General features: G+C 45.7%; 1 protein-coding gene across 2 annotated transcripts; it reads right to left on the bottom strand.

Moving 5' to 3' along the window:
- Positions 1-662: 662 nt before the first annotated feature.
- aifm3 (AIF family member 3) lies at positions 663-127,172 on the bottom strand. Of its 2 annotated transcripts, XM_078552860.1 has the most exons (20): positions 126,890-127,172; positions 90,532-90,805; positions 58,635-58,851; positions 57,069-57,178; positions 55,923-56,032; positions 53,758-53,802; positions 52,184-52,280; positions 43,805-43,917; positions 41,209-41,295; positions 38,948-39,039; positions 36,268-36,398; positions 33,386-33,501; positions 32,302-32,373; positions 31,546-31,609; positions 30,591-30,667; positions 29,111-29,228; positions 15,275-15,373; positions 10,523-10,598; positions 7,567-7,605; positions 663-1,152 (listed from the first exon to the last, which is right to left on the bottom strand). In XM_078552860.1, exons 2-20 carry the CDS (start codon positions 90,560-90,562, stop codon positions 1,044-1,046), a joined length of 1,803 nt encoding a protein of 600 aa, XP_078408986.1. In that variant the 5' UTR covers positions 90,563-90,805; positions 126,890-127,172; the 3' UTR covers positions 663-1,043. The 2 variants fall into 2 exon arrangements, with proteins under 2 accessions (XP_078408986.1, XP_078408987.1); XM_078552861.1 differs by lacking the exon at positions 7,567-7,605.
- Between the last annotated feature and the right edge of the window lie 117,038 nt (positions 127,173-244,210).

The raw sequence follows: 244,210 nt of genomic DNA, 5'->3' as shown, positions 1-244,210 counted from the left end.
TAGGGACCATCTCCAAATTGGGCTAATTGTTTTAAGACTTCAGAAAGTATGGTGAAAGAAGGTAATTTGCTACATGGATACTATTATATTAAAAACCAGGACTATTTTGGGAAAGGGTAGGTTGAGCAGTTTGATGCCTGTAATTCTACTTCTTGTGGTGAATGAGCTATTTCATCCTTCACATTGTAGCAAACATATGGGCTTACAAAATTGTTGAACTAGAAACCCCAGCTAGTCCATCCCGCCTTCCCCATACAATCATGGTGCCTGATGCATCACAATTCAGATACTCGAATCACCAGGGGCCATATATCCCGCTGGGACAAGCAGGAAATAAAGCAGATTAAAAACCCCAAGACTAATTTGGGTAGAAAAAAAGGTCAAGAAATTTCTTCCTCAACACTCCTAATCATTCTGCACTGAGCAGAGATGGTATACTTCCCACAGTAAGGAGGGGTGACACTGGAAAATCCCTCAGACCAGGTTATTTGCTTCTCTCTCCTGGCCAGGGATGCATTATTAGAGATGAAAGTGGGAAAATAAAAGTGAATTCCTTGAAGCATTAAAAAAAGTGGAGTCTGTTTGACTTGTCACAATTGAAATTGCAAAATAACACCCAGTTGAAACTCAGGCAGGAGACAGTCTGGGAACAGGGCTTAGAAACGAATGTGGATGATGTCTCCTTAAAGGGTGCCTGCCCTAATGTGATATCTCATGGGCTGCCACAACCTAGACCAGCAGCACAGAGAGTGCTCAGAACAAAGAATAATTGAAATATTTTGGTCCTGCACTTTTTAACGTGCCAATCGATTTCTTGCTGACCTATTTTAAACCATAGGGTGCCCTGCATAGCCCACTATTAGGTTCAAAATGGGATGGGTGGTCACCTGGTTTCCTAATGAAACTGGATGTGTGCATGTGCAGGCTTCCTTACAATACTGAAGTCTCCTGTTCATATCCCATATTCATATCTGCAGTGAAGGCAGCATCTCCTTATGTGTTCCCCACACCCCCCCACCCACCCAGCAGCCTAGTAATAACACTTACTCAACATCCCTCTTCTTGATTGTCCTTCCAGATGCCATGACCTCGGCTACTTTGGACACAATGGGGTCATAGTTCATGCTCGACACAGCAATTACCTCATCGCTCCTGGAGAACATGATCACAAATTAAGATATTGTTCTTTTGACAATAAATACTTTATTTTGTGGGATCTTAGAGGAAAGATCAAAAATACGACTAAAGAAGAAACAAGAGCCACCACCAGTTATCTAAGCGTGTAGCTCCATCTACATCGATTAACTTCAAAGAAGAAAAAAGATCAAAGCAGCAGAGTTAATTTTGAAATTCAGCCAGCTGAATGTGAACTCATTAAGTTTGGTCTTTGCCCCTGAGGGAAATGGTTAAATTTTGTACTATGAAACTGCAAGTCTGATCAGACACCAGTGTCTGATTTCAAGATTTTGCTACTCAAGCAATCAAGAAGGTTGTATCCCTAGATGTCCTTAGTATGCTCTGTAAACACATATCCAGCACATATTAATCATACTAAAGACGCCTGGAGGCAGATATCGCTACTGCATTGATTTTTGTTTTCATCCTGACCTTTTTTATGGTCAGTGGGATGCAGGCAGATCCAAAAGTACTGAGGGCTATTGATTTGGAAAAGAACAGGAAAGAATTCTGAAACATTTGGAGTCGCTGGCACCAGGAATCAGCTCAAGCTCCCAGCTTGTAGAAGCTTTCAGTTCTAGAATTTCAACTTCCAGAGAGGGAGGGAAGCCAGCACCCAGTGGAATTATTTTTGCTGGAAGCTGAGGCAGTATAAATGTCACAGTTTTGGAGATGTGGTTGGCAATCATCGATTAGAGGCAATCAGACAAATAATAGTTGCTTTTGTGCATCAAATGTTGGTACAGCACTGTCACTGCTCTTCCCATCAAAGGATAAATCAGGTAAATAACCCAGCTGATACTACACCACCGATAGTGGAGGTGGTAGCATGGTATTGTCCCTGGATTTATAATCCAGAGACCCAGGGTAATGCTCTGGGGATTGGGGGTTGAATACCATGATGGCAGATGGTGAAATTTGAATTCAATAAAAAATCTGGAATTAAAAATGTCTAATTATGACCATGAATCGATTATTGTAAAATCCCACCTGGTTCACTAATGCCCTTTAGGGAAGGAAATCTGCCGTCCTCACCTGGCCTGGCCTATAAGTGACTCCAGACCCACAGCAATGTGGTTGACTCTTAAATGGCCTCTGAAATAGCCTAGCAAGCCATTCAGTTCTCAAGAGCAATTAGGGATGGGCAATAAACTCTGGCCCAGCTAGTGATGCCCCCATCCCATGAATGAATAAAAAAAATAGTTAATTGGTTCTTCACATCAGTTTAGACAAAGGAGGTTTGTAATTTTCATCATCAATGCCCGAATGTAAACTGATGCCCAACTTCCCCCCATTTTAGAATCTGCTAGGAAATCAATAGCAAGGAAATCAACAATTTAAGTTTTAAAAACTGAATTCAATTCATTTTTATTAAGTAAGGGTATCGAGGGATATGAACCAAAGGCAGAGTTAAAGTGCAGATCAGCCTTGATCTAATTGAATTGCAGAGCAAGCTCAAGGGAACTGAATAGTCTGGTCCTGTTCCTAATCTTCCTATAATCCTCTAAGAGGTGCAGATCCACATCACCAGTTTTACAGCTGGCGGGAGACTTCTTTGGAAAGTTAAATTGATTAAAGTGCAAAGTGAACATGAGTACACAAGAAATAGGAGCAGGAGTAGACCATATGGCCTGTCAAGGCCTGCTTCACCATTTGATATGATCATGCCTGATCTTGGGCTTCAGCTCCACTGAAAGTGGGTGGCTGATCTGATCCTGTCCATTTCCCACTGGGCAAATTAGATTAAATTGATCCTCTATGACTCTATATTCAGACACGGAGTATCTAAATGGACTTGGAAGGCTTAATGGTTTTTTCTCACTCTAGGGTTTCCGTTCTTAGGAGTGTGTTAATGAACAATGGAGTGTCTTATGTAGAGGATACAGAGGACTACCAGCTCTCAAATGAAAGTTGAGCTGAACAGTCACTGACTCCAGACTACCAACTATTGTGAAGCAGTGAGTCTTTTCTACTGGGAAGCAGTAATCAGGGCAATCAAGGATTTGGGGATCAGTTCAATTTTCATTACTGGTTTTCTAATTCCAAGACAAAACGGCTTAACCACTTCACTGCCAGTGTACTTGGCCACACACAGGAAGCTCAGTGATTCACTAAGTTCCATTTCAGAAAAGTAATGTGTTTTGTAAGGGAGGAGATCAAGGTGTGGCAAATTAAGTAAACCCCAGAAAGCTACCAATACACCAATATCTATACTTATACACCTGTGCCCCTGTACCTCCAGACAAAAATACCTATGTAAACCTTTATATTTGCATCATCCCTGTTGCATCAATATCCAAGCCCCGATATGTCTAGACCTCAATACCCATTCCTTATACCTTTATACCCGTGCCCTATGCCTTTATATCTGTGCATCATACCTCTTTGCATCAATGCCCAAGCCCTGATACCTCTATACCTCAATACCTGTGCTCATATACCTCTAAACATCTATATTCATGTTGCTACAACTCTTTTGCTTGCTTACTTTATATATGTGTGTCTGTATGTGTCTGTGTGTATGTATACATATATGCTTCTTTAGTTCTACACACATGGTACTACATTTTATGCATATATAGGCTCTTGCCCCTCTCCCCGCCTCCCATACCTCTATATTCATGTTACTATAATTCTAATTATATTTATAACTGCTCCTATAACTCTATGCATTTATCCCTGTGCTTATACTCTACACACTACGCCCATGCTCCTATACCTCTATATGTTTATAGTCTTGTTTCTGTAACTCTGTACATTGAAAACACAGTTCTATTGTTCTATACATCTGCATCTATACTCAATTCTACTCAATTCAGTCCCACTCCCCTGCCCTCACCCCATAGTCCTATTTTTTTTTTCCTTTCAAGCATTTATCCTATATACTTTTGAAAGTTAGTGTTGAATCTGCTTCCACCACCCTTTCAGGCAGTTCATTCCAGATCACAACAACTCAGCGCTTACAAACTAATTCTCCTCTTCTCCCATCTGGTTCTTATGCCAATTATCTGAAAATTGTCTTATTATCTACACCACGCTCCTGAACTATATACATCTTCATGCAGGCTCCTATAGCTCTAAGGGGGCTAATCTCTGTGGGGGATCTTCCACTCATCTGGCCAAATGACTTTTTTCCAGGGTTTTTGCACCTTTTCCACTGATATTATAGTGGCCAAGCAGGAAAGGCCCCATGTAAACTCACCTCCTGTGACCCAATGTAACCACTCCAGTGCTTTTATAACTATGTGCATAGAATAGACCATTCTTCTCAACTAATCTATCCTGGCATTTATCACCCAAATGAGCCTCCTTCGCATTACCTCATCCTATCAGAACATTCTTCAATACCTTTCCCCTTTGTGTGTTTATCTAGCTTACGTTAAAAGCCATCTTTCTTATTCACCTCAACTACTCCTTGTGATGACAAATTCCACATTCTAACCACTGGCTGGGGACAGGAGTTTCTCCTGAATGCCCTTTTGGATTTATTAGTGACTATCTTATATTTATGGCCGCTAATTTTGAACTCCACAAAAAGTGGAAATGTCTTCTCTATGTCTATTGTCATCATTTTAAAGACCACTATCAGGTCACATCTCAGTCTGCCCTTTTCCAGAGAAAAGAGCTCCAGTCTGTTCCTAATATTCCTGCTAGTTATAACCCTCAGTTCTGGCATCATCCATGTAAATCTTTTCTCCAGTCCTTCTATATGTCGAGAAAGCAAGAAATTATAATATTTTTCTTCTGTTAATAATTCTGTCATATTTCTTATGTACTGGAAAACATTCTGTTGGGGGTTTAAATACGGTAATTGGAGTAAGAGCCAGAGTGACTGCAAGAGTCTATAGCCAACAGTAAGAAGGGGTATTGATGTATTAATGAACCAAGAGGAACTTCAATCAGAGTTTTACATAAAGCAATAACATGAGTAGTTTTGAATTGAGTTGTTTTAGTTCAAAAGGGGGAATATGCAGGTTGTAAAATGGTGTAAGAAAATAAGGTAAAGATAGGGTAAGGTTACTTTTTTTTAAGCCTAAGAGCTAATGAGGAGCGATTGGATAGACTGGGGTCATTTTCCCTGGAGCAGAGGAGATTGAGGTGTATAAGATTATGAGGAACGTAGATAAGGTAGATAGGAAGGAACTTTTCCCCTTGGTGGAGGGATCAATAAACAGGGGGCATAGATTTAAGGTAAGGGGCAGGAGGTTTAGAGGGGATGTGAGAAAGAATTTTTTCACCCAGAGGGTGGTGGGAATCTGGAACTCACTGTCTGAAAGGGTGGTAGAGGCAGAAACCCTCATAACATTTAAGGAGTATTTGGATGTGCACTTGCAATGGCATGGCATACAAAGCTATGGGCCTAGTGCTGGAAAATGGGATTAAAATAGTTAGGTACTTGTTTGACCAGTGCAAACTCGATGGGCCGAAGGACCTTTTTCTGTGCTGTAGACCTCTATGACTTTATGACTCTAAAGTAATGAAGAATCTACTGAAGGCTGGGAAGAAAGCATTGCTAAAGAAACTGATTGAGACAATAGAGAGATCAAAGGGAAGGAATGCAGTTAAGGAAATACTGAAGCCTATGTGAGGGGGTACCTATTTAGATCTCCCAGAAGAAAGCAGGATAGCTGGTCAGATCTCAAGACAGTGTGAACAAGGCCAGACAGGGAGAAACAGTTGCTGTCAGCCTCAGAGGACACCCCAAGGAAAAATGGCACTGTGTGGTAAAAAATACTGGAATTCTATAGATGTTGAAAATCTATAAGGATAGTTGCTGAACAGAAAAGGGGGTGGTTAGCTCTGAGCGTGGTTAAGTTAAGATATCATGGAACTGTTTTAAAGTAATATTTACTGTGAGAAGCCATTCTTGGGTTTAAGTGTGATTGTGTTTTTTTTCTCTATTTTCCTTTAATAAATGTTTACTCTACTATAAAATCATCACAAGTAGTTGGAGACATCATTTCCTGATTTCAGAACCTCTCCTCATACTATACAAATTGCAAAAACCGTTTTGACAGCTGTTTCAAGTTTCCCTTTGGGATTGGGGCAGCTTGGCATTTACCATCAGCCAAACCGTAATAATATCCTTTTTGTAATATGGAGACCAGAACTGTGCACGGTACTCTAAGTATGGTACATCTAGACCTACATTCTTATAATGTTTGATAGCTACTACCATTTCCCTATAATTCTATTACATCAATTTTCCTGATCTTTCCTCATATGAGCACCCATTCCCCAGATGGAAAGGTCAGGTAAAAGGGAGCAGAGATATTCCCTTTGGATCTCCTGCTCCCTTTATGCTGCCCTTAATTTCCTAGAGCTTTGAAGGCTGAATGGAAATGAAATGCGGGAGCTTTTCCCAGCTTTTTCATCTCAACTTCCTGGGAATATGAGACCAGACTGGTGGATCTGAGAAACATTCCCACACACTGCCCTTCCATAAATCTATATTTACATCCTGAAAATCAATGAGAAAGATTTTCTGCTCCCTGTGCCTGAAGCAATTGTATCACCAGATATAGAAAACTGGGGAAGAAAGGAGTACACAATCCCTAATTTAAACTGAGGAAATTTAGCTCAGCCCCTGTTTGGTGACTGCACAGCCTAGGTTTCAAATATTTGTCAACTGTGGCTCAGTGGTAACACTCTCATCTCTAAATCAAAACGTTGTGAGTTTAAGTCCCACCCCAGGTCATAGGCATATAATCTAGGCTAGCATTCCAGTGCACCACTGAGGGAATGCTGCACGGCTGGAGGTGATGCCCTTTGGATGAGACTTTCAACTGCAGTTCACTTCCATCTGCCCTCTCAGATGAATGTAAGAGATCCCATGGAACTTCTCAAACAAAGAAAGGAGGTTCTCCTGGTGTCCTGGCCAACATTATCCCTTAACCAACATCACTAAAAATAGATTACCTGGACATTATCATGTTACTTTTCATGAGACTTTACTGTGCGCAAATTCGCTGCTGCATCCTTTACAACAGTGACTTTACTTCAAAAGTGCTTCATTGGCTGTGAAGTGCTTTGGGACATACTAAGGTTGTGAAAGGCGCTGTATTAATGCAACATCTTCCTTTCTAACTGACCTAGAAAACAATAATATTGTGACCAGAGTAACACAAATGGGATCATCAGCTTTTCCTCTGATAGTTGACATTCAGCTGGCTTTTGAACTCAGCTGAAGAGCAGATTCCTTATCCGCTGCTATTGGAAGGCATTTGGGCTATGCCAAGTGAGTGGCCAACAATGAGTAGGGAAGAGGTTAAACTGGGCTATGCATATGTCAGTAGGAGTAGCTGTCAATACCATGATTGGGAGAGAGACAGAGAAAAACTGTTGTAGGGATGGTTACACCACCCAGTGAGCCACATGCTCTGGTATTACCTCCAGGCCTGTATGCAGTTGTTCATTCCAGTAGCTTTCCTAAATTGTAAAATAATTTAAGTTTTAACACTGAACACACACATAAGCACTATTTCATATAGAAAGAAACATTTATTTTAAAAAGAGTCAAATATGTCAGTATTAAGCATTAGATGGGTCCATCCTGCTTGGGACTGTGGGTGATAAAGGTCCTCTCATTATCATTTACCAAGTGGAATTATCAAGGCCCATTTTGTAATTAATTTCCTGCTATTCTCTTCAGGGGCCAGTGTCCAAGAAGTTTCTGCACATCATTTCCCATAACTTCCCTGGAATTTCCTGTTTAAACGTACACCAAAAATAGAGGGGTTTTTTTTGGTTGTCTGCCTCCATTCAAACCCATTCATGGCAGCCAGTCCCAGTGAGATTCCCTTGAGCCCAGGGTTAAAGGATTAGTTTGATGGGTGTTGGGGGAAGCAGGGCCAGCAGATTCATGATGAGAATGCAGATGAGTAGCCAGGTGTGTGTAGGAAGTCTGTTAATCTGAGGGAAAGCACGTGAGTGGGTCAATTAACAATTTCATGATGAAAATTTCAGGCATATGGTAAAAGAGCTAATGTGGAAGCCTGGATTAACAGTTGCTCGTTGGGTGGGAAACACAGGGTTAGGGTAAATGGGTGTTGCCAGAAATTATGTACTTCAGCTTTGGCTCCACTTTTGCTCTGAGTATAAATAGGTGATTTGGCTTTGGCACAAGGTAGAAATTTTTTGGTGACACGATAGTGGCTTGGCAAATAGCAAAGAGGACCTTAAAAAGAAAATCAGGAAGACACGGACAGGTTAGTGCAATGTGCAGACAGGTTAGTGTGAGCTGAAATTTAATGTGGATACATCTGAGATAATACACCATGGAAGGGAAGCAAGGATTGGGAGTGTGCACTCAATAAGGGTGGTGATAGCACTGGCTTTACACTATTATGCAAAGACATAATGATCTTTAACAGGAAAATGTTGAAGTGTGTGAGGCAGTGGTTACTGGAAGTCCCTGACAAGGCTTTGTTTATCGGTGTTGTCAATGATAGAATTATTGCAGATAACAAGATGTCCGAGGAGGTTTGTGATTATTATTGAATATAATCATTATCAAAAATATAACAGATTGTGAGGACTTGGAACCATGCCGTGTTTGGATATTGTTATGTGCCCACATTTCCTGCATTCTGAGGTCAACTGTCCAGGGGGAAGTAACGATCAGGGGCCAGGTATTCCCTCTCAACAGCAGATACAGAATGGATCATCAGAGGTTTCCCACACCCAGCCCCCTAGCCCCACACCCATCTCATGTTCCCATGTTCCACAGTGGAGTCATTAAATTATAATTCTTTTGAAATGGAATAATAATTACTGAAGGACAGAAATATTACCCACTGCTCCTCCTTTATCAAGGACAAAACGGCCACTCATTGTAAAATGTCCTTTATTCAAATGAGTGCATCAAGTTGTCCAAGAAAAAAATGTAGCCTTTGATGATACTGTAGTGAAAAATTTGCCAACTCTGCAGCCATACATTGGAAAATTACCTGAGCTACTGCTTTGTTTGTTAAAACTGTGAATGACCTTTCAATTTATTCACAGTTATCAGTTTTACTTTATACAACAAAACAATGAATTGAAAACCTTCACAAAGATAATCCTCAGTCCTTAGCTATTTGACATAGAATGCTAGCTCACAACATTGCAAATTGGAGGAGGGTCAATATCACTGTGAACTGTAGTGCGGTCTGGGTAGGGTGACATCACTGGACGGCCATATGTAAAACTTATGACATCATTCCCATCCACGAAAAATAAACATGTTTTAAGTCTGTTTATCAGTTATTTATAGTCATAAAATAAAATAGTCATAAAAATAAGGGGAGAAAGAAAAGGGAGAAAGTGAAGCTCTGTCCCCCTGGTGTTGAAAATGTACAGTGGTACAGTATGGAGAAGGGAGCCTTGGGGGTGGATATCACCAGTTTCAAGGGGCTGGGTTTTTCATTGAAAAATATAAAATAATCATTCCTATAAATAAACACTTTTGGTTAATTTTTGCGCTCTCCAATATTAAGATGTAAATGCTTAGGAATGGAATATGTTAATACTTACACCTGTTATTAGCTGCCTCTACAGAATCAGGCTAACCTACTGTGTACTTCCAAAATTTCTGTTCTTATTTCAGATGCAGTTTGGGTACAATGCAGGGCAAAGCCCTTTCTACCCTGTCTCATTGAGCACTTCTCGGCAAGCGCAGATACCCTAAAACTTACCTTGTTCATCAAAGGAACTTCAGTTGATCCCATCAAGGGTAGTAGGCCATGGCTTTGGGTATTCTAGTTTAATGAGTTAGGCTTCCCCTGTAGGATTATGCCAACATGACCAGGAGATTTCCAGAGATACTGAACTCCAGGCTTTGAATGGGTCAATTGTTCAGAATGGGTCAAAGTCAGAAACTCCAGACAACAATCCGCTACCTTCCCAATCTGTATTGTTGAGTGTCACAGAGTAATTTAAAACACAAATTTTAGTGAGGATGGTAAGTGAGCAGTTCTCCTACACCTATTTCTCTGCTAATGGCAGCTGTGTAAAAGCCATTGATTTCTTGTCTCTTCCTCTTTCGTCGAGAAGGGGAAGGAGTTGGAGAGGGAAGTGGGTGTGGGCACTGAGAGTTTGCACTGCCTCTCTCTGCCATGCCTACAATTAGAAATTCATCATATGTGGAATCACAAGCATGAATATGTGTCTTCCCACTCCCTAGTATATTGCTGGTGGACCGATATGGCTTTCCTATTCTACCAGTCAGGTCTTATAACGTCTCTCCTATCATTGATATGATCAGAATAGTTTATTGCTGTAATCTCACTCTACACTCTACACCTGTGAGAATTCTTGGACACCAGGACCGAAGGGGAAATGGCCGACAAATATGAGAATCACCTACTTGGTGTAGAAAGCCACAAACTTCCGCTCGTCCAGGTCGCCCTGGATGATGACATCGTCGAACCCTTCCCCATGACCTGCAAGAGCCAATGAATTGAAATGACTGAAATGTTTGATACATCATAGAAATTAAGAGATATGTTGATATATGACATTGTTCACCATCATGTTCGCCAATCACTGAAGATACCGACCGATTTGATAATCAGCTTAATGATTTCTTGTTTCTCCCCGTGAAATGCATTACCTCATTCTTTACCGCATTGAAATGCATGTGCCACTTTGTCTGCACATTCTATTAACCTGTCTACATCCTCCTGAAATCTTTTACAGCCCTTCATGCTTAACCATCTACATTTTTGTGTTAACTGCAAATTTTGAGCATGTGCTTCTTATGCCCAAATCAAACAAAAATGGATCCAGCACTGACGCCTGGGGAACACCCCTTCCAATCCTTCTCCAATCCAACCATTACTCATTTGCTGTATCTCTTAGTTTGATACATTTTTTATACTTGTTCATGGGGATGTTTACAAATAAACTTCATACAAGAGCTAAATACTGTTGACACTGGAAAAATGAAATAAAAACAGAAAATTCTGGGAATACTCAGCAGGCCTGGCAGTATCTGTGGAGAGAAATAGTCAACGTTTCAGGTCTGTGGCCATTCATCAGAAACAGGGAAAGTTGGAAATGAAATAGAGTTTCAGCAAATGAAAGTGGGGAGGGCAGGGAAAAAAGAACAAAGGGAAGGCCAGCGAGAGAATGAAGGGCAGGAGAGATTAATTGCCGCAAGAATTCACGGTTCAAGGCCAAAAGGAGTGATAATGAGACAAGTAAAGAAATAAAAGGTGTATCTGGAGTAGGTGTGAATGGCACAATCATGAACAGCTCACCGTTCAAGACCCCAACCACTCCATCCAGATGAAACAGTGATTTACTAGTACTTCTTTATGTTGAGTATACTATATCTGCTGCTCATGATATTGTCTTCTCTGCACTGGGGAGATGAAACACAGATTGGGTGACCATTTTGCAGAACACCCTATTCAGTCTGAAAATGTGGCCCTGAGCTTCCATCGCCTGACATTTCCCCAATTCTCCACCTTGGACCCGCGCTGACCTCTCTGCCCCAGTCGCCTGCAGTGTCCCAATGAAGAAGCTCAATGTAAGTTGAGGAACTGCAACTCTTCTTTCGATTAGGCACTTCGCAGCCTTCCAGACTTCATGTTGAGTTCAGAAATTTCAGATGTCCCCATTTTGTTTCCTGGTTTTAGTTTCTTGGGTTTTTTTTGCTTTTTTAAATGTTTAAGCTGTTCATCTGTCATCTGTCATTCACACCTCCTCTAGACATATCCTTTGTTTCTTTACTTGTCCCATTACCATTCCCTTTGCCCTTGTAACACCAACTCTTTTGTCATTTAATTTCTCCTGCCTTCCACCCTGCCGTATACCTTTTCTTTGTTCTTTTTCCCATTCACTTGCTTAAAACCAGTTACATTTCTAACTTTTTCCCAGTTCTGATGAAAGGGTATCAACCCGAAACTCTGTTTCTTTCTCCATAGGTGCTGACAGACCTGCTGAGTTTTTCCTGAATTTTCAGTTTTTATTACAGGATAGTATGTTGGGCCTGGAGGAATTTACCTTCTGGATACAGCCCTTCTTGCCTCCTTTTACCTGCCAGGTTTCCTGAGGCCCAGGAAACCCATCTGACTTAAGTTAAAAATAGAAAGCTTGTAAAAATGAGGGCCTATTAGCCACCTGCCTGTTGTCCTGCTTCAGTCAAAACAAAAGTGGGTGGGTTGAAGGCAGGTTGGGTTTGGGTTTGAAATTTTTAACACTTTAACTTTGCCCTCTAACCCATGCCCACTGGTTTTGGAGGGGTAAAATCACTTCTCAAATGCTTGAAAACAGTCATCCTTTGAGATACCTTATCAAAAACTTGAAAACCTGATACTGCATATCTACTGATTTGCCTTTTAATTATCCAATCGGTCAGCTCTTCAAAAACAACTTGTTAAACATAATCAGCATTGAACAATTCCAAGCTGAATCTCCTTGATAATCCTACACACTTTTCAAAGCCCAGTAACTTGATCTGAATTGTAAATTCTAAATAATTGCCCACAGTGGACACTACAATAACTGATCTACAATTACCTGGTTTATCCTAATCTCCCTTTTCGAACAGAGATGTTATACTGGCCACCCTCCAGACCACGGCACAATTTGCATATCTAAGAAGAATTGAAAAATCGTGGTCAGACCCACTGCTACCTTCTCTCTGGCTTCCTTCAGCAGCCTAGGGTATATGCCTGAGTGATTTATCTAACTTGAGTTCTGCTAATTGTTTAAGAACCAATTCTTCCCTCGTAGTTGTCTCTATCAATTATGGTGCACCCTCCTCTAGTCCACCACCCATCTCACTTCCACCACTGTAAAAACCATTGCAAAGTTGCAAAGCATTTATTGATGATTTCTGGCATACCTTCAGTCTCCATGGCAGGACTGAAATATCATCTCAGCCATCTCCTGTTTTTCTTTTAAGGTCAATCTTCTCATGCCTCCCCTTGTGTGTCATTTTAAAAAAATTTCCTCCCTCTTCACTTGGTTCTACTCCCATTTGAATGGTGTCCATCTTTCCAGCTCAGAGATCTATCCAACAGCTTTATCCTCTATGTACAGGCAGAGATGGTCTGAAACATTGGTCTGGATTTTGCATTGAGAATAATAGTGAGGCTAACATTGCTCACCATTATTGCAGAGTAAATCAGACAACAACTTCCAGTGACTATACATGCATAGTTAATCATGCAAATCTGGAACTTGCAGCCCTAGTTATCCTGCTCCTCCACAGGCTGCACAGTAACAGTACTTAGTTTGTAAACTTGACAATGAAATGATTGTAATGGCGTGAAGTTGCTACATTTACCCACTAAACACAACTGAAAAAGTTAGGGCTGGTACATTTAGATGCAAGTGAGTTTTTAATGGCATGGTTAGTCATAATAAGTTTTTTTTATTTGTTCATGGGATGTGGGCATTGTTGGCTTTGGCCAGCATTTATCGCCCATCCCTAATTACCTCTCTGGCCCTGAAAATATTTTAGTTGACAAGTGTGAAGTCTCATTCCATCAGAATTTAGTTAGTATTGGAAACTGTTTAAAAAATAAAAATTATTTTTCTGTACTGTTTCTTTCTGTCTCTCTTAATCCCAATTTTCTTTCTATCTTTCTATTTTGCTTTCTGTGCCTGATTTAAATCTGATTTGTACTCCGTAATTTAAACTCTGCTTGCCTCAGTGGCATTTTTCAATCTGATTGGTTGCAGAGCCAAGTGATTGCTTTCTCTGTTCATCCACATTGCACATCAGGGGGCGGGATTTGGTCCCCTGTTGTACAGGGCTCCACACTGGTGCAGACACCAAAAGACAGTAGGTTGTTGCTCGAAAACCAGTGAAAACACTATGGGCAGGATTTCACATGTCGGCGAGCGGGGGGGCGGGGTCCGCTTGCCAACATGTAAAATGACGCAAGGTGACGCTGGGGGGAACTCCCGACGTCACCACGCCCCATTTAAATTTTCAGGAAGGTGGGGGCACAGCGAAATCAGCTGCGCGCCCGCCAACTTGTCAATGGCTAATTGAGGCCATTGACAAAGTCAATTATATAATTAAAGGACCTGCCCATCCAACCTTAAGGTAGGCAGGCAGGCCAGGAGCCCCGGTAGGAATTAGAAAAAGCATGAAACCTCATTAACGGACGGGCTGTTTAAAAAATTTATAGGGTTCAAAAAATGTCAATAAAGTTTTTGTGACAATTATGGACATGTCCCAACTCATGTGACATTGTCACCTGATGAGGACATTTTAGGGAAATTTGACTTTTCTATTTTTAGGTTTTGTATATTTTGAACCGATCTCCCTGAGGCAGCACTTAGCCTTAGGGAGATGAGTGCGCTCTTTCATGTGTATGCGCGAGAGAGTGCACTCTCGATTTTGGGATTACCCCCCTCGCCCGCACAGGGAATGCATAGTGCTTCTGTGCAGATGTCATGCTGGGCGGGCCTTAATTGGCCCGCCCACGTAAAATGGCACCGCGCCTCCAATCGAGGGCGCCGATCGGAAGCGTGCCTGTGCACGCCCGCCTTTCAACTCCCCCCCCCTCCCCAATGGGGGGAAAATTCAGCCCTATGGGTAGCTCTCATCATAGTGAATAGCTAGTATCATTCCTTCACTGTTGACTGCAAAATCTGAGCCACTTACTTATCTGCTCTCTCCATTGTGGCTGAATGATCTATCATGTGCTTCCAGCATGTTCTGCTTTTGCTTGTTAATTATCATTCTTGATTTACAGGAAGCGGAGTATGATTTATGGTTGTTGGAATTGCGTTCTGGTTTTGGTGCAGTGGGATTCTGAATTCCTTAGGGCCCAGTTGTAAAGATTTCCTTTAGGTAATGAGAGATCGGGTTTAATACCATCCACTCTGTATTTGATGAGACGGGCTTCTTATCTTTCCTCAGAGGAGGAAACAACTGCAGACTAATTGGGAGCTACATATTTTATCAGTTTTTTGTCAATTATTTGCTAAAATAGATGAACATGGAGTTATTAGTAACACATTCATTGAGTGGATCGTGAAAACAAAAATGACCCCTGAATTGCTTGGGATTCAGGAGAGGAGAGTGTGACAAAACCATAGGCTCTAACCCTGAAAGAAGAGAGAGTAAGCTCGTGTTCTAGGACAGTATTACCTGCGTAGCGAATGCTTTTCCCAAACATTGCTGTCCAGAAGTACGGCACAGTGTTAATCTCTATTCCTTTGCCCAGGATGTTGAGAGCAGCTATTCGACCTGGGGAAAGGCATAAACATAGGAACAACCAGGCAGTATATTGGACTGATACCTGCAACAAGTGAGTTTCTGTCATGCATCAATCTTACTATACACAGTTAAAGAACCAGACAGCAAAGAAGGACAACTGGTCCATGCTTCACATATCTTTATTCGTCTCACCTTATCAACCTTCTATTTCTTTCCCCCTTGTGTATTTATCTAGACCAGTGTTGTCCAAAAGGATTTCAATACTTGCCGAACTTGTGGCAATCAGGTCATCACACTTACCGCATGATACAAAATATATGCAATGTTAATAAAACAAATGCACAATCTTTTGAAAATAGGTTCGAGGCTTTAAAGTGTCAACAATCAACATTGATACACTCACTCCAACGGCTAGAGGAACAAGTTCAGAAGGCTTTGCAATCCAACTGCTCTGCAACGCAAGCCTGCTGCTCACACTCTCAGAGGCTGGTGACAATCTGTTAACTGAAGTGTTCTGTTTCTGCCAGTGTGCTCCAGGTTATTTCAAAAAACAGCTTTCTTCAAGAGCAGACTGTTTCTATTTTATCAAAATTGATATATTAGGAGTTTCGAGGCGGAAAAAGAATCTCTACCTATTGGCTTCTGAGCTGACTCTTGCTTTGCTTACACTCTGTTACCTGGCAGTTCCAAACATAGGGCAGGATTTTTTGCCTGTCGGGCGGCCCTGACCCAATCTCCGGCGGGTGGGGAGCTGATCGCCGCCGGAGAAGCGAGCCCCGCCGCCATTTTATGTGGGCGGGCCAATTAAGGCCCGCCCAGCGTGACGTCCGGCAGGAAGTGCTATGCGCTCCCTGTGCTGGCGGGGGGATTCCCCAAAAGCGAGAGTGCGCTCTTTCGCGCATGCGCACGAAAGAGCGCACATCTCCCTGAGGCTAAGTGCTGCCTCAGGGAGATCGCTTACACTTTGAAAAATGTTAAAAATAGAAAAAAAAAATTCCCTGGACATGTTTATAATTTACAGATTAACTTTATCAAAATTTTTAAAACCCTGCATGAAACCTCATCCCGCCCCTGGATGAGGTTTCATGTTTTTTCTATTTGCCGCCGGGGCTCCTGGCCTGCCCGCCAACTTTAAGGTAGGACGGGCAGATCCTTTAATTGTTTATATGATCCTGTCAATGACCTCAATTGGCCATTGACAGGTCGGCGGGCCTGCAGCTGATTTTGCTGCGCCCCCACCTTCCTGAAGATTTAAATGGGGCTGGATGACATCGGGGGTTCCACCCAATGTCATCCTGTGTCATTTTACACTTCAGCGAGCAGACCCCATCCCCTGCTCACCGACGGCAAAATTCTGCCCATAGTGTTCAGATATTTAATAGACCTTTGGCTCATGTCCAATCTCCTACAATTCCTTCTTCTATCCCACTAGTGTCCTATTCATTTCAAGCACTGATCAACTGATCAAGATTCCAGTGAAAGGATTCTATGCTATTCATCTCAGATTAACAAACAGCTTATCTGGTCATTATCCCATTTCTGTTGTGGGATCTAGCTATGTGCAAATTGGTTGCTATGTTTCCTATATTACGACAGTGAGTGCACTTCAAAAATACTTTGTTGCCTTTGAAGTGCTTTGGGTGATGGGCTAAGGTCGGAAAGGTACTATCTAAGCACAAATCTTTACTGCTACTTCCAGTACTGGGGCACAGGCTTGTCCTAGTTACGGTCACTTCCACTGTGGCAGTTGGGTTTGAGAGATAGGCCAACTGCAAGCCTGAAGCCAATGGTTAGGGGGCCAATACTCTAGTCTCTAGACCATTAGATTATAACTAACTGACTGCTTTTGTCTGTATATAATGGGCCAGAGATGAAGGCATGCGTGTAGAAACCATAATGCCTGTATTGGATCTTGTTAGTATTACACAGCCAATGTGTATCTCAGTGTCAGCCTCATTAATGGACCAAATACAATGGGTAGAAGGGAACAATTCTGCTTGGCTAATGGATGTGTCAGTGTCAGCACTATAAAGGCAATGAATGGTATCAGGGCTCAGGTTTGTAAGTAAAAATGTTTTCTGTTTTAACTCATTTCCTGTCCTGTTGCAGAACATTGCAGTGATCAGTGACAATAAAGAAATAGAGCAGTAAATGGTTAAACTGAGGGAAACAACTTGGACAAAGAAAACTGAAGGATGATTAGCTATTGTAACTTACTCAGTCCATTGATTTGAATCACTCCTACCCTGTACTGCACTACGTAACACATATTCTGTATTGTAAGGACATTAACTTATCTTAACTTTAGCTTTTAATTGAGTTTCTGCCAGGAAGATGTAAATATGAGTTTCATTCCCAGTGAAATGTTCAGTGGGAAGTAAAGTTACCAGAAACTTTAGCTGATAAGTATTCAGTTACACTGAGTTACACAGAACCTATAGCACAGAAATAGGACATTCAGTCCAACTGCTGTTTGCTCCAAATAGCCTCTTCCCACCTCTCTAATACTCCCATTCCTTTCTCCTTCATGTGCTTTTCTAGCTTCACCTTAAATACAACTATGCTTTTTGCCTTAACTGCTCCTTGTGGCAGTACATTCACATTCCCACCAATCCCTCGGTAAAGAAATTTCTCCTGAATTCCCTATTGGATTTATGAATGACTATCTTATATTTTTGGCCATAGAATTTGCTCTCCCTACTCTACATCTACCCTATCAAGCCCTTTTATTATCTTAAAGACCTCTGTTAGGTCATCCACTAAGCCTTCTCTTTTCCAGAGAAAAGACCCCCGGCTTGTTCAATCTTTTGTGATACACACAATCTCTCAGTTTTAGCATCATCGCGATGAATCTTTTTGCACCTTCACTAATGCCTTTAAATCCTTTTCATAATATGGAGGCCAGAAACTTTCACAGTACTCCAAGGCCTTGATTTTTGCAACGATGGAGAGCTTCTCCATTATTGCGAAAATGGTGGAAGAGACTGAAACCCCGGACCCAGCACCTACCATTTCTGCAGGGGTGGGAACGGGCCCGAATCGGGATTTGCACATGCGAGTTTTGTGGAGGCAGTTGCCCATATAAAACAGAAGCTGTCTATAGTCATGCTTGATTTTCATCACCTAGGAATGGGAAACATGATGTGTACAGACTAGACCTGGTAGGAACAGGTCTAAGCTTTGAAGAATTCCTGGAGAGCTGGGCTACCCTTTTGGAGAAGTAGGGTACCCCTTTGGATATGGTCCGTGATACCTTTGGGGGAGCTTAGGAAACCCTTTGGGAAGGGTCAGGTGCCCCTTGGGATTGTTAAAAGTAAGCATGAATGTGCATAAAAAGTGCATGAGCTCATCAACTGTCAAAATTGTCAAAATGAACTGACAAAGGCACTGTCAAGCTGCAAAGGCATTTAAAACTTCTTCCCTTTAAATCTTTGAAAAAAAAATGTCTGGAGCGTTTATAAAAATTATTGCTTGCAATTTCACTCTGTCTGTTGACATAGGCCTGAAGGTTACCATTACTGGATTAGTGCTGCATGACTGATTTCACAACCTTCCCTTATCACAGTAGTGTGCCTTGTATTTCAAAGTTTAACTGACAGTTCCAAGTGGTTAGCGATTTTTTGAAGTGGAACTATGAATTCCAATCTTTATTTTTATAAGGGATTAAGCACTTGAATTAACTGTTTTTATAAGGATGTGGTTGAAGGATTGTAAATGTAGTGAATGGATTTTTATGAATGAGATTCCTTTTTAAAAAAGATAAAGTTAGCAATATGCGCTTAGAACTTTATTTTATTTAATCTCAGCATGGGTCCTGAGGTCCCATGGTGGATATTGTGTAAATTGGCATGGTAGGTGAAGGGAGAAGGGTGATGGGTGGGGTGCATGAGTTGGCATGTTGGCACACGGTTGACATAGGGACTATAAAGGGCCATAGGGGTTGGGTAGAGGAGCATAGGTTGGCATGGGGTTATATTGGGCCCTGGAGGTGGGGTAAAAAAGCATAAGTGAGTATGGGGGGCATGAAGGGCCATGGAGGCTGGGCGTAGGGGCATAAAGTGACATGGGTTGGCATGGATAGGGCATGGAGAGTGTAGGGGTGTGGTGAGGGCTGGCGTTTTATTGCTTTTTAAAAAATCTTAGACCCAGTGCTGGAGCACTGAGACAGGCCTTCTGTCCAGCCCACTTCCACACCCGGCAGCTTCTGCACTCATTCTGGAGCCAGCAAGCCCGACTCCCAGAGCACCCCGCCACCCTGGAATGAAAATCCCAACTTCCAGGGCACATTTTCCTGGGTCAGGTTTGTGGAACTTGGAATTGTCCCAACTAGGAGCGAAACTCCGGGCCCAAGTGTCTGCTAACCAAGGTGTTAATATCAGTTTATCATGATTTTCATGCTTTTCAATTCCGTCCCTCTAGAAATTAACCCCAGTGCTTGGTTTGCTTCGTTTTGGACTTATTACCCCCATTGCTAATTTTAATGATTTATATATCTTTATCACTAAATTCCTGTGTTCCTTACTCCATTCAGACCCTTATTACCCAACAATATGTTGCCTCTTTATTCTTCCTACCGAAATGCACTAGAATCACAGAATCACAGAGTGCAGAAGAGGCCCTTCGGCCCATCGAGTCTGCACCGACATGTGAGAAACACCTGACCTACCCACCTAATCCCATTTACCAGCACTTGGCCCATAGCCTTGAATGTTATGATGTGCCAAGTGCTCATCCAGGTACATTTTAAAGGATGTGAAGCAACCCGCCTCCACCACCCTCCTGGGCAGTGCATTCCAGACCGTCACCACCCTCTGGGTAAAAAAGTTCCACCTCACACATATATACTAAAATTCATTTGCCAATTAGACACCCATTCTGCAAGTTTATTAATCCCTTCTGGTATGTTGCTACCTTCTTCCTTTGTATTTTAACTATATCTCCCAATCTGGTGTAACATCTGCAAATTTAGGAAACGTACTGCAGATGCCCGAGGTCCAAGTTGATAATGTAAATTGTGAACAGACATGGTGGTAGCATTAATCTTTCTGGAACACTATTTCCCATCTTTTCTCAGACTGAATAGCTGCCTTTAATTCCTACTCTCTTTTGTAACCAGCTTGCTATCTAGTCTGCTTTTTATCTCCTGATTCCACATGCTCTGACCTCAGTCATGTGTCTACCATATGGTACGTAATCGAAAATACAAATGTATCACATCTACTACATTTTTTGTGTCTCTGCCACCTTTCCAAATGAGCCATTCACCGAGTGCCATTCCCCCATAGCCTTGCACATGCTTCCTTTTCAGATAATAATCCACTTCCCTCTTGAATGCCTCGATTGAATCTGCCTCCACCACACTCTCTGGCAGCGCATTCCAGACCTTAACCACTCACTGCCTGAAATAGTTTCTCCTCATGTCTCCATTGCTTCTTTTGTCAATTACCTTACATGTGTCCTCTGGTTCTCGATCTAGTCTACTCCTTCTGTTACTCCTTCAAAGAATTCAATAAGGTTGGTCAAGCATGATCTTTCCTCTTGAAAATCACACTTCATCATGTTTTTGGTTTCTAGTTATTTTTTATTTCATCATTTTATGAACATAGGAACAGGAGAAGGCCATTAAGCCCATCGAGCCTGCTCTGCCATTCAATTAATTGGCCTATGGTTCCTCAACTTTTTTTCAAGTTTGTTTACAGGATGTGGGAATTGCTGGCTAGACCAGCATTTATTGCCTATCCCTAATTGCCCTTGAGAAGGTGGTGGTCAGCTGCCTTCTTGAACTGCTGTAGTCCCTGTGGTGTAGGTACACCCAGAGTGCTGTTAGGGAGGGAGTTCCAGGATTTTGACCCAGCAACAGTGAAGGACAGTGTTCTATCTCTTTTTTTAAGTAAATAAATAATTTTAGCTACCTGCCAGTTCTCTGGTACTATTCCTTTTTCTAATGAATTAATATATATGGATAATAGTGCTTCCACTATCTCTTCCCTAGCTTATTTTAATGTGCATGGATGCAATCTATCTGGATCAGGGTTTTATCCTTTCTAAGTTTGACTTGATTTATCAATTATCTCCCCCCTTTTTATCTTAAATGTCTTTATGCTTTTTCTTCCAATATTATATCCGCCTTATTAGTCTCTCTGGTAAATAGCGAGGCAAAGCAACCATTTAAAGTTTCTGCCATTTTGTTGTAATTACTTTTGAATTTAGTTTGTGTATCCCTCAGTGGCCATACCCCTATCCTGATTTTTCTTATGTTATTTGTGTGTCTGTTCAACACTGTTAGAAAGTTGACCATTACTGGTTGACAATTTTCCCATCATGCCCTGCCTGTTTGCTGCAAGTTAAAGTGCCCTTGTGATATACAGCTGAATTTGCAGCTTATTGTTTGGGAACAAGCTGAGCTTGTAACTGCAAGAACCAGACACTTAACAGATTACAGATAGTTAGCAACTGAACACTGTTCAGGGACAAGGCCACCATGTACGTAATTAGACCCAGGCATATTGGCTATAGTTGGTGATTTTTAGAACTCTTGAGTGTCTGGATCATGCACCTTACCACTGGGACTTACAGTCTGATCAGCTTGCAATTCCAGAGTAGTCAGGTTGTATAATTGCTTACTGTTATCTTCCTAATACTGCTAATGTTGATTTTAATAAAGGTAATGTTTGTATGGAGCCTCATTCTCTGGGCTCTAGTTTTTGCACAGTAGTCACATGCTTATAAATATTTTACTATTTATTTTTATAACTACTAGCTACTATTTCTTTTAAAGTCCTTAATATTACATTTTCCAGTTCTACTTTGCTTTCTCAATTACTTGTAGACCTCGTTTCTAACCACTTTGTCATCCTCTCCTTTATTGTCTATGTACTTAGTAAATGCCGCCTTCTTTTGTTTCAATTTTCCCCTTATCTCTTTATTCATCCATGGCTTTCATTATTAGCTAGTTTGTTCTTGTTTCTTTTAGCAGAATATATTTCTCCTGAACTCTATAAATCACTGTTTTCAAATTTTCGATATCTTTTATCAATTTTTCAATTTATCTTCCCAAGTTCCATTCACATCTGCTCACAATTAGCTTTATTTCCACTCTATTACTTTTGTCTTTGTCTTACTTATGTCTTTCTCAATCCTTACTTTAAACCTTATTATGTCATGAATGCTATTGCCAAGATGTTCCCCTATGGCTCCTTCTCTTATTTGCTCTGGTTCATTTCCCACTACTAGATCCAAAATTATTGTTTCCATGTCAGTACTTCCAAAAGGTCTTTCTTTTTCCTAAGGATTCTATCCCACATGATTGACAGAGCCCTCAACAGGGGAGGTGGGTGGCATAGTGGTATCGTCACTGGACTTCTACCCCAGAGACCCAGGGTAATGCTCTGGGGACCCGGGTTTGATGGTGAAATTTGAATTCAGTAAAAATCTGGAATTAAAATTCTGATGATGACCATGAAACCATTGTCGATTGTTGTAAAAACACATCTGGTTCACTAATGTCCTTTAGGGAAGGAAATCTGCTGTCCTTACCTGATCTGGCTTCCATGTGACTTGAGATCCACAGTAATTTGGTTGACTCTTAAATGCCCTCTGAACAAGGGCATTTGGGGATGGCAATAAATGCTGACCTAGGCAGCGACGCCCACATCCCATGAATGAATATATTTTTTAAAAAGTCCATTCCATTTCCCGCAACTCTGTTCCCACCCTTTCTGTCCCCTCCTAAAATCACAATAGAGTTCTTCTTGCCCTCACCTTCCATACCATCAGTCTCTACAGTCTTACACATGCAATGGATCATCCTTTGGAATTTCTGCCACCTCCAGCATGATGCCATCAGCAAAAATATCTTCCCCTGCCCTTTCAGCATTTTGAAGGAACTGTTTCTTCTGCAACACCCTACCCACTCTCCCATCACCTGCAACGCCCCTTCCCTTACCCACTGCACCTTCCCATGCAAGCACAGGAGATGTAACACCTGCCCTTTTTCCTCCTCCCTTCCCACAGTCCAGGGTCTCAAGCAATCCTTCCAGGTGAAACAGTGATTGACTTGTTTCAACTTCTTTCAACTTAGTATACCGTATTCACTTCTCACAATGTAATCTCCCCTACATCGGGAAGATCAAATGCAGATTGGGTGATAGCTTTGCAGAACACCTCCATTCAGTTCACAAGTATGACCCCAAACTTCCAGTCACTTGTCATTTTAATTCTCTACTCCACTCCCACTCTGACCTCTCTGTCTTCAGCCACACTATTCTAATGAAACTGAATTGAAGCTCAAAGAATACTTTTCATGCTTTACAGCCTTCTGAACTCAACATTGAGTTCAACAATTTCAGATTGCAACTGCTGCTCCAGGTTTTTCAGACAGCGGCTGTTGGTGATGATTCTGCTATTCCCTTTACACCTCCTCTAGACCCACCTTTTGTTTCTTTACTTGTCTCATTATGAACCTATTTTGCTTTGCATCATTTTCCCTTTTGTCATTTAATCACTCCTGCCTGCCTCCATCCCCTTTGCTTTTTCTAACATTCCCCCTCCCCTGCCTCTGTACTTGCTCAAACCTGTTACATCTCAAATTTTTTTCCAGTCCTGATGAATAGCCAGAATTGTTAACCCTGTTAATTCAGTTGCTGCCAGATCTGCTGAGTAGCTCCAGTATTTTCTGTTTTCATTTGTGATTCTTTCCTTGTTGGGCTTCTTACATACTGGGTTAGAAAGGAGTCCTGAACATACTGTAAAATCTCCATTCTCTTTTCCTCTTTCCCTACTATGGGACAGATTATTTGCACATAATTGAAATCTCCCACTATTAATCTCCCAATAATTTGGTACTATTTTTACACATATTATAGATTCATCTCAATATTTCTTCCTCCACTTCCCTTCCACTATTAGATGGTCTGTAGAATACCCCATCAATCTCTTCTTGTCCTGCATTTAAATTCATATGGATTCTGTATCTTTTTAATAGTTGGTTAAGTTCCTTTTTCTTATTTACCATTATGTTGTTTCTTGTTAGTACAGCTACCCTTCCCACACTGCCCCTGTCTTCCTTCCTTATCTTTCCTAAATATGTTCTGTCCTACAATATTTAACGGCTAGTTTTGTTATTTTCTTGCAAGCTCTCGTTGTTCCAGCCACCTGGGTATCTCAGCTCTCCTCCAGGGGATTAACTCCTCCAAGTATACATCTGCACAAGGCAAGTGATAATTCATCTGTAGGAGAGCCTTGGATTTAAATAACTGCCCACAGTTGGATGATATGTTTAACAGGTCAGTCAAGTTAAATCCGTGGTCAAGTTTTGGGGAATGGTTTAAGTGAAAACAGGAGTAATGACAACTAATTGGATGAAGTAATGCAGAAACATGTGCACTCACGCATAATCAGAGTGAAAGAAAGGTTGAAAGGTGAGTGATGAGAAGCCTGTCTTCAGAATTCAAAAAGACTTGGCAAGCCAATTTCCTCAATGTCAAAACAAAAACTCAGCGAGAAAGATCTATTTGTGGCTTACTAGGGAAGTACAAAGATAGTATTAGATTAAAAGCAGAGGCTTATAATGCTGCAAAGAATAGCAGTAAGCCTGAGGATTGGGAGAGATTTAGGCCCAGACGTTTGTCCCTGGATTGGGTTCACAGGGTCAGGAGACTTCCTGGCTTGCCGAACCTGTTCACAGATTGGATTTTTGGTCGGGGCTGGGGGGTGGTGGGCTGAAACTGGAGTCGGGATGGGCGACCCTGGAACAAATGCACAGGCTGCCGGGTGCGGAGGAGGGCTGCGTGCAAGCCCTGCCTCTGTGCCCCACCACTCTGTTTTAAATAAATAAAAACTAATAATAAAACAAAAAAAAATTCCTCCAGCCCTCAACCCTCACACCACCCCCCCCGCCCCCCCTCCCCACCCAGACATGGCCCCCATGCCACATCCATGTCAACCTATGCCAACTTGTTACCCCCAGCCACCCCCATGGTCCCCATACCCTCTATGCCAACTTAGTGCCCACCTACCCAGCCCCATTGCCCCATACCCCATGTCAACCTAGTGCCCCCACCCATCCCACATGACTCCCATATCCTCTATGCCAACTTAGTGCCCCTTTACCCACCTCTACTGTCCCCATACTCCTATGCCAACTTGGTGCCAACTCATGCCCACCCCTTGCCCTTACCCCTCCATGCCAATTTACCTAGTATCCTTTTGCAGCTTTGACACTTCCTGGATAGCTTTAACAGGTTTGACTGCTTTGGCACTTCCTGGATAGCTTTGAAAGCTGGACAGCTCTTTAACATTTCCTTGACAGCTGGACAATTCCTTGACAGTTCTTTGGCAGCTCAGCAGTTCCCTGCTAGCTGAGCAGTTCCTTGACAGTTGGACAGCTCTTTAACAGTTCCTTGACAGCTGGACAACTCTTTGATAGCTGCATTGTTCCAATGATTTTTTGTGTAAAAAGTGCACAATCATGTTCATGTTTAACAATGCCAAAGGGTGCCTTACCTCTCCCAAAATGTCTCAGGACCCTATCCAAAGGGGTACCCTGGCTATTCAAATTAATCCACCAAGGTCAGACCTCCTCTTACCTGTTCTAATCTGCATACTCAGGATTCCACACTCCTGTTCTTCCAAAATTGCACTTCAGTGGAGGCAGATCATGATTTAAATGGCCAGCTGCCTCTGTGAATTAGGCACCCTAACCCGACTCTAGTTCCGCCTTCATGAAGATGGAAAATGCCAGGTTCAGGGATGGGATTTAGAATATTCAGACATTTCCGGGATTTTTGCCATGATGGGAGCCTCTCTGCTGTGGTAAAATCTAAGCCTTAGTGCGACCAAAATTTTAAAGAGGGAAAAGCCAGAGCAAACTAGCCAGGAATATAAAAAGAGATTGTAAGCACTTTAAATGTATATAAAAAAGGGGGGAGTTGCTAAAGTAAGCATTAGTTCCTTAGAGGCAGACATAGGAGAAAGTATCACAGTAAAAGAAACAAAGTACAAACCAGAAGTAGAGGGTAACCAAGGGGCTAATGAGAATGATGAACTTAAAGTAATTAACACCTACAAAGAAAAAGTAGTAGATAAACTTAAGGGATTAAAAGCCAACAAATCCCAAGTACCGGATTGTCTATATCCTAGGGTCCTAAAAGAGGTAGCTGCAGCAGGCGAATGGGACTGTTTGGATTGCTCTACAGAGAGCTGGCATAGACTCGATGGGCCAAATGGACTCCCCCTGTGTTGTAATGACTCTATAAAAGGACTGTACAGTAAATGCACTGGTTATGACTTTACAAAATTCCCTAGATTGTAGAATAATCCTAGCAGATTGAAAGTTAGCAAATGTAACACCGCTATTCAAGAAAGGAGGAAGAGAGGAGAGAGAATTACAGACTAGTTGGTCTGTCACCAGTCATTGGATAAATGCTTGAATCTTTTGTTAAGGAAATTTTAGCAATGCACTTTGAAAATCATAGTATGATCAGACAGAATCAATGTGATTTTATGAAAGAGAAATCTTGTTTGACAAATTTATTAGATTTTTTATGAGGAAGTAACTAGGAGGGTTGATAAAGGGGAACCATTAGATGCAGTACAATTGGTTTTCCAAAAGGCAATTGATAATGTGCCACACAAAAGGTTAATATGCAAGATAAGGACTCATGGCGTTGGGGTGATATATTAGCATGGATGGATGGTTGGTTAATGGACAGGAAGCAAACAGTAGGGGTAAACGGGGCATTTTCAAGTTGGCAGACTGTAACCTGCAAGGATACTGCAAGGATCAATGCTGGGGCCTAGGTATTTACAATCTATATTCTTGATTTAGACAAAGAGACTGAGAGTAATTAATCCAGGTTTGCTGATGATACAAAGTTAGGTGAGAATGTAAGCTGTGAGGAGGACACAGAGAGGCTGAAAAAGATAGGGACAGGTTAACCTACTGGCTTTCAAGGTGGCAAATGAAGTATAATATGGGAAAGTGTGAGATTATTCACTTTGGGAATAGAAGAGCAGTTTATTTTTTAAAAGGCGTAAAACTTCTAAATGCTGGCGCTCAAAGAGACTTGGGTATATCATACCAGGAACATAGCAAGTTGGCATGCAGGTACAGCAAAGAAGACAATGGCATGATAGCCTGTATTGCAAGGAAATTGGAATACAATAAGAAAACCTTGCTACAGCTGTACAGGGCTTTGGTGAGATAACACCTGGACTTCCGTATGCAGTTTTGGCCTCCATATCTTAGGAAAGTTATAGTTGCATTGGAGACAGTACAGCAAAGGTTCACAAGGTTGGTTCCTGGGATAAGAGGGTTGCCCTATAAGGAGAAACTGAGTAAATTGAGACTACATGCTCTGGAGTTGAGAGGTGATCTTATTGAAACATACAAGATTTTGAAGTGGTTTGACAGGGTAGACACTGAGAGGTTCTTCCCCCAGCTGGGGAATCTAAAACACGAGGGCACAGTCACTAGGTAAGGGTCAGCCATTTAGGACTGAGATGAGGAGAAATTTCTTCACTCAGAGGGTTGTGAATCTTTGGAATTCTCTACCCTAGGGTTGTGGATGTTCCATAATTGAATATATTCAAGGCTGAGATACACAGATTTTTGGTCTCTTGGGGAATCAAGGGATATGAGGATCATGTGGGAAAATGGAGTTGATGCAGAAGATCAGCCATGATCGTATTGAATGGCGGAGCAGGCTCAAGGGGACATGTGGTCTACTCCTGCTCCTATTGCTTATGTTCTTTTGAAACCTGTGATGCATTAGATTCTCCCGTACATTGTACCGTGTGACCCTGTGTATATGTGTAATTATTATTAGTAATGGTTATCATTATTTATGTGTAATCGTTGGCAATAATGGTTATTATATACATATTTACTTCTAAAACCAATAACTGCAGTTATTTTGTGGAATAGCAGAAAACTTTGAAGTAAGAACGTCCATTTCCTAACACTGTTTCATTCATTTTATCTCTTCCTGACCTCCCTATTTGCCCTGGCTGAGGATACGAGCAGGGACTAGCATCACTAGGAGAGGTATGTGACTGGACATGATAATCTTCCCCTGTTCACGATGGTTTGTGTGGTCCTGTGTAATCTTGTATCCTACTGCAATCTATTGCTTGTTTAGCATTGACAATGACATACAGGAGTCAAACCAGAAGGGAATGAATAGCATGAAAATTGGATGGGTTCTATAGTGGACAACCCGCTCCACCAGGTTAGTGGCAGGCAGTGAAGATAAAATTTAACCTCCTCTCCACTGCCACCTCAATTCAGTCCATTCTCGAACTCCATATCTCATCAGCTCTGAAATTCTTTTGAGGTTGTTCCTATCTCCCACTCTAACCTTGCCTGGACATTAACAAGATTCCCAAAGAAACAGTGTTGATGGTCATTTCAGCCAGTTCTCCGAAGTCCTGCCAACCTTCTGCCAAGATTTTGGTAGGAAATGGGAGGAGGGCTCCTGTGCCCCTTTGTTCTGGACCCCCAGTTCAGAGGAAATAGTTTGTCATCCTCTTCAGCCTTTTAACAATTGGAATTTCACAAGGGTATCCAAATAATAACGCTTTATAAGACCTTCATTCATACAGTCTTTCAACTGTGTTATTAACCCTTTCTTTGAGTGCTCTGGTTAAGGTGCGCTGAGTTTGAACCTCACAGCTGGGAAATGTAGACTTGCTGCCATCCACCACGTTAATATGCAGCAGAGTCTCCCTGCCCCTTGCCCAATAGTGCTATCAGGAAGTGCCACTTACCGTGCATATGTGCCATCTGCCAGTGACCCACGTTCACCTTCTTATTGTTGCGAAAGGCCAGCGGGAAAGTAACAACGTCACCAGCAGCAAAGACCCCAGGCACATTAGTCTGCATGAGCTGGAGGGACGAGAGAAAATATGGAAACTCATCATCTTCTTTCCCAGTTTCCCACAGCACGGTACTAACTTGCAGAGAGTCCTTTTTTTTTAAGAAACTATTTCTTGGGATATGGGTGTTAATTATAAGGCTGGCATTTATTTCCCATCGTCAGTTGCCTAGAGAAGGCGGTCAGCCTTCTTCTCAAACTGAAGCAGTGAGAGACAGTTTGAGTGGCTAGCTAGACCACTTCAAAGTGCAGCTAAGAATCAAAATCAGGTTGCCCAGCATGATACATATTGGATTGTAAGAGTGGAAATATTAACAGTTGCCACATTGGAATAATTCTAGAGTTAGGAACATAGCAACAGAAGTAGGCCATTCAGCCCATTAAGCATGTTTTGCCATTCAATTTGATTGTGGCTGATCCGTTTCTTAACTCTATCTACGTGTCTTGTTTTTCTAACCTTAATACTCTCTCCTAATGAAAATCCTTCAATCACAGTTTGAAATTTTCAATTAAACTCCAGATGTAACAGCTTTTGGGGAAGAGAATTCCACATTTTCACTACCCTTTCCATGAAAACGTGTATCTGGACACCAGTCCTGAATGGCCCAGCTTGAATGTTAAGTCTATGTCCCTTTGTTCTGGACCCCCAATTCAGAGGAAGTAGTTTGTCTCCATCTACCCTATTAGTGGGGCATTGGATTGTAGGAAACAATTGCCCCAATTCAGGACATTGATGTGTCATATGGATATGTCCCACTAGCTGGAAGGATGAGTGTGTTCAGATTATGTAAAGTATGAGCTACAGAATAAACACACCAGGACTGTGTAACCCATAGCCTCATAGCAAAAGTATCAGGAAGGACCCCTAGTGAATGATGAATCACAGGCACAGAAAACACACAAGGGCTAACTTGATTTTTCTTTTAAACATATTTGTTCTTGAGATGTTGGTGAGATAGGATGGGCGACATTTATAGCCATCCCTACTTTCGCTAACAGGGTGGTGATTGGCCTTCTCAAACTGATGATGATATAGCTCCCATGAAGGTGATAGCAACTGAGGGATTGCTGGACCACAACCGAAGAATATTAATAGTTAACCATGTAGTGTAGATTAGAGTTCACTTCCCTGAAGTACATTAATGAACCAATTAGGTTTTAATGACAACATTGATGGTGAATGTATTTCTAGTGTTAGTCTGCAAATCACTTGATTTATTGAATTCCATTTCACACCTAGTGATGGTAAAATTGGAGCTCATGACCTCTATGTTGCTATCTAATACCATAGCAACTACACTACTACAGACAAAGACTCCTCATTGATAACTTACAAGACCCTCTTTATGGCTTAGGCCTCCTATGCATATTACCTTATTGACAGGAAGAAAGCCTTTAGAATCCATGTTGATGCCACTCTGTTTTAGGAATGATGTAGCTGGCACAACCCCTACAGAGGAAGATTAAGAAGCATGATCCATGAGGAACCATTGGATAAGATGATGCAGCAATATTCATTGGAAGTGCCCACACTCCAATATAGAGAATTTGATTAACTTTACTTCCAATGCCTGGCCATTTCATACCTTCAACTAGTTTTACAGCATCCAAAGAGAAAGACTGGGCACATGGAGATCACTGTGCGCGTTGGGAAGTGCTTTATACCAGCACCTGCCAGGCAATGCAATCTGCTCACTGTGTCTTGGTCATTGTGAGACCCTGCCTCCTTCAGTCAGCATGAAATTTATCCTGCCCACCCTCATCATTTCACATGGTTCATTTCACCATCGCCTGCCCTGTGTGGAAGCTAGGTGAGTCACTTGTTTTACTTTCATTGAAGGGAATGGAGAGTAAAATCTGAAGCCGTTAGTTTGTCACTGGGCAGGTTAGATTAAACACCACCACCCTCTCCCCACCGCCCCAAAGTTCTAGTTGGAGTGTTCTCCCTCGCTATATGCCCCGGGTATGTCTCAGTGCATTCACACCATTAAAGGAGATGGTACCACACTCAGGATTATACATAGCTGATAGGACAGCCACAGAGGAGGAGGCTCAATCAGACAGAGTCATTGTGCTCACCCTCAGCCAAGGCTAAGGAGAAAATCTAAACTGTTCAGTTAGAACCCCCTGTAACTCTGGAGCTCACACTTACCGATTGTGAAGCTCACACTTACAGATTGTGGAGCTCACACTTACCGATTGTGAAGCTCACACTTACCGATTGTGAAGCTCACACTTACCGATTGTGGAGCTCACACTTACAGATTGTGGAGCTCACACTTACCGATTGTGGAGCTCACACTTACCGATTGTGGAGCTCACACTTACCGATTCCAACCACACAAACATCTGCCCGGAGGATTTTCCCACTTTTCAGAACAACTTCTTTCACCTTCATTAAGATAAAACAGAAAGTGTCAGTTGTTGGATGATTCTGTGGTGCAAGCTCCTTCAGGGAGAAGTTGGTTTCTTTGAAAGTCTCAGAGTCTGATATTTTTTCTCTTTATTCAATTTCCTGAGTCTTCTTCAGCAAGGCCCTTCACCAACTCCCTGCACCCCAGCCCCAACTTCAGCCAAGAGAGTGTCGAGTGAGAGGATGAACCATTCTCAGTCTTCTGCCAAAGCTGATGTGTGACCAACTTTAGTCACTCTCTTTTCTATGGCCTAAGCTTGTTGCCTCCCTGTACTTATATAGCTACACTGGGTACCACATTATACACGCTCATTTCCGCTTTGTGCCCTTCCATAGACGCAAATCACACTGGGTGCTTCCCACAATCCTCAGATTAAGTCTGATATCTCACCACAAAGCACCTGACTTATAATTGCTGCGTTCACCTTCCCCATTGCTTCTCCACAGTGTTGAGCTTACATGATCAGTGCCCAGCCGAGATGAGGAGTGTAGGCCCATGTCCTCCCCGTCTAAGTGTAAGTGCTCCATGAGACACCTCCCTCCTACCGAACAGCCTGACTTATGATTCCAGCACACGGTGCTTGAAACATGACAGTGCTAATTATAACTGTGAATATATATGAAGAAAGAGGACAATGCTTCAAGAACTTCTTAATGTCATGTTTCAGTACCTTTCCATCCTGCCCCCGCAGCTCTGAGACCTCATTCTGTAGATAGAACTTCACCCGGTTGGTCTCAAACATCTGTGACATTGAAAAGAAAGTGACCAATGAGTAGGATCAATCAGATACGAACACCACTCAAATTACAACCCAGTCACACTCACTGTAGGACCATCATCTGCCATCAGAGCTGAGTATTTACTTCATTCATTTGCTGGAAAAGTCTAGAACATTTTGTTCGAAAAATGACTTTCAACCTTGACCATTTCCAGTTTGATGTCTACCAGAGTAGCAGAATTTGTATCCCGTACAGAATGGCTTCTACACAAGTTAGCTTTAATAACAGAATTGATGGCATAACTGTGTGACTATGTGCATTGTTAAACATTACTGTCTTTACATTTCTGGAAAGCATTTTTCTTTACAAGACTAAAAGAAAGAAAAAACTTGCACCTACATAGCACTTTTCCTGACCTCGGAATATTCCAATGCACATTACACCCAATGGATTACTTTTGAGCTGTAGTCACTGTTTTAATGTAGGAAACACAGCAGCCAGTGTGTGCACAGCAAGATCCCACAAACAGCAATGTGATAATGACAAGATGACCTATTTTAGTGATGTTGGTTGAAGGATAAATTTTGGCCCAGGGCACCAGGGAGAACGAATGTCATGAGACCCTTTACATCCACCTGGGAGCGCTGGCTGTGCCTCAATTTAACATCTCATCCGAAAGACAGCACCTCTGACAACACAGCACTACGTCAGTATTGCACTGAAGTGCTTGAATATCAGGAGTGGGGCTTGACCTTACAAGGTTCTGTTTCTGAAACAAGAGTGCTATCATAGATTCATGCTGATGCCAATGATGGTACCACTCTAATTCACTTAAGGGATAAACAGATCAACAGTGAATCAATTTATTAGCAAAACCATTACTGAAGATTATCCCACTGAAGTCTGTTCTCGGCCTATTTCTGACTGGATCCGGCCCAGTTCATATGAAGGCCCCACTCCAACAAACAAACTCCAGCAGTACATTCGACATGCACTCATCAGCCAGTTACTTCTCTGTTTCCTACTCTCACTTACTTTCATGATTGATCGTCCAACCTTCTCTCCCAGCACCTTCCTGAAAGGAATGTTTTCAATCCCGATGACAGACACTGAATGGGCTTTATCGGTGAGGTAGGCGGCTACTTCCATCCCTGAAGAAAATAAATCATTCTGTAATCCAGAACTGCCCCCATCCTCGAGGATAACCTTTAACCTCTTGTACTCTGCTGAAGATTACTTCTGAATTCTAAAGCTGAGCAATTTTTAATTAACCAGGTTTCAGCTGTTCCTATTGCTATGATTAATGTGGATTCACACTGTGTACTGCGGACTTGGGATTGAATCAAGTACCCACTGACACAATGGAGGTCTTTACACTGCTGGTTGTAAAGATCCTGTGAGAAACAGCTTTGGGTGCAAGATCACAACACAAAAGCGAACATCATTCAGCATAAATTGGCAGAAAGGTGGCAATCATGGTTTGAATGGGATATAAAAATGTCACACTGGTACCATAGTCATAATGGCACAAAAGGAGGCCATTAAGCCCATCAAGTCCATGCTGGATCTCTGTAGAGCAAACTAGTCAGTCCCATTCCCCTGCTCTATCCCCACAACCCTGAAAGTTTGTTTCCCTCGAGTATCTATCCAATTTCCTTTTGAAATCACTGATTGTCTTTGCTTCTGCCTGGTCATTACCATTTGCTGCGTAAATCCTTCCTCTCATCCCTCTGTATCTCCTGCCTAAAATGTGGGGGAGAATTTTCTCCCGGTCGGGCGGGCCAGTCGAGAGCGGGTGGGAGCGGGCCAACTAAGGCTGCCCAGCATGACATGCACCCGGAAGTGCTAAGCTGTACCTGTGCAGGCAGGGGGAGGAGGGAGAGTCAGGGCCTGTGCTCTTTCACGCATGCGCACGAAAGAGCGCAGAAATCTCCCTGAGGCAGCTCCGTGCCTCAGGGAGGTTAATTTGATTATGAAAAATTGATAAAAAGAATTAAAAAATTATTCAGACATGTCCCCTCATGTGACAGTATCAAATGAGCTGGGACATGTCTATGAATTTTAATAAAAAGTTTTATTTAACTTATGAACCCTTCATGAAACCTCATCCCGCCCGTGGATGAGGTTTCATGAAAAATGCGAAGGCCGCTTGGGCTCTTCGCCTGCCCCCCAATCTTAAGGGTGGACGGGCAGCCCTGACAATCACTTTAATTAGGTAATTAATGGCCTTAACAGGCTTTTGACAGTTCGGCGGGTGCGCAGCCGATTCTGCTGCATGCCCGCCGAACTTAAGATCTGAATAATGCGCGGTGATGTCGGGACGCACGCCCGATGTTACCGTGCGTCATTTTAACATGTCAGCATGCAGGGCCCGCCCCTGTACACCGAATGGAAGATTCTGGCCTTGAAGTCTGTCTCCCTTAGCCCTTGTACCATCAGCTGATAGGAACAGCTTTTCTTTGTCAATAGTCAACTAGTTGTTGAGCTAAACAGACTGAGGTCCATCCTGTAATGAATCAATGGTATGCCTGACTTGGGAACTTCACCGTATTGTGAAAGCAAAATGCTGCGGATGCTGGAAATCTGAAATAAAAACAGAAAGTGCTGGAAATACTCAGCAGGTCTGACAGCACCTGAGGAGAGAGAAACAGAGTTAAGGGTTTGAGCTGAATATGAGTCTTCTTCAGAAGTCAAGGAAGGTAGTAATGTGATGGGTTTTGTGCCGATGAAGCGAGGGGAGGAAGGTCTGGGATAGGGTAGAGGGCGGGATAGATTAAATGACAAAGGTGCCATGGAACAAAAGACAAAGGGAGTGGTAATATTTATGAGTAAAGAGGCAAAGCATTTGTCTAGAGTTAGTGAATGCCAGAATAATGGATATAACTCTGTCCCAAAGAGAAAACATGAAACATGATAAACAAGATTAAGGGGCTGGCATATGGCAAAACAAAGAATTAAAATGGGAGACAGAGTTCATGGTCTGAAGCTGTTGAACTCAATGTTGAGTCCAGAAGGCTGTAAAGTGCCTAATGGAAGAGGTGGTGTTGTTCGTTGATTTTGTGATGAGCTTCAATGGAACACTGCAGCCGGCCGAGGACAGAAATGTGAGCACAAGCTACCGGAAGCTCGGGCTCGTCCTCGTGGAGTAAGTGGAGGTGTTCTGCAATGTAGTCACCCAGCCTGTGTTTGGTCTCCCCAGTGTCAAGGAGACTGCATTGTGAGCAGCGAACACAGTATACTAAAATGAAAGAAGTACAAATCAATCACTGCTTTGCCTTTTGTTCCATGATATCTTTGTCACTTAATCTCTCCCGCCCTCTACCCTAACCCAGACCTTCCCTTTTGTTCTTCCTCCCCTCCTCCCTTTCAACGGCATAAAACCCATCACAGTTCTGCCCTCCTTCAGTTCTGAAGAAGCCATATTCAGCTTGAAACATTAACTCTCCAAAGATGCTGTCAGACCTGCTGAGTCTTTCCAGCATTTCTTGTTTTTATTTCACTAAATTGTACTTAAACTGGGAGTGATGGTTGGAGCAGAGTGAAGTGAGCTTTACTGATTTTAAGCTGGGAGTGTTGATGGGCCAGTGCATGTGGAGGTTTGATCTGTAGGTTAAACCCTGTTCTCCCTGAGCTGAAGTATTGAATATTGCTCTGCTTCCAGCACTGGCAGCACTAGCCTTGATGATAACCAAATATATCTTTTAACATGGTGAGTCTCTCATATTATTAACCTACTATTACAACTCAAAACGTTAGTGTCAGAAGTGAACGGGCTGTGTTATAACTTTGAAAGTATTGAATTTGAAAAGGTCACTCCAACAGTGAGAAAGTTCAATCATGGACTTAAATACGTTCTAGGAATTCTGATAAGGTTGGTACTGACTGGCTGCATGGTAAGACATTTCAGAAAGTCTTACCTATGAAAGAAGCTCCCACTATAACAGCGTTCCTGTCATTGGCCAGTTTTGCAATGCAGTTTGCATCCTCAGGCGTCCTGAGCTGGTACACGTTCTCCAGGTCTGCCCCTTGGCACTGAAGTGGTTTAGGCCTGAAATGCAACGGGTGAAGCTGTGACTCTGGTGATGAAGCCTCTGTGAGGCAAGATTAGTGCAGGAAGGTGGGGTTAAGCTGGTTGGCTCTTCGTTAATTGGCACAGACACCATGGGCCAAATGGCCCCTTCTAGTCCTGAAACTTTCTAGGGTTTCTATAATGTCCGGTGACATTTCTGTTTGGTGCCCACTCCACCCCCTCAGGTCAAAGACTCAAAGTCACCCAGAAATCAAACAGGACAGACTATCCTCCCTTTAATACATTCACCCCTGAGAAAGGATGCAAAACATGCATCCCTCCTCCAACAGAAGACAGTCAGATTGTAGGTTTTAGAATCATTTGTTAGGCCTCAGCTGCAGGATTGTGTCCAATTCTGCCCAGGATGTTACAATCTTCGAAAGAAAAAGGACGGGAGGGGAGATGTGGGAGAATTTTTTGTCACAGCAAGTCATTATGACGTGGAATGCCCTGTCAGAAAGGGTGATGGAAACAAATTCAATAATAACATTCAAAGAAAAACTAGATAAATACTTGATAAGGAAAAAGTTGCCTGGATATGGGGAAAGAATAGGAGGAACGAGGCTAATTGGCTAGCTCCAAGAGTTGACAGGGACACCATGGTTAGACATAAGCCCAGAGTGTACCGTGCAGGGAACAAACAGGGAAAAAGAAGCAGTAACTTTAAGATGTACACAAGTGCAGCTGCACAACAATCTTAAAGGAACCTCACAGTGCAACAAACAGCTACACAATTCAAAGGGAAAATAGAGGGAATGTTAGTCCTGATCCATAAGGTCATAATTTTAAAGCAGTGCTTGTGGGCCAGGAGGAGCAGGAGTGTTTTCTCCAGGCACTATAAGCTACCACGTAACTCCAACCCCTACAACTGCACAACCTCCCCCATCTGCCTCGATCTCCCCGAACCACCCTCTGTGATCACTGACCTCACCGAACCTCTCCGGCCCCACCCTCCATTTCACTCCATTGTGATCTGTCAGCTTCCCCTTTCACTATCAGAAAACCCTCTAATCAACGCTCTATCCTCACCCTACCAAAATCTCTCTCCCCACCTACTGGTCTTGTACCATAGTCTCCCCTGACTGGCAGGCACCCAAGTGGGGAAATCTCGGTAAAATAAATTACATACACCCTGAAGTTAAAAATCCACAACTTTTAGGAAAACTCGCACTTCCGGGATTCCTGACCATAACTCAACGATCCCACTCCAAAACCCCACCCCAGCAAATGTCAAAGTGCTTGTGTAATGTTTGTGTGAATTATGTTTCAGCTGTGAGAGTGGACAGTCGTGTTTAAATGAGACATTAGTGATTTGAGCCTGATACTGGTATAATGCTCTGGTATGAGTGCACACAGTCTGTGGTACTCACAATGCTCCCACCTCTCAGCACCCTGCTGAATGTCACACGGATTGGAAACAGGATCTAATTCTTCTTCCATCTTGTCTCATGTCCAACTGCTGCAAAACTCAGGTTATATGGATAGAAGGGGAGAAGCTGAACTAAAGGTAGAGGTGTGTAATTGGGTAGTCAATTGATATTGAGCATTCCCTCTGGCTGCCCTGTGTACAGATCGAGGGCTCAATCAATGGAGGAAGGAATTACCCTGCTTCTCCTGCCCCTCCCCCATCTCCTGCCCCTTACCAGTTGAATTTGCAGCAAATTTACTGAAGGGGATAGAAAGTAGAGGCTGAAAATACTTACATATGTCACACATCACCACATTGAAATACCCTAAAGCATTTTAAATAGAATTATGGCTTTTTGCAGACATCCTGCAGCACCAGCAACCCAGTGGGGAGGCAGTGTTGCGGTGGAAATGAAGACTAGTAATCCAGAGGTCCCGGCTAACGCACTGAGGGCAAGGGTTCAAATCCCACTACAGCAGCTGGTGGAATTTAAATTCAGTTAATAGATCTGGAATATAAAGCTAGCCTCAGTAATGGTGACCATGACAACTATCACTGAATGTTGTAAAATCACTGGTGTCCTTTAGGGAAGGAAATCTGCCGTTCTTACCTAGATGTGACTCTGGACCCACAACAATGTGGTTGACTCTTAACTCTGAACTGGTCTAGCAAGCCACTCAGTTCAAGGGCAACTAGGGATGGGCAACAAGTGCTGGTGTTTCCAGGGACACCCACATCCCATGAAAGATTAAAGAAAAAAACAATGGGACAAGTGTCCTGTCCACCGATATTAAGTGATGTTGGTGGAGGTAGGAGGACTCCCTGTTCCTCTTTTATTGCCACAATGGGGTTTTTAACATTCACCTGGACAGACAAGCTTTTTAAATAAATCATCCATCCAGTTTGACTCCAGTGATGCAACATCCTGCTTTAGATCAGGGTGTCAGGTCCTGGTGTTAGAGTTTGATGCCAGACAATTTGCTTCAGAGGCCAAAGTGTTTTCACAAGAGTCAAGTTGACATTGTTGGGTCAATTTGTGCTCGGTCTCTGCACCCCACTCCTCCCCATCATGTGAGGTTAACAGGAAAAACAAAGTGTCACAAATCCATCAGCTAGTCACCTGCTCCCAGTCGCGATCAATAATTTGTTGTACTCCATCCTGCATCCATTCTTAAAGTGGACTACCTTACCCTTTACATCCACTGACAGCACCTGCAACAAAGGAGAGCTGAAGGTCAGTCGGGCACACAGCATTACAGGGGGAATTATACCCTCATGTATAGCAAGGATCTGTTCCACAGTTTCCCACCTGCTCCTCCTGTGAGTGCTGAACCAAGGCTGGAGTGCAGCTCCACAGATCCCTGTACAAAAGTGTGAGTTGGGACAGGACCTGGCATGGTTGTGATATCGCTGCAGCCAAATAGCCTGTCAACACTCACTGTCTAGGCTCAGATGGGAAGAGTGGCCATTCAGGTGAAGCAAAGAGGACGCCAGTACCTGTGGAGCTACACTCTTCAGGAAAGAGGTGGAGAAAGCCACAGGAAGAGTGAAAACATTAGAGCAGAAGGGGTTTCCTCATAAGGAAGATCAGGATAGTTGCTCAAAGGAGACAGTTACTGATTGAGTGTTACAATTAGTAGCTGATAGTGAGAGTGGGTGAGTATTACAGGGGTGCGGGCATTCAGGGCTATAATGAGGATGTGGTTGTTTGAGGTTATAATGCAGGAAGGGGTATTTCTGGGGACCTAACATGGGATTATCATTGAGGCTGGGTGTTATATTGGAGAGGCATAATAAAAATGAGAGTATTTTGAGAATAGCAGGATATTTGGTTATACTGAGGTGGGCTATGAATGCAAGTTAAATTCAGGCTTGGAGCATATCACGAGTATCATAGTTATTATAATGAGGGTGGATGTGTTCTTGTTCTTGAAGATTAAAATCAAGATGGTGATACCATGATGGCTGAGGGGTTACCGGGGATTATTAAAAGTGGGGTATTTCTGGGGATATTATGAGAGTGAGGAGTAATATTGGGATTATAATGAGGATGAAGAATGTTACTGGGAGCTACAATGAGGGTGGAGAATATTACTGAGAGTTGTAATGAGAATGGAAGATATGACTGAGAGTGGTAGAGTGGATTGAGAATATTACTGAGAGTTGTAATGAGGGTGGGGGATTTTACTGGGAATTTTACTGAGAGTGCAGGATATTACTAGAATTGTAATGAAGGTAGAGAATATATCTGAGAGTTGTAAGGAGGGGAAGGATATTACTGAGAGTTATAATGAGGATAGAGGATATTACTGAGAGATGTAATGAGGGTAGGGAATATTACTGAGAGTTGTAATGAAGGTAGGGGATATTACTGAGAGTTGTAGTGAAGGTAGGGGATATTACTGAGAGTTGTAATGAGGGTAGAGGATTTTACTGAGAGTTGTAATGAGGGTAAGGGATATTACTGAGAGTTGTAGTGAAAGTAGGGGATATTACTGAGAGTTGTAATGAAGGTAGGGGATATTACTGAGAGTTGTAGTGAAGGTAAGGGATATTACTGAGAGCTGTAATGAAGGTAGGGGATATTACTGAGAGTTATAATGAAGGTAGGGGACGTTACTGAGAGTTGTAATGAGCGTAGGGGATATTACTGAGAGTTGTAATGAAGGTAGGGGATATTACTGAGAGTTGTAATGAAGGTAGAGGATATTACTGAGAGTTGTAATGAGGGTAGGGGATATTACTGAGAGTTGTAATGAAGGTAGGGGATATTACTGAGAGTTGTAGTGAAGGTAAGGGATATTACTGAGAGTTGTAATGAGGGTAGGGGATATTACTGAGAGTTGTAATGAAGGTAGGGGATATTACTGAGAGCTGTAATGAGCGTAGGGGATATTACTGAGAGTTGTAATGAAGGTAGGGGATGTTACTGAGAGTTGTAATGAAGGTAGGGGATATTACTGAGAGTTGTAATGAAGGTAGGGGATATTACTGAGAGCTGTAATGAGCGTAGGGGATATTACTGAGAGTTGTAATGAAGGTAGGGGATATTACTGAGAGTTGTAATGAAGGTAGGGGATATTACTGAGAGTTGTAGTGAAGGTAAGGGATATTACTGAGAGTTGTAATGAGCGTAGGGGATATTACTGAGAGTTGTAATGAAGGTAGGGGATGTTACTGAAAGTTGTAATGAAGGTAGGGGACGTTACTGAGAGTTGTAATGAAGGTAGGGGATGTTACTGAGAGTTGTAATGAGGGTAGAGGATATTACTGAGAGTTGTAATGAGGGTAGAGGATATTACTGACAGTTGTACTGAGGGTGGGGACTATGTTAACAGAGAAAATGCTACAGCGGTTTGAATAGCTCTGTTGCACTCTCACCTCCCTCTCCGTTTGCACTTCAATGTCGTACTGAGATAGGAATTCCTTGGAGCGCAGGGTTATTTGCTCGGCCTGGCACTCGAGGGACTGAAAACACAAGAAATGGCTATGAACACTGTGACAGAAACATGGATCTGATCCCAGTCATGCACAGCTCAGCTCTCCTCACAAACATGCCAACCTAGCTCTCCAGAACACACAGAATTGCACATATACAAAGTTGATGTTTTTTGCGAAGACAAGATCTAAAAAGGGAAGCACGGTTACAAAGTAACACCATGCACTTATGTTGACTTTCAGAACACCTCCCAAACCCGTGACCTCCACCACCCAGAAGGACAAGGCCAGCAGATGCATGGGAGCACCACCAGCTCCAATTCTCCTCGAAGTCACACACCATCCTGACTTAGAGATATATCAATGCCCCATCATCGACACTGGGTCAGAGTCCTGGAACTCCCTACAGACTGCAGTACTTCAGGAAGGAAACCCAATACCAAGGGCAGCAGGGTGGACAATAAATTTTGGGTTTGTCAGTGACGCCCATATCCTGAGAATGTCTTATTTTTAAATAGCCTCAGGTATTGGAAGGGTTGTAGTTACTGCTTGGATAGAGGGATGGTCAGGCCACGATACTTGCAGGAAGTTGTAACTTTTAGTTGTGGTGGAAAACGGTAACTAGCCCCTGTCATGGTTCCCCCTGTTATAGACCCTGAGTGATTCTGCCCTGTTCCACTGAAGCAAAATATCAGAATGAGCACCGAGAAACAAAATGGCTGCCATTGAGTGCCGGCGGCAAATAGTCTCCGGCCAATTTCAGCATCAGCTCTGCCTCCAAATCTCCGGCATGTTTCATCTTGGAATCTGAGCTGAGAAAACTAATTGGTTTTAGCCCCACTGGTAGTTCCTGTTCCAATCCACTTGACCTCCACTTCTGAGCCTTGACTAAAAGCTCACCTCGGCTGGCATGGTGTAGGAGGGATGTGGCCTTGGCCCCGGCAACCCAGGATCAACACGGGAATAAAATCAGCTGGGGTTCCTGCTTCCCCTCATCAGGGCAATAAGATGGACAATGTTAAGTTGTCTGCCCAATTTCCTTCCTGCGCTATTTTCCTTTGCATTGATTTCAATTGAAATTAAGCTTGGACACGGTATGTAACTTGTAGCTAATTCAACATTGCCCATTTAACACCACGGCCCACAGTTAAAATGACTCGCATGGTGTGAACTTCGGGTGAGAACAGGATTACGGTGCACCCTATGGTTATAGCAGCCAAGGTGGCTTGACACAGTAGATGCTGAGAGGATGCTTCCCGTCGTGGGGAAATCTAGATCTATGGGACACAGTTTCAGAATAAGGGGTCGCCCATTTAAGATGGAGATGAAGAGGAATTTCTTCTCTCAGAGTGCCGTGCCTCTACCCGAGACAGCTTTGGAAGCTGAGTCAAAGAATGCATTCAAAGTTGAGTTAGATTTTTGATCTACAAGGGAGTCCAAGGCTATGGGAACAGGCAGAAAAGTGGGTTTGGGGCCAAGATCAGATCAGCCATGATCTTATTGAATGGCGGAGCAGGCCCGATTGGCCTACTCCTGCTCTCATTTCCTATGTTCTCATTTTCTTAACCTGCTGGGATTCACTCTGTGGGTTTAGGCATGAAGAATGGCTCCTTGATAATGTGAGTGGCTCACGGCTGTGAAACTCTACTCAGCAAAACTATGCTGCATCAGGAAAGGAGGAAATAAATATAAGAACAAGCACTGTGCTCATACAAAAGAATGAAGACAACAAAATGGAAGAAGGATAAAAGCAATTACAACCTCTGTAAATACCTCAATTATCACTGGACACAACCAGAGACCTGTCCCTGTTTTGTGTGGGCCACTCTCAGCAAACTGCTTGGAATATAGGAACAGGATTGGGCAGGGCCTCGGGCCCACTCCCCCATTCATTGAGATCATAGCTCATCTGTATCTCAACCCCACTGACACACCTTCGCTCCCTATCGCTAGGAATGCTTATCCAACACAAAACTATTAATCTTAGTCTTGAAAGCTCCAAGTGTCTCAGAATCCAGAGCCTTTTGATGGAAGAGAATTCCAGATTTCCATTAATAAAAACTGTGTACAATAGTGCTTGTGGATTCCACTCCTATATGGCCTAGCTCTAATTTTAAGGTCTCGCTCCCTTATTCTGGATCGCAGCCCCCCCGCCCCCCCACCCCACCCCCCGCCCCTCACCAGACAAAATAGTTTGTTCCTAACAATCTTATCAAATCAGTATAGAATTTTAAACACCTTGATTAGACCAGCCCCCAATCTCCTATGTTCAGAGGAATGCAAGCCAAGTTTACACAATCTGTCCATATAATTTACCCCTTTTAGCACCAGTATCATTCTTATGAAACCTCACTGCACTCCATCCAAGGCCTACACATTCTTTTTTAAGACCATCACAGGCTGTTGTTTCGAAACACTGGCTGCCCAGCAGTGTCAGTATTCTCAAACAAGAATACTGGACTTGTCTGTGTCTGTCGCTTGTGCATCACATTGGGTGGGGGTGAGGGAGGCTGGGTCGGTTTTAGATACAGATACAAACCTTACTTAGTTTAGGTCTGTCATAAGGCAGGTGCATCTCCATGGTGCACATTACAATGCGTTCAGTGAAACCCTCCTGTCTCAGTGTTTCTGCACAGACCATTCCTGCAGGGCCTGGGGGAGAAGCAAACCATCAGCTCCACTGCTGTGAATGAGATACTATCAACAACAACTTGCATTTACATAGCACCTTTAACTTAGTAAAATATGCCCAGGAAGAAAAAAATCAGTAAAAACTGGGAAATAAGAATACTGGTCCGAACTGTTTTCTTCCTTCTGGGTGCTGAGATGCTTCACAAAAGTGCAGACAAAATTGGCAACAAGCCAATGAAGGAGACTTTAGACAGATGACAAAAAGTTGATAAAGAGATAGATTTTAAGGGACATTTTAAAGGAGGAGAGGGAGAACGAGAGAGGTGGAGGGGTGATGAGATTTAGGGAAGAAATTCCAAAGTTTGTGAGCAAGACACCTGAAGGCTCAGTCACCTTGTTGGGGCATTGGAAGTGAAAGAGGTCAAAATTGGAGGAACGCAGTTTTCGAAGAGCTTTCGGGCTTGAGAAGTCTACAGTGGTAAGAATGGGTGAGACCATGAAGGGATCCCAATGTAGATCAGCGAGCACATGATGAATGGGGCTTGGTACAAATTAGGATACAGGCAGCAGTTTTGAACTTTTATGGAGGAAGAAATATTATTTTGTTAAACTGGGCAAGAACATTAGAAGTTATCAGTAGGAAATGGCCAACCATAGGGACACAGGAACATGAGAACAGGATTAGGCCATTCCACCCCCACCACCGCCGCCGAATCTGTTGTGCCATTCAATGAGATCATGGCTGATCTATACCTTAGCTCCACCAATCGCTTTATACCCATGCTTAGAAAAAACCTATCAATCTCAGATTTAAAGTTATTAATTGAGCTAGCATGTGTTGCTTTTTGTGGGAGAGTTCTACATCTCTACCATCTTTTCTATGAAGAAATGCCTGTTCACTTTTCTCTTGTCACAATCCCTGAGGGGGAATCAAAATTAAAATAACCAAATTTATTAAATGATCCCAGATGAAGAAATGATCAACAAGAATCCATTTTTTGTCATTTTTACTTTAACACAAATCAGAAACAATGTAAATTAAACATCAATTTACAGGCAAATGATACTTAAAATAAATAAGTAAATTTCACTTTAAATATTCGATACAACAAAGATATTTCCACAAAATGTTGTTCTTTATTCATGCAGGGTAGGTCAGGAGTCCTAGCTGACAGCAGCTTTCACCTCAGCCTTTCACGGTTATGATTATCATCAGCAAGGCACGTTTCTATGGACACTCTCTCCCCAGGGGCATGACAGTCTGACGGTGTAGTTTTCCCAAAGTTCCTTTTCAACTGACCACCCAAAAGTCCCCTGGTTCATGGTTTGATCACTTCTAGAAAAATACCCAGTTCTTTAGCTTCTCTGAGCTATTCACAAAACCTTCCAGGTTTTGGAGCTTTTTAGCCAGCTCGCACAGTGCCTGCAAGAGTTCCTGTCTCCTTTACTGCCAAACTGAAAAAAAAACTGATATCTTCCTGAGACAGATTTACTTCTTCTTCTCACAAGATTTCTGCATTCCTTGGTCTGCTTTCTCTTTGCATCTACATCTGTGTGCTGATCGCCTTCTCCATCCAGCTCTCCTATCTTAAGCAGTAGCTTCTTTGTTTGTTTTCTCTGTGTCTGGACACACGGCTGTTGTATTTTAACTTTCTTCCTGTTGGTACTGCTTTCAGGTCAAGGGTCACCATGTCACATAGATGACTTTTTCTTCTTATCCAAGAAAATTTCAATTGATCCCATTACAATTGATGCAAAACTCTTAGAAGTCCTTTCCACGTTTTCTTAATAACAGTTACAGACTCCATAGACATTTGAAAGAAATTACAACTTTTCCTGACTGTACTGCTTCCAGATCAATGGTCGTCACACTCTTGAATGGTCTGGCTCTGATTGTAAGGATATATCCCCTTCTCCGTGACTCTCCCACCAGCAGAATAAAGTTTCTACCTACCCTATCAGATCCTGAAAACTTCAGTCTAGTGGTGGGGCGATGATGGTGTAATTGGACTAGTAATTCAAAGACCCCAGTTAATGCTTTGGGGACACGGGTTCAAATCCCACCATGGTAGCTAGTAGAATTTAAATTCAATCAATAAATCTGGAATTGAAAGCTCATAATGCTGACCATGAAACCCTCATTGATTGTCATGAAAACCCGCCTGGTTTGATAACGTCCTTTAGGGAAGGAAATCCACCATCCTTACCTGCTCTGGCCTACATGTGACTCCAGACCCACAGCAATGTGGTTGACTATTAAATGCCCTTTGAAATTGCTGAGCAAGCCACTCAGTTCAAGGGCAATTAGGGATGGGCAACAAATGCTGACCTTGCCAGTGATGCCCACACCCCATGAAATAAAACTTAACTTTTTTTTAATTCTAGGGAATCCAAGCCTAGATTATGTAAATGATTCCTCATAATTTAAGCTTTGGAGCCAGGGAAACATTCTGCTAAATCTGGACTGCACTCCTTCCAAGCCAAATATGTATTTTCTAAGGTGCAGAGCCCAGTACTGTACACAATGCTCCAGAATTGGTCCAGCCCTGGATTTGTATCGCTGTAACAAAGCTGCCTCCCCTTTATATTCTAATTATAAAGGCTATGATTCCATGAGTTTTTGTTTATTTTTTGTACCTGATTACTACACTGTAGTGATCTGTGTACGTGGACCCTTAAATCTCTTTGGACCTCCACTCTTCTCATCATTTAAGTAATATTTGTATCAATCTTCTTTGGTTAACTACAAATGAACTCACCCTTACCTGGATTGAAATCTGTCTGCCACAGTTTTTATCCCACTCATTTCATCTATCAATGTTTTTTGTACCAGGTGGGCACCCTGCTTCCTTCCCACCTCGCCGCCAATTGAGGCCCTTTAGTGGGCAACCAATGCCTGCATAAGGGCCTCATCCCACCACCACTGGTAATCAACCAGCCGCCGGCAGGGCAGTTGCCACACAGAAGCCCAAAAAGCAAACAGGCAAGCTCCCGGGAGGGGGGGGTGGGGAGCGGGTGGATCCCCTTGTTCAAAGGCTTTCAGTGCCAGATCGAGGGACATGGCATTGGGAAGCAGGAAGCTCACTGAGGGCCACCACCTGCCCTTCCTCCTGACCCGCTTTCCCCCTGCACCTCCCTCGACCCCAAGCCAGTTACTCCCATCACCATCCCTGGGTATGTCCTGTCCCACCGGCAGGACAGTCCCAGCAGAGGTGGCGGCACAGTGATATACAGTCAGGAGGGAATTGCTCTAGGAGTCCTCAACATCAACTCCGGATCCCATGAAGTCTCATGGCATCAGGCCAAACATGGGCAAGGAACCGTCCTGCTGATTACCACGTAGCGCCCTCTCTCAGCTGATGAATCAGTGCTCCTCCATGTTGAACACCATTTGGAGGAAGCACTGAGGGTGGCAAGGGTGCAGAATGTACTCTGGGTGGAGGACTTCAATGTCCATCACCAAGAGTGGCTCAGTAGCACCACTACTGGCTGAGCTGGCTGAGTCCTAAATGATATAGCTACTAGACTGGGTCTGCGGCAGGTGGTGAGGGAACCAACAAAAGGGAAAAACATACTTGACCTCATCCTCACCAACCTGCCTGCCGCAGATGCAACTGTCCATGACAGTATCGGTAGGAGTGACCACCGCACAGTCATTGTGGAGATGAGGTCCTATCTTCACATTGAAGATACGACTCCATCGTGTTGTGTGGCACTACCATCGTGCCAAATGGGATAGATTTTGAACAGATCTAGCAACTCAAGACTGGGCATCCATGAGGCGCTGTAGGGCATTAGCAGTAGCAGAACTGTACTCGAGCACAATCTGTAACCTCATGGCCCGGCATATCCCCCATTCTACCATTACCACCATGCCAGGGGATCAACCCTGGTTCAATGAAGAGTGCAGGTGGGCATGCCAGGAACAACACCAGGCATACCTAAAAATGAGATGTCAACCTGGTGAAGCTATAAAACAGGACTACTTGCGTGCCGAACAGCATAAGCAGCAAGTGATAGACAGAGCTAAGCGATCCCACAACCAACGGATCAGATCTAAGCTCTGCAGTCCTACCACATCGTGAATGGTGGTGGGAAACTAAACAACTCACAGGAGGAGGAGGCTCCACAAATATCCCCATCCTCAGTGATGGAGGAGCCCAGCACATCAGTGCAAAAGATAAGGCTGAAGCATTTGGTACAATATTCAGCCAGAAGTGCCGAGTGGATGATCCATCTCGGTCTCCTCCAGAGGTCCCCAGCATCACATTTGCCAGTCTTCTGCCAATTTGATTCACTCCACATGATATCAAGAAACAGCTAAAGGCACTAGATACTGCAAAGGCTATGGGCCCTGACAACATTCCGGCAATAGTACTAAGACTTATGCTCCAGACCTTGCCGCGCCCCTAGCCAAGCTATTCCAGTACAGCTACAACACTGGCATCTACCTGGCAATATGGAAAATTGCCCAGGTATGTCCTGTACACAAAAAGCAGGACAAGTCCAATCCGGCCAATTACCGCCCCATCAGTCTACTCTCGATCATCATTAAAGTAATGAAAGGGGTCATCAACAGTGCTATCAAGCGGTACTTGCTTACCAATAACCTGCTCATTGACACCTAGTTTGGATTCCGCCAGGGCCACTCAGCTCCTGACCTCATTATAGCCTTGGTTCAAAGATGGACAAATGAGCTGAACTCCAGAGGTGAGGTGAGAGTGATCGCCCCTGACATCGAGGCAGCATTTGACCGAGTGTGGCATCAAGGAGCCCTAGCAAAACTGGAGTCAATGGGAATAGGGGGAAAACTCTCCACTGGTTGGAGTCATACCTAGCACAAAGGAAGATGGTTGTGGTTGTTGGAGGTCAGTCATCTCAACTCCAGGACATCACCGCAGGAGTTCCTCAGGGTAGTGTCCTAAGCCCAACCATCTTCAGCTGCTTCATCAATGACCTTCCTTCCATCATAAGGTCAGAAGTGGGGGTGTTCGCTGATGATTGCACAATGTAAAGCACCATTCATAACTCCTCAGATACTGAAGCAGACCATGTCCAAATGCAGCAAGACCTGGCTTGGGCTTACAAGTGGCAAGTAACATTAGCCCCACACAAGTGCCAGGCAATGACCATCTCCAACAAGAGAGAATCCAACCATCACCCCTTGATGGCATTACCATCACTGAATCCCCCACTATCAACATCCTGGGGTTTACCATTAACCAGAAACTGAACTGGACTAGCCATATAAATACTGTGGCTACAAGAGCAGGTCAGAGGCTAGGAATCGTGTGATGAACAACTCAACTCCTGACTACCTAAAGCCTGTCCACCATCTACAAGGCACAAGTCAGGAGTATGATGGAATACTCCCCACTTGCCTGGATGAATGCAGCTCCCACAACACTCAAAGGGCATGGACAGGGTGGATAGGCAGTTCTGCCGAAGGGCCATGAGGGCTCGAAACGTTGACTGATTTCTTCTCCGCCGATGCTGCCAGACTTGCTGAGTTTTTCCAGGTAATTCTGTTTTTGTTTTGTTTTGGATAGGGAGCAGCTGTTCCTCTTAGTTGAAGGGTCAGTCATAAGGGGGCATAAGTTCAAGGTGAGGGGAAGGAGGTTTAGGGGGGATGTGAGGAAAAACTTATTTACCCAGAGGGTGGTGACGGTCTGGAATGCACTGCCTGGGAGGGTGGTGGAGGCGGGTTGCCTCACATTCTTTAAAAAGTACCTGGATGAGCATTTGACACGTCATAACATTCAAGGCTATGGGCCAAGTGCTGGTAAATGGGATTAGGTAGGTAGGTCAGGGGTTTCTCACATGTTGGTGCAGACTCGATGGGCCGAAGGGCCTCTTCTGCACCGTGATTCTGTTATAAAGAAGCTTGACACCATCCAGGACAAAGCAGCCACTTGATTGGCACCCCATCCACAAACATTCACTCCCTCCACCACTGACGCACAGTAGCAGCAATGTGTACCATTTACAAGATGCACAGCAGGAATTCACTACGGTTCCTTCAACGGCATCTTCCAAACCTACGACCACTACCATCTAGAAGGTCAAGGGCAGCAGATAGATGGGAACACCACCACCTGGAAGTTCCCCTCCAAGTCACTCACCATCCTGACTTGGAAATATATTGCCGTTCCTTCACTGTCGCTGGGTCAAAATCCTGGAATTCCCTTTCTAACAGCACTGTGGGTGTACCTACACCACTGCAGCAGTTCAAGAAGGCAGCTTACCACCACCTTCTCAAGGGCAACTAAGGATGAGTAATAAATGCTGGCCCAGCCAGCGAAGCCCACACCCCATGGATGAATAAAAAAAACTCATCTGTGGCCTGGGTCCATCATTGATCCTGGGCCTCTAGTGGGTGCATTGCCAACAGCTACCACCGCTCCTCCAGTGGTTCTGCCTGCAATGAAACGCTGCTGGCCTCTGATTGCCTGGCAGCTCTAGGTGGGGTGGGGGTAGGTTCAGGATTTCCATCCCCAGGGTCCTTGATCCTGGGGAAGGCCCATCGTTGGCCACTTAAGTGCCTGACTGATACTTAATACAGCAGGCCTTAATACAGAAGGAGGTAGCACAGGGCTTGAGCCACTGGACCAGACCCCAACACCTGGACTAAATTTGGTCCTCTGACTTCTACCATCTAAACAATCTCCCAACCAGGCCAATAGCATTCCTTCAACTCGATGAGCTTTAGTCTTAGCTATCAGCCTTTACGTGGAACCTTACTGAATGCCTCTGAAAGCCCATATAAACTACATCCTACCACTTTAGTTACTTCAAAACATTCAATTAGGTTCATTAGGCATGACCTACCTTTCACAAATACATGTTGACTCCCTCTAATTAGATCAAATTTCTCAAAGTGCTTAGTCATTTCTGTCCTTAATTATAGATTCCAACAGTGTTGGATTAGTGGGTCTATAATTTTCTGGTTGCTATCTCTCACCTTCCTAAATAATGAGCATACATTTGCAATTTTCCAACATAAAGGGACAAATCCTGAGCACACTTTGGAAGACTATGGCTAAAACACCTGTCATTTCCTCACTTACTTCCTTTAAAACCTTGGGATGGAAAGTATCCATCCCTGAAAATGTCAATCTGTGGTGCCAGTACTTTTCCCAATACTATTTTCTTGTTTACATTAACTTTAGTGAGTTCCAGTTCTTGATTCATTATTCATTTCTCTGGGAGGTCAGGTATATTATCGTCTTCATCTACAGCGAAGACTGACTCAACGTAATTATTCAAAAAGTCTGCCATTTCCTTATTTCCATTTGCAATATTAATTCCCCAATTCCCTGGCTACACTTTTTCTTCTAATATAATTGTAAATTTTTGTTAACCTCCATAAGTTTATTTTTGACTTTCCACGTTGATCTCCTCTCATCTTTTAATTTATTTGCTGTTCTTTATATCTCCCCCAGTCCCCTGGATTTATGCTGTTTTATGTTGTCTCTCAGTCTGTTTTAATAGAGCTTGCATTCACTGCACTGGCTGTGGCATATTTCATAAACCAACCAGCCTGAATGTAATAATGTTACGCCTTGAATTACATTTACCAGATGGTTTCCCTTGTCATCCCTTACTCCATGGTTCTCGTGTCTTGATTCAATACTGGAAACATTGTTAAATCTATTTCACTGATGCCCCGCACGTGGATAAGTGCGTTCCCCGTTTCATTATTCTCATGGACAGAGACACTTTAGCTCATCAATATGAAGCTGTAGCTTTACGCTGTAGCTCGCCCTTGGTCCCAGTACCAGCTGGAGCTCAGTTGCACCACACCAGTGCCAGGAAGCAGTGGGTTCAAGTCTCACTCTAGAGATTTGAGCATTAAAATCTAGTCTGATGCTCCAGTGCCATACTGATGGGGTGCTGCACTGTTGTAGGAGCTGCCTTTCAGATGAGATGTTAAACCGAGGCCCTGTGTGGCCTCTCAGGTGGATGTAAAAGATCCAGTGACACAATTTTGAAGGAAAGCAGGCTGATATTTATCCATCGACCAACACCTAGGTTATCTTGTCATTATTACATTGCTGCTTGTGGGACCTTGCTGTGTGTAAACTAGCTGCCGAAATTATTCTAGTACAGCACTTCAAAAAGTGCTTAATGGACTGTAAAGCTCTTTGGAACGTTCTCAGGTCATGAAAGGCACTTATAAATGCAAATGCTTTCTTTCTGTTAAACTGAAGTTCCCAATCTGTTCTTTTTCTCCAGTAGGCTCACATCCAGCTGCCTATCATCCATTTTAAGGGGTTTGCACACTTACCTGACCCAATGATGAGCACGCTGGTGTTGCTGAAGCTGCTTTCACATAGAGTAGCACATCTAGCCATCCATTTCACCCTCTTCTGTGACTGGAGAGCCTGGGAACAAAAGGGTGGATGGTGAAATCACAATGGCAACAATTCTGGGGCGGGTGGGGTTGGGGGGGGATGGAGGACTCCATTGGGCTTGGCACACCATCAGCGCTGCATGTCACAGTGAGGCGTATAGACCCAGGGAATAGAACAATCCCACCAGAAGCAGTCAGACGTCTGTGTTCTGAACAAATGCTCCTTTCTTTCTCTGCACTCATCGACTTACACAGAACATAAAACACCATCGCAAACACAGCTGGCGTCAGTGCCACTTGGGCCGAATGTTGAAACTTGGAACTGCCCCCCTATGAAGGGGAAAAACAATATTTAAAACAAATACTTCTGACAGATCTGGATTTTGATTGAGATCCCAGCCTCGCTAATCAGTATTCAGAATACAGCAAACCCATCAGACTGAAAGTGCTGTTTAAAAGCACCAATTAGGGCATGTCATCAAAACAGAAAACGCTGCAAGTATTCAGCAAGTACGGAGAGGGAAAGAGAGTTACCCTTTCAAGCCGACGACCTTTCATCACAACTTTTTCCAGCACTTTCTGTTTTGGAATTCAGATTTCCAGCATCTGCTGTACGTATTTTGCTTTGGAAAAGAGTGCGTGCCATTCTTGAGAGGCAGTGACATAGCACAGCCACTAGTGGGAGTCTCACTGTGTAAACAGGCCAGGGCATCTCAGCCCGACTGAAGCCAGCAGGAGTGCAGGCTGAGGGCTGGAGCTTCACTCCAGTGCAGCACGGTGGAGGAAGGAAGTGCTTTGCAAACAGAACATCAACACCCACCAAGGACAAATCACTGCTTTTTTGAAGTGTTTGTTTTCACCCATATCAAAATTAAGAAGCTTAGTCCAGGGGGGTAAAGATAGGTGACACATTTTGACCCATTGCCAAGCACTCTCAGGTCAGCTTAGTTGCAGGTACAAGTTAGTTGCGGCACTGTCCCAACAATCAGGCTTAACTCAAAATAGCAATGCCCCCTTCACCAGGTCCCACCTCAGCTGGCAAAAAGCCAGGGAGGGCGACGAGGAGATTTTTTTTTGTGTGAGTTATGATCTGGAATGGGCTGCCTGGAAGGCTGATGGAAGCAGGTTGAATGGTGGGGATTGGTTAAGTGCTTAAAAAAGAAACGTTTGCTGGGGTATGCAGAAAGAGTGAGGTGGGGAATAGCTCTTTCAACGAGTCAGCGCAGGGACAACGGACCAAATGGCTTTGGTCTGTGCTGTGTTATTTGATGATCAGACTTTCCCTGTGTGATGCCGCCAATTAACTGCAAGCTGGCCTTAACAGGGGGAGAGGTTTTTGCCTGAGGGCTCGGGGACACTCAATGTGAGTTGAGCCTGCTCAAACCCAGTTTATACATCATTATTGCAGCCCGTCAATGAGATGAAATCTTCATCCCATTGGTCTGGGGCTGGATTCACTCCCAGTACATACAGATTAAAGAACAAATTTCACAAGGTTGTTGTGTTACCTGTTTACTTGCTCGGACTATCACTTTCTCTTTTTCTATTCTGACCTGCGAAGATGAAGAAAGTTGATTAGAGTGTGTTTTTCAGCCAGGGTTCCACCTGCATCCCTCATGGGCTCTGTGCAATGTTCAGGTCATTTGAAAATTGTACCAAATTTTTCAATTCTTCTAGATATGTTATTCTTACCTTTAATGGAAAATAATCATGGAAAATAACATTTTTTGCATTTCCATTCATTCGATCAATAAGATTTTACCTTGTTTTTATTTTTGTTTTCTAATACACATACAATTAGCGCTGCTCCCTCACAGTTCCAGGGACTGAGGTTTGATCCTCGGGTGTCTGTCTCGAGTGTCTCGGGTGTCTTGAGTTTGCACATTCTCCCCACGTTCGTGTGGGCTTCCTCCAGGTGCTCGGTTTGCCCCCACTGTCCAAAGCCTCACTGGTTTAGGTGGACTGGCTGCGGTAAAATTGTCCCCCAGTGTGTGTGTGAGCGTGTGCCCTGTGATGGACTGGTGCCGTGTATTGGGTGAACATTGCCTAGTGCCCATTCCCTGTCGGGATAGGGTCCGACTTGCTGCAACTCTGAATTGGATAAAGCGGCTCTGGAAAAGTGAGAGAGTGTGATATATATACAGTGAAGGGTGAGGGGGAAGGAGGGAGAGAGGATTGGAGTTCCACATAATTTCGCAATATATTAAAGGGTTTCTTAACCAAAACAAAGGTTGAAAACCTCTACCCAATCCCCACCCATGAAACCCCCCTCCCCTCCCCTCCACCCCCCCACCCGCTCCGCAATTCTAGGACTCTGGTGCCTGTCATTCTGGCAGCAGCCACAGCCTTCCCAATGGCATTGCTGAGCACAAGAGCTGCCAACTTCTGATTGGCTGGCAGCTCTTGGTAGGTGAGACTTGTGCCCCCGGGGTCCTGATTCAGGGGGAGGGGGAAAGGCCCGCCTCTGGCCTCGCCACTGCCTGGTTGGCGTGTGGCTCAGCCGGGCCCTCCTGAAAAGAGGCAGCATGGGTCTGTCGCTGGCTCTCCAGCTGGCAGGCAAGACCCCTAAACGCCTCAACAAGATTTCGCCCTGTGTCTCACCAGCTGCTTCTTTGCGACCGCTGGAGCTTCTAATCTTCAGACAGAGGCTGTTATTTTGCTTAAACATTTTAAGCTTTACAGTTTTGTCAAACTAGTGGTTAGCAGTTTACAATTAGCTGAATATCATCGTTGAATTGGGTTAATTTTGACTCTGTGGTGGCAGCAAATCAGCAACTTGTTTTACATCTCTCCTGATTATTAGTATCATTCAGGCCAATGACTACTGCTCATGTGGAGCATGATCTCCAGCAAGGAATGGACGGGCCGAATGGGCTCTTTCTGTGTTATGGTTTCTAACTAATTCTATATAAATGTCGGGCTGAACATTTAGCACCTGAAGGAGAGAAGAAAGAAATGAAGAAATGTTCTCAGAATAAATGGCTTGGCACACTTGTGAATGAGGCTGCTGGTCTCCATGGTGACAGGAGGTGGGTGTGAGGCTGCAATTCTCCGCACAACAGATTCCTGACTAACAGCCAGGCCCACACTGTGAGGGTAATTTACCCAAACTGATCTACAGGGGAAGCAACATTATGGAGGTAAAATAATTGGTGACATGCTTCTGAGAAAGAAAGAAGGATAGACTTGCATTTATATAGCACCTTTCACAACCTCAGGACTTTCCAAAGCGGTTTGTTGTAATGGAGGAGATGTGGCAACCAATTTACGCACAGCAAGATTCATCTGACAGTAATGCATTAATTATCAGATAATTTCTATTTTAGTGACATTGGTTGAGGGATAAATATTGGCCAGGATGCCAGGGAGAACTCTCCTGCTCTTCTTTGAAATAGTGCCATGGGATTCAAAAGGCTAGTGAAAACCTCGGCTTAACATCTCATTGGAAAGATGGCACCTCCAACAGTGCAGCATTCCCTCAGTACTGCACAGAAGTGTCAGCCGAGATTGTTGTGCTCAAGGTTCTGGAGTGAAAATTGAACCCACAATCTCCTGACTCAGAGGCGAGAGTGTCACCAACTGAGTCATGGCTGACACAAAAGTGAACAGAGGAATGATGTATGGAGCTGGGGTGGGGAAGTGTTGCAGCACAAGGGGACAGCGCAAGTGTTACCTGAAACTTGGGTAAACTGTCCAATCCGGGAAAGTCCTCAATATCCCCCGTTGCGACATTAAAACAGGCTCCATGCCAGGGGCACCGAACTCGCCCATTGGTCAAAACACCTGAGGATAGAAATTGACACCTCTTATACCGAGACAGATCACTGGTACAGTCACTAACTAGTGGCTTCGTTCTGTTTATAATTTTATAATAGTCAACAATATAAAAGCGCTTTACAACAACCGTGTATTGCTCCTGTCTGCCACAGTCCAGCTGGTGGGTGTCCTAGTGTCAGCTTTGTACATGTAATCTGGACACTGGGATAATACGGGCAATTCACTCCCATCCAATCCAGTGTCTGCCTCATTTTTTTTCTAATTATTCATGCTCTGGAGGTAGCTGGCATTTATTTCCCATCTCTAACAGCCCTTGAGAAGGTGGTGGTGAGCCACCTTCCGGAACCATGTGGTGCAGGTACATCCACAGTCCCGTTTGGGAAAGATTTTGACCGAGCGACAGTAAAGGAATGGTGATTATATATCCAAGTCAGGATGCTGTGATGCTTGGAACCTTGCAGGCGGTGGTGTTCCCATGCACTTGCTGCCCTTATCCTTCTGGGTGGTAGAGGTCGCAGGTTTGAGAGGTGCTGCTTTAGGAACCTTGGTGAGTTGCTGCAGTAATTCTTGTAGAGGGTACATGTTGCACCCTCTTGTTTGGCTGATGTATACATATGGGCCAATCTTTCAAGTTTATCAAGTGACAGGGAGATGTGGTGCCTTCAATCTTCAGCAAATTTAATCGTCAGAAAATTGAAGGCTGCACAGCAGCAGTTTTCTCCTGTCCCACACATCACTGTCACATCTTACGTATGACTCAGTGCTGCCTCCCTTATTGAAGTGCTTGTCAGCAATGCAGCTTCACTAGACTGGGAGTGGCCATTTCTGGAAAGGATAGCCTGTAATGTGATTGGCCAACCAGTATCCGTAAATAGAGATTGTACGTTTGAGGCCTGCTTCACATTGCCTTGTCCCTCACACCCTTTGCTTTTTTAACCATTGTCCTCTGGTACTTGAGCCTCTATCAGCCAACAATTTACTGGATCAGTTTTTTCAGTATTCCTCATAACCCTGAACCTTGTCCATGTGACTGTGCACTGACCTTTCACCAGAGGTGCTCCATAATGGGGACATTTATGTCCTATTGCACAGTATTCTCCTCTCTCTTTAATCAGCAGGGCCTTGCCACACGCCACATCCACCTCTCGCATCCTGTGGGTGCAAAAGTGTATGGTTCATCCACAGTCCATTTTTGTTAGGCTCCATCCAAACCCACCCCCACCTCCCCCCATGATTGGGAACTCTCCGCAGGACGAGCGACCTGCCTGACCCCACACTCTGTCGTTTGGAGACACAACGGAGGAGGAGCACTGCTGAACAGGCTCCTGCGGCCCTCACAATATGCAAGTTGTCTCATTTTTAAATTCTCATCTTTGAGTATCAAATCCCTCCATGGTCTCAGCCCTGCACATCTCCATAACCTCCCCCAGCCTCTGAGACTGCCATGGTCTTCCAATTTTGGCCCTTTGTGCGTACCCTGCCCCTGAAGACTTTCCACTCTGCCTGGCTCAGTTCAGCGAACCCTTGGATGTGGTGGTGGGGATTCGACTTCCCTGGAACAAGTGGAGAAGGAGCTGCAGTACCACTGCATTCCTGCAGGTGTCATTGCTGGCTTGCTGATGCCATTTTGCTGATGGCCATTGGGAAGTCAAGTGGAGCCGCAGCACCATTCCCCCACGTTATTCCAGTGACACAATATGCTAGGTGGATCATATGGGGAGGATAAGTAGTTGCGCTCAGCGTTTCACCCCATTTCCTTCTGAATATTTATTTAATGCAGATGCCATCAAATTGGCCCAAAAGATATTTATGGGGATTCTATTTTGTGTGTTTTCATTAAGTGTCAAAACAGGCAGCTTAGTGAGAATCCAACAAACAGATTAATCCCTGAAATTCTGACTGAGACCATCTCTTTAACATGTACAACCCCAATCACTGTATTAGTGGCAGAGGAAATCTCATTACTTCTCTCTGACAGATTTGCCAACCCTCCAGGATTGGCCTGGAGTCTCCAGGAATTGAAGATCAATCTCAAGGACACTGCTGTGTGCCAACCCTGGAAAAAAATCATCCGGATATTTAAAAGGATTTGTTTTCTTTTTTTGTCTTTTTCTTTGAACATTTCTCTTCACCAGCTATAAAAATATTGAAAATGCGAAATAAAGGCTGTTTGGCTGACAGCCAAGCATCATCCACTTGGATAATGAGTCCTTTTGCTTTCCAATTGGCGTAGGAAGGCAGTATGTCACAAAGATGGATGGGGTGGCCGACTAAAGGCTGGAACATGGACGCAAGTCATGTGTTGAAACCTCCAGGGATACATTTAATCACAGTTGGCAACTCACTCTCTGATTTTTGAGCAGTGATTTATGAAATGGAAAATGAATAAGGAAACAAGGTAAGGTCTCAGTTGTAGGTAATAACTGTGAGCAAACAGTAACAATGGACTCTGTCTCTACAGCAGTAGGGTCTTGATAAGAATTGTCCGAAATGAGGACTCCAACTGCAATCTCAGCCTTTGAGTTTACTCACTTATAGTCCGTTCCCTGGCACAATATAAGTGATGTCTCATTGTTATGTTGGTGGCTGCCCATACAATGATACTTACTGTCCATCCTGGAGCTCATTCACATGGCACACTGCCATCTCTATCATGTCCTTTGGGTTCTGATAGAGGTCGATAGTAATGGGCCGCTCCTCTATGTGCTTTGTGCTCCCGTTGGCCTTACATGGGGACATAGGGCTGACTTTGCCGTTGGGTGAAAGGCTTTCCTTCTCTCTCTCCTTCTCCTTGTCAGGGGCCATCACTTCAACTTTGACTTCAACTGAAAGATAGACAGTGACCACAAAGAGGTTTCAACCAGTGCATTCCTAAACATCAAAACAATTGTAGCATATATCAGCCATAAGGTTAACCTATCTTGTTAATAATTCAATATACACTCCTGGAACTTCAACTTATTCCAGAAATATTGTAAAAAAATAACTAAGCATGTTTAAGGAATAAGATATATGTTGGAATATTTGCCAAAAGCTTACATATTCTTTAAAACGTTCAGTGATAAACTCTGATAAAAACAAAAAGCTAAAAGCTACTGCGGATGCTGGAAATCCAAAACAAAAACAGAATTACCTGGAAAAACTCAGCAGGTCTAATAGGATATGTGGGCTCTGAAGATAAGTTATACAGGCTTGAATGTTAACTCTGTTTTTCTCTCCACAGATGCTGTTAGACATGCTGAGTTTTGCCAGCATTTTCTGTTTTTGTTTATAATATATATTATATTCTTAATGAGTTCACTTTCTCTTGCTGCAGTTGAACATCATTTCAAAGGAGCTTGGTTACAAAGGGAAGGAAGTTATACTTGACATGGTACAGGGCCTTAGTCAGACTTCATTTAGAATCCAGCATTCACAGTTCAGCACCGCACATCAGGAAGGATCTATTTGCCTGTGTATGGTGCAACGTAGATTCACCAGAATGATACCAGGCCTGGCGAGATAAATTATGAAGACAGGTTGCTGGCTTGTACTACTGTGAGATAGACGATTGAGGGGTGATCTGATCCCAGTATCTGAAAGGTTGAGATTGGCAGAGCAGGTGTGGGGGGCTGCTGAATGGCCTACTCCTGCTCCTATTCCCTGTGTCCCTATGCTGAAAGGATTTAGTAAAGTAGCTATTTCCTCTGGTGGGAAAATAAAGAACAGGGAGACATAATCCTCAAATTAGAGCTAGGTCAATCAGAGGGGAAATGAGGAAGGCCTTTTTCACATAAAGGGTAAGAGAAAGCTGGAATTATCTCCCCCAAAAAGCTGCAGATGCTGGGACAGTTCGAGCTTTCAAGACTGGGATTGAGAGATTGAAAGATTCTTGTTAGTTAACGCTATCAAAGAATATGGATATAATGAAATTAAGGTACATTTCAGCCATGATCTCATTGAATGGAGAAGCAGGCTCGAATGCCTGAATGGCCAACTCCAACCCTGTAATCCTTTCTTCACATGTACAGTCTGCAACACCAAGTAAACTTGCAACCCCAATAATGAGTTGAAACCTTTGTTAATGGGGTATTTACCACTGAAGCTGAGCAGCCCACATTAACACCACATCAGTGACTGCCTTAAGGTGATTGGGCAAGCTCGACTGACAGATCCTATCATCGGTATTGTGTCCAATCCAAACCAGTAACTTATCTTCCTCTTCCACATGCTGACTGTCTTGCCATTCATTAACAGCATTTCACCATGAAGAGCAGCCCAACGCCAAGAGTGATTGAGTTACCTTTTATGATCACTGGAATAATTACATTTGACATATTGCAGATGGCTATTACTCTTGTTGAAAAAGCTGCACCCCAGGGAAAATATTATTTGATTGACAGTTCAGGCTGTCTGATCTCTGCTGTCAATTTCACCAAGGCCTGAATTTTTTGGATGGTGGGGCCTTGTTTCCCGCCATCCGAAGATTAGACGGGGAACACATTCCCGCCAACTCCGATTGCCTCACAGCCAATTTATGCTCCATTCTTCACTCAGGAGGAAGTCCCGCCTTCGAGAGTTGCTGGCCAATCTGATTGGCTGGCAGCTCTCTGGTCCCCAGAAAAGGAAGCTCAACAAGACATCAGAGACTAAGTCCAGGAGCCGGAAGCCCGGGTAAGTTCAGGGGGTCCAAGGATGGGGAGGGTAGGGAAGGCCAGGGGAGGCACAAGGGGGATGATTGGGGTCTTGAAGGAGAGGCCAGGGGGTGGGAGTGCCGAGGCCACTGGACCTTAAGGTGGGGGTGGCACCCGACATCAGATGAGGTGTCCCCCCACCCCCTGCCCAGGATGTAACTTTGATGTATTCAGGCCTCCCCCCATGAAGGTTCAATCTTCCCACCAGCCTAAAAATTGAGGCTGGGCGGGAAATGGATCTTAGGTGGCCATTAATTGGCCACTTAACGGCCTCAATTGGGGCAAGGGTAGGCTTCCCATCTGGGGCCTTGTCTGCCCCAGTGTAAAATTGCTGTGTGGCCGGGGTGGGCAGGAACCCAGAGGGAATCTCATCCCTTCAATTTCACGCTCCCACCACCCCGCACTGAAAACCCATTGGTGGGGGAGCGTAAAATTCAGGCCAATATTTATTTATACAAGGTTAAGTGGTTTCAAGGGCTGTGATTATTGTTATTGATACATTGATGGGTTTGGATGATTGACACTTATATTGCTTTGTAGCGAAATGACATTTTTTTTAACATAGTAGAAAATTATGAATGAATTACTCTTTTTTAAAAGCTTTGTTTTTGACAAATCCTATTGTCACTATTGGGTCCATTAGTTCTATACAGCGTGTTATGGGTTACTGGGCATGGAAGTGCCATATCTTGGCATTGGGGATATAAGGGGCCTAGGTGGGGTGGGCAGGGGGCATGAGGTGGCATGGATGTGGCATAGGGAGTGTGTGGAGGGTGAGGGGGTATGAGGGGTGAGGGCTGGAGGGCCTTTGTGTTTTTATTTTAACTGGGGTGAAGCCTTGCTGAAAAAAGGAGACATTTTTTGTCAAAGTTTTTCATCTTGCACTCATCAGGACAATTGGTGTGAAAATGCCAATGCAAAGCTTTGACAAAAGATGTCTCTTATTTCAGCAAGACTCAAGCTCTGTACTACCAAACGACTATTTGGGATGAAGTCCTGGAATACTAAGGCGGACCTTTTAAACAGCCTGCCTGGGCACCCGAAGCCCCTGTGGCTGCCTCCGACCTCTTTCCCGGGTCAGCTGGTTTGACTTTAGCCCGCACCCGCCTCTCTGGCATTGAAGACCCCACCTTTGCAAGCACTTTTCTCCCAAGGGGGCTGGGCATAGCCGGGAATTTTCCTGACTCCTGCTACCCATCTCAAGGATGAAAATTCAGGCCGTATTGATAATTCTATATCAGATCAGAGTTGGAGCACTGCATTGGGAATGTGGAAATCGAAGCACAAGATTAGCCATCATCTTATTGAATGGCGGAGCAGACTCGAGGGGCCGAATGGCCTACTTCTGTTCCTATTTCTTATGTTCTTATTATATAGATTAAGGTTCAACATTATAGGAAGGACGTTGAGGCAACAGAGAGTTTACAGCACAGATTAAATAGGATGTTGTTTGATTTGAAGAAATACAAATACGAACAGAGACCCAGAAAACTTGAGTGCTTTTTTGTTAGAACAGAGATTGTGAAGTGATTTGATAGAGGTGCTTAAAATTATGAAAGGATTTAGGACAGGGAGTAGGAGGATCTTTTTTAACAGTGAGTCTTGTGAGGCTGTGAGATACACGGCTAGAGTTAGTGATTGAAGCAGAGAGCATGTCAACATTTAAGAATAGCTTACGTTAGGTGCTTGAAGGAGAGGGAATAAAGGGACAATGGAACAGAACAGACACATCAGATTAAGACCAACAACACAAAAGAAAAACACTGTGGTGCTGGAAATCTGAAATAAAAACAGGAAATGCTGAAAATGCTCAGCGGGTCTGGCAGTGTCTGTGGAGGGAGAAACAGGATTAGTGTTTCAGGCCGATGACCAATCATCAGGACACTGTTCGCTGAGTGGTGATCAACCAGAATCAGCGGGCTGGATTTTCCCTGTGGGATTATGAACCCTGCTGTCAGGCTCCAATGTGGCTCAGAAGCTGGCACTGAGCAGGAAACAGTCACTCACTGTGATTTTCCCTGGAGTGGCCAAAAATGGCCAGGGGGTGGGTTCACCATCCAATTAAGGCCCGTGGGCTGGCTCTCGAAGATGGAGGGCCAATTAGAGGAAAGCTGCAGCAAAGTGAGGGAGACGGCACCTCAAAATGGAGGCTCCCTCTCTACAGCTTTTTAAAGAATGGCTTTTGCAGCCTGGCCACCGCTGTGGGGATGGGATGAAGTGCAGACAGCTGGCCACCACTTGGGATCAAGCCCCTCTGCAAGGTAGCCTGTGATTGCTGCCGCATCCAGGCAGGTAGGGAGGATCTCTAGGCCCACCTCAGGCACTGACTCACTGGTTTGGCCCCAGGAGGTCACCTCCAGACAGTTAAACTGGGTCCCACTGCCTGCAAGGACAAGAAGCTGACTGGAAAATCCCAGCTGGCCTCTATTGGCCTTAAGTGGCCTGTTTGTAGGAAAATGGCCCAGGCTGAGGCGGAGCTGGGGATACGGCATGAGGTCATCTGCACATCTTCTCAGTGCCTGCCTGCCTCCGTTCTCGGTCAGGCTTAAAAATCAGGCCCATTAACTGTGTTTCTTGTTTTGCTCATGTGAAGGCTAAAAGCCAACACGTCCTGGACAGGCCAAATGGCCTGTTTAACGTCCGAAAGTGACATTGATCAACGTGCTGATAAAGCCCTCCACTGAACTGTGAGGTAGCAATGTTTTCCTGTGAGGATCTTGATTTGAAACTACGTAGTTCAGCTTTAAGGTTGATGCAGACAGGAGCCCGCTGAGCCTCACAGACCAGCAAATATGCTGACCATCAGAAATGAGGCTGCTGCAATCTGCTGTTCAGGATTTTACCTACTGTGCAAAATTTTAATTAGGAAATTTGATGGCAGAGCAAAGTCACAGGGCATGAAGGTCTCATCTTGCAGAGCTAGACTGCAGTCGCATTACAACCTGGTTTGTTTCTTGGCTAGGCTGTTCGGTATGAAAAAGAGCCTTTGCACAATGTACGGGGTAGTTACATCTCTCAAGTGGATAACTTGTCTTTGCTTCAACTCATGAATTCCTTCACACGTTGCTATCAATTCCACCCGAATGGGAGATAACTGACATTATAATCGTCACAATCCAGAGTGGCTGCACCAACTTTTCCCCTATCCTAGTGAAGCAGAATAAACGAGAAATTAAGTAGGATTTTCCACTATGATCCCACACCTAAATCGGATTGGATAATGGTGGATAACGGTGCAGGATTGGTTGCTGAGGCCTACCATTGCCTCCCAGACCTGACCTCAATTTGTCAGCTGGAATGTTGACCTTTATCGCAAATGGGCTGGAATACAAAGGGCCAGAAGGGCCTGTTGTATGAAGTTTTGGTGCATCCATTTCAGGAAGAATATATTGGCCTTGTGGGGGCATGCAATACGGATGCACCAGAATGGTACTGGGGAAAAGGGTTAAATTGTGAGGACAGGTTGCATAGATTATGCTTGTATTCTCTGGAGTATAGAAGACTAAGGGGGATCTAGGTGAGTTGTTTGAGATGGTTAAAGGTTTCGATAGGATAGAAAGGGAGAAATTTTCCTCTGGTGGGATAGTCCAGAACCAGGGACATAACCTTAAAATTAGAGCTGGGCCCTTTCAGAGGTGAATTCAGGAAGTACTTTTTTGCTCATAAAATGCAGTGGGAATCTGGAATTCTCTACCAACAAGCTGTTGAGGCTGGGGCAGCAAGTGTAGGGAAAATTTCAGAAAGAAGTCTGATTTTTGTGAGGTAAGGTTATTAAGGAATATGGAAGCAAGGTGTGTCAGGGGACTGACTGGCTTACTCCTGTTCCTATGCTCCATATTGGCCTTTCACCTCTGGGTCCAGGGTTTTGAGCAGTCCAATCATGAACATGCTGTGGCCTCTCAAATTTGTGCCCATCTTTCTGCAACTCTATGTTTGAATATCTCCAGTGGCAGAAATCCCCCTCCTCCCCTCCCCCAGGGAGGGATGTTCAGGAGCGGATGCGTGGAGGCGCGCCTCCGATTGGCGCCCCCAATTGGCGGTGCCCCGCCATTTTACGTGGGTGGGCCAGTTAAGGCCCGCCCAGCGTGACGTCCGCCAGGAAGCGCTATGTACTCCCTGTGCAGGTGGGGGGGGGGTTCCCTGAGCTGTGAGTGAGCTCTTTTGTGTATGCGTGCGAAAGAGTATACTCATCTCCCTGAGGCTAAGTGCTGCCTCAGGGAGATCAGCTTCGAATGTAAAAATGCTAAAAATAGAAAAATAAAATTTCCCTGACATGTCCCCTCATGTGACACTGTCACATGAGTTGGGACATGTCCATCACTTTTCGTTAAACGTTTATTAAATTTTTAAAAACCTACACGAAACCTCATCCCGCCTGTGGATGTGGTTTCATGCTTTCTCTGAAGCCCGCCAGGTTAAGGTTGGACAGGCAGGTCCATTAATGATGTTAATGAATTTGTCAATAGCCTATTGAGACCATTGACAGGTTGGCGGGCTCACAGCTGATTTGCTGACCTGAAAATTGAAATGAGGCGGGGTGATGTCGGGAGTTCCACCCAACGTCATTTTATGCGTCAGCGAGCGGGCCCCGCCCCCTGTTCGCCGACCGGGAAATCCTGCCCCAGGTCTCTGTCCCTGCCACAGTACTGAAATGGTCTTACACAAAGTCATGAACAGCATCCTCTGAAACCGTGGGGCATATTCCCTCCTTGACCTTTCTGCACTGTTGGAGACATTGATCAACTAATCCCTTCCAAAGCTTCTTCTCCATTATCCACATCAGTGAGACTCCCCTAACTTAGATCCACTCTTACCATCCAATCATAGTCCAAGCATTGTGACATTGCCCGTCTCTACCTCAGCCTATCTGCTGCCTGAAACTCCCACCTCCAGACCTGACTGTTCTAATGAGATTCCGGTTGCTCTTCAGCCATCCACCCTCCATAAACTTCAGATCACCCAAACCTCTGTTACTTGTGATCTATCCTACACCAAGTCTTGCTCAATCACCTCAGGCCTCTCTGTCCCTCAAAACCTCTGATTTAAAGTATTCATTCTCCTGTTTAAATCAGGGTCTTTGGACAGCAATTTCCAAACCCATGAACACTACTATCTAGAATGACAAGGGCAGCAGATAGATGGGAACATCACCACTCACCATCCTGACTTGGAAATATATCACTGTTCCTTCACTTTCGCTGGTCCAAATCCTGGAACTGCCTTCCTAACAGCACTGTGGGTGTACCTACAGCACAGGGACTGCAGCGGTTCAAGAAGGCAGCTCACCACCACCTTCTCATGGGCAATGAGGGGTGGGCAATAAATGCTGGCCCAGCCAGCGACACCCTCATCCCATGAATGAATTAAAAAAAAATCCCATCATGGTCTCATCTCTGCCTTTCTTTATAACCTCCTCCAGCCCCATAACACTTTCCCAGAACACTCCATTCTTCCGACTCTTGTCTCCTGTGTATTTCTCTCTTCCTTTGCACTCCTGAGAAATGTCATGGGATGTTTTTTCTACATTAAAGGTGCAATATAAATGTAAGTTATAGTTGGTGAGATGAATGTCATCTCACTGAATGATGTAAGATCCCTAGAATGAAATTAGCTCAAGGCGTCTCTCAGCAGAGTCCAGTACAACGAGTCACAATACCACACCAGCAACAACTAAGTTGTCAGCCTCACTCGGGAAATCCTGACTGTGCAATGAAAATGCGGCACTGCTGCCACTGGGGGTAATCTTCTCAGCTCAGGGTAATTGATGGAGCAGAGTAGGAACTTCACTCTGTATCTCTCCTGTGGCATATCTGGCAGAGGAATGCTTGGCGCTGACACCAGAAAGTAATGCATTCCCAGCACTAAGAAAGAAAGAACAATTTGAATTTATATAGCACCTATCATGGCCTCAGGTTGTCACAAAGCACTTTACAGCTAATGAAGGACTTTTGAAGTGCAGTGATATTTGTAATTCAGGGAGTACAGGAGCCAATTTGCACACAGCAATCTCCCGCAAACAGCTATGAGATAATGGCCAGATCATTTTGTTTTTAGTGATGCTATTGGAGGAATAAATATTGGCCAGGACACTGAGGAGAACTCCCCTGCTCTTCTAGAAATAGTGTTGTGGGACAATTTGTTACTGATGTTACATTGTTGCTATGCAGGGATGAGAGACAACTGAAAGCCCTGTTCCCCATCTGTCCATAATCAGTGTGTTTTTGAAAAGGAAGATGTGTGTGCTTCCTAACCCTTGAGTGTGTGGTCATTTTGAATAACCAGCAGCAAGATTTCAGTAGGTTTAAGTAAAGAGGATTATTTATTCATGTGTTCACCCCGATAGTCTAACGCTCTGGCGCTCACTTAGTCACTCACACACACACATTTGAGGAAAATGCAGTGAAAGAGAATAGTGCACTTTTACATGTTATAAACATAAGACTAGTTTGTAACTCACATGGCTAGCTCATCTTGGAAAAAAACACACAGTGGAGGCCTGATGAAGAAGAGGTTTTTCACTCCTGAAGAGTAGTTAGTTGAACTCAGTAGCCAAAGTCGTATATCAGAGTCATTGCTAGATTCTCTCGAACAGGTGGATTTTCAGCAGGTGACAAAGTTAGTTACTTGTAGTCTTGTACCAGGAGGTCGGTTTGCTGTATTGGTGGACTTGAAAAGGAATAGGCTTGGTTTCCTTACGATGTTACAACCTCCAGCTTTAGGCGTCAATGCTGCTGCCTTTTTGCTGTTGCTATGGTTTCTCTTGCAGACAGCACTTAAAGATTTTTACCAAGGAGGCCAACATGGCTGCCTTACCATGTGGTTTTTCCACGGTTCTCTCTCTAAATAAGGTGTTGGGCTTAGTTGATTAATTACAACCTGGGTCTTTGTGTGCAGACATTCACCCTGAAGTCTGAGACAATCACTGTTTTTGTTTCGGAAAAGACCCATTCAAGTCAGGAAAGCTCTTCTGGGTGGTTTCAGGATGTGGACATTGATAGTTCGTAGTATGGGATGTCTTATGTCATCCTTTGAGACAGTGTGGTAGTTAGAGGTAGGGGAGGCAGTGGCATAGTGGTATTGTCACTGGACTGGTAATCCAGACACCCAGGGTAATGCTCAGAAGTTCCAGGTTTGAATCCCACTGTGGCAGAGGGTGGAATTTGAATTCAATAAAAATCTGGAATTAAAAGTCTAATGATGACGATAAAACCATTGTTGATTGTCATAAAAACCCATCTGGTTCACTAATATCCTTTAGGGAAGGAAATCTACTGTCCTCACCTGGTCTGGCCAACATATGACTCCAGACCCACAGCAATATGGTTGATTCTTAAATGTCCTCTAGCAAACCCCACAGTTGTATCAAACTGCTACTAAGTCTAAAAGGAATGGAACCAGATGGACCACCTGGCATCGACCTAGGCATTGGAAATGACAATGGCAAACTCAGCCCTGTCGACCCTGCAAAGCCCTCCTTCCTAACATCTGGGGGCTAGTTCCAAAATTGGAAGTTCTGTTTCACAGACTCGTCAAGCAACAGCCTGACATAGTCATACTCAAGGAATCAAACCTTATACATCATGTTCCATACATCACCATCCCTGGATATGTCCTGACCCAGCAGAGGTGGCAGTACAGTGGTATATAGTCGGGAGGGAGTTGCCCTGGGAGTGCTCAACATCAACTCCGGACCCCATGAAGTCAAACATGGGCAAGGAAACCTCCTGCTGATTACCACATACCGCCCTCCGTCAGCTGATGAATCAGTGCTCCTCCACGTTGAACACCACTTGGAGAAAGCACTGAGGGTGGCAAGGGCGCAGAATGTACTCAATGTCCAAGAGTGGCTCCATAGCTCCACTACTGACCGGGCTGGCTGAGTCCTAAAGGACATAGCTGCTAGAATGGGTCTGCGGCAGGTGGTGAGGGAACCAACAAGAGGGAAAAACATACTTGACCTTATCCTCACCAAACTGCCTGCCGCAGATGCATCTATCTATGACAGTATCGGTAGGAGTGACCACAGCACAGTCCTTGTGGAAGTCCCATCTTCACATTGAGGATACCCTCCATTGTGTTGTGTGGCAGTATCCCCATGCTAAATGGGATAGGTTTCGAACAGATCTAGCAACTCAAGACTGGGAATCCTGTGGGCAATCAGCAGCAGCAGAACTGTACTCAAACACAATCTGTAACCTCATGGCCCATTTTATCCACGACTTTACCATTACCACCAAGCCAGGGGATCAACCCTGGTTCAATGAAGAGTGCAGGAGGGCATGCCCGGAGCAGCACCAGACATACCTAAAAATGAAGTGTCAACCTGGTGAAGCTATACAGCAGGACTACTTGTGTGCCAAACAGCATAAGCAGCAAATGATAGATAGAGCTAAGCAATTCCACAACCAATATGTGTGCAAAAGCAGAGACCTGGGTGTATATGTACATAAGTCATTAAAGGTGGCAGGACCGGTAGAGAGAGCTGCTTCTAAAGCATACAGTATTCTAAACTTCATTAATAGGGGTACAGAGTGCAAGAGCAGGGAGGTTATGATGAACTTATATAAGACACTGATTAGACCTCAGCTGGAGTATTGTGTACAGTTATAGGCGCCACGCTATAGGAAGGATGTGAACGCATTGGAGAGAGTACAGAAGAAGTTAATGAGAATGGTTCCAGGGATGAGACACTTCAGTTATGAGGAAAGGTTGGAGAAGTTGGGAATGTGTTTCTTGGAGAGGAGAAGGCTAAGAGGAGACTTTATAGAAGTTTTCAAAATCATGAGGGGTCTGGACAGAGTACATAGGGAGAAACTGTTTCTGCTTGCAAACGGATCAAGAACCAGAGGGCACAGTTTTAAAGTATTTTGCAAAAGAAGCAAATGTAAGGTGAGAAAAACATTTTCACACACCGAATAGTTAGAGTTTGGAATGCGCTGCCTGAAAATATGGTGGAGCCAGGTTCAATTCAGGCATTCAAGAGGGCTTTGGTTGATTATTTAAATAGAAACAACATGCAGGGTTACGGGTAAAAGACAGGAGATTGGCACTAAGTTAAAATGCTCAGAGAGGCGGCGCAGACACAATGGGCCGAATGGCCTCCTTCTACACTGTAACAATTCTGTGATTCTGTGATTCAATGGATCAGATCTAAGCTCTGCAGTCCTGCCATATCCAGTCGTGAATGGTGGTGGAAATTAAACAACTCATTGGAGGAGGAGGCTCCATAAATATCCCCATCCTCAATGATGGAGGAGCCCAGCAAAAGATAAGGCTGAAGCATTCGCAACAATCTTCAGTCAGAAGTGCCATGTGGATAATCCATCCTCCTGAGGTCCCCAGCATCACAGATGCCAGTCTTCAGCCAATTCAATTCAATCCACGTGATATCAGGTGCTCCAGAACTTTCTGCGCCCCTAGCTAAGCTGTTTCAATGCAGCTACAACACAGGCATCTATGCGGCAATGTGAAAAATTGCCCAGGTATGTCCTGTACACAAAAAGCAGGACAAATCCAATCTGGCCAATTTCTGCCCCATCAGTCTACTCTCCATCATCAGTAACATTATTAAAAGGGTCATCAACAGTGCTATCAAGCGACACTTGCTTAGCAATACCCTGCTCACTGATGCTCAGTTTGGGTTCTGCCAGAGTCATTCAGCTTCTGATCTCATTATAGCCTTGGTTCAAACATGGACAAAAGAGCTGAACTCCCGACGTGAGGTGAGAGTGACTGCCCTTGACATCAAGGCCGCATTTGACGGAGTGTGGCATCAAGGAGCCTGAGCAAAACTGGAATCAATGGGAATCAGAGGGAAAACTCTCCACTGGCTGGAGTCATTCCAAGCACAAAGGAAGATGGTTGTGGTTGTTGGAAGCCAATTATCTCAGTTTCAGGGCATCACTGCAGGAGTTCCTCAGGGTAGTGTCCTAGGCCCAACCATCTTCAGCTGCTTCATCAATGACCTTCCTTCCATCATAAGGTCAGAAGTGGGGATGTTCGCTGATGATTGCACAATGTTCAGCACCATTCGCGACTCTTCAGATACTGAAGCAGTCCATATACATAAGTTGCAGGCAATGACCATCTCCAACAAGACAGAATCTGAACATCACCCCTTGACATTCAATGGCATTACCATCACTGAATCCCCCACAATCAACATCCTGGGTGTTACCATTGACCAGAAACTGAACTGGACCAGCCATATAAATACTGTGGCCACAAGAGCAGGTCAGAGGCTAGGAATCCTGTGGTGAGTTACTCACTTCCTGACTCCCCAAAGCCTGTCCACCATCTACAAGGTGCCAGTCAGGAGGGTGATGGAATACTCTCGGCTTGCCTGGAAGACTGCAGCTCCAACAACACTCAAGAAATTTGCCACCATCCAGGACAAAGCAGCCTGCTTGCTTGGCATCCCATCCACAAACATTCACTCCCTCCACCACCGACACACGGTAGCAGCAGTGTGTACCATCTACCAGATGCACAGCAGGAATTCACCAAGGCTCCTTAGACAGCACCTTCCAAACCCATGACCATTATCACCTAGAAGGACAAGGGCAGCAGATAGATAGGAACACCACCACCTGGAAGTTCCCCTCCAAGTCATTCACCATCCTGATTTGGAAACATATCACCGTCCCTTCACTGTCGCCGGGTCAAAATCCTGGAACTTCCCCCCTAACAGCACTTTGAGTGTACCTACACCACAGGGACTGCAGCAGCTCAAGAAGGGAGCTCACCACCACCTTCTCAAAGGCAATTATGGATGGATAATAAATGCTGGCCCAGCCAGTGACCCCCACATCCCGTGAACAAATAAAAAAGATCCACAGGTCAAATCAGGTGACACTCAGCAGCCATCTTGTGCAGCATTTTATTGTCCATTTTTAAAAGAAAAGTTAGTGCCAAAAGATTCCACACTGATTACTCTTCATGTTCTAAAAGCTATGGATCAGACATTCCTTTACTGGACATGACAACATTCATCTGAAACGGCAAACAGAACACCAGTTTAACATCTCACCTGAATGATGACACTGCCAACTGTGCAGCACTTCCTGAAAATTGTACAGAAATGTCAGCCTAGATTTTGTGCTCAAGTCTCTGAAGTTTGATTTGAATCCAAAGCTTTCTGACTCAGGTTGGTGTACTATGTTTCCATGGGCAGGATTTTTCACTGAGCAGGCGGGCACACGCCCGACCTGCTTGAGCGTAAAATGATGCGCAATGATGTCGGGCGAGCGTCCTGACGTCAGTGTGCACTTGCGCGATTTTCGGTTGGGCGGGGCGGGGGAGGGTTGGGGGGGGGAGGTGGGTGAGGGAGTTGGCAGCCTTACGGTTGACGGGCAGGTGAAAAGGCCAAGCAGCCTTTGCTCTTTTTAGGAAACCTCATCCACTGGCAGGATGAGGTTTCCAACAGCAAACAAAAATAAAATATAAATGTTAACATTTCATTAAGAACATGTCCCTGCTCATCTGACAGAGTCACATGAGGGGGCATGCTTTTCAACAATTTAAAATAGTTTATTTTTAATTCTTAAACTCTTCATCTCCCTGAGGCAGCTTTGTGCCTCAGGGAGCTTATCCAGTGTGCACCCGCGCGTATGCGTGAAGCTGTGCGTTTGCCCTCCTCCCGCCCTCCCACACAAGCAGTGCTGAGCGCTGCCATGTGCATTTCGTGCTGGGAGGGCCTTAATTGTCCTGCCAGCATGAAATTGTGGTCTGGCTACGATTGCAGGCGGGGGTCAGCTTCCCAACCGCTCCCACCCAGCCCCACTAAGCCCCCCCCGATGAAGGAAAAATCCTGGCCCATGACGAGTTCAAAATCGAAACACGAGAAAGAAGTCAGAGCAAGATGGAGAGGAGGCGCTGAGGATCTTGTTAGCTTGTTGATTTTGATGAAGAGCCTGTCCCTTTAATGGTTTGGGGTGCTGTGGAAAGTTATTCCTTGCCTTTATTCTCTGAATAAACACAAAGGAGATTCTTACAGCCCATTCCCGGATGCCTCTGCAGCTAAGAAGGTTGAAATTAAAGCACACAGTGGTAACTTTGTTCTGACTTCCTGAGCCATACTGCGTTTGATAATCCCTCTCTGTAATCCTTCAAGTGCCAAACTTTTCAGCGGCTGATTAGTTCACCTTCAGTTGCTGACCAGGAGCTGTCCTGTGCTCCGACTATTCCTATGATTCACTTCCCATCCACACGCTTCCATCTAGAATTCCTTTTTCTCTTAGCACTGGTTCAGTTGGTAACACTGTCACCTCTGACGGTGGTGGATTCAAGTCCCACTCCAGAGACTTTGACACAGAAATCTAGGCTGACGTTCCAATATGGCACTGAGGGAGTGCTGCACTCTCAGGCGTTTTGTCTTTAGGATGAAATGTTAAGCCGAGACACTGGGCGGAAGTTCCCGTGCCTGTTGGCGGTGGGCATGTTTGGCGACATGAGCGGGCAATATGGTGAGAAGGCCAAAAATGACGTCGTGAAACCCATTTGCAATTGTCCACTCTGCCCATCAATGGCAATTCCTGTCATCGGATGTTGGGAACTTCATTGTAATAAATCTGCATGTCATTAGAAGCTCAGCTCTCCAGAATCATGTCCCCCCCACGCTGGATCATCCGAGCAGGTCGGCATGATTGCACGCTGACCTGTTTCACAACTGTACATAAGCGACCTGCGCCTGGTGAGCTGCACTTCACTCGGGACTTCGAGGTTTGTTTACCTACCTCGCTTCGGGCAGCACTCGCGGTCATCAACACCAGGGTTCTCAGACAGCACCTCATCACTTTTAGGTGGGCTCACGGGCAGCTCACTACCTACCAGACCAGCCATAAGGCAGGGTTGGCTTTTCAATGGCTACAGGACAAGGCCTTGCTTTGGGAAGGGGAGAAGTGGCCTCAGGCAAGGGAAGAAGCTGCAGGACGAGGGCTGTACTCGGGAAGGGGGGTATCCCAGGGTGTGTGTGGGGGCACAAATTGGTCTGTGCAAATGGTCTGATGGTGAGGGCTGAGGAGGCAGTCTCCAGAGGAGATGAGGCTAGATGGAGATGTGAGGGTGTATGAGAGAGTGAGTGATGATGTCCCTTGAGCTGGCAGTGAGTGAGGCGCCAGTGACTGTGTGATGGGCTTGAGAGTGAGTTTGGAGTGACAAGATGGCTGCCTTACCCTGGTGGCTCTTTCTGCACTGGATCACCAACCACTTCTGTGCAGCGTTGGCACTGACCACCACTGCCACTGCCTATCAAGCCAGAGCGGTGAGATTGCTGGACCTCCTGCGGCCAGAGCAGGAGTAGACATCACCGTGGATCTCCACAGTGTCCAAAATGCGTTGCAGGGACGGTTCACTGAATTGGGGGGCTGCAGTCTTCTTGTCTTTCGGGGCCATGTCTTCTGTGCAGCAGTCCTGGGCTGGAAGCACTGAGAGGTGTGCGCATGGCTACACTTTAAATATGGCGCCCGATATGAGGAAGCGGCAAGGTAATGGTGTGGCGGGTGAATGAGAGCCCTCCTGCCATCGAAACGGTGTGTTTCCTGGGAACGCATGATTAATGAGGAGGGTTTGGGACGATATGGCATAAAAAGCTGCCATTGCGGCCAACAGGTAAAGCATTGTTTTTACCACTTGCCACTGCACTTAGTGCAAATCTGGGACGATTCCGCCCACTGTCTGCCCTGTCAGATAGACATTAAAAAATCCCATGGCACTACTTAGAGGAAGAGCAGGACAGATCTTCCCAGTGTCCTGAGCAATATGTCTCCTTAAATGAACATCACTGAGGCAGATGATGTGGCCATATGATGCTACCTTAATGCAAATCTTCCTTTTTTGTTTTGCTCTTCTTTGCGATCACCAGAAGAAATATGCCGGGACAAAATTTCCACCTCCTCCCAATGGATTTGCTGCTAATGCTAGTGAAATTTCTGTGGGCATCCTCATTGAAACTTTTTTTGGCAACTTCCTGCCAACATTCTGGTCTGCACTTTGGAGCTTCCCACTGTTGGGGGTTGTGGTGGTGGGGCACAGGAGTCAGTAAATAGCAAATGCTACAGGAGTCAAACACCTGCAGCAACTTAAAGGGCCAGGTAGCCTCAAGGGGAATAATAAATATTGAAGCTCCCAGTAAAGTTTGCAAGATCCAGTCGTGCAAAGCTGGCAATCCAACAATTGGCAATCCCGCCCATTAAGCACTCACTGCTCTCCACCCCTCCTGCCAGTGCCTAATATGTGTCCCGTTATGGCCTTTTTTAACATTCAGCCTGGCTGAGGTGATAATGACACTATAGGGCTGGATTTCCTTCCATTTGGTGGGTTACCCACTGAATTTTCTTCTTTGGTTTTCATTTGCTATATAGGAGAGATTGGAGCAATAATGCTGCCACTGGGAGGGAAAGGGGTTCAGGACTGGTGCGGCCTTTAAAAGCTGCAGCCAGCTGTAGGGTGCTTTCCACTTCTCCAACAACAGTCAGTCCCAGATGTTTCAAGATGCAGCAGCCAGAGGGGACGGGTTGGGCCAGGAAATCAGCCATAAGAAGGGCAGCCAGCTTTTCATATCCATCTGTGGAGCTTTTGATGGTCAAAGTCAGGGTCAGGTGAGAGAGACTTCAGAAGACAGGAAGCCGGTATGAGGGTTATTTATGTTTCTGGGGAATGTAGTGGAAACTCTGAATGCCTCCACTCCAAGAATGACCATAGGTTCAATGACATCCCAAGGGTGTCCAATATATGCCAAGGTGTATCTGCTATTATTGGTAGAACCTTCATTCACATCCCCACATATCAAACTCTTTCTCACTCTGCACCTGGGTGTCACGGGAACCCATTTATGCAAAAAGGTAACACTAAAAGCTATTCTGGTAACTCGCATTTCTTGACACAAGAGTTTCTGCTCATTTCAAGAGACAATGGAGACACGAAGCAATTTTTGTCATTACTACAAAGGGTTTATCCGAGGGATCGGATTGCCCAACCATTGTAGGATTCACTTGATTTTCATTCCAGTAATGCGGTGAAGATGAAAATTTACCCAAAGCACCTCCTCTCTCATCATCATGAGACTCTAGTGCTCATATGGGAAAATACCCATAGCACCCAATGCCTTGAAGAATAGCCCTCTCTCCTTCCAAAGCAATAGTTGCAAAACATTGGTTTTGGAGGCTTGATGTGCTTTTTCCAGGTTTAATGCCTCAACAGCCAAGGGAAAATCTTTGTATCAGCAGCTGAGCTCTTCAGTGTTTTGCACAGGAAGAAGGTGGTAGCAGGAAGAGGCCAGTCACTCCAATGACCACTCAGGCACTTTCTGAACAGAATCTGCTGACATGTCCAGATCCTCAACTATTGCCCTTTATCACATACTCTAGCATAGCATCACACAACACCAGCCCGGGTACCCTTTCAGGGTGAAGCTCTTAGTGAATCAGTAGGGTTTTCATTGTATGAAGCACTGATCACTATTGAGGATAAAGTCCTGGGAGTGCAAGAGACAAACAGTACCGTTCCTCTATGGAGCGGGAGAAATAATTGCCCTCAGCTGAGGAATTGAGGGACCCAGATCTTGCAGAACCAATATTCAAAAGAAGCAGCATCAATCCCATGTGCAAGAATTGAAAATGCTTCTATGATTATGTTTGAAATGATGGAGAAGTGGAAGGAGTGCACTGACCATACCTGAAGAAAGTTGCCCACAAATTGGGCAGAACACCTTGGAGACTGACAGCATTGGAAATTTTGGCGTCATCAAGATGCCAATGGACATTGTTGCCTGTGGAGTGGCATCTACCAGTGCTGCCATGGTTACTTGCAACAAAAAGCTTTCAAAGGGCTTCCAGGACCTAATTGTGGTTTACAATGACATCGACCAATAGCATCTTTGAGCTTTGTGTCCAATGGCAGTAGTCAGCCAGCTCTGAATGTAAATGTCACCGTTGCTCTGGAGAATGGCACTGATGCTGCTTCCGTGAGGTCTCCTGTTATGATTACATAAGACGGAGGTTCACACACACACCTGCCTACCAGAGGAAAGCTGTCGGAAGCCATTTCCATTGGGGCAGTTATTTTCCTAAGACAAAAGTTTTCCCAGGTTAATAGGGCACCAAGGGAGCCACCTCAGCCATGCATCGCTGCAGCTCATCTTGTTTAGAAAGTACCTATAATAGACTAGATACTTAACTAAGTAAGATAGCTGGCACATAGGATAGACACAATGTTAAGAGCTGCTGTAGGTAGGGTAAGTGGATTTTATGCACCCTTGGGTGAAAGGTTTATGCAAAGTAAACATGACTCAGGCACAGAGTTCTGAGTTCATTATTGTCTATGCTTGCAATGTTTGGGAATTGGATGAAGGCACAGGGAATGTCTTCATTCATATGAAGTGACTGGGAAATTCCTCTGATATTGAAGCAGTCCATGCCTGCATGCACAAAGACCTGGATGACACTCTGGCTTGGGCTGATATGCAGCAAATAACATTCACGCCAGGCAATGTTTGATAACACTCCAGTGAAATGTCTTGGGATGTTTTATAACATTAAAGGTGCTATATAAATGCAAGTTGTTGTTGTTTGCCACTGTAATGCCAGAATCTAAAAGACTTCAAACTAACTCTCTTCTGCCTCCTATTTGGTCCTCTTCACAACAGAGAAATAAGAGGGATTCCCATTGAATATTCCTTGCCCCGATCCAAAGCTGGACTTTTCAGAGTGTTAACTAAATGTAGCAGTAAAAGTTCTACCAGACTGTCCAGGGCATTAAACAGACTGATATTCAGATAAAGGAACCCCAGCTTCAGTTGCAGCAATCAAACTGCCCTCCTCCTGGCAGTATTGGGGCAGGGCATATATTCTGGAGATTGCTTCTTCACAATATCTTGAATAATGAGTTAAAGGAATGTGTGCTCAAGACTCTTCACAGAATTGTCTTCCTTCAGAATCTCCATCAGAAACTCTGAAATGAACTTTGATGGTTCAAGTTGATGAAGATGGATCTCTGCAGCTCAGGAACATATCAGGAGGGAACATTTCACTGTCTATTTCTGTGTATAGCGTGAACTATCCTTCAACAGCACCTTCCCAACCCGTGACCTCTACCACCTAGAAGGACAAAGGCAGCAGCAGATATATGGGAACACCACCACCTGGAGGTTCCCCCCCACAAGTCACACACCATCCTGACTTGGAAATATATCGCCATTCCTTCACTGTCACTGGGTCAAAATCCTGGAACTCCCTCCCTAATAGCACTGGGGGTGTACCTACACCACATGAATTGCAGCAGCTCAAGAAGGCAGCTCACCACCAACTTCTCAAAGGCAATTAGGGATGGGCAATAAATGCTGGCCTAACCAGCAATGCCCACATCCTGTGAACGAATAAAAAACAAATTAAAATTTACACCTGGTGCAATGACTTTAACGTTAGTTATTTACCTAATCCATATACGTGACAAGGAACCGTGAGATATATGGGGAGGATTTCAGAATCCTTGCCCATAGTGAGGTACCTGCTAGCGCGTATGAGAATGCCTGTGATCTTGTGTTGTACACTGATAATGAGTAAGGACTTGGAAAATCTGCCTTGTGGTCTACAATACACATTGAGTTAATAGTAATTTCTCATGGATTGTTAATTGAGAGTGATCAGGTCAGTTCACAGGTGGAGTACATGTACTATCAAACTACTAAACTTTCCGGCTGGTACACACTGACGTCAAAACAATCAGTGAAGAAAGCAATGACAAGCAAGAAACTACAGGCACCAAAGTCAAGTGATTTATCATTTTCAGCAGAAAGCTGCCCTTTCAACACAAACATTGACCAGAATTCCACCCTTATTAACATATTGAGCGATAGATTGAGAAGAATAGGTAAAAAAAAAACATGATTTAAAAGGATCTCTCCCTTAATAGCACCATACTGAAGGGCTCAGACACCAGCTACTGCTTTGGACCATATCACTGCTTTACTATTAAGAATGCATTTGGCTCAAAGTGGCTGCAGCTAGATCCATAGGTCATAAGGGAAAAGAATTTTTGATTTCGAAATCCAGCTAATAACTATGAGTAAAGAGAATGAAATCTCTTTGAGGGAATTTAAAGTTTGAGGTTAGTGGATTTGTCAAATCCTTCCAGAAAATGCAAATAGTTCCTCCGCGGGGGAGTTAGTGACGCAGCTAACAGCGACGAGACCACATTAGGGGATACATTACTGAACAACACACCTGTCAGGGTTTTATGATCCTGCAGGATGTCAGTAGGATGGCCACTGGCACAATCTTCAGCTCTGCCAGGTTGCCCGATTTGAGTGGGAAGAGGGGAGTCAGTGCAATGTGATTGAGGAAAGCAAGTGTTCAATTTCGAAAAAAAGTACAATTAAAATTTCTCAAATAAAATGCTGAAAGTATTCAGCAGGTCAGGCAGTATCTGTGGAGAGAGAAACAGAATTACCGCTTCAGGTTGATGACCTTTCATGAGAACCCGGCTGAGTGTTTCCAGAATTTTCTGCTTTTATTTCAGATGGCCGGCAGCCAAAATATTTTGCTTTTTTATTAAAATTTCTCACTTTAGTTATTAACATTCTGAATCAAATCCACTATGTATTGTCAATCCATTCCCTTTTACAACACTGGGCATCAAGAGAACAAGGGCCTTTCCCAGGAAAATACATTGGATGACGTATTCATTCGAATACCTAAATATAAAAACAGCTCCAGTCACTTTTGTGTCATAAGATTGTCAGTCTATTCTTGGAAATGTAATTTGTTTAATATTTCCTGCATAACCATGGAGGTTTTAGAGCCACAGGGCTAGATTTTTGGGCATCGCCAAGGCCAGGGTTGGTCGTGGGCAAAAACTAAAAATAGTTCCATCAGCCAGGGTCCATCCCTCCCCCCAGGCCACTTTCGTGCAGGCGGGATTGAGAAGCACCAGGCCTACCTGCCCGCATGTGGTGGGCAGTGAGCACGCTCACTAAGGGCCACTTAAGGCCAATTAAATGAGGCCAACTGGGATCTTCCAGTCAGCCTCCAATTCCTGCAGGCAGCCAGGGCTAGTTTCGATGCCTGGAGGCGGCCTCCTGGTGGGAGATGGGTGGGTAAGGGGTGCAGGGAATAGTGGGGAGGGGGCAGCACTCCAGGCAAGCCTAGACGCCCCCTTCCTGCCTAAGTAGTGCAGCAGCCGCAGGTCCCCCAGTAGAGGGGATGCCAGCCCCCCACAATCTCCACAGTGGTGGCCTGGTTGCAAATCTCATTTTTTACTTTAAGTTTAAATTGGAGAGAAGGCATCTCCATTTTGAAGCTCTCACTACCTACCTACCTGCTATCACAGCCGACTGCTCCTTTCAAGCTGGAAAGCCTTTGATTGGCCCTCCAGCTTTGAGACCCTGTCCAACGTCCTTATTTGGACATTGAGCCAGCCCTCTAACCATTACTTGGCCGTCCTGGGGAAAATCACAGTGAGTGACTGTTTCCCACACGGTACTGGCTGCTGACCCACATTTCAGCTTGATGGGAGGGTTCAGAAGCTCCCAGGGAAAATCCTGCCCATAGAGGCATTATTGCACAGAAGGAGGTCTTTCAGCCAATTGGGTCTATGCCAGTTCTCTATGGAGCAACCCAGTCAGTCGCATTCTCCCTCTGTACCTTGAAGCTCTGTAAGTTTATTCCCCTCAAGTGCCCATCGAATTTCCTTTTGAAATCATTGATCAACTCCATTTCCATCACCCTTTTAGACAACAAGTTCTGAGTCATTACAACTTGCTGCATAACAAAGCTCTTCCTCACACTCCTGCATCTCTTGCCTAAAGCCTTCAATTTGTGTCCCTTTGTCCTTGTACCTTCAGCTAATGGGAACATTTTTTCTTTGTCTACTTTGTCGAAAATTGCTCAGGTATATCCTGTACACAAAAAGCAGGACAAATCCAACCCAGCCAATTAGCGCCTCATTAGTCTACTCCCGATCATCAGTAAGGTAATGGAAGGGGTCATCAACAGTGCTATCAAACAGCACTTGCTTAGCAATAACCTGCTCACTGATGCTCAGTTTGGGTTCTGCCAGGGCCACTCAGCTCCTGACCTCATTACAGCCTTGGTTCAAACATGGACAAAAGAGCTGAACTCCAGAGGTGAGGTGAGAGTGACTGCCCTTGACATCAAGGCAGCATTTGACCGAGTGTGGTATCGAGGAGCCCGAGCAAAACTGGAGTAAATGGGAATCAGGGGAAAACTCTGCTGGCTGGAGTCATACCTAGCACAAAGAAAGATGGTCATAGTTGTTGGAGGTCAATCATCTCAGTTCCTGGACATCACTGCAGGAGTTCCTCAGGGTAGTGTCCTAGGCCCAACCATTTTCAGCTGCTCCATCAATGACTTTCCTTCCATCATAAGGTCAAAAAGTGGGGATGTTCGCTGATGATTGTACAATGTTCAGCACCATTCACGACTCTTCAGACACGGACGCAGTCCATGTCCAAATGCAGCAAGACCTGGACAGGCTCGGGCTTACAAGTGGCAAGTAACATTTGCGCCACACAAGTGCCAGGCAATGACCATCTCCAACAAGAGAGAACCTGACCATCGCCCCTTGACTCAATGGCATTACCATTGCTGAATCCCCCATGATCAACATTCTGGGTGTTACCATTGGCCAGGAACAGAACTGGACTAGCCATATAAATACTGTGGCTACAAGAGCAGGTCAGAGGCTGGGAATCCTGCAACAAGTAACTCACCTCCTGACTCCCTAAAGCCTGTCTACCATCTACAAGGCACAATTCAGGAGTGTGATGGAATAGTCCCCACTTGCCTGGATGAGTGCAGCTCCCACAAGACTCAAGGAGCTTGACACCATCCAGGACAAAGCAACCCACTTGATTGGCACCACATCCACAAATTTTCACTCCCTCCACCACTGACGCACAGTAGCTGCAGTGTGTGCCATCTACAAGTTGCACTGCAGAAACTCACCAAGGCTCCTTAGGCAGCATATTCCAAGCCCATGACCACTACCATCTAGAAGGACAAGGGCAGCAGATATATGGCAACACTACCATCTGGAAGTTCCCCTCCAAGCCACTCACCATCCTGACTTGGAATTATATTGCCGTTCCTCCACTGTCACTGGGTCAAAATCCTGGAACTCCCTCCCTAACAGCACTGTGGGTGCACCTACACCACATGGACTGCAGCGGTTCAAGAAGGCAGCTCATCACCACCTTCTCAAGGGCAACTAGGGATGGGCAATAAATGCTGGCCTAGCCAGCAATGCCTACATCCTGTAAATTAATTTGAAAAACTTTATCTAAGCCTGCCATAGGCCGGGATTTTCTGGCCGCGTTGCGGGCGGGACCCGCTGTGGGCAAGGCAGTGCCCCAGCCAGAAGTCTATTGACTTGCGACGGGACTGGAAGATCCTAGTGGCAGGCGGGTGTGGAAAATCCCGCCCATAATCTTGTGCACTTCCATCAAATCTCCTCTCAACCTCCTGTGCTCCAAGGTAAACAACATGCCCTTCTCCAACCGAACCTTGTAGCTAAAATCCCTCTCCCTGGAACCATGCTGGTAAATCTCCTGCACCCTCTTAAAGACCCTCACATCCTTCCTAAAGTGTGGTGATCAGAACTGGACACATTAATGAGTTGTGGCTTAACCACAGCTTTATAAAGGCCCAACACAACTTCACTGCTTTGTACTCAATTCTTCTATTTTTAAAGCCAATGCATTTGCTTTTTGAACTACTCTCTCAATATACCCTGCCACTTTCAAAGACCTACGCACATGAACCCCAGGTCCCTCTGTTCCTGTGCACTCTTTAGGACTGTGCCATTAAGTATATATTGCCTCTCCCTATCCCTTCTGCCAAAATGCATCGCCTCACACTTCCCTTCATTAAATTCTATTTGCTACATCTCTGCCCATTCTCCCAGCCTGCCCATGTCCTGTTCCAGTCGACAGGTATCATTCTCGCTGTCTGCCAACCCAGCAAATGTCAGCAAATTTTGAAATTTTACTCTGTATCCAATATTCAAGTCATTTTTATACATTAAAAAGCAGTGTATAAGTATGGGTAGAATTTTTCACTCGGCGTGTGGGCACGCGCCTGACACCCTCGAGCATGTGATAGCGCGTGATGAAGTCGGCTGAGCGTCCCGGCGTTATCGTGCACTGGTGTGATATTTTGGTCAGCAGGCGCGCACAAGGGTCGGCAGTGCAACCGCCAATAATTAAGAAGCCTATTAAGGCCATTATCGTATTAATCAAACCTGATTTTTTTGCTGCCCATCCAATGTTACGGTTGGCGGGCAGGCGAATCGGCCAGGCAGCCGAGGGCGGCCAAGGGCGGGATGAGGTTTCCGATATTAATTTTAAAAAAATGTTTGCACAGAATTTTTACCTGGAATATGTTCCGGCGACTGATTCTGATGTGTGGGCATTTTTTCCCGGTTTTTACAATCTTTATTTTTGACATTTAAGTTCTTCCGCTCCCTAAGGCAGTTCTCTGCCTTCAGGGCGCTTTCTGTAATCATTCCCCCGCACCCGCGCTGACTTCAGCGCTCACCCTCCTCCCTCCCCCACCCCGGCAGCGCTGAGCCTTCCAGCGCTCCTTTCACTCTGGCTGGCCGTTAATTGGGCAGCCAGCGTGAAATCGCGGTGGGGGGCCGATCACGGTCGGAGGTGTGTTCCCCAGCCGCTCCTGGGCCCGCCAATCGCAGGTGCCGGCCAAACAATAAATCTTGCCATATATTTATATATATGGTATATACATTCCTAGCTCTCAACTTCGGGGAACATCACTGTTTACCATCCTCCAATCTGAAATACAGCCATTTACCATGAATTGCCATTTTCAGTCCTTGAGCCAATGTTTTTATCCATGGCTGACATTGACCCTTCTATTCCATGTGCCTCAGTTTGGTTAACCAGTCTTTGAGGTGGAAATTTTAACAAATGCTTTCTTAAAAATTCAAATAGACAACATTTACTGCATTCGCTTCATCAACCATCTTTGTTACTTGATCAAAAATTTCAGTTAGATTAGTCAAGCAACATCTCTGTTGTACAAATCGTGCTGGCTCTTCTTAATTAACTCAACCCTCTCCAAGTGCCCGTTGATATTTTTCCCTGATCATTGTTTGTAAAACCTTCCTGGTGTTAAACTGACTGGCCTGCTGTTGCTAGGACTGTCCTTACACCCTTTCTTGAAAAATTTACGTTTGCCATTCTCCATTCCCCTGGCACCTCCCCCCATCTCTAGGGAATTTTGGAAGATTATGTCCACTCCCACTTCCTTCAGCAACGCGAGATTCAAACCATCCAGACCAGGCAACTTTTCCATCCTAAGCATCACCAGCCTTTCCAGTATATCCTTCCTATCAATTCTCCACCGCAAACCCCCCCGCATCTGTTACCTCGGCCATCTCCACTTCTTCCAATATTTTGTTAGCATTGTCTCCCTTAGTAAACGCCTTTACAAAGTACTCATTAAGCATTCTAGCCTTGCCCTGCGTCTCTCAGTGTATATCACTTCCTTTATCCTGAATAAGACCCACCAAACCCCCATCTCTTACTGCCTGTTTATTATTCATGTGCCAGTAGGAGAGAGGGAGGGTTACCCAATCTCAGATGGGTCCTTAAAACCACCAGTTGGGTCAGATAATTACTTGATGTAATATTCTCTCCAGATCCGAGGTTAACCTCATGGGTTTGGTGGAGAGCACCAGATCTGTTAATCATTGGAATTAGACCAGAGGATCTCTTTTGATCATTTTATTTCACAGAATCACAGTGCAGAGGAGGCCCTTCGGCCCATAGAGTCTGCACCAATGCGTGAGAAACACATGACCTACCTACCTAATCCCATTTACCAGCACTTGGCCCATAGCCTTGAATGTTATGACATGCCAAGTGCCCATCCAGGTGCTTTTTAAAGGATGTGAGGCAACCCGCCTCCACCACCCTCCCAGGCAGCGCATTCCAGACTGTCACCACCCTCTGGGTAAAAAAGTTTTTCCTCACATCCCCCCTAAACCTCCTGCCCCTCACCTTGAACTTATGCCCCCTTGTGACTGACCCTTCAACTAAGGGGAACAGCTGCTTTCTATCCACCCTGTCCATGCCCCTCATAATCTTGTACACCTCGATCAGGTCGCCCCTCAGTCTTCTCTGCTCCAACGAAAACAACCCAAGTCTATCCAACCTCTCTTCATAACTTAACTGTTTCATCCCAGGCAACATCCTGGTGAATCTCCTCTGCACCCCCTCCAGTGCAATCACATCTTTCCTATAATGTGGCGGCCAGAACTGCGCACAATACTCCAGCTGTGGCCTCACCAAGGTTCTATACAACTCCAGTATGACCTCCCTACTTTTGTAATCTATGCCTCGACTGATAAAGGCAAGTGTCCCATATGCCTTTTTCACCAACCCACTAACATGCTCCTCCATCTTCAGAGATCTATGGACACACACGCCAAGTCCCTTTATTCCTCAGAACTTCCTAGTGTCATGCCATTCATTGAATACTTCCTTGTCAAATTACTCCTTCCAAAGTGTATCACCTCACACTTTTCAGGGTTAAATTCCATCTGCCACTTATCTGCCCATTTGACCATCCCGTCTATATCTTCCTGTAGCCCAAGACACTCAACCTCACTGTTAACCACCCGGACAATCTTTGTGTCATCCGCAAACTTATTAATCCTACCCCCCACGTAGTCATCTATGTCATTTATATAAATGATGAATAATAGGGGACCCAGCACAAATTCCTGTGGTATGCCACTGGACATTGGCTTCCAGTCACTAAAGCATCCTTTTGTCATTGCCCTCTGTCTCCTACAACTAAGCCAATTTTGAATCCACCCTATTAAATTACCCTGTATCCCATGTGCATTTGCCTTCTTTATAAGTCTCCCATGTGGGACCTTGTCAAAGGCTTTGCTGAAATCCATATAAACTACATCAACTGCACTACCCTCATCTACACACCTGGTCACCGCCTCAAAAAATTCAATCAAATTTGTTAGGCATGACCTCCCTCTGACAAAGCCATGCTGACTATCCCTGATCAAACCTTGCTTCTCCAAGTGGAGATAGGTTCTCTCCTTCAGAATTTTCTCCAATAGTTTCCCTACCACTGACGTGAGACTCACTGGCCTGTAGTTCCCTGGCTTATCTCTGCAACCCTTCTTAAATAGCGGAACCACATTAGCTGTTCTCCAGTCCTCTGGCACCTCCCCCGTGGCCAGAGAGGAATTAAAAATTTGAGTCAGAGCCCCTGCGATCTCCTCCCTTGCCTCCCTTAGCAGTCTGGGACACAAATCATCCGGGCCTGGAGATTCGTCCACTTTTCTGCCTGCCAACACCTCCAATACCTTGTCAGTCTCTATGTCAATTTGCTCAAGAACCTCGCAGTCTCTCTCCCCAAGTTCGATACCTTCATCCTCATTCTCTTGGGTGAAGACGGATGTGAAGTATTCATTCAACACTCTACCGATGTCCTCTGGCTCCACCCATAGATTGCCCCCTTGGTCTCTAATGGGCCCTACTCTTTCCTTGGTTATCCTCTTCCCATTGATATACTTATAGAATATCTTGGGATTTTCTCTACTTTTACCAGCCAGAGCTTTCTCATAACCCCTCTTTGCTTTCCTAATTGCTTTCTTAAGCTCCATCCTACACTTTCTGTACTCCACTAATGCCTCCGCTGATTTGCTCCCCTTGTACCTGCTAAAAGCCTCTCTATTCCTTCTCATCGTATCCTGAATATCTCTGGTCATCCATGGTTCTCTGGGCTTGTTACTCCTTCCTATCACCCTAGAGGGAACATGTTGAGCCCGTACCCTCCGCATTTTCTTTTTGAACACCCCCCACTGTTCCTCTGTAGATTTCCCCACAAGTAACTGTTCCAAATCTACCTTGGCCAGATCCTGCCTTATTTTACTAAAATCCGCTCTCCCCCAATCCAAAACATTTGATGGAATTTAGTCAAAGGTAAAACATTGCAGGATTTTTTTGCTGCTTCATTTTCCTAATGGCCCAGATGACTTTGTGCATTCTATCTTTGCAGTTTTTGACTCTTCAAAGCCTCACTTTAGAGTCTCTCTGCTTTTGCCTAACAGCTCTCCTCCCTTTGCACTTTAATAGGAACCTATATAATGGATGAATGGCTCTAGCTGCAGTTTGCTTAGGCTTTTGGATGCTGAGGCAACACAATTAGTGGACCAATCATCTCCTCATATGTCCACCCCATTGGCATTCAAACTGGCCTGGTCCCAAATGGTATGCTGGGAAGATTTAGTCAGTGAGCCTGAGGAGATAGTGCCACGTGGGTCACAGTGCATAAATGAAGAACAGCAAGGTTGTTTAGGATGCATCAACGTATTAGGTTTGTTCCATCATGTGATATACAGGGTTAAAATGGGCCAACTTGTTTTGATATGCAATAGTCCTGAAATTCTGTGGGGGATTTTACGAACATACGAATTAGGAGCAGAAATAGGCTGCTCGGTCCCTCGAGCCTGCACCACCATTCAATAAGCTCAAGGTTGATCTGATTGTAACCTCCCACTTATCCCCGATAACCTTTCACCCCCTTGTTTATCTACCTTTGCCTTAAAAATATTCAAAGACTCTGCTTCCACCGCCTTTTGAGGAAGGGAGTTCCAAAGCCCCACTAGACTCTGAGAGAATAAAATTCTCCTCATCTCTGTCTTAAATGGGCGATACCTTATTTTTAAACAGTTCTAGATTCCCTCACAGGAGAAAACATCCTCTCCACATCCACCCTGTCATGACCCCCCAGGACCTTATATGTTTCAATCAAGTCACCTCTTACTCTTCTAAACTCCGGTGGATACAAGCCTAGCCTGTCCAACCTTTCCTCATAAGACAATCCACCCATTCCAGATATTAGTCTCATAAAACTTCTCTGAATTGCTTCTAATGCATTTACATCTTTCCATAAATAAGGTGACCAATACTGTACACAATGCTTCAGATGTAGTCTCACCAGTGCCCTGTACAACTGAAGCATAACCTCCTTACTTTGGATTCAATTCCCCTTGCAATAAGCAATAACATCCTATTAGCTTTCCTAATTACTTGCTGCACCTGCATACTAGCCTTTTGCTATTCATGCACTAGGACACCCAGACCCCTCTACATTTCAGATTTCTGCAATCTCTCACCATTTAGATAATATGCTTCTTTTTTATGCTTCCTGCCAAAATTTCCCACATTATACCCCATTTGCCAGATCTTTTCCCACTTACTTAACCTATCTGAAGAAGGGTCATATGGACTCGAAACACTAACTCTGTTTCTCTCTCCATAGATGCTGCTAGACCTGCTGAGTTTTTCCAGCATCTTTTGTTTTTGTTTCAGATTTCCAGCATCCACAGTATTTTGCTTTAACCTATGTGTATCCCTTTGTAGCCTCCTTATGTCCTCTTCACAACTTACTTTCCTACCTATCTTTGTGTCATCAGTAAATTTAGCAACCATCCCTTCCATCCTTTCATCCAAGTCATTTATATAAATTGTAAACAGTTCAGGTCTCAGCACTGATCCCTGTGGCACATCGCTTGTCACATCCTGCAGACCAGAAAAAGACCCACTTATACCTACTTTCTGTTTCATACTAGCCAGCAAACCTTCTATCCATGCCAATATGTTATCCCCTACACCATGAGCTTTTATTTTCTGCAATAACCTTTGATATGGCACCTTATCAAATGCCTTCTGGACATCTAAGTAGAGTACATCCACCGGTTCCCCTTTATCCACAGCACAAGTTACTTCTTCAAAGAAATCAATAAATTGTTAAACATGATTTCCCTTTCACAAAACCATGTTGACTCTGCCTGATTACTTTGAATTTCTCCAAATGCCCTGCTATAACGTCTTTAATAATAGCTTCTAACATTTTCCAATGACAGATGTTAAGCTAACTAGTCTGTAGTTTCCTGCTTTCTGCCTCCCTCCCTTTTTGAATAAAAAAGTTACATTTATTATTTTCCAATCTAATGGAACCTTCCCCGAATCTAGGGAATTTTGGAAAATGTAAAACCAATGCATCAACTATCTCACTAGCCACTTCTTTTAACACCCTAGGATGAAGTCCATCAGGACCTGGGGACTTGTCAGCCCACAGTTCCATCAATTTGCTAAGCAATAGGTGACTGTAATTTTTCTGAGTTCCTCCCTTCCATTTCCTGGTTTACAGTTATTTCTGGAATGTTACTTGTATCCTCTATAGTGAAGACCAATGCAAAATACCTGTTCAATCCATCTGCCATCTCCTTATTTTTCAATATTAATTCCCCAGACTTGCTTTCAAGAGGATCAATGTTCACTTTGTTAACTGTTTTCTTATTTAAATATCTATAGAAGCTCTTACTATCTGTTCTTATACTTTTAGCTAGACTTCTCTCATACTCTAATTTTCCCTCCTTTTAGTCATTCTTTGCTGTTCTTTATATTCTGTCCAATCTTCTGACCTGCCACCTGTCTTTGTGAAATTATATGCTTTTTCTTTAAGTTTGATATTATCTTTAACTTTTTTAGTTAACCACGGATTGTGGGTCTTACCCTTGGAATTTTTATTTTTCATTGGAATGTATCTATTCTGTGTTTTCGGAAATATCCCTTTAAATGTCTGCCACTGCATCTCTATTGACCTATGCCTTAATCTCATTTGCCAGTTCACTTTGGCTAGCTCTGCTTTCATGACCTCATAATTGCCCTTATTTAAATTTAAAATAATAGTCTTGGACCCACCCTTCTCTCCCCCAAAACTGAGGTTTTCCCAATCTCCTGCTGGGAGACCAACAGAAACCCTGGAGAAACAGTGCCAACTACAGAGTGTCCTGACGTCAACCTTTGGATACATCGCCCCACTGGCTTTTCCTCACATGTGAACCAGCATGTCCAGATATACACTTATAGTAAAGTGTTATTTAGATCAGCCAGGAGCAGGATACCTAGCCCATGAGCGCCGAGGCCAATTGTACCACCTGCTGCTCCTTGCAGCTAAATGATGCCCTTTGACGTTTTTGATCTGTGTGACTCAATGCATCATTTGATGCATTTACCCACTATGCATGAGGAAGCTGAGCACCTTGTGCTCTACTGATGTAATCCAACTCCACCTGGCCTGCACACTGTATTAATATCTGCAGCCTTTATCTGCTCACAAGGCATTCCTCTATCCCCCATTTTAACAGAGACAGTAAACTATTTACTTTAAATGGGTTAGCACCAAGAAAGGTTATACAACCACATTAAACATTCATTCGGTAATATTGGCAATAATAATTCCTTGGTTTGTATCTTCACCCTCTCCCTTGCACTTTCGAGATTAGAAACCCACCAACGCATTTCTCCCAATTATGTCATCAGTGTTTACTATTTAAGCATAAAGGAAGCAAGTAACCACAGAAATAAAGGGAAATAAACAGATGCCCAAATCAACCTTAATCTTTACAAGAGGTATTTGTTCATGTGGAGAATCAATCTTAATAAATGATGAGAGTAAAATCAATGGAACACTGCACCTTTAAAGCCACTGGGGAATTGAGAGCTCTCTCCACCAGGGAGAGAAATGTTTTTTTTAATAGGATTGTGTTGGAAGCTGTTGTGGAAATTTGGTACTCTCAGGGATAAACAAATTTTCAAAGGCTCCCTAAGCTGCAACGAGCGTGGATGAAAGAGATTTAAAATTCCTCAGAGCTCCCCCCTTACTCAGTATGCTGACCTACTTCAGTCAGAATTATTCAAAGCATATTGAAACCTCCTCAATTATAAGGAGTAATTAGTGAAGCATTTGAAGGAGTAGTCACCTGGTTTTGGCTTCGAGAAACATCCTCCCATGACTGAGCAAAGCTAAAAGGTTGGCGTGTTGCTATAGAAACCAAAGAGCCAAGGACCACAGTGTCTTGATGTGGCTGATGAGCAGCTGTTTCAAACCACAAAGTCTTGTCTACTTCAGAGGGAAGGCAGTTATATGAAGGCCATGTTTGTTGAGCAGGTGCTTGTTAACTGTCACTGTGCAGAGAAATCCACGATAATGAGGACCAATCCATGTTGGCTCAATGAATATCCAATCTTCAAAATCTAAACAATTAAGAACAAAGAGGAAATATTCATATCCTTTATCTGTTCTTTTAAACCACAATGCACAATAACCAAAATGAAACCAAGGTGTAATCACTCACCCCTCACCCCAATAAAGCTTGTACTCAACTTCCCACATTGCTTTATAATACATTATTGCATAGATCAGTTGCATTTATAATAGATGGCAGGAGAAGGACAGCATCTCCAACAGTTCAGTACTCCCTCAGTAACACACTGGAGTGTCAGCCTGGATTTTGTGCTCAAGTCTTGGGAGTGGGACAAGGAACCACAATGAACACAACCTTCTGATTCAGGAATGAGAGTGCTACCATGGAGCCACAGTTGATATGGTTCAAGGAACATTTGCAGCCCAGTCCCTTCCCCTCCACCTTTGACTCATGGAGAACTGATTGCTCCACGAGCAATCACATCCTGCTTCATTTTGGGATACTGACTGAGATGCCAAAAGGTCATTGACCTGAAACGTTAACTCTGTTTCTCTCTCCATCGATACTGCCTGACCTGCTGCATATTTACAGCATTTTCTGTTTTTTGTTCAAATGTCCAGCGTTTTACTTTTGTATTAAATAGAACCATTGGTTTTATTTTTCTTTCTCTTCTACTTGAAAAGCCTGGTTTCCCATGGGCATAATCAATGTCTGGAAATCACTGTAAGCACAGATCCATTTGACCATTATTTGGTTATTAACACATTGCTGTTTGTGGGCGTTTGCTGAGTGCAAATTGGTAGTCGTGTTTCCTAGGTGACAACAGTGACTACACTTCAAAAAGAAGTACTTCATTAGCTGTAAAGCACTTTGAGATGTCTGGGGTCATGAAAAGTGCTATATGAATGGAAATCTTTCTTCTTTCTTTCTTGAGGAGCATGGCATTGGCATCATGTTGTACATAGGATTGGTACCATGGTATACGCGGGATGAGTGCCACCATAATGTGTATGGAGAATGATACCCTGGTGTTATATAATGCTGGTACCATGGGATGGATGGGATTCCCACCATGGCGTGGGTTAAGTCTGCAGCATGGTGTGTGGGGTTGTAGCTATGATGTATTTGGGTACTTGTCACCACTGTACTCATTCTGAGATGTGGAGTTGGCACCACCATGTGTCTAGATAAGGAGGGTGGGGGAGGGGAGGTGATGGGCATAACTTTACATTAGACACTAGGCTTTAACTTTTGGGGACTAGGTTCAAACCCAGCCTTGTCTGTCTGCAGGTTTCAAGGCTTCCGCATGGGATTGCCAAATCTCCAGGACTGGCCTGGAGTCCCTTGGTGTGGAAAATCAATCTCCAGGAAACTGTTGCAAGAAGCCCTAGAGAAAAGTTACAGTGGTAATAAGAGAATTATGTTTTATTATTTTATTTGAACACTTGTTTATTAATTATAAAAATATTGTATTGGGGCAAAAGGCTGTTTGATTGACAGTCAAGAATCACCCAATTGGGCAATGAAGAGCTTTTTTGTGGTTTCCAATTGGCCTCAGAAGGCAGTGAATCATGAAGATGTACACGTTGGACAACCAATGGTGGCAGTGTGGTGGGGCGATGTTGGGAGGGGAGGGGGGAAGTTGGTGTGGTGATGGTGCGCAGTTGGAGGCTGCAGATCATGTGATGAAACCTCCAGGAATGCCTTCAACCAGAGTTTGCAACCTTGGTGAAATGAGTTTGGACATTCTCAATCCAATTCCAGGTGACCATAGGTTAACTGAACACTTATTGATGCTAGAGGGTGGTTGCTATGGGAAATATCATATAGGTGAAGGAAAGCAATGGGGTCACGGTCGTCACTTTCTACTTCATGTAATGCACCAGTTTGATTAAGGATTTCCACCCAAGGCTGTACTTTCACATTTAGAAATTTTTTTCTCTTTCATGGGATGTGGCAAGGCCAGTATGTTACCCATTCCTAATTGTCCTTGACCTGAGTGCCATTTCAGAGGGCAGTTAAGAGTCAACTTCATTGCTGTGGGTCTGGAGTCACATGTAGGCCAGACCAGGTAAGGATGTCAGATTTCTTTCCCTAGAAGGCATCAGTGAACAAAATGAGAGTTTCATGGTCAGCATTACTGAGAATAGCTTTATATTCCAGATTCATTAATTGAATTTAAATTCCATCAGCTGCCATGGTGGGATTTGAACCCCTGTCCCCAGAGCATTAGCCTGGGCCTCTGGGATTACTATGCCATCATCTCCCCACAGATGCTGTCAGATCTACTGTATGTTTCCAGCACTTCCTGTGTTAATATTTCTGATATCTTTTCATTTCTTAAATCTTGAGAAGTATTACAATGTATAAATGAGATACCAGGACTCAACTTGCCCTTCTCTCATGTGCACACAAGCACACATTCATGTCCTACCAACTCCAAGAAACATGCATTATTAGAAGGTCTGAAATTCAAGCTCAAAGACTGGAAACACAGTCAGGGCCGGAAAGAGACAAAGTTCACTTCATGAAAAATTTCAGTTTGACAGAACTCCAGAAGCAACTAGAAAATGATAGCAATGATTAGACTGTTGGGTGAATTGATCCTTTTAATATTGTTTTATGTTGACAGTTGTTAGGGGTACCTGGGACTGATAAGCATAAGCGCATTCCACTCACATCTAATTGCAGGTTTTTATGTCCTACAGATTTGTCCGTATGCTGTAAAAATGCTTGCTGTCCCAGTGGAGGAAAGTGCTCTGAGTTTCTTCGTTCAACAGTGCAATGCATTGGGCAGAGACATTATTTTATAGAGGTTCTTACTGTAGCCCCTCTGCAGATAAACCCATATCAGCAGCTTCTTGACATAATAGTTTTGGTTTTGCCAAAGCACAGAGAATTTAGGCACATTTTTGGCAAATGCACTGTGAAAGCAGTGGGTACAAGAAGCCAAATGGTTCTAACAGTTTCAATTAAACATTGGGAAGACTGAAGCCATTGTCTTCGGACCCCACTCAACTCCTAGCTATCAACTCCATCCTCCTCCAACAGTCTGAGGCTAAACCAGTCTGTCTGCATCCTTGGTGTTATATTTGACCCCGAGATGAACTTCTGGCCAGATATCTACACCGTCACTAAGACTACCTACTTGTCCCTCCATCACAGTTTACCAGTTAACATTGGTGATTACTGAATACTGTAAATAGTGAGTGTGTACTACAGTTTACGTTCTAAAGCTAAGGTACTTGATTGTAAGACATTTTTGCAATTCCTCATACAACTTGCAAATTTTTGGCTTCAAGAAACTTCAGCAATCCAAAGTGCTCTTCAGAAATCTCATGTGAACCTTGAACCCCCAAGTTAAATTTCAGTAAAATGGCTGCTTGGCACTATCTAGTTAAAATGTGGAGGAATAAAAGTTTGTAGAAATTTAATAAGATTTCAGCTCTGCCTCAGCTCATCTGCTTTTACATTCTACCCACCATAAACTTGAGATCATCCAAAACTCTGCTGCCTGTTCCCTTACTCACAAAGTGCCATTATCTATTACCTCAGTGTTTACTGTCCTACTTTGGCTCCTTGTCAGGCCATGCTTCATTTTAAAATTTAAATCCTTTACCCCTCCTTACCTCTGTAACACCTGTGCTCCACTAATTCTGGTCTCTTGCGTATTCCCAATTTTACCCTCCATTGGTGGCCATGCCTTCAGCTATTGAGACCTAAGCTCTGAATTCACCCCCAAAACCTCTTTCCCTCTATCTTTCTTTCTTTATTTAAGCTACCACTTAAAACCTACTTCTTTGACCAAGCTTTGGGCATCTGCCCTAATGTCACCTTCTGCGTCTGGCTTTCTTATTATGCTTTATAATGCTCCTGTTATGTTAAAGATGCTATATAAATTTAATTTGTTGTCATAATTCAAGAAGATGAGTTCAGCACCACGATCACTGCAACTCTTGATGCAACAAATCAGTAAACGTTAAACAAAATATCACTTAAGACAAAATCAGAGTTACTCTTCCCTTCGTGTTAACATTTTGCTGTATTGGGTGAAGGTTGAACCAAGTAAAATGATCACGGAACAAAGTCAAATCCTTCCCCAATCCACTGTCACTAACTGTTACCATCATTCTCACTCAGTTGCTATAATCTCACCAACATTCAGTATCCTTAGCGCTCTATTGCTGACATCAGCCATTGACTGCAGCTTCTGTCACAGTGGTGTGACATGAACACCAGCAGAATACTAAACGGTCATTTGGTAGCACAACACTTGAGTATTGTATGCTAGAAGCTACATATATTCACACATAGGACCCTGTCCTTTGCAAACAGAAAGGGCATGCCACACATTGCACCTTCATCAACTAAAAAAAATCTTAGGGAACAGCCATTCTCTAGTTCATTCCTCATGTCAATGCCTTGAGCAATCAGAGTCGATCTGCCTGGTTTGAATTTTTAAAAAAGCGTAGCGGTTAACAGTTCCCTGGTGCATTCTCCATGATAGCACCTCTACCAATCAGAATCCACTTGCCAACCAATCAACGCTCTCTTCTTATGCACTATAAATTGTTGCTCCCTTCAGAATTGGTATTCTTGCGAATCTGTCCTGATGAGTGCAAGACAAAAAGCTTTAACAGCATGTCTCTTTTTTCAGCAAGAACACTAAACATTACCCCAAAGAGACACTTCTAGCAATACAACCTGTGATTTTTGCAAGTAACAGCATAGGCAGTAAGTAGTTATGTACTTAAGAGATGAGATGACATTGTCCAAAGTTTGTTGTTGTAGCTTGTCTCATCCAACGCACTTCACTATGCTTAACTTGCTTAATGGAAATCCTCTTCCGTGGCATGGTGAGCTGTACAACTCACCATGAAACGAGTGAGTGCATGCTATCAACTTCACTGCAGCATGGACACACACCACATTAACAAGGGGCTTCACAAGCTGGAGGTTCAGAATTTCAGCAACAACCTGTTCCCTCTGCAGCCCAATCAAGTCAGATATCAAACAAAGCTATAAGATCACACGTCTGCAAAGCCAGACTCCCGGTAATGCTGTGCAAATGTCTGAATTTTCTGATTGGCTGGATTATAAAGAAAGAAAAGAACATGCATTTGGATACCAGTAGCACCTTTTACAATCTCAGCACGTCCCAAAGTGCTTACAGCCAATTAAGTACTTTTGAAGTGTAGTCATTGACATTATTTAGGACATTTCTAAATACTGCAGTCAACAGGCAGTCAAGTCATTGGGTCAAATTTCAATGTACTGCGGTGACCTATATAGGACAGTTTTTAAGGTATTATCTAACGGGATTTTCCAGACATCTTCACCCAAAACCTCAAACTGTCTTTTTGTCTCTTTTAGATGCGAACAGATTTGGTGCACGTTTCTAGTAATTTTGTTTTTATTTCTGATTTAAAGCAATTGCATGTTTCTTTTTATCTTTAAAATTACTGCAGCCTGTTACTTATCATGTACTGCTTAATTCAGGTCTTTTTATGAAGGACTTTGATGAAACTGATTCCACCTAGGATTTTGGTCAACATCTCCCTACAACCATTTGCTCCTTTTCACATAAGATAATCACCTAGCATGGACTTAGACCTCATACATGGACCAAAGGAAGTCTTCCATTCCATGCCTAAGAGCTTGTAATCATGAGGTAGAACTGTTTGAACACATTTGCCAACATGATCGACTTTGGCACTTAGTCATTGAAGAGTGATGAGAAAGACCATGGCATCATTTCAATGTGGTCTTGAAGAACTATGTCCAAGCTGACATTGGCATCTATTTGTACTCCTACATGCTGATATGAATCAACAATTGGGACAGACACTCTTGTATCTCACAATCAGTACCTTTGAGATGCTCTCTTGGACAGAGTACCCACCATTATTACTCATTTGCAATGAAATTAGTGTAGATCCCCAGAACTGTCTGTCATTAACACAACATCAGCTTCATTTGTTCTCCTTGCACCCGAGAGTTTCTACACATTGCCTTAAATACACAGGCCCTGAAATTCTATGAGGGATTCTTCTTACCCCCTGAAAAGAGCCAGTGATGCCATTTCTCTTGATATTCCACTGATTTCCAACCCAAGTACTGGCAGGAGATCAATGGGAACCCCTGTGGAATTTCTAGGTCATTGAGTAACACTGAGGAATGTTGAGTTTAAATGCCAGTACAGGTTGTCTTTTAAACTCAAAGTGCAACACTCCACTGCAATAAAGATACTAACTTATTGAGCACGTTGAGTTAATAACTTTTGGAGTATCAACAAGACAATGACTTTCACTTGTACATCACCTGTTAACATAGCAAAATTCTCTAAAGTGGGAGATTGAACTCAGGAGTAAGAGAGAGGCATTGGGAAATTGGTCAAGGGTAATGTCAGAAAGGTGGATTTCTAGAAGATTTTCTGAGTGGGAAATGATGGAGTAAGATTCTCGCCTGTAGAACTGGTATAAGAGGGTATTCAGCATACTAATCATTAGTTATGCTCCACTAAATGATTCATTCCCCAGGGCAATGCCTTGACCAGAGTCGACCTGCATGGTTTGAATTTGAACAAAGCTGGGCAATTAACAGTTCCATGCTACATTCTCCATGGCAACACCTCCACCAATCAGAGTCCACTTTCCAAGCACTCAGCACTCTATTCTCATGCAGTATAAATTGTTGTTCCCCTGTTGCAATTGGTAATTTCTTGTGAGCTATACTAATGAGTGCAAGACAAAAAGCTTTGATAGTATGTCTCTTTTTTCAGCAGCAATACTCAAGTTCTGTAGTACCAAACAATTATTTAAATGATTCAGCTAAAAGGTGTCATTAGAGTTCTCTTTCCTGTTAAATACTGTTGATTTAGAATTTCTTCTGGGGAAACTATTTATTTTCCATTCAAATTTGACAGTGAATGGGTGACAAATGGAAGCATTTCCCACGAGAACCCAACTTGGTTGATGGATTATTTAATTCTGTTATAGTGCTTACGTAATTAAAAGCCAGTTTCAAACAGATGATCTTGAAATTCCATGGGGATTCTCCAAAACTCCCATTGTTACCTCAGTAGAGTCACTAGGGAAGATGTCTGTTTACACTGTTTCTCTAGTGCGTGAAGGGTTAGATTCCCGCTGAATTTAGGATAGGAGATTGAGATCGCTTCCTGAAGATTTCATGTCCCATGGTCCAGCTGAAATACATACAATATTCTGACTGTTGTTCAACTGGTCATCAGCAGTTTGAATGTGAAAAGAGCCAAGCAACCCATTCTGATGCAAATGTGCTGCATGATTTGTCCAGTTTTGTGTCTCCTTGACAGCTAAACTGGAAATTATGTAAATAAATATTTTATGTCTTGAGGAATGTTATCTAACTGGACTCTCTTAAGACAATCAACTAAGCCACAGCTTCCATGGTTGGTGAGGAAAACTATTAAAAAAGCTGTTGTGCTATGATGTCAGCACACCCTGCAAACACAGCACAATCAAAATGTACAATGGCTTCATAAAATATTAATTTGCACTTAACTGTGGGCCTGGAATTATTTTTATATTTATTCTTGAGCTTTGACTGATGGTGGCAAGGTGGCATTTATTATCCATCCCGAGATGCCCCCGGGGTGAATGAGACTCAATCACATGGCATTGTAGGCAATGGCGGTGGAGCGGTAATATCACTGGACTAGTAATCCAGAGACCCAGGCTAAAGCTTTGGGGTCATGGGTTCAAATCCCACCATGGTAGTTGGTGGAATTTAAATTCAATTAATAAATCTGGAATTGAAAGTCTAAGTAATGATGACCATGAAAGTATCATTGATTGTTGTAACAACACATCTAGTTCATTTATGTTCCTTAGGGAAGGAAATCTACCATCCTTACCTGGTCTGGCCTATATGTGACTCCAGAGCCACACAACTGTGCTTGACTCTTAACTGCCCAGTGCCTAGCAAGCCACTCAGTTTAAGAGATGGGCAACAAACGCTGGCCTTGCCAGTGATGCCCACTTTGTTTGAAAGAATAAAGAAGAAAACCTGGAGATGCTTATTGGACAGACCAGGCAGAAGTGACAGTTTCCCTTCCCTGAAGCACGTTTGTGAACCAGTTGGATTTTTACAACAGCCAAACAACTTTCAATGTGGCTTTCTCTTTTTGGCTCCAGCCTGCAAATTAACAGGATTATTGAATTCAATTCACAACTTGCCACGGTGGGATTTAACTTAATGTCTTCCAGATTACTAGTCCATAACTACTATAACTTGGAACTTCAAGTTGTCCTGATTTCTGACCACAATAAGCAGAAGTCCTGGAGAAATGGTGCAAAAAGGATGTAAATGGTTGCCTATGTCGTCTCTCTCTCTGAATGGTTTCCTGCCAAAAGTTATGATGGGAGATCAAAAGTTAAGAATTTTTAAAAACTACCTCATAGGTGAGAAATATGGATCATTTACATCTGTTTCCTAGGTGATGAGGGAACCCTTACACATCCAATATATTGTCCATGGCCAAACCCAACCTTGTGAGGTGACTCACACTGGATGCCATATTGGTGAGGGCGTTAGATTGTGCCCATGCAGTGAAGATGTGCTGGAAGTATGCAGAACAGGCAGATCATGGTGTTGATCACCTTGTAATGATTATTTGACATTAGCAGTGCCATTTTGGAGCTTATCGCTCCAGCTAATGCTCTACCTTAATCACGCATAGCTGAACACACGTTCAGCAGCAAGAAGGATCCTCTCCAAGAGGGTTGCTCAAAAGGATCATCAGCTACTTACAGGTTAGCTGTGGGTTAATTTCTTCTCTACAAGTTAATTTCAACTCTAGTGTTTGGTGCTTTCTTGTTTAAAGTTGCAATAGCCTGACAACTGCTGAAGGAGTTTTTACTGACTTCAAGGTTTCTGCACAAACCAGTTGCTTGGGTGCAACTAATAGGCTTCCTGGAATACAACGTGCCTGGGAGAATGGTCAGAGGATATACAGAGCAGGACAAGCTGCTGGAAGAGTATGGAGGAGGAGGGTCAGAAGAGCCCCAGAAGGCCATATCTTCCCAGGGTGTTCAGGGGACAATTCTCTCACCTGAACCTCTGAGGAACAATGTGTGAGATGCCTGCACTTCAATATGGACATCCTCAATGAAATCTGCCATCTACTGAAGCCACAATTGCATTTTAGAGCAGAGCAAGTGCCAGTGACTGTGAAGCTGACTGTGGTGATGAACTTTTCTGTGTTTGGTTGCCAGCAGACTGGAGCTGGAGTTATTTCCAACATCTCACAGTTTGTTGCTCACTGTTGTGTCAGGGAGGTCACTGTGAATCTCTACACATTGAGAGTCAACTATATTTCATTCTCTCTTGCCAGGAGGAACCAGGTGGAGTGAACATTGGCTTTGCTGCAATTGCAGGCTTCCCCAATTGCAGTCACATGTTAACTCTGCCCTATACTGGAACCAAAAGGGATTGAACTCCCTCAATGTCCAGTTGGTGTGTGACCGCAGACAGCTCATCATGCAGGTTAAACCCTCGTGCAGCACTGTGTCTGGTACTCTCACAGAGGTCATGATGCCTTCATTCTGTGGCAATGCAGTGTATCAGCTGAGCTTAAATCACCTCAACAAACCAAAGGGTAGCTACTGAAGGATAAGGGCTTTGACATGGCCGATGACACCAGTGTGCAACCCACTCACTGATGTGCAGCATGCACACAATGAGAAAGCCATGTGAAATGTGATAGAGCAGACCATTGGTTTGTTGAAACAAAGTTTCCACTGCCTGGACCATTCTGAAGCAGCTCTGCTGTACTCAGCACAGTGTGTGTCAAAATTCATGGTGATCAACTACAAGCTGCATGTCATTGACAGCCCTTGACACCAGCTATACAGCAAGCAGCTGAGGAACAGGAACATGAGGAGGAGGAAAGTAATGGATAGGTGCATCAACAATGGAAAATGGATAGGCACATGTGCAATGTACAATGGATAGGTACATGTACAATGAACAATGCACATTAGATAGGTACATGTGCAATGTACATTGTGCAATCAATAGGGGAGGCAGTGGTGTAGTGGTATTGTCACTAGAGGCCCAGGGTAATGCTTTGGGTACCTGGGTTCAAATCCCACAATGGCAGATGGTGAAATTTGAATTCAATAAAAAATCTGGAAATATGATGACCAAGAAACCATTGTTGATTGTTGTAAAAACCCATCTGGTTCATTAATGACCTGAAGGGAATCTGCTGTCCTCACCTGGTCTTGCCTACATGTAACTACAGACCCAGTGGTTGACTCTTAAATACCCTCTGAGCAAGGGCAATTATTAAATCAAGTGAGTAAAAAAAAGGTACACATACAATGGATAGGTACATACAAGCTAGGAGTAGGCCACTCAGCCCTTCAAGACTGCTCTGCCATTTAATAAGATCATGGCTGATCTGACTGCAACCTCCCACCTATGCCCCCAGCCCTCACCCCCTTGTTAATCAAAAATCTATCTAGCTCTGCCTTGAAAACATTTGAAGACTCTGCTTCCACTGCCTTTTGAGAAAAGGAGTTCCAAAGACTCGCAGCCCTCTGAGAGAAAACATTTCTTCTCATTTCGGTCTTAAATGCAGAGATCCCTTATTTTTGAACAGTGACTGCTAGTTCTAGATTCTCCCACAAGAGGAAACATCCTCTCCACATCCACCCTGTCAAGATTCCTCAGGATCTTATATGTTTCAATCAAGTCGCTTCTTACTCGTCTAAACTCCAGTGGATATAAGCCTAGCCTGTCCAATCTTTTCTCATTCGATAACCTGTCTATCCCTGGTACAATGTACAATGGATAGGTAAATGTACAATAAATAGCTTTGGGGATACACTAAATGGTCTACTGATAGCTGATCACATGACCTCAAGCACATGAGAAACAAGTGATTAAGTGGATTGTTTTGTGCCACAGTTGCTACTTTTATCTCTAACCCTTGCATAATTTTAGATCTGTTTCCTGATATGTATCACAACACTCAGGCCTGTCTGCTGGTTCTCACACAAGTGACAGGCACAGTGCTTAATGGTTTCCTGTCTAGGTATAGCCCACAGATGAATAAATTTTGATTTATTTTTAAATTTTGCATAGGCATAAAGATAGCCCCTTTCTGCCTGGGCTGTCTATGAAGAACTCATCTCAGTAAGACCATTGGCCTCAACCTCAATTTTCCATTTGCCAACAATCCCACACACTTTGCCTTCACTTCCACAGGGGTTAGGGCATACTGGAATGGCTGCTCCCCCCTCTGGTTAGCTCCAGTGTCCTAAAAGCTTGGGGCCCACTCCACGTGGCACATTTCTTCAGGTTTCCCAAGTATCGGTCACTTCCTGCATTACTGACAACACCTGATCCAGCCACAATTCACCTCCCCTTTCAGAGATGCAGGCTAGCTTTAAACAATGCTAGTCGCCCATGATATTGTACTCTGTTGTTACGTACAGAAAATTAACAGCCCAATCAGGAGTAGAGTTATGGATTATACAGTAATTTATACAATCATAGAATATTACAGCACATAAATTAGTCATTCAGCCCATTGTATCTGTGCTGCCTCTTTGAAAGAGCTATCCAATTAGTCTCACTCCCCTACTCTATCCCCAGAATTTTCCTTTTCAAGCATATGCATAGACTATATTATATATACATATTCTAATTTACATATATTTTCATATATGTGTATATATACTATTGTGGGCTGTATAATTCATGTAATTATTAAGGATCTAACATGATGAATAAATTACTGTTTCTGCTATTATTTGCTTGTTTTTCCCCCTGTTTAAGAAATTTGTTTGGCACTGAAGGCCTAAACCTCGGTCTGGTGTTAGTGTAACTTTGCCACTTTTGAAAATGAGGAGAATGGAATTAGTAGGTGACATAATCTCTTGGCATTAACCAGGGCACACTCCGATTATATCCAACTGCCTGCCCAAATAAAAGCATTCCCAAGGGCATGAGCTGCTGGTCTCACCCACAGTAACAGTATGGAACATGTAAGGTAAAAGTACCTAAAGAAGGTAACAGAACTCAAAAACATAACTTCTTCACTGAACTCTTATAACCTCCATTCTCTTGTTTGTTCATCCCCCTCCCTCACCTGTCACTTGAATTCAGGCTAAAATACTGGGAGAACTCCCATCCACAGTGGAATGTCAATCCCTGGGGCAGTAGTGGCAGCAGGAGACAGGATGGACATTGAAGAACGCAGAGTCGAAGCACACAGTTGGGGTTAGGGGTGGTGGGGGTGAGGGGAGGGTGGGGTGTTGCTGGGGGGGGGTGGAATGGGGAACAGGTGGAGAGCATCACCATGAGCTACAGAAGGAAAAATCTGCAGAAACTGGGAGGAGGAAAGAAGAAAGAATGAATTTGGGAGTAATTTTCACCCTGGGCTGTAAATGGGTGAAGGAGGTTGCCTGACTGTTTATCGAACCCATCAGATGCTCAAGTTCATTGAAATCAAGTGAGGATCGGGTGCTTTCTGTAACAGGTTCTTGATCTGTGACACCAGTTTCACACGGAGGTGACAAATAGAAAATCTAGCCCTTGCAAAATGGCACCTTTCCTGTCTTTAGGACATCACAAAACGCTATACAGTCAATGCAGTTTAAGGAAGTGTGATGACTATTGTCTTTATAGGCAGACTTAACAACTAGTTTGCACTCAGCAAAATTGAGAAACAGCGAGGGGAGTGAGCAATCAGCCTTGCGTACTCTACTCATGTTCTTCTACTCTCTATTCAGTTGCCTCTCTTTGCTTTCAACCTCAATTTATGTTTTCAATATAAATGAAGAGAAGGGAAACCACAACAGGTACTAAATAAGATCATAAGATGTAGGAGCAGAAGTAGGCCATTCAGCCTATCGAATCTGCTCCACCATTCAATGAGACCATGGCTGACCTGATAACCGTCAAACCCACTTTCCTCCTTTTTCCCCATAATCCTTGATTCCCTTACAGATTAAAAACCTGTCTATCTCGGCCTTGAACATACTTAACAACCCAGCCTCTACAGCCCTCTGCAGTAAAGAATTCTATAGATTGACTACCCTCTGAGAGAAGAAATTCCTCCTCACCTCTGTTTTAAACGGGTGACCCCTTACTCTGAGATTATACCGTCTGGTCCTAGACTCTCCCACAAGGGGAAACAATCTCTCAGCATCTACCCTGTCAGGCCCCCTAAGAATCTTATATGTTTCAATAAGGTTGTCTCTCATTCCTCTAAACTCCAATAAGTACAGGCCCAACCTACTCAACCTCCCCTCATAAGAAAATCCCTCCATACCCAGGATCAACCTAGTGAACCTTCTCTGGACTGCCTCCAATGCCAATATATCTTTCCTTAGATAAGGGAACCAAAACTGTTCACAGTGTTCTAGGTGTGGTCTAATTAGCTTCTTGCATAGCTTTAGCAAGACTTCCTTATTTTTATACTCCATTCCCTTTGAAATAAAGGCCAACATTCCATTTGCCTTCCCTATTACCTGCTGAACTTGTATGTTAGTTTTTTGGGATTCATGCACGAGGACTCCCAAATCCCTCTATGCTGCAGCTTTCTGCAGCCTTTCTCCATTTAAATAATATTCAGCTCCTCTATTCTTCCTGCCAAAGTGCATAATGTCATATTTTCCCACATTATATTCCATCTGCCAAGTTTTTTCCCATACACTTAACTTGTCTACATCCCTCTGTATACTCCTTGTGTCATCCTCACCACTTGCCTTCCCACCTATTTTTGTGTCATCCGCAAACTTGGTGATAGTACATTCATTTCCCTCATCCAAGTCATTAATATATATTGTAAATAATTGTGGCCCTAGCAGTGATCCCTGTGGCACCCCACTGGTTACAGGTTGCCATCCTGAAAATGCCCCCCTTATCCCAACTCTCTGTCTTCTATTAGTTAGCCAATCCTGTATCCATGCTAATATACCACCTCCAACACCATGGGCTCTTATCTTATTAAGTAGCCTTACGTGCGATACCTTATCAAACGCCTTTTGGAACTCCAACAATTACATCTACTGGTTCCCCAATATCTATCCTGCTTGTTACCTCCTCAAAGAATTCTAATACATTTGTCAGGCATGATTTCCCCTTCATGAAGCCATGCTGACTCTGCTTGATTATATTATGTATTTTAAATGCTCTGCTATTACATCCTTTATAATAGACTCCAACATTTTCCCAATGACAGATGTTAAGCTAACTGGCCTACAGTTACCTGTTTTTTGTCTCCCTCCTTTTTTGAATAAGGGTGTAACATTGGCAATTCTCCATTCCACTGTGACCTTTCCAGAATCTAATGATTCTTGGGAGATTACTACCAGTGCATCCACTCTCTGTGTAGCTACGTCCTTTAATACCCTAGGATGCAACCCATCAGGTCCAGGGGACTTATTGGCCCTTAGCCCCATTAGTTTCCCTAGTACTTTATCTCGTGTGATAGTTATTGTATTTATTTCCTCCCTCTGTTTTGCTCCTTGATTATTTAGTATTTTTGGAACGCTAATAGTGTCTTTTACTGTGACAACTAATGCAAAGTATTTATTCAACACCTCTGCCATTTCCTGGTTCCTCATTATTATTTCCCCAGCCTCATTCTCTAAGTGGCCTAGGTTCAGCTTGAATGTCATCATTCTTCCTTCTAACAATTCTATCTAACAGTGATGGAAGTAATTTAAGCAGGAGCAGTGGGCTTGTGAGAAACAGTTGTCATTAACAATAAATGACATCCAAACTCATTACACTACCTCAGTAAATTTTCATTTGTGCTCCTCATCGGATGCAAAATGATTGTGTCGATGCAAGACATCTCCTTGTTGAGCACTGCGTCCTTAAATCATTCTGCTCCCCCAAATGATCTTTGACATTACAACAATGTGTGGGGACAAATTGTTGAAGCCCTTCCCTGATTCAGCTATGTTGCTGAATGAGCATTTTTGACATTAGTGACTATCTTATTCGGGCTTCCTCACCCTGCTACAGAAATTCAGACATACTGCATTTAACATTCCGAGAAAACCCAAAACACTAACTTTAGAGACATTGTTTCCCACCCTCATCAACCCTCCTTGGCATCCAGACCTACATTTCACACAGAGCAGGAGTAACCACTAACCCACAGCTCTACAGTTCACTAAGGGCAATTAAACCCTCCCAAACCGTAGATGTTATAGGGGCAATTAAACTCTGCCAAACGTACAACTGTAGGGCTAACACATTCCAGGGACAATTAATCCCTCCAAAACACCCAGGCCTGCAGCTGCACCTACTAATGGCTATTTAGCAGCTCACATGTGAAGTCATTGGGCAGAACTTTGCCCTTGATGGGCAGGCGGGCCCCACCGACTTGGCGGCAGGCGGGCAGCCGATCGCCGCCACCGAAACGGGCCCCGCCGCCATTTCAAGTGGGTGGCCAATTAAGGCCCACCCAGTGTGACGCCCGACGGGAAGCGCTATGTGCTTCCTGTGCAGGCGGGGGGGATTCCCCAGCTGCCAGAGTGCGCTCTTTCCCGCATGCACACGAGAGAGCGCACATCTCCCTGAGGTAATGATCACTGAAAACCAGTGAAACTTTAAAAACAGAAAAATGAAAAAATCATTAACATGTCCCCCTCATGTGAAAATGTCACACGAGATGGGACCTGGTAATGAAATACACAAAAACTTTATAACAATCTTTTAATTCCGATATCAAACCTCATCACGCCACTGGATGAGGTTTGTAAAAAAAATCACTTACCCGCCTGCCCGTTGGGCCCGTGCGCCGACCCGAAGTTCACACGGGCCCCTCAAAATCCTGGTCGATTGGAAAGTTAATGGCTTTAACAAGGTCTTTAATTAATGGTGGGCGTGCCTCCCGCTGCATAGCGCGCCCGCCGACCGAAATATCGCGATGCTGCGCACTGACGTCGGGATGCTCGCGCTACGTCAGCACGCGACATTTTAAGCACTGGCGTGAACTCCGCCACCCGCACGCCAGCCAGAAAATTCTGCCCATTGTCTGTAAACTCAGCCAGGACCATGGGACATGGTATAAAAATGAGACCTCTCACAAGTGAAAATACGAAATACATTAGGAAGCTTGGAACTCTCATCTGCAAATGGCATTTGATGTCAGATCAACTGTTAATTTTAAATCTGAGATTGATAGATTTCTGTTATCCAAAAGTATTAACGGATATGGGGCAAAGGCAGGTATATGGAGTTACATCGCAGATTAGTCATGACCTCATATAAAGGCAGAATAGGCTTGAGGGGCTGAATAGCCTCCTCCTGTCCCTATGTTCCAATATAGAAGAGCCTCTCATTCTGTGAGCCTGGGTCTGACTAGAAGCAAAGTCCTGGCGTGAAAGGCCAGCGACTAATGTACAACTGCCCCAAATATGTTAGCATTATAAGATGGAGAACTCTCCCTGATCACAGCCCCACTCCCCACCCCCACCCCCACCCCCACATCCACCCCCACAACATTCCCCCAGCTGCCTTTTGCTAGGCTTTAACAATTCTATTTGGAAGATAGCGGAGGGGGGGGGGGGTCATTTTCAATTTCTCCGCTCACCGCCCGTCCATTCTAGAACCCATTCTATTTACATCCCATTATCCCATTAAAATCAACCGGCTCTCCCAGATTACCACCCAGGTGGTGAAGGTAAAAATGGACCCCATGATATCTCCAACTAATGTCACCAGGGAGGCAGTCCAGTTGGACTGCAGGAACAGGAGCAAGATTGGAGAATTTCTGAGTCTCATAGACTGAGGGAGAAAAAAAACATAGACAAATATATTGCACCAGCTTTGGAGAGGACAGGATAATAAAATACAAACCTTACGGGTGTATGTGCATGCGGGTAAATTATCACAATAATTATGAGGCTGTACTGGGCTTGAAAGCTTGTGAACCTCATGCCAGTACAAACTAAGCACTCATCACTGAGTACATCTGTAATTCCTTCCAGGAAAATCATTATTTGGTGTAACACAAACTGCCTTTCATTTTGCATGTTCATATTTGTCAAGTGCAGCTGTCACTGATCAAGTGATGGAGCTACACAGGCCAGGGGATATCAATTGCCAGAAATAATACTCGGTGGTGTAAAGAATGAAAGAGAATATCACAAGAGAAAACAGTTTGCATCTCGAAACATAATTTATCAAATAATTGTGGAACTAACCCATCTGCGTCAATTAAATAAAGATGCAACTCAAAATATATACGTGTGTGCATGGAGTTATCAATATACATATATAGAGAGATGCAGTTCCTTGTGAATATTATAAAAATTAAACATAATCCCTGAGTATATAATACAAACGCAGGAAAAATTGTGTTGTTATAATCTATCTAATAGAGTGGATAAAAATATCTTGGGTAGGATTTCTGCCAGGAATCTTCTGACCTCCTGCAGCAACCTGGATGGAAGATTAGCAGAAACCCCAGAGAAGCAGCCATTACAGTGGGAGGATTGAGAATTCCCATGGAAAGTAATGCCACTTGCTGCAGGATAGAGCATATGTTCAGCATGCAGGGATACAAAACCGTGTAAAATCTGTAGCCGTGATAAGGGACAGAACTGTAACAATATTGACACGTGACACCAGGATTTTCTGGCTGGCGGGTGGGCAGAGTGGGCACGGGTGGCCACGGACCCAATCGCCACCCCCGATTGGATCCAAGCAGCCATTTTGCGCGGGCAGGCCAATTAAGGCCCACCCAGTGTGAATTGCAGCTCCCAAGCGCAGTGGGAGTGGGCTGGCGGCGGCTGGACTGCACTGACCGCTGGGTCCAATGGTGACCCTGCGGCCTGTTTTAAAAAGCTGCTGCAGCCTTTCAAAGGCTGTGAATCATGGCCAGTGGAAGGACTCCCCAGAGCGCTGCTGGTGAGCAGGCCAGGCAGGAGGGTAGGACAGGGGGGGGCACTGTGCCCTTTGTTTTTCGGATGATTGCCTTGCTGCCCTCCTCGAGGAGGTGGCAGCACGGCGGGAGGTCTTCGTACCCCAGGACAGGAGGAGGAGGCCCCCCCCCCTCCACATGACCGAATGTGCCTGGGCGGAGGTGGTGAGCTCCCGCGATGTGGTGCAGCACACCTGGATCCGGTGCCGCAAGCGCTTCAATGACCTGTTGAGCTCGGGAAGGGTGAGTACCATGTTGGCATTGGCCACTTAACCCAGCAGGTAGTCTTTCCCCCCTGGCGCCTCTCCTCCCCCAACTCTGAGTGTAGTGACTGCATTGAATCACTGACGACATGTGTCCTTCGCTGGGTGGACCAGCAGGTATTGGCCATGCTGAGGTCACCCTGAGAAAGTGGTGATGAGATGGGTTCTGCACCCACAGCATGTGGTACAGTGACACCCATGTTACTGTTTTAGGGACAACCTGGAGGAGCTGCACCTGGGCGCATTGCTGGAGCTGCAAAACATGTCAGAGTCAGGGTGATGACAGGCTGGGAGGGGAGCTTCCAGGTGGCGGGGAACCCATCCATCTGCTGCCCTCTGCACTCCATGTGCTTGCGCCTCCTTGCTCTGCAAGGTTGGACCGTGTGGTGCCAAATGTGATGTAGGCAGCATTTGGCCAAGGGGGAGGGAGGGGACAGGCCTGGCATCTTTGTGTGAGTGTTCGGCAGCTGCGGGGTGAGGAGGCACTGGAGCCCTGCAATGTCCCACTCTGGCTGGGGTGGGACAGCAGCGAAGAGATTCCAGGTACAAGTTGCACTAATCAATGCTCTTCTCTCCTTTTCAGGAGAAGAATGTTCATAATGCCACCGAGCGGGTGAGGACTGGCGGAGGGCCGGCCCAGTTGGTGACGCTTAGCCGGTTCGAGCAGGAGGCCTTAGATCTGGAGAGGAGCCATGCGCCCAGGTCCACCGGTGTCGGAGAGGCTGGGGTGCCACGGGCAGGTATATTTGCCCAGCACTGAGGTCACCATTAGTGTCCCAGCAGCCATGGCACTGCTGAATGTTCAGTGATTGAAGTTTGCAACATGGCTTGACCATCACTTATGGAAGGATGAGCGCATAATGATCCAGGGGACAGGGATGCACAATCACATTGTCTCCACGTTAACTAATCCAATGTCCTTGTTCTTCCTTTCGGCATCAGCTGATCAGGCCTGGGAGGAGGAGCAACAGGGGCCCCCTCTCACACCTGAGGGCCCCCTCTCTCACACCTGAGGGCCCTGAAGTCTCGGACTCACCAGCATCATACCATCTCTGCCAGGCAGGCACCAGCGCAGATACTAGCTCCTTGGTAGGAATTAGATCATCGGCTAGTGTCCCGGGGCACAGCAGTGAGGGCACATCACAGTCACTGGAGGAGCAGGTGGAGACAGAGAGTGCCCATGGCGCCAGCAGTCAGAGGACTGCAGGGGACCAGACACATGCTCAGTCAGTGGCTGATGATGGGCCTCTGGAGTCGTCCGCGACACAGCAAATGCAGGAAATGCGGCCGGGTGTGCAGGAGCATCTGGGGGAGATACATGAGGCTACGCTTGGCTTGGTGTCGATGGTGGAGGAGTCCACACGGACCATCGCCAATGCAATGAGCCTCATGGCTGAGCGCCATGCGTCCTCCATGGAGAGAGTGGCGACTCTCGTGGGGAGGCTCCTCCAGGACACCAATCAGGTCTTCCTGGGGATGTGCTCGGACCAGCAAGCCCTCACATCAGCATTGACCTCAGCTGGTCAGTGCCAGTGTGGGAGATGGCCTGGGCACCAAGTTTCCCAGCTCGGTGCCCATCCATCCACAGTGAGCAGGGAGGTCCAAAGTGACCTCATGTCGGCGCAGCAGCTGCCTGTCGTCTCTGTGGGCTCCTCTCAGGGCGCTCCGGATGAGGGCAACAGCTCCTCTGCCCTTCTGCCAGTGACCATAGCATCCGATGAGGCTGCGACGACTGGGGAGATGCCAGCTGTGGAACTGGCAGCTCCCTCCCAGGTGGGCCAGCACAGGCTCCACAGGCCAGAGGATGCCCGCCAAAGTCATCGAGGCCAACAGGACAGCACAGTGGGCAGGCTGTCTCAGATGCCAGTGCCAGCGAGGGGGCAGCACCAAGATGTAGCACCTGTAAGTGTAAACATAAGGCACCTTAGGCACACCACAGGTTTCTCACTGGTGATTTTTTGTTGGCCCGCAATGAGGTCTTTATGAGTTGGTGTGATGTTGAACACCTTTGTCATTTTGTTCTCTTAAGCTCCTTTTATTATACCATTAAATTCAGACATGTGACCATGGCTGAGGGTGCCTCTTTTCTTCTGCAGATGAATGGTGACCAATAATGTTATGAGTGTTTTGTGGGACATTCAGCTTTATTGACAAGGCCCTTAGTTAATGTTCCTATGTAGGCAGATTTTGCACTTAGATATCGAGTATGGAGCCTGCTGCCCAGGCTTGTCCTGGAGGTTCATATGTGGTGCTCTAGCTGAAGGTTTGTTGGATCAAAGCCTCTTGGGTGTCCCTGCCTCCCTGCAGTATGTCCAGGTCAGCGTCTACCCCCTCAGCATTTCCCTGTGCGTGCTCATCCTCAGACTCACTGCTGGACTCATCATGTGAAGCTACAGCCACTGCGTCTACATCTTCGTTGTCCACAGCGTCCCCCCTCCCCAGTGCAAGATTGTGGAGCACGCAGCATGCAACTACTATCAGCGACACACGATCTGGGAGGTACTGGAGTGCATCCCCTGAGTGGTCCAGGCATTGGAAGCGCATCTTGAGAAGACCGATGGTTCTCTCCACCACAGCCCTTGTGGAGGCGTGGCTCCTATTGTACCCGTTGCTCAGCTTTTGTTCTTGGATGGTGGAGAGGCATCATGAGCCACCTTCTGAGGGGATAGCCCTTGTCACCCAGCAGCCATCCATCAAGCCGGGCTGGAACACTGAAGAGCCTTGGCACCTGGGAGTGTCTGAGGATGTAGGTGTCATGGGAGCTGCCTGGGTACCTTGCACAGACTTGTAAAATCAGCATCCTGTGGTCACACACTATCTGCACATTCATGGAGTGGAAGCCCTTCCTGTTGACAACGGCACCGGGCTCACCTGCTGGCACCTTGATGGCCACATGTGTACAGTCTATTGCACTCTGGACGCGGGGGAAGCCAGCAATGGCTGCGAAGCCTCTGGCTCACTGTGTCTGGCTTGCCTGGTCCCAGTGGAAGTGGATGAAGGTCAATGCATGCCTGAACAGAGCATCTGTGAGCTGCTTGACACAAATGTAGACAGCTGATTGGGAGACACCGCAAAGATCACCCACCGAGCCCTGGAAGGAGCCAGAGGCATAGAAGTTGAGGGCAGCCACTGGCATGGGGTGCCCACCCACACAGTTAGCGGAGATCTCAGGCCCAATCGTCTGACAGATATAGTTGACTTTCTCCCTTGAGAGACTGAGCCTCCTTTGGCACTGCACCTCAGACATATTGAGGTAGATGCTTCGCCACCTGTATGCTCTGGCGGCAGGATAGTGGCGTCTTCTGTGGCCCCTTCCACCTTGGGCTACCTCTTTGCCCTGTGCCCCTTGTGGCTGCGCCTCTCCTGCCAAAGGTGGTCCCCTGGAGGCTGAATGTGCACTCCTGGCCTCCTCCTCCTTCTGGCCCTCCCTTCCTCCTCAGAGGAGGTGCCTCCAGTGGAGAGTTCAAACCCCATTCCCAGGCTAAGGGAAGGCTTCCTGAAACCTGAAGGCCCAAAAATGATTCTTCACTGCAGAGTGCTGACCTGAAGGTTGTGAGTCCAGTCCAAAAAGCTGGTATGTGTTTTGAAGTATTGCAGATCACACAGGCAAGTATCAGTAACTTTGCAAATTAAATATTTGACAGAGCACACTCACGACCCTTCTGACCCCTCTTATCCTGCCCGTGGATGAGGTTTAGACAAATGTCTCCTACCCGCCTGCCCATTGCACTCGTGCGATGACCCGAAGATCACACGGGCGCCGAAAAATCGCCGTCAATTGGCGCCTCAAGGGCCTGAAGTGACCCGTTAATTAATGGCGGGTGCGCATCAGAGATCATCGCGCGCGCGCCCACCGAAATATCGTGATGGCGCGGGGTGATGTCGGGACGCTTGCCTGACGTCACCGCGCGTCATTTTACGTCTTGGCGTGCGGGGCCCGCCCCTGCACGCCAATGGGAAAATTCTGCCCCATGAAGTTTCATTTCTTCAGGACAATCAAGGCTAAGGAAGCATCCTGCTCACCAAGGGCTCCTTCAATTGACAAATTAGGTTTCCTCCATGCTGAACACCACTTGAAGGAATCACTGAAGTAAGCAAGTGCATGTAAAGTCCTCTGGTGTACTTCAATATTCACCACCAAGGAATGTCCACTCGTACCAGTACTGACCATGGTGCTCTATCCTGCAGCAAGGGGCATTACTTTCCATAGGAATTCTCAATCCTCCCCACTGTAATGGCTGCTTCTCTGGGGCTTCTGCTAATCTTCCACCCAGGTTGCTGCAGGAGGCCAGAAGATTCCTGGCAGAAATCCTACCCAAGATATTTTTATCTACTCTATTAGACAGATTATAACAACACAATTTTTCCTGTGTTTGTATTATATACTCAGGGATTATGCTTATATATTTGTAATATTCACAAGGAACTGTATCTCTGTATCTATGTATATTGATAACCACATGCACACACATATATATTTTGTGTTGCATCTTTATTTTTGTATCTTTATGCAGATGGGTTAGTTCCACAGTTGTTTGATAAATTATGTTCTGATAAAAGGTCATCTCGATTTGAAATGTTAACTCTATTTCTCTCTCCATAGATGCTGCCTGACCTGCTGAGTGTTTCCAACATTTTGTTTTTTTGTATTATTTCAGATTTCCAGCAACTGTAGTGTTTTGCTTTTCTACCACTGACTGAGCTGGCCGATTGCAAATAAAGATGTCAGTGGTAGCTCAGTCGTAGCACTCTTGGCCGGGATTTTCCAGTCCTGCCCGCGGCCTAATCGTCGTGGGAGGGATAGAAAATTTGATGGGCTGGCTAAAGGTCCGTTGACTCCGGGCGGGAATTTCCAATCCCCGCGGCAGGCAGAACCAGAAAATCCTGGCACTTGTCACTATAGTTGTAAGGTTGTAGATTCAAACCCTGCTCCAGAGACTCGAGCCTTCACTGCAGAGCTGAGGCAGTGCTGCATTATCTGAGATGAATGTGAAAGATCTCACATTGCTATTCAAAGAAAAGTAAGGAGTTATCCTGGTCAACAATTATTGCTCAACCACCATCTAAAGCAGATGATCTGGCCATTATTTCATTGTTGTTCATAGGGCCTTGCTTTGTGCAAATTGGTCGCTGTTTTCCCCATATTACAACAGCGACTACATTTCAAATAGTACATCATTGGCTGAAAAGCACTTTGGGATCCTGAGGTTGAGAAAGGCACCATATAAATCCAAATCTATCTTTCTATTCATAGCTGGCAAATTGGGCCTGCATCATGGGGTGAAGAAATCAACATGAGGGAGTGAGCTACTTGATCCTTCTCCTTGTCAAGCCTACCTCTTGCAGCGAGAGCGGTAGGAATGATTACCGCACAGCCTTTGTGAAAAAGAGAAAGTGTTGTCTTTCAGGTCCTCAGTCTCCCATTCTCCTGTCATAACTTCAGTGGGAAACTGGCAGAACTACCCATATAAAGTGAACGTTTTTATTTAGAACCTTCAGCACAGAAAAATCCATTTGTCTCAAATGGTCTGTGCCCATGATTGTGCCACATGAGTCTCCTCTCACTCTTCTTCATCTAACCCTATCAGTATAGTCTTCTATTCATTTCTCTCTCATGTACTTATCTAGCTCCCCCTGAAATGTCTCTATGCTACTTGCCTCAACAATTCCACGTGGTAGCGAGTTCCACCACAGGAGTTTCTCCTGAATTCCTCATTGGATTTGTTAATGATTATCATTTTTATTTTTGGTCTCTAGTTTTGGGTGCATCCTCTATTGAAAACACCTTCTCTATGTCTTCAACGATTTAGACCATTTCCCCACAGGTTCTGCTGGTCCTGTGCAGAATGTTCCGACGGGAGAACCAACACCCATAGGATTTCAGGGGCCAGTGTCATAAGCACTCTGCGGTGACATCATCCAAATAAAAAGGAGTGGTGCAGGGGTAGATGAACTGCACTTAAATTAAACCAGAAGAAAGAGATTTGCAAGGAATATTGAGGCAGCAGTTGAAAATAATTTAAGGAGATAGGTTGTGTGGGGAGGAGAGGGCAAGACTAAAATAGCATCCCAAATGGGTTAGGTGGTAGGGTAGAAAGCGGTAGGGAGCCCAGTATGGACACAATGACCAAAAGGGACAATGCATGTACAGCAGCCTGGTAGATGTTGGTGACATACGAGGAAGACATTTTTCTCTAAAATGCTTAAAAATGAATGTTGTAGGGGTGAACAATTTGGTGGGAGTATCAGAAACCCAGAGGATGGAGATTCATCCAGGTTTATAGGCAAAAGGGAGAGAATATGAATTAGTGCTGCCAGTTTTGTGGGGGCCAACTGGAAGTAAAATGAAGTTGATTCTGTAGGAAGGGTGCAGGCTAGATTAAGGATTAGTCTGGGTAGAAATCTCAAATGTGAAAAAAAAATCCCATCTAAATACTTGGGATTTGCTTTAGGTGAACACAGGAGGGGTGCATTGTATGAGGAGATGTTAAAGCACATAAGAACATAAGAAATAGGAACAGGAGTAGACCATTCGGCCCCTCGAGCCTGCTCCGCCATTCAATAAGATCATGGCTGATCTGCTTGTGTTATGATTTCCACATTCCCATCTAACCCCGATAACTTTTGATTCCCTTGCCTAACAAGAATCTATCTACCTCTGCCTTAAAAATATTCAATGGCTCTGCCTCCACCACGTTATGAGGTAGAGAGTTCCAAAGTCGCACAACCCTCTGAGAGAAAACATTTCTCCTCATCTCTGTCCTAAAAGGGCGATCCCCAATTTTAAAACAGTGCCCCCTAGTTCTGGACTTACCCTCAAGAGGAAACATCCTTTCCATGTCCACCTTGTCAAGGCCGTTCAGGATCTTGTATACCTCAATCAAACCACCTCTCACTCTTCTAAACGCCAGAGGAAACAAGCCAAGTCTGTCCAACCTTTCCTCATAAGACACCCCACTCATTCCAGCTATCAATCTAGTAAACCTCCTTTGAACCACCTCCAATGCATTTACATCCTTCCTTAAATAAGGAGACCAAAACTGCACACAGTATTTGTGGTGCGGTCTCACCAATGCCCTGTATAACTGAAGCATAACATCCTTACTTTTATGTTCAATCCCTCTCGTAATAAAGGATAGCATTCCATTAGCCGTCTTAGTTATTTGCTGTACCTGCATACTAACTTCTTGTGACTCATGTACTAGAACACCTAGATCCCTCTGCACCTTAGAATTATGCAGCCGTTCTCCATTTAAGTAATACTCTGCTTTTTTGTTCTTCCTGCCAAAGTGAATAACTTCTCATTTTCCTACATTAAACTCCATTTGCCAGATCTTTTCCCACTCACTCAACATATCTATATCCATCTACAACCTCCTCATGTCCTCTTCACAACATACTTTCCTACCTAACTTTGTGTCATCTGCTAATTTAGCAACCATGTCTTCACTCCCCTCATCTAAGTCATTGATGAAAATCGTAAAATGTTGAGGCCCCAGAACAGACCCCCGTGGGACACCACTCGTCACATCCTGCCAATCAGAAAAAGACCCATTTATGCATACTCTCTGTGTTAGAGCAGGACAGTGATTTTAACAAACGTCTTCAATCAACCAAAGAGGAATAGGATAAACCCAAAAGATTCAGACGCAGAGTTGGTTAATGTATGACTCAGTGCATAATAATCTCAACTCCCCAGAGATTACATGGTTTTTAGGTGGGATGGTGAGGTGCATATATTATGATGAATAAGGCACTGCAGTTGCGTGGGACAGGCTGGATGGAGCAGAGGATTTTTTCCTGTCCATCATTGTTCCTATCTTTAAGCTACAAGAAACATCTTGATCTGATGCTTATAAATGACCCAGTCACCACAGAGAAAATGGAAATCATAGAAGCCCTGGAGTGCAGTGGTTGTTGAACAATCAAGCCTGACATAAACTAGGATTCAGTTAGACAAAGATCTAAAGGCTTGGTTAATGAGGGAATAATTAAAACCAATGGATTGGAAGGCAATTTTCATTGACATTTTAGTAGAAGGCATCTGAATAATGTTTGAATGAGGAGGGCAAATCCATACCTCATGTCAGCAAGCTCAAACTAAGCAAATTACAATTGAAATAAAGAGAATCATAGCTGCAGAGGTAAAATGTAATAGTAATAAAATACTTCCATATTCAGAATTACAACAGTAAAGTGGCTGTCTAACAAGTATGAAATCATCAGAAGATGCAAAATAGCTTGAAACTGAGGATGAGCATGAAACTATTTGGCATAATTACTGCCTTAAATTATTCACAAAGGAAAACACATACAGCACACACCAGCCCACACGCCCCAGAAATTAATATCTTCAAACTAACGGAGTTAGAAGTTCTAGACCAGCTGAAAAGGCTAAGTCCCTCGTCGGGTTTGATAACACTTATCACAGAGTGTTGAGAGAATTTAGGGAGTGTATTTGTCAGTCATTAACAATCGTGAGCGAGAGAATGGGAAGCTGTTTCAATGGATCTAAACAGGTTACTGTTGTGTTCATAACCATGTTCAGAAATGGTGATCAAATAAATAAAGGCACCCGCTGACCTATTAGTATTCCACTGATTGTCAGAAAGCAAATTTCAGGACTTTCTGTTGAACAACCTAGTAAACAAGAGTCAATGTTTACGAGTGCACCTGTATGCCTTTGAAGGTGGCAGGACAAGTTGAGAAGGTTGTTAAAAAAGCATAAGGACCCTTGCCTTTATAAATAGTGAGTGACGTGGAGCACAAAAGCAAGGGAGCTATGCTAAACTTTCATAAAATACTGGTTAGGCCCAGTTGGAGTACTGCGTCGAACTCCAGACTCAACACTTCAGAAGGCATGTCTCAGCCTTAGAGAGGCTGAGGGTCTTCAGTTATGTTGAGGGATTGGAGAAACTGGGATGCTCTCCTTAAAGCAGAGACGGTAGAGGGGAAATTTGATAGAGTTGTACAAAATCACAAGGGGTTTCTGATGGATTAGACACGGAGAGAATATTTCCAGTAACAGAAGGGTTGGCATACTGAGGAGGCAGATTTAAGATAACTGGCAAAAGAACCAGATGTGAGATGAGGTTTTTTTACGCAGCAACTTGTTATAATCTGGAATGCACTGCCTGAAAGGGTGGAGGAAACAGATTTAGCAGAAACTTACAAAAGGGAATTGGAGATATATTTGAAAAGGGAAAAGAACAATTGCAGGGCTGTGGGTGAAAGGGCAAGGGACAGGGACAAAATGGTAGCTCTTATTGAGAGCCAGCACAGGCATGATGGGCTGAAAAGCCTCCCTCTGTTCTGTATGATTCTAAATAGTTAGAGATTCATTTATTCTCAAAATGCTGATTGTTTTACTGAACGCTAACACTTCCTGAAAGAAGGATATCATTATTCAAGTTTTGGAGAAGGTTCTGAATATAAGTCTTGAACAAAGAATGATTTATCAAAAGGTTCTGCATCAATTTATTAAGCACCATTGCAGAGATAATTGGTATAAGAGCAAAGTAGGGAGTTAAAAAAAATGAAGGGCTGCATTTAACGGGGGGAGTGTATGCTCACCCCCGCCCCACCCACCTGAAAAAAATGTCAGTTGAAAACCGATTGTGGGCGGCCTTAAGCTGAGGGTCAGACTTCTGCCCCTCAGTGGAAGAAAGTCTGCCCTCGAGAGCTACCAGCCAAACTGATTAGCTGGCAGCTCTTGCTGTACCAGCAGTGCCAGAAGAGAGTAATGGGCACTACTGGGGCTGCGAGCAGGCCACAGAAAGAAGTGCCATGGGCACTGGAGACAGGTAAGTCAGGTCTTTTTGGACGGGGAAAGATTGGAGATCTGCAGTAATTATTGTTTTGGGAAATGTAGGACTGTAGCTTTATGAATAATCCTGTGTTGTAAGATCACATGATCTGTGTAAACCAATGTGTTAGCAGGGGGAACATCTACAGGGGGAGTTCTTCTTTCATTATGGAGTTTGATGCACACGTGTAGTTGCTGCTGCTGTCTTGTAAATAAAGTTAAATGTTTCCACTAAGAAAAGTTGCCTGAAGATCAACTCTATAACAGGACCCTAGAAAGTTTTTGGGGGCAGGTGGTGGCGAGGGGGTTGGGGAGGCAGGTTTTAGAGGCCAGGGAAGGATGCACAAGGTGGGGGCATGATCTTAGAGGGGGTGCCTCCGATGCACACACCCCAAAGGACAAACCCCCTTCCTTTGGTTAAAAAAAAGGACCTTCCCACTCTCGCCTGCCTAGGCTGTCGAGACAGGTTGAGGGCCTTAAGTAGCCAAGCAGTAATTGTCCACTTAAGGCCCTCAATAAGCCTAAGGGAGGGCAGGCTGGTGAGCACCTTACCAACCCCTTGTATGATGGAGACCGGGTGGGGGTGGGCGGGAAGAAGGTGGCTACCCACCTGACATATTTTATGTGCCTCACCCTTCCCCCCACTAAAAGCATGTCTGGCAGAGTGCATTAAAATCCAGCCCAAAGTTTCCTATGCTTCTTTAGGCTTCACTTTAAAGAGCCAACCCCTAGTGGAATGGACAGTAGAAAGTTAATTTTCCTTTATTGTTAAATTATTTCACTTTATTGCTTTTTGAGATTTATAGATGCAGCAGTGTTATTTAATATCATTCTGCAGTGAAAGAAACATCTGTTTCTTTTTTTAAAAATTCATTCATGGGATGTGGGCGTCGCTGGCTAGGCCGGGTCTTATTGCCCATCCCTAATTCTCCGTCTCTGGCAAAGCTTCTCACAATCTTCCCTCCAAATTTTTTCAGTGAAGGCAGGCAGGCCTCTTCCCACTGGGCAAGACTCAGTGTGCGCAGAAATTATGATATAAAGGACAGGATCTTCCCTGTGAGGTTGTGAGCTCGGTTGTCAGGCTGAAATGTTGGCCAGAAGCCTGCACTGTGCGGGGAAACAGTCACCCATTGTGATTTTCCCCCAGGCAGACAATTAATGGCCAGAGGGTAGGCACACTGTCCAAATAAGGATGATCACAGGCCCTTGAAGTTGGAGGGCCAGTCGAAGGCCTTCCAGTTTGAAAACTGCCAACTGCAATCAAGGTAAGTGAGGGAAAGGGCGCTTCAAGATGGAGGCACCCTCCCTCTCCAATTTTAAAAAAAATTTAAGCTAAAAAACAGCTTTCGAAGCCAGACCACCCCTCAGCAGTTGAACTGGCCCCCGCCGCCTGCTGGGAATAACCTGGAGGCCAACTGGAAAATCCCAGTTAGCCTTTCTTAATTGATCTTAAGTAGCCCCTAACATGTTGGATTGGCTATCCACTGCATGTGGGCAGATAGCCCTGCCGTGGCCCTCAGCCCCTCCTCATTTCCCCTCCATAAGAAAGCCCCAGAGGCAGGGGCAGGGGCAGGAGAGAGAGAGAGATAGAGACAGGGAACTGGCATGCACTATTTTTAGCACCCGCCTGCCTCCGATCCTGGTTTTGGCAGGGCTAAAAATCAAGCCCAAAAACTTGCCCGTCACAACACAGTTTTGGTGTCACTCTTTGCGTGTTACACTTTGTACAAATACAAATGCCGCAAGTAGGAGAAAATCACAACTGAATTGACAGCGAGGTTTTAAATCAAATGCAAAGAAAGTCAGTGGATAAGATAGGAGCGCGTCAAGAACTCTGAAAGCAACGAATCAAGTATGAGCAGCCTGTGAAACCCACCCAGAACAGCAGAAGCTAAACCAATCAAATTCAGATATTGCTGCAATTGTTCTTGGCTATCTTATTGGGTTTCCCACCAAGGGACAGGCTAAGTTAGCAATGTCACATCACAACAGCAGTCCAGACCGCAGACTAGTTATGAACAGCATCATGAGAGATCTGCTAGTGGAAATGAGTTTTGCAAAATTATAAGGTCATTAAAAATACAAGGCCCACGGGAAATTAATTAGATGTACCACTGCAGTTGTATTTTCTGCAAATGAAGTGTCTTTAACGATGATTTCCTGTGTGAGAGATTCAAGTCTTGTGTCCCTGAAGGTTCCTAGGATCAACACTGTCAGTACACAAGGCTCAGGGTATTGAGGTATCAGTCTGGAAATTTCTAAAATTGAAACCACTCAGAGAAACCATTTTTCCACATCACATTTCTGACTTTTTAATGAATGAAATATAACCTTAGGAACAATGAGAAGGAAAATGAATCATTGTTCTAGAGCCTCAAATCTCCAATCAGTTACAACTGTGCTGCCAATGACCTCAGAAATTTACAGCCAGCTACAATGACCTGGCCTTGCCCATTGGACGGGCCAGTCAGGAGTGGGCGCGGGTGGGCGCAGAGCCGGTCGCTGCCCGCGGTTGGCTGCGTGCCGCCATTTTACCTGGCTGGCCAATTAAGGCTCGCCCAGTGTGACGCGCACCCAGTAGCACTGAGCACTACCTGTGCGGGTGGGGGGAGGAGGGAGGGTTGGGACCTGCGCTCTTTCGCACATACACGCGAAAGAGCGCAGAAATCTCCCTGAGGCACGGAGCTGCATCAGGGAGATTAAGTTTAGATTAAAAGTTTGAAAAAAAGAAAGATTAAAATTATTTAGACATGTCCCCTCATGTGACAGTGTCACATGAGCTGGGACATGTTTATGAATTGTGAAAACTTTTATTTATTTATTTATAAAACCTTCAGGAAACCTCATCCCGGCGTGGTTGAAGTTTCCTGAAAAATGGGCTCTTTGTTTGCCCGCCTACCTTAAGGTTGGATGGGCAGCCCTGTCAATTACCTAAATTAGTTTATTAATGGCCTTAACAGGCCTTTGACAGTTCGGCGGGCACGCAGCCGCCTTTGGCGTGCACCCCCCACCCCCCGAATGAGAGATCGGAATGACGCGTCCAGACGTACGCCCGACGTCACCGCGTGTCATTTTACGTGTCGGCGTGTGGGGCCCACCCCCACATGCCAACGTAAAAATTCTCCTCCTAACCTAAGGGACAGGCCAAGTTAGCAACTTCACATCATAACAGCAGTCCAGACCGCAGGCTACTGAACAGCATCATGAGAGATCGGCTAAAGATGAAAGGACAGCTGCTAATAGTGGGGCGATGGGAATCAGGGATGTGTAAGAGGTCAGAATTGGAGGAGCGCAGAAACCTCAGAGGACTGCAGGGCAGGGGGAGGCTAGAGGTAGTGAAGGGTGAGGCCATTGGAGGAATTTGAACACAAAGGTGACTGCTCTTTAAAATACTCCTTTAGCTGTGAGGTGTTTTGGAACATTCTAGGGTCATGAACAATATTCCCTTTAAAATATAGGGTGGATTCATCCCAGATTTTCACTAAGTGTGGTAGCGGGCAGGCTGTATCGTCCCAAACCCACCACATTATTTGTGCATTCCCGGGAAACACGTCGTTTCCATGGCGGGTGGGCTCTGATTCGCCCGCCCGCCATCACCTCGTCGCATCATCACGCTGGGCGCCATATTTAAAGTCCAGCCGTGCGCACACATCTCAGTGCTTCCAGTCCATGACTACTGCAGGGAAGATGTCCATGAAAGGCAAAAAGACTGTAGCCCACCCCCCCCCCCCCCCCCCCCCCCCCCACCACCCAGGTTCAGCGACCTGTCACTGGAACGCATTTTGGATGCTGTGGAGACCTGCTGCAATGCCCTCTACCCCCGCTCTGGCCGCAGGCTTGGGGGGCGGTGGTCAGTGCCAATGCCCTGCAAAACAGGACAGCCACCCAGTGCCGCAACAGGATGAATGGTCTCATCTGTTCCGCCAGGGTGACTCACTCTTCTCATCACACTCAATTCATACACTTACAAACCCATTACACATCCACAGGGATCTCACACCTCAAGGGGCAACACCACTAACTCTCACACACACTCTCACATCTCCATCAGACTCATATCCTCTGGAGCTCACATCCTCATCCTGTCCATGGCTCTGCTCACTACACAAACATTCCCCGCAGTGCCATGCATCCTGCTCACACTCTCTCCATCTGTTTTCATGCAGGAGAAGCTGTCTTAGGTCAGCAGGGAGAGGTCCCAGACCGGGGGTGGAGTGGCCCACATTAGGCCCCTCACTCACTTTGAGGAGTGTGCCATCATGCTGACTGGTGAGGATGTGGACTGTGCCTGTGATGACGGTGAGGACGGTGGCAAATACCCACATGAGGATCCTGTACTGCATCATCTCTCTCTCAACGTAACTGTGAGTGCCCTATCTCCTGCTTTTGACTCTGCTGCCATGCACTAATTATCTCGACTTCAATTCACAGGGAGCTCTGCCAAGGGACCAACACCCTCAGCCAGCCAGTCCCTCAGCTCCATCCATACCCTCAACTGCAGCCAAGAGGTCTCCTCCTCCATTGGAGAGCTGGGAATAAGCAGCCCAGAAGACCCGTCACTGCAGAGGGAGCAGCCGGCCCACGAGTGATCCTGGAGGGAAAAGTGTGTTTGTGGCAGGGCATTTCGGAGCCTCGTGCAAGCGGATCCTTCCCATTTCACACTCATCTCACTGTCCTGAGCATTTTCAATGCTGCCTGCTGGGGTTCACTTTCAGTTGTCCATCTGAGCTGACCTGCATCTCCGCCCACCCACTGACCTCACTCCCATGCAGCACCTGCTCTCGCCCACCACGACTCTCGTTTCACTTTCAATTTAGCCAGCATGGTATTGATTCGGTTTTTCATTCACTCCCGCGTCCTTTCCCCTCCCCCAGTCACCCATTTCCTTTCCCCATCACAGTTTACCCCCACCCCCGGCATCACCTTCCACTTCCTCTCCGTGACCTACCAGCCACAACCCTTTTCCTTTGGGGATGTCCAGGTGAATGTGCACGTTCCCTTCCTTCTCGAAAATCCCATCCCCATCCACATTCACCTCCCCGACCTCCTCCGCCTACCCCCAGGGTCCGTGTCTGCCTTCGGGTCCCCACCAACCACCCTTCTATCGCTAGTGTCGCACCCTCACCCTCCCACCCTAACACCTCACTCTGCCCTCGGTCATTCTCAACCTTCCTCCACACCCCTTCCCCCCCAGAACCCCTTCCCCCCTCTGCACCCTTTCCCCCCTCAGCATGCCATTGACGTTCCTCCAGTGTGTCGTTGCTGTCGGGCTCCAGCATCTTCTGCTCCTCAGATGTCCGCGATGTGAGCAAGGCTCTGGCGGGCAAGTCCCGACTTCTACACGTCACAGTTGTCACGACATGTTCTACACCATCATGCTTCCCTGCCGACATGGGTGGGCGATCCAATGGGGGCGGGGTGAGGGACAATTCTGGCGGGCAGGCCTAATAATGATATGCTGATGTATTACAGCGAGGTTCCCGATGTCCGATGGCAGGAAACAGGGCCCGCCATTGGCAGGCTGAGTGGACGATCGCGAACTGCTTTCACGCCGTCGTGAAACCGATCACGCCATATTGTCTGCTCGCGCCACTGAGCATGCTTGACACCGGCGGGCACGGAAAATCACGGCCATAGTTGTTGCACGGGGCCTGTTTTTCCAATGTGTGGTTCCATTAAATTATTTTGTGTGGCCATGCAGACACAGAGCCAGGCCGACATGATGCCTTCCAACCTGCTGCATGGCCACGCAGTCGCACAGCTTAGCAAGAACTTTGATCAAGAAAGGTGCTACATGCTGACTCTTCCTATGATCTAACTCAACACATACCAGTGACAGATTGGTCTGTGTGCTTCAGTGTTTATGTCCCTTTATGTATTTACCCATTAAGCCATCAGAGGGAGCTATTCCTAATTGGAAATATTTAGCGATTCTACAGTTCCATCTCTCTCTGGTTGAAAACTGGCTAGATGACTCTCTGCTATTTTAAAACCAGCTAGATGACTCTCAGCTGTTTTAGCCCTTTTGAAATAAAGGCTAACATCACAAACAGTAGTTTGTAGCATGTCTCTGGTGACTAATTTTACAGAGACAGAATGATACAAATTCACAGCTTTAGCAGGATAGGTTAAATTGTTTTAAATGAAGCAGAGTATACGAGGAGGCTGACAATGGGTCACACTGTCAATTTTACCATGGGAAACGTATTCAAATTATCCAATTCAAATGGGACAAAAATGTGATTTTCACTAGAAATTTGTAGCAACTAATTTTGTTGGATAAAGAAAAAATGATTTTACATTTGGGATGGCCTGTTTCCAGGCCAACTATTGCTTCAATTGGCTGTTACTAAGAAAGTACAGTACCTACAATAGTGGGCAGGCACCAATATGCCTCAACCCAAACACACTAAAGAAAATTTGGTATATCTATTGAACAATAACACATCTCTGCTGGAAAATACGAATCACTCTCTCAGACCCAAGCAAGGTTCAGCACTTAAATCACCAATATCACTGCACTGAGTTAATGCATTGTAACTGTTAGCTCACTGTCTATTACCCTCTGTGTAACTCACTACAAGATGCCTATCAGCTTGTGTGACTCGTTACCAGATGTTCATTAATCTCTACTTCACTGTCCCATCTATTCAAGTGAAAAGTAATTGTGTCCTTGACAATGGTCTCCAGTAGTCTTCTGTAGTCAGCAGGTTTATCTCCTTCCCCTTTTGTGGTCAGGGGTGTAAACTTGCAATCCTCCAGCCCTCAGCCAATGCTCCAATATGCACTGTCAGCTGTCTATTATCCTCTCTGTAACTCACTGCCAGGTGCCTACTGTTACCGTGTATTTATCTCACTGCCAGGCATTTATTGCCCTCAATTCAGCTCACTGCCAAATGTTTATTATTATTTCTGTGACCCATTTTCAGGTGTCTATTCCCCTCAGTTAACTTTGCCAGCTGTCTATTACTGTTCAGGGAACTGACTGTGGAGCATGTACTCTGTACAGTTGACAGCAGCTCCTTCTTCATGCAGCTCATTGTCTATTGTCCTTCATGTAATTAATTGATTATTACCTATCTGTAACTCACTGCCAAATGTCTATTACTCTTCCCATGTCTCCCTGCCCTATACCCTATAACTCCCCGCCAGTCATCTTTCAATCTCAGGAATCAACTACTGGCTGTGTTCTATATAATTTTCTACCTATTATTGCAATTCTTCACTGCTGCTTGTGGGTTATTTCCTATGTAATTCATTCCCTACTAGCCCTGAAATTCCACTGGCGTCCTTCTGATCTCCAGTCATCAATTCTTTTGGATGGGATGTTAACTTGAGGCCCTCTCAGGTGGACATAAAAGATTACACTGCATTATTCAAAGAGGAGTAGAGTTACCCCTGTGTCCTGGCCAGTATCTATCCCTCACCAACAGTGACTAAAAAACAGATTGGCTAACCATTATAACAGTGTTGGCTATGTACTATCATCTGTGTAACCCACGACCACTAACTCTTACCTTCTATGTGACTGATGCAAGCTGCCTAGTTATCCTCTACGTAGAGTGTTGAAAAGCTTTTCAGCAGCCAAACGGTTAATGCACCTCTTTGAAAATGCAAACCAGCTCCGTGCAGCCCACAGCTGGAACATAAACAATCTAAAAATACAACTAAACAGGTCCATATAATCAAGGAATTGCCCATATGATCCTATTCACCACAAACTCCGAGCAGCAGTTAAGTGTTGAGTGCAAAGAGGTCAAATAAAATCTCAGCTCACTGGACAGCCATGTCCACTTAAACACAGCCTGATATATTCTGCTTTGTGCCTTCCAATATTGCTGACTCAGAGCTACAGTGCTTCCAATACAAGACAAAACCTATTTCCTAAAGCAGACTGCTGGCATCTGCATAGTACAGTCAGGGGAACGTTCTCGGTTTTGAGGTTGCAAGGCTGCAAATATGTCTGAAATTCAAGCTCTTTCTTGTTGCCAGCCACATGAATATAGAGACCAGCAAGGAGAATTTTGAAAAGCCAGTTTTGAGGCATTTCTTGCCTAACAGGGACTGGGTTAATCACAACTGAGAACCGACACCTGATATCTATAGGGATACAAGTGCAGTGATACTTACCTGTGTTGAAGCAACGATGCAGAGCGGTTTATAAAATACTTCCCAATGTTTTTCTTAAATGGATCCAAGGTGCAGAATTCCTTTATCTTTGCTGTTTAAAAAAAAAAGGCTCTCTGTCTTCCTCTGCTTGTGGGCACTCTGGTAGTAAAAACATTTGCCAAGGAATTTCCTGAATGATAATCACATGAGATTGAAGTCTCCGCAGCAGAGGCGAACTGAAAGACCAGCAAGTGGAATGCAGCAGGGAGCTCTGCCAGCCAGCCCTCAGCAGCATGCAGCATTGATGAAGTAGCAGGATGCTAGCACAGCACGAATTGAGAAGCAGTCCTCCTCTCTTCCCTGCCCCTCCCCTCCCTCTTTTCCAAGATCCTGGCAGCTGAACACCGTCCCCAGGAAGGCTGACGCATAGTTTCTCCCTTCCAGCCTGAGGCACGACCTTCATTGAGCTACCGAATGAATGCCTTTGTGATATCGAAGGCTGCCTCTCGAGGTGGGAAGCTCTTATCTTTACAGTCCCTTCACTACTTCTCTTCAAGCGCTGTGGGGAATGGGAAATGAGGGTGGAGAGGGGGAGGGGGGAGGTGGGGGGGGGGCTGTTGGAAAGTATACTGCAGTGTGGAACAATTAGCAACAAAAATGCAGTATCAGTGAGGGAAAGAGTTGAAACAATCTTTGACAGCTGTCAATCACTGCCTGCCTGTTTCCATACAGATTTGTAGTTAAAGAGGAGTTTCTGACTGCTTGTGGTTCTAAGAATTTTACAGTAATGACAGTGGCATGCAGGTAGTTACCAAGTAAGTCTCCATTTAGGGGCAAATTGCTGATACCACCAGAATGGGCACCCTGCCAAGGCCAGGCAGGGCATCTCCTTTAATTCCCCTGACATGGAGCCATGGGTGCCAGAGGGTTGTACGCGTGGAGGGGCTTCCTCCCTCCTACACTCCACAATGATGGCCTGGCAGCTGTGACCAGGACACCGGGCAGAACTCCCCCGTTCTTCTTCAAATAGCACCATGGGATCTATTACCCCCACCTTTCTTTATTCTTTCATGGAAAAGCCAGCATTTGTTGACCATCCCTAGTTGCCCCTTAAACTGACCTTGCTAGGTCATTTCAGAGGACAGCTAAGAGTCAACCATTTTGCTGTGGGTCTGGAGTCACATGTAGGTCAGACCAGGTAAGGTCAGCAGATTTCCTTCCCTAAAGGGCATTAGTGAACCAGGTGGGTTTTTTTTTTAATGACAATCAAAGATAGTTTCATGGTCACCATTACTGAGACTATCTTTATATTCCAGATTTATTAACTGAATTCAAATTCCACCAGCTGTGGTGGGATTTGAACCTAGGCCCCCAGAGCATTAGCCTGGGCCTCTGGATTAGAAGTCCAGCAACATGACCACTATGCCACTCTGTCTCCCTACAGTGGGCAGACCTTGGGTTTAACCTCTCAGCTTCAGTGGTGCAACGCTCCTTCAGTATCGTACTGGAATGTCAGCCTAGATTTTTGTGCTCAAGTCCAGGGGCGGAATCGTCCTTTCCTGTTGGTGGTGGATGTCATGGTGGGCCTGAGCCGACAATATGGCGGGAAGGCCAAAAATCAGTTTCACGCTGTCGTTTGCGACCTTCCGCTCCACCCGTCAATGGCTGGCCCCATTTCCCATGGCTGTACATTGGGCAGTGTCAGCATATCATTATAAGCTCAGCAGGCCGGAATCATCCCCCATGCTGGATCATCCGAGCACATTGGTGTGCCATCACAACAGCATTTATAAGGGGTGCACCTGGTAAGCTGCACTTCGAGGGCAACTCGGAGGTGAATGCACAGTAATGTTGCGCAGCGCTTGTGAGGGTCACTTACTGGGCCTCAAGGTTGAGGCGCCACACATTCAGGCGAGGGGACAGGCAAGTCGCTTTTTCCCGGCTGGCTGGCAGTGCGGTGCCCGGGGCAATGGCTGCCCTGCAGTTGAGGCGAGTTGGGGGTGGGGGGTGGGGTTTGGGGGGGTGCGGGCTGCAAGAGCAGCGCTCCGGTTGAGGTGAGTTGAGGTGGTGGTGTGCCAGGGCAGCACTCCAGTTGAGGCGAGTTGAGGTGGTGGTGTGCCAGGGCAGCACTCCAGTTGAGGCGAGTTGAGGTGGTGGTGTGCCAGGGCAGCACTCCAGTTGAGGCGAGTTGAGGTGGTGGTGTGCCAGGGCAGCACTCCAGTTGAGGCAAGTTGAGGTGGGGGTGTGCCAGGGCAGCACTCCGGTTGAGGTGGGTTGAGGTGGGGGTGTGCCAGGGCAGCACTCCGGTTGAGGTGGGTTGAGGTGGGGGTTTGCCGGGGCAGCACTCCGGTTGAGGTGGGTTGAGGTGGGGGTTTGCCGGGGCAGCACTCCGGTTGAGGTGAGTTGAGGTGGGGGTGTGCCAGGGCAGCACTCCGGATGAGGTGAGTTGAGGTGGGGGTGTGCCAGGGCAGCACTCCGGATGAGGTGAGTTGAGGTGGGGGTGTGCCAGGGCAGCACTCCGGATGAGGTGAGTTGAGGTGGGGGTGTGCCAGGGCAGCACTCCAGTTGAGGTGAGTTGAGGTGGGGGTGTGCCAGGGCAGCACTCCGGTTGAGGTGAGTTGAGGTGGGGGTGTGCCAGGGCAGCACTCTGGTTGAGGTGAGTTGAGGCGGGCGTGTGCCAGGGCAGCACTCCAGTTGATGGTAGTGCACAAGCACATGTGGGGGAGTGGGTGAGGGAAGCAGCCACACATTAGGGAAACCTTGTGTAAAGAGACCATTGCTTTACAGCGGATACAGTTCAGACGCAGCCACATTGACATGCTTGGAGTTGGACCTATAGCTTATCTGCTCACACAAGCAACGCAGAGGCCTTAAAGTACCACCAAGTGCTCCAGAGCTTTTCACCCCTTGGTCACAGACTGCAAACTAATGAGCGTTTTAGTGGACTGCAGAATAGTTGGACGGCTGGACACTTTGTACAATCTCCTTGCTAAAGTTGGCCATGGAGTAATCATTGGTGGAGGTGCTCCCAACCCTTGTAATGTCAGCATCCCGGTTTGGACCAGTCTCCCTCATGGTTCAAGCTAACAGTGCAGCCTTGCAGTGCGGGTTAGGAGAATGCCTGTGCCTGAGCTGAGAGCACAGCATGCAGTCCAATGGGCAAAACTGCCGCCAATCGGTCAGGTGGAGTGGGGTGGAGGTGGGTGGGGTTTCGGGCAGCCATGCAGCGCACTAAACTCTGACCATTCAAGGGGTGACCAGCACCCTCTTGGATCCATTAAGGGGCCTTCAGACTTAACCAAGCCCATGCTAACCCACGCATCTCTCTCTTTCACCCTGTAGGAGGAGTACTTCAGGAGCATGGAGCCTGGTGAACTAGCTGTAAGCCTTGTGGCGTACAGAGAGCAAAGACAAAGGAGAAGAGAGCGACAGAGGCGCCTGGCTGGGCAGAGGGTGGAGCAGCACCTTCAGGAAGAATGGGCGGCTGGGGCTCCCACACATGCCACTGAAGAGCCACAGTGAGCCAGCGCTGGTCAGCACCTAGTGACACCCAGGGTCTATAGACGCTGCTTTTCATTCCTGAAGATGACCAAGAACCAGTGTTGCTGAAGACTGCACATGTCCAGGGAACTGGTCAGTCACATTTGCCACCTGCTGCAGGATTTGGTGCCACCGGGACATGGAGGGCATCCACTACCAGTGGCCATGAAAGTGACCATGGCACTCAATCATTACATCAGTGGCTCCTTCCAGGGCTCCACAGGTGACCTGTGAGGGATCTTGCAAACCTCCACCCATAAATGTATCCAGGAGGTCACAGATGCCATCTACGTGAGGGCACACAACTTTGTGTATTTCGCTTGGGATCAGGAAAGCCAGGATACAAGAGCGCTGGGATTTGCCCAGATCTCAGGTTTCCCACAGGTGCAGGGTGCTATCGACTGCACTCACGTGGTGCTCAGATCTCCATGGCAACAAGCGGTCAACTGCATCAACCACAAGGGCTTCCACTTGCTGAATATTCAGCTGGTATGCGACTGCTAGAAATGCATCCTACAGGTCTGTGCACAGTCTCCAGGGAGCATCCACGACTCTGGCATCCTTAGGGGGTCTCAGACCCCTGACATCTTCCAGGAAGCAGAGAGGCTGCAGGGTTGGATCTGTGGGGACCAGAGCTATCAGCAGAGGTTGTGGCTGATGACACCCGTGCAGCGGCCTCAGACTGCAGCAGAGAGAAGATATAACGAGGCTCATGCAGCAACACAGACTTTGGTGGAGCAAACCATCGGAGTGTTGAAAATGAGGTTCCGGTTCCTGGACCGTTCTGGTGGAGCCCGACAATACAGTTCACATGCATCTGCTGTGCCCTTTACAACCTGGCGCTGCAACGGGGAGAGGAGCTGGCTGAGGAGGAGATGGAGGAGATGGACATCTCCTCCAGTGAAGAGGACGTCGACGGGGTTGAGGGTGAAGGTGAGGAGGTCCTCGAAGGCGACGATATCGGAGATGAGGCCCTTGCACTGGCCAGATGAAGCAGGCACTTTCGGGAGGCCCTGATAGCTGCTAGATTTATGGAGGATGATGACAACATGCAACAAGGAGACACCATAGATCCTCACATCATATCTGTGAACGTTTGACTCCTGTCTGGCTGAGGGAAGCGCACATGCCCTGACTGCTCAGGCTCATGTCATGGAGATGCAGCAGAGGCCCTAATAGTCGCTAGATTCCAGGAGGATGATGATGACATGCAGTGAGGACACTCCATAGATCTTCACATTGTCCCTGAATGTCTGACTCCTGTATGAGTGATAACAGCTCGCTTGCGCTCTGTGATCAGGGTCATATCATGGAGACTGTGAAACTTTAAATGCACCTGACCCATTGTCAGCCCTCAGCACCTGTCCCCTTCACTGTCACTGGTCACAGATGCTGAAGAGATGAGGGGCCAGTCCCACCTCAAAGGTGCTGAGAGCACACAGAGAGAATGTCGGAACTCTGTGGTGCCTGCCCACAACATTCTGGCAACAATGACAAGCACCATCGAGGTGCAGGCATCAGTAATGTGTCCAGTGAATGTGAGACTGGACCATCACTTTGGTCTGAAGGCTGCACAAAGCACAGGAAAGAGGCCCTGGACTAAGACACCCGCCTTTGTCTTGTGCAGAAAGGTTTCACATCTGAGTGACACGAACACTGCTCATCAGAACAAGGATCCAAAGGCAAGGAGAGATTCTTGGGACTTTATTTACAATAGTGAACATTATGTGCATGTGATTAACACCCCTGCCCAGTCTGTAAAACTATGCCTTCTTAACATTCCTAATCCTGCCTCTGCGTCTTGTGCACTCCCGACATCCACAGCGGAGGTGGTGGCAGCCTGCTGACTGCTACTCCCTGTCTATGATGACTTTGATGGGCGTCCTCTGGAGGGCTGAGACCTGGAGGGCCATGACCTGCTTTCTGGGTCCTGCTGTGTGGCAGTGGCACCCTTCTCAGCCTGTGGAGCTGAAGCTGCACCTCAAAAAAAAAACGGCGACTGTCGAGACAGGGAGCCCGCGACAGTGGCAGAGGGCCAAAGCCGAGAACCTCTTGACAACACGGACAACTAGACCCAAACCTCCTATGTACATATATTGTCGGGAGGTGGTAGAGCCGGCGCATTCGGGACTCGGTGACCGTGCCGGCCGGGACTGTGTCTCAAGACAGACGTCGGACGGGCGCACCAGCCTCCCCCCCTGACAGGGAGGCCAGTGCCAGCTGTGGCTCAGTTCATAGCACCCTCGCCTTTGAATCAGAGGGTTGTGGGTTCATGTCCCACTCCCGGAAACCAAGAACTGTGATTGTACTCGAAAGAGTTGCAATCTGTGACTGTTGATAACTCGAAAGAGTTTCCTTAGTTGTGGAGCTGAAGCTGCTGGGGTCACAGGAAGAGGGGATTTGGATGGGCCGGACACTCCCGGAGTCACCTGGGTGAATGGCCCCAGGGTGTGCACTTGCTGATCCTCTTCCCTATGGGTGCCCGAGGGCCCCTGTGGAGAAGGAAAAGCTGGAGTGAGATTGATCTGCCCCATACCCCTCTTGTGTTGACACTGTTGGAGGCCAACTATGGCATCAGCAATGGGGCTGAGCCCGCACGGCAGTGCAGGACCAATGTCCTGGACCAAGATCTCCATGGCGGCTGCCATCCTACCAGTGTTGACCTCAGTGCGTTAGCATACCAGCACTATAACCTGGGACTGAAGGCAGACGGATTCCTCCGTTGTGCCTAGCAATCTGAGGAGTGCAGTGGACTTCCCTTCCTGATGTTCCTGAGCTTACCTTTGCAGCTGCAGCAACTGAGGTACGACTGAGTCCAGAGGCTCCTTATCTGATTCTGGCTCAGCAGACTTCTGGCCTCCTGCAGTCCTCTGAGTCCCAGAAACCTGGGAGGTCCCTGCCGCCGCCTGCTGTGGATCAGACAGTGCGATGTGCTCATCAGATTGTGAGCCCGAGGCTACTCTAGAACTAGGTCCCACCAAGGTGTGTGTCTCTGCGCTGATGGAGGGTGTAGGTAAGCGCTGTGATGGGCCTTCAATTTGGGTTTCAGCAGATTCCTCTTCCGAGGTGTCTTTGGGGCTTGAGTTGAGGCCCTGGGTCACGGATCCCCCCAACAGTTCCCTAGATGTGCCTTTGGAAGCAAGGAGAGATAATTAGTGCATGGCAGTGGCCTGTGAAATAGGACACATCGCTCACAGCATGGTTGTCTGATGGATGTTGCACTGCTGGATCCTCACTTGGCAGAGCAGCACCAACCTCACCGTCAGCACAGGACTGGTCCAGATTATCGCCGGCCAGCTGCATGACTCTATTTTCAAAGTCTGTTAGAACCTTGATGTTCAAGCATTCCTCCACCAGTCTGCGAACTCTCCCTCTTGCTGTGTGCCAACTTGTCCTGCATGAGTAAAGATAAAGTGTAAGCAGGACGCCTGCCAGGCCAGATGAGAAGGATGCCTGACATGTGTGGGTGGTGGGTGCTGCCATGGACAGGATGAGGACATGATCTGCAGGGCAAATGAAGGTGTGTGTGAGAGAGTGAATGGTGATGTCCCTTGAACTGGCAGTGAGTGAGACCCCTGTGGATTTGTGATGTGTTTGTGAGAGTGTGTGAGTTGAGAGTGATGAGAAGAGTGAGTTACCCTGGCAGAATAGAGGAGATGATTCATCCACTTTCAGCACTGGGTGGCTGTCCTCTTTGGCAGGGCATTGGCACTGACCACCGCTGCCACCACCTCCCAAGCTGGATTGGTGATGTGGCTGCCCCTCCTGCAGCCAGAGCAGGGGTAGAGGACATCATGGCAGGCCTCCACCGTGTCCAAAAAACGTTCCAGGGACACGTCACTAAATCGGGGAGGCGGGGGTGGTTGCAGTCTTCTTGCCTGTAGGGGTCATGTCTTCTATGCAGCAGTCCTGGGCTGGAAGCGCTGAGAGGTGTGGGCATGGCTGCACTTTAAATAATGTGCCCAGCGTGAGGAAGCAGTGAAGTGACGGCGTGGCGGGCGAAAAAGAGCCCACCTGCCATCGAGCGGCTTGTTTCCCGGGAATGCATGATTAATGAGGCGGGATTGGGATGATATGGTGTGAAAAGCCGCCACTGCGGTCAACGGGTAAAACGCTCTTTTTCCTGCCCGCTACCGCAAGTAGTGCAAATCTGGGATGATTCCACCCTCGGTGTGGTCCTTTGGACCCACAACCTTGGGACTCAGAGGTGAGAGAGGTACCCACTGAGCCAGACACTGAGACTGTAGAGAGAAAGGGTGAGCAGAGCAACAAGCAGCTGACAGAAATGGCAAAACAGAGCCTGGGAAATACAGCTGAAACCTTCAGAGAGTTTCTTTTCTTCATCTTCTCCCCCCTGAGAGCTAGGAATTCCTTCTGCATCAGAGGTGCTTTGGCACCCACACACTTCAGCAACGCTGTGTTTTAGAAACAGCCCAGAATGTTTGAATTATTCAAAAAAACCCACTCTCAAACAATACTTTCAGTCTCCACTCAGCATCTTGTCTCTTTTTGGATTAGAATGCGTCTCTATAGCTTGCATTGAAATAAACCTTATCAAATCATGTGATTTAACCACAAAAGCTTATCTCGATCTCTTTCGTCAGATACTTGTTTGTTGCAAAACCTCCCATGATGAATGAATCCCCTCCCATAAATTTTAGTTGTAAATATTGTATAGCATAGAGCACATTGCAAGGCACCTGACGGTTGGGACAACACTGCAGTTCGTGATAACACTCCAACCTCTTGATTACAAACTACATTTAACAGATTTCAGCTTGTGTGTTATGCATTCTCTCCAGTCCGATATGCAAAGCCTGTGTATTAAACATACACTATGTCCAGAGTTCTGTAACTAGTGACTAATGCTTATCCACACAGTAAAATGCTAAGCTGAACCAACAACAACTTGCATTTATATAGCACCTTTAAAATGGTGAACCATCCCAAGGTGCTTCACTGGAGCATTTTCTACAAAATTTGACACCAAGCGACATAAGGAGATATTAGGGCCGAACTTGGTCAAAGAGGCATGTTTTAAGGAACATCTTAAAGGAGAAAAGAGAGCGGGGTGAGGGGGAGGGGTGGTGATGGAGAGGTCTATTGAAGGAATTTCAGAACTTGCAACTGAGGCAGTTGTATGGGGTAGCCACCAATAGTGGAGTGATTAAAATTGGGAAATCACAAAAGGCTAGATTTGGAGGAACGCTGATACCTCAGAAGGTCATAGGACAAGATGTGGTGACTGAAATAGGGAGGGGTGGGGCCATGGAGAGATTTGAAAACAAGGATAAGAATTTTTAAATTGAGGCATTGTTTCACCAGGAGCCAATAGATGTCAGTGGGCACAGGGCTGATGGATGAACGGAACTTGGGGCAAGGTAGGGCACAGGCAGCAGAGTACTAGATGACCCCATGTTCACGAAGGGTAGTAGGTGGGAGGCCAGCCAGGAATGTGTTTGAATAATCAAGTCTAGAGGTAATAAAAGCATAGATGAGGGTTTGAGCAGCAGATGAGCTGAGATAGGGGCTGAGCCAAGTGATGTTACAGAGGTGGAAATAGGCAGTCTTAGCAGTGGCGTGGATATGGGATCAAAAACTCGCCTTTGGGCAAATTATGAAACAAAAACAGAAAATGCTTGAAAAGCTCAGCAGGTCTGGCAGCATCTGTGGAGAGAGAAACCGAGTTAATGTTTCGAGTCCGTATAACTCTTCTTCAGAGCTGCCTTTATCTTGGGGTAAATAATGATTAGGTTGATGACTGTGCTGGTTACTGTGGCTTTAGGAGGGGTTCCAGAGGGTACCCTCTGGAAGGGTATTTGGTTAACTATGAGATTGTGAAAAGTATTGTAAGTATTGGGAGCAATTTGCCAAATTGAGGATACAGCTGCACTCAAGGCTCCGAAGGTAGTCTGAGTTGGTTGGGCTGGGTGGGATGGGGATGAGCGTTGATTTGATTGCTGAAGCGCTGTCAAGTGCACTGACTTCTGGAACTGGGATCAAGTGTTGCTTTGGGTTGTACCATTCATGTTGAGGCTATGGGGTGGACTTCATGCTCAGTCCTATTAACCTGGAATGGGATTCCATTGGCAAAAAGAACTGGCCCATCACAAATGGTTTCTGCAGTGCATCTTGATGGAGTTGATTAAAGTTTTCAAACTGAGTCAAGATTTTTGAGTTTGGTGCACCCAGCAGCATTGTCTTGGGCTCCTTGCTGTTCAGAGGAAATCTTTGTAGCCTGTAGCCCAAGAAGTGAGGACCATGTAAGTCCACTAACTGTGAAATGGTTAAGGAAGCCAACAGCCATTATAGGGACTTTGTAATTATTTGCACCTCCTCTTCATCCACCTTGCACCATCATTCTGTTTTGTTACTTAATCATAGCTGCCCTTGACCCTAATTCTCACATTTTCCCTGGTTCTGTACCAAATCTCTACCTTCTTCCAGTTCTGATGAAAGATCATTTACTGGAAATGTTCACTCTGTTTCATCTCTGCACAGATGCTGTCTGACGCGCTGCGTATTTCCAGCTTGGACAGTTTTAATTTCAGATTTGCAGATCCTGATGTATTTTCCTTTTGTTAAAGGGGCTTAGTTGCTGGGAATGTTTCCTTTGAATCTGAGGAATTCTATACATACAGCGGTCAGGTGGGAGCATCAGAGGTGATGCAACAGGTGTGGGGGATGTCAGCAGTCGGCTATGGCTCAGTTGGTAGCACTCTCACCTCTAGATCAGAAACTTGAGCGCAAATTGCAACCTGACATTCAGAGGCACTGTCCTTTGAATGAGGTGTGAAACCCTCTATCTTCTGAGATGAACCTAAGATCCCATGACACTATTTGAAGTAAAGCAGGGGAATTCTCCCGGTTTCTTGGGCAATTTTTATCCCTTGACTAATATCACTGAAACAGATTATCGGGTCATATTGACATTGCTGCTTGTGGCAGCTTGTTGTGCATAAATTGGCTGCCATGTTTCCTTCATTAAACAGTGAATACACGTTAGAAGTACTCAATTGGTTGTTCGGTGTTTTGAGATGTCCTGAGGTCATGAAAAAACTGTCTTAATGCAAACTCTTTTTTTCGTATGCAAAGTTAGATGGTGGGGAGGTACATACTGGGAAATTGCAGGCACGCTGTTTCTGATTTTCTATCCATTGCTGAAGTTCCCCCGCTGACACAAACTCAAAAACAAACTTACAAACCAGCAATTATTGTCAAAAATATTGGCGGACAAGCAATTAACCCTTTCACAGAGCATCCTATCACTTGTCATTTCATCATTAATCAGTTTAAAGTAAATGAGGCTAATTCCTTTACCAAAATAACAGACCTTAGCCTCCCTGTTCTCTCCGAGCCCCAGGCCTCTACCATTTTGTCTTAGTCCATAAGGCTGTTAAGTCCGGAAGGCTGTAAAGTGCCTAATCAGAAGATGAGGCGCTGTTCCTCTAGTTTGCGTTGGGCCCCTTGTTTATCCCCCCTTTTATCCTATTTTCTAACCTTTTTTTCCCCCCACCACTGCCCCCTCCCCCTAACCCATCTCCTACAGGGCCATCTGTTACTTGTTCCGTGTTGTTCTTTCACACAATGCTACCATTGTTCTGCTATTATCACATTCTGCTTTCTTACCTTTATGCCACTATCAGCACCTTTTTTAGCACTAACCACTACCATTAACACTCCCTTTGTCCTTTAGTTCATAACATCTTTGTCAATCCCTCCTTTGTCCCCACCTATCACTGGGCCTTCTATCCAGCTCCACCTGCCCCACTCCTCTTTAACAGTGTAAATTTCATCACATTTCCACTTCTCTTCAGCTCTGAAGAAGGGTCAAACAGGCTCAAAATGTTAACTCTGTTTCTCTCTCCACAGATGCTGCCAGACCTGCTGAGTTTTTCCAGCATTTTCTGTTATTGTTTCAGATTTCCAGCATTGCAGTATTTTGCTTTTACCCTTGTTTATCCCCTTGTTTTATCCGATTAGGCACTTTACAGCCTTCTGGACTTAACATTGAGTTCAACAACTTCAGACCATGAACTGTCTCCTCTATCTTGACCCCTTTTTTAATCCCTTTTTTCAAAATTTATTTATATTTTTTATCTACTTATTTTAAAAATTTTTTTATTCATTTATTAATTGTTTTATCCACTTTTTTATCCTCCTTTTTTATCCCTTTTTCTATCCTTTTTCTCCTCACTACTGTCCCCTCCCCCCACCCCAGTCCCAAAATTGGCCACCCGTTTCTTGTTCTATGTTGTTCTTTCACAGAGTTCTTACCCTTGTTCAGCTATTATCACATTCTGCTTTCTTACCTTTATGCCACTATCAGCACCTTTTTTTAGCACTAACCACTACCACTAACACTCCCTTTGTCATTGTGTCCATGACATCTTTATCAATCTCTCCTTTGCCTCCACCTATTGCTGGCCTTCCATCCAGCTTCACCTGCTCCATCCCCCCTTAAACAGTATAAATTCCATCACTTTCTACTTCTCTTTAGCTCAGAAGAAGAGTCATACTGACTTGAAACGTTAACTCTGTTTCTCTTTCCACAGATGCTGTCAGACCTGCTGAGTTTTTCCAGCATTTTCTGTTTTTGTTTCAGATTTCCAGCATCCGCAGTATTTTGCTTTTACCCTGTATATTCCTGTACATCCCATTCCATTATGAACAACCGGTGTACTATTTGCTAAGACACATTTTGCATGGCTGTCGCCATTTTCGGAGGTTGCCTGCTCTCCCAGTAGCTGCTAAAAGCCAACAGCAACATTTGATTTCTGGTTTCCTTCCAAAAGCATTCATTTTCTCCTCACTCATGTTTGAGAAGTGCAAAATATTCATTAGTTAAGTGGCTTATGCCATTAAGGATGATATCATCATTGTGGGGTTGTAACATGACTCACCAAAAGCAAAAGTACAGGATCTTTGAAAAGAAGAAAGCAAGAACTTGCATTTATTTAGCACCGTTCACAATCTCTGGATGTTACAAAGTGTTTTATTGCCAATTAAGTACTTTTGAAGTGTTGTCAGTGTTGGAGGGTAGGAAATTTGCAGGTAGCAAGGCTTCACAAACCAGATAATCCGTCTTGGCTGAGGGATAAATAACTTTTGATACTCATCATTTAAAACAATGATTGATAATAGGTCTCACAAACAAGATAAAATAAAACAGCCTTTAAAGATTAAACAGCGGTGGGTTTAATCTCCTCCATTCTCTATTTTGAACACATCCTCTGCTTTTTTTTATTGTTTCATGGGATTTGGGTGTCACTGGAAAGGCCAGCAATTGTTGCCCGCCCTCTGAAACTGAGGGGCTTGCCACACCATTTCAGAGGGCAGTTAAGAGTCAACCATGTTGCTGTGGGTCTGAAGTCATCTGTAGGCCAGGCCAGGTGAAGATGGCAGATTTTCCTTCCCTAAAGGGCATTAGTGAACCAGATGGGCTCTTACCAACAATTGACAACTGCCACGAGGGATGTCAATAACGTCAGTCAATCAGCAGCGCATGCTTACATCAAGCAGGTGGCTGCCTTGTTCTCTTCCCCTGCAGATGATTAGAGCTGAAGGATAGGACTCTGGGCTTCACACAGATTTCAGGCTTCCTCCAAGTCCAGAGAGTTGGTATCTGAACCCATTGCCCTGCGGACTCCTTCACACAACAGCACTGCCTCCATAAATTGCAAAGGCTTCTCCATTTATGTGCAATCACTGGTGTGTCATCACCAGCAGTATATCATGCAGGTTGGTACCCACTTCACCAGAAAGCCTTCATCCCTCCAATTCCCATTTGCCCCTGCACAGTAGGTGAAAGTCTGGCCGCTTGCAAACGAGTCCTTGCAATCTGGGATCATGATAGTCTCAAGAACCCAAACACGACAACTGAACTGCACTGCAATCTGATCCGGGGGTCAGCTAGGCCCTCATCAATAGGACTATCACATGTCCAAGCAATGATTCCAGTGCCTGGACAGGTCTGGTGACATCCTGCAATACAACAAAAAAGGCTGTCCCATATAACAGTGCTTTGCTGTATGCTGCATAACATTCTGCATTGGAGACTACACATGGATCCACCATTCGATATGGAGCTTCAGCATGATGAGGGAAAGGACACTGATCTCATAGAGGAGAACAAAGGGATTGATCACCAGTCGGCAGCCAAAGCTTCTCAGTAGCAGCTCTTGGGCACTTCCCTTGAACAATCCAGGCTCCCATGCCTTATCTGTGCACGTCCAATAGCAATCCCAATCCTTCTGTCCTCAAACAAAGTATACCTGCCCAAAGATCAACACTAATATTCATATCACCTGATATTGCAGGATCATCATCTACCACAGGAACACTCTCGCAAGCAAAGATTTCAAAATGAATTCTAATTTTTATGGCTCACTCAATTGCTTACACTTTAATTATTACCCAGGTCATTGAGCTTTTCTTAGGTAAGCTCTTTCCTAATCTGGTGTCATTATGAGGTGCTCCCCCAATGGCTACAGCATGTGAGAAAGGAAGCTGCTATATGACTCATTCAAAGGTTTCTGAGATACGCATGGTCAGAGAACTGTAGGAGCTGATCCCTAAAGGGCCCGGCTGCAGACTGTCTGCTGGAACAGGCTAGCCCAGCTCACTTCCTGGCGCCAGAGTGGACATTGATCCTAAGTAACATGAGGCACGATAGACAGGCTGTCATCCTGACAATGATCTATTCTTCTATCCCCATTGCAGTACAACTCCCTGTTGAGGATCAGACTGAGGATCAGCAACCCAGCAGATCTGTAGGAGGGTAGCCTGTGGGATATCCAGCATCTGACTGAATCCCTGTGATCATTCAGTCACCCAGCTTGTTCAAGATGGACAAGATGGTGAATCCCTGAGCCTGCCTGAGACCACCATGAGCATCACTGAGACTTGCTATTACTGGTGCCACAACTCCAACCAGGATGAAGAATTCAGCTGCAACGTTCTTTGAGTTTCAACATGCTCCACAGTTGAATGTAGAAAGCTGATGTCATGATCGAGCGCCCGACTCATGTTGTCCTTTTATCCATTCAGATAAAGTGACATTGAAAGTGAACAGAATGGGTAACAGTAATGCAGTGCAATAACTTGTCTTCCCGTGGGGTCAGGGCATAGAAATCACAAATTCATCTAAATTAAGTCAAATTTCCTTTCCAGTTTATCTAAACTACTCCCATTTATTACAATCAGGTTTGTTTCACTCAGTTTATGCAAGTTAAAGTAAAACCATCTGTTCTGTGACATGTTACATTAAGAACAAATACCTGTTCAAATGGAGCAGACAGCAAGACAACCTGAAATCCACAAAGTGGGTGTAGCAAGGGATCAATTCCAATCAGACCATCCTACGCTGTGGCCAATGAGGAAACCAGTTGTGATTCTCACTTTGAATCCATCACTCTCCAGTTGGTACAACAGACAACAATAATTGTCGGCACAAGGAGTCATTATATTTACATATAGTTTTTTGCTTTATGGAACCACATACCAGCATAGGCTTCATTCAGCTGTGATAATGAAGAAAGATACAAACCACTTTCTTAGCTTCGAGCGAAGTTCAGGCACTTTCCTAATTATTACAGACTGTTTTACAGCGTTGGGAGTTAACCATTCACTCTTAACAGCCCCTGTAAATATCCAGGTTCACTGCACTCTCCGATGTCATCTTTCCCAACATTTGCCAAGGCACCCATGTCTCACAGATCATGATAGGGAGGAAAGTTAATGCTATTGGAACAACATATGGCTCCTTTTGGCTGTAAGTCAACAGGAGATTTTCATTATACCAACATGGAGAAAACATGGGCTTATTGGACAAATGAAAAGACGTTAGATCTTTCATGGAGTTCCCACTGAAGAATTGGCCTTTGAAACCGTCACCCCCACCAACCACCCCACTGAACCCACCGGAAAAAAAAATCATCACTATTTGTTCTGCAAATCTCTACTGCCTGATAACTTTATAATTTTAATGCTCTTAAAATATTTTGATTCTGACATCAGCTTTTATGTGGTGTGATAGATAAGAAGCAAAAAGGAATGTATTATTCTCTTTTGTTAGTGTATATCGTGGCTGGGATATTCTGCTTTGGCATAAACCCTGGGAAACTGGGATAGATGTAGCAGTCAATGTTCTAGGGTCAGGCTAGTTGAGATATTCCAGGTGGGCTTCCCATGGAAACCCTGTATGTATCCGAGAGCATGCCCACAAAATAGCTTTAGGGCAGGTGACAAGGAGTTAATTCATTATCAGTTTAAACCTTACAGAACTGGGGAGCACCACTGATCGCCCCTTCCCGTCATTTAAAGTTTTGTTCACCCTTGACTCCTTTGTCCCTGAAAATTAACACCCCATTCTTCATCACCTATTTCCTCTCAATTGTGGTTCAGCTTAGCACGCTCGTTCACTGAGTCAGCAGATTTTGGATTCAAGTCTCACTCCAGAGACTTGAGCACAAAATCTAGGCTAACACCCCAGTACAGCATTGAGGGTGTGCTGCACTATCTGAGGTGGTGTCTTTCAGACAAGGCGGTAAACCACGACTTTGTTTGCCCTCTCAAATAGATTTAGAAGATCCATGGCAAAATTTGAAAAAGTGCTGAGCAGGTGTCCTGGCTAATGTTTATCCCTCAAACAAAATCTCTAAGATAGATTACCTCGTCATAAGGTGCTATGTTAATACAAATCTTCCTTTTCCAGTTTTCTCTTCCTTGCAATTGCCAGCACAAGTTTGATGGGAACTTCCACCACCACCCCCCTAATGGATCTGCCAGTAATGCTGGTGAAATTTCTGTGCTCCTTCTTATTTAAATGCTTTTTGCCAATTCCTTTCAGTATTAGTGTTCGCACTTAGGAGCTCGCCATTGTGGTGGGGGCGAGCAGAGCTCTCACTCGTGTCCTGGCCAATAACAATCAACCAGCCAGCATCACCAAAAGAAGATTATTGGGCCGTTATCACATTGCTGTTTGTAGGACCCTGCTATGTGAGGATTGGCTTCATTACAACATTGACTATGCTGCAAAATGCACTTCATTAGCTCTTCAGTGCTCAGGTTGTCCCAAATACAAGATCTTCTTTCTTTCTGTAAAATTGTTGAACTTGTGATAGATTGCTTTTGGTCCTTTGGATTTTCATCCTCAAGGACAGCTGGATCACAGATGGGTGAGAAGATGAAAAAATGTAAAATCTCAAATCCCATCTCCAGCTTCACTTCTGATTTTAACAGAGGCGGATTGCTGGGTGGGTGAGCAGCTATCTCACAGAGGTGAGTTACCACTAAAACCTTTAACTGAATTTTTATTCTTGATACATGGAGGCTGGGCATCCTGGGCTGTGGGAAATCTGTCATTTTTATTGCACTGCTTGTGGGCCAGGAGGAGCAGGAAAGCCTTCCAAGTATCAACAAGCTTACCTCTACTTGAATGGATTCCCCAGGGTAAAATTTTGAGCTCGGCGGGAGGCCAATTGCCCAACCCGACCTAGCGTAAAATGAGGCGCAATGATGTTGGGTGTGTGTCTTGACATCATTGTGTACTCACATGATATTTTGGTCGGCGGGCATGCTACCAACTCCGGTGTGCGCCCGCCAACAATTAAAAGGCCTATTAAGGCCATTAAAAAGTTAATTAAAAGAAATTTTTTGCTGCCTGTCCAACCTTACCAGTTGGCGGGAAAGCAAAAAGGCCAAGCGGCCTTTGCACTTTTTTTGGAAACCTCATCCATGGATGGGATGAGATTTCCAAAAGCAAATAAAAACCAAAGGAAAACTTTATTTTTTCATTAATAACATGTCCCTGCTCATGTGACAGAGTCACGTGAGGGGACATGTTTCATAACATTTATAAAATCTTTAAATTTTTTTGAAATCAGTTCATCTCCCTGAGGCAGAGAGCTGCCTCAGGGGGATTACGTAGTGCGCACTTGCGCACATGTGCAAAGGTTGCGCTCGCCCCGCTCGCCCTCTTCCCCCACCCGCACAGACAGTGCTGAGCACTGCCCCGCTTTTCATGCTGGATGGGCCTTAATTGGCCCTGCAGCGTGAAATTGCCTTCTGGGCCCGATCGTGGGTGGCAGTGGTGCCCCGCGTGCCCCTGCAGAGCCTGCATGCCAAGGCAAATTTCTGCCCCAAGCAACCAACCCCCTTCAATGTCAGATCCACCTCTGATAGCCAATGTCCCCAACTCCTGATGTCTGTACCTTCTAAAATGTCTGCACTCCCTGTGATGCCCGCATCTGATACAATGACCGCATCCCTGATGTCTGTACCCATGATGTCCGGAACCCCACAATACCCATACCCCTTAAGATTTGCGCATCAGCATGATGACATCTGTCCTCCCAGTGTTGAATATAGCCATTAGGATGTGTGTACCACACACAATGTCCATACACTTCCATGATATCTGTATCTTCTACTATGCCTGACCATCGTGATATCCACACCCCTTATGATGTCTGTAAGTTCTATGATGTCTGCACCCACTGCGATAGCCTTCTTCATACAATGTTCACCTCCCTATGATGTTCGTAACTCCTACGATGTCCAATTCCCCCACCCACCCCACTTCTGATCACCAACCATGCCCAAGAGTCCCAGGCTAACCTATCACCCTCCCCCTCAACCCCAGCCATCTTGCGACCCGACAGGTCGGAACAAGCCCTGCTATTGAAATTAGCAGCTCATATGGGAAACCCTCCCCCACTCCCACCCTGCCACTCTCTTTCCAGCTCCAAATAAATATTGGGACATTGGTTCCCGTTTTTTTAGGCACGGTTTGTAAACCTGTTCGGAGCAGAATAAACATTGAACTTTCATTAAGTGTTTGAAAATGCTTTCAGTGCATCAACAAACCCTTGGTGACAATCTTCATCTTATTGACCGGTTGTAAACCTGATTTAGCAGATTGTGCAACCATGACAGAATTCACCTAGGTTTCATTTCATTCAGTGAAGGTCAAGAGTTCTGTCCCATGAGATTATAGGGACGGAGGATGAAAGTCCACCCCATTCAGTTTGTCCTGTTGGGATGGAGTCTGTGTGTGGTTTTCCTGCTTGTCTGTCCTAACTTCAGCGTCAGAGCTATAAACACCTTTTCGCACACAAAGGCACCGGAGCAGTTTGGAACTCCCTTTCACAAATGGCAGCTGATTCTAGATCAATTGTTAATGTTAAATCTGAGATTGATAGATTTTTATTCACCAAAAGGTATCATGCAATATAGTGAAGGTGGTGGCATAATGGTATTGTCACTGAGCTAGTAACCCAGAGACCCAAAGTAATGCTCTGGGAACCTGGGTTCGAATCCAATAAAAATCAGGAAGTTGAATGATGACCATGAAACCATTGTCAATTGTTGTAAAAACCCATCTGGTACACTAATGTCCTTTAGGGAAGGAAATCTAGTCTACATGTGACTCCAGGCCCACAGCAATGAGGATGACTCTTAAATCACCTTCTCAAGGGCAATTAGGGATGAGCAATAATTGTTGGCCTAGCTAGTGACACCCACATCCCATGAATGAACTTTTAAAAATGGACAAAGACGAGTGTATAGACTTAGGTCAGTCACAGATCAGCCACAATCTCAGTGATGGTGGTGGAACATGCTCAAGGAGCTAGATGGCATACTTCTGTTTGTATGTCTCCAAAACAAAAGACAGGAACACACCTTTTTATCTGGAGCATCAACAGAGTTACAGCAAATGAAGAGAGGCCCAGCAGGAATACCCATCAATCCCTAGACATTTTGTTTATTTGTTTGAGCATTGCTGACAAGACCAGCATTTATTGCCCATCCCTAATTGCCCTTGAGAACATGGTGGTGAGCCACTTTCCTGAACTGCTGGCAGTCCATCTGATGTTGGTGCTGGAGTGTAATGGGTTAACAGAAGAGATATGCTAATGAGTAATGTAGATGATGATGTATCAGTGGCATCAGCTGTCATGTGCTGGACCTGAGACAGAGAGGGTGGAATACATTGTACTCAGAAGAGACATGCCTACTCTGTAACTAGTTACTCTGTTAATAAACTAGTTTAAAGCAAACCCCTGAGTGAGACTACAGTCTGTCCAGGGAAGAGAGGTCACACATACCATCCGGATCCCCTCTTCCTGTGACCTTAGCAGCTCCAGCTCCACAGGCCGAGGAGGATGCCACTACCACACAGCAGGCCAGGGGCCTCCAGGTCTCACCCTCCAGAGGACGCCCACCAAGGTCATCGCAGACAGGGCGAAGCAGTCAGCAGGCTGCCTCCACCTCCGCTGTAGATGGCCTGGGAGAACCAAGACACAGAGGCGGGGTTAGGAAAGTTAAGAAGGGGTAGTTGCACAGCCTGGGCACAGGTGTTAATCACTTGTACATACTGTTCACTATTGTAAATAAACTCCCAAGAATGTCTCCCTGCCTATGGCTCCTTGTTCCGATGAACAGTGTTCTTGTCACTCAGATGTGAAATCTTTCTGCAGAAGATAAAAGGCAGGTGTCTCAGTCCAGGGCCTTTTCCCTGTGTTCCATCCAGCCTTCAGACCACAGTGATGGTCTGGCCTCACACTCCCTGGACACGTTAGTGATGCCTGCACCTTGACAGTGATTGTTATTGCTGCCAGAATGTAATGGGCAGGCACCACAAAGTTCCGTCATTCTCTCTTTGTGCTCTCAGCACCTTTAAGATGGGTTGGGCCCCTATCTCTTCAGCTCTTCAGCATCTGTGACCGGTGAAGCTGGGCTCCTCAAGGGGTCAGGTGCTGAAGGCAGACAAAGGATCAGATGCATTTGAAGTTTCATGGCCGCGTCTCTATGATATGACCCTAATCACAGAGCGCAAGCGAGCTTCCCTCGGCCAGACAAGAGTCAGAGGCTATGTGAAGATCTATGGAGTGTCCTCACTGCATGTCATCAGCATCCTCCTGGAATCGAGTGACTATTAGGGCCTCTACTGCGTCCCCATGACATGAGCATTATCACAGAGGGTATGTGCGCTGCTATAAGCCAGATGGGTCAAATGTTTACAGATGCAATTTGAGGATCTATGGTGACTCCTCACCACATGTTATCATCATCCTCCACAAATGTAACAGCTATGAAGGCCTCCCGAGCATGTCTGCCTCGACTGGCCAGTGTGAGGGCCTCATTCCCGTCATCGTCGCTTTCGAGGATCTCCTCACCCTCATCCCCATCAGCGTCCTCCTCATTGGAGGAGACCTCCAGCTCCTCCATCTCCTCCTCAGCCAGCTCCACTCCTCGTTGCAGCACCAGGTTGTAAAGAGCGCAGCAGATGACAACGATGCGTGACACCCTCTGCGGACTGTATTGCAGGGCTCCATCAGACCGGCCCAAGCACCGGAATCTCATATTCAGCATCCCGATGGTTTGCTCCACCAAGTTGCGAGTTGCAGCATGAGTCTCATTATAGCGTCGCACTGCTGCAGTCTGAGGCTGCCACAGGGGTGTCATCAGCCACGTCCTTGTCCCCAAGGAACCAACCCTGCAGCTTCTGTGGACCCTGGGGAAGACTTCAGGGATCTAAGACCTGCTGAGGATGTAGGAGTCATGTACACTCCCCGGAAACCGTGCGCAGACCTGTAGGATGCAGGTGGTCGCACACCAGCTGCACATTCAGTGAATGGAATCCCTTGTGGTTGATGTAGTTGACTGCGCTTTGCGATGGAGATCTGAGCGCCACACGAGTGCAGCCTAGGGCACCCTGCACCTGTGGGCAACCCGAGATCTGGGCAAATCCAATCACTTTTGCACCCTGTCCTGGCTCTGGGCGAAATGCACAAAGTTGTGTGCCCTTGTGAAGATGGCATCTGTGACCTCATGGATGTATTTGTGGGTGGAGGCTTGTGAAACCCCACAGAGGTCACCTGTGGAGCCCTGAAAGGAGCCACTGGAATAGAAATTGAGCACCATGGTCACTTTTACAGTCACTGGCAGTGGATGCCCTCCATGTCCTTGTGGCACCAAATCCTGCAGTAGCTGGCAGACGTAACCGACCAGTTCCCTGGACATGTGCAGTCTTCGGCGACACTGGTTCACTGATATCTGCAGGAATGACAGGCGGCGTCTCTGGACCCTGGGTGTCACTAAGCGCCGTCCATCTTCGGCTCGCTGTGGCTCTTCAGCAGTGTGTGTGGGAGCCACAGTCGCCCCTTCTTCCAGAGAGTGCTGCTCCTCCCTCTGCATAGCCAGGTGCCTCAGTCGCTCTTTCCTCTGTCACCTTTGCTCTCTGTAAGCCATGAAGCATACAGCTAGGTCACGAGGCTCCATGTCTCTGATGCATTCCTCCTGCACAACGAAAGAGAGAGACGCGTGGGTAAGCAAGGGTGCACTAAGAGCCTGACCTGGTTAAGTCTGAAGGCCCTTTAACACATCCCAGGGAGTGCTGGCCACCACTTGGATATCCAGAGTTTAAAGCGCTGCATGGCTGCCTGAAACCCCACCCACCTGCACCCCACTCCACCTGACCAACTGGCAGCAGCTTTGCCCATTGGACTGCATGCTGTGCTCTCAGCTCAGGCGCAGGCATTCTCCTAACCCGCACTGCAAGGCTGCACTGTTAGCTTGAACCATGGGGGAGACTGGTCCAAACCAGGATGATGACATTGCAAAGGGCCGTGAGTGCCTCCACCAGTGACTGCTCCATGGTCAGCTTTAGCGAGGAGATTGTACAACATGCACAGTTGTGCAACTGTTCTGCAGTCCATTAAAATGCTCATTAGTTTGCAGTCTGTGCCTGAGGGGTGAAAAGCTCTAGAGCACTTGGTGGTACTTTGATGCCTCTGCTTTGTTTGAATGGGCAGATAAGCTAGAGGCCCGACTCCAAACATGTCAATGTGGCTGCGTCTGAACTGTCTCAGCTGTAGTGGAATGGTCATTTTTTCCAAGGTTTCCCTGATGCGTGGCCGCTTCCCTCCCCCCCACCCCGCATGTGTTTGTGCACTAATTCCAACCACAAGGCAGCCCTTGCCCCCCACAAAGTTGCCTCAACCGCAGGGCAGCCCTTGTCTACCCACCACCACCGCACCCCCCATGCGCCTCAACCTTGATGTCCAACAGGTGACCTGGCGATCGCTCCGCAATGTTACTGTGCACTCGCTTCCGAGTTCCCCTTGAAGAGCAGCCCATCAAATGCACACCTTTTGAATGCTGTTGTGAAACACGCCGGCATGCAATCACCCCAACTGGGCAGATGGTCTGGCAGGGAGGGGGGACGATTCTGGTGGGCTGGGCTTATAATGATAGGCAGATGTATTACAATGAGGTTCCCCGACATCTGGTGGGAGGAAACGCGGCCCCCCATCGGCAGACGGAGCAGACGATCGCAAACTGCTCTCACAACATAGTGAAACCGATTTTTGACCTTGCGATATTGTCCTCTCACACGGCCGAACACGCCTGAAGCCAGCAGGCACGGAACATCCCGGCCAGTGTGGTTTTGGTCTGTACAACAATACAAAAGGGGCAGTGGCATGTAGGAAATTACAGAGAGCAGTGAAGTTGTGAGAGGGGAGCCCTCTCCAGCAGCCTGTCCCCCATCGGCCTGAGTTTGTACTGTGTGCAGTATAACTCCAACAATAAAAACGGGAAGTGTTGATGACCTTCCGTAAGTACTGGACGAATTTCAGTTGAACATTCCCAGTCATTTCTGTTTTTATTTCAGATTTCCAGCATCAGCAGTGTTTTGCTTTTGCTGTAGCAGCGCTCCAGCTTTGGTCTTACATTCAGCCCAGCTCTTTTTGGCATTTAAGCTCCACATGAGGTTCCTCCCCTTCCTCATTTAACCCAATCAGTATACCCATCTAGGGGTGGCATGGTACGCAGGGGTTAGCACTACTGCCTCATAGCTCCAGGGACCTGTGCTCGATTCGGGTGTCTGTCTGTGTGGAGTTTGCACGATTTTCCCTGTGTACGTGTGGGTTTCCACCGGGTGCTGTGGTTTTCTCCCATGTGGTAATGTGGATTGGCTAGAGTAAAATTGTCCTTCTGCGAGCGTGTGTCCTATGATGGAGTGGTGTCCCGTCCTGGGTGTATCCTGCCTAGTGCCCATCCTCTGGCGGGATAGGCCCCGACTCCCCGTGAACCTGAATTGGATAAAGTGGCTTTGGAAAAGTATATCCTTCTATTCCTTTCTTCTTCAAGGGCAGAATTTTATGTTCCATGGACGGGCGAGTGCCCGACCTGATTGGGTGTAAAATCACGCAAGGTGATGTTGGATGAGCGTCATCGCACACTCGCGCGATATTTTGCTCGGTGGGCACGTGCAGCAGTCGAAAGCAGGCCCGCCAGCAATTAAGTGGGCAATTAAGCCCATTATTGGCGCAATTGAACACGATTTTTTGGGTCCATCCAACCTTACAGTTAGCAGACAGGCGAATCGGCCAGGCGGCCTATACATTTTTCATCAAACCTCATCCAAGGGTGAGCTGAAATCTCCGTTAGTAAATAAAATAAAAAGAAATATCTGGGAACAGCATTTTTATGAGGTTTGCTTTCAGGTGCTTGATTGCGCTGCACGGACATTTTTTGCAGCTTTTTTGTGCTTTCTTTTACTATTTGCCGGTCTGCAGCTCCCTGAGGCAGCTGTCTGGTTTCAGGGAGCTCTCTCGAAGCGCTCAGCCGCACCCCCGCGGTGACACCATCGTCTGCCCTCTTCCTACCCCCACCCCGGCAGCGCTGAACTTTTCAGCACGCGTTTCACGCTGGCTGCCCGTTAACTGGCCAGCCGGCATGAAATCGCGGTCAGGGGGCCAGTTTCCTGACCACTCCCGGGCCCACTGATCGCGCCCGCCTGACAAGGGAAAAATTCAGGCCAAAGTGTTTATCGAGGTTTTCCTTAAATGCACCTATGCTACTCACCTCAACTACCCCTTGTAGGGAGTTCCACATTCTTACCACTCTTTGGGTAGAGAACGTTTTCCTGTATTTTCTATTGGCTTTGTTGGGGACCGCCTTATATTTATTGTCTCCATGGCAAGTGGCAACACCTTCCCTGTGTCAAAACCCTTCAGCGTTTTAAAGACCTCTATTATCCTTCAACCTTGACTTTTCTAGAGAAAAGAGCTCTAGCTAATTCAGTCTTTCCACTTACAACCTCTCCGTTCTGGTATTAATCTTGTTACTATTTTTTGCTCTTTCCCCAGTGCTTCTATATCTATTTTTGTAATATGAGAGCAAACCAGAACGTGCTTGTGAGAGATGCTGGATGCAGCTTTCCTCCAGAAATGATCTAAATCTGTCCAAAATGCTTTGGCCATCCCCTGCCAACTGGAAACTGAATCCCCCACAGGGTTTTCCAGTGCAGAAGGTCACCATGACTTGAGAAGTGTGCACCATGGCAGATAAGACCTCTGCTTTGGCAGTAACTGCAGCCAGAAGAGCAGCGTATCAGCAACATGTTCAAAATGGGCTGACGAAAGAAGGGGGTCTGCCTTGAAAAACTATAACTTGAGGTGACACCACCAACCCCCCACCCAGTGAACTGTGATAGCTCCAATATTCCAACAACCTGCATATCTCGCCCTTATCCCTCAGTGTTCTCTGTTGAGGGGCAATGATCCTGTACAGTGCAGGGTACACTGCTTTCCTTGGCTACTATGCTTCACCAGCCCAGTTACAGTTTTACTCATTGCTGCAGTAAGGCTTCTAAAAGTTTATGTATTAAAGAGAAAAAGACCAGGCTGCATAGACTTATTTTAAATTTCAATCAAATCAGGTCAGATGTGCAGTTTTCTCATTGCAAAACTAAATGTATTGTTTTAATCTAGCTTGGCTCAGGTAATTTTTTTGGAAGTTCATGGTAAGATTTCTGCTCAGCCACCTGGTCTCCTCAGACTCACACACACCACCTGTGGGCAAGTAGAGAACATACCAGAACATAGGAGCAGGGAGTAGGTGATTCAGCCCCTCCAGCCTGTTCCAGCATTCAATTAGATCATGGTTGGTCTGTATCTTCTCCTTGGTTCTACCTGATCCCAAATCTCTACCAATGCCACTTACGACGCTGTCCATATCTATGTTGAAGTCTTTTGACACTAACCTACCTTTGCTGCTCTCCAGCATTTTACTCAATTAACCTGTCTAGCCTCAATTAAGTCTCAAACCAGAAACTTACTGCTCCTTGTGCTCACAGTTCCTTTAATTGTGCTGGCCCTGTGACAGTCTATACTCATAATGCAAGGGAATCTCATGTTGAACCATTTCAGTGCATCAGCTGATATTCTGGCTTGGCTCTGGCCTGGATGGTACAAATGTTATGTGGTTTAGTCAGTTGTGTCCAAGATTATGGGGTTTGCTGAGGAACCTTATAATTCGAACATAAAAAGTCCAGTTCAGTTACGTGTATAACCGACAGCGCCCTTTTTTTGATGTTGTCAGTCATTTAAGTCCAAGGAACTTCAGCAACAGTTTCAGGGGCATTTAGGTTAGCTGAATTGTTCAATTCTGAGATATTCCATTTGGAAATCTGTAGGGTTAGGTCATACCTCAGTAACCTCCGTAATGGTGAGAGCCAAAAGGAGAAAATGTCAATTAAAATGGTAATTTAAAAAATAATAATTGAATATGAAAATCACGAATGTTTATTGTTTTCCTTCTGAAGACATTGACAGTATAACGTCTACTGTAAATATATCTGTTTTATCACCATCATTACATTGCTCATTCATCTTTTATTCAATAAATTCAGTTTTAATTGTTAAAAGCCTAAAATAAGGATGTGATATGTTACTCCATCACCTTACAGAGACGTGAGTAGATCTCCATGGAGACATAGAATTGATCCAGTAACTAAAATAATTGTCAGAAAGGCTTGTCTGAATGTTATCCTAAAATGCAGAAACTGCAAAGAGAGTAGAAAAGATACAAAAGCTTACGCTGTAACACTGTACAGGCTTTGGACAAAATGTGACAAACTCCTGGGGCAGAATTTTACCCTTGGCGTGCGGGCGCATGCCCGACATGCCCGTGCGTGAAATAAAGCACGTTGATGTCGGACAAGCATCCCGATGTCTACACGCACTCGCGATATTTTGCTAGGCAGGCGTGCAATGAAAACAGAGGTGTGCCCGCCATTAATTAAGCGGCCAGTTAAGGCCCTTGAGAGACAAATTGACTCCGAGTTTACGTAGCCCGTGCGATTTTCAGGCCGTCGCACAGGCAAAACGGGCAGGTGGGCAGGCCACAATTTTCAAAACCTCATCCACGGGCGGGATAAGAGGGGTCAGTGGGCTTGACAAAGCGATTACTGAGGAGTGCAGGGCATCACTTGCTGTTGGTTGCTTTTGTGAACAGGACAGCTTCATTTTGCTTCAGAGCTGCATTCAGAGCATTTAGAGGCTTCAATTCAGGACTCAGGATTCACAACGCCTTGGGCCTTCCAGGTATCAGACAGCCTTCCCTTACCCTGGGAATGGGGATTGTGGTCTTCGCTGGAGGCATCTCCTCTGAGGAGGGCCAGAAGGGGGGGGAGGCCAGGTGTCCCTATTCAGCTTCCAGGGGAGTGACCTGTGGGAGGAGAGGTGCAGGCACAAGGGTGGCAGGGTCAGCAGGTAGCCCAAGGCGGAAGGGGCTGCAGAAGCCGCCACTATCCTGCTGCCAGGGTTTACAGGTGGCAATGCAGCTACCTCTATATGTCCGAGGTGCAATGCCGAAGGAGGCTCCATCTCTCAAACAGTGACCTCCATCTGTCAGAGCATCGGCCCTGAGATCAGTCCCAACTGTGTGGGTAGACACCCCATGCTAGCGGCTCTGAAAGTCACAATGGCTCTCAACTTCTATGCCTCCGGCTCTTTCCAGGGCTCAGTGGGGGATCTGTGTGGAGTCTCAAAATCAGCTGTCCACAGTTGTGTCAAGCTGGAGTCAGACGCTCTGTTCAGGCGTGCATTGATGTTCATTCATTCCTGTACAGACGAGACCAGCCAGGCTGAGTGAACCAGAGGCTTTGCAGTGATTGCTGGGATCCCCCGCATCCAGGATGCCATCGACCGCACACATGGCCATCAAGGCGCCAGTGGGTCAGCCGGGTGCCTTCGTCAACAGGAAGTAATTCCACTCCATGAACGTGTAGGCAGTGTGTGATCACAGGATGCAGATTCTGCAAGTCTGTGCAAGGTACTCAGGTAGCTCCCATGACGCTTACATCCTCAGACACTTCCAGGTGCCGGGTTCTTCAGTCGGAGCTGATCTCAGGGCCGATCCTCTGACAGATGGAGGTCACTGTTTGAGAGACAGAGCATCCTTTGGTATTGCACCTCGGACATATTGAGGTAGCTGCTTCGCTGCCTGTAAAACCTGGTAGCAGGATAGTGGCGTCTTCTGCGGCCCCTTCCGCCTTGGACTACCTGCTGGCCCTGCACCCCTTGTGCTTGCACCTCTCCTCCCACAGGTCCCCCCCCAGAGCTGCATTGGGCGACTGGATGGATGGTTGCTGGGTGACCAGGGCTATCCCCTCAAAAGGTGGCTCATGATGCCCCTCCGCCACCTAAGAGCAGAAGCTGAGCAGCGGTACAATAGGAGCCATGTCCCCACAAGGGCTGTTGTAGAGAGAACCATCGGTCTTCTCAAGATGCGCTTCCGATGTTTGGACCGTTCAGGGGGCGAACTCCAGTATCCCCCAGAGCGTGTATCACTGATTGTGGTTACATGCTGCACTCTCCACAAGCTGGCACTGGAAAGAGAGATGCAGCGGAGGAAGAAGATCTTGACACAGCTGCACAGGCCACAGACAATGAGTCGAGTAGTGAGTCCGAGGATGAGCATGGTCAGGAGAAGGCTGAGGGCATAGACGCAGACCTGGAGGGAGGCAGGGACACCCAGGAAGCTTTGATCCAACGCTCCTTCAGCTAGCCTACCAAATAAGAGCCACCACCACATGCCAGGCTGCAGGCTCCATATTCGATCCCTGACGTGACTAGTTCCTTGGTCAACAACATACATTTTGTGCCATTTCAATAAAGTTTAAGGAGTCACACATCCATCATAACAACATGGCTTACCCGCACCACAGAACAAATGAAGTACCCAGAGGCCAGTTCAAAAAAAAATCTCATTTACTGCCGAGTGACAAACATTGCAAAAATTAACATTGACCGATGTTTTACATCACACCAATAGAAAAAAACAGAAAAACGGAGGAAACCAATATCACCCGTGATCAGGCTATGTTGTGTTTAAGGTGCTTTAAATTTACATTTGCGGGTGCTACGTCTAGGTGCTCCCCTCACTGGCACCGCCATTGGAGACAGCCTGCTGACTCTGCTGTCCTGTTGGCCTCGATGACCTTGGGGGGCGTCCTCTGGCCTATGGAGCCTGTGTTGGCCCTGCCTGGAAGGGAGCGGCCAGTTCCATGGCTGGCATCTCCCCAATCATCGCAGCCTCACCAGATGCCACGGTCACTGGCAGAGCGGCGGAGGAGCTGTTGCCGTTATCCCGAGTGTCCTGAGAGGAGCCCGCAGAAATGACAGGCACCAATGTCAGGTCGCTTTGGACTTCCCAATAGTGCTTACCATTGATGGACGGGCACCTAGCTGGGATACTGGGTGCCCAATCCATCTCCTACACTGACACTGACCAGCTAAGGTCATTGCCGGTGTGAGGGCTTGCAGGTCCGAGCGTATCCCCAGGAATCCCTGATTGAGTCCCTGGAGGAGCCACTCCATGAGAGTCACCACTCTCGCCATGGAGGAGGCATTGCGCTCAGCCATGAGGGTCAACGCAGTGTTTCTACTCCGCATGGACTCCTTCACAACAGAGACCATGGCACGCAGACCTTTGTGTATCTCCGCCAGATCCTCCCACACACCCTGCTGGACATCCAGCATCTGCTGCCTCAGGGATGACTCCAGAGGCCCATCATCAGCTAGCAACTGAGCATGTTACTGGTCCCCAGCAGTTCTCTGACTGCCAACGCCCTGGGCACACTCTGCCTCCGTCTGCACTTCAAGCGAGTGTGAAATGCCCTCACCAATGTGCACTGGGATACTAGACGCTGATCTTATGCCCACCGAGGTGCTGGTATCTGCGCTGGTACCTGCTTGACAGAAAGGGTGTGACGCTGGTGCGTGCTGAGCATGCTGGTCCTCTGGGGTCAGGGGTGGGCCTTCAGGCTCCTCACAACAAGGGGCTGCTGGTGAGCCTAAAAGAGAGAAGAAGGACATTTCATTAGTTTAAGTCATGACACTGTCAGTATGCATGCCTGGCACCCTGGTGAGACAGAGAAATGCATCATGGTGGCCTCGTTGTTCAATTATCAACGGGGATTCCAGATTCGAGGCTCGCATCAATATAGAGACTGCACTGGAATGGTTGCAATAACTGACATTCTCACCTCAGTGCACTGCACTCTTACCTCCCTCTGACACCCAACCTCACTGCGGATGCTTGACCGAGGTGCATGGTGCCTCCCCAGCTCCAGGGCCTCCTGCTCATATCCACTGAGGATGAGGAGGTGTGGGGGTCCCCCGCCAGTCTGTGACCTCTCAGCATTATTTTGGGACAGAGGAGGATTGATTAGTCCACCCTCAACACCCAGCACCATTGCTGCCTGGCCAACCCCATCTGAGGAACACCTCGCAGGGCTCAGCCGATTCGTGACCCTGGAGAGACAAGGCACTCAGTCCAAACAGCCAGGGCTCGCCCCCTTGGCCAGATCATTGACATTTGCCACTCAAACATTAACGCCTCCGAGGTCCACAGGGGGATGGGCAGCTCTTACCTGTTCAGCAAAGTGACCCATGCCAACTCACCCTTCCCGATCGCAGGAGGTCATTAAAGCGCTTCCGGCACTTGACCCATTGCGCCTCACCACGTCATGTCTGCTGACCGTGGAGGCACCTCCTCCCAGGCCTTTTTGGTGAGGTGAGAGGTCCTCCTCCTCTTGTCCCTGGGGACAAGTATTTCTCTCCTCGTTGCCACCTCCTCCAGGAGGGCACCGAGGCACTCCTCTGAAAAACGTGGAGCCAATTGCCCCGCTGACCTGCCCTCTCGCCTGCCGTGTCCATGCACAGGACGTCCGCTTCCTTTGGTGGCAGCCTTCCAGGTGCTGCTGAGGCCGCATTTGAATCGGCCGCCGGGTCACCATTGGACCCTGCGGACATTAAGCCCCCGCCCCCGCCCCCATCCACCCCTGCCGGTCCCTTCACGCTCATTCAAAGGCCACGTCTCACGCTGGGCGGGCCTTAATTGGTCCGCCGGTGTAAAATCGCAGTGCGCTGCTGATCGCGGGAGGCGCTCAGCTTCCCAACTGCCCCCGCCAAGCACCCCTGCCAAGGGTAAAATGCTGGCCCTGTTCTCTGAGTGAGGAGGCTCAGTGGAGTCATGTACCTTGTCCACAATGATTTACATGTGAATTATGTGATTTATGATATCTTTGTCATGAAAATGGTGGCCTTTTAAGCAAGATGGTTATCTAGGGAGTCAGTACTGTGATGGCGAAAGGAGACAGTAACCATTGCTCAGCATCATTACTTAATAATTATAAGTTAAACCTTTCGTACTGTTATGGGGATCATGTGACTACAGACAAATCAGCCCTAAGTGCGGGTAATTTTAGGGCCAGAGCTTTCTAGCCTTGGTCTTGGTACAAGCATTTAGTTTCATCAGAAGCCCTGTAAATAAAGTTTATTGATTCTTGCAAGAAACCTTCCCCGCACTCTAAGTTTATTACAATTGACAATGAGGATAAATAGCTCCAACGCTGCACCTCGCCTCTTGAATGTGTGTATTTCAATTTTTACGGGAAGAAAGGGAAGTATACTCACCAGCAATGCCACTCTCTAGCAGAATTGACCCGTACGACTCATCCGTTGAGAACTGGAGTCAGTACATAGAGCGCTGAGGTTTCTGCTTTGTGGCAATCGAAATAATGGCGGAGGAGAAACATAAGGCAATTCTCTTAAGTGTCTGAGGGAGTAAAACATATAATCCATAGTCTGATGGCTCCGAAGCCACCAAATTCCAGATCCTTCACTGAGCTAGTAGGCCTTGTGAAGGCACATTTTCAGCCCAAACTATTGGTGATCATGTAAAGATTCAAGTTCAACTCTAGAGTAAAGGCCCCCGGTGAGTCAATTGCAACGTACATTATGAAGTTAAAACAGTTAACAGAGCACTGTGACTTCGGTGATACTCTAAGTGACATGTTGCAAGACTGTTTAGTTTGCGGCATAAAAGATGATGCTATTCAGCACCATTTACTTGCAGAAGTTGAGATCGGCCTGAAGCACGCTATGGGGGTAGCACTAGTAATGGAGAGCGCTGAGAGGGACTCACAGGCTTTGCAGAGTATGCAACATGGCGTCATTCTGCTGTTAGGGCAGGAGCCTACTGCCAGGCATGGGGTGGAAACCAGGGAGACAACTGCGAAGTGAGACACGGTCCCTACCACTAGAAAAACAAAAAGAAATACTGGAAGCAGCTCACTAATAATTCCGAAAGTAAAGTGTTACTGATGTGGGGATAATCATGTACCAAAACCTGCAGATTTAAAGAGGCAGAATGCCACTACTGTCACAAAAAAGGGCATGTTATAAAACAATGCAGGACAAGATCAAGGCAGCCATTCGGACAGCAGGTTAAGTTAAAGGAAGTGCACAATATAAATGAACCAGAAGCTGTTGATACTGATACCTATTCCCTTTACAATCTGAAGACCAGGAAAACTGAACTAATCACCATCACCCTTCAAGTAAATGGGAAGCCTCTGGTCATGGAAGTTGACACAGGAGCATCGAGCACAGTGATGGAAGAACACATCTTTAAATACCTCAGCAAAGGTACCCAGCCCCTGAATCTGGAGCAAACCATGGCTCAGCTGAAGACATACGCTGGAGAGGCGATACAGGTAAAAGGCATCACCTCTATACCTGTATCCTACAGGCAACAGACAGCCCAGCTTCCAGTGATTGTTATAACAGGTGAAAGACCTAGCCTTCTGGGCCGTTATTGGTTGAAAGAAATTAAACTCAACTGGTTAGAAATTTTTCAACTCAGAAAGGGAGGAATTCCTGAGCTGTTAAAAAGTATGACAGCATATTCCAAGATGAGTTGGGGAAAATAAAAGGTCTACAAACCAAAAAACATGTGGATTCTGAAGCAACATCCCGGTTTGTTAAGGCAATACCTCTGCCTTACACCCTAAAGGAGAAGGTGGGTGCAGAATTTTTTTTTATTGGCTCATGGGATGTGGGCATCGCTGACTAGACCAGCATTTATTGATCAGAGACTTGTTCAGACAGCATTTTTTCGAAGAGTCAACCACATAGCTGTGGGCCTGGAGTCACATGTAGGCCAGATTTCCTTCCCTAAAGGACATTAGTGAACCAGATGGGTTTTTACAACAATCGGCAATGGTTTCATGGACATCATCGGACTTTCAATTCCAGATTCTTATTGAATTCAAATTTCACCATCTGCCGTGGTGGGATTCAAACTCATGTCCCTAGACAATTACTCTGGGTCCCTGGAATACCAGTCCAGTGACAATACCACTACACACTGGCTCCCCGGCTGCCACTGAGGGGCTTGGAAGTCCTGTGCATGGATACCGTAGCAGCTGGACACGCCAGGCGGGAGGACAGGTTGGCAGCGTGGTCGGCCCCATGTTTTTCAGACGAGTGCCACTTAGAGAAGCTAGGAGTAATCCAGCCAGTCCAATTTTCAGAATGGCCAGTGCCCATAGTCCCTGTGATTAAATCAGGTCAAACCATTCGCATTTGCGGAGATTACAAATTAACTGTGAACAAGGCTGCTAAATTAGATAAATATCCAATCCTGAGGATTGAAGATTTGTATGCTAAGCTTGCAGAAGGAAGATCCTACACCTAACTGGACATGAGCCGTGCATACCAACAGGTAGAGCTGGACAGCACACCCATAGGGTATGTAACCATCACACGCACAAGGACCTGTACCAATATACACCCCTACCCTTTGGTGTGTCAGCTGCCTGTGTGATTTTCCAAAGAACCATGGGAAGCCTACTAAAAGGACTTCCCCAAGTTGTAGTGTACCTGGATGACATCCTGATCACAGGATCAACGGAAGCCGAACATTTGGCCAACCTAGAAGAGGTTTTAAGGAGATTTTTAGAGGCTGGCGTATGTTTGAAAAAAGAGAAGTGTACTTTCCAAGCAACTGAAGTCACTTATTTGGATCATCGAGTGGATGCCCAAGGGTTGCATCCAATAGAGGAGAAAGTCAGGGCAATCAAGGAAGCGCCCTCTCCTACCAACATCACTGAGGTTTTTTGGGCATGGTAAATTATTATAGCCGTTTTTTGCCTTTTTTATCGACAGTGTTAACACCTTTACAATTATTATTGAAAACGAGCCACAGATGGTTCTGGAAAGAGCAGCAAAAGGAAGCCTCCCTGAAAGCCGAGAAGCTTTCCACTTGTCATTTCTGTTATTACACTATGACCCACCAAAGGAATTAATACTCACATGTGATGCATCTCCCTACGGAGTGGGTGCGATTTGGTCACACAACATGGAGGATGGATCTGAAAGACCAATGGGATATGTCTCCAGAACCCTCTCTGCAGCTGAGAAAGTTTACTCACAAATTGAAAAAGAAGGCTTATCTGTCATATTTGGAGTAAAGAAGTTCTATCCGTATCTGCATGGTCGACATTTCATCACAGAGTCAGATCACAAGCCACTATTGGATTTGTTTAGTGAAGGTAAAACAATTCTGCCCATAGCCTCTGCCAGAATTCAACGATGGGCTTTGATTTTGTCAGCATATGAGTACACCTTTATGCTCCATCCGGGTGTGCATATAGTAAATACAACCACCCTCAGTCGTCTTCCTTTACCAGATCACATTACCCATGCTCCAATGCCACAAGAGTTTTTACTTGTGCTGAATTTCCTGGACTCCTCGCTGGTCTATGCGAAGCAGATAAAGAATTAGACAAACCAATTTTATCAAGAGTCTGAGAACAGGTGTTGGAAGGATGGTCAAATGCACAAGTCTCTGAAGCATTAAAACCATTCTATACCGTAAATCTGAAGTGAGTTGTTAAGATGGTATCTTCTTTGTCATCTCTTTGCAAGGAAGAGAACCACCACTGACAGAGCTTCATAGTGCGCATCCCGGTATTTCGACAATGAAGATACTCGTACAAAGTTATATCTGGTGACCAGGTATAGACAGTGATATAGAAAAAATGGTGAAACACTGTCTCCAGTGTCAGCAACAGCAGAAGTTGCCCATTTTAGCTCCATTGTATCCATTGGAGTGGCCTGGTCAACCCTGAGTTAGATCACATATAGACTATGTAGGTCCATGTTTAGGTATCATGCTTTTAGTGATCATCGATGCACATTCTAAGTGGATGGATGTGTATGAAGTTAGATCACCTACATCATGTGCAACTATTGAAACTATCCTATTTATATTTTAAATATTTCGATGATGCCCTCTCTTAACTCCCTTCTTTCTGGGTTGTAAAACTTAAATTTGCTAATCTACCCTCAAGGATCATCGCCATCACACATGGAATCAGTTCTGTATCTATCCTGTTGCTCTTTATTGTATTTATCCTAGTGTGAGCATTATCTTACTGGTGTCTTGACCCAAACGGAGCACAATGCAGCCTGTGACCCAAGAAATGCACCATAAAACCTTAGCATAACCCAGTGCGTTTATATTATGAACAGGTATAATCAGACAGGTTTTCTTGAGTTTAACAAAGAAAGAGGTTAGCTTATTATACTTAAACCGGTCTAAGTAAAACCGATCTTTGTGTGCATACACACACACACACAAACACACACACAAACACTTAGTCCACACGCACAAATACAGACTACGGTGTGGGGAAGGATAGGTTGGTCAAATTAGAGTCCATAGAAGTGGAAAGGATTTCACAGTCTGTAGTTTGGCGACTCAGCTGGCTTCAGGCTGAATGCGGTGGTCTTGCTGCTTTCACCATTGGGGTGGTTTAAAACTGCAGATGGATGATCTACCTGTTCTTCGGGAGACACGGCTGTTGGTTGAGTGCTTTCTCTAAAATCTCTAAAATCACCACTTCCTAATTCCTTTCCAAGACATCCTGACTTGGAACTATATTGCCATTCCTTCATTTTCGCTGGATCGAAAGCCTGGAACTCCCTCCCTACACCACATGGACAGCACCAGTTCAAGAAGACGGTTCACCACCACCTTCTCAGGGGCAATTAGGGATGGGCAATAAAAGCCAGCATTATCAGTGATGCCCACATTCCACGAATGAATATAAAAATTCTGAAGCATGTGGAAACTCTTACAGGTTTATTTTACAGTGTTTCCCCAACCTATCAGGTAACTGGAAACAGGATTTGGGAGTCACACTGGTTTGCTCTCCAATGATCTAAGTAACATCTAAAGCCTGAAAATAAATGGCCCAGATTTTCTGGTCAGGAGGAATGCCATGGCAGTCACCATACGTTTTCTCACTGTTTCAGCTGGGACTTCCTATCCTGGAGTGAGGAGCGAGCTATATACACAGGGATCCACATGGAGGATTAGCGAGGAGAAGGAGCAACGAGGCCACATCCTTTTTGATGTCACCAACTCAATTGACTCCCCCCTTAAGGTCCAGCATGCTTGCAGTGTTATGGTGAATTTTGTTCAGGTTCTCAAGGGTGTTTTTTTAAAAACTGTTTTTAATCTTTCAAAGGCTTTTAATTGCTGTTATGGACTTGTGCTTACAATTTCAAACTTTTCAAATGCTTTTGATTGTTTTTATATATTTTGAGTTTGAACAGATGTAAATGTGGGTAGGACTGGGGTGTGGTTGGGAGGGTGGATGGAAGGCGGTGATGGACTTTGGGTAGATGGGGCTGTGGGGTGGGTAGAGGGTAATTGTGGCGTGGGTGGGTGGTGGGGTGCGTGTGTGAGGTGAGTACTGGGTACATGGGTGGGTGCTAGGTGTTTGATGGCTGGGTGGGACATGCATGGGGTTGCTGTGTGTGGGAGTGTGGGTGTGGATGGGTTGGCAGGGCTTGGGTGGATGGGCGAATAGGATGGGTGGGTGGTTGGGTGTAGGTGGGTGGGGAGGTTGGGGTGTGGGTATGGGTGGATGGGATTTGGGCATGGGGTGAGTGGAGGGTGCATGGGTGGGGTGGCTGCTGGGTGCATGGGGTGCTGGGTGGATTGGTGGATGAGTGGGTGGTATGGAGGATGTGGGTGGAGAAGGCTGGTGGGTGGCTGGGTAGGTGGGGGCATGAGAGTTAGTTGCTCAGGTTTAGTTTCAAAGAAATTTTTCAGAGTTCCCGACGCAGCTCCTGCTGTCAACCCAGGTCCTATGTTGTGATCAAGTGGAAGTTGTGGGAGTATCCTAGGGTCAATTTCTGGGGCAAGTTACAGGCATCATGCCCAAGTCCCTGACACTAAGTTCACTGTCAGAGGCATTCTCAAGGGGCTTGGCCCAAATATCGCACGTGTGGAGACTTCCTCAGGGACCCGACATGCAACAGTGGCGAAACAACTCAAAGCTTTCTGCTGGTGGCAGAGGAAAATACATATGAACATAGGAATTAGGAGCAGGAGTAGGCCACTCAGCCCTTCGAGTCTGCTCTGCCATTCAATAAGATCATGGCTGATCTGATTATAACCTCAGCTCCACATTCCAACCTACCCCTGATTTCAACCCATTGCATATCAAGAATCTATCTTCCTCTGCCTTAAAAATATTCAGACTCTGCTTCCACCACCTCTTGAGGAAGAGAGTTCCAAAGACTCACGATCCTCTGAGAGAAATATTTTCTCCTCATCTGTCTTAAATAACCAACCACTAATTTTCAAACGGTAGCCCCAGTGCTAGATTCTCCCACAACAGGAAACGTCCTCTCCACATTGACCCTGTCAAGCCCCCTTGGGATCTTATATGTTTCAATCAAGTTGCCTCTTACTCTTCTAAACTCCAGTGGATACAAGCCTAACCTGTCCAACCTTTCCTAATAAAACAACCTGCCCATTCCAGGTATTAGTCTAGTAAATCTTCTCTGAACTGCTTCCAATGCATTTACACCCTTCCTTAAAGAATGACGCTGTTGTTATATATTATAACCACTACACTGGAATTATATAAAAACTACACTGGAATTATATATTATAACCACTACACTGGAATTATATAAAAACTATATTGGAATTATATATTATAACCACTACACTGGAATTATATAAAAACTACACTGGAATTATATATTATAATGACTACACTGGAATTATATAAAAACTATATTGGAATTATATATTATAACCACTACACTGGAAGTATATAAATATTACACTGGAATTATATATTATAACCACCACACTGGAATTATATATTATAATCACTACATTGGAATTATATAAAAACTACACTGGAATTATATATTACAACCACTACACTAGAATTATATAAATATTACACTGGAATTATATATTATAAACACTACACTGGAATTATATATTATAACCACTACACTGGAATTATATAAATACTACACTGGAATTATATATTATAACCACTACTCTGGAATTATATATTATAAATACTACACTGGAATTATATATTATAACCACTACACTGGAACTATATATCCTAAATGCTACACTGGGATTATATATTATAAACACTACACTGGCATTATATTTTATAAATACGACACTGGAATTATATAAATACTATACTGAAACCATGGCTCAGTGGAATCAACATCCAGAGTCTGCATCTTACGTTCAAGAGTCTTTATTACTGCACATGCAGATCAGTGACAGTGACCCTTCACAAGTCAGAGCCAAAGATCCAGCGGTACAAGTTTCACCGATAATTTATATTCTACCTGCTGTTAGTTACGGGTGCTGCTGCAAAGCAAAGCCACATGAATCACAATGTCTTGTTTACTGTGCATTAGCTGCTCTATTGACTGATACCTATCAAAGCGACTGCTGAGTTCTCACCTTTCTGCTTTGCTGTCATTGTTAATGGCTCCTCAGCTGGTCAATTTTAGGTTTTGCTGTGATCTTTTCCTCTGCTAAAATATATATGTCAAATATCCCAGCATTGTCTGCCCTGTAAACTGATTGACTGTTATTGCTATTCAATTTTCTCTACCAGAGACCAACACTGTACACAGTACTCCGAATGTGGTCTCACCGAACCACTATGTTTTTGATCTTTAATCTTGGATTTCTTAAAGATGCCAGAGACCAAGGCAGAAGCAGATGTCTCTTCTCTCCAGTCATTCACACCTCACAATGCTGTGACTGAGTGGGTGGTCTGGATTGGCTGAGAATAAATCAATCACGTCTACTAACTGCGTCACATGCATAATGAGGTGGCTGGCATCACTCACTATCTGAACACTGATTAAATTAAACCTCTGTTCCTGGAGCTGATGGACCTTCCAGCTGATGTCTTTATAGTCACATAGGTGATATCAACCGTGCCTTACAACTGTGGCAAGCCTGCCATTTGGAAGGTGTTGATAGCTCCTACTCTTTTCTCTCTGCTTTCCTGGGACCAAGTGGAACTGAAGGAATTCAGAGGTGCGTCAGGGCACAGAATCTATAAGGATGCTGCTGAAATGTGTGCCAAAAACTATTGTGTTCCTCCATTGGAGCCCGAGGCATGCAGCAGAACTATTGAAAATGATAATGAAAGCATTTAAATATTTTACGCTTGTTGCTGAGTAAGGAAACTTATATCAGGATCCTTCTGCTTGAGGTGTAGACACGCACAATGAATAGTCAAAGAAAAAGCCTTGATAGTACTATTAGCTAAGCAGCATGGAGCGTCTTGACTGATTGTGACATTTATTGGCTCGGCAACAGCATTAATATCAGAAGCTAAGTTTCACTCTGCATTCATTTTCAGTTTGAATTAAACATGCAGGAGAGGGATTAGTGCCTGGGACAATAAGAACAGAGAAAGGAGGAAAAAGGAATGTTTTGTATATGTGACTAATCTCTGGTGGTCAAAACCTGCATTCCATTCATCCAGTCAAACCCCCAGGGCAGGAATTAACTGAGCAATTGAGATTCACATTAATGCTGATTAAATGTCTTTATTTACCACTCAGCTTGATTGTTCTGTAAATAAATTTAGGTCATGAAAATCTAAAAATCTTAAGAGTTATTTCCTAATGAAGTAAGAAGATGAGTAGGGTGACCTTCAGATGTTGCAGCTTTTTATTTGTAAAATCTTAATGGGAAAATAATGATTATCTTGTACACAAATCCTCCAATGCTGCCAGACCTGCTGAGTTTTTCCAGGTATTTCTGTTTTTGTTTTGGATTTCCAGCATCCGCAGTTTTTTGTTTTTATCTCCCCTTCAATAACCCATCCTCTCATCCTCCATTGACTTAAGTACAAAATTTAACCTTAAATTCTAGTGTAGTATTTATAATAAATAATTCCAGTGTAGTGTTTATAATCTATAATTCCAGTGTGTTGTTTATCTAGTTTCAGTGTAGTGTTTATAATATATAATTCCAGTGTGTTGTTTATATAGTTCCAGTGTAGTGTTTATAATAAATAATTCCAGTGTAGTGTTTATAATCTATAATTCCAGTGTGTTGTTTATATAGTTTCAGTGTAGTGTTTATAATAAATAATTCCACTGTAGTATTTATATAATTTCGGTGTAGTATTTATAATATATAATTCCAGTGTAGTGTTTATAATATATAACTCCAGTGTGTTGTTTATATAGTTCCAGTGTAGTGTTTATGATAAATAATTCCAGCGTAGTATTTGTATAATTTCAGTGTAGTATTTATAAAATGTAATTCCAGTGTAGTGTATATAATATATAATTCCAGTGTGTTTACACAATTCCAGTGTAGTGTTTATAATAAATAATTCCAGTGTAGTACTTATATAGTTCCAGTGTAATGTTTATAATAAATAATTCCAGTGTAGTATTTATTATATATAATTCCAGTGTAGTATTTATATAGTTCCAGTGTAGTGTTTATAATGTATAATTCCAGTGTAGGATTTATATAATTCTAGTGTAGTGTTTATAATAAATAATTCCAGTGTAGTATTTATAATACTCTTGGTCTCATTGTGCTAACACAGAATATTTAGAGTCTGCTAGGGCAAGGAAAACATTAACTTTATTGGAACAGCTTTACTGTGTCTTCCTTGCCTTGAGGTCTACAAGAGAGAGCAAGATCATGAGAGTTGTAATATTTCCTGCGATGTCGTGTACTGTGTCTCATTGGCATATCACACAGTTAAAATTAACCCCTAATATTATGGCCAAAAACTTATCTAAGTCAGGCGGGCTGGGAGGGAGTGGGCGGAGCCAGGTGCGGAGCCGATTGCCGCCCGCCATTAGCTGCACACCGCCATTTTACGTGGGCGGGCCAATTAAGGCAAGCCCAGCATGACGCATGGCCGGTAGTGCTCTACCTGTGCAGGAGGCAGGGGGAGGACAGAGAGCCGGGGCAAGTTCTCTTTCGCACATGCTCATGAAAGAGCGCAGAAATCTCCCTGAGGCAGCTCGGTGACTCAGGGAGATTAAGTTGGTAATGGAAATCTTCAATAAAGGATCTGAAAAATTATTTGAACGTGTCCCCTCATGTGACAGTGTCACATGAGCTGGGACATGTTTGTACAGTTGGCAAAATGTATTTAATTATTTTATTAAAACTTCAGGAAACCCCATCCTGCCCGTGGATGAGGTTTCCTGAAAAATGCGAAGGCCGCTTGGCTCTTCTCCTGCCCGCCAGCCTTAAGGTTGGACGGGCAGCGTCGGTAACAACTCTAATTGGTTTTTTAATGGCCTTAATAGGCCGTCGACAGTTCGGCGGGCGCACAGCCCCCTTCTGCGCACGCCCGCCAAACGAAATATCTAAATGACGCGTGATGACTTCGGGACGCATGTTACGTTTGTCATAGTTTTACCTCTGGCTGGAACGATACTCATCCTCTTTCTCCCTCACATTGTCCAAGTCATCAGCTTGTGTACACAGCATGAGTGTGTGTAGGAGAGTAGGAAGTTGAATGTTCAGTCTTCTCCCCATTAGGAGTTCACATGGTGCCAAACCATTTTGGAGTGGAGTTAAACAATAACTCAGAAATAGTCATTTGGTAGTACAGAACTTGTGTATTGCTGAAAAGACACATATTGTTGAAGCTTTTCATCTTGCAGTCAACAGGACAATTCACAAGAATACAAAATGTAAAGGGAACAACAATTTACACTGCATGAGAAGAGAGTGCTGATTGATTGGCAAGTGGACTCTGATTAATAGAGGCATTGCCATGGAGAATGCATCAGTTAACTGATGACTGACAATTAACTGCCAAACTTTGTTTAAAATTCAAACCAGGCAGGATAATTCTTGGTCATGGCATTGTGCTGGACAATAAGCCAGAGAATGGCTGTCACCTATTTTGTTTAGTTGAAAAAGGCGCAATGTGTTTACATGTTCTTTGTGTCTGCAAAGGACAGAGCCTTGTGTATTAATATATGTAACTTCTAGCATGTGTAAAGTGAGCCATACTGTGAGCCCAACTGATAATTTAAATTGGTTGTCAGTGTAATTCTTAGAACACTCACTTGTTTAGCAAATGTTGTAATCGCAGAATCACATCTAATATCAGACACTATGGGCAGAATCGTCCCAGGTTTGCACTAAGTGCGGTAGTGGGCATGAAAAAGTCGTTTTACCCTCCAGCCGCAATGGCGGGTTTTGGCGCCATATCGTCCTATTCCCGGCACATCCCACCTCATTAATAATGCATTCATGGGAAACACGCTGGATTGCTGGCAGGGTGGCCTCTGATTCGCCCATCCTGCCATCACCTCAGGCCTTCAATAATCCGGGTGCCATGTTTAAAGGGCGCCCCTGCACAGAGCTAGCTCTCTCTAAGGGATAAGAAACTGCTGGAAAATCATGGCTGCCAAAGGGAGGAAACATGCTGCCCCCAAATTTAACAACACCTCCCTCGGGTGCCTACTGGACGCAGTGGAGGCCCACCGCAAAGTCCTCTACCCCCGGCCTGGGCAAAGACCAGCAAGCAAGGCCACCAATCCAGCATGGGAGGCAGTGGCGGCAGTGGTCAGAGCCGATACCCTGCAAAATAGGACAGCCAACTAGTGCCGAAAGAGGATGAATCATCTCCTCTATTCTGCCAGGGTAAGTCACTCTTCTCATCGCTCTGAACTCACACTCACAAACCCATCACACACCCACAGTGATCTCACTCACTGCCAGTTCAAGGGACATCACCATTCACTCTCTCACACACACCTTCATCCGCCCTACAGATCGTGTACTCATCCTGTCCATGGCATCACTCACCACCCACACATGCCAGGCATCCTTCTCATCTGGCCTGGCAGGCGTCCTGCTTACATTCTCTCCATCTGTATTCATGCAGGACAAGCTGGCACATAACAAAAGGGAGAGGTTGCAGACTGGTGGAGGAATGTCTGACATCAAGGTCCTCAAAGACTTTGAAAATAGTCATCCAGCTGGCCAGTGATGACTGGGACCAGTCCTGTGCTGATGGTGAGGTTGGCGCTAAGTGAAGATCCAGCAGTGCAACATCCAACAGGCAAAGATGCTGTGAGGGATCTGTCCTCTTTCACAGGCCACGGCCATGCACTAATTATCTCCCCTAGCTTTCGCAGGCACATCTGGGAAACAACCGACAGAGTCCATGATCCAGGGCCTCCAATCAAGCCCTAAAGACACCTTGGAAGAAGAATCTGAAGGCACCCTCACTGGAGACCTGTCACAGCGCTCACCCACATCCTCCACCAGCGCAGAGACACACACCTCGGTGGGACCTAGTCCTAGAGTAGCCTCAGAATCACAATTTGGTGAGCACATCGCACTGTCTCATCCACAGTGGGTGGTGGCTGGGACTTCCCGGACTGCTGAGTCAAAGTCAGGTGATGAGCCTTTGGACTCGGTCATGTCTCAGTTGCTGAGGCTGCAAAAGCAAGCTCGGGAACAGCAGGAAGGGATGTCCGCTGCACTCCTCAGATTGCAAGGCATGATGGAGGAGTCAGTCCGCCTTCAGTTTGAGGTGATAACATTGGCATGCCAACGCACCTAGGTTAACAATTTTGGGATGGCAGTGCCACCATGCACATCCTTGTCCAGGACATTGGTTCCGTACAGCTGCACAGGCTGAACTCCATCGCTGACACCATAGTTGGCCTCCACAGTATCAACCGGAGAGGGGTGCAGGCTAGCTCGATCTTATGCCAGCTTCCCCTTCTCCTCGAGGAGTCAGCCAGGGGCTATCGGACACCTATAGGGAGAAGGACAAACCGCTCAACACCCCGAGCCCATCCACTCAGGTGACTCCAAGCTGAAGCAACTCCAACTTTATCAATCTCAGTCTGAATTGTTGTACTCATGGAAGCATTTTTGCTAACTTCTTAGAACTTAAGAGAGCCACTAAGGGTTTGTGGTCTGTCTCTATCTTGAAATGGAGACCAAGAAAATATTCTGCAAACTTTTCACAAGCCCATGTTGCAGCTAATGCTTCTTTCTCTATCACTGCTTATCGCTATTCAGTCTTTGTCAGTGAACAGGATGTGTAGTAATCTGGTCTACACTTATCACCTGTTTGGACTTGAAAGCATACAGTTCCCAGCCCTGTAGAAGATGCAACTGCAGCAATGATAGTGGGTAGCTCTGGGTCATAGTGAGCTAAAATATCAGGTGATATCAGCATCTTTTTCATTTTCACAAAAGACCTCTGTTGTGCATCCTCCCAGCACCATGTATTACTCTGTAACAACAGCTGATGTAATGGCTCATTGACCATATCTAGGCTGGACAGGAACTTTCCGACTTGGTTTACCATACCCATGAATCTCTGGAGCTCAGTCACGCTCCGAAGAGCAGGAAACTCTTTGATTGCTCTTGTCCTCTGCGGATCAACTCTGACACTGGATGCATCTACAATATGCCCAAGGAACTTGTTAGCCAGCTGTGTTATGTAACATACGACTCCATTCAGTCCTTCTAGGATACTTGACATTGTCCTCCAGAAGATTTCTGGCGCTGATGTGATGCCTAAGGGTAGTCTGTTGAAATAAAACCTCCCAAATGGTGTAAAGAAAGTTGTGGGCAACTGTTACAGATTGGATGGGGGGTGGGGGGGTTAATTTAAACAGCACTAATTTCTCCTCTCACCATCCATCCATAAACAGAAAGGTGTTTTTGAATTGTTTCTCCCTTTACAAGCAGTGGCATATTTCCCAACACCTCAGTTTTGTTGTGATCCAATTTCTATTAATAACCCCACAGCAAACTCGAGAGAGAGTGGACTGAAAGGGTTAGTTTATTTGCACACACTCAAACGCAGGTGGAGGGTCGCAACATTTCTTCCTTTGCATTCATAGAGTGAATGAGGAATAGAGAAAAAAAAGGTTTACAGTGCAGATGCCACAGAGAAAAGAAATATTGTTTCACATAGATTCTAGAGTCCAGAATGAAAGTTCAATGAGGTATTCCTTCCCAGAGGTCAGCAGGTTGAAAACCAATGCTGTATAATTCACTTTTCCATTGGTGTTGACTTCACATGATGAGATAGGCACACAGAGATAAATCAGTTTTATAGATGGTGGTACAGTGATTCCAGCAGAAAGAGTGTAAACAGCTCCTTCTCAGTGATGGTGCTCTTTAAATGGTAAATGGCAGACTGAGTTTAAAATACAGCAAAGCAATATTACTGGTTCCACTACCTAGCAATTCATGTCACATGATTCCCACCTCTCCAGACTGTCTTTGGCAAGGGATATGTATCTCTCATCTGGGTCCCCGAGATGGTTAAATGTCTCAACCACTAAGAATTGAAAGGAAGGTTCTGGAGCTCTTTGTCCTAGCAAATGAATAGACTCCAGCTGGCCAATCTGGGTTATGAAATGCAGATGGCCTTTGGATAGCTATTTTTGAATTTGGTCTGCGCAGCCCACAGGGGGATTGTTAGTGTATCTTCAGGGAATAACGAGGTACAAGTTTCTTCGATACTGCCAGGTAGCTCCTTTAGTTCGGGGGTCACAGACAGATATAGATTCTGCCATTTTAAAAGGCCTTTGTCCAGTTTTTAAACTTTTAGAAATAGCCATGAGTATATCTATATATATTTTATAAAAATACAGTGTGAGGTCTTACTCCCCTCACAGTAACTTAGACCCTTCATCGAGGGGTAGTTGCCTAAAACCACTATTTGCATGTAGCTTCATGAAGTTTGAACTCTTTCCCAATTTTGCTAAGCTGTCATCTACAGGCTACATAGGATGAATTTGCATTCAACTGCCTTGTTCAGCTGTGTAAGATCTACACGAACTCTGATTGGTCTGTTGGGTTTTAGCACTGGGACCATCCCCGAGCACCAGCTTGTTGTTTTCTGTCACAGGTGGAATAACCCCTTGCTTCAACATAGAGTCAATTTCCTTTTCTACTTTTGGTAAGAATGGATGAGGAATTTTTCTGGGACACACTGGCTTTGTTTCAGGATGTAGAGTGATGTGGTACACTGTCTTCAGCTTTCCCAGTCCTGTGAACGGCTGTGGAAATTCAGCTCTGAATTTTTTAGGCTGATCTTCTCGGCTTTCCAGATCCTCTACTCTGCAAATCCGATGTAAGTCAGTACAGGCTTTCCTGCTTAAGAGTGAACAACTCTGGGTCAAGCTCACGTAGAAGGTTTTAGTGATTTTTCTCTCTCTCTATGACCTCTCTATATGACCAAAGTCCTATGACCTTGAGTTCAATACCTCCTGGCCTGTGTAGTTTACTACATGATGGCTGAAGAGAATTTTTCTCAACCTGAGTTCAGCATCAGAAAGACCAAAACTGCTGCACCTTGTGCCTAACTTAAAGCATCTCTTGTTTCTCTCTACTAGGATGTCAGCACTCCAGTAGTTTCCACATGGTCCCTGGATCTCTCCAAGTAAAGGCACCTCAACATCATCGATATCTCCACTTCATCGATCTTTCGACCTTTTGAAGGCTTCTCTTTTTCCTCATTCTGTACAAGATTCTTCCTTCGACACAATCCTGAAGTGACCCTTCTTTTTGCAAAAATGACATTCGGCCTCTTTGACAGGACAACTTTTCCCGCCACACCAATTACAGTTAACTGGAGTGTTAGATGGATGCTCTTCCTGCCTACCTTGCTTTTGTACAGCCACCTCTCTGCTTTTAAATTTAACATACTCCGCTGAGTCAGTCATATTTGGGATATGGTTCTCCCTGTCATTCTGAATCACTGATCAATTTTGCCTCCTGACCTCAGCTTGTCTGCTCTGTAGAACAGACTTTATTTAGGTTAGATCATCTCTCAACTGCAAGTGGTCAGACAATGCTTCGTCTAAGACTTCAACAACAATTCTGTCCTTTATTAGTCCATCTTTTAAGCTGCCATATTCACAGTTATCTGAAATTATTTACAGATCATTGATAAATATATCAATACTTTCCCTTTGTCATTGGGTATGCTTGCTAAATTTAGCCCACTGGACAATGGTATTTTTTTGCAGATTGAAGTGGACATCAAGTGCTTTTATTACTTCATTGTATGTAATTTTTTCTTTGTCAATCCATTGCCTGACTTGAATATCGTCTGCTCAGCCACCTACCCCATAAAATAGCATACTGACCTGCTGGCTGCTCAGCTTCGCCACAAGGCCTGATGCAGCCCGATATCTGGTAAATCTTCGGCGCCAGTCCAGCCACGCTTCTTCTTGGTTGAGGCCTCTGACCTGCTTGAAGCACTCTGATAACGGCAGAGACTTTTCCATGCTTGTTCTTTTACTCGCTGCCACCATACACTATTCTTGGTCTCGTTGTGCTAACACACAATATTTACAGAATCTGCTGAGGTAAAGAAAACATTAACTTTATTGGAACATCTCTTATTGTGTCTTCCTTGCCATGAGGTCAGCAAGGGAGAGAAAGGTCATGCATCACTTCCTGTGAAATTGTATACTGTGTATTGTTAGCATATCACACAATTAGAATTAACCCCTTATACTACAGTATTGAGTAATCGCACTGTCAGAGGTGCAGTCTTTGAGGTGAGGTTTCAATCAGAGTTCCTCTCTGGACATAAAAAAATCGCATGGTACTATTCTGAAGAAGAGCATTAGAGTTCTCAACAGTGTACTGGCCAATATTTGTCTTTCAACTGAAATCAGGAAAAAAAATCGGATTATGTGGTTAATACACTATTGCAGTTTGTGGGGTCTTGCTTTGATTGACCTGCTGTGATCCCTGCATTACAACAGTAACTATACTTCAAAATTTGGGATGTCCTGAGGTTCTGATAGACTCTATATAAATAGGAGTTCTCTCTCGTCATTGAAGTGCTGACAGCCATAAATTTGTACAGTGTCTCTTATTGACACAAAGTAAAATCAACAAATGTCTCAAAGACACATTCCTCGATATCTCTTTTTTTAACACAAGCTGTCCATGACTGTTCCAGGAATACATCTGAGCCCTTTCAGTGCCTTATGGATATGCGGAGGCCTTCAGAATACAAGGAAAATGCCCTTTTCAAATAGGGTAGGTTAATAAAATCTATCTTAGAAGCTCCCCGAATGGCCTAATGTGGAAATGAACCATGAAGCCAGAAAGGCCCCAGCTTTAACAGGGAAACGTTATCTCTGTTTCTCTCTCTGTAGATGCTGCCAGGTCTGGTGAGTTTTTCCAGCATTTTCTGTCTTTAATCCCAGTTTTAACAGGTCTGTATGGAGTTAGGTGATCTCAGATGCAGCCGCACAAAAGGTGCTCTAATGAGTATCATTGCGCTTAGACCAGGGAAGGACCAGCTTAGCCAAGGTCACTGCTTTTGGGTGCTGTGCAGTGTCAGGATTGTTAATGTGCGTAGACAGTGGACAAAGACAATATCATACTCGGCTACAGTGTCCTCAGTTGTTGAATAGCCTGTTGACAGTCAATGTCATGCTTTTTGAACAAAGGTCACTTGAGCAAGGTACAGGGTGTGGCTGGCACGAGTCAGCACCTTCAAAAAGAAAGGGGAAATAATCTAGCTGAATGAGCTAAATTTGAAAGCACTCGGATGAGTGCTGTGATTCATCCATACGACTGAGAGGCTGGAAGAACATCCTTAGAAATATGGCTGCTTTGTAAGAGGCACTTCTGATTCTCCTTTTCCAGGTGAATTTGATAGGAAAGCTCCGGCCAGTGCGATCAGTAACTGGGCTTATAATAGAATCAGCCAATTTAATATTAGGCCTTTAATAGACAGACTAGGATTACAGAACTACTTGTACCGCTGCCTGATTGATGAGCATACACTTACCTGGGTATTCTGAGGTGCTGATCAACAGCTGCAATGGCCAATTCAAGGGAGCTGAGCCTCAGTTGAGGTAACCCAACACAACCTATGACAGCAGAGGAGTGTGAATTTACAGCAGGTGCAGAATGAAATCCAGGGCTCTTTTTTCATCATTGAATAATCCGTGGGTTTTTCCCCTATCAATATTTAAAGAGACAAAATGCTGTTTTTAACATCAGTGTTGAGGGCTCTTTCATGTTGTGGACTCATGTCCAATGGATCTGCCTGCATTCATTTCAGGTACTATAACCTGGTGTTCTGATCACATCTGTCTGAAAGTCACACTTGGTGTTTGCCAGATTTTATGATGATACGTTAAAGAGAAGAAATCTTTGTTTCTCCTCTTTGGGTTTAGTCTGGTTCCAGATCACAGAGGTGGAAGATTATATTCTGAAGTTCTGTTCCTATGCAGCATTCCTTCACTGGAATTCCCAACCACCGCATGAGTTGGGAAAGGAAGTTAGGTAATGGGAATGGGGTTGAGGGGGCAGGAAATCGGTGCCATGAACACGATGAGCTTGGAAGGGACATTAGGAAGATGCAGAGACTAGAGAAAGACTGGGGAACTCGGAGCTAGGATGGGGCAGGAGGGTCGAAGCTGTGGGTGGCTTGACTTCATGGGCAGGTAGAAGAGGGAAAGTAACAGAGGCAGCTGAATGGTCTCTATCTTGTTGAGGAAGAAATCATGAACTCTTCACACTTGTTGTTAAAGGGAAGGATAGAGAGGCAATAGGAGAGTGAGTGAGCAACTCACTGAGGCTCCTTCTACAGCACCTTCCAAACCTGCAACCTCTACCACCTAGCAGGATAAGGGCAGCAGATACATGGGAGCACCACCACCTGCAAGTTCCCCTCCAAACCACACACCATCCTGACTTGGAAATATATCGCCATTCCTTCACTTTTGCTGGGTCAAAATCCTGGAACTCCCTCCCGACAGCACTGTGGGTGTAATATAAAGACAAATAAAATAAAAACTTCATTTTTAAATTAAACACATGTCCCTGCTCATGTGACAGAGTCACATAAGGGGGACATGTTTCATTACATTTCTCTACTCTGTATATCTTTTTGTTGAAAATTCTTCATCTCCCTGAGGCAGCTCTGTGCCTCAGGGAGATTCTTCTGTGCTCTCTCACGCACATGTGAGAAGCTCGCGCTAGGCCTGCTCGCACTCCTGCTCTCGCCTGCACTGGGCAGTGCTCAGCGCTGCCGCTCGCGTATCACGCTGGGTGGGCCTTAATTGGCTTAAAATTGCAGAGCGCTGCTGATCACGGGCAGCAGTCGGCTTCCCGTCCGCCCCTGCCAATCCCGCACGCCAAGGGCAAAATTCTGCCCTATTCTTCAGAATAAGCAATTGGCAGAAATATGAAACTATTACTTTGTATCTGTCTTCATGGTAGGAGGCTCAAAAAAATCCTGGGGACCAAAGGCCTAGTGAAAATAAGGGGCTTAAGGATATTATTGTTGACTAAGAAAGAGTACTGGAGAAATTAATCTGATTAAAAATTGATAAATTCCCCCTGGACCTGATGGACTGCAGCCTAGGCTTTTAAAAAAAGGTAGCTACAGAGACTGCAGATGCATTGGGCTTGATCTTCCAGAGTTCTCTAGATTCTAGAACAGTCTCTGTAGATTGGAAGGTAGAAAACATAACCCCACTATTCTAGATAGGAGGGAGAGATAAAACATGGAACTATAGACCAGTTAGCCAGTCAGTTGTCAGGAAAGAGCTGTAATCTATAATTAGGGATGTGGTAACAGGGGCACTTCCCCTTCTTCAGTTATCTGCCCAAAGCCATAGGGTCCGAAACACAGCCCTATGATCGCCATCGCAGTAAGGCAAGGAGACAGGTCCCGAATCCACCCCAGCTGGAATGGGCATTGAGCCCCGGGCTGGTGATGCCGATCTGATCTACACCAGCCACCCAGCCAACTGAGCCAATCGGCCCCACCAAGGACCCTGAGTTAACAGAGCACTTAGAAAATCATATTACTAATGGGCAGAATCAACACCAATTTGTGAAAAGGAAATTGTGTTTGCCAATCTGTTAGAGTTTTCTGAGGTTGTAACTGGCAGGATCGACAAGAGGGAACCAGTGGACCTCATGCACTTGGATTTTCAAAAAGCATTAGATAAGGTGTTGCACAATAGGGTATTACGCAAAATTAGGGTTCATGGGACTGGGGGTAGTATGTTAGCATGGATTGAGTGCTGGTAAATGGACAGTGGGGTATCACAGAGATCAGTGCTTGGGCCTTATGTATTTACAATCAATGACTTAGACGAGAGAGGAAGTATAATGTATCCAAGTTTGCTGACAAAGCTAGCTGGGAAAGTAAGCTGTGAGGAGGATACAGAGGCTACAGAAGGATTTAGACAAGTTAAATCAGTAAACAAGAATGAGACAGTGGAAGAAAGATGCAAATTTATCCACTTCGGCAAAAGAAATAGGAAAAAAAGCAGAATGTGATGACCTTTGACTCCAAATGGTACAGCGAGGAAAATTTGTAACAAAAACGAAGAATGCTGGAAAATCTCAGCAGGCCAAGCAGCATCTGTGGAGAGAGAAACAGAGTTAACGTTTTGAGCCTGTTTGACCCTTCTTCAGAGCTGAAGAGAAGTGGAAATGTGATGATATTTATACTGTTAAAGGGGGGTGGGGCAGGTGGGGCTGGATAGAAGGCCAGCAAAGGAAGGATTGACAAAGATGTCATGAACTAAAGGACAAAGGGAGTGTTAAAGATAGTGGTATGGGCTAAAAAAAGGTGCTGATAGTGGCACAAAGGTAAGAAAGCAGAATGTGATAATAGCAGAACAATGTTGTGTGAAAGAACAACATGGAACAAGTAAAAGATGGCCCTGTAGGGGATGGGGTGGGGGGAGGGGGCAGTGGCGGGGTAAAAAAGGATAGAAAATAGGATAGAAGGGGATAAAAAAAGGGGATAAAACCACTGATAAATGAATAAAAATGAAAATAAAAATGGGTAAAAAATAAAAGTGAATGTAGAGAAAAGGGGATTTAAAAAAGTGGGGTGAGGATGGAGGAGAGAGTTCATGGTCTGAAGTTGTTGAACTCAATATTCAGTCCGGAAGGCTGTAAAGTGCCTAGTCGGAAGATGAGGTGCTGTTCCTCCAGTTTGCGTTGAGCTTCACTGGAACATTGCAGCAGCCCAAGGACGGACATGTGGGCATGAGAGCAGGATGCGGTACTGAAATGGCAAGTGACAGGGAGGTCTGGGTCATGCTTGCGGACAGAGCAAAGGTGTTCCGCAAAGCGTTCACCCAATCTGCGTTTGGTCTCCCTGATGTAGAGGAGACTGCATTGGGAGCAGCAAATGCAGTAGACTAGATTGAAGGAGGTGCAAGTGAAGCGCTGCTTCACCTTGGACGGTGAGGAAGGAGGAGGTAAACGGGCAGATGTTGCACCTTCTGCGATTGCATGGGAAGGTGCCGTGGGAAGGGGATGAGGTGTTGGGGGTCATGGAGGAGGGGACCAGGTGTGGCTATGGGTACCCGCATGGTTCCCACTTATACCTGTCTCTTCATGGGGTATGTGGAACATTCCTTGTTCCAGTCCTACTCAGGCCCCCTCCCAAAACTATTTTTCCAGTACATTGATGGCTGCTTCAGTGCTGCTTCAGTCTCTCGTCTGGACTTGGAAAATTTTATCAACTTTTCTTCCAATTTCCACCCCTCTTTCACCTTCACATGGTCCATGGACCAGAGTTCACAGAGAGTATCATGCGCCCTTCACAACCAGGTGCTGGAGCAGGCTGAGGAGGGGATGGAGGAGCTGCACATCTCCTCCGATTAAGAGGATGTCGATGGGAATGAGGGTGAGGAGGTCCTCAAAGGCGAAGATGAAAGTGATGAGGCCCTCACACTGGCCAGATGAGGCAGACATATTTGGGAGGCCCTCATAGCTGCTAGATTCATGGAGGATGATGACAACATGCTGTGAGGAGACACCATAGATTCTCACGTTGCATTTGTGAGTGTTTGACTCCTGTCTGGTTGATGGCAGTGCACATACCCTCTGTGATAAGGCTCCTGTCATGGAGACGCAGTGGATGCCCATAGTCCCTACATTCCAGGATGATGACGATGACATGCAGTGAGGACACTCCACAGATCCTCACATAGTTTATGTGGATGTCTGACTGATGACAGATCGCTTGCGCTCTGTGAACAGGGTCATATCATGGAGATGCGGTGAGGAAACTTTAACTTCTCCTGATCCTGAGGCATCCTTCGCGAGCTGAGCCCTTCAGGACCACACTGTCACCGGACACAGAGGCTGATAGGATGGGGGCCAGCCGGACCTCAAAGGTTGTAGAGAGCACAGAGAGAATGAGGGAACTCTGTGCCGCCGGCCCAGGACATCCTGGCAGCAATGATGAGCACCATCAAGATTCAGGCATGACTGATGTGTCCAGTGACAGTGATGGCACACCATCAGTGTGCTGGGAAGGTTACACAAAGCACAGGGACTGAGGCACCTGCCTTTATCTTGTGCAGGAACCAAGGTTTCACATCTGAGTGACATGAACACTGCTCATCAGAACAAGGAGCCACAGGCAGAGAGACATTCTTGGGAGTTTATTTATAATGGTGAACATTGTGTACAAGTGATTAACACCCGTACCATGCTGTGGAACTATATCTTCTTAACCTTCTAAATGACTGCTATATCTTGGTGCTCCTCCAACATCCACAGTGGAGGCAGAGGCAATCTGCTGACTGCGATGCCCTGCTTGTGATGACCTTGGTGGGCATCCCCTGGAGGGCCAAGACCTGGAGGGCTCCAGCCTGCTTGCAGGGTCATTCTGTGTGGCGGTGGCACCCACCTCGGCCCGTGGAACTGGAGCTGCTGGAGTCTCAGGAAGAGGAGATTTGGATGGGCCAGACACTCCCAGAGTCGTCTGGGTGGATCACTCCGAGGTGTGCACCTGCTGATCTTCCTCCCTACTGGCACCCGAGGACCCCTGGCTGACTCCTTGTGGAGAAGGGGAAGCTGCAGTGAAATCAAGCTGCCCATTATCCCTCTCGCGTTGACACTGTTGGAGGCTAACTATGGTGATGGAGTTCAGCCTGCGCAGCAGTGCGGGACCAATGTCCTGAACCAAGGTCTCCATGGTGGCCACCATCCTGCCAATGTTGACCTCAGTGCGTTGGCATGACAACACGATCACCTCGGACTGAAGGTGGACGGACTCCTCCATCATGCTTTGCAATCTGAGGAGTGCAGCTGTCATCGCTTCCTGCTGTTCCCATGATTGTTGCTACAGCTCCAACAACTTATGGAGGACCAAGTCCAGAGGCTCATCATCTGACTCGGACTCAATAGATCCCTTGCCTCCAGCAGTCGTCCAAGCACCAGCGACCTTGGTGGAGATGTGAGGGGATGTGTGAGAGAGTGTGTGGTGATGTCCCTTGAGCTGGCAGTGAGTGAGATGCCAGTGAATGCGTGATGGGCTTGTGAGTGTGTGAGTTTAGAGTGATGAGACGGTTGACTTGCCCTGGCTGCACGAATGAGATCAATCATCCTCTTTCTGCACTGGATGGCCAACCTCTTCTTTGCAGCACTGGCACTGACCACCTCTGCTTCCCAAGCCGGATTGCTGCCCCTCCTGCGGCCAGGGTGAGGGTAGAGGACATCACAGCGGGCCTCCATGGCATCTAAAAGGCATTCCAGGGACGTTTCACTGAATCAGGGAGCTGCAGTTTTCTTGCCTTTCGGGGCCATGTCTTCTGTGCAGCAGTCCTGGGCTGGAAGCACTGAGAGGTGTGCACGTGGCTGCATCTTAAATATGGTGCACAGCGTGAGGAAGCAGTGAGATGATGGCGTGGCGGGCAAATCGGAGGCTGCCCGCCAGCAAAATGGCGTGTTTCCCAGGAATGCATGATTAATGAGGTGGGATTGGGACAATACAGCACAAAAACCTGCCACTGTGGCCAGCAGGTAAAACCTCCTTTTTTCCCACTCGCTACTGCACTTAGTGCAAACCTGGGGTGATTCTGCTCTAAGTTCTTTCCCCTCTAGTTTTAAAATCCCCAGCCAGAGGAAATACATTTCCAGCATCTAATTTGCCAAACCCCTTAAGAATTTTATATGTTGAAATGAGAACCCCTTTCATTCTTCTAAACTCTAGGGAACATACGTCTAGTGTACTCAATCTTTCTTCTTGGACAGTCCACTCATCCCAGAAATCAGTCGAGTGAAGTTTTGTTGCATTTTCTCTAAGGCAAGTATGTCCTTCCTCAGCTAAGGAGACCAAAACTGTGCACAGTACTCCACGTATGGTTTCACCAAGGTCCTATACAATTGCAGCAAGATTAATTTACTCAAGTACTCCACTCGTATTGTAATAAGGGCTAGGATGCCTTTTACTTTTCTAACTGCTTGCTGTACCTGCATGTTATCTTTCTGTGATTCATGTACAAAGACACCAAAATCCCTCTGAATACTAACATTTCCCCAGCTCTCACTATTTAAAAAATATTCTTGCTATGACCCCATGGGGTAACTGTAAACCAAAATAACTAAATTTATTAAATGATCCCTAAATGAAGAAATTACCAACAAGCTTTCACTTTTTGTAACTTTTACTTTAACACGAATCAAGATCAGTGTCAACTAAACATGAATTCACAGGTAAATTATGGCCAGTCTGAACTATAAATTACACTAGTCATCTGCAACAGTAGCTTCACTCCTTCCAAGTTCCCTGGAGACAATCATCGCCCAAACAGAACACTCCTGCAGAGCCTCCTCAGCTAGGCTCATGACAGTCTTGATGGCACAGACTCCCTCGAGGTTCCTTTATCTGACTCCTTTAATAAACCGCACTAAACGGTCTGGTTAGCTCTGGCAAAACTGAAGCATAAGAGTGGAATTGTCCAATTCACAATCCTTGCTCTAACGCCGTCTTCAGCTTTCTGTCCCTTATCTCCTTGTAAAGTCCCTCCTTGTAAAATAAAGAGTTAACAACAGAAGCACCTGATACTGATGTATCCATGATGCAATGTCACATGATTAGATAACTTTATATGATTAAATAACTGAGCTCTGGTGGAAAGCAGAAGTACAACCTCGTGTAAAACACTGAGATGTACATGGACTGTAAATAAACAAGAATGGTTTTTATGAATAACGGTCTGTGGTAGCATTCTTAAGGTAACAGGCAAACCCTAAAGAAAACCCATCTAGACCCTGAACACAAGACAAAACATGGTGGCAGTGGACAGAGTGGAAAAAACCAAGAAAAACTCCAAGTGAAGACTGTATATCTGAAAAACCTACAAACACTTGGAAAAAAGATAAAAAGAAAAAGATTGAAGACTTGCTTGAGAATGGGGCATTGTAAGTGCAGCAGATGCAAGCAGACACACAGACTGGGAGTCCAGACAGCAGTGAGTAGAGATAACAATCTACAAGTCAAACTACTGAAGCAGCAAAAGATCTAGAGCTTAGGACAAACATTGAGTCTACATTGCCATTCCCAGAACCTTACCGAATCACTGAAGGCTCACAACAGGCTCCCTGCTGGGACAATTGGAGGAAGAGATTCTCCAGATACAGAAGTTTCAGGTTTGCATACAGAAGAACAAAAGAATCAGGACCAGATCAGGGAGATTGGCCAAGGCACCACAGAGACTAACCCTGAGAAGTCTGACACTTTGTGGGGAAATGTAGGGGGATGTATATAGTTGGGATAAAGATTTGGGGAGAGATGTAAAGTAAAGGGAGCACCTAATAGTGATGTAATTGTGATGCAATATAGCATGATTAAGTAACTGAGATATGGTGAGAAGCAGAAGTACAACCTCATGTAGAGTACTGAGATGTACATAGATCTGTGAATAAAGATGAATGTTTTTTTTTACAAATAACAGCCTCTGGTAGCATTCTTAGGATAACATGAAAACCCTAAAGAATCCCCATCTAGATCCCAAACGGAACTCTCCTCTGCTATTCCACTGCTGCAGCTTTGTTGTCTCTGGCCACATGGCTTCCATTTTAACTTCCTTCCTGTTGGTATTGCTTCCAGGTCAGGGGTTGCCAGGTCACATGGACCAGAATTTCTTATTATCCAAGAAAATGATAATTGATCCCTTTACAATTGATGCAAACTCTTAAAAGTCCTATTCCAACATTCTTAAAAACAATTACAGATTCCACAGATATTTTAAAGAAACTACAAATTTTCCTTAGAGAAAAGCAAAATATTGCGGATGCTGGAAATCTGAAACAAAAACAGAAAATGCTGGAAAAACTCAGCAGGTCTGGCAGCATCTGTGGAGAGAGAAACAGAGTTAACGTTTCAAGTCGGTATGACCCTTCTTGAGAGCTGAAGAGAAATGGAAATGTGATGAAATTTACACTGTTAAAGGGGAGTGGGGCAGGTGGAGCTGGATAGAAGGCCAGCGATAGGTGGGGACAAAGGAGGGATTGACAAAGATGTCATGAACTGAAGGACAAAGGGAGTGTTAATGGTAGTGGTTAGTGCTAAAAAAAGGTGCTGATAGTGGCATAAAGGTAAGAAAGCAGAATGTGATAAATTCAGAACAAGGGTAGCATTGTGTGAAAGAACAACATGGAACAAGTAACAACTCTGTAGGGGATGGGGTGGGGGGAGGGGGAAGTGGTGGGGAAAAGAAAGGATAGAAAATGGGATAGAAGGGGGGATAGAAGGGGGATAAGGCCACTGATAAGTGAATAAAAATGAAAATAAAAATGGATAAAAGGATAAAAATGAATGTAAAAACAAAGGGATAAAAAGGGGTTGAGGATGGAGGGGAGAGTTCATGGTCTGAAGTTGTTGAACTCAATGTTAAATCCGGAAGGCTGTAAAGTGCCTAGTCGGAAGATGAGGTGCTGTTCCTCCAGTTTGCGTTGGGCTTCACTGGAGCAATGCAGCAGGCCAGGGACTGACATGTGGGCACGAGAGCAGGAGGGTGTGTTGAAATGGCAAGTGACAGGAAGGTCTGGGTCATGCTTGCGGACAGATCGGACCAAAGTGCGAGTTGCAGCATGAGCCTCGTTGTACCTTCTTTCTGCTGCAGTCTGAGGCTGCCACACAGGTGTCATCAGCCACGTTCTCTGCAGTAGCCGTTGTCCCCGAGAGGCCAACCGTGAAGCCTCTGTGGGCCCTGGAAGATGTCAAGGATCTGAGGCCTATTGAGAATGTAGGAGTAATGGACACTACATGGGAACTGTGCGCAGACCTGCAGGATGTGTCTGTGGTGGTCGTACACCAGCTGAACACTTAGTGAGTGAAAGTCCTTGTGGTTGATGTAGTTGACCGCTTGCTGCCACGGAGATCTGAATGCCACGTGAGTGCAGTCGATGGCACCCTGCACCTGTGGGAAACCTGAGGCCTGGGCAAATCCCAGTGCTCTTGTATCCTGGCTTTCCTGATCCTGAGCGAAATGCACAAAGTTGTGTGCTCTTGCGAAGGTGGAGTCCTGACCTGATAGATGTATTTGTGGGTGGAGGCTTGTAATATCCCACAGAGGTCACCTGTGGAGCCCTGAAAGGAGCCACTGGCATAGAAATTGAGCACCACGGTCACTTTCACAGCCACTGGCAGCGGATACCCTCCATGTCCCCATGGCACCAAATCCTGCAGCAGGTGGCAGATGTGATCATATAGTTCCCTGGACATGCGCAGTCTTTGGCGATACTGGTTCTCGGTCATCTGCAGAAATGACAAGAGCCGTCTATAAACTCTGGATCTAGCTAGGTGCCAACCAGTGACGCCTCACTGTGGCTCTTCAGCGGCGTGCCCGGGAGCCCCAGCCGCCCTTCTTCTTGAGGGTGCTGCTCCTCCCTCTGCCCTGCCAGACGCCTCTGCGCTGTCTTCTTTTCCAAGCCTGCATTGTTAGCTTGAGCCGTGGGGGAGATTGGTCTAAACTGGGATGATGACATTGCAAGGGGCTGTGAGCGCCTCCACCAGTGACTGCTCCATGGCCGCTTTAGCAAGGAGTTTGTACAGCTTGCCCAGTTGTGCAACTGTTCTGCAGTCCACTAAAATGCTCATTAGTTTGCAGTCTGTGCCCAAGCTCCGGAGCACTTGGTGGTACTTTGATGCCTCTGCATTGCTCGAGTGGGCAGATAAGCTAGAGGCCCAACTCCAAGCATGTCAATGTGGCTGCACCTGAACTACTTTATACAGGGTTCCCCTGATGTGTGGCCGTTTCCCCCCCCTCCACCCCCCCCCCCCACCCACCCCCCCTCCAACCCCACACATGTGCTTGTACACCACCATTACATGGGCTGCCTTGCCCCCCGCCTACAACACAGTGCGGCACTTTTTCCCCAAATTGGCTCAGATGCAGTGAAGCCTTTGCCCCTTCCAACTCACCTCACATCGTGCTGCCTTGCCCCCCACAGCCCTTGGCCTCCCCAACTTGCCTCAGACACAGTCCAGCCCTTGCCCCAGCACCGCACTGCCAGCCAGCCAGGTAAAAGCGACTTGCCTGTGCCCTCGCCTGAATGTGCGGCACCTCAACCTTGAAGTCGAAGGGGTGACCCTCATGAGGGTCAGTGCAACGTCGGTGAGCACTCACCTCTGAGTTCTCCTCAAAGTGCAACTTGCCAGCTGCACGCCTTATAAATACTGTTGTGAAACACGTCAGCGTGATGCCTGAATGATCCAGCGTGGGGGGATGATTCCAGCCAGCAGGGCTTATAACGATATGTATTAAAATGATGTTCCCGATGTGGGGTGGCAGGTCACACCATTGACGGGTGGAGAAGACGATCGCAAACTGGTTTCATGACGGCGTGAAACTAATTTCTGGCCTTCCCGTCATATTATCCGCTCACACCCGTCATGATGCCCGACACCAACAGGGATGGAAAATTCCGCCTTTAGAATGAGAGAGAGCCGTGGATGCTCAATTGTTGAATATATTCAAGTTTTGAACATGAATGGAATCAAAGGATATGGATATATCATGGGAGTGCCATTATTACTCCCACTTGTACACCTGCAGTGTAGGATCTCCTGGAGTCTCATCTTAGCTCATTTGGTAAAACTGTTATATATTGCTGAGGGGGTTCTGATTTTGTTCAGAGATATGAGCTCGGAAAGCACAGAAGGTAACCAATGATTAGAGCCTAGAAATTTCGCATCGTGAGTTGCACTCCTTTTACAACAATGGAAAATGAATTGCAATGTCCATCAATGGTCAGTGAGGTATTTACACCAGTATTTCATGGGTTCACTCACTTGCATATTCACTGGACCAGTAATTGGAGTAGAACCCTTGTATCATGGAAGTATTGTGCTGTTGGTACATGGAAATTAGAGTTCAGTCTTTAAAAAGCCAGTTCTGGCTAAAGATTGCAATAGCGGTCTGTGGGATCAGTAAACAATGCTTGCTTCTTTCATGTGACTGTCAATTTATCTTGACTGCATGCCCCATGACTGTTTCTGTGCCATTTTACAAGATTAGGTCAGGGGCTAGGAATCATGCAGTGAGTAACTCGCCTCCTGACTCCCCAAAGCCTGTCCACTATCTACAAGGCACAAGTCAGGAGTGTGATGGAACATTCCCTACTTGCCTGGATGAGTGCAGCTCCCACAGCACTCAAGAAGCTTGACACCATCCAGGACAAAGTAGCCCACTTGATAACACCCCATCCACCACAATAAACATTCACTCCCTCCACCACTGATTCACAGTGCCTGCAGTGTGTACCATCAACAAGATGCACTGCAGGAACTCACCAAGGTTCCTCAGACAGCACCTTCCAAACCCATGACCACTACAACCTAGAAGGACAAGGGCAGCAGATAGATGGGAACACCACCACTTGGAAGTTCCCCTCCAAGCCACTCACCATCCTGACTTGGAAATATATCGCCGTTCCTTCACTGTCGCTGGGTCAAAATCCTGGAAGTGCCCCGCCCTAACAGCACTGTGGGTATACCTACACCACATGGACTGCAGCAGTTCAAGAAGGCAGCTCACCACCACCTTCTCAAGGGCAACTAGAGATGGCCAATGAATGCTGGCCTAGCCAGCGATACCAACACCCCATGAATGACAGGTAAATGTAGGCTAAGGACAGAAGCATCCCAGATTTGCACTAATTGTGATACCGGGCGGGAATAAAGTCATTTTACCCGCTGTCCGCAATGGCAGTTTTTCGTGTCGTATTGTCCCATTCCCGGCATGTCCTGCCTCATTAATCATGCATTCATGGGTAACACTCTGGATCGCTGGTGGGCAGGCTCATATTTGGCCACCATGCCTTGACCTCAGTGCTTCCTTGCTTTCGGCGCCATATTTAAGGCGCACCAGAGCGCAACCTACTTCATGTCTACAGGACTGCTCCAGGCGACAGATGGCCCCGAAAGATGGCAGCCCCAAATTTAGTGATGCCTCTCCGGGCACCTGCTGGAAGTAGTGGAAGGCGATGCCCTCTGCCCATGTTCTGGCCTCACGAGGTCCACCAGAGTCACCAGTCCAGCTTGGGAGGCGGTGGCAGTGGCGGTCAGTGCTACCGGACCACAGAGAAGGTCAACCAAGGAAGAGGATGAATGATCTCATCCATTCCACGAGGGTAAGGCAACCACCTCATCACTCTCAGCTCACAGTCCCAAACCCATCACACATCCACAGGGATCTCACACCTCAAGGGACAACACCACTAACTCTCACACACACCCTCACATCTCCATCAGGCTCATATCCTCTCGAGCTCGCATCCTCATCCCATCCATGGCTCCACTCACCACACAAACATTGTGTGCAGTGCAGTGCCATGTGTCCTGCTCACACTCTCTCCATTTGTTTTCATGCAGGAGAAGCTGTCTCAGGTCAGCAGGGAGAGGTCCCAAACCGGGGATGGAGTGGCTCACATTAGGCCCCTCACTCACTTTGAGGAGCGGCCATCACACTGACTGGTGAGGATGTCGACCGTGCCTGTTGTGACTGTGAGGTCGGAGGCAAACACCCTTCTGAGGATGCTGCACCACATCATTCCTCCCTCAACGCAACTGTGAGTGCCCTCTCTCCTGCTTTGGCTCTGCTGCCATGCACTGATTATCTCTACTTTGGTTCACAGGGAGCTCTGCCAAGGGACCAACGATCTCAGCCAGCCAATCCCTCAGCTCCATCCACGTCCTCACCTCCAGCAAAGAGGATACCTCCTCCATTGAAGAGTTGGAAATAAGCAAAAATAAAAGCAAAAAACTGCGGATGCTGGAAATCCAAAACAAAAACAAAAATACCTGGAAAAACTCAGCAGGTCTGACAGCATCTGTGGAGAGGAACACAGTTAACGTTTCGAGTCCGTCTGACTCTTCAACAGAACTAAGGAAATAAGCAGCCTGAGCAACCCAAAACAGCGCTTACCCACACCCTGCACCAGCGCAAAGACACACACCTCGGTGGGACTTAGATCTAGAGCAGGCTCGGGTTCACAATCTGGTGGTCACTGCACGGACACGTGTCCACAGCAGGAGGAGGAAGGTTCAGCTGAGCTCCCCTGCACTCAGAGAATTGCTGGGGAAGAGGCGTCTGTGAGGTCCGAGTCAGATGCTGAGCCTCTGGATTCAGCATTCCAACTCATCGTGCAGAGTCAGCAGAAGGCGTGGGAACATTACACAGAACTGTTGGAAGCCCTCAGCAGAGTGGTATGTGAGTTGGAGGAGTGTGTCCGCCTGCTCTCTGATGAAGTGGTGCACACATGTGTGCGCATGGAGGTCTGCATGGGAAGGATGGCGGATGCCATGGAGACCCAGGTCCAGCAGAAGGTGGAGATGCATGCAGACCTGCACTCCATCATGGTAGCCATGGGTAAGCTCCTGCATTGGCAACGCAAGAGGGAAACAGGGCACCCTGACATCCCTCCAGGTGCTCCTTGCCCTCAAGGAGTCAGGCTAGGGCCCATGGGCACCTGAAGGGAGGAGAAGCGGAAGCTGGACACCTCTGGGTCATCCACTCAGGAATCTCAGAGGCTGTCCTCTCCCTCCGAGCCCCCTTTGCCTGTGACCTCCTCAACCCTGTCCTCTGGCATCGCAGAGGGAGCAGCTGGCCCACAGGAGGACAGCCAAAGCAAGCTGGGATCTTCAAGGCCTTGGCTCTCCAGAGGATGCACTCTGAAATCATCAGAGGCAATAGGGTCAACCATGGCACAGGCTATCTCCATCCCTGCTGCGGATGTCAGGGTAGCACCTAGAAGAAGGCCTAGAAAAGTTAAGAAATCCTGATCACAAGTTGTTGCATGGGTGAACACATTTTGTCACTGTATAATTTGAAAATATGTTCATTTTCGCTGAATAATGTGCAATGTTGTTTTTCAGTTTCATTGATAGGCTTTGCAAGTCCTCCCACTGCATCACCCAACACCCCCCCACTAGCTGTTCAGCTGCATGCAGCTGGACCACAAGTGACAACACGAACCCTTGTCTTTCCAGAATGTCCAGGTGAATGTCCACATTCCTTGCCTTCCTGAGAATCCCACCCCCATCCACATTGACCTCCCCGCCTCCTCCTTCGCACTCCCAGGGTCTGTGCCTGCCTCCGAGTCCCCATCAACCACCCTCGCTATCCATTCTATCACTACCAATGTACCCTCAGCCTCCCACCCTTCCAGTTCCCTCTGCCCCCTCTCATTCTCACCATTCCCTTCTACCCATGCCCACCCCCAGTTCCCCTCCAGGAGGCAATCATTGATTCCACAGACCACTCCCTTGCACATTCACCTGGACATTCCCCACCCCTTACTCCCTCCTCCCCCTGGACATCTTCCCCCTCCGAACTTCTCCCCTTCCTCCAAACTCATTCCCCCCTCTGAACTCTTTCCTCCCTCAAACTCCTTCCCCCCTCCGAACTCCTTCCTGCCTCCGAACTCCTTCCCCTCTCCGAAATCCCTCCCTTACACCTTTCTCCCCCCTTACACCTACCTCCCCACTCCACATTCTCCCTGTTACACCCTCCTCCCCCGTACTCCCTCCTCCCTCAGCCTCCCAACACCTTCGCTCCCCCCAACCTCACCCCCCCGACACCTTCATTCCCCCCAACTTCACTCCCCCGACACCTTCCCCTCCCAACCTCACCCTCCCAACACTTTCTTCGGCCCCCCTCAACCTCAATCCCCTGACACATTTGTCCACCACTCTTAATCTCAGCCCCCCCCCGGTACACCTTCCTCCCCCACTCACAGCTGGACCTTCCTCTACCCCCAACCTGCTGATCATCTGTAACAGTCCACGGCCAAGGTCGTGATTTTCCAAATCAGACCGGAGACATCAACGGAGACCTCCCACCTTTTATGAGCTGCTTCGTGGTGGAGCCATGTCCAAGACAATGCACCCAGAATGCAATGCACGTGTTCCTCCATGGTCCGGTAGCTGTTGGGCTCCAGCATCTTCTTCTCCTCGGATGTCCACGATCTGAGCAAGGCCCTAACGGTAAGTCCCGACTTCTGAACGTCACACTTGTCCAGACATGTTCTGGGCCGATGTGTTTTCCTGCCATCGTAACAGTAAATCTGGCGTGGGGGGATGATTCCGGTCAGGCCTTACTTTGAATCTCACTACCAGCATGCAAATCGGGTTCACGCCGGCCTCCAGCAGGATTCACATTCCTCTATGGCGGACACCATCAGATGTGCTGTGCTGGCGTGAAACCGATTTTTGGCCTTTTCGCCATATTGTCCCCCCCTCCCCCGATGCCAACAGGGCTGGAAAATTCCGGCCCAAGTCAAAGGGCTGAGTTCTAAAGAGGGTCTTAAAGGAAGAGAAGAGGGTTAGTGAGGGAATTCCAATGTGTTGAGACCAGGTGGCTGAAGGTAGAGTCAGGAATGGTGGGGCAAAGAGAGGAAAGAATGCACAATGAGCCACAGTCAAATTAACAGAGGGTCCTGGGAGAATGTTGGGTGAGAGGAGGGTTTTTAGAGATAGGGAAGGGCAATGCATGAAGGGATTTAAATATGAGAGTGAGAATTTAAAGCTGTAGGCTTTGGCGAGCAGGAACCAATGTAAGTCAGAAAGAATAGAGATGATGGATGAGTGGCATTTGGCGTGAAGTTGAAAGTAAGCAGCCTTTGCAATGCAGGGAGTATGGGGTTAGACGCAGAGTTCAGGATTGAATAGGCTAGTAAGGTTTCAAACAGTGTGCATCTACCTGAGACAGTGACCATGAAGGGGATGGAATCAGTGGCAGTGATACAAAGTTTGTAGCAAGGATGAAAGACAGTGGCTTTGAACTTCCCAGCATTTAACTCTGAGAAAAGTGGCTCAAACAATGTCCTTTAGGGAAGGAAATCTGCCTTTCTTACCTGGTCTGGATTACATGTGACTCCAGATCCACAGCAATATGGTTGACTCTTAGCTGTACTCTGAAATGGCCGAGCAAGACACTCAACTGTACCAAACCACTACAGAAAAGTTGAACCAATTGATATACTGCAGAGGTTCAAGAAGGTGACTCACCACCACCTCCTCAAAAGCAATTAGGGATGGGCAACAAATGCTGGCTTTGCCAGCAAGCCCACATCCCATGAAAGAATAAAAAAATAAGCAAAAGCAGAAACCAACGTAGAAGCTTAAATGCAGCAGGGGGAGGTGATGGCATAGTGGTATTGTCGCTGGACTAGTAATCCTGAGACCCAGGGCTAATGCTCTGGGGAACCTGGGTTTGAATCCCACCACGACAGATGGTGGAATTTGAATTCAGTAAAAAAAAATCTGGAATTAAACTACTAATGCCCTTTAGGGAAGGAAATCTGTCATCCTTATCTGGTCTGGCCTACATGTGACTCCAGACCCACAGCAATGTGGTTGACTCTTAAATGCTCTCAGAAAGGCCTAGCAAGCCACTCAGTTGTATCAAATAAAAAGGATGAAACGGGGCAAACCACCCGACATCAACCTCGGCACTGGAAACGACAAAGGCAAATTCAGCCTTGCCAACTCTGCAAAGTCCTCCTTACTAAAATCTGGGGGCTTGTGCCAAAATTGGGAGAGCCTGACATAGTTATCCTCACGGAATCATACTTACAGATAATGTCCAGACTCCACCACCACCATCCCTGGGAATGTCCTCTCCTACTGGCACACGAGTTGCCCTGGGAGTCCTTAACATCGACTCCAGACCTCTGGAAGTCTCATGACATCGGGTCAAACTTGGGCAAGGAAACCTCCTGCTGATTATCACGTACTGTCCTCCGTCAGCTGCATCAGTACTCCTCCATGTTGGACACCAACTGGAGGAAGCACTGAGGGTGGCAGTATGTGCTGTGGGTGGGGACTTCAATGTCCATCACCAAGAATGACTCAGTAGCACTATTACTGACCGAGCCGGCCGAGTACTAAAGGGCATAGCTGCTAGACTGGGTCTGTGGCAGGTGGTGAGGGAACCAACAAGAAGGAAAAACATACTTGACCTCAGCCTCACTAACCTGCCTGCCGCAGATGCATCTGTCCATGACAGTATCGGTAGGAGTGACCACCACACAGTCATTGTGGAGAGAAGTCCTGCCATTACATTGAGGATACCCTATATCATGTTGTGTGGCACTACCACTGTGTTAAATGGGATAGAGTTTGAACAGCTCTAGCAACTCAAGACTGGGCATCCATGAGATGCTGTGGGCCATCAGCAGCAGCAGAATTGTAATTGAGCACAATCTGTAATCTCATGGCCGGGCATATCCCCCACTCTACCATTACCATCAAGCCAGGGGATCAACCTTGGTTCAATGAAGAGTGCAGGAGGGCATGCCAACAGCAACACCAGGCATACCTAAAAATGAGGTGTCAACCTGGTGAAGCTATAACACAGAACTACTTGCGTGCCAAGCAGCATAAACAGCAAGTGATAAACAGAGCTAAGCGATCCCACAACCAACAGATCAGACCTGCAGTCCTGCCACATCCAGTCGTGAATGGTGGTGAACAATTAAACAACTAACTGGAGGAGGATGCACCACAAATATCCCCATCCTCAATGATGGGGGAGCCCAGCACATCAGTGCAAAAGATAAGGCTGAAGCATTTGGTACAATCTTCAGCCAGGAGTGCCAAGCAGATGATCCATCTTGGCTTCCTCCAGAGGTCCTCAGCATCACAGGTGCCAGTCTTCAGCCAATTCGATTCACTCCACGTGCTATCAAGAAACAGCTGAAGGCACTGGATACTGCGAAGGCTATGGGCCTTGACAATATTCTGGCAATAGTACTGAAGACTTGTCCTCCAGAACTTGCCACGCCCCGAGCCAAGCTGTTCCAGTACAGCTACAACACTGGCATCTACCTGGCTATGTGGAAAATTGCCCAGGTATGTCCTGCACACAAAAAGCAGGACAAATCCAACCAGGCTAATTACCACCCCATCAGTCTACGCTCCATCATCAGTAAAGTAATGGAAGGGGTCATCAACAGTGCTATCAGACGGCACTTGCTTAACAATAACCTGCTCACTGATGCTCAGTTTGGGTTCTGTCAGGGCCATTCAGCTCCTGACCTCATTGCAGCCTTGGTTCAAACATGGGCAAAAGAGCTCAACTTCCAAGGTGAGGTGAGAGTAACTGCCCTTGACATCAAGGCTGCATTTGACCGAGTGTGGCATCAAGGAACCTAGCAAAACTGGAGTCAATGGGAATGGGGGAAAAAATCTCCGCTGGTTGGATTCGTACCTAGCACAAAGGAAGATGGTTGTGGTTGTTGGAGGTCAGTCATCTCAACTCCAGGACATACACTGCAGGGGTTCCTCAGGGTAGTGTCCTAGGCCCAACCATCTTCAGCTGCTTCATCAATGACCTTCCTTCCATCATAAGGTCAGAAATGTGGATGTTTGTTGATGATTGCACAATATTCAGCACCATTTGCGACTCCTCAGATACTGAAGAAGTCCATGTCCAAATGCAGCAAGACTTGAACAATATCCAGGCTTGGGCTGACAAGTGGCAAGTAGCATTCACTCCACACAAGTGCTAGGCAATGACCATCTCCAACAAGAGAGAATCTTACTATCGTCCCTTGACATTCAATGGCACTACCATCACTGAATCCCCCACCATCAACCTCCTGGGGGTTACCATTGACCAGAAGCTGAACTTGACTAACCATATTAACATTGTGGCTACAAGAGCAGGTCAGAGACTAGGACTCTTGCGACGAATAACTCACCTCCTGACTCCCCAAATGCTGTCCATCATCTACAAGGCACAAGTCAGAAGTGTGATGGAATACTCCCCACTTGCCTGGATGAGTGCAGCTCCTACAACATTCAAGAAGCTTGACACTGTCCAGGACAAAGCAGCTCACTTGATTAGCATCACATTCCACAAACATTCACTCACTCCACCACCAATGCACAGTAGCAGCAGTGTGTACCATTACTGCAGGAACACCTCAAGGCTCCTTAGACAGCACCTTCCAAACCCACGACCACTACCTAGAAGGACAAGGGCAGCAGATAGATGGGAAAACCACCACCTGGAAGTTCCCCTCCAAGTCACTCACCATCCTGACTTGGAAATATATCGCCGTTCCTTCACTGTCACTGGGTCAAAATTCTGGAACTCCCCTCCTAACAGCACTGTGGGTGTACCTACACCACATGGACTGCAGCGGTTCAAGAGGGCAGCTCACCGCCACCTTCTCAAGGACAGCTAGGGATGGGCAATAAATTCTGGCCCAGCCAGTGAAGCCCACGTCCCATGAATGAATAAAAACAAAGGTCAGTAAATTAGACGAGTTCATGTTCTGTCTGAAGGCCCAATGGCCCAGGCTGCCAGCTGAAACAGAGCTGACAACTCAGCACCCTCAGCGACTCGCAGTGCCACTGCTGAGACAGCACTACATGGAAAGGGCACCACAATGACCAGGTGCCTTTGAAGTGAGCTAAATGGGTTCAGGGCACCTCTGCCAACCCCTTCCCACTACATCTTGCCAGCCTTCCAGCCTCCCAGCCCACCCCTGTCAATTTCCGGCCTGTGTATTGCTACACACTCACACTGATAGTTTACTCTTTAACATATGTATGGAGTTATAGATTTACAATTCTAAGAAATAAAAGCTCACTCAATGTTTTAATATTATCTAAGGTCAGTAATCTGTTATCTAATGACTTGGATCTGCTATATGAGCTCCCTGTTACTTCGCCCACTAATGATTTTTGGTGTTCTTTACTGCTTACTGTCTTCCTCTTGTTCTCCAAGTCCCAGTATTTAAGAACATAAGTGCATAAGAAATAGGAGCAGGAGTAGGCCATTCAGCCCTTCAAGCCCGCTGCACCATTAAATAAGATCAACACCACTTTTCTGCACTATCCCCGTATCCCTTGATGTTTTTAATATGTAGAAATATATCGATCTTAGTCTTCAACATACTCAACCATTGAGCCTCCACAGCCTTCTGGGGCAGAGAGTCACTGCCCTCTGAGTGAAGAAATTCCTCCTCATCTCAGTCCTAAATGGCCTGCCCCTTATTCTGAGGCTGTGCCCCCTGGTTCTAGACCACCCAGCCAGGAGATACATCCTTCCTGCATCTACCCTGTTGAACCCTGTAAGAATTTTGTATGTTTGGATGAGAGCACTCTTCATTCTTCTAAACTCCGGAGAATAAAGACCGAGTCTATTTAACCTTCCCTCATAGGACAATAAATTCATGTATTTCTTGATGGAAGTCTCATGTCAATCTCCTAGAGTTTGCCTGCAGGCTGCTTTCTTCTGACCTCTGCCATCATTGTCCACCTCAGTTGATGCTCTTACCTTCTGCTGCATTGGCTGCATCATCACCCATTGACAACTGTGACTGCACTGGAACAAATATTCACTTAAGAACCAGTGGTTATATACCTCAATCTTGTTACTCAACTGTCGGCTGGCTTTCCTTCCAATTACTTGGCTATCAGAGGGGCAGGAGCACCCTAACAGAGCCTACCTCATTTTCTATCCATTGATTTAAATGGATGGTAAATCGTGGGGCTCCATTATGGGTGTCCATTTCTCCTGCATTCGGGCAATCCAATTGCCTGAGATGAAGGAACAGGAAAATCTGACCTGTGGTGTCAAGCTACTGCCAACCAGGTAGATAACAGTGTGTTGGGATGAAACAGGCATAGACCTTACATTTGGTTTATAGAAGAAATATTGCACTCATATAGAAACTCAAGAAAACAACATCTGTGCAATTTGCTGTTAACCTCTTGGGACAGAATCACCTTAAACCAGACCAATTCAGAGTTATATACACAGAGCAGACTAAAGACAATGCACCTGAATCTGGAAAATACAATCACCATAGGAACATAGGAACACAGGAGCTGGAGTAGCCATTTTGACCCTTTGAGCCTGCTCCACCATTTGATAAGATCATGGCTCATCTGGTTATGGCCTCAGCTCCACGTTCCTGTCTGTCCCCCCATAACCCTTGACTCCCTTGCCTATCAAAAATCCATCTAACTCTGTCTTGAATAAATTCAAACTTTCCGCTACTTTCCGGAGAAGAGAATTCCACACACAAACAACCCTTTGGGTGAAAAACCACTCTCCACATCTGTTGCTGCCATCCCTTTCATTGGCTGTGGAGGGTTTCGGGGCTTCCCAAGTTAAGGAAAGACTCCCATTTATGTAGTGCCTTTTTAAACTTCAGGAAGCCCTAAGGCACCTTACAGCCAATGAAGTACTTCTAAAGTGTAGTCATTGTTGAAATGTAGAAAACACAGCAACCAATTTACGTACAGCAACATCCCACAGACAGCAATGGAATAATGACATCATCTGCTTTTAGTGATTTTGGTTAAGGGATAAATATTGGCCAGGATACCAGGAGGATCTCCCTTCCTCCTATTCAAATAGGTCAGGGGATCTTTTACGTAATAATAAAGTTGTGATAAGGCGCTGTTAATTGCAAGTTCTTTCCCTGTTCTAGGTAGGGGAAAACCTATTTGTAAAATAGATATGTAATTGAAGAAAGAAGGGAGCATTCAGAAGATTGGCATCCATTTCTTTATCCTACCTGGCAGGTCATGTAGTCATGTAAATATACACAGGACTATAGCAGGAATTAATTAGATTATTTTCATGAGTCTAATGGCCAAACATTAATGGATAATATAGATTTACAATTCTATGAAATAAAAAATCATTCAATGTTTTAACATTATCTAAGGTCAGCAATCTGTTGTCTAATGACTTGAATCTGCTATCTGAGTTCCCTGTTACTTCACCCACTCATGATTTCTGAAGTTCTTTACTGCTCACTGTTTTCCTCTTGTTCTCCAAGTCCCAGTATTTAAGAACATAAGAACATAAGCAGGAGTAGGCCATTCAACCCCTCTGATGTTCCTGTATTTGCTGGGCTCAGCTGACTCAATAGGTTGGGCACAGTGTCAGGAAACTCTGCTCCCCAAATCTCTCCTCTCCAGCCACTTGGGATTCGGCAGTAAACTCCTATCACACAGCGAAAACTCGAATGGTTGCTCTGCTGGCGTCCTGCATTGATCCTGTCTCTTTCAAAAGAGTCTTTTGTCAGAATATTCTCTTTAAAAGGGCCTTTGGAAGAATTGCATTGAATGAGATATCAAAAAAATTTGTGAAAGCCCTCTATGTTGGTTGTAAAGTCAATATGCCAGTTCTTACTGGGCATGAGTCCACAGAATGAAACTGTGCCAATTTGGAACTGTATCTAGCATTTCCTTATTAAGAGATCCCGTAAGAATGACGGATCCAGGGACCTGCTCCATCAGCGCTGTTTTCTGAGACTGCATATTAGGCACATTTTTGCAATACTGTTTTTTGCTTTCACATGTGTACAGTTGGATAGGGGAAATGGGGAGCGTCATAAATCCCTAATAGCGATCCTCAGCCTAGATTTTCGATTTGGGAAAACACAACGTTTGCACTTTTGAAGATTCCGAACTGCGCACCCAACCCATGTGTGACTTTGCCCGGGATTTTTGTTTATTTACGTAGGGTTTGCTGTGGAGTTTTTGAGTCGCGATCGAGTGCGTGAGGAGTGAGAGCACAGAGATGGGCTGGTTAAAATGTCCACCTCTATTCTCTAGCAACCCAGTTCTCAGCATCGTTTAACAACCCCTAAACCTCACCCCTCACCCCGCCACCCACCCCCATGCTACCCCATGCCCCTTCAGATCCCCATGCCATCCAATGCTCTCTCAGATCCCCCATGCTACCCCATGGCCCCTCATATGCCCATGCCACCTCCATGCCCTCATGTATCCTCCATAGCCACTCACCCAGTGTGCACTATGTACAGCCATCAGGAGTCATGCAATAGTAATGAGAATGATTTTAAATGCAGGTGTTAAAAAAATAAACCTGGGCCCATGTAATAAAACCCCCATTTAAAGGTCTGTCATTGATACTGCAAAAAACTTTCTCCTTTGAAAAGAAAGTTTATCATTTAAGTGACCATTAAATAGTTTTAAAAAAGAGCCATGTATTCTTAAAATATGTGAGTGAGCATGTTATTTCAAGCTTGAAAAACTTTCAGTCATTCCCCTGAACAGCTGTGTCAACAGATCAGTAGCTTTTGGAACTCAGCTGAGCATTCATAATGGCCACAGCTATCAGAACGTTATTGCAACTACCAGAGCCTGAAATTGAAGGAACAAATAGTGTCTTCTGCATTTCAAAGCAGATTTCCTGTCAATCAATGGAGGGGATCAGATGCTCAGATTTTTTTAACTTGCAAAAGCGGGGGGTTTTATTTCAGAAAGAGCTGTCTATACATTTAAATTCCAGTGCCAAGGATGTTAAGGAAAGTTTACCAACACATTTTCTTAATTTTTGAATGTATTATGGCACTTTCTCCATTGGGAAAAGTACTGTAATGGATGTCAACACTTACACAATAGTGGTCAATGTAATGAATTGCTTACTTTTGCAGGACAGAGCCCTATGTTGAGTCTCTGCATCAAAAACACATCTACATTACAATACAGCATCTAACACTGAGGTTTGAAGGTGTGGAAACATCTTATACTTACCTTTCAAAATGTTTCTTGTTCCCAATGGTCACGCACTCTCCAAGGAGGTGTGTTATTTAGTGTTTCCAAAACCTGCACCAGTACATGAAAATAGTGTGTGGGAGTGAATACAATTTTCCTGTGGTCCTAATAATGGAGACCCTGACCTCAGGAGAGGTGTGTGTGCATTTTGCACTCAAGACCTTCCCAGTCCACGAAAATGCCACACAAAAATGGCATGGGGCACAGGAAGGCAGAGGAAAATTGTTTTTCCAGCAAAAGAAAAACTAAGATAAAAGCAAAATATTGCAGATGCTGGAAATACTCCCTGGCTGCTGCTTTAGCATTTTAGACTGATGAGAATGTAGACTGGGACAACATAGACTGAGATAGGATAGGTAAATGCACACTTGCAAAAGGCAAGGTACCTGGCATCCACCTACACAGAGTGTTGCAAAAAACCTGTAGTTTTATTGAAGGATGTCCCTTCTTATTCTGAAGAAGAGTCATACGGACTCAAAACATTAACTCTGTCTTTCTCTCCACAGATGCTGGTGGACCTGCTGAGTTTTTCCATCATTTTCTGTTTTTGTTGTAAAAGAGACACTAAGTTCAGCATTTCGCAATCCAATTCACGTCTCTACCGGGAAGTGAAAATCTGGCCCAAGCGATTACTCAGTGCTAGGATCACACAGTCTGAAAGATCAGATGACATTCTGGGAACGTACAAAGTTCTCAAAACCTCAATGCCTCATTGATGTAATCCATGAGGGCAAATTTTTCACCAGTGTTATGAATAAGAAGGCACTTCCTTCAGTCAAAGTACAAGTTCTAGGTAAGCATTTGCAGGTAGATGCCAGACACCTTACCTTTTGCAAATGTGTATTTATCTATCCTATGTCAGTCTATGTTGTCCCAGTCTACATTCTCATCAGTCTAAAACACTAAAGCAGCAGCCAGGAAGACCATTCAGGATAAAACAAAATACTGCTGTTTCTGAAAATCTGAAATAAAAACCGAAAATGCAGCAAATATAGGAGATATGGAAAATGCAGTGTCTGTGGAGAGAGTAACAGGGTTTGGCTGGGAGATGAGGGGATGTAAACAGCCAAGGAAAGGAAGGGAATGGAGTGTCTGTCACCATTTTTATTCATTCACAGGATGTGGGCTTTGCTGGCTAGGCCAGCATATATTGCCCATCCCTGATTGCCCTTGAGAAGGTGGCGGCGAGTTGCTTCCTTGAACAGCTGCAGTCCCTGCTGTCTAGGTGACCCATGGTGCTGTTAGGGAGGGAGTTTCAGGATTTTGACCCAGTGACAGTGAAGGAACAGCGATGTATTTCCAAGTCAGGTTGTTAAGTGGCTTGGAGGGGAACTTCCAAGTAGTGGTGTTCCCATCTATCTGCTGGCCTTGTCCTTCTAGGTGGTCATGGGTTTTGGAAGGTGCTGCCTAAGGAGCCTTGGTAAGTTCCTGCAGTACATCTTGTAGATGGTACACACTGCTGCCAATGTGAGTCAGTGGTGGAGGGAGTGAATGTTTGTGGATGGGGTGCCAATCAAGCAGGCTGCCTTGTCTTGGATTGTATCCACCTTCTTCAGTGTTGTTGGAGCTGCAGTCATTCAGGCAAGTGGAGAATGTTCCATCACACTTCTGACTTGTGCATTGTAGATGGTGGACAGGCTTTAGGGAGTCAGGAGGTGAGTTAGTCACCGCAGGATTTCTAGTCTCTGGCCTGCTCTTGTAGCCACAGTATTTATATGGCTAGTCCAGTTCAATTTCTTGTCAATGGTAACCTCCAGGATGTTGATAGTGGGGAATTCAGCAATGGTAATGCCATTGAATGTCAAGGGGTGATGATTAGATTCTCCTTTGTTGGAGATGGTCATTGCCTGACACTTGTGTGGCTTTCATGTTACTCGCCATTTGTCAACCCAATCCTAAATATTGTCCAAGGCTTGCTGAATTTGGACATGGACTGCTTCAGTATCTGAGGAACCACGAATGGTGCTGAACATTGGGCAATCATCAGTGAACATCCCCATCTCTGACCTTATGATGGAAGGAAGCTCATTGATGAAGCAGCTGAAGATGGTTGGGCCTAGGACAGTACCCTGAGGAACTCCTGCAGTGATGTCCTGGAGCTGAGATGACTGACCTCTAATAACCAGAACTATCTGCCTTTGTGCTAAATATGACTCCAGCCAGTGGAAAATTTTCCCCTGGATTTCAATTGACTCCAATTTTGCTAGGGCTCCTTGATAACACACTCAGTTAAATGCTGCTTTGATGTCAAGGGCAGTCACTCTCACCTCACCTCAGGAGTTCAGCTCTTTTGTCCATGTTTGAACCAAGTCTGTAATGAGGTCAGAAGCTGAGTGACCCTGACAGAACCCAAACTAAGCGTTGGTGAGCAGGGTATTGCTAAGCAAGTGCCATTTAATAACATTGTTGATGACCACTTCCATCACTTTACTGATGATCGAGAGTAGATTCTTGGGGTGGCAATTGGCTGGGTTGGGATTTGTCCTGCTTTTTGTGTACAGGACATGGGCAATTTTCCAGAATGTCGGGTAGATGCCAGCGTTGTAGCTGTGCTGTACTGGCTTGATTAGGGGCGCGGCAAGTTCTGGAGCACATGCCTTCAGTACTATTGCTGGAATATTGTCAGGGCCCATAGCCTTTGCAGTATCCAATGCCTTCGGCCATTTCTTGGTATCACGTGTAGTGAATTGAATTGGCTGAAGACTGGCATCTGTGATGCTGGGGACCTCCGCAGGAATCCAAGATGGATCATCCACTTGGCACTTCTGGCTGAAGATTGTGGCGAATGCTTCAGCCTGATCTTTTGCACTGATGTGCCGGGCTCCTCCATCATTGAGGATGGGGATATTTGTGGAGAGTCCTCCCACAGTGAGTTGTTTAATTGTCCACCACCATTCACGACTGGATGTGACAGAACTGCAGAGCCTAGCTCTGATCTGTTGGTTGTGGAATCACTTAGCTCTATCACTTGCTATTTACGCTGTTTGGCACGCAAGTAGTCCTGTGTTGCAGCTTCACCAGGTTGACACCTCATTTTTAGGTATGCCTGGTGCTGCTTCTGGCATGCCCTCCCGCACTCTTTATTGAACCAGAGTTGATCCCCTGGCTTGGATGGTAATGGTAGAATGGGGGTTATGTCGGGCCATGAGGTAACAGATTGTGGTTGAGTACAATTCTGCTGCTGCTGTTGGCCCACAGTGCCTCATGGATGTCCAGTCTAGATCTGGTTCGAAATCTATCGCATTTATTATGGTGGCAGTGCCACACAACATGACAGAGGATATCCTCAATGTGAAGATGGGTCTTCGTCTCCCCAAGGACTGTGCAATGGTCACTCCTACCGATACTGTCATGGACAGATGCATCTGCAGCAGGCAGGCTGGTGAGGCTGAGGTCAAGTACGTTCTTCCCTCTTATTGGTTCCCTCACCACCTGCCACAGACCCAGTCTAGCAGCTATATTCTTTAGGACTCGGCCAGCTCGGTCTGTGGTGGTGCTTTGGATCCACTTCTGTTGATGGAGATTGAACGCCCCCATCCAGAGTGTATTCTGTGCCCTTACACCCTCAGTGCTTCCTCCAGGTGGTGTTCAAAATGGAGGAGCATTGATTCATCAGCTGCGGGGTGGTGGGGGGGGGGGGGTGGGGGGGGGTGGGGGGGCGGTGGGGGTGGGGAGGTATGCGTGGGGAGGTGTGGCTGCCGTACGTGGTAATCAGCAAGAGGTCTCCTTGCCCATGTTTGATGCCATGAGACTTCATGGGGGCTGGAGTTGATGGTGAGGTCTCCCAGGGCAACTCCCTCCCAAATGTAAACCACTGTGCCACCACCCCTGCTGGGTCTGTCTTGCTGGTGGGGCAGGAAATACCCAGGGATGGTGATTTGTAAAGTATGAGTCCTTGAGTATGACTATTTCAGGCTGTTGCTTGACTCATCTGTGAGGCAAGCCCCCAGCCATTAGTAAGGAGGGTCGTTGTCGTTTCCAGTGCCTAGATTGATGCCGGGTGGTCCGTCTAGTTTCATTCCTTTTTATTGACGTTTTAGCGGTTTTATACAATTGAGTGGATTGCGAGACCATTTCTGAGGGCATTTAAGAGTCAGCCACATTGCTGTGGATCTGGAGTCCAGACCAGGTAAGGACGGCAGATTTCCTTCCCTAAAGGATATTAGTGAACCAGATGGTTTCGACGATGGCTTCATGGTCATCATTTAATTCCATATTTTTTTTAATTAAAGTTGTGGTGGGATTTGAACCCAGGTCCCCAGGGTCTCTGAGATTACCAGCCCAGTGACAATGCCATCACACCACCGCCTCCCCAATGCCAACATTTTGTCAGCAATGGGGAAGGTGGAAAATGGCTCTCACCCAGGGACCAATTGTACCTCCAAATGGCCAATTAAGGGCCTATTTCCACCACCGCTGGGATTTTACCAGCAGAGGGTGAGCCCTCTGCTGCATGGGCAGACTCTGAGGTAAACCCTGACAGCCTCCCAGTTGGCTTGACATGGGAGTGCCCTCCTATTTGAGCAGTCTTTGGCCCAAAGAGGCGCACCCCACGGCAATTGATGCCCCAGCAACGACACACTGCCTTCCCTCAACAACCACCTCCTCAATGCTGGGGTCAGCCTGATGGTCCCAGCACCCCCAGACCCCACTTACCTGGTTGGGAGGGTGGTGTCCTTCCACTACATCCTCTTCTTTCAAGTGCAGTCCCAGCAATGACCACCACTCTTGGTGGTGCTTCTGAGGCTGCTAAGCTACCAGCCCTCTATTGGCTGGCAGCTCCTGGTGGTGGGCAGCCATCCTTAATAGGGATGAGAGCCCTGGCGGCAACCCCCTCCCCTAAAATATGGCTCAAAGCTCCGTAGAGGAATGAGGCAGGATCACCTTCAACTTTTGAGCCCTTTGTCAAGGCACCCGCTGTGAGAATAAAATTCCAGCAATGTTTCAGGTCAGTGACCTTTCATCAGAACTGAAACCAATTGGACAAAAGCAATACCGCAGGTGCTGCAGATCTGAAATTTTTTTTAAAATGCTGGAAATACTTAGAAGGTCAGGCAACATCAGTGGAGAGAGAAACTGTTGACATTTCAGGTAAATAACCTTTCATCAGAACTTGCTGTGTTATTATAATAACATAATGGGCATCAATCACTCATAAGGGATTTGGTAAATGTGTTGTGGGTTTATTCATTAAAACTAGGCACATGAGAACAGTTTTACATAGCTATGAAGCTTGGAGACATCAGAGCTGAGTGTGTGTGCTCTACTCAAAGCAAAAGTGAAACTAAGATGGGAATAAATGACCCATTTCCCTTCTAGTGATGTCATGCTGCTACCCCATAAAGCATATTACAAGGACCTCTCTTTTTTTTAAAAGATACTTTCTCCCCTTCCAAAGGAGTATAACTATTTACAATACATGTCCATGTATAGTTACCATTACCAAATGCATAGAACTGGTGAATCTATGAGTCTCTAAAACATGAAGGTAACCTGCTGGCATATCCACAACTATGGATTCTGTAGGCTGTTGTCGAAATGACATGAACTCTAGTAGATGAATGCAGAAGTTTAACTTGATTCTGAACTGGTCCGCCAATGTTGTCCATATCTTTTGGGGATCCTTTAGCTCTTTTTCTATTAATCCTGACATGTTCAGCCTGCATAACCTTCATTCCCAATTGCTAGGCGAATTTTTATGGCTTGCTTCTCTGGTTCAGGCACACCTGAATCTTAGCTCCATACGCTGTTTAAACATTTTGAATTCGGTTCAGAGGTCAGCTGCATCTCAATTCAAACTGGGGAATTTTGTGACATTCTGACCAAATGCCTTTGACTTTCCTTTTTCTTTAGTACCTGGGATGTTGCTGTAGTTGCTTTCATGCGCTTTTCTGATGCTTCGCCCAAGAAGACGAGTTGCAGTGGGAATGCACCACAGAGTAATGGCGTCTTTGCCTTTTATTTAATCTACTGCTCAGCAGCTTCTGGAGCCACCCATTATAACTGCAATATTCCCTGACCCCATTTTTATTTTGGTTTTTTTGGGGTTTTTTATTTGTTTAACTGTCCCTTGCTCGCTATCGATCCGGCCCACACCCTGGTCACCCGCCTTTCGTGATGGAGCTAACCCGGTGCTGGTCCTCTCAAAGCACTGTCCAACTCACAGAACTGACAGACTCTGGGCTGTAATCTCACCATGAGTGGTCTGTCTGCTTACCAGCTCTTTATTTGAGCACAGGGTCGGCATTCTGCCTCCAAAGCTTTTCTTCGCAGTCACCTCACTGCTTTCTCAATATTCTCCAACGCTGCAACTTCATTGCAGCGAGACTAAAATATTGAGGGTCGCTTCATGCCATGTAACATGATCTAAGGCTGTTCACCATGTTGTACCTGTACTTAATTTTGCTGCAACCTGTCTCACCTCCACTGATCATCATGTTGTGTTATCATAATGATATAATAGGCACCAATCGTTCATAAGGGATTTGGTAAACATGTTGTGGGTTCGTTTATTAAGACTAGGTGCATGAGACCAATTATACATAGGTATAAAACTTGGAAACATCAGAGCTGTGCGTGTGCTGCGCTCAAAGCAAAAGTGAAACCAAGACTGGATCACATGACACATTTCCTTTCTAGTGCTGTTATGCTGCTAACCCTACAACTGAAATGCCTACAGATAATTTCAATTAAATGGCCCAGATTTTGAGATCTGCAGCAAAGGGACGTTTGTTGCTGTTGATGAGGAAGAAATCTGCCGACAAAGATCTAGTGAACTGTGCGGCATCAATTTCCCCTACTAAGATGCCAATTTCATTTGAACGTCATCTATAGAGGATCTCTGACACCCAAAATGAGTGGAGTCATCAAACAGGTTTAACAGCCAATCAGATTGAAGAATTCTCACAGATCACAAACCCAGAAAAAGGCATTGATTATCATTCACCATTCAATCGTTAAATGAAAAGCGAAATGAAGTTTGGGAAATCATCATAGAATTAAGGTAGAACGATAAATATTATGAACAAACTCCTAAAACAATGAAATAAAAATTAATTTTCTTCATTTAAATAATCTGTTGAATTTCTTTCATGAAATGGAGGGAATGACATTCCAGAATTCTAAAATTAGTTTTTCGGGGCCAGCAAGGTTGTTCAATGGTAATTATGGCCCAGTAGACTGTTAAAACTCAGTTACACATCATTTTCGATGGTTTTGCAGGGAGAATAGCAATTAAAAAGTGGAAGTTCACGTCACTCACTGGTTTCTGTGCTGATTGTATCTGCAAAGACTGAAAGCGCTCCCTGTGGAAGAGCAGGGTATTGCTGACAGCAACTTCTGAATCTCCTAGTTGAATTGCACATGTGCAGATGCTAGAAGTTGCTGTCAGTTTTACAGACTCATAATGGCGAATGCTATTGGTTTCACCATATCTCAACCATAAAATCCTGGTCAAATTCAAAGTCATCCCAGAACACTGCTGAAGAAATGTACGAGCAAAGTGACCTTCTGAGCATCATGTTCTTCATTATTCTTTATTTAGCCACATGTAACCATGCCCAACTTTCCATCTCCTCGTGCAGAAATCTACCCCAGTAAACATGAAGATCCTGGTGCTCTGCGAGATTCTCATAATCCTGCACTGTAATATTGGCAAAAGATCAGTGGATGCCCCAGAGAAATAGCATAAAATTTGCCATTTTTAGCTGTTTACTCCATTTCCATAGTGACCTTTGACCAAAGCAGGAAACCGAGGGAACTCTACCTGGAGAATTTCCGAGCCAAGCTTTCAGAACAAAGTGGAATTGCAGGTGAACTAGCAGTGACTATCGCACTGTAAATGAGTATTTTCTCACTCAGTGCTTTGTGACTGCACATGGTGTCTTCTGCTACCTAATCTAGTCCTCCTTCTAAATGCTACAATAGTGCCAGGAAAAGTAAAGGTGGTTGGCTGACTGATGTGGCTCATTGGCTCCTACAATCCAGGTAGCTCTTTACCTGTTTCTGATGGACCATAAGATGACCCAGAAGCTGCTGGTACCATGGTTGATGTTGGCAGTGGCCACCTAAGCCCATTGTCCTCGGGTTCAACATAGGTTATTATAGGGCAGCGGGATGTTGGGTAAACTCTAAGAGACAATCACGTTTCTGTATTTCCGCCGTGTTCTTCTATGCCATGTCTTGTGATCCATCTGGCAGCAGCCCAGAGGCTTCAACAAGGCAGTTAATGCTTTGTGTCATGTGTCATGTCCAATCTAGTGAGGTCAATCCTGAGAGAAATATTAGAGCCTTAACTGCCTCCAGCATCAGCTGGAACATTTCTGAGAACAGCCAAGACTGTGCTTTGGATGCCTGTCAATGAATGCTCCTCTGCAGTTTACAAAGTGCTATGCATTCTATATTGGATTGCAGTTCTGAGAAGAGGGGCAAATATCACAGCATAAATGTCACCAGTGCGTCCATCCATCATGGCCTTTACACCATCCAAAGTGCTTCTCAATGGAATCCATGGAGCAACATTCTTTTGTACCTGGATGGTACCCATTCCAGACTTCGACAGATTAGGGTGGACTTTAGTTGGCCTTATACTTACTGCCTCTACATATTTGTCTTCACTTGAGCTCCATTCTCCAGTGGTTTCTCAGAGTCTCAGTGTAATTCTCCTGGAGTGGATGTACCACTTACCAGTGCTGGTGTCTGCTGCAGGTGGCATGGGCAACATTATGTGCTAAGAGGTGATAGACTCTGTCTCTTAAGGGCAACTGTTTCAGGAACCTTGTAGATATCTAATGAAACAGAAGAGGTACAAATATTACAACAGAATCAGTAACACGCTCATTGAAATAAAAGTAACTTATCAACACATGATGCTGGGATGCATGCCAAGTTAGTGAACAGCAGAGTGCCTCTGTATGTGAACGATTAGGGGCAGGTAGCATTAATATCAGAACATATAAGATCCAGAGGGGACTTGACAGTATGGCTGCTATAAGGATGTTTCCCCTTGTGGGAGAGACTAGAACTAGGGGACACAGTTTAAAAATAAGAGGTCTCCCATTTAAGGTGGAGGTATGGAAATTTTTTTTCTCTCAGGGGGTTGTGAGTCTTTGGAACTCCCTTCCCTGGAGAGTGGTGGAGACAGGGTCATTGAATATTTTTAAGGCAGAGGTAGATAGATTCTTGACTAACAAGAGAGCCAAAGATTATCAGACGGAGGCAGAATGTGGAGTTGAGGCCACAATCAGATCAGCCATGGTCTTATTGAATGGCAGAGCAGGCTTGAGAAGCTGAATGGCCTACTCCTGCTCCTAATTTGTATGTTCACACGCATGTTCGTATGTAACGTCATTAAAGGGTATTATTTGCAGGCATTCAATTTCTCCTTGTATGATCTTCACTTGTTATCTCCACACACCCTAGCCCCATTGATTTCAGGGTCATTTTCTTTGAGCCTACTTGGAGTTTCAGGTTGACTGGACCACTCCCAGGACTTGTATCTCTCATCTGTTCTGGTCTTCTTTTCCCCCCTGCAATCGAAATCAATTTGATGAAGTGTTGAAAGGTTGAAGAGCCCTGACAGAGCAAAGCATGTGGATATCCTGCCTCCTTGTGTGTCTGTTGCTTAGAAGTATACAGTAAGCATTGATCTGGAAACGTTAGTCTGCCTAAGGTTTTGATGAGTGAGGTACAAAATTACAAGATCTCCCTGAAAGTTGTCGGCAATAGAAGAGGTGGTAGCTGTCGGACCAGCTATAGTGCACCCTAATCTGTGGGAATGGGTGCCATCTGGGCACAAAAGAATGTTGATTCCTGTGTAAGTCCATGGATTCAATTGAGGACCGCTCTGGATGGTACGAAGGCCGCAATGGATGAACCCAGAAGCGAAATTCATGCCGTGCCTCTAATATGGCAAGGTTTCCCGAAGTGAGCAATGTATACATACAAAGACATGGTGCGCTTGTTTAAGGTGGAAATATATTGTGTAAGTGTGCCATTCCAGCACTTAAATGTTGGGTACACCCACCCTGGCAAACTCCTTGAGGGTGGAAAATTTCTTCTGCATCTATATTGTTTTATTCTTTAACCTTCTTTAATGTTGACACATTCTGTGACCTTGTCCCATGTATGTCTTTTCCAAAGGGCTGCCTCTCAGCTGATAACCATTCCTTTGTTATGCCTCCAAATCCCACTCTGTAAAATGAGCCATTTTCTCTCTTCCTTGGCTATTTATATTACCTTCAGACATGGCCATCTTTTTCCATGCTTGCCTGATGAATGGTTTGACCCTACTACATAACCAGCAGTTCCTCTTTAAGGCTTATCAGCAGCCTCATGTCAAAGTCCCTGTGCAATGCCCAATTCCTGCAGGGGACATAAGATTAATAGTAAGCAGAGATCACCTGAATGAGCAACATGCATTCCATGTGAAGTTAACATATGCTTTCAGCTGTCCCAAGATCAAGATCACTGTATAATTACAGATGAGGAAGGCAATTGAGCCCATTTTAATTCATCCATCCAGAGAGATTGTAACATAGCCCCATTGTACCGTTCAATTACTTCCCAAATTATTCCAGTGTTTTTACCTCCACTACTCTTTCTGTATTATTCTACATTCTGATCATTCATTATGAGAAGAATTTCTTGATATCAGCCCTAACCCTAACTTTTACGAGCTTGAACCAGTATCTCGTACTTCAGCTTTTACATTTGAATGCAAAGTGGTATTTTTTCGATACCCGAACAGTGCTAGATACCTCTGTAGGATCACCCTTCCCATGCCTCCGTTCCAGCAGGAGAACTCTTGCTGAATCTTGTGTTCCGAGGTCGGGCGTTTGCCCAACCCAAACGCACATATAATTGTGTGAAATGACGTGCACGCGTGCAATATTGAGGTTGGCGGGTGTGTGTGGGAGTCAGAGCAGCGCCTGCCAATAATTAAAGGGCCAATTCAGGTCATTAAAAAGCCTATTGACTGATTCTACATTACCCATGCGATTTTTATCTCGTCGCATGGGCAAAACGGGTGGGCGGAATTCACGTTTTAATCATTTCCTGATCCACGGGCGGGATAAAAAGCCCTGGAGCAGCAGCACTTTCTCTGTCATTGCTGGTTCTTTGCTGTGTGAGAACAGAGCTGTCCCAGAGTTTCTTGACATTTCGTTTGATTGTCAAGCTTGCCTTTCAGCATCTCAGGTCCTCATCTTCCCTGGAAGGTTCCCCTGTGTATTGCAGCACGGCACTCTTTCATTTTCAAGGCAATGGTCCTCTGTATCCCATCTAATGGGGATAGTGTATTCCGCTGGTAGAATCTTCCCCTTCCCCACCTCCCCCCACCCTTGCCAACTCCTGGGAGGGTGCATCCAGCCCCACTGCTGGGCACTCCTCAGTCATTGCGGCATCATCAGATGCAGCAGACACTGGCAGAGGGGCAGAGGGGCAGAGGAGCTGGTGCCCTCATCCAGAGCACCTTGAGAGAAGCCCATAGAGACGACAGGCAGCTCGTCTGCCTGCCTGAAGTATGTTTGCACCTCCCTGCTTAACATTGATGGATGGGGGCCTAGCAGGGAGACTAGGTGCCTTGTCCATCTCTCACATTGCCAGTGACCTCCAGAGGTTGCTGCCTGTGTGAGGGTTTGCAGGTCCGAGTGCAACCCCAGGAACCCCTGGATCTGCTCCTGAAACTGCCACTTGATGAGAGTCGCTACTCTCTCAATGGAGGAGGCTGCGTGCTTGGTGTTAACTCATGCTCCGCATGGAGACCTCCATGACGGAGACCATGGCATGCAGACCCTCATGGAGCTCTGCCAGTTCTCCCCGCTCAGCCTGCTAGACTTCCAGCATCTGCCGCCTGATGGACGACTCCAGAGACTCGTCATCTGCCTCGGATGCAGCATGGTCCTGGTCTCTAGCTGTGATCCCACTGTCAGCTCCCTGGGACCTCTCTGCCTCTGCCAGCTCCTCATGTGAGTGTGATGTGCTCTCACCCCTGTGCATTACCCGTTGAGCCGAATACCTAATGCCCACCGACATGTGAGTATCTGCGCTGGTGCCTGGTTCAGAGAGACAGTGTGACACTGGTGCGGGTATGCTGTTTTCCCCAGAGCTCAGTGAGAGGTCCTCATGGTCACCAGCGTCTCCTGCGGATAGCGCATCTGAGAGGAGGAAGGCAAAAGATCAATACGTTCAATCATCAAAGTCACTATGACTGGGCGGGCTGAGGAGACAGTGGAGACCTGCTGCATGGTGCCATCTGCATTGGAGCTTTGATGGGCTCTCTGGCTACGACAGTTCAGTTTCTGATGAGAGGAGCCCATTATGTTTCCAGTACCCACTCCATACGCATCTGTCACCTGCACTCTTACCTTCACCTGAGACACCCACCTCACCGTGACCAGAGGAACGAGCTGGCTGGTCCCAGTGTATCGCTTTCATGCTTCATGAGGATGCACAGATTTGGCACTCCTCCACCTGTTCTGCGGCGCTCCACAGTGTTACGACTGCTCTTCTCCTAACAGAGTAAAATAGCCTCATTATTGCTCCGTCTCCCTGAAGGTCCTTTCCTGGTTCACTGCCCCCTTCCCCACCACTGCCCTCCCATCTGGCAATAGTATCACTGTGGCACATATCACCCTGCAATGCACTGAGGTCAATTGTGCTGACATCCCAGCCTTGCAGGGCAGGTTTCAGTGCCAGTTGGCAGACATACTCTTAAACCCCTAAACATTCCAAGCAACAGGCACCCAACTAAAGTTCTCCACACCGGTCCATTCCATTTCTGCACTTACCCTTGCTGATCGCAGCAGATCATTGAACCTCTTGCGGCACTGAAGCCACATGCAGCGCACCACATCGTGCCCGCTAACCTGGGTGGGGGTGGGGTGAGGGGGGAATCCTCTGTCGAGACCTTCTTGGTCAGGTGGGACAGCCTTCTCTTGCCGTACTTGGGCATTAAGATATGCCGCCTGGCACTGACCTCCTCGACCAGCATTCCCAGGCACTCACCTGAGAAACGGGGTGTGCCCACCCGACTTGCCCTCCCGCCTTCCATGACCACCAGGTGCTGATGCCATGACTGCACACCAGGACACTTCTTGGATAGCTTGAAAACAGCTCCCTCAGCCTCCCCCAAAACTCCTGGCAGCCTTCAGGGAGTGGCCTCTTCTGTTTTTGAACATCCCAGCAGGTCCCCATTGGACCCGGGACCTGTCGCGTGTACAGAAAACATACCCGGCAGTCGCATCTCGCGCTGGGCGGGCCTTAATTGGCCACCTAGAATAAGATCACATTCATAGCACGAACTTGGCCGGGAGCAGGTTTTACATCGGCTTCCGGCCGCGCTGACTTCGGGTGCACCACGAGGGTAGAATTCAGGCCCAAGTCCTTTCCAGTCTTTCCTCGCAACCCAGAGCCCTGAGATTAGGGATCAGCCTCCTGGCTCTTCTCGGCACTGAACTAAGTGCTTGCATGCCTCTTTTGCTTCTTGGTGACCAGAACTGGAAGTAATATTCAAGATGCAATCTGACCAAAGCACCACCTACTTTGATCAATAACTCTTCTAAATTATATTGTACTGTTTGGGCTGTTCAATTTCCTATTCAATCAGTTCAATATCCTATTAGCTTTGTTGATTGTTGCTCTGCATTGGTTGGATGTACTTTCGTTGATCTACTAAGACTCCTAGGTCTACTTCACTTCCACTCTTAGTTATTTCAATACCATTCATGGAGTAAGCATGTTGTGTAATTTCCCATCCCATGGGTAGCGCACTTTACTTGTCTGCATTTAATTTGGCCTATCGTTCTTCTGCCCGCCTATATCTTTTCTCCAAAGCCAGTTGTTGGAAATGTTTAATGCTGGCCAAAAATGAATGAAGTGTAAAGCATTCCACTCCCCAGCATTAATGTCACTCACCTCCCTGATCACTCAAGATTTCAAAAAGGTGCTGATGGTGAGGCATGAAATTATGTGGCAGTTCTCCCAAGTCCCTGGCAAAACCTGTAGGTTGGTGTAAGTGATTACTTTTAACTATTTGCACCAGTTCCCTGTGGGTGATAGGAGAAAATTGGGAACCCCTATAGGATTTCGGGACCCCACTCTATTTTAACAAAGGGTGCAGCTGGTGAGGATTTTCCTTTACAAGAGGTTCTCATGCTGAGGCTCTTCATTCCCATAAAGCATCCGATGACAAATCTTCAATGCAGGTATGACAGTATTCCTCACACCCCCACCCCCCCACCCCGCCCCACCCCGCCTTTAAAAATGGAGTGTGAGTGGTTTTCTCTCTGTGCTGTGCCAGGCAAGGCCTGGTCGCTGTTACCAAACAACGGATCTTCACGCTTACATAAATGTTTGCCTCTGATGCAATTGATATATCAGCTTTCAGGAATGCTTAAAATCTTATGCAGACAGCAGTTTGAATAAGCTCATCCGAGATGGCAACATGTGGGCATATGGGTGCAGGGAATTAACATTCACTTAACCGTCACAGTCAATGGATCACAAAGCCACAGCAAATCTCAACTCACAATAATGGCAATGGCAAGCATCTGGCAATGAGCGATTTGTATCTAGCTTTGAAATAAAACCAGAAAATGCTGGAAAAACTTAGCAGGCTTGGCAACATCTGTGGTGAAAGAAATAGAGTTAACGTTTTGAGTCCAGTATGTCTTTTCTTTAGAGCCCTGAACTCCAGTCCTGAAGAAAAGTCACATTGGACTCGAAACGTTAACTCGAAACATTAACTCTGTTTCTCTCTCCATGGATGCTGCCAGACCTGCTGAGTTTTCCCAGAGTTCTCTGTTTTTAAATCAGATCTCTTCCACCTCCCCCATCCACAATGCCCACCCTGCCCTCCCCACTGAGAATTGTGACCATCTCTGGGATGGTCCTTTGATCCACAGGACCTGCATCAATGTTTACACAAATATTTCCTTATGTTCATGGATCAATTTACAGACCGTGAACAATATGGTGGCCCTTTTCCTTTTGACTGCATACATTTCTGTGGCTCATTTATGACACTGTAAAGGTTGGGCGATATGTTCCCTGTGGAGCACTCAGGGATTCAGGAATTTAAATTACTGGAGTACGGGTCTGGAAATCTGAAAAGATAAGGATCTGTGGGAAATTAAGAGATGAAACATTGTAAAGTTGGCAGCTGAGTGACTTTGGGTCAGGTGAGCTCAGGAGATGAGGGGAATAGAGGATCAAAGGCACTGCTCTGCAAAATTATGGTGATCCTTCCATCTGTGAATGTGGAAAAATGTCGTTAAATGCGCAGCTTCTAAAGGTTTCATTTTTTTCAACTTGACTATTCATTTTGATGAGGGCAGACAGACAAAAACATGACAAAGTTACTAATCTATCAATTTAAGATTATCAGTCAGGCTCACAATGTGGCTCACTTACACTTGCTAGAAGCTACATATATTCATATGCAGGGATCTGTCCTCTGCAAACAGAAAGAACATGTCCAGGCCAACTGCGCCTTTTTGAATTAAACAAAAGCATGGGAAAATAATAGTTCCCTGGTGCATTCTCCATGGCAACACCTCAACCAATCAGAGTCAACATGCCAACCAATCAGCACCATTTTGTCATGCAGTATAAATTGTTGCTTCCTTTGAAATTTGGGATTCTTGCATCTATCCTGATGAGTGAAAGATGAAAAGCTTCAACAGTATGTCTCTTTTTTCAGAAACCTACTAATTCTGCCATTTTAACAAATATTAATTATTTCTAAAATAGAAACACAGGTTAATACCATGCTGAACTAAATGCATGATGGGATAGCCTGATCATTAATTCCAAAATAGATGCCATGGGCACATTAGTGAGAGAGTAAGAATACTGTAAGTAAACTGTGATTGTTTTCTGAAAGTTTGAGTATCAGACAAGAGCTGTGTTAGTCATTTTAATTATGCCACAATTATATCAAAATCTCAAGAAATGATTGGTGGGCCGGGCGTGTTTAATCTTCTTTGCTGACTGGTATTCTTGTGGTCAGAGTTCCCTGTGAACACATATTTCAATCTTGGACTTTTCTGTTGTATCTGTTTCTGTCAAGAATTCAGCCATAATGATAATTTGGGTTAAGGTCCCACTCCAGGGACTTGAGTGCAAAACCTAGGCTGACACTAGTACTGAGAGAGTGCCACATTCACTGATGAGGTGTTAAACCAAAGCCCCATCTTCCCTCTCAGGTGGATGTAAAAGATCTCAAGGCACTATTTTAAAGAAAAGCAGGGGAGTTATCCCTGGTGTCCTGGCCAATATTTAGGCTTGAAACAATACCTCAAAAATCAGATTATCTGGTCATTATCACACTGCTGTTTGTGGAACCCTGCTGATCATGTAATTGTCTGCTGAATTTACTACATTACAACAGTGACTACACTTCAAAAACACTTAATTGACTGTAAAACATCTTGGGACATTCTTACATTGTGAAAGGTGCTCTGTAAATCTAAGTCTTTCATTCTTTAAGAAAATAATGCAAATGAGAATATATATCTTATTCAACAATTTGAATTCTTTCAAGAAACTATCTCTTGCAGGTGTCATATGTTCAGTAAGTCTCACGAAGACTTCTGAGTCTTGTATGGTTAAACATTAAGTGTTTATTGATAACACATAGCTGTGTTCATACATACAGGGTGTAGCCAAAGCCATGAACTAACTCCATGCTTCCGTCTACATAGGTCTCTGTCTAGTCCACAACTGACTCTAGTCTCAGGTCATGTGTATCTTCACATCACACTGGCCGGTACTGTTTCCCAGTCCTACATTAACTCTTGCTATGCCAGATACCTTTATACTACAGCAGGTACACCTGCAAGCACTCTTCTGCTAATTGTATTAATTTATTGTAAATAAAAATTTAAATAATTTGCATCAAAGCATTCCAGAATGTATTACGGTTCAAGGGTGTGTGCCACCAGTTGTCCAGGAGATACCTTTCTATCTCGTGATCAAAGGAGTTTGGTCAGCTGTAGTTCAGTTAGAGCTCTTGCTTTTGAGGTATGAAGGTTATAGGTTTGAATCCCACCTCAGCACTTACAAACAAAAATCAAAACTGGCACTCCAGAGAAGCACTGAGGGGTTGTTAAACCTTTGGAGGTGCCATTTTTGTCTGCCTTCTCAGGTAGACATAAAAGATCCTACTGCACTATTTTGAAGAAGAACAGGGAAGTTATCATTGGCCATTATTGTCATGGCTAATATTTATGCCTTGATCAGCATCATAAAAACAGATTATTTGACCATTATCACATTATTGTTTGTGAGAGCTTGCTGTGCGCAAATTGGTTGCTATGCTTCCTACAGGATAATAGTAAGTGCACTTCAAAAGTACTTCATTATCTCAATAGGTCTCTGGGACTTCCAGTGCTCGTACGTATGTACACTCCATAAAAGGAAGGATATTTTTCTTGAGAAAAGATTTCCCAACATCAGAGGGAGGAATTGTGAGTGGATTTTTTTCAACTGGGCATGAAATGAAGCAATGAATAACAATGCAATAATTATGACGGCTTGCTTTTCAAGCTCCCCTATTTTCTCTGATACATGGAGACAAAGTTATCCTTTCCAGTAATTGTCAGTAGAATCTCAATTTAAAACATTCCGAATTTGAATATGATTCTGATGAAAGCATAGAATTCTCGCCAATCACTTCCCACTCTCCCCCACTGTGGCATTTCAACTAACCCTTTTCAATTCTCTCCCACTGTACAGCACTCCATCCAACTCTTTCACAATCACCCTAGTCTAGCGTTGGAATAAAAGATAATATCCACTCTCATTGACTCCTAATTGAATTGTCCATTACTCCTGGCTATTATATTGTTTCACCACAAGACTGTCAAACAGGAGGTCCTGGACATAAGGGTTAAAGAACCCAGCAACCTGAAGAAATATTAATAGGCAATCACTCTTTTTGCAGCATCATAAAATTCAGCTGACAGTTGTTGCTATTTTTATATTGAGCAACAGCCCTGTTGAACCTTTGATAAATGTTCCCTTATGTTAATGTCACATTCCACACAATATTGGCTGTTTTGTTGTGCCATTGCATGCAGGGTATCAATTACACTGTCCTAATCAACCAGTTTATCTTGTTCAGAAACAGTGGCTTTGGAAGGAAAAAAATTACTACATTCCTGGAGCTCAAATCCTCTTAACCCTTGTATTCCCATCCAAAGCACTCCAGTAGGGAATCAAGAGCTGTAGTTCAAAAGCCTTCTGGAATATGCTTGCTATTCTGTACAAAAGCAACAACCATTGTTCATAATTTTTAAAAATTCATTCATGGGATGTGGGCATCACTGGCTAGGTCAACATTTATTATCCATCCCTAATTGCCCTTGATCAGAGGGCATTTAAGAGTCAACCACATTGCTGTGGGTCTGGAGTCACATGTAGGCCAGACCAAGTAAGGATGGCAAATTTCCTTCCCTAAAGGACCTAAGTGAACCAGATGGGTTTTTACAACAATCAACAAAAATGTTTCACAGTCATCATTAGACTTTTAATTCCAGATCTATTGAATTCAAATTCCACCATCTGCCGTGACAGGCTTCAAACCCAGATCCCCAGAGCATTACCCTGGATCTCTGGATTACTAGCCCAGCAACAATAACACAACATAATCGCCTTCTCACCTACACCAACACAAAGTGGGATATGACAAGACACATAAGAGCTTATATGTTTTAGTTTGTAAAAGAAAGGCATGTTTCTTGAGCTTTTCACAGATCCGCCGCTAAAATTACTATAACACGTGTATTTCTACATGCAGACTGTGAGAATTGTGAATTGGTGAACTGCACAAAAATCATTACAACAGCCAGTGTGATGTATCTGCAATAAAGTTAAGTTCACATTTCTGATGCACAGAGGCAAGACTTGATCTGCAAGTTTCTAAATGTCAGAGAATGTATATTGAATAATGTTGATTGATTATGCTTCAATTGTGGCACAGCACACATTTCAGTGAGGACGCTGCTGAACATTGATGCCTTAGGGTTGCCAAGCCTCCAAAAATTGGCCTGGAGTCTCCAGGAAATGAAGATCAATCTCCAGGACACTGCTGTGTGCAATCCTGGAGAAAAATCATCAGGATATTTAAAAAGATTGTTTTGCTTTGTCATTTTCTTTGAGCATTTCTCTTTACCAGATATAATATTGAAAACGGGAAAAAAAATGGCTGATTGGCTGACAGTCAAACATCATCCAATTGGGTAATGTGTTTTTTTTACTTTCCAATTGGTGTAGGAAGGCAGTACCTCACAAGGATGGATGTGTTGGCCAACTAATGGCTGTGGCATGGGGGCAAGTCATGTGATGAAACCTCCAGGAATACATTTAATCACAGTTGCCAACCCTTTGGTGCCTTTTTATTGATGGCACCTCAGAAAGCACAATGCCCACAGCACATGAGACCCTACTGATATGTGTGTTTAAAGGCTAGCCAGTGTTACATGTATCAAGTCCGCTTTATCCCCTTCATTTGGCTTTATATCCACACAAAATTCCTATTCCCTCAGCTATGGAGCACTTAACAATAGGACACATCAAAAACAAAGAGAGAAAGTTTCACAACTCATAAAGGGCAAACATGCAGATTGAAAGTTGAGAATATGTTTTTTTTGGTTTTTTTTGAAAAATATACTTTATTCATAAAATATCTGGAAGAACATTCCAAATCATTTCAAAATCACCATCACAAAAGTACAATCAGATTCAACTTTTACACATGTATCACAAGGTGCATCAATACAATCAATGAATATTACAATCATTTCAATATGGTCAATGCAGACGATCAGACAATGGTGTTGGAGTTATCAACATACATCATGTTGCACTCTGAGGTGCTTCAATACATTTATAATACAATTAGTATTCAATGCAGACATTCATTTTGAGCTGTACAGCCCAAGGGGCTCTCAACAGTTCCCAGTCCCTCAGTGCACTGTGGCAGCAAGGTCTTAGACAGCAACCTTTCCCCATTGCGCCTTTGCGGCAGCTGCCCCAAGCTTTAGTGCGTCTCTCAGCACGTAGTCCTGGACCTTGGAATGTGCCAGTCTGCAACACTCGGTCAGGGACAACTCTTTGCGCTGGAAGACCAACAAGTTTCGGGCAGACCAAAGAGCGTCTTTCACCTAGTTGATGATCCTCCAGCTGCAGTTGATGTTTGTCTCGGTCTGTGTCCCTGGGAACAGCCCGTAGAGCACAGAGTCCTGTGTCACAGAACTGCATGGGATGAACTCGACAGAAACCACTTCATCTCTCTACAGACCTTCTTTGTAAAGGCACAATCCACAAGGAGGGGAACAATGGTCTCATCCCCACCACAGCCACCTCGAGGGCAACATGCAGAGGGGGTAAGACTACTGGCGTGTTGGAAGGATCTGATGGGGAGGGTCTTTCTCACCACCAGCCAAGCTACGTCTTGGTGCTTGTTGGAAAGTTCTGGCGATGAGGCATTCTGCCAAATGACTTTGACAGTCTGCTTGGGGAATCATCCCACAGGATCCACCCTCTCCTTTTCCCGAAAGGCCTCTAAGACGTTACGTGCTGACCACTGCCTGATGGACTTGTGGTCAAAGGTGTTTCTCTGCATAAATTTTTCCACGAGGGACAGGTGGTACGGCACAGTCCAACTACTTGGAGCGTTCCGCGGCAGCGTGGCCAGACCCATCCTTTGCAACACCGGGGATAGGTAGAACCTTAGCACGAAGTGACACTTGGTGTTTGCGTACCGAGGGTCTACGCACAGCTTGATGCAGCCGCACACAGAGGTGGCCATCAGTATGAGGGCGATGTTGAGCACGTTTTTTCCCCCTTTATCTAGAGGCTTGTACATCGCGTCCCTGCGGACACGATCCATTTTCGACCTCCAGATAAAGCGAAAGATGGCTCGGGTGATCGCCATCGTGCAGGAGTGTGGAATGGGCCAGACCTGCGCCACGTACAGCAACAGCGAGAGTGCCTCACACCTGATGACCAGGCTCTTACCTGCAATGGAGAGGGAGCGTCGCTCCAACATGCCCAGTTTTCTTTTCACCATAGACACTCGCTCCTTCCAGTTTCTAACGCATGCCCTGGTCCCTCCGAACCATATCCCCAGCACCTTCAGGCTGTCAGCCCTGACGATGAAGGGAACAAAGGATCGGTCAGCCCAGTTCCCAAAGAACATGGCCTCGCTCTTCTCACGATTTACCTTGGCTCCCGAGGCCAGTTCGAACTGGCTTTGACCTGAGTGCCTCCACTGCCTGGGATTGTCACTCCTCTTATGCCCGGATCCTTCCTGATGGACTCAGCAAAGGGTTCTATGCAACACACAAAAAGGACAGGGGAGAGAGGGCAGCCCTGCCTGACTCCAGATTTAATAGGAAAGCTATCTGATTCCCACCCATTGATTGAGACTGCACTACTGATGTTAGTGTAGAGCAGTTGGATCCAATTGCAAATTCCCTCCCCAAACCCCATTTTGGACAGCACATCCACCATGTAGGTGTGCGATATTCTGTCAAAGGCCTTCTCCTGATCCAGGCTGATGAGGAAGGTGTCCACACCCCTGTCCTGCACATAGGCAATCGTATCCCTGAGCAGCGCGAGGCTGTCAGAGATCTTCCTGCCCGGCACAGTGCAGGTCTGGTCAGGGTGGATCACCAATTCCAGTGCGGACTTGACCCGATTGGCGATGGACAGAATCTTATAGACCTTGGACAGAATCTTATAGTCCACATTCAACAGTGAAGTGGGTCACCAATTTCTAATTTCCTCCCTTTCCCCCTTGTGCTTGTAGATGAGGGTGATGATGCCTTTCCTCATGGACTCTGACATACTGCCGGCCAGAAGCATACTCTCGTACACTTCTAGCAGGTCTGGGCCGATCCAGTCCCACAGAGCTGAATACAACTCCGCCGGCAAGCCGTCGCTTCCGAGAGTTTTACTATTCTCGAAGGACTCAAGGGCCTTAGTCAGTTCGTCAGGATTTAGCGGTTTGTCCAGGCTCTCCCGTATACTGTCGTCTAAGACCTCCGTGGTAGAGGACAGGAAGGACCGGGAGGCCGTGCTGTCTGTGGGCTTCATGTCATACAATCCGGCATAAAAGGATTTGCTGATCCTCAAAATGTCAGACTGCGATGACTTTACTGAGCCGTCTTCTTCCTTCAGGCTGCTGATCACAGAACTCTCTCTGCACCTTTTGGAAGAAGAAACGTGAGCACGTCTCATCCTGCTCCACGGAGCGGACTCTGGAACGGAAGATGATCTTGGAGGCCTCCGAGGCAAAGAGCGAGGCTTGCTGGCTCTTCACCTCTTAGAGTTCCTCCTTGACATCGACCCCCATCGACTGCAGCCGGAGCAGATTCTGCATGTTTCTCTGTGGTCGGGACATTTCCCTCTGTTCCTGTCTAGCTTTCTGGGCGCCTTTGAGGATGAAAAACCTCTTGATGTTTCCCTTAATCGCTTCCCACCAATGTGTCAGGGACTCAAAGAGGGGTTTCACGGTTCTCCAACCTTTGTAATCCCTCTTGAGCTCCTCAATGTTCTCTGGGATCAGCAGTTGCACGTTTAGCTTCCATGCCCCCCTGCCCACCCTCTGGTCTTCCTCTAAGTGACAGTCAGCCAGTAGGAGGCAGTGGTCAGAGAAGAACACTGGCTTGACGTCGATGGATCTGACTGCGAACGCACGGGACACAAAGAGGAAGTCTATCCTGGATCAGATAGACCCATCTGGCTGCGACCAGGTGTATCTACGCTGTGCTCCGTCTGCAGGGTTGCTGAAGACGTCGTGCAGCTTGGCATCCTTAACTGTTTCCATCAGGGATCTGGACGTAGCGTCAAATCTGCTGTCGGCCGTACCGAATCGTCCAGCCGCATCGATGATGCAGTTGAAGTCACCGCCCAGAATGACCGGCCTGGAGGTCGCCAGCAGCAGTGGGAGATGCTGAAAAACCTCCAGCCGCTCGGCCCCTTGTGCCGGGGCATACACGTTAATTAACCGGAGTGGAGCGTTCTTGTACATTACGTCTGCTACGAGGAGGCGCCCGCCCACCACCTCCTTAACCTCGGAGATGGTGAAGTTGCCTCCCCGCAGCAGAATACCCAGGCCGGAGGAACGAGAGTCGTTTCCTCCCAACCAGATCGATGGCCCATGGGACCACCATCTTGACCATTGCCTGTAGGAGCTGAGGTGCGGTATTGCACACTCCTGCAGAAACAAAAGGTCAGCTTTGACCTTGGCAAGGTAGTCCAAGGTCGCAACACATCGTGTAGTAGATTTAATGCTACGCACATTTATGGATACAATCTTTACACCCATTTTAAAGCATTTAGTCTCTTACCAAATCTGTTGTCTCTGAGAGTCCCAGACCTTTGGTCTGGTCCTGCATCCTCATAGTGTTCACAAATTGCCTCAGTTTGGATGGGCTGAGGAAACTCCCCATTGGCAGTGTTCTGCTCAGGTGGCATCTGGGGGTTCGTGCAGAGAACGGGATTTGAAATGTCCTCTGTTGGAGAAGCTTCTCCAATCCTCTCCCCCTCTGGGGCGTTGCTGCTCCCAGCTTCCCGGAGCTGGGGTGCACTGAGTGCTTCACTGCTCCCAGATTCCTGGGGCTGGGGTGCGCTGGCCTCTTCGGGTTGTGGGCAAAGTTGGGGTGCACTGGTCTCCTCATTGTCTCCAATGTTCTGGAGCTCGGGGGTCTTGTTCTCCAACTCCCTAGAGCTTTGCCGCTGAGAATATGGTAACCTTCACAACTGTTGCAAATGGCTGACTGACTCTGAAGGTCCTAGTTGGCACCCGCTGGCATAACTCACCCAGGATCTTCTTGGTGATCCTGAGCCTTCTTGTGCCTAGTAGCTGACTCTGTTTTTTTTTGTAAAAATATACTTTATTCATAAAATATCTTCAATCACATTCCAAACCATTTCAAAAACAACATTACAAGGGTACAATCCAGGTTAAACTTTTACAAAATGTATCACCAGGTGCATCAGTACAAACAATATTACAATCATTTACAGCCTTTCATTTTGATCTGTACAGCCCGAGTGGCTCTAAACAGTTCCCAGTCTCTCGGTGCGCTGTGGTAGAAAGGTCTTAGACAGCGACCCTTCCCCATTGCGCCTTTGCGGCAGCTGCCCCAAGCTTTAGTGCGTCCCTCAGCACGTAGTCCTGGACTTTGGATTGTGCCAGTCCGCAACAATCGGTCGGGGACAACTCTTTGTGCTGGAAGAGCAACAAGTTTCGGGCAGACCAAAGCGCGTCTTTCACCGAGTTGATGATCCTCCAGCTGCAGTTGATGTTTGTCTCGGTGTGTGTCCCTGGGAACAGCCCGTAGAGCACAGAGTCCTGTGTCACAGAACTGCTCGCGATGAACCTCGACAGCAACCACTGCATCTCTCTCCAGACTTTCTTTGCAAAGGCACAATCCACAAGGAGGTGAACAACGGTCTCTTCCCCACCACAGCCACCTCGAGGGCAACGTGCAGAGGGGGTGAGCCTCCTGGCGTGTAGGAAGGATCTGACGGGGAGGGCCTTTCTCACCACCAGCCAAGCTACGTCTTGGTGCTTGTTGGAAAGTTCTGGCGATGAGGCATTCTGCCAAATGACTTTGACAGTCTGCTCGGGGAACCATCCCACAGGGTCCACCCTCTCCTTTTCCCTCAGGGCCTCTAGGACGTTACGTGCTGACCACTGCCTGATGGACTTGTGGTCAAAGGTGTTTTTCTGCATAAATTTTTCCACCAGGGACAGGTGGTACGGCACGGTCCAACTACTTGGAGCGTTCCGCGGCAGCGTGGCCAGACCCATCCTTCGCAACACCGGGGACAGGTAGAACCTCAGCACGTAGTGACACTTGGTGTTTGCGTACTGAGGGTCTACGCACCGCTTGATGCAGCCGCACACAAAGGTGGCCATCAGTATGAGGGCGATGTTGGGCACGTTTTTTCCCCCTTTATCTAGAGGCTTGTACATCGCGTCCCTGCGGACACGATCCATTTTCGACCTCCAGATAAAGCGGAAGATGGCTCGAGTGATCGCCATCGCGCAGGAGTCTGGAATGGGCCAGACCTGCGCCACGTACAGCAACAGCGAGAGTACCTCACACCTGATGACCAGGTTCTTTCCCGCAATGGAGAGGGAGCGTCGCTCCCACATGCCCAGTTTCCTTTTCACCATAGCCACTCGCTCCTTCCAGTTTCTAACGCATGCCCCGGTCCCTCCGAACCATATCCCCAGCACCTTCAGGCCGTCAGCCCTGACAGTGAAGGGGACAAAGGATCGGTCAGCCCAGTTCCCAAAGAACATGGCCTCGCTCTTCCCACGATTTACCTTGGCTCCCGAGGCCAGTTCGAACTGGTCGCAGACGTGCATCAGTCTGCGCACCGACAGCGGATCCGAGCAGAAGACGGCGACGTCGTCCATGTACAGGGAGGCTTTTACCTGAGTGCCTCCACTGCCTGGGATCGTCACTCCTCTTATGCCCGGATCCTTCCTGATGGACTCGGCAAAGGGTTCTATGCAACACACGAAAAGGACAGGCGAGAGAGGACAGCCCTGCCTGACTCCAGATTTGATCGGAAAGCTATCTGTTTCCCACCCATTGATTGAGACTGCGCTACTGATGTTAGTGTAGAGCAGTTGGATCCAATTTCGAATTCCCTCCCCAAACCCCATTTTGGAGAGCACATCCCCCATGTAGGTGTGCGATATTCTGTCAAAGGCCTTCTCCTGATCCAAGCTGATGAGGCAGGTATCCACACCCCTGTCCTGTACATAGGCAATCGTATCCCTGAGCAGCGCCAGGCTGTCAGAGATCTTCCTGCCTGGCACAGAGCAGGTCTGGTCAGGGTGAATCACCAATTCCAGAGCGGATTTGACCCGGTTGGCGATGACCTTGGACAGAATCTTATAGTCCACATTCAACAGTGAAATGGGCCGCCAATTTCTAATTTCCTCCCTTTCCCCCTTGTGCTTGTAGATGAGGGTGATGATGCCTTTCCTCATGGATTCTGACATACTACCGGCCAGGAGCATACTCTCGTACACTCCTAGCAGGTCCGGGCCGATCAAGTCCCACAGAGCCGAATACAACTCCGCCGGCAAGCCGTCGCTTCCGGGGGTTTTACTCTTCTCGAAGGACTCGAGGGCCTTAGTCAGTTCATCAGGAGTTAGCGGTTTGTCCAGGCTCTCCCGCGTACTGTGGTCTAAGACCTCCGTGATAGAGGACAGGAAGGACTGGGAGGCCGTGCTGTCCGTGGGCTTCACGTCATACAATCCGGCATAAAAGGATTTGCTGATCCTCAGAATGTCGGATCGTGATGACTTTACTGAGCCGTCTTCTTCCTTCAGGCTGCTGATCACAGAGCGCTCTCTGCGTACCTTTTGGAAGAAGAAACGTGAGCACGTCTCATCCTGCTCCACGGAGCGGAATCTGGAACGGAAGATGATCTTGGAGGCCTCCGAGGCAAAGTGCGAGGCTTGCTGGCCCTTCACCTCTTGGAGCTCCTCCTTGACATCGACCCCCATCGACCGCAGCCGGAGCAGATTCTGCATCTTTTTCTGGAGTCGGGACATTTCCCTCTGTTCCTTTCTAGCTTTCTGGGTGCCTTTGAGGATGAAAAACCTCTTGATGCTTCCCTTGATCGCTTCCCACCAGTGTGTCAGGGACTCAAAGAGGGGTTTCACGGTTCTCCAACCTTTGTAATCCCTCTTGAGCTCCTCAATGTTCTCTGGGGTCAGCAGTTGCACATTTAGCTTCCATGCCCCCCTGCCCACCCTCAGGTCCTTCTCCAAGTGGCAGTCCGCCAGTAGGAGGCAGTGGTCAGAGAAGAACACCGGCTTGACCTCGGTGGATCTGACTGTGAATGCACGGGACACAAACAGGAAGTCTATCCTGGAACGAATGGACCCGTCTGGCCGCAACCAGGTGTATCTACGCTGCGCTCCATCTGCAGGGTTGCTGAAGACGTCGTGCAGCTTGGCATCCTTAACTGTTTCCATCAGGGATCTGGACGTAGCGTCCAATCTGCTGCCGGCCCTGCCGGATCGTCCAGCCGCATCGATGATGCAGTTGAGGTCACCGCCCAGAATGACCGGCCTGGAGGTCGCCAGCAGCAGTGGGAGCTGCTGAAAAACCTCCAGCCGCTCAGCCCCTTGTGCCGGGCCATACACGTTAATTAACCGGAGTGGAGCGTTCTTGTACATTACGTCTGCTACCAGGAGTCGCCCGCCCACCACCTCCTTAACCTCGGAGACGGTGAAGTTGCCTCCCCGCAGCAGAATACCCAGGCCGGAGGAACGAGAGTCGTTTCCGCCCGACCAGATCGATGGCCCGTGGGACCACCATCGTGACCATTGCCTGTAGGAGCTGAGGTGCGGTATCGCACACTCCTGCAGAAACAACAGGTCAGCTTTGACCTTGGCTAGGTAGTCCAAGGTCGCAACACATCGCGTAGTAGATTTAATGCTACGCACATTTATGGATACAATCTTTAAACCCATATTAAAGCATTTATTCTCCTACCAAACCCACTGTCTCTGAGAGTCCCAGACCTTTAGTCTGCTCCTTCATACCCGTAGTGAGCTCAAATTCCTTCACTAGGTAGCTGACTCTGTTGCAGTAAGCCTGCTGATGCAGGTCGTGCTTGTCACAGCCCATGTCCTTAGCACGACCACATATCCCACACTCCCCTACCACATTACACAAGCAATAGCTACTGCAACAATGAGCTATGCAAATCAGAAAGCTGCAGTACTAATCAGCAATGTGTGCAGCCTATTTGTGTAACTGCATTGGCCCTTTAATTTTTTTGTGCAGTTTCACACATATGGTAACTTCAAGGGCCCAATGTGCACTTGGCCTGCATGGGAGCATCTGGGTTTCTGTGCAGCCAAACAGCTTACAGGGACCACTGCCAATTACTACCATCCAGTAACTCAAACTCTATCATAGGGTTCACAGTGCGAGGTCTGAACTTCAATAAAACATTTGCCTTTCATTATGCTTGCATAGTTGCAGAATATTTTGCTAGTTGCTCACTAATGACCTTTAACAATGCTATAACGCATTCACTTGTTATTTTCTCTAACTAATCATAGGCCAGAATATTATGCTCATCGGGTGGGTGAGTGCCAGACCCGAACGAACGTAAAATGACGCGTGATGACGTCGATGTCATTGCGCACTCGCACAATATTTCGGACAGCGTGGGAGTCGTCAGCGCGCCCACCGACAATTAACGGGTCTCTTAAGGCCATCAAAGTCCCAATTAAATGTTATTTTTCATGGTTGGCGGGCAGGCGAAAATGCCAAGCGGCCATGGCACTTTTTAGGAAACCTCATCCACAGGCAGGGTGAGGCTTCCAACAGCAAATAAAAATAAAATAAAAATGTTAACATTTCATTAAGAACGTGTCCCTGCTCATGTGAAAGAGTCACATGAAGAGATATGTATTTTTACCATTTTATAATTCTTTATTTTTATATATATTTTTATATCTTCAGCTCCCTGAAGCAGCTCTGTGCCTCAGGGAGTTTTTCCAGTGCGCAGCTGTGCGCACGTGCGAACTTGCATGCTAGTCCTTCTCTCCGCTCCCCCCACAAAGGCAGCGCTGAGCGCTGCCGTGTGCGTTTCACACTGGGCGGGCCTTAATTGGCCACTAGCATGAAATCGCTGTCCAGCCCCGATCACGGGCTGCGATCGGCTTCCCGACTACTCCCCCGCCGAGCCTGCCTGAAGAGGTAAAAATTCTAGCCGTAATCTCAATCATAATCACTCCAACCTTGGCGCCCGTGCCTTCAATTGCCTTGGCCCAAGCTCTGGAATTCCCGCCCCACGCCTCTCCACCTCCCTATCTCACTTTCCTTCTTTAAGGCACTCCTTAAAACATTCCTCTTTGACCAAGCTTTTGGTCATCTGGCCTAATATCTCCTCATGTGGCTCAGTGTCATACTTTGCTTTATAATACTCCTGTGAAGCACCTTGGGTCATTTCATTGTGTTAAAGGTGCTATATAAATATAAGCTTCTGTTGTTGTAATTTGAGGAATCCTGAATGTCTCATAGACACCTTTAATTGTGGGTGGATTTGAAACACAAAGGGTGGAATTTCAGGTGGAATAAGTTGGAATTCGAGACAGTTACTAAGGAAGGAGCTGTGCCGATGGAAGCAAGTTTCGGTGGATACCTGATTAAACACAAGAAGGGGATAGAAAGCAATGAAAGTGAACAAGGTAGGAGAGAAAAACAGAAATGCCATCAGAGAGAAGGGCAGAACTTCCTTTGGGTAGGCATTCCTAGAAAAGAAGTGGCAGTGAATTAAATACAAATACAAAAGACCATCAAGTTGAAATGTTAAACTCTGTTTCTCTCCAAGGATGCTGCCTGACCTGCTGAACATTTCTAGCATTTTCTTTTTTTATTTCAGATTTCCAGCATCTGGATTATTTTGCATTTCTGTTCTTTTAAATCAAGTTGGCTCCTAGATGACATGCCTGGCCATGGGAGACTGGGCCTGAATTGAACCTCTAGGACAGTTTTAATAATCTGATACCTGAGCCAAGCCGACCTGCAGTACACCAGGGAGCTGTTGATGTTTGACCAGGCTTAGTGGGTTGAGGTTCTTCCTGATCAATGTTGGATAGCCCTGCAAGTCCAAATCTAGGGGGTCATAAATTTAAGATAGTCACTAATAAATCCTATAGATAATGCAGGAAAAGCTCTTTTATCCGGAGAGTGGTTATAATGAGAAACTTGCTACCACATGATATAGTTGAGATGAACAGCATAGGTGCAGTTAAGGGGAAGCGAGATAAGTATATGGGGGGAAAAGCAGTAAAAGGTTATGCTGTTAATGTTAGATGAAGTAGAGTGGGAGGAAGCTACTATGAAGTGTAAACACCAACACAGACAAATTGGGTCAAATAGCCTGTTAATGTGCTTTACATTCTTAATAGGCAGAACAATTGCTGGGCAAAATGCAGGAAGCTTTCTAATACCAAACGGTGGTTTTAGCTAGCAAAATTCTAGCTGTGTTACTAAACACAGTTAGGGGAACCTTGTCTGTTGCCAACCTGTGTCTAAGTTCCCTGGACTTAGATAAGTGGGCTTTGTTGGTTGATGTCTCCATACCACTCTACTTATATGAATTTCTTTGTAGTTTGAATTGGAGACATTTAAACATAGTGATGAGTTTTTCTATGAGCCAGAGCACTGGTGGACTAAAGCAAAGGGCCACATGTCAGACTGACTGAGACAGGCCACAACAAACATTGTCAAATTTATCTGAACTCTGGGTGTGTTAGTATTTTAACCCCCTCCGTTGCCATTTATTAACAGAAGTACATACGAAGCTTGTGCCGATGATTTAACTCACTTTTTGATGAGTCAGGATCAGATTTTTCTGATGGTGATGGATGATTCCAAAGGTTACCACATTTCAAAAGTATTGCATTAACTGTAAAGCATTTTGAAATGTTCTGAGGTCATGAAAGGTGCAAGTCTTTATTTCTTAATCTGATGACAGTGTAAGAATTGCCGCAGGAGCTGGATGCTTACCGTGACATGGGCAAGCAAATAATGACTAATAACGAAGCTTCAGGAGTTGGGGATAGATGATGGTGGATGGAGAAATGATTTCAGTCTGTTCCACAATCATTTTGCCTTGGTTAAAAATGTAGAGTTATTGGGGTGAATGTGAGTTTATAGCCAGAGATAGCTCTTGCATCAAACATGATAAATATAGGAGCACAGGAAGCAAGGCAATAATTTCCTTTTTCTTGTCTCATGTTTAGTCTGATGTTTACCACTTACCAATTTGCAACAGAAAATTTCAAAACTGAGATTCATGGGTTTTTGTTAGGCAAGGGAATTAAGGATTACGGAACCAAGGCAAATAGACAGAGTTAGAATACAGATTAGACATGATTTAACTAGATGGAGTAACATGCTTGAGGGGCTGAAAGATCCATTGCAATACCTGTGATCTGCAGTTTTGAAATTCAACACTGATCATTTTTGGCTCATAAGAACATGTTAAAAAGTGCAATGAGAAAGGGCTTTTTTAAAATTCATTCACAGGATGCGGGCTCCACTAGCTGGGTCAGCATTTATTGCCCATCCCTAGTTACCTTTGAGAAGGTGGTGGTGAGCTGCCTTCTTGAACAACTGCAGTCCATGTGTTGCAGGTACACCCACAGTGCTGTTGGGAAGGAAGTTCCAGGATTTTGACCCAGCGACAGTGAAGGAATGGTGATATATTTCCAAGTCAGAATGGTGAGTGACTTGGAGGGGAACTTCCAGGTAGTGGTGTTCCCATCTATCTGCTGCCCTTGTCCTTCTAGGTGGTAGTGGTTGTGGGTTTGGAAGCTGCTGTCTAAGGAGCCTTGGTGAATTCCTGCAGTGCATCATGTAGATGATACACACTGCTGCTACTCAGCATCGGTGATGGAGGGAGTGAATGTTTGTGGATGGGGTGCCAATCAACTGGGCTGCTTTGTCCTGGAAGTTAATTTTGAGTTAAGTAAAGCAGTTGAACTTTATGAAAAGTTTATGTTTTTCATGCCACCAAATTCAGAATGAAAATGTAACTGTGGTGCAAAAACATCACTTTGTCATTTCCCTGTGATGCATCAGATCTGTTAGATCTTAAGGTGCTCCTCTCCTTCATAAAGATCAAGCATTTAGGTAACTATAGCACATGTTTTGGGGCTATTTGCAAATAAATATATTTATGCATGGTCATAATCTCAACCACATTTCCCCCTAACCCAAGTAGCCAGATAACAGTATTGTGGATGAAAAATAATCCTCCTGACATATCTCTGCATACGAGGAGCGAGAGGAAAGGGATTGCTCTATTTAAACACAAAACCTTTTGGAGCAATGCTTGTGTGAACCAAAATAGGCTAGGTCGATCATCAAGAAAAAACAAAATCATTTCATTTTCACAGCGTTTCACAGGATTGTTACAGTTTAGAAGGAGGCCAACCAGCCCATAATGTCTGCACCGGCTCTCTGAATGAGCAATTTACTTCATGCTATTCTCTCATCTTTTCCTGATAACTCTGCACATTCTTCCTTTCCAAATAACACTCTAATTCCCTTTTGAATGCCTTGATTGAACCTGCCTCCACCACACTCTCAGGCAGTGCATTCCAGACCTGAACCACTCCCTGTGTGAAAAAGTTTTTTCTCATGTTGCTTTTTCTTCTTTTGCCAATTGCTTTAAATCTGTGCACCCTCGCTCTTGATCCTTTCATGAGTGGGAACAGTTTCTCTCTGTCTACTCTGCCCAGGCCCCTCATGATTTTGCATACCTCCATCAAATCTCCTCTCAGGCTTCACTTCTCTAAGGAAAATAGTTATACACTCTCTAACCTATCTTCATAATTGAAGTTCTTCATCCCTGGACCATTACTGTGAATCTTTTCTTCACTCTCTCCAATGCCTTCACATCTTTCCTAAAGTGCGGCATCCAGGACTGGAAACAATACTCCAGCTGAGGCTGAGCTAGTGTCTTATGCAAGTTCAACATAGTTCTCCTGCTCTTATACTCTATGCCCCTATTAATAAAGCCTGGGATACTGTATGTTTTATTAATTGCTCTCGCAACCTGTCCTGCCACCTTCAGTGACTTATGCGCATATATACCCAGATCCCTCTGTTTCTGCACCCCCTTTATTATAAATTGTCTCTCCATGTTCTTCCTGCCAAAATGAATCACTTCACATTTCTCCATGCTGAACTTCATCCGCCACCTGTCTGCCCATTTCATCAAATGTCTGTTGAATTTCTACATTATCCTCTACACAGTTTGCAATGCTTCCAAGTTTTATATGATCCACAAATTTTGAAATTGTGCCCTGTACACCAAGATCCAGCTCATTAATATATACTGACTCCAGGGGAATGCCAATGCAAATCTTCCTCCAGCCTGCTAAACTTCCATCAAGCATTACTCACTTTCATGTCACTTAGCCAATTTCATAGCCATGTTGCTACTTTCCCTTTTATACCATGAGCTGTAACTTTGCTCACAAGTGAATTGTGTAGCACTGTATCAGATGCCTTTTTGAAGTCAATGTTTACCACATCAACAGCATTGCCCCCTCAACCCTCTCTGTTACCTCTTCAAAAATCTCCAGCAAGTTGAACACGACTATCTTTTAAGTAGTCCATGCTAGCTTTCCTTAATTATCCCACATTTGTCCATGTGACTATTAATTTTGTCCCTAATTATTGTTTCTAGAAGTTTCCCCACCACCGAAGTTAAACTGACTGGCCTATTGTTGCTGGGCTTATCTTTACAGCTTTTTTTGAATAAGTTTGTAATATTTGAAATTCTCCAGTAAGACATCACTAAGGTTCAAAAGAGTAGGGGAGAAAAAAAATCCCAAGATTGACAATAAAAGCAGGCTTGATTGAAAGAACCATTGCATATTTTTCTTTATTTGAAGATTTTACATAGTGATGACAGTTGCAGTTTGTAGTGATCCAGATATTCCAGTTTTATCGTGTGTGCTCTGTCCTGAGGGTGTCATTATCAAGATTAGATCTTACCCTCCAAATGCTTTGTTGTCTGACAGTGTAAACAGTGACATGCAGCTTAGAAAGACACTCCTAGCATGTCACCCGGTTAATAGGGAGAAATTTGCTTGAAACTGGATCATTTTCAAGCAGTCAATTTGTGCACTACAAGGTCCCACCAACAGTGAATAAATAAATGAGCTGGTCTAAAGATAAAAACAAAAAACTGCGGGTGCTAGAAATTCAAAACAAAAACAGAAACAGAAATACCTGGAAAAACTCAGCAGGTCTGGCAGCATCGGCGGAGAAGAGCACAGTTGACGTTTTGAGTCCTCATGACCCTTCAACAGAACTAAGTAAAAATAGGAAAGGGGTGAAATATAACCCCACCGCCCCCCTTAAACCAGCTTATATTTCACCCCGTTCCTATTTTTACTTAGTTCTGTTGAAGGGTCATGAGGACTCGAAACATCAACTGTGCTCTTCTCCGCCGATGCTGCCAGACCTGCTGAGTTTTTCCAGGTATTTCTGTTTCTGTTTTTGAAATGAGCGGGTCTGTTTGTTTTTTGACCCTATCGGTTGAGGTATCAATTTTGGCCACAACCCCAGAACTCCCTGCTCCTCTTTGAATAATAACAGGATCTTTTACTGATCAGACATTAACCTGTAGATTATTATCTCATTGTAAAGATGACACCCTCAGTGCTGCACTGAAGTGCCAGCCTAGATTAAAAGCAAAAAACTGCGGATGCTGGAAATCCAGCCTAGATTATGTGCTCAAGACTTGGGCTGACGCTTGATCCTCCATCCTTCTGAAGTAGAAGCAAAAATGTTGCCAACTCACGCAAACTGACATTTAAATAGAAAAGATTTAGAAACTTGGTGGCACAAGTGAGCTAGTCCGAGGTAAATGAAGGAAATAGGGCTAAAAAATAATGAAATGTGACCCCCCAAAAAGTATATCAGTAAGTTTGGAAGCAAGAACAGGAGTGTGCACCTTCTGCAAAACTTTTAATATTATCAGCACATCTATTGTGTTGCTCAATGTTGGCTGGAGGAATGTTGATTTGCTATGCAATATACAACAGATTATAGTGAAGGTATTCTGTGTTTTGGAGAACTGTTTCTACAATTCCGTACCTTTTCTATTAAAAATGTAAATCATCTGGCCTTGATTATTATGATATGTTAGTTTAGTTATTTACTTCATCCCATATATTTTTTGAAAGTGAAGGAGAAAAAGAAAGATGCCATGGAAGATATATCAGATTGCAGGTCGGTTTATAGCAGCACTGAGGAATGGGCACAATGGGTTTTAGCAATGCTGGAGGAGAGGTGGCTGAAAGCTTGTTAGAATTGAAATATTGTGCTGGACTTGGAAGCACTTTCTGAGATTTTTGCAGACTGTTTGTACAGGTTTGAATGAGAGGAGATCTAGTGAATACTAGGGCAGGATTGTGCGGTCTATAAAGGCTAACAATAGGGAGCTCTCTGGGGCTTGGGCATGGGCTGGTCCACTTTGGTGCAGTATGTAAGAATTGGAGAGGCAAACAGATTGCAGGAGAACTATGAAGGAGTTCCCAGCCTCTGTGAGGAATGGCATCCCGAAGTCTGCGACTATGGGATAGAGCTGAAATGTGCAAGTGGTTTGGAAGGGGCAGGGCTCTATAGGTGTGGGAACAGTGATAAGGGATTTCCTGGAGTTTGGGAGTATGGAATCGGAGTCCTTGGAACAGGAGTGTTGGCACGGGATGCCCGGGGTGCTTCTTTCAGAAGCAAAAACAAAACAATCACCATGTGACCTTTGAGCTTTTAAACATCAGTTTCCTATTCCCAGATTTTAACGTAGAGGACAAGGAGACCCTCCTTAAGCTTGTGACCACATACTTGAAGGTCTCGGATGGGGTATTATACAAACCAGCTGCTTGGCCACTTGACATTTTCTTGATTACAAGTTGGATTTCAGGTGGGATGACAAGCTGGTCTTCCACAGAAAGATGAGGTATATCATGTAACACATCTGAAGAACTGCAGGAGGACTCGGTTGAAGTGGCTAGCCCAGCTTCCCACTTGCTTAGTTAGCCGCTTGTGCCATCTTTTACTCAGGATGGGAATGATGCCTTTTGTTTCTGTCGAAACACAGGTTTTAGCTCTTCATGTTCTTGACTGCAATATCTCAGCCTTCAACTTCCACCATAGTTATGTCATAGAGCCAAGCTTCCATTCAGATCGCTGTTTAAATTGTTGACATGCAGTCGCCCTCATCAAAAGCAATGATCATTAATCCGGGAGAGTCGAAGAGAGGCCAGAAATAATAATCTAATTACTTTATTGTTGTAGTCAGACCAATCCTGCTTTCTATGATTAACAGAGCTAAATATTTCTGTTGAGACGCTACATGCAGCTTTCAGGAAGAAACCTGCAAAGAAGATGGATCATAGTGAGAGAGGCTCTGTGCAGTAGCCAAATTCACTTGCTTGTTCCTACAAACTGTTACCCCCTGGTGAGGTGTCCCTCAGTGAGGACTAGTCGGCATGGATGCAGCATGTTGTGAGGAACCCAGGATGAAATTCCACGGACTGGGCCCATTTATGGTCAAGGTGACAGCCCAGTGCTTAAACCTATCTCATTGGCCAAGCTTCTGGTCACTAGTCCTAATATCTCCCTGCAGTGTCAAATTTTATTTGATTACAGCCCTGTGAAGCACCTGGAGATTTTTTTACCATTTTAAAGGTCCTATATGAATGAGCAAATAAAGAAGATTGAGAAGTATGAAGGTTAATAGTTTCGCCTGGATTTGTGAAAGACAGGAAAAGACTGTTTAAAGAATTGAAACAAAAAAGTTTTTCATTGTCACATCTACTGCCAATGTGATTGACTTTTAACTGCCCTTTAAAATGGCCGAGCAGCCTTGCTGGCATGCCTGAGAATAGATTCTTAAAAAAATAGATCAGGATCTTAAGATTCAACCATTGCACTGGGAGAGGAAAGTGAGAGGATTGGAGGTCATGTGGACTGAGCGTGTGCAACCTGCACCAGGTGATGAATATCGAGTGTAATCAGCTTTAAAATTGTTGGATTTTGAGTGGAGAAGATCTTCAGTGGGGATAAGGGACTGAGCATGGGTTAGTCATAGCGTAAACACCTTCATCTCAGCCTGATCAAAAATGACCAGGCTAGCTAGAGCACAGGTTAGGTGCAAAGATTAGCACCCAGAATTACATGTCTTCTCTGAAGGTTCATTCACACTGCTCAGGTTCCAGCTAGGCAGTGCCGCAATGATATCACCTGGCTCCTGGAATTATATCAGTGCTGCCCAAGAGAGAGCTCTCCGTGTGCATGGACAGTCATGGGCAGTGCTCTCTCCCAGCAGTTGCGAAAACCTAAAACATTCAGAAAGCAGGGAGGGGAGAAAGTTGGTTCCCTTTTAAAATTAAGTCAGATGGGGCTATGGAGTGCTTAGGGTCCAAAAATGTGAGACAGCCATCAACACTTCACCGCAGTGTCAGGATGGGCCTTCCCCCAGTCTTCTTCTTGTATATGACATCTTGCAGCTTTACAAATCTAAATCCAAGTTGGCAGCCAAGTCATAGTGCTATGTGTTATTAGGTACATTGCCTTGAATCTTGCTACACATCCTCGTAGGCCACATTCATTCACAACGTGGCGGACAGTCTGATCCGGGTGACCACAGTTGCATGATGGGCTGCCCTTGAAATACCATCCATGCTGGAAGTATGATGTCCTTTCATGGAGAATGCAGATCCTGTTGAGTGTAGACCACTGTTTTGAGGGAGTTTGAACCCTGGAGACTCTACTATTGGGTCACTTAATTACTAGGTTATTCTTAGCAATATCAGCATCAGTCCAGAGATTGAGCCTTTTGTCCTTTATATCAAAACCAGCATCGCTCAAAGTATTTGCAGAGCTCCAGCAAGGCTTGCATTATTTGAGTCACACATTCAGGAGGTTTTGAAGGTCTTCGTGAATTGGCAGTTCTGGGTTGGGCTTCAATGTAATCGAACTCTTTCAGTGTTGTTGCCTTCTGCTGCATGTCAGGAGGTGGGATATTAGACAGGATTAGGGGCCATTGTACAGCTGCTGATTTAAGTGTAACACTGATTATCCACGTTGATTTGTTGAGGACGGTGTCCAAGTGTTTTGTGTGGCTGCTATCAGCCCACAGGGGAGCAGTATTCTGCTTCCAGTTTCCATCAGACTGGAAAATATCAAATATAACCCCTGTATTCAAGAAGGGAAGGAGGCAGAAAATAGGAAACTATAGGCCAGTTAGCTTGACGTCTGTCATGGGAAAGGTGTTAGAATCAATCATTAAGGAGGTTATAGCTGGACACTTAAAGAAACTGAAGGTAAGCTAGAAGAGTCAGCATGGTTTTGTGAAAGGGAATCATGTTTAACCAATTTATTGGAGTTCTTTGAAGCAGTAACATGTGCTGTGGATATAGAGGAGCCTGTAGACATGCTGTACTTGGATTTCCAGAAAGCATTTGATAAGGTGCCATATCAAAGGTTACTGCGGAAAATAAAAGTGCACGGTGTAGGGGGTAACATATTAGCCTGGATAGAAGATTGGTTGACTGGCAGAAAACAGAGAGTATGCATAAATGCGTCTTTGTCTGATTGGCAGGATGTGATGAGTGGAGTCCCGCAGGGGTCTGTGCTGGAGCCTCAACTTTTTACAGTTTATACCAGTGACTTAGATGAGGGGAGTGAAGGCATGGTAGCTAAATTTGTAGATGACACAAAGATAAGTAGGAAAGTATGTTGCGAAGGGGATATAAGAAAGTTGCAGACGGATGTAGATAGGTTGAGTGAGGGCAAAAATCTGGCAGATGGTGTATAATGTGGGAAAATGTGAAGTTGCTCACTTTGGCAGGAAGAATAAAAAGCAGAGTATTACTTAAATGGAGAATGGCTGCAGAATTCAGAGGTTCAAAGAGACTAGGTGTTCTAGTGCATAAGTCACAAAAAGTTAGTATGTAGGTACAGCAAGTAATTAAGAAGGCTAATAGAATGCTATCCTTTATTGTGAGAGGAATTGAACATAAAAGTAAGGATGTTATGCTTCAGTTACACAGGGCATTGGTGAGACTATGGGTGGAATTTTCCATGCATGCTGACATCGGGCGTGAAACCAGTTTGCGGTTGTCCGCTCAGCTCGTTGATCGTGAGCCGCGTTTCTACCATCGGATGTCGGGAACCTCAGTGTAATACATCAGCATCTCGTTATAAGGGCAGTCTGCTAAAATCAACCCCCTCCCCCCCCTCCACTTGATCATCTGCCCACGTCGGTGGGAAAGCACGTCAGTGCAGAACTTGTCTTGACAACTGTGACATGCAGAAGCCGGGCCTTACCACAAGGGCCTTTCTCACACCGTGGACATCAGAGGATGCCCAGAACATCCATGGCATGCTGGGTGGATTCTCATGGACTTGGCTCTGCTACGAAGCAGCTCACGGAAGTTGGAAAGTCACCGTTGAGGGTCTGCTCAAGAGGAAGGCCCAGGTGTGTTTGGGAGAGGAAGATGTAGGATCAACTGGGTGAGAAGAGGTGTCGGGGAAGGGTGAGGTTGGGAAGGGGGAACAAAGGTTTCGGGGGAGAGTTTGAGGGAGGGAAGGAGTACATGGGAGGAAGGGGTAATGGGGGGAGAAGACGACAACTAGGCAGGTAGGTGTAATGGGGGGGGGAATGTTTAAGGGAAGGAGTTTGGAGGGGGGAAGGAGTGCGGAGAGGAGATAGAGTCCAGGGTGAGGAAGGAGTGCAGAGCTGGGAGGGAGTAAGGGTGGAGGAATAAATAAGGGCAGAGGAAGGAATCGGGAAGGGGGAAGGAGTAAGGCTGGAGGAAGAGTAAGGCTGGAGGAAGAAGTAATGTGTCTGAAGGACTTAGGAAGGGGAAGGACTAAGTGGGGAGGGGAGAGTCCGGGGGTAGAGGGGGCTTCAAGGGGGGAAGGGGTTCCAAAGGGAGAAGGGATCCAGAGTGGGGCAGGGGTTTCAAGGGCGGAAGGGGTGTGGAGCGGGGAAGGGGTCCGGTGAGGTGGATGTCCAGGTGCAAGGAAGGGCTCTGATGAGTCCATGGCTGCCTCCTGGGGAGCGAGCTGAGCGCGGGCATGGTATGAGGGAAAATGAGAATGATCGAGGGCAGAGTGAGGCGGTAAGGTGGGAGGGTGAGGGTTCAACGGTAGCAGTAGAAGAGGCAGCAAGGGTGGTTGGTGGAGACTCAGAGGCAGACACAAACCCTGGGGGTGGGTAGGAGGAGGTCAGGGAGGTGAATGTGGATGGGGGTGGGATTTTCGGGAAGGAAGGGAACGTGCACATCACATTCACCTGGACATTCCCAAAGGGAAAGGTTTGTGGCTGGTAGGTCACAGAGGGGAGGTGCAAGGTGATGCCGGGGGGGGTCAACTGTGATGGGCAAAGGAAATGTGTGAATTGGGGGAGGGGAAAGGACACGGGAGCGAATGAAAAAATGAATCACCACCATGCAGTCTAAATCGAAAGTGAAACGAGAGTCGTGGTGGGCGAGAGCAGGTGCTGCATGGGAGTGAGGTCAGTGGGTGGGCGGAGATGCAGGTCAGCTCAGATGGACAACTGAAAGTGAACCCCAGCAGGCAGCATTGAAAATGTTCAGGACATTGAGATGAGTGTGATACGGGAAGGATCTGTGTGTGTGGGAGAGTGCTTGCACGAGGCTCCGAAAGGCCCTGCCACACACACATTTCTTCCATCAGAATCACTCATTGGCCAGCTGCTCCCTCTGCAATGCCAGAAGATGGGGTTGAGGGGGTCACAGGCAATGGGGATTTGGAGGGAGAGGACAGCCTCTCAGATTTCTGAGTGGATGACCCAGGTGTGTCCAGCTGCTGCTCCTCAGCTCTTCAGGTGCCCAAGGGCCCCGGCCTGACACCTTGAGGGGAAGGAGCGCCTGGAGGGACGTCGAGGTGCCCTGTTTCCCTCTCGCATTGCCACTGCAGGAACTCACCCATGGCTACCATGATGGAATGTAGGTCTGCGCACATCTCCATGTTCTGCTGGATCAGGGTCTCTATGGCATCCACCATCCACCCCATGGTGACCTCCATACATGCATGTATGGGTGCCACTTCATCAGAGAGCAGGCGGACACACTCCTCTGACTCGAGTGCCACTCTGTTGAGGGCTTCCAACAGCTCTGCGTAATGTTCTGCTGACTCTCCAGGATGAGTTGGAAAGCCAAATCTAGAGGTTCACCACCTGACTCGGACCTCACAGATGCCTGTTCCACATCAATCCTCCGAGTGCCAAGGAGCTCGGCTGAACCTGCCTCCTCCTGCTGCGGACACGTGTCCGTGCAGTGACCACCAGATTCTGAAATCGATCCTGCTCTAGATCTAGGCCCCACCGAGGTGTGTGTCTCTGCACTGGTGGAGGGTGTGGGTAAGCGCTGTGACAGGTCTTCCAGGCTGCTTATTTCCAGCTCTTCAATGGAGGAGGTGTCTTCTTGGCTGGAGGTGAGGATATCGATGGAGCTGAGGGACTGGCTGTCTGAGGGTGTCAGTCACTTGACAGAGCTCCCTGTAAACCAAAGTAGAGATAAACAGTGCATGCTGCAGAGTCAAAAACAGGAGAGAGAGTACTCACATTTGCGTTGAGAGAGGGATGATGTGGTGCAGGATCCTCATGAAGGTGTTCGCTGCCGACCTCACCATCACTGCAGGCATGGTCCACATCCTCAACAGTCAGCGCGATGGCACACTCCTCAAAGTGAGTGAGGGGCTTAATTTGGGCACCCCACCCCCGGTCTGGGACCTCTCCCTGCTGACATGAACAGTCTTCTCCTGCATGAAAACAGATGGAGAGAGTGTGAGCAGGACACATGGCACTGTGGGGAATGTTTGTGTGGTGAGCGGAGCCATGGATGGGATGAAGAAACGAACTCCAGAGGATATGAGCCTGATGGAGATGTGAGGGTGTGTGTGAGAGTTAGTGGTGTTGTCCCTTGAGGTGTGAGATCCCTGTGGATGTGTGATGGGTTTGTGAGTGTGTGAGTTGAAAGTGATGAGAAGAGTGAGTCACCCTGGCGGAACAGATGAGACAGTTCATCCTGTAGCGGCACTGGGTGGCTGTCCTCTTTTACAGGGCTAAAACAGAAATACCTGGAAAAACTCAGCAGGTCTGGCAGCATCGGCAGAGCAGAACAAAGTTGATGTTTCGAGTCCTCATGACTCAAGGGTCATGAGGACTAGAAACATCAACTTTGTTCTTCTCCGCCAATGCTGCCAGACCTGCTGAGTTTTTCCAGGTATTTCTGTTTTTGTTTTGGATTTCCAGCATCCGCAGTTTTTTGTTTTTATATCTTTTGCAGGGCATTGGCGCTGACCACAGCTGCACCACCTCCCATGCTAGATTGGTGATGTTGCTGCCCCTCCTATGGCCAGAGCTGGAGAAGAGGACATCACAGCAGGCTTCCATGGTGTCCAAAAGGTGCACGAGGGACGTGTCACTAAACTGGGGTCTGGGGTATTTTTGCTTTTCAGGGCCATCCTGCCTTCTGTGCAGCAGTCGTGGGCTGGATGCTCTGAGAGGTGTGCACGTGGCTGCATTTTAAATGTGGTGCCTGGCATGATGAAGCAGCGAGGTGATGGCATGGTGGGTGAATGAGAGCCCACCCACCATCGAAATGGTATGTTTCTCGGGAATGCATAATTAATGGCAGGTTTGGAGCGATACGGCGTGAGAAGCCACCATTGGGGCTGGCATTTTCCCCGCCCGCTATTGCACATAGTGTAAATCTGGGACAATTCTGCCTCACATCTCAAATACTGTGTGCAGTTTTGGTCTCTTTATTTAAGGAAGGATGTAAATGTGTTGGAGGCAGCTCAGAGGAGGTTTATTAGATTGATACTTGGAATGAGTGGGTTGTCTTTGAAGAAAGTTGGACAGACTGGGCTTGTTTCCACTGGAGTTTAGAAGAGTGAGGGGTGATTTGATTGAAGTATACAAGATCCTGAACGGCCTTGACAAGGTGGACGTGGAAAGGATGTTTCCTCTTGTGGGTGAGTCCAGAACCAGGGGGCACTGTTTTAAAATTAGGGGTCGCTCTTTTAGGAAAGAGATGAGGAAAATATTTTTCTCTCAGAGGGCTGTGCGACTTTGGCACTCTGCCTCAGGAGGCAGTGGAGGTGGGGTCATTGAATATTTTTAAGGCAGAGGTAGATAGATTCTTGTTAGGCAAGGGAATCAATGGTTATCGGGGCAGTAGATGGGAATGTGAAATTACACAAAAGATCAACCATGATCTTATTGAATGACAGAGCAGGCTCAAGGGACTGAATGGCCTACTTCTGTTCCTATTTTGTATGCTTATATGTTCATAACACATTAAGACAGGCTAGCAATATGAAGAGTGCATGCAGTGAATCCCCAGCTGGTGCCCTGCTAGTTTCTGGATATTGTTCACTCTGGCCCTGGCCTTTTCTGTGACCCTTTTCAGGTGTCCCACGTGCCTTTCATTTTCAGGGAAAGACTGAAATTGTTTTGCAGTGATGCCAAACATTCATTGCAAATGAACGCTAAGTGAGATAGGAAACTCAGTGTCTGGCACATTATTGGCCATTTGGAGCTGTGGCCTTATTCCCACCAGAACAGAGACCAAGAGTATCTCAAACTCATTTTATTGGAGCCTCATAGCCAACAGACAGAAGAATCTAGCCCAAACATTTGGATGCATTCTCAACCTATGACAAAATCATGGTCTGAGGCATGAATGGGCAGTGTCCTAAAAAAACTGCATTTTTGCAATTCACTTTAATAAACCTTCTTCACATTCTTCACAAGAGTGGATTAGATAAGGTCTTGGTATGGAATAAAATAAGGTGAGACAGTTACACAATCGCAGGTGTCAGCAACACCTGCTGCTAAGTGACATTATCAACATACCTTCATAAACTGTTTGCTGCATGGGTCACTGGCCTTTAGTATCTGTCAAAGGTATTTAAATGTTACGTACTGTTCCAACACAGATGAGTGATTAATTAACCTTTAAGTGGGCGATAAGGTCAAAAGTCATCACCATGGGATCTCTGCAAGCAGTTTCAGACTGGTTATCTTGCACAATGTTATTCTGGGCTGAAACATTGGAGCTGGATAATTATATGTGGAAATTACAGAAGCAATTTTGTACTTTTGTTTGTCTTTTTGATAAAAGGCAACATTCCTTTTCCCTTCAAGGCATTTTGGAACAACTACGCATAACCTATTTTGGAACCCACCAACCATGTTATTCCGGAAGCCAGCCCCCAATAGAAGATCCATAGGAGTGACCCAGAGGATGAAGGGAATTATTCTTCCTCGGGTTTCACTCTCCTCCCGCCATGTTGGGACATATCTGCCCTTCACTTGTTCTTGGCTGAAAGTGGGAACATGGGTGCAAACCCATGGGATACTCTGCCTCTTTAAAGAAAGGCTACTTTTAAGTGCCTGTTTGTTGATGTGGTGTCCTTCCAATGAGGGAAAAAAATAAAGACACATTTAAAGAGAGTGTTTCATGACCTCAGAATGTCCCAAAGTGGATTTTTTAAACAAAAGTTATTCATTCATGGAATAAGGGAACCACTGGCAAGGCAGCATTTATTGTCCTTCCCTAAGTTCCCCATGGAAAATGGTACTAAGCCACCTACTTGAATTGCTGCAGTCCCATGTGGTGATGCTACTCTCACAGTGCTGTTAAGTCGTGAAAGACAGGATTTTGACCCATTGACAATGAAGGATTAGTAAGGTATTTCCAAGTCAGGATGATGTGTGGCATGGAGAGGAACTTGCAGGTGGTGGTGTTCCCATGTGCCCATTGCCCTTGTTCTTCTAGGTGGTAGAGGTTGGGGTTTAGAATGTGCTGTCGAAGAAGCCTTGGAGAGTTGTTGCTG

Source organism: Cetorhinus maximus, chromosome 12, assembly GCF_964194155.1.
Source record: "Cetorhinus maximus chromosome 12, sCetMax3.hap1.1, whole genome shotgun sequence".
Taxonomy (NCBI): Eukaryota; Metazoa; Chordata; class Chondrichthyes; order Lamniformes; family Cetorhinidae; genus Cetorhinus; species Cetorhinus maximus.
This window is presented reverse-complemented; position numbering and strand designations above follow the sequence as displayed.

Excerpts from the sequence above, each read along its gene's own strand:
- aifm3 (XM_078552860.1), bottom strand. The coding sequence starts at position 90,562 with ATGGGAGGATGTTTCTCGAAGCCAAAACCAG. Across the intron at positions 43,918-52,183 it reads CGTGCTCATCATTGGGTCAG|GCCCTGCAGGAATGGTCTGT; the intron begins GTAAGTGTGCAA and ends CTTCTCCCCCAG. Across the intron at positions 30,668-31,545 it reads TGTTTGTGTGGTTGGAATCG|GGGTTGTGCCAGCTACATCA; the intron begins GTAAGTGTGAGC and ends CTTCCTCTGTAG.